General features: G+C 35.2%; 1 long non-coding RNA gene across 1 annotated transcript; it reads right to left on the bottom strand.

The window, feature by feature from the left end:
• Window positions 1–94,249: 94,249 nt before the first annotated feature.
• LOC145665835 (uncharacterized) lies at window positions 94,250–228,426 on the bottom strand. The gene is made up of 4 exons (XR_014127665.1): window positions 228,304–228,426; window positions 105,723–105,863; window positions 105,086–105,244; window positions 94,250–94,447 (listed from the first exon to the last, which is right to left on the bottom strand). It is a non-coding gene; the product is annotated as an uncharacterized LOC145665835 (long non-coding RNA).
• Window positions 228,427–288,358: the final 59,932 nt, after the last annotated feature.

The following is a 288,358-nucleotide window of genomic DNA, read 5'->3' as shown; positions in this document are numbered from 1 at the left end:
GTCACAAATTACAATTTTATAATGTAGTCAATGTTTATAATTACTGGGCAGTTGGGCGTTTAAACTAATGACATCATAATAAAGTCAAAACCATAATTTTGAGTTGAATTGATTCTGAGTTTAACGTCCTGTTCAGCAGCGAGGCTATGTGAAACGTGGAGCTACTGATTAACGTGGAATCCGAACCACATGAACTCCCACCCAGGTTTCCCACGCCAACGGCAAGTATGCTAACCGTTAGCCACGAAGGAGCTCCACCATAATTTTAGTGGGCGTTAAGAAATATCTCGCCAGTGCTTTAACAATAAATAAAATTTTATAAGTATTAAAGAATAGTGGTAAGAGATTTTATAATAGCTCTTTTATTTATGAGATATGAGTATTTAAAAAAAACAACAGTAGTTATGGGGCATCTAGTCCTCACTCATGAATATTCATGAGTGTTTACTTTTTTGACATGGTAGCACTTGGTAATGCACGTTTTAAAAAATGGATACACCCTTTTACGCATACTAATGACACATAATGTATGCAGGTGCATCCGGAGGTAACATGACATATAATAAATGTTTCCGGTGAAAATAAATGTTAATGGGACAAGCAGAATACAGAAAAGACCTTTTCGGAAATAAAATATGCAGATCACACACGTAGAACAAGGTAATTCATTAATATGCAGCACATGTAACGCGACAGCTGTTGCTGGAGAATATGCTAGAAATTTGGATTGTTGGAATGGGATATCACGTGATGGACGAAGCATATTAAATACCCAGTGTTTTTTTAGTGAAAAGTAGTTATAGATTGGTTTTAAAGCATGGATTTACCGAAACCTTTGAATTTTAGTACAAGAGGTGAAAGTGATCTCGCAGAATCATCATCTTTGCCGGGGACAGAGGTTTTATCCCAACCGGTGGTGATTTCGCATTTTCCGCCATTGGAAACAGAAGTTACCCCGGCCAACTTGGATGTATTACCGGGAACAGAATTTTCATCCCAACCGGTGGTGAGCCCGCAACCTCCGCCACTGAAAACAGAAGTTACCACGGCCAACTCGGATGTATTACCGGGAACAGAATTTTCATCCCAACCGGTGGTAAGCCCGCAACCTCCGCCACTGGAAACAGAAGTTTTCCCGTTACTTGATGTTGAAAACGAAATAGAAGAATATCCCCCTACACCTTCACCAACAGTGAGTAATTCCCCGGTGGAGAATTGGGAGTTGGAAGAATTTTTGAATTTGCCATGTGAGTGTACTGTGGAACGTACATCATTGGATTGTATAAAAGACTGTATAATATACTGGAAACCAGACGATATTTGTATTTGTTTTGCTTGCGGGTTCGGAGACGGCAGTCAATGGACACATGATTGTTTGGTGTTGGATACGGAATCTCTTGAACGGAAAGCTATAGATGCTGTAACGAAATTTGAAGTTCGTGAAGAATTATTATCAATTTACAGAAAAAAGCATGGACAGCCTTTTGCGATGATATGGAATTTCATTGAACGTTTCCGAGATCTTGTGTGGGACTTTGAATATAGACCCATTCTATTAAAAATTTTACTGGAAAAAGATTATGGGAAATACGTGGACATATGGTAAATTGTTTAATTGTTTGATTTCCTTTTATTAGTAATCATGTATTGTGATAGTGAGAATTGTGGACAAAACATTAGTGAAAATTGTGTGTTAGAAACGATAACTGTATACTTACGCTCAAATGGAATAAGTGGTATGCAGCATAATCCTGGAACTTTTCTAGAAAAGCACTTGTTGAATGATAAGACTTTAGTAGAACTCTTTGAAATTTTTCATGAACGGCATCGTGAAATTTCAATCACAAACTTTATGTTAAAAACTGGTGAATGTTTAAAAAATACTGAATTTATTGGACAACTTATTCCAGTTGTCATGGAACGTTCGTGTGAAATTTCAGTTTGCCATAAAATGTATATTGTAGACATACAGGGATTTAAGATTTCCCCGAATGAATTTGTGATACGTGAATTTTGTCTTACTGCGTGTGATGATACTTTAAATTTTCATTGTTTAGTAAAAGTACCATGTGAATTTAACGATTTACCAATAGGTTGCCAAAAACAAATCGATTGGCTTACAAACCACTTGCATGGCTTGTCATGGTCTAGTAAGACTGGCTATCTCGTATCACATATTCGGAATATTATGTATGATTTTTGTGCATTAGATGCAACTTTCCTTTGTAAAGGTGGGGAAAAATCCATTTGGATAAAGAAAATCTTTGCGTTAGCAAACGTTGTGGATCTGGAAAGAAAAGGTTGTCCACCATTAACAGAATTACAAGGTATCGTTTGTAATGAAATTTGTTCATTTCATAAGCAAGTAGAATCAAAATCGGCATGTGCATATCGAAATGCACAACAATTGAATTATTGGTGGAAAAATGAGCGATCCACAACCCTTACTAAGGGCATAGCAAGTTTAATGTTTTCATTGTAATCTTAAAACTATTGTAAGGAAGATATATTTTATGGAGAAATAAAAATATAAAAGTTTTAAAAAATTGGTATTTATTTATTTCTAAAAATCTACAAACATCTACTTTGTTTCTTTTTCATTATGTTTTCTACATGTTTTTTGACAAGCTTATCATTATTTTTTAATTTTTTATGATTAAACATTGCAATACATTTGTCAAATGAAACACCACGTATCATATAATACAGAAAATATAATACAAAATATCCACACATGATAGAATGATTATCTTGAACTTGTACAGTATTTACAAAATAGAGTTTACAATTCCTTTGTAGGAACTGTTGAATTAGTTTAGGCACACCCTGTGCCAGAGAATCAAAATAGTATCCATGTTTATTGTTATTGATATAGATCGCTACCCAATGGCTACCAGGTAAATCAGACTTGTCCAAATTAATAATCAGTCCTACAGGGTGTTGAACAAGTATACTTAAACGATCAATGGGATAAATTCCAGTCACATTTGCACCGGTAATGCAGTCCTTTAGTAACACTTGTAATAATTGATCACTATACATGTTTATTAGTCTATTTCATCCTTACTTTCCTCCTCTTGTTTTATTTTGGATGGAACATACGTTGCACTATTTGGATTTACGTATAAAACATAACCATAGACTTTTAAGTATTCGGCATATAATAAAGCTTCACGCACACAACACTTAAATTGTCCAAATCTATGTTTTAAATAAGCACAAGAGTAAACATGAAATCCCAAGGAAGACGCTTTTGGGCACTGTAAATCTTCTAAATTCACAACAGTCCGTTCCAATAGTTGCTGCAGATAGTTCTGACGTGTTTTACCATAAGTATACAAGGTACAGGTATTAGCACAATATTGTTTCAATATAGTAGGTAACAATGAGTAATCTACATCGCCATTGTACCAGTCAATACCATAATCATGTTGTACTAGATGTTTATTCGAAAGTATGAGCGGCACACGTAATTCATGTAATGGATATGGTGGTTTAAAAATCCAGCTTTGTACAAAGGGGATATCAGGATTTACAATTGCAAGTTCCTTAATAATAATATGATCATCATTATCGTTGAACGCGGAGAAGTGAACAATAACCCTCATGGCACTCAAATGACGAAATTTTACATTGTATGATCAGTATATACATTCCTGTCTTTATCGATTTGAATGAGAGAGTCAAATTGAGCGTACACAATGCATGTAATGGAATTTTGTAGAGGTTGAGAAAATGATAATTTTAAATTGACAGGGGAATCACGTATGACATCCCACGTAGAATCATCTAATGTTCCTGTTGGAGATAGAATGAACGGGTACAAAGTGTATCCATGTCGAAATTCTTCACGGGAAATTGTATGTGAATGATCTTGATAATATATACCGGTACCGGAAAACAGAGTGGAATATGTTTGAACATATAATCCATTTTCAAAATTAGGAGTGAGGGGTGTCGGTGGAAATGATTTTGAACCAACTTGTAATTGCAGTTTGTTAACGTTAAAATGTTGAAATTCAAAAGAATTTACATGTGGTTGACCATTAAATGCAGCGTTTGATACAAAACCTATAACAACACCTTTTGGTACTTTACCCAAAAATAAATTATCGAGATTATATGAACTTACTTCTGCGGGAATGGTATAGGTACGAGTTTCAACACGAGTAAGAGGTATGCTGGCCGGAATGTGTTCCATGCCAGAATTGATTTGCATAGCTAAGTCGGCAGCAATATCTAGACGCCGCACGTGAAGTGTTACGTCTTCAAGTTTGACTTTATATGCTGTATTTTCAGCAGACATTAAACAAAACGTATCTTTTGTACGATGTAATTTTACACGTAAGCTTACTTTATTAGGAAGCATACATCCCACACCGGCAATATCAGCATGGATACGGCCATACATATCGAATGATGCACTATTTCTAACATACTGGGCACGATTTGTAAATCCAGTATTTGCATTACCTAATACATTAAATTGGTTTGCAGTATCTTTATACCATAATCCCCCAGTTAAATGGGTTCGAGCGGCATCACTACCATAATTTAATAATGTTTCGATATAAGCCCGGTACGGATATGAACCAGATGATGAACTAATTAATTTATCGTTTAATAAAACATCAACTTGACTAAATAACGAATGAAGAAAATTATTTACAGGTGCTACAATATCCGCCGCAACTAAATTTGTATTATCGTTTTTTGTAATTTTACATTTTACATAGAGATACAAGTATGCAGTGTGAATAAAATCACCAGTTTCACCAGGTACAACAAATTCAATTGGTCCTTCTGACGATAAAGTAGAAACCGGACGATATTCAACAGTGGAAGATGACTCAATAGCAGTTTGAGTCATTGGAATAGTAAACAAATCAAGTTCACTTGTACAACATTCAGGACTACTTCCACTGAGTAAAGCCATGATTAACTAAATATATCACCGGAATATTTTCGATTACGTTTGACCGGAGGACCGAATTGTACAATAGCAGGAGCCTTACGTTTTCGTGGACGTCTCTTACCACTACCGGTTAACAACTGACTAAGTTTATTTGCAGCTTTAGTTTTTAATGTTTCTCCAGCTTCTTCTACGCGAGCACGAACGGATTCTTTAAACGGACGGTCTTCTAGTACATCACCTGCAACTTGTATTCCTGTTTGTAACGCTTGCCGGCCTACAGCTTTGGCACCTTGTTTTAATAAAGGCAATGCAAAACGAAATAAACCTTTAAAGAAACTACCAATCCCATGACCCCGTTGATAAACTGGACCTGAAAAGAAGGGAAGGCCACGTCCCCGCTGATAATACGTATGTTGCTTTTTCATTTTCCAGGAGAACGTTTAAAATGAAGTGTCACTGTCAGTGTCCCGGAACGAAATGGTAAATTTCGTCCTGCGTGGTCCTTTAGTAGTATTTCAACACTGTTAAAGCAAAATTTAGAGAGTGGTATATAGTGAATATCTTGATATCGTAACGTTTGAACTTTTCCATAAGTCATATTGCCAACAGTTGCAATACGTAGTAAGGGAGCTTGCGTGTCTCCCACCAATTGATATTCAATAAGATCAGTATACACAAAAATTTGAAAAGGATATCCAATATCTAAGTATGGTTGTTTAAATCCCTGTTTTTGAATAATGAGATCATTTTTTTCATGAAAACCTAGTTGTATAGCCAAAGTAGGTGAAAGTGTTATAAATTCAACGTTTGGTTCAGAAGTAACATGAATAATATTGGAAGCGTTAAATCGTATAAATTCTGAAACTTTATTTAATTCTTCCAGTATGTGTTCAATGTTTGCATAATATCCAGGAGTAATTTTACTTTTCATAATTTCATGACCTTCTAATTTGTACCAAACGATATTTTCATCTTCGGTGACATTATGACACGTTAAAGGAATATGTATTTCACTTAATCCGACACACCAATCCGTATCTGTTAAACGTACAGTATTTTTCAAATTATTAATGAAATGGGTTGGACTATTTTTAGGATAAACGTCTGTACTTGCATTTGAAACCAGTGTAATGTAGAAACTGTCTTCGATGCTTTCAGAAATCATTTTCGTTTAAAGTGAAGTGTCAAGTTCGAAGTTCCAAAACGAAATGGTAAGTTTATACCGAGTTCATCTTTTAAGTTTACTTCTATCGTATCAAAATATTTCTTTTCAACTTTCACGTACTGCGGGTTATGAAATAAAATATTTTTGATTCGTCCATACCGCTCGTAAAATATACTAATTTTACGAAGTAAAGGTCCAATTTCTTCTTGTTGTTTTACAATATCCACACATACGTTAACTTCTGTTGGAATATTATAATCAAGGTTACAGGGATATTTTCCCTGAGGAGCCAGAAATTGTTCCCTATGTTGATCTTTTATATACACCACTGAATTATAAAAATTTGAATTTTCATTCATAAAACCGAGTATATGTTGTAAACCTTTTGTTATGTCTAGAATACACCGATCACGTGACCGGAAGGAATGTTGAATATACACTTGATTCTTAAAATAATTATATTTTATTATACGTACTTTCTCGGGAATTAGATTTAAGATGGCTTTAATGGATGCATAATATCCCTCTGTTACTTTAACAGGATATCGAATATATTCACCATCAATAAATGTATCGATTGTAATTTGTTCACCCGGACCAACATTATAAAAACTCCACGGTATATTAATTTGTGTTAAGCCCACAACCCACTCTCCGTCCGTTAAATCTATGGCCCTTGCAAGTTTTACTCGAAATGAGGATGTTGTATTATCAAAAAGTGTACTACTTGCATTGGAAGGTAACGTCACGTAAAAACCGTGTTTCAATGACGAATTCATTATGCAGACTGAATACTAGATACTCGAATCCACGAATTCATACTTTCTGGGTAGCCTAACCATTTTACGAAAACCCACCCCTTCTTACGTTGAAGAACTTTTTCAATTAAATAGGTTTTGTTTGAGCTTAGAAATATTTTTTGTAATTCTTCAGCATAAAATATTCCTTTAATTTCATCACCATTCCAGTCTTTTAATTTATAAGTTACAGGATTTGATTTTATACATTTATCAACGAGAAATATTTCTCTAGACCAATTTGGCAAATATCCTTTTTCAAGCTTATGTTTATATTTAGTAATACGAACATAATCTCCTGCTTGAAATTTACAAGTTAATTTCTTCTTGTGTACAGTCTTTCCGTACAGCGTATTCCACACTTGATTGATATTTGAATCATTTACTTCTGCGGGTGCCATTTTAATAGTTGAATGATAACTATGATTATAATTGTGTACAATTTGATCCAACACATCAATGTACCGATACGTATTTTCTGCAGTAAAATAACGATATATTTTACTTTTAATGGTACGAATTACTCTTTCTACTAACGCACATTTCATTTCCGAATGTACACTATAATGATTAATCCCAAAATCTTTAAACACTTTCTTTACATGGCGATTATAAAATTCTGACCCTAAATCAGTTTGAACGTGAACCAGTAATGGCACTTGGTTTAAAATTGAAGTTATTGCATTAGCCATTTCAGGCCCTTTCTTTGTTTTCACAGGAATGCAATACAAGTACCGCGAAAAAATGTCAATTGCACATAAAATATAGCGATATCCGTCATTATACTTTGCAATATTTTGCATGTCCGCCAAATCGCATTGTAATGTTTCATTAGGACCACTAACATAATATTGTTTCCGTGGAAATGTTTTTCGTATTGGAGCGTGCATTGTATATGCATCTTGTGATGCTAACCATTTTTTAATTTTCTCTCGGGATAATTTTGTTTTACGTTCTAATGTACTAACACTGGATAAAGATGCAGGATCTGAATACTTGTAATAGATTTTTGATAATTTTGTCATTTCTTATTTACATTTTATATTCTTTCCAATACCGAAATACGTTAGCTGCAATTGCGGGAGATACTGCAGTCGAAGAAGAATGCCGTTTTCGAATTTTACTGCCAGTCACTTTCGGGGTTGTAAAAGCAGGTGAAGGCGGTCCTGGTGTACGTGAACTAATAAACTCCCGAGGAACATTAATATCATCCAATAACGTTTTAAATGGCTGTAATCCTACTGGTTGTGTTGAATATTTTCGTGTACGAACGACATCATTTACTAAATCGATAATATTGGAACCGGGAATGATATTTCCATCGATAGTTACTGTACCTGTTTGATCCCACGAGATTTTCTGTGAATTAATGAGTTGTTTAAGTAATAAATCCGTTTTCCTTCGAAGTGTTTTTGGTACTGATTGTAATATATCGGGTACAAGAGTTAAAATACCACTATCTGTACGACTACTTGCATTTTCTGAGTCAACAATGGGTAGGGCAATAGGATTTTCCGGTGTGGGACTCGATTTATAATGTAAATATTGATGTAATACTTGCTGATACAATTTCCATTTTTGTTCTCTACTCAAATCTGTACGTTGTAAGATTTCGCTCATATCTTTATCTAGTCTTGATTGATGTGCTTCATGCGTCTTTAAATTAGATTGTATTCTATGAAGTGCATTTTCTGGAACTAATAGCATTTTACGTAATTCCGACATGTTATCTTCCAAAAATTGTTGAGGCTAAGGCACCAATGAGTGGCCCGAGAATTAATGGAAGTAATGCACCACCTTTCTGTAGTAATAATTTCTTTTTCTTTTTAAGAGAAAGTTTTGAGGAGAGAGCACGTAAGATCTTCTTATGTCTACGGAGCCTTTGCTTCTGAATTAATGATATGGGGATATTTCCTTTTATAGTATTTTTTGCTACTTGTGATATGGTACGAATCAAATCACCCGGTGCGTTTTGAAGAATAACTTTCCGATCGGATGGCTTGCATTTCGCAAGCGTGCAGAGCGTATTGTAATGATGTTTTACCTTCAACATCTTGATGCTAACTAAACATAAAACGGTGTGGCCGCGTTTTTAACACTACTGTACACATGCATTATTTCTCCGGGAAATATATTTGTTCTCAGTCGTAGGGCATCATGTGTTTGTTGTGTAAGGTCAAACAATAAATACGTGTGTGGTTTTTGTGTAATTTCCTCAAAGACATTCACGAGTTGTTTGCTTTCACGAGACATAATTTGTCTTGCTAAATATTCAATTTGTAACTTATCACGTGGATTCTTAAATACCACTATATAATGTGCATTTAAACTAATATCTCGAGCATGCCGGTTTTTTGGAAATAAATTTTGAACAATAAATATTACGGTTAATTTTTTGTGGTGAGCGTACTTGGTAAATAATTTGGCCACATCGTCATTTGTTTCTGACATTAAATCATCTAATATGAGTAATGAATTTTCACTTATATCAAAAGTATTTATATCGGGGATTCCTTCCAGAAAACGTATTTTTGCATCAACGTCCAAGTTTGGTATAACTGCGCCATAACACCATACAATTTCTTTAAAGGAAACATTAAACATATCATTTCTTTCTTTGATTAATCGATTCACAAAGTGAGTTTTACCAGCACGGGAAGGGCCGGCTATGAGAATAGTGCACGGATGTTTAAAACGTAACATCTTCGTTGCAAATGACACAATGTGATAGAAACTCTGCTTTTTATTCCCCAAAAAACGAGTCTCTGGCCAATCATTTATGAGATCTATAGCCATACGGAACAGTAACACTTTTTGGTACGTCAGTCACAATGTCAGCGTCTATTCGTCTGCGTTTACTGGTCACCATTTGATGTGTCTTTAGTTCTCTTCGAGAAAAGATGCGCAAATCTGGTTTCCGAACAATTTTGGATGGCATTTCGATTACAGTTGCCTCCCGATTCCCCGTCACTAAATCATAAAAACTATCAAAATTAATTTTATCACTTGTTCTGTGATTTAATGTTATTCCACGTATTTTATAGACATATTTCATTTCCCCACTAGCATTGCGTAAAGCGTAGGCGTAATTCTTTGCACCTAATGCTATTACTTTACGTATTTCCCAACCTTCGGGAACTTCATTTGTTAACCCACCCAAATACGAACTTAATTTTAATGGGAGTTGCTCATCTTTTCTTTGTATAAACATGATACTGTCCGTATCGCAATAGATTACATTCTGTTCTCCAACACTTGTTAGTAGATCATACAGCCACAGTCGTGCCCATGATGTTATAAATGCTGCCAGCACAACGTTTGAAAATGCTAATGGGATATTTTCACTCTCACAGTCTTTATATTGAACAATTAAATGAGTTTCACCAACTGGTGTTACAGCTTGAATTTCATATTTAGGATCTGTTAAAATTTTTAAAAAATCCTCTGCTGTATCAACCATTGTGCACTGTGAAAGGTCTGTTCTTTGTCCCCATTTCCCGTACAGCGAATTCAAAAACAGTTTCGCTGTACTGCGCAGGCCTGGATTATATTCTATGTTCTCATAATTTAACTGTATCCCCTCATGCCTGAAATATTCTTGAATGTACTTTTCCTGCTCTTCTTTTGTATTGCATTCTGCAGGAAAGCCTGAAGCTTCTTGTTTCATTTGTAAAAAGGATTTCACATATGACCCAAATAATCCTTCACAAACATCTTTTTCCGGGACTAATAAATCAAACTCCCATATTTCATGAATTTCAATTAGCTCATACCCATTGTCTAATGCTTTGTGCAGTTCGGGGGTACAAAACGTACCGGTAATGATACGTTCAAGATCTATGTGCGTACATTCATCATCATTTTGTTCATCCATGCACGATTTACACAATCCAAAGATTAATCTTCCTCCCGTAACATAAGGGAGGATTGGAAAATATAAATCGGAGGGTGGAAGAACACTGCATTTTACAAGTCCATGAATGTTTCGCACATTGGGGAAATTGGGGCCATTGTGTACTTTAGGTACATTCACAGGCATGCCTCGTTTACACATTGTTGCGGGATAAAGCGAGGTGACATCTACGTAAACTACGTATTCGTCCTCTGCACAGTCTACATATAACTTAAAATTTTCTGTTCTTCCTCCTTGATAGGCAGATTTTGGAATGAGAGGATCACGAATATGTTTGCACCGTTGTTCGATGATCTTCTGTATATGTTTATCACGTTTTACCATTGCATCCCATTCACATTCCCAAATTTCTATTAAATTATAACCTAATTTTTTCAAATAGTTGCGGTAGTGCACTGTTTGTTCGTATCTCTTTTCAAAAGTGTTGTACGCACCATTTTCTTTGCATAAAATGCTATTTCTATTATCTTTATAACAGCTTTTACAGGAATGCCAGTAACATCCCATGAACTGATATATAGTGTTTGTTTTAGCGTCAAAACCATCGACTTTATATCTGCCAAACCGTTCCTCCAACGCATTATTCGAAGTAACAATAGATCTCTTTGTTACATGTTCCATATACTTCAACCACTTTAATGCTTTAATACTCTGTTGTTGAGTAAGTTGGAACCCGTTTGGAGGAATAACTGGAATTGTGTTTTCAATCAGGTGATGACACCGGTACGTCAACATTGCTAGACTAGCGATCGTCGTGCTGGAAATAAAACATTGAATACCATTTGTTTTCTCTTCAATCATGGAGGTAAATTTAATTACTGCCTCCGCCAATATACGCACATCGTTCCGGCAGTACTCCATCAATTCTTTCTGAAAATCAAAAACATCACCATTCCGTACTCGCTCTTCATGCCACAGCATAAGTTCTGCCCGGTCTGCCGTACTACGTGAGTCTGGGTCATAATAATGCAATGCTGGCCATTCTCCAACGTAATTTTGATGTTCCTCTGTATTAAAGAGATATGGAAAATCTCCTTTTTTCAATTCAACATTCAATCCTAAGGTTTTCGGTAATTTGGATAATTTTACACCAAGATAAAGAAAAGTGTCCCGAAAATAAAAACGATTACTAATACTAATTTGAAATATCTTTTGACCGTGCATAAGTACATGTGGAGTTATTTTTTGTTTCTCAATAAGTGTCCGCACACAAAATAGGCCATCATATCGCGAATTATTGTGAGCAAGTGCCACAATGATCTGATACTCTGGCCTTTCCATAAGCACATGTTCAATAAACGCCTCCATGGTTGTGAAAGAAAACATACGGTTCCCGGATATTTTATCTCCGCACTTGAAACATAAACTATCTACTCCTGTATTTATGCAGTGGAAACATACATTCAAACAACAACATAAATTTACGGCATGTTCCCGTTCACCTTTCTCATTTGGTGCTAATAGCATAGTTTCCACATCAAATATAATATACAAAAACCGTTCAGTGCGTTTTAGTTTACACTTTTGAACAAAACATCGATGGCCAACAGTTACGTGCACTTTACAAAGACTACAATAGTAGTCGCCGCATACATGAGCTGATTTTCTTTTTCTCACATCATAAATTACACCACATGCGTTACACAATTTCACGTAATCACATGTGGATTTCTTTACTTTATTTAGTGTTAAATGGTTATTAAAGCAAATGCCTTCAGCAAAGTTTCTATTACATTGTGTACAATGTACCAATTTTGCGTTAGTTTCATTACTATGAAAATGTTCACAGTACGAACATCTCATCTGACATTGGTGAGCACTACGATCTGATCTAAATCCTTCCAAGCAGGAAAAGCAAAAATTCCTCTTACCCATAAATGAATTAATATTCTTAATGGGCTGGAAATGACCCACAGTATCCCCTCTCTGATACAGAATAAATATCTTTTTCTCCGCATTTATTCCTGGGTAGCGTACCACAGGTGTTCTGGAATTTTCCGGTAATTCATATACTACAATTTGATAATTCTTTTTCACTAAATAATTTTGAAAAGCAACTACATCTTCCAAATCAAATCCCTGTTTCCGTTCAACGTACATTTTCGCATCATTACACAATTGTTGTGCTTTATTTTGCCAAGTTTTGCGTGTAGGCAAGGTCATATCATATAAAGCCTGCTTACTTTGTTCATGTTTCGTAATCCAATATACTATGGATTTTGGCAGACAAAGAAAATCACTAGCCTTTGTGGCCACCACATGATCCTTGAAAAAAATACTCATTTCTGCATATTTTCTTACCGCTGCGCGTTTAGGTATACCCTGTCCGTGTAATCCATCAACGATATCAAACCGGAATTCTAATTGATTTCCTAAAAGAAATGATTCATTGCTATTTAATACGTTCTCCACCGTTCTAAGAACCACATCGGTATTCAAATTTTGACGTTTTCGCCATGGAACAAACACTTCTTTATTCAGGAGATTTCTGTCGGAATTTATTCTTAAACCAACAAAATCGTGGGGTCGTGTATCCCTCAGAACGGTAGAAAGCGCATAATCCATCATGGACGTAATATAATCCATGGGATTTGTAATTATATGTTGTACAGTTGGTTTTACAATAATTTCCACCCCTTTCATATTGAAACGCGGGTACTCTCTCACATTTCTCCCCACAATTTCAAACATATTACACTCTCTTTCATTTCCTCCATACCCTCGCAATGGAGGGTGCTGAGAAGTTGTGGGCCGCATATCTTCTGAATAATGTGCATTATTCAGACGATCAACACGCGCATTTTCTTCCTCAATTTCTTGTAATTTTTGCCACAACATCTCTGTAAAGTCAGTTTCGGAATTTTGAATTTCTACTGGTTCATCCAAATTAATTTCATTTAATAGTGCCCAATCAATATGTAATGAGTCATCATCATCATTATGTTCTGATTGAACATTTTCTCGATTTCCCGTAAATGAAAAAAACGCGGATACACTTTTATCGCTCACTCGCTCTAACTGCCCCTTCTCAGAGGCCATATAATTTAAATATGACATAAATGCCGCATCATACAGTCGATCTTCACGGAAAAATCCGTGGTCAAAAAGCTCTATAATGTCCGCTGCTGAGCGAACATTATTCAGTATGATATATTGATTATTTTTATAATATAGGTACAAAAGCGATAGTAGATCACTTACAATTTCAGACGATCCAATATACCCTGCTGCTTGCAGGTCCACTACTTGTTGCCACGTATGTAAAACACGTTCAGCAGTATCCAAGCCTCTCAGTCTTCCCTGGAAAATGGTTTCATCAATCACGTTAAATTCCTCAAAGTAAAACTCCATTTTTTTTCTGTAAAATACAAGACAAAAAAAGTGCAATCAATATATGTATACAATGACTAAAAAACCTGAAAACAAACAAAATTTTGAAAATAATAATAATAATAATAATAATAATAATAATAATAATAATAATAATACTTACCGAATATTAGTTTATCTCTGTTTAAGTGATAATCCAATTGAAATCCACGTCGCTCTCTGCTTTTTTCTCGATTCTATCACTTATTTGCTTCAGCACCTAAAACAGAAAAGAAAAAAGTGTACTTAGTTACCGTATTACGACTTTTCAAATTACAAAATATAATATTCAACGTAACACTAACGCTCAACCATATTGGCTTTGCATATAAGAGAGACATGGTTCAATTCGCGATGCAGATTCTGTTAACTACCTATCCAATATAAGTTTGTAAAATATACCATTTATAACTGAAAAAAGTCTACAGTGCAAGCAAGCGTACGGTTTTCCACGTGGGACAGTCTTGGTTCGAGTTCCGGCAATGTCATGGGTCCCTGCTCAATAAAACTTCCCATATACTTCCTAAATACCAGTTATACGTCTTACACAATTCATAGCTACATATAAGTAACAACATCTGCTAAGCAAAATGTTTATCGTACGGCTTTCACGTGGAATAGCCCTGGTTCGATTCCCGGAAGCGCATTCTGCTAACTTTCTGTACAATATAATTTATATATACCTGTTATGTCATACACAATTCATAGCTATGTATAAGTAATAAGTTCACACTTCAAGCATACAATTTAGCGTACGGTTCTCCACCTGGGAGAATACTCATTCGATTCCCGGTGCAATCATTAATGTTGATTTCCTACATATTACATTATACTATATCTTAGTCACGTTATAATTCCATAAAAGTACACCGAGTCATATCATTTTCAATGCCGGAAAATCCGCAATCAATTCCCGATAAAACCAAACAGTTCCGTCCCGTTATACTTCCAACAATTACAATATGTCCCTTTCCCATATAAAAATGAACAAGTATAATACAAGAAAACTACAACGTTAGTACTTACCAATCTTCCAGTCTCTTCTAGTAGTAAAATATCTTCTTCGCAAAGTTAACACTTGTTCTTGATGCCCTCTTCTTTCTAAATGTACACATCATGCAAATGCATCGGTATTTATATGCCCTTCAATCTTTCCAGAAGTTTCGAGTGTGTTCTTTCCCCTATTCCAACAATAATAAATTAAAAAGATCTGGAAGCTTCTAGTGCTTTCTTTCACTCATTCCGACGATCAAAATTTTTACAATATTCTCCAGCAGCAGCTGTCGCGTTACATGTGCTGCATATTAATGAATTACCTTGTTCTACGTGTGTGATCTGCATATTTTATTTCCGAAAAGGTCTTTTCTGTATTCTGCTTGTCCAATTAACATTTCTTTTAACCGGAAACCAATTTATTATGTGTCATGTTCTTTATACAACCTTCGGCCGCACCTGCATACATTATGTGTCATTAGTATGCGTAAAAGGGTGTATCCATTTTTTAAAACGTGCATTACCAAGTGCTACCATGTCAAAAAAGTAAACACTCATGAATATTCATGAGTGAGGACTAGATGCCCCATAACTACTCCCAGGTTTCCCACGCCAACGGCAAGTATGCTAACCGTTAGCCACGAAGGAGCTCCACCATAATTTTAGTGGGCGTTAAGAAATATCTCGCCAGTGCTTTTACAATAAATAAAATTTTATAAGTATTAAAGAATAGTGGTAAGAGATTTTATAATAGCTCTTTTATTTATGAGATATGAGTATTTAAAAAAAACAACTAAAGAATAGGTTAGCGGAACCACAAAAGACTTTCTTATAAATACATACGCACCTTACTCACCTTTTATAATTGCCATGCTTACGTTCTCCATAAAAACAGAAATTCTCTTTTAGTGATACTATACACAAGATCATGAAGTGGGTTCAAATTTAATTAAAGGCAAAATACAATACAATAATCCACAAATATTGCCTCAAGTGATTTTAAAGATTTCTAAATACTAGTGCGAAACCGGGCTCTGCCGTTGCGATCGATTTACAGGTCTTGAGACGAAAGTAAGAAGGGACTTACGCACACAGTAAGTAAAAACAATTAATATGCCTGTAACTTTTCCCCAAGTGGGTGTATCTTAAAACTAACCTCACCATTATTTTTCTAATTAAATTCTAGCCCGAAATTATGTATCATATTACCCTATTCCCATTTTGAAAACTTGACATTAATTCAAAATGGTGGATTTCAAGATGGCTGCCATCAAGGTCATATCTACCATACAACTTCCCCCCAGAACTTATATGTATCCACATGGTTTTTCTTCACTTTTCTCCATTAACGCTCCGTTTACAAAGGGTAGTAAGGGACTTCTGTAGTAATCTCTAATAACCACATCACAACTCTTAAAAGTTATTAAAAAAAAATAGAAAACATGCACCATGGCAAAAATTTGTCATCACAAGTAATGATGCATACATGCCTTCTATCAGCAAAAAAAGTTTCATTGAAATTGGAGCCGGACATTTGAGTGATGTCCCTTGTGGGATGTGATTGAACGTGACGTCAGAGCACATCGCCCCCCTTCCCGGAATTTACGGGAATTAGGTGACCTGAGTGAGCACATGTGGTGCCAGCTCTGTCCAGCGACCTATCAAGGATCATTGCGTGTATGCCAAGACGTGTCGCGGTTTTTATCCATGCCAAAAGTCGACATACTGAGAATTAGGTAGGTAGTCATGATAGTCTGGCTGATGTGTGCGTATATTTTAACTCGTACATTTTGTCTCGACTCGAATTTCGAGACGTCTCGACTCGAATTCGAGTCGAGTCGAGACAGAGACTGTGGAGTCGAGACAGAAACATATTTTCGAGTCGAGACACGAGTCGAGACAACATTTTCTCGAGACGAATCGAGACAGGCTTAAATCTCGACTCGACTCGACTCGAATGCATCCCTATCAAATTTCAATGTTCAGAATGTTAAAAACGAAGAAGTCAGGATCGGACAACTAACAGCAGATAAATATTATCTTGTAAACTATTTGTCCTTGTGAGCTTATTTGAATTTATTTCTAAGACCTTTAGGCAACTTTGGCTTACGCCGAATGGATGATGATGGGAGATTTAGTGGAATGAAGAAAGTGGTAGGATACGAGACATCGCAGAGAAAACACACACTTGATGTTTGTCCACCACAGAACTCACATGGCACTAATCGAAATCGAACCGACAGCACACGCACCAGAGGTGAATGCTTTACGGAGAAGCTAGACTAACAATTCATGACTTGTGTGTTCTGGGTAATAACTTTGTTGTATCTTGATCAGCATGGTGCAGTCTGCTACATTTTACTTTCGTTCGTATGATATGCTTAGGTGTGGGCACGAGTCAAGTCAAAAGTAATTTTCTAGAGTCGATTGTTGATTTTTGTTGATTTTTAGTTTAGCGTCCCTTTCAGCAGCGAGGCTATATGAGACGTGGACCTACTGATTAACGTGGAATCCAAACCACATGAGCTCCCACCGGGAATCGAACCCGGGTCTCCCACGCCAAAGGCGCGTATGCTAACCGCTTAGCCACGAATGAGCTCTTCTAGAGTCGAGTTCCGAGTCGAGTAACTGTTTCTGAGTCGAGTCGAGTTTGATACGTAAATGACTCGCTTGTTCAGCTCGTTTTAACGTTTTGAAATGATTAGACTGGAAAGCGAAAGCCATGAGAAATGTAAGCAGTAATGTGGAATACTTTTAGTATTGCTCCCAATACGCGACACTGCTCGCATCTCGTCTATCTCAATAACGAGACCGCCTCAAATGTCGTGAGCAGCAATATAAGTTTATACTGTAGTTCTTACAATCAAGGCTGAGACCTGCATGGTCGAATTTTTGAGCCGAAGCAGAAGCAAAACCCGGATAGTGATGTCAACCGGCTCGGTTCGGTTCGACTGAACGAACAGCTGTCTCGGTTGGGATGAGCCATCGGCTGGAACCAGCTCGGGTGGTATGAGCCATCGGCTTAGTTCGGCTCACCCGAGCCGACCAGTTTTGAACATGTTTGACCGGGGCCCTATAACTCTTAACAATTTTTGGCTCGAGCCCGAATACTTACTCATCCGGAACTCAAACCCAGAATCTCGTGAACGATGTCCTTGCCTCCTAGGCCTAGCAGTCCCCACGACTACTGAGGTCGGCAGTGAACTATTTCTAGTATTCAGATACAAAGTGCCTATCTTTCATGTTTATATATTATGTTGTTATGATAATAATAATAATAATAATAATAATAATAATAATAATAATAATAATAATAATAATAATAATAATAATAATAATAATAATAATAATAATAATAAGTAGTAGTAGTAGTAGTAGTAGTATCATTGATGATAATTATGTTGTCTATGTAGGATACTTGAAGAAAATACTTGAAACTACGCACAGGATTTGACTTCTTTTGACTTGACTTGATTCGAACCCGAATACGACCCGAGTTGAAAGAAATTTTTCGAGGCAACTTCTGGAGTTGAGGTCAAAAATGTCTGTTTCGAGTTGAGTTTCAAAGAAAAACTATCTCGAACTCGCTCGTGCCCACCAAAATAGATATGCTGCAATATTTAACAAGACAAGACGAGACAGAACAAGATGGGACGAGACAGAACCCTTCGAAACGAGACATGCTCTGCTAGAGACTTCAGTCTTGTCTCATCTCGTCTCGTGGCAACACTAATACCAAATTTGGTCAAAATCTGATAAGTATTGCGTACTTGTATACGCATTCGCAGTACGCCAAGTACGACATATAGTGTACAATATATAGCTACTTTTCTTGTGGTTGGAGTTTGAAGGTTAATTCATACATAGTATCCCGTTCTCATGCCATGCCCCGTCCGTGCTGTGGTCTACAAAGTTTCTTTTCAAACTAACATTGAAAATTGATTGTCTTTGTTAATTCATAAGGTGCCGTGCCTGTGTCGTTCCCATGCCGTGTCCCAAGAGGCCGCCTTAAAGAAAAAAACATCCCGGTCGTGGCTCGTCGGCCGCGATTCTTCGGCTTTCTTCGGATCTCACGAAACGACACGAGATTGACTAGACCCAAGAGAAATGGTGTTCAAAGCAATGGTGGCACGGCATGGTATTTGACGGGTTGAAACTGTAAGCGGACGGAGCATTGCAGAGGAATGTTATGGGCTCCGTCCACCCGTCCGGGGGACACAAAATCTCAAAAACTACTTGACAGACCGCATTAAATTTAACCTCTCAGGATGTAGAGGCTCAAAATCTAGAAATCGAGTACTTTGATGGAGTGAATCCATCCAGTTCATCCCAAGACATGGACTATCGAAACTCAGTTCCGGGATTTATTCGTAGGGAGTAATTATGGATATGACCTTTACTTGACAGACTACCCGCAGCGCTGCTGTGATTAACGGGTTAATATAATGCTCAGGATGCAAAAGTACTAATCTGTCAATGAAAAAATGAAATGAAATCTTTGAGTTTTACGTCCCACGGTTATGCCGGTTAGGCTAAAGGAGACGGTGAAGATGAGTAATGAATGAAATGGTGGAATGAAGAAAGTGGGAGGAAACGGGAGAACCCCGAGAAAACCCACGCACACGGTGTTTGTCCACACAAAGTTCACTTGGCGGGAGCTGGGATCGAACCCGGGACTCCAAACACCAGAGGTGAACGCTCTACCACTGAGCCACCGCGGCCCAATCTGTCAATGCAATACAACATTAAAATGAAACTAAATATTTTTCTACTCGACAAATTTAAAGACTTCAAATATTCATTCATCTTGCTAATTTTTTGAATGGGGAACGCAGAGTGAAGGGAAATGCAAAAAAAATCTAAGTTCAATTTTCACTTGTCATGTACACTAAACTGTAACAAAAACTCCTTCATTGTGCCATTTGTACTTATTTTAAAAGGAGAAATCAAATCCAGGATGCAGGCCGGTAGCCAGCCCAAAAATGTAGGGGGGGGAGGTGGCTGAAGTTAGGGGCCGATCCAACCATATTATAGTTCATCACAATGTTATAGTTCATTTGCAAAACTACCGTGAAAATTTTAGGGGGCCAGCAAAAATTTAGGGGGACCCGGCCCCCCTAGACCCCCTTGGATACGAGTCTGCCAGGATCATAATAGATTTGTAAGAAGAATTACTGTACGCTGTTTATACGCCTGATACACTTCACATGTGTTTTGTAAATACAAAGTTTGGGATAAGATATTGTTTTGAAGCAGCTAAACAGTGGAGGGATAAAGCCCGAGGCCAGGATGTCTAGGCCCCTCAGTTTTTTTGAGTGACAAAAGTAATTAAAGCTATACATTTTTTGAAAGTTTGCAGCTAGCGTTGCCTTTTATTCTTTACTGGAAAATTTTAGAAACATTACGTACAGTTTCAGCTGCAGTTTTTCTGTTATGCAATGTGTAGTATAAAACAATACTTGAGATCCACAATACCAATGTCCAATCTAGCTTTAATACGCGTCGGGAGAGAGCTAAGTACGAAATTTCTGCAGAACCCATGAAAAATTTGTAAACTCATAATATACTTATCATAGTGTGTGTGTCCTGGCTGCCTCCCCCAGTTTTTATCTTCTAAATCCGCCACTACAGCTAAAGTATCTCTTTCCTTACAGATACAAATAACAAGTAAAATTCATGGAATGTTCCTTTATGAATACGCCTATTAAACGAAGTTTACATTCCATGACAGTATCTTCTCACCTTTCAATATTTTTGTAACGATGATCTCTCTCTCTCTCTCTTCCTCGTAAGGAAAGATGGACAGCTCAATATAACCTCAGCCACTCAAAAGCTGACCTCTCGTGCCAAAGCAACAACCTCAACTCAAACAACTTGACAATCTGTTAGTATTTGTCAGGGTAAACATCTCTATACACTATATTTACACGTGTTCTATTAAGTAAGGGTGAGAGAAATACATCCAAGAATACGAGTGATGCAAGTAGTCTTTAGAAGGAAGAAAAGAGCGTGTTCTGACAGTGAGTCAATGAATAAAAAATTACGGGGAAAAACTCGATTAAATGATTCGTACGAGTAATACTCGGATTTCTGTACGAATAATATTTTACGTTATCAGAAACAAGTCATAAGTATAGCGGCTATTTCGAACCGCGATGTGCAATTTTCAAATATTTCTTAAAATGATTGTGTAGATGGTACTGAAGTCCGGCTCAAATCTCTTGACATCTGTCGAAAGCCAATGGTGTGCAGGTGCGATGTTGTCGGATTTCACTTCCATTAGTGTACAGGCATGACGTGAAACATTAAAGCGAGAAATTAAGATATTGAAAAAAAAATTTCGTTCTTACAAATTTTTTAAGTGACATTTAGTGACATTTATATTATAAGGGCGTACCTTTCAAATGGCTTTCTCATAATGCAGGAACAAAGCTATTAGACAACATCGCCCAACTTGCATTAGATATTGAAAAGGAGGACACGCCTTAAACATCAGCAGGTTTGATCCGGATTGTAGTGTGAAATTCTCCTCAAACACTGTAGTATTACAATAGATCCACGGTTTACGAACCGTTTGGTTCGCGAAACTTCATTTTACGAGCAAGTTCTGTAAACAACTTTTCCTTGGCTTACGGGGTACTAACGCATACACATACAGTAGCTGTACCCATAATTCCACGCACTTACTAGTACTTTCGAGCGTTTGCTGTCTGTCAGAGTTTTGTGTTCAAAAACCTTTTCTTCTTTTATTTTGTATTTTTTTTTTTTTTTAAGTTCTCGTACAATTTAGTTTAATTTGATCTTATATATTTGCCTTTGAAACAGATTCGTTCTATATTGATCATCATAGAAAAAAAAAAAAAAAAACACTTCAAAGTGTGAAAAATACACACAGCTTCATGTTTTGGGGGTAGAACGGATAAATTGTTTTTTCATTCATTTCAATGGAAAAAATCATTTCGGTTTACGAACAGTGTTACAGAACAGATTTAGTAAGTAAGCTGGAGGGTTCACTGTGTTTGATTACAAAGTAAGACCACCTTGAACAACTTTCCCCTATAAAAGTTATTTGTTATCCATCATTTTCTCAATGATGTATCACATGTTGGAAAGCCTGTGAATAGGTACGTACTCAGGGATTTATTTCGGGAGGGGTTCAAAACCTTCTTGGGGATTCAAATGCAATATAAGGATAAATTTGTAAAATTACCGGGACGAAATTTACAGAAAAGTCGTGATTTCGAGAGGTTCGGAGCCCTAGGAATCACCCATACGTACGTCCTTGTCTGAGAGACAAACAGAACGCTCCATTTGATATGATCTCTGATATTCTCCTATTAGAATCTTCGAAAATTCTGACAGTAGGAAACATTTTTTTAAGGAAAAGCATATAACAACTTTTTCTGAATGTATTTGATGTGCTGATTCCGAATATTTTGTTTACATCTCTCGATTTTGGTGTTGTATGCTTCAAATCGCTGAAACCAACAAGATAGTGGCCATCCGAAATGTGGCCCTAATAACTTTTGAAGGAGCAGAAATAAAATAGAGATCTTGGTATCAAGCACTATGCTTTGGAGTATGCTGAATCCAAAGGTTGTATTTTCAAATCTGAATTTTTATGCTATTTGCTTTAAATCGATAGAAAAACAAAATGGCGCTTACGTGCACTCATGCAATGTTTCTGATCTACACTCGAGAACTAAGACAATAGGTATTACTTCTTGTGTAGCAATAGGTATTTAGAACACATAAAAATACATAACTCTTACAGAGATCTTAAACAACGGTATATGAAACGGGTAATAACGGTTGATAAGCAAAAATACGTAATGGCATGTTAGTTGCAAAATAAGCATTAAGTGGACATTGAATCTTCGAGTAGCGTAATTAATTCCACATCGTTACGCGGGAGTCCTCGCGGCCGTTGGGTTAATTTCAAGAGCGAGAATTATTTAAATTAAAAAAAAAACTATCATTTTAAAATATCTTGAACATTTATTACAGTAATTAAGTATAATATTTTTTGAATTTTAGAAATGATAGGAAAGTTGTCACCTTCTCAGTATATTTGGAAGCTACAATTTAAAGATTGAATAGTTGCAATAAGTTTGAATAATTAGAAAAAAGTGTACATAATTTTACACTTACAATTACACACTTACAATTACAATTACAATTACAATTTTACACTTACAATACAATTTAAAAATTATCTAAATCAAATATCAAACATAAATTGACAAGTTAGTATTGAAATCAATTTTTATAATTTTACATTTAAAATTTTATTTTAAACTTTACTAAGCATTTCCAACAAAAGGAAAATAATTGTTTTACGTTACCTTTACACATCACAAACGTACAAAAATTAAACTCATGTGTTACAGAACATTGCTAAATTAAGGATGCAAAATATAATAACCATAACGAAATATTAACCGTACCAGTATATAATAAATCTGCACGTTATCCGTATTCAACTTTGGTTTGTTTACACAATTAGTACAACATTTTTCTAGTCATGGATATTTAAGCACTCATTAGTGCCAGTATCTGCATATTTGCAAGCTGCAGTACATACAAGCTTGCCTTTCCTGCAGGGACATGTAGCGGATCCACAACCACCCAAAACATCCACAGTGACAATCTCGTTGCAGAATTGAAGTTTTGTAATGAGCTGTCCATTAACCATTTTCTATCCTAAGATCTGATGGTAACTCAGGATTTGGTTTGACCGATTGCCTCCACATCATGGCTTGATAGTAGACCCACTCTGCATCGGCTGCAGGGACCAGTGCTTGTGGTGTTTTTCCTTTGCTGAACAGCCTCTGTCTCCGTTACAGCTGCTTGCCTCCGATACACCATACAACTTGCTTATGAACTTTCCTGCCTTATGTATTATTTTTTGTTTCAATTCGCCAACACCAAGATTAAGTAGATTATTATTATTAATGTTAAATAATTTCCATGCTGTCTTCTTACTATTCCCAGCAATGTAGGATACCGTGTCGCATCCAGTTATGGCGTGAAATGATATGAGGGCTTCGATGGCATGAAGTGAAAGCGTCTGCCTGATTTTATGTATTTTCCTAAGTTCTTTTTCACAACCACAATTTCGTACGCTTAATCTTGTGAAGTAACGCTACCAATAGCACCAATACATCTTCATCACGTGCTGAGACAACAATGTTATCAGCATCACAATGAGGATGCTGAAGGACAATATATGTATTCGCCTCTTCGTAGTTTGCCTGCAATCCTTCAATAGATAAATTATGATAGTTTGTTTGTACGTCACCTCCTTTTGAAGTCACCAGAAACTACAAATATTTGGTCTGTGGATGTAATGTTGATCAAATGATTAGAGAGAAAACAGTCCCAATCTTTTTTAAACTCTGACTTAGCAAGAAAGTCACTACATTTGTTGTGGATTGGCACGGATCCATTTTCTATTACTATCTTACTAAATGAGCATGTTTCAAGCACCTTTCTCTTGTTCTAACCTTGATTGAAGTTTCATTTACTGATCAAAGATTACCTCAATTCCCTTAAAGCTTTTCACCATAGTAACAACAAGATTAAGAAATGCATCTACTAGCTGACTAAAGTTAAATATCCTGCAGGCTTTTCAAGAGCAACAACTAATGCTTGACCATCTATTATGACTTATGACAGACGGAATTGGTATATCAGGTGGACAAATTCCGTCCTTAGTCATCACATCAATTAGAATGGCTTTGTTTCTTGTTCTCAGATTTCCATTTGTGTTGACAAGGGAGATTGGAACTGGTATTAGTTCATGACACAAAATGCGATTTTGATCCACATGTCGATCTGCCTCAGTTAGGCAGTTAGAAGGCTCTGAAGGATATTTCTATCAGTTTTCAAAGTTGCTACCTTGCCACTTCCTACGGAGGGACTTAAAGGTCTTTGCATTTGATTTATGTAGAGGATCTTTGAATTTGACTTATGTGTAACATTTATCAGGGGCCCATCATCCTTTCCTTCAAGAAGGTGACTAGCTTTAACTGGCCCAATGTTTGAGCTTTGAGGAGAGTATCTTGAATGTCTGAAGTAGCTAAATCTTTTGTGGCAATGTTCTGGAGGGTCTGATAAAAACTATCTTCTGCAAGTACCTTGTATCTCCGTAAGACACATACAATGCTGTTATCATTAGTATTGTCTCTTATAATTCTGAAAGGAGTAGACTCATTGTGAATCATATTATCACTATGATGAATCAAATGTTTTCGTTTTGAGTGCTGTTCTGGCCCTTATACTCTATGACGGAGCCCACCTTAGCAGTGCAGAATTCGCTTTGGTTATTCAAATGATGCTACCACCTTCCCTTCCAATTGCATTCAGCCACTCCAGGCGGTTATCAGGACTACTTGGTTGAATCTTCTATTTGATTCCTTGACAACAAAATTCTCTTTCTGAAATTCGCCTTCTACATCTTCAGGTAGATGGTATCTCATTGCAATATACACACATGCTTATCTTGAGTAGTTGGTGTAATCATAGTGGTGAAAGTATAAAAGCATTTCTATGAATGCAAAAAAATGAAGATTCCATAGACCATCAAACTGAGTTCTAATAAATAGTAGTAGTACATTGACCTTTTTCATTAATTCCACCAATATTGGAAATTAGGTAATGATTTGCTGAGGATCAATGCATCCAAACCATTTTGGAAAGAGCTTTTAGAGCTAATTGTACTAGATTACCTTATTTCTCATGCTCATTTGATTGTACCATATTGACCAAGTCTTCCTTCAGAACATGATCATGTTCCTTCAAATAGGACAGGAGTTACGGAAGCAATGGTTCTCAGAGAGCTTTCAGGGTGAGCTTATGTGCATAGGCAATCTTTTTGCATGTGCCTTTCCATACAAAAGTTTTTGTATTGATATTGGTTCTAAAAGTTTACTTTCTGTCCATACACCTTACAATCCAATATCTTCAGCGTGCTGTCCCAAATCCTTGAGATAGTTCGCACAAATGTGGAGTTTATCAAGTCGGGGAATTAGGGTATTCCTATGCAGCATATGAGACCACTTCAACTCCATAAGGATAGGACAAAGTACTTGATCAACTGTACTCAAAGTATCTATCTCATGTGCAGGTGCTAAAATTATTGGCATGTATCCAACCGTTGTCTGCTTAGGATTAATCTGACTGTTTTTCATTGAATGATGTCCATGATTCATATTATCCGTGGAATCGAATAAACATGAGTGCCAAATTCGTGGATTTAGCATCCAATGCACATGTGGGTTCTCGTTTCGGTTTTAGAAACCATTCTGCATTTACTTCTCCAAAATTTAGCTCAGTTGTGTTTTTTACGGTGTTTACAGGAGTCAATGTCTCTAGCATTTTTGGAACATTAAAAGTATTATTTTTTGATAGACCAATGTTCTTCAATGGATCATCTGGTAAGGACCTCTCTGCCATGCTGCGATTTGTATAAAATGGAATGTGTTATTTTCGTCAAGAGTTGAGTCGTTCATATCTATATTGTCAACTGAGAAGTGAACAAATCTTCGTTGCATCAAATTTGGGGAATCGTAGCTCCTGTTTTGTGGTCCATATTTTGTACTGTCGTCTTGGCCAATGATGTCTCTGTACCTAATAACGTGTTCAGTTTCATGTAATAAATCCACAAAAGTTACTTTGATCTTCTAGTCTGGTACAAAGTTGAATCAAGACCGACGTGTTTCGGATTTTTTCCCTTCTCCCATTTACACTAAACACAAGATCTTGACTAATATTTAAAACCCTAGACCTTTTACTTGATTCTGTCTTATCCTCAATATTCTGTTCACCTGGGTCTGTTTCAAGAAGTGGCTGGTCACCAAGTAACAGACGGAGAAACATGTAAACGCTCTCTTGAACACAATCAGTTGTTGATTCTTCAGTTTCATCCATTCCTGTGTATGAGGGCTGAGATAAAATGTCTGATTGCAGTATTAATTCTACATGGATCATGGCAAGAAATTCTTATGATTTTAATACAGGAATATTGCTTAATTTTTCACACTCACCTCCATCGTTATTGGTACATTGGGAAAATAGCAATGACAAAACTTTGCTGGTACTAGTTTTGTTGGTCTACTAGGCGCTGTTTCATCTTTCAATACAATGAAGTCATAATCGTTCTTCTCATGTGCTACAATTTTTCTTTGATCGTCGATAGCCGGCTAGTGAATGATTTGTGGATTTCAATAGATAACTCAATGCCAGTTCTTTAGAGCGTATCCAAATCTTACCTAATTCTAACACATTCCTTGCTGACTGTTTCAGTTCTTCTCCAAGCCAAATCATAGCTAAATCCATTTCATCATTTCAGTTTCAGGATTAATTGTGTCTCTTAGAAATTTCTTTCGACAGTTTGGGTGGTATCAACCTTCTACAGCTATAAGATCACTTATATCTGCGACACTAACACTAATTTCCTAACTAACACAATTGAAGTTCATTGCTTTACACTAACACAATTGAAGTTCATTGCCTTTAAGCTGCTTATTATAGACAAATGTCTTGCTGGCGGAAAGTCAGATTTCGAAACACAAGTGCTAACCTCGTAACGTTTCAGCAATCTCGTAATTATTCTTTTGTGGATATAGTCTGGCTGCGCAGTTGGCGTATCCCACTCCTTAGAGCAGGGTTTCTCAACCTTTTCCACCGGCGTACCATCAAAGGCGTACTACCATAAGAAGTATGTACCACCAACAGCTTCTCGCGTACCACCAGTGACACGCGTACCACAGGTTGAGAACCCCTGCATTCGAGAATAGGGGTTACATCACAACTTGCGAATCAAGGTAAAGGGACATTTCTTGACGGTGCACTACGTAAACGAGGGCAAATTGTCCACGATTAAGAAACCACAGGCCGAACCAATCTGGCAGGGACGGTCCAGAACTTAGATTGAACGTCGCAGAACGTCTCGTGAGGTGTGTGAAGTCTGGAAGTAGACCATTATCATCTAATAACATGATTATACCAAGCTAGTTGTGGTTTAAGGCCAGAACTGAACTCAGACTTCAGTCTTTCAATTGTCTCTCTGTAACTGATATCACGTAACATTTTTCTTGTATTGGTTGCATCGTTTACAGAATTTAGGCCTTATGACTTGTATTAAACAGAGTGTCACCTTTGGAGTCCTGACAAATGATGCAAAGATGATGGTACACAGGTGCAGGTCATTCTAAATTTGCAAGTGGCTCCATGGTTCTATGTCTCTACCATTCTGAAATAAAGAAAAATATGTTTCGTCACTTTTTGTGGTTCTTTGTTTTTGAAAAAGAAAAAACGTATTGACGTAAAAACGTAAAAACGAAAAAAGAATCAGATAGAAAATGTTTTGAATATTCATACCCAGAAATGTAATAGATTGGTGCATATTTAAAAAAAAAGACTATAAAAATGTAGGAAGCATTTTTAAGAAAAAGCGAACAAATAAGTTTTTCTGAAAGTATTTGATCTGCTAATTCCGAACATTCCATAAATACATTGTCGCCATTTTGTTTGCTAGCGATTTGGAATAAATAGCTTAAAATGTCAGATTAGAAAATATAACATTTGGATTCAGTATACCCAAAAATATAATGTTTTACACAAAAATCACTATTTTCTTTCCATTCCTTCAGAAGTTATTAGGACCTCATTTCGGATGACCGCCATTTTGCTTCTTTAGCGATTTGAAGCATAGAATAGGGATGGCCGGATCCGAAGATCCGAATCTCGGATCTGGATCCGGATCTCGGATCTGGATCCGGATCTCGGATCTCGGATCTGGATCCGGATCTCGGATCTGGATCCGGATCTCGGATCTGGATCCGGATCTCGGATCTCGGATCTGGATCCGAAATTCTAATCTCGGATCTGGGTTCGAAATTCGGATCTCAGATCTTGATTCTTATCCGAACCCACATCCCACCCAAATTGTGATAAGCTTGAATATCTAAAGTTCGCCGAAAGTAATGTCACGAAGTCCTGACAGTGAAGAAGAAAACAGGAAATTAAGACGAATATTAACAAGTCTATTTGTCTCCTTCATTCTACTCTAAATATCAAATGCTTCCCTTACTAAAAAAATCTGATTTGAAATTTCGTATTCATACATAGAATCAGTCTGAAAGATAAATATTTGAGATCTGGAAACCGAAACATGTGCTAGTACCAAGATTGTAGCCGTTGCGTTGTAATGCGAGCGGAAGGCACTTGCACTAATTCCGCATGTACTTTGGGAAACGCGTAAAACTTAAAGAAGATAAATATTCTTTTTCAGGGGTAAGTCGCGCTTTAACATGACTTTTCATGAGTGTTGTGTTCAAATACAAAAACTCTAATGGCGACTTGTTTGAAATAAAGGCCATTTATTTTTAACAATAAAGTTAAATACTTTCATATTGGGGAAAAATTAGCAAGGTACATTCCACTGATTAGAGTGCTGGTTCTGAACCGAAGATTTCATCATGTGGGTATCGGGTTGCCACAATTCATCTTGGTGAAAGACGTGGTTTATCAGGAAGTCGGCCAATATTCTTTTGGACTTAGCCTGTAGACTGCTCCTGGTCTCAATTATTCCCATATAACAAGACTAACCATTTCGAAATGAGTTAAAATATCAGTAATTGACCTTAAGGGGATAACCGCGATTTAAATATTCGTAAAGCAGAAGAGATGTGAAAGTTTAGCGTTAAAATCAATCCGATAATTCCAGAATGAAGAGATTTATATGTAACCTACTGATAGCAATAAAACTTCTTATGTAAATTTTCAAAGGTAAGATTAACAGTTATCTTCTTGATGAGGGTTTACGGCAGCATAGAAAATTATAAATCCAATTATTATAAACAGTACCTCTGACAGCCCCGCATTTCACATCACCATCGCCCTTCATCCTGACAAGTGGGCAATTCACTTACCTATAATGACTTTTCAGGAGTTTCAGTGACATCAATGTCTCAGTTTGGGTTTGGGGATCATGCTTCGGTGAACCTTGACTATCACCATCAGCAGCTATTAGAGAATCAGAACTTATTTCTGTACTTGATAATGTGGGTAACTATAGCTTTTCGTCTATAGAAGACGGAGAGTGTATGGTATTATCGCAGGAAATATTTGGTACATAAGACTTAGATTGTCAGTATTTAGATGCAACTTTTAAAATAATCAGTTACCTTAAATGTGCTACGGCTTAGCCGAGAAAACCCGATAGCCATAATCGAGTGGTCTGCGACATTAGGCTGTGAATCGTTTGCTGTGAATGTCTTGGATTCAAATCTCGCTTCGGGCATAGGTGTTTTTAACTGTCCTCTTTTACTTCTATGTCTGTGTGGTGTCGTAATGGTTACAGTGTAATCCGTGCAAGCGTTCAGTATGTTAAATAGTTTGTAAAAAGCTGTTACCTTTTCATATATAAAATATAGTGGTTAGTGCGTGCCTTCGGTACCCGTTGTTATGAGTTCAATTTCCGAATAGGCACTCAACAATTTCGATGTTGACCCAGCATCGTGAGGACAATTGGGGAGTTATCTGAAGTAAGAAGTAGCGGACTTCAGTTTAGAAAGCCGGCATTAGGGACTTCGGGTATCGAAGCGTTGACTACACATCCCCACTTTGAACGTAAGTCCACTGCTTGGAACCAAAGTACTGTCGTGCCAAGAGTTTAGTTTGTTTTCATAAATGCCTTCTTTATTATTAAATTTTATCCAATATTTTCTTTTCAACTGGTTTGCGAAACTCAGAGCTAGCTACTTGTTTTCTTTTTAATTCATGTTCATAGTTAGCACAACTAACCATTAAGGAAAAACAATTTTTTCAATAAAATTCGTCTCGCGTCTTCCGTAGCTCTAAATTTAGTTATTTTTAGCTTCTTTTTCTTTTAGTTGAAGGGCGTTTTATCATTTTCCCCTCGTTTTCCCTATTTTTTCTAGTTTTACCTATGTTTCTTTGCACGAACATTGCGCCTATAGGCACTTGCTTAGTGTGTTCGTTTACAAAAGCGAGCCTTTTTCCTGCCACTATAGAAAGTAAGAGTACCCTGTATCAGAGAACTATTAATTGACGTATGCAAGTGAATATATCTGTAATGAAGTCCTAATTACTCAGATTTTACATCGTACATAGTTTCCTCATCCTTATTAATCTCTTCATTCCCGCTTCCTGAATTCCAGTTCTAGTATTCTTTCTTGAGCAAGGCTCATTTAATGGGGGACTGATGTCTCATGTAGTTTTCTTAACTATAACCTCAGCAATAAAGAAAGTATGGTTTAATTTGCACTAATTTTAGAACATTACGTTAACTATTAGCTAAATAATAATAGGCTAGTTGTTAGGATTCTTGCTTCGCAATTGGGTAATACCGGGTTCGAATTCGGAGACCAGCCATCCTGATTGAGGATTTTCCAGGGTTGTTCCTCAGTTATACTGAAAAAATGCTAGGTTAGTACCTTGATCTAAGGCTCTGGAGACCTTCCTTCCATTCCTTTTCCAATATTGTTTTCATCTGTTGATTACTACAGTGTAAAGTGGCCTCTGATGATGTATCTGGTAGCTTATAGTAAATAAACAATAATGACATATCTTCATGAAACGTGTTGGTTAATTTAACTACAGCCTTACAGCCCCAACAGATAGCTAAAGTTTTAATATCAATTTCCTGACTTTTAAATATTATTTTCATATTGTTTTAGCTTTCAATTGTCTCATGTATGTTCCCATCGAGAATTGAACCTGAGATCACATGAACAAATGCGAATATGTTAAATATTTTTGAACACTTTAATATACAAAACACAAAACGCTTCAATGATACGATGCATGAATATATTTTGGTTACGTCCTGCAATGTATGATTAAAGAAACCTGGGGGGTGAAGAAAAAACAACAGAAATTTCTTTTTTTATTTACTCATTCAATAAACCCCCGACCTCAGAAGGGCAAGCCGTAAGTTAAGTGATAAAGTCATACAACGAACACTTTTATTAATACTAATAATACTACACAACCATATCGCTCCCCTGAAATTCTTGTTTAAATATCTACTGTTGTTCCACGCAAACCAGTCTATATTTTTGTTGTATCTTCGAAGTGAAAGATATCCATTATTACATTTGTTGATGGTTGGACTCTAGTGAGTCAGAAACTACTATTAATGAGTTTGTTTTGTCTAGTATTCCTGCGATTAGAAGGGCCTTATCTAAAAGATATTTCATTTGTATATGAGAAAAGAAGAAAGTTTATTTTCTAAGCATAAAATAAATATTTTCAATGTGAAGCTAACATTAAGTTTTGAAGAGGAGCTAAACAGAAGAATTTGTTACCACCATCAGTTTTCAGACAGTTTGCTTTTCTCTGAAATGGGAAGAAGTCAAACTTGGAAACATTTTACTAAAGAGACTTCGACAGAAAGTGCAACATGTAAATATTGCAAGGTTAAAATAAAATAAAGAACAAAGGTAGCACAAACGTGTTATGGAAACATTTAAAAGCACACAGTAACCTACTATATTAGTGAATCCGAAAAAAATTTTGACGAATTTTAGATATTCAATTTTATCATCACAATTTCAGATGTAGGTTTGGATGCGAAACAATATCTGAGATAATTTCGGATCCGAGATCCGGATCTAGGTCCGGATCTCATTGGGTCCAGGATATCCGGATCCGAAAATTTTTGGCCATTCCTAGCATAGAAACCAAAATCGAGAGTGACAAACAAAATATTCTGAATCAGCACACCAAATACATTTAGAAAAGACTGTTTTTGAGAATTTGTATCGGTCTATATATAATTTTTGTTTCATTCTTTTATCTCCAATCGTAAATATATGCAGTATCCTTCTTTCTTTTTTTTTCTTTTACTGAGCACGAATTCACAGTCAAATGGTGGTCATTTCGTAAAAGATGCCTCATACGAAAAACAAATTCCTACAACATTTTTTTAAAAAATAATCAATCTTGTAGAATGCTTTCCTACTGCTATGAGAAATATTTAGTTTTCTCCATTAAAATAGTGGTTAATATCTGGAACAGATAGCAAAATATTGGCCTATAATTTCTGGACTTTCGTTGGTATATTTTCAAATGTTCAAACATTTACCCCTGCTCTGAATCAGCAGCACTTTTAAAAGTCGTGTAATGTAATTACTTTATAGTGTTAATTTTGTAGGAATTATTATATTATTAAGTGTTCTCTCTTTTGGAAGGATCTGGAACTAATATATTTTGATATTTATATACTTATTTTAGATTTGGGTCTGGAATATTTCTTCCACGTTTCTCGATCTCCAGCTTTCTTTTTTAACTCACAACATACCAATACACGCTTTCCCCTCTGTATATCAATACAAAATTTAGTACAGTCATTTCTTATTTCTTATAGTGTTTTTGGCGATATATTTAGATTGTGTGCTTTTATCCGGGGCTAGGGATGCGCACGAGACGAGTCGAGACAGGATTTTCCTGACAAAATTCTAGTCGAGACACGGCTCTTCCAATAGAAAAATATACATTTTTCGAGTCGAGACATCACTTTTACAGCACATTTTCGAGACGAGACAGTCACAAATCTTGTCTCGTGCGCATCCCTACCCGGGGCCACTCCAGAGGAGTCTAAAGTTGACGGGAGGGATTTGTGGAGGAAATTTTCCAGACATTCTCCCAATTTTCCCTGTTCAAGTACGTTATGGGCCCCAATGCATAGCGCCTCTGGAAAACTTATTTCATGCTGAAGAGAATGAACTATAGACCATGACTTTCCAATAGCTATTTCCCTGCGAGTCTACGATTTTCTTTATACTAACAGGGTTAATGGGCCCCAAGGACTTACTCCGTTGTCCATGGCACCTAATTTTTTTTGGTGAATGAACATATCTTTGTTATGTTTATCGAATGGACTAGGTTTGATTCGGATGTCCGAATGACAGGTTCATATCCGTTCCTTGTGAACTCCCTCGTGACTGAGCATACGCGCTTTCGGCATGAGAAACCCAGGTTCGACTCCCGTCGGAAGTTCTTGTGGTTCGGATCCCATGTTAAGCTGTACGTCTAAGTCTCATATAGCCTAGCTGCTGAAAGGACACTAAACTAAAAATCAAATCAAATCGAATTGAGTTAGCATACTTTAGAACAGGGATGCAAATAACCACTCGCCCAGTCGCCCGGGGCGAGTGGTTGATCGGTGTGGGCGAGTATTTAAAATCATACCGAAGGTAAGTAAATTATTTCTATTGTGGAATGTGGACTAGTAGCTCTTTTCTTGGGCGAGTAAAATTTTGTTGTTTATTCGCATCCCTGCTTGAGAATTTTACCATAGTTTCATAAAATGAAACGAAATTCGCTTGTTTTCAATACTTCTGACTAATCAGCCGTAAGAACAGAGCTTGATGGTTAGAGGAAGAGTCGCTGTCACGAGTTTCCGCTCCAGATAACAATGCTTCATTTTGTATTTCCTATCTTGATGAGTTATCGTTATTACTATCTCTATTTTAAATAATGTTTCTTCCTAAGAGAGAAGCATTGAAGCAGTAGAAATGGTAAAGGTGCTAATGTGACGAACTGACCAATCAGCAATGCCTATAAGAGTTTCTTCTTCTTCTTCTTCTTTTTTTAATGTTTCCTCCTGCCTAAGAGATTAGTTACAAAACCAAGAGTGTTAGCACGAACAACAATTAGCCTTTGCATATATCTATGTCTTCGCCTTCTTTGTATGCAACACCCTTCGCTCCTTATCCTTCCTTCATCAGTGTCCGATGGAGGCTTTTGAAGAATTGCTAGCGCTCAAAAGGTGAAATACCCTGACACGAAGATAAACACACAGACAGGTAATAACCAACACTAACTAACAAGCTAAAGAACCAACAACAACAACAGGGTAATAGTACTAAAAACAATCCACTAGTAATATTAGTATTAACAATGTGAAAGAGAAGTAGAGAATGGGTATACATAATCTAACGTTTTTTATTTTTATTTTATTTTTTTTTTATCTGTTGAGAATCATGGGTGGAGAATGGGGAGAAATGAAAGGAAGTGAGACGAGTGTGTTTGGATGACAGCTCTTTCAGATATCTTAAGTGAAGATGAGCATTGCTAGTCATGACAGTGTTTCCATCTGCAGTGATATATTACCAAAAATACAGATTGATTGGAATTTAATGGATTGATTGGTTTGAATTGAGGGATTGATTGATCGGAATTTAACATTCCTTTCAGGATCGAGGTTATTTAAAACGTGACCTACTACAGTATAAGCCCATTTTGTACGCAAGCTTCAGTTCTAGTGTTCGTTTTGATTCTCGTCTCGAAAGCGGGACGAAAAGTACGTTTTTTTTAAAAAAAAATCGAGACGAGACGAACAATTTCTCGAGTCTCGTTGGCAACACTGGCTCATGCAAATCTTAGATCTCAATCCCTGTTTTAGTCTTACACGCAGAGGCGGATTTAGAAGATAAAAACTGGGGGGCCGCAACCAGAACCCAGACTACGATAGGTATATCATGAGTTTACTATGAACTTTCAAAGATATATAATTAAAAGCTTCATTTTTTTTTGTACTCAAAAAACTGAGAGTCTAGGCCCCCCGGCCCCAGCCTAGATCCGCCTCTGCTTACATGATTCATAATATATATAAAAAAAACTATTAATAGATAAAGTGATAGTATGAACACAAAGAAGAGCATTTAGAGTTTAAAGATACACAATATACTTTAATAATCAATAAGGTTTATATGCTATTACATCATATAGACCTCTAGTAACACAGGAGGATTTTGGTAACTTCTAGAGTAAATTAAGAAAATCGTTCAAGAAATTTTATAAATCGTTCAAGATGTGATACCTCGTATGTCCAATTTGTTAGTTTTACAGGAGACGAAAAAAAAAAAACGTCACTACACTGTAAAAAATTTCATAGGTAAATTTACAAAAAAATGATGGCAATGTGTTTGCCACTCCTCTATGTAAATCAATTTACACCTATAAAGTAAATTTACTAATATGAAACGGTGTAAAATTACATTTTTATCAATAAAAATACCATATACTTTCATATAAATTTATTGTAAATTTGAAAAAAAAAAAAAAGCAAACTTTGTAATTTAATCTAAGGAAATCTATATCAACTTACAAAGTGAAGGGTAAATAATTTTACATTGATGTTTGGCAATTTAATTACAATTTTTTTTCAGTGTATGTCTATTCACAATATTAACATTTTAGAACTTCCAAAAATTGTTTTATCTTTTAAAAACAAACTGATACAGCTGCTATCCTCACAGCACATATGGCAATAATACATTGAACTCACTGGCGTACGAGGTATCACCAACAACAGGTTGCCAACAATTCACAAGAAATCAAACGTTGTAATCGACTGTTTCTCAGCAATTGATATCTTGTGAACCTCTAGGGTTTGCTAGAACAGGGGTTATAGCTTTCTGATCAGTTTTATGCCAAAACCTCAAAATCGAAAGAAAAAAAAAAAAAGACATACGAGGCGAGGACACTCTTCAACGGCGATATGTTCATTTAAATACACATTACTTTTGTAATCTTTTAAATGAAGAATCCTTAAAAGTGTGAAACAAAATCGCTCGCATTTATTGTTTTAAAAACACAAAATGTGTTAAAATATTAAAATATCGTATTATACTTCTTAGTAAAACTCTCTGTCTCTCTCTTCGATTCTTTTACATCAAGATCAAACCTCTTTTTAATGAAAAATCTTACATACAGGTGGTGGGAAAACCCATTGTAAATCGTTAGACAGGTTATACTCAGGGTCGGATCCAGGTTTTCCTGAGGTGTGTGCACCAATAACTGCCAGTTCATTTGAATTGAATTGGAATATTTTAAATGCTTTTACGCATCTGTGGTGTGAATGAGGAAATGCCCTGGAAATGCTAAGTGTCTGTTCTCAGTAAATCCTTTTCTTTCAACTTTTAGAAAATTGACTTAAACTATTGATTTTGCAAAACTTTCCTTTGTTTTAAGCCCAAACGGAAACATGACAGCAGAAATTTTCGGAAAGTATTGCTATTTTCACTGTTAGCTTCCCACTTTAGGTAGTGTATATTTAAAACGAAGGTAGTGTATATACCAATCAACCCCCTAAATCCGGCCCTGGTTATATTGTATTTAAATTGAGATATATTACTGTTTTGAGAAATTAAGATTAACCTCAACTTAACTTGAGTTTTTATCTCAAGCAAGTACTCGTGCTGGAAATTGAAATGAAATGAAATCTTTGAGTTTTACGTCCCACGGTTATGCTGGCTAGGCTAAAGGAGACGGTGACGATGAGAAATGAATGAAATGGTGGAATGAAGAAAGTGGGAGGAAACGGGAGAACTGCGAGGAAACCCACGCACACGGTATTTGCCCACCACAGAGTTCATTTGGCGGGAGCTGGGATTGAACCCGAGACCCCATGCACCAGAGGTGAACGCTCTACTACTAAGCCACCGCGGCCCCTAACACTGGAAAATGAACTTATATCTTACTGGCGTCAAGACACTCGTAAGTTTATGTTGGATTTTAGTAGTGTGATCAGCTCATCGGACAACATGTTCATTTTAAATTTCTGGCTTTGTAATAACTGGTTCGTTTTCCCTGTCTCATTTCAAATTGCTTCACAATATACATTAAGATTTCTATATGCCTACAACGAATCGAATCTGAAAGCACAAACATCACAGTAGGATGAAAACATTTTCAAATGAGACGCTTTAAGATTCATTTGTAGAATTATGAAGAACCACTGACAATTAAACTGTTATTGTGTCGACAGTAAATTATAGACGTATCGAACTGGCAACTAATTTACGGACGTAATGCAAGTTCTTTTGCCAATGACTTTTTGTAATTTTACTGATAAATGTTACAGTACACATAACTTACTTTTGAATGTGGCAGTACATTTTTTTCTTTAATGAAAAAGTAAAGATGTTCAATATTCTCGGAATCTTAACTAGTAATCTTTCACGGTTAACAAAAGGCTAAAGAGAAGAATAAGAGGCAGTATCTTTTAAGATGTTTACACTGGTCGTAAAAATCCTCCTATTTAAAATTCGTTTCGTAAAAGTGCATTTCCTAAATTACCGAACAATAGATTATATCGTATATTGTTATTGTGGTGAATATTCCCGTCTCTCATTATTATCAATAATTCTACACAATCCATTGGTTTAACTTCCTCTTTTAAAATCTATTGAAGTTGACACTTCACATTCTTCTTTATAGTATAATGAGAAATATCTTCCTTCCGTGTTCTGATTGGTCTAATGGTAATAAAGACTTCTGTTGATTGGTATATAATAACGAAACAGAAGGAGCTCATTTTATGTAACATCAAATTAATGTTTGCATTTTCCTTTTTATTGGTGTACAACAATGCTTATTACACAAACCAATTTCGTTAACTTCAATTATAATCAGGAATGAAGTAAGGATTCTCTTACTCAGTAAATTAAAGATTTCCACATTCTTTATGTCTTAATAAATAATTGAAATTTACGAGGATAATAACAGGATATAATAATTCTTGGAAGCTTTTCCCTATAAATTCTCGTATTTTTTTTTTAAGTGCTCAATAGAATCAAATGCTTTTCCATTGCACTGAAATCTGATTAATCAAGTTCCATGCTGAATTAACTGGGCTCAGTTATCAAATACTGCTCGCAGACACACGCACATAAACTCCAACAACCTACACAAGCACACACACATGTACTGTAGTTAATTGACTGTAATTAGTCAAATTTCACAAACGAAATAGATTGATTAATGTTCTTAATCGACTCACATTGCATTCATCTATTAGAGTTTTAGGGTTACACACAAGCAGGGCTGGATTAACCCATCTGGAGCCAAGGGACTAGAAAAAATATGTGGTCCCTGCTGACTTCACCTAATATATTTCTGTGAGAGTACAGTAGGAAAGTTAAGGGAATATGTTTCATAATGTTTGGTCATATTTTATTTTATGAGGATGATTGTACCGTATCTTCATGATTCATTTTAGAAAGACAGTTGAGATTTTGATCAAAGTGGAGGCCGCTGTCCACCTGGAAGCTCAGGACTATAGCACCTCTTGATTGACTAAACTTTATTGTATTGCACTCAGGAAGTTGATTAATTAAAGCATTTGAATTAGACTCAGAGATTTTTTTTATTCATTGAGTCTTGTGAGTGTAATTCAAGAAATTCAACCAATTAGCTCTCTGAATGTAATTCTAAAACTCTGGACTGATTCAATGTCTTGAATTACACTCAGAGAGTTAATCTGCTAAAGCTCTTGGAATCAATTAACTCTAGAACCATAATTACATAAATTCATTGCAGATCTTAAAGTATATTAAGTTCATTGACTAAAGTTCATAAAAATAATTAACTCTGTAGGACGAATTCAAGAAATTGAATCAATTAACCTCTGTATGCAATTTCAGAACATTACCTTTCTTTTTTGTAATTTTAGAATTTCAATTACACAGAGAGTGTTTTCTTATTCAAGATCTTAAATTACACTCAGGTGATTAGTTGACTTAGGTGCTTAAGTTACAAACGATTGATCGAAGTTATTGAGTTACACGTGGGTAGCTGTTTAAAGTTCTTGCTTTACATTCAGAGAGTAATTGATTCATGATCTTGTTTTACACTCAGAGAGTAATTGATTAAAGTTCTTGCTTTATACTCAGAGAGTAATTGATTCAAGTTTTTGCTTTATACTCAGAGAGTAATTGATTCAAGTTTTTGCTTTATACTCAGAGAGTAATTGATTCAAGTTTTTGCTTTATACTCAGAGAGTAATTGATTCAAGTTCTTGCTTTATACTCAGAGAGTAATTGATTCAAGTTTTTGCTTTGTACTCAGAGAGTAATTGATTCAAGTTCTTGCTTTATACTCAGAGAGTAACTGATTCAAGTTCTTGCTTTATACTCAGAGAGTAATTGATTCAATTCTTGCTTTATACTCAGAGACTAATTGATTCAAGTTCTTGCTTTATACTCAGAGAGTAACTGATTTAAGTTCTTCTTGTACACTCAGAGTCGCCTAATTGATACATACAGAAAGTTTTTTTTTTTTTTTTTTTGCAAATTTTTAAGTTTTGCGTCCTTATTTAACACAGAGGTTATAAAGGATAGAACTTACATTAAGGTGGGCTCCGCTCCGAACCACGATCGAATCTTGAATCCAATACAGTTGATGGGTGCATAGACCACCATGCCAGATAACCTCTCAGAGTATTGGCTGCTCCCCAGCACATTTCCTTGCCTTCAAGGAGTAGAGGACAGAATCAGGAAAGTACGTGTCCTGGCAGAGAGTTGCTTATTAAACAACTTCAATTACACTTATTCAATTAACTTGCTGCTGAAATACATATCTTTCTGTGATCGCTGATGAATTTAGCCAAATGATTTACACAATGACATTAATTTTCAAAACGAATGATTCTGTTTCTGAATGATTTCGTGGTGAAAATATTAATGAATGCTTGACAAACTCGTTGTTTAAATCGAAGATTTTTAATCGAGGAACTCGTATATAATTCAGAAATTTGAATCAAACCAATTACTGAGTGAATTTCTTAAAAATTTTAATCAATCAACTCTCAAGAGTCCAATTCAAGAAAGTGAATCAATCAAACGCTTTCTGTAATTCAACAACTTGATCGATCAATTCCGTATGTGATTCAAGAACTTCAATCAATCAGATCGCTGTGGATAACTAAAGTTTTAGAATTACATTTTTTTCACATTTTTAAAAAACTTTTCCTTATAACAAACGGATGATTTTAAAGCAAGGTATGTATATTTTGTACATACACAATTACATACAAAGTGTGATTTATGTCATTATGTTGGCTATGTACAAACTAATTGCGTCTGAGAACCTGACTTGAACTGTTTTCAAAATGGCTTGTAGTTGGGAATGGCGATCACCGTGATCAAGAATCTAGCACGTCATCCGAAAATCAAACTCATCTACAAGCTGATAAAAGCTCTCAGTTTCAGAATCTGGAAAGGAAATACAATAAATTAAATCAGAAGGAAATTACAGAAAATTCTCTCAGTACTGTGCCGTGGAAAATCAGCGCTCAGGGTGATAGTATACGATGGCACACCCCCGTACATATATGTGAGGTCAACAGAGCATATATGTGAGATGGCGCCCCCATTCTCAAGAATAAACCCTGCTTTTTCTTGATTTTGAGCACTTTTTACTACTTTTTTAAGTTCCATTTTATACATGTGCACATGCATTTTCCTGACATGAGTAACATTTTTCCTCTTTCTTTTTTCCTTCTTTTCTTTTTTCCTTTCGAATTTTGCGACCCCTTACTTCGATGCCCGGGGCCGTCGCTCCGCTCGCCCTCTCAACGGCATGGTACTGCATTCTCTGACAATTAAGGATAGAAATAAGGCAAGTGATCAAGACTATATTCCTTTCAGTGCAATCTCTACAGTTCCTACCTCTACATTAGGTAGGCATGCAAAGAAGAAACGATTTTTATGGAAAACAACATTCCGACATTTTGACAGTTACTCAAAGAAAAAAATATTTAGAAGACAGAGAAATGAAGAAAATATTCACAAGGAAGAGTGAAAAAATTAAAGCAAAAAGCAAAACAAGTGGCAAGGAAGAGTGAGAAACTCAACAAAATGAGAAGGAATACTACAAGTTTCGATATATCATCGGAAGAAGATGATTTAGGAACTGCTGAACTTGGTGATGATAAACAGTTATATGCCAATTGTTGAACAAAATGACAAGTGCCTCTTGTGTGATGATTATGGACGAGATAATGAGTTATGGTACCGTTGTACCACATGTGCAATGTGGGTTCACGCTGAGTGTAGTGGTTATGACTCTGCAAGTGGATACACATGTAATTTTTGTTTTCGAAATCATAATAGTTACATTAAAGCTAAAGCTTTAGAAAATAAAAATATTAAAGTGTTATGAAAATATCAAGATTTTTATGATAATATCAAACTGTTATGTGTTAATAAGCAAGTTTATCGTGATCGCCTTTCTGAAGAGGTATTGAGAATGTTAATCAAAGTAGTAGATATATTTGGTTTTGAGTTGAGTTGAGTTGATTTTGAGTTTAACGTCCCGTTCAGCAGCGAGGCTATATGAGACGTGGACCTACTGATTAACGTGGAATCCGAACCACATGAGCTCCCGCCGGGAATCGAACCCGGGTCTCCCACGCCAATGTTTGGTTTTCATATAATATCCAAAAGACTATAGACTGTATCCTTGCTTCGTTTTTTTTTTTTTTGTTTTTTTTTTAAACTTAAAACAGACAGAACAGTGACTATATTAACAGTTTTAGTTCAATAAATTTTGCATATATCAGCGAAAGAGAATAGTTTTTTCTTTCTTTTTCTTATGTGATCACCATTGCCCGCGCCTCCCCTAACAGCATTTTGTAGATACTACTTGCTTACTTCCTAAGTTCCTGATATTCTTCATGGTTTTTCAATAATTCAAAGAAGAGTCTTAAGACGCAAAGTTTAGTGAGAAAATGCGAAAACCCTAAAGTTCATATTTACTTTTTTTATTATTAATAATAATTTTGCACCAGTAAATTGTGAAGATTAACCATTTTACATGTCAATATGGTTCGTGAATCTGCCTTCAGAGTCAAGACATTGAACAAGCCAAGAATAATGAATGAAATTCTATATAACTAAATAGTATATAGTTTGCAACAGTGTCTAAAATGCACCATCACCTATCTTGTAACCTTATCTCAAACGGTGCTGCCATCTCTGAAAAGACATAATTAATCACTACTTCCCCTTATTTTTGTTCATAGCCCCCCAATCGCCCACATTTAAACTGGCCTGACAGGTAATTTGCGCCTGCGCAGTGTTTGCAGATGCCACTGCTAATGAACAGTTGTACTGTTTCCCAGTACATAATATTGTATGTCATTCGTCTCCTGCCGTTATCCTTTTGAGTAGTATTATTTTAATTTGTGGAAGCTTGAATTTGCAGGTAGATGACGGTTACTGACAAGAAGTAAATCATATTTTAATATTTATAATAGTAAACATTGCTGAAAGAGAGCGTCGTTTATTCTTGTAAAACATAGAGTTATAAAATATATCCTTGTTTATTCTATAAAACAAAATAATGACGTTAGATGACTCACAAAGATCACTTTAATTCTTTTAAATTAAGAACATCCCTTATAAAATTTTGAATACTCTACGAACATTGTAGTCAATAGGATTATAAAGCTAATAAACTGAAATCTGCTCGTAAGTCAACATTCTGTGAAGACACGATCTGTACAAGGGAAGTTGAATGTACACTGTCCATGTAACACTATGAAGAGTCGAAAATTAAATTAAATATACTGTGTGTTGGTCTAGGATTTATACGTAAATATACGGTACATAACTTCACTATTGAATTCAAGACTTTTGGTATAGTGTACAAAGAAGAACCACTAGCAAACAGTACCCATGCTTAGGCAAATTTCAAAATGCATTTTTTTTAAAATACAAATTTCAGAATGTTTTATTTTCAAACATATCCGTCCATTCAGTTTCGAGAAAAATTACTTCAAAGTTGAGATATTTATATGTATTTATGGGTTAAGTTTAGAGTTACCCCTCCGCTTTTTATAAAAATCAGGAAAATTTACAGGAGAAATGAGGTAAGAAATGATAATTTGAAGTTTTTATTTGATGTTTAGGAATGTAAGTTCGGCAGGAGAGTTATGTTTAATGCGAGAAAAGATATGTGGAAGTTAGTACTATTTGCCGGATGCGGAAGCATTCGCGGAAGGTTTCAGCAGCATGGTAGTTGTAAAATATGACGAATATGGCGAACAGGTGTAACGGATGCGCAAAAATAATGAAGAAAACCTTTTAAATTTTTGTGAAGCCCACGGAGTACTGAAGTTACGTGAAATGTAACAATTTTTAATACTTTAATCATTGTTTTTTGTATGTTGCAAAGTACAAGGGCACCTTCAGACTGGAGGGGCAACTCTAAACTTAAGCCGTATTTATATCCCAGGTTTGAGATCACTTTTCTAGGTACTCCGTGGATGTTTAAAAAACACTTCTATTAGATTTAGTGTTCTTAAAATAGTGTAAAAAACGCAGTTAGAGCTGCATTCAAGTGTGGACACTATTACCATTGGTACAGTATAAGCAGTACTTCTGCGATCCCAACTCTGAGGTCATTTTCCTAGTTTGGACTGATATGTTTAAATATATAGTTTCACTCAGGGGCGTATTTACGATTTTGTTTCGGGAGGGGCTTTGCTAACTTTCGGAGGGGGGGCTTGACCTGAAAATGTGAAAATTCTGCAAGATATTTCATATACTTTACTATAGTAAGATTTCGGGGGGGGGGGGGAGCTTAAGCCCGGAAGCCCCTTCTCCTAAATACGCCACTGGCTTCATTACATTTAGAATCTTCAAATTATTATAAAAAGCGCAATTAGAAATTTACTCAAGCGTATTTAATACTAGCATACGCGGTATCCCAACTTTGAGGTTATTTTTCTTCATGGGCAAATATGTTAAAATTTACTTCCATTGAATTTAGCATTCTCAGGGATTTAGGATTTAGATTTATGGGCTTTCTGCATCTATGACCACTTAGCCCATCAAGTATGAGGGATGACGTCTCTCGGTGAGCATACTATCCGGGGAAAGGGAAGGAAGAAAGGATTGAGGAAGGAAGGAAGCGGCCTAGGACCTATAAGTTAGGTACCACCCCGGCATTTACCTGGTGTGAATGAAGAAACCCCAGGGAAACCTCATTCACGTTGGCTGGCCTGAAAAGCTTTTTTTTACACTTTTTCGACCCAGTCCTCCAATAATCGAAAAATGAAATGAAATCTTTGAGTTTTAGTCCCACGGTTATGCCGGTTAGGCTAAAGGAGACGGTGATGATGATTAATGAATGAAATGGTGGAATGAAGAAAGTGGGAGTAAACGGGAGAACCCCGAGAAAACCCACGCACACGGTGTTTGTCCACCACAAAGTTCACTTGACGGGGGCTGGGATCGAACCCGGGACCCCAAGCACCAGAGTGAATGCTCTACCACTGAGCCACCGCGGCCCTTCTCCAGTAATCGAATTAGCATTCTCAAATTAATATAAAAAGCACAGTTAGAAATTTACCTAAGCGTGGGCATTTTTTACTCGTGGCATGATCGTTACTTCCTTAGATTCCCAACATTATGACGTGAGAAGCCGAGCGCCTAAATTTCTGGTCTATAAGAAAATTTTTGGAAACAGTCAATAACTTATTTAACATTTTCACTTATGGGCTTATGCTGCTATATAAATAAATTTCAGTTCCCTGATAATTTAGTTCTTTTGTATAATCACTGCAATACGACGATTGCAACAAACAAATGCTTTTCCACTTACATAAAAAAAAAAAAAAAATACTACAACTTAAACGTAATGTGGAAAGAAATTCGAAAACTGTTTGGGATCGATATCATTAGTGAAATTGTTACAAAGTTACATCAAATAGTTTTCATTGATTTGAAAAATGTACGATTAACAACAACACAGGAAGGAAAAAATTTATAGGTAATTTGCTTTTGGTTGCATAGTACTTTTTTAAAAAAGTCTTGCAGCCTACAAGACGCCAAGTATCAAGAAAACAAGTTTTTTTTTTCTTTTTTGGTAGGTGGGAACAGCCCGAACAAGTTTCCTACACAAACGACTACTACTCGCGGAAGATAACGAAGAGACTCATATGCTATACAGGGTGGCCACAAAGTACTGTTACCCCTTACCCCCTGAATATCTTATGGAAGTCTTTCTGGGCGTTGAATTGGTCGTAGTAGTCCGGATCTGACCCGCTGTTACGAAGACCAGGCCTCACCACCTGTGATAATGCGCTAAAAAAAAAAAAAAAAAAAAAACCTTTACGATACCACTCCCGAACTGACAGAATCTGTGAAAGAAGCTTTCATTCAAGTTACGCCTGCGGTGCTCCGCAAAATATCGCACAGAACCTAGCGGCGTATTATCCTTTACCATGAGAATGACGGTCGACCGACTTATCCATTGGACACTTAGACTTAGGCTATTTAAGAAAGCTTTTTTGATGCGTTACCCCTGTAGCAAACGCGGCTAAGGTGGCTATTCGGTAATTTTATTTTCACCAGAGTTGTAAATCATACTGTGAGCTAGTCAGGGTTTCCGGGTCTTTTTGCTAGGTCTAGGTGTGTAATAGCAGAGTTCCAATACTCTGCACAAACCATCTTCCAAGTAGCTGTTTCTTGCTACAACCCCCTTGCCTGGCAACACGTCTTCCCTGTTTTTTTTTTTTTTTACCCCTTCCTTTTGAAATCTTTTAAACAGCAGGCGTCTATTGTTCCGAAACGCACCAAATACGCTCGAGCTGACGTTTTCTCCGCGTTTTTATTGCTTTTGCGTTTGTGATTAGCCATCTACATTTAAATACATGGTCAGCGTATGCCAAGCGTACGCATGAGCAATAAATACGCTTTGCGATCGCCTCAAATAGCCGGGTACTAAGTGTTTCCTATCTCAATAAAACTTCTTCAAAGCATTGTTACTCATGCCATTCAGTTCGGGGCCGCGGTGGCTCAGTGGTAGAGCGTTCACCTCTGGTGCTTGGGGTCCCGGGTTCGATCCCAGCCCTCGCCAAGTGAACTTTGTGGTGGACAAACACCGTGTGCGTGGGTTTTCTCGGGGTTCTCCCGTTTACTCCCACTTTCTTCATTTCACCATTTCATTCATTACTCATCATCACCGTCTCCTTTAGCCTAACCGGCATAACCGTGGGACGTAAAACTCAAAGATTTCATTTCATGCCATTCAGTTCTTTCCGAGTAGTTACATACGTAAGTTTAGTGGTTTATGGCAGTACTATTCAACGAAGATGGGGTACACGAAGATGTTTCTGGGGGTACGTAATCCTAAAATAAGCATGTTTTCATTATTTTATTGAAAGATCATAGTTGGAGAAAATTTCTCTTTTCCAATGGACGATTTTCGAGATGATGTCACGCGCTTCTAATATTTCCAAGTAATTGATTAACATTTATTGCATACAGTCTTAGATTTTTTTTACACATCCATGTTTTCATCTTGAATCCATCTTTTCATCTCTGAAAATGATCCATCAACGTATTGTGTGAACAGGGTTTCTCTGCATTAACATCAATAAAACGGAAGCACAGAAATAGCTAGAGTCCAGAATCAGATTTGATCCTCACACTTTCGAAGATTCGACCAAGAATCGATGAGTTGGTATTCCGGAAACAAGCTCAATCATCTCATTAACAGGTTAGTTCTAAACTTACTTTCAGTTTTTGAATTTTTAACATTGCCCTCAGTGTGCGAATTATCAGGGAGAATGAGGGGAAAATCCCTCCTCAGTAGAACTTGATGTCTCCCATATGTTTTGAAATTTCCCATGTTATTTTTTTTTTCAGATGTGCAGTTTATCACCCTGTAAATAATCTTTTGATTGGCACATCGATTGTCCTTTTGTAGATTTCTATTTGTCCCCCTTTTTAATCAACAAAATATGTATATTAAGTTTACTAAGCTCATTTCCATTTAATTTCTATTAAACAGCTTCACGGGTACATAATTGAATGTCAAACTGTGTCTAGGCGTACTCGAGAAAGAAAGGTTGAATAGCACTGGTTTATGTTACTTATTTTCAGGGGTAACGGGTCTTTGTGGCCACCCTGTATGTTAAGACCTAAACTCGGAATCCGTCTTGTATTAAAAATGTACAAGCCGTTTCGGGTTTAGAATTAAAAACGTTAATAGCATTTTGTAATTTTGTACGTATCATTTGTCTCATTTTTTAAAACATTTTTTAAAATATTCTTCATTGCTTTTTCTTAAGGTATTCACTATAATTCGAAAGTGGGAATGAGCCCAAACAGAAAACATTATTTTGTTAATTTAACACAAAAACTCTGTTTTTCCCAAGGATCTTATAAAATAGAGGATCTGCCCTTACAACAAAATCTTGAAGCCATACGTCACAGTTTCACCGCCCCTACTCTGCCCACTCCGCCCAATAGGATCGCAATGTTTTGAGCCAACAATCATGGCGGAAACAAAAGTAGCCAATCAGACGATGGCGGAAACGAGAGTAACCAATTAGACGTGCCGATGCTCGATTGTTTTTTTTTTTTTTTTTTTTTTTTTTTTTTTGCTTCATTCATTTAATACCATGAAGATACATATGGGCAGATTCTCTATTTTACAAGATCCTTGGTTTTTCCATAGTTCTGTTAAATGTTGACTCATGTTTGGGTCCAATTTCGACTCCATCGGATTTTGTAGCATATTCTTAAAATGGTAGTGGTATGGTTTTTATAAGCTTAAATGCACAGAGGAGAAGTGTAAGAATATTGAAAACAGATGTAAATACTTCTACTAATGTAAATTTTGTTCATAACAAAAATATATATGTACGTGACAGATTATAAAAAATATAATACGTTGTTTGTTACTTGGTACAAATGTTAAATATACGGTGTAAAGCTTTGTTCAAAGCTAAAAACAAAAATTACACCCTAAAAATTACAGAATATCTATATCTATCTGATACCAGGATTTTCGGGCGGTTCTGATACCTTTGCTGATTCACTGTTCACAAATTAAGGTTTAGGCAGACTACTGACGAATAATACAACCATCAATATTATTAACTTACTAGCTTGGGTTCACTCTGTGAGCTGGACTCTTAATAACAGCACAGGGTATACATTGAAATAACGCTGTAGCGCTGTTCCTTTCTTCACGTTTCTTTGTTCTAGTTCTTTAACATTGTCTCGGTGTTATTTTGACACCAAGTCAGTGTGAAACTGGCAACATCAGGCCTGTGTTAACCACAACACCGAACCTTTTGTGTTGAATTAACACGCTAAACTGATATTCATGCTGGGACCCACTGGGCTGTGTTAAAATTGAGCTACATGAACACCATAATTAGTAGCGGTGAAGCAGAGAACCTTAATATAAGATCCAAACTACATGAACTTTCACGTTTCTCTCACGCAGAAGGAGTGGCTCTGCATAGAGTAGTGGCTAACACACTTGCCTTTGCTGAGTGTGGTCACGGGTTCGATTACCGGCGAAAACAATCGGTCGAAAAGGTGTAACAACTTGAGGCTAGCATCCCAAATAGGGTTTTCCTGACTTTTCACATCAGCAAAATGCTGAGATGATACCTAACGTACACGTCCCAGGTCGCCTCCTTCCTTCCCCTTCCTTGTTCAGTATACTCGCTATTTGACATCATTCCTCATATGTGATGGGATGTCAATAATGCCCAGAAATATGTATAAATAATAAATAAACCCCACGTCAAAGTCATATTTGCTAACCACATAGCCTCGAGAGGGCTCTGCGTCTTTTATGTACTCTTGTAGTCACCTCTCGAAAGAATACGAACCAAAATCAGATTTGACAACACTCACAGAAATATAACCACACAATTTATAGTAACACCAACACTTCAATTTTTCCATGTCTCTTTTCTCCCCTCCCCCTTCACTTCACAAGCAACATTACACCAGTCTTGTTGTTTGTATCTGTCTGTTACATCATGGCTGCCAGTCGAGCAGTTTTACCTTGATGAATTCATTTCTTGAGTCTCATATTTTATTCATGGATGGAGGTGTCTGTGGTGTAATTTCATGAGGCGGGGTTGACGAGTAGAATATATATATATATATATATATATATATATATATATATATATATATATATATATATATATATATATATATATATATATATATGCATCGCCCTCCTCCATACCCCTCTTCACGAGTCACAGCACGCCAAACACCCCTAGCAAACCAATTTCTTAACAAGCTTGTGTGTATATATACACACAATATTATGTATACGTAACTAACAGTAAGAGGAAGGCGGTGCGCTGGCTTCTGACAGATTCCCAAGCGACCAAGTGCTAACGAGACTCTAAAACAAGATAAGGGAAACCGATCACAAATACCTCAAAGGCTTGATAGGATGATAAATTCACAAATTGCTCAGCACCAATAATTTTCTATCCTGGCTTCATATATACGAAAGGAAAAACGCATTTTTCGTTTCCCTTTTTTTTTTCTCTGTAATACAGTAGCATTTCTATAGCTTCTGTCCGTTCTGTTGTCTAGGCAAAAGAAATATCTGTTGCACAGGCTACTCAAAAAGAATTTTCTTCTTTTAATAAAAGGTTCATATAAATAATGAACGGAATGATAATGAGGAATAATAATTAATAAAAGGAATGAAGACATTACGAAAGGAAGTTAATGAAGGACTACAGATCATGAAGATAATAAGAAAAACAAGAAACAGCATGCTTGGCCATCTTACTCGGCACTCCGATTGGATCACAGTGCTGATAGAGGGAAAGACAGAAGAAAAGAACAGGAAGAGGAAGACCAAGGATAGTATATTTAGATGTAGTAACGAAAAAGAGACTTTATCAAAGTATAAAACAGCTCTCCCAAGGGAGAGAAAAATTTTTAAATTTCCATGTTGCCCATTAAGATAATTAATAACACTTGAAGAATGTCTCCATTTGAAATTACAATGTCTTGTATGTGTTCTACCCGGATGTACATTTTAGTATAACTTATTTGCATTAAATGTATCTAAGTATTAGGAAGGTTCACTAAGACAATACAGCAAATATTGGGCTTATTTTGCCTCGTAGTTTAGTTCAAAAAGGTAAAAGGTAAATTGGACGGACTCAGGGTAAAATATAACAAGTCATTTTTATTCATTTTTCAGGAAAGCCACCCCCCCCCCCAAAAAAAAATGATTGAGATATAGCAAAAGCACCAAAGGAAATAACTTCAAAATCTGAAAATACAGTAGTACAATATGTTTCGTCGTAAATACTTTAAAGTTACGAATTAAAATTTTCTTCTTATAGTACGCGACAGAACATAACCAAAGTTTTCTTCGTAGGTCAAGATCTAAGGGTTTACTTGTCCCTACTATAAATCCTTCTTTGTAACTCGATTCCGGCGTTGCCGCTCCAACTCAGAACTGTATTCAGCTCTCCTTATGGCTAACCCCATTACGGTTATCATAGTAGAATCGTACAGCATTTGTTCCATTTGGCATCCGTAACTTTTACACTAATATAGTATAATGCAACAATTTAGATTTGAGCATTTTAATTAACTTGTGTAACCGCAAGTTCGTTCGTCGGCTAACTAAAAAGAAAAGGTGAATGCAAACAATTAGAGCTCTTAGTTAGGATTTTAACTTATAATTAGTGCTAGAACTTTTCGGATAAACAGGTACTCACCCTGATACCCGTTGCACTTGGTTTATTCGACCGTTAGACCTAATAAGGCTGTTTGGCCTGTTTGGACTGATAGACTCGTTACGAGTTCGTACATGGTAAATAGAACAATTTATGTTACGATAACAAAGTGAAACAACACACCATTTACAATAATAACAAATGTTTTTTTAAAAAACGAGGTTATTAAGCCAACCCTATTCACAGGGTCAAACGGGCCAACTGGATTCAAAGGAGTAAAAATACAATATCGGTCCAACGGGTAGTCCAGCATCAATTCTATTTTCTGAGAATTATCGAACTCGGACCTAAAAACTATCATATTATTATTATTATTATTATTATTATTATTATTATTATTATTATTATTATTATTATTATTATATTAATAGGAGAGAAAATTACTTCGTTGAATGACCTATGGTTATTCTTATTTTATTTATCTGCTTATTGGTTTGCAACACTGAATAAGGAGAATAGTTCGTCTTCATTGTTTGTCCTGGCGTCAGGGAGAGCGGCTAATTTTTTTTTATAATACCGGCAACATCCAACTAATTGACAAACCGCACGTCTCCGCTCATAACCTTTTGACAGTTTTACTGCTTATAAGAAAAGTTGGTTTAGCTTTGGAAACAACTATACCAACATTATTAACGATATTATAATATGTCATGTGACTTATTCTCTTCAGTTTAATTATACGTATATTCAGGACCGGATCCAGGATTTTCTGAGGGGGGGGGGTGCACCAATAACTATCAGTACATTTGAATCATTTTTTAATGTGTTTAGGCACCTGTGATGTGTATGAGGAACTGACTTAAACTATTGTGTTTAGCAAAACCGCTTTCTTTTAAATCCGATACGGAAACATGACATGAAATTTTCGGAAAGTATTGCTATTTCCACTGTCAGTTTCTCACTTTAGATAGTGTATATTCAGAACGGACGGGGTATGCACGTGTTCCGGTGCACCCCCCCCCCTAAATCCGGCCCTGCGTATACTGATATGATAAAAAAGGAACAAGTCATCATCATATTCAATTATAATTACTTTATTTCTGATAGAACACTACAGAACTGCCATGTTAGACTATATAAATGTTTACATTGATACATACTTTGATTTACTAAGTATACAAATTACTCAGAATATTGTTAGAACATTTTCAGCAATATCATATCTTTTCATACATTGTCATATATTTAAAAATAAAAAAAAAATGACCTGGAACACACATAATTGACAATACTGTTCAACCTTTTTTAATTGTATATTGTAAAACTTGGTTTCATTGCATCACCACCATTGGTTGTTGAGCATTCAGAAGACAAAAGTGAATAGGAACACACGCGGATGAGACGAGGTCTTACGATATATGGTAAAAATGTTTGAACAGCATTGTCAACTATTATTTTATTGGAATATAATATAATTTCTAATCTTACATACCTTTTGCAATATAAAAATTATGATAAAAGCAGTGAAATTATTAATACATTTACTATTAATTTAATGAAAAACATACTTTCTAACTTGGTGCGAGCGGTCCCGGGTACGATTCCCGGTGGAGGCACCCGGTCGAAAAAGTGTAAACAGCTTTTTCAGGACAGCCATCCTGAATGAGATTTCCCTGTTTTTTCCTCCTTCACAGCAGGCAAATACCGGGGTGGTACCTAACTTATAGATCCCAGGCCGCTTCCTTCTTTCCCCAATCCTTTCCTCCTTTTCTTTCCCTGGATAGTGTGCTCGCAGAGGGACGTCATCCCTCATACGTGACGGGCTAAATGGCCATAGATGCCGAAAGCCCAGAAATCTAAAATCCTAAATCCATACTTTCTAACTTTGCAATCCTTTCAAAGTACCACAATTATTAGTCATGTATTGGCTTAGAAGTGACTATATTGTTAAGTATGTCTGTGTGCACACCTACCAAAATGAGTTTTCAAAGAAACTCCTTCCGTTTATATTAAAATTAGAAGTAATATGATGATGCCACTGTAAGGAGCTAACTACAAATTTTCCCTCCATCAACTGCATTTATTTACACATGATCTTCAGAATCAAGAAGTGGATCCTGTACATTGGTTGCAGTAGGTAAACTTGTTTAGAAGTCATGAAATATTGGTGGAATATAAAGCAAAAGAGATAACACATCTCGCTTTTTCTCTGCTGAGATTGACAATAATGCACTATAACACACTCGAGGTTCCAAAGTAAGATTCTTTATGCATCGTCGAGAAAGGTCCATAACGCTGAACTTGTCATTAATTGATGTTTTATAATATAGCTTCAGTGATTCATTACGAAAATAACGGAGCCAGTCCACAGACTTCCGTACAAATTTTGCTCCCTCACAGTTTTTATTTCATTTGCAGCTCAATTTGGTCAGTGTGGAGAAACCAAGAAAATCGTATTGGACCATTTCAATTATTCCAAAAGGTTTTTCTTGGAAACAACTCTTATTAATTGTGCCCAGTTATGAGGATGAAAGATGGACATTTGGTATCATTTTTTAAGTTTTTCGATCTTCCCATGGTCAGAGTTACACTCCATCCTGCTGTGTGCTGGGTCCGGAAACTTGTGCTCCAAAATGTTTATGTGAGTTGTGCTGGTCATAAGTAATATATACATTGTCACAAATGGAGTGTTTTTATTTTGTCCAGAGCAGGAGTCACTGTAAAGCATTACGTGATCAATGTCTTTTGGTAAAGTTGAAATAGCTTTTGATACACGTGAAGAAATTTCATTTGCTCCTCTTTTACCTACGGTTTCATACCACACATAGCATGAGGTTTTCTCATTCTTCAGATTACGGACAGTTAAGTTATATGTCCAGAGTTGTCTTTTGTAGAACGCAATTGATGTTTGTATGCAGGGTGTGGAAAGACATTGTTGAAGATAAAAAAACAAGTACTGTCATATTATTCCCTTCTTTTGCTAGCATTTTATCTCTGATTTTAGTCTCATAAGCTAATTTTGCCTATTTATGATGTTTTTCCTGTTGCTTTAATATTTCTTCCTTATCTTTACTTCATTATTTCTACCTAAGCCTAATTTTAAATGCATCACAAGAGTAGCATGTTTCCTTTTTGGAGCTTTTAATGGTAATATTCATATTATAAAAAGTATTTGCAAAATATGAATAACCAACAGGATTTCGTGCTTGTTCCCTGTATTTCTTATAGGCTGCACCTCAGATGTACGGCGGCAAGTATTTTTTACTAGTTTCTTTTCGACAATAATGGCTTTCATATACTGGCAGAGAATTTAGGAAATCATAAATTTTTCTTAATCTATATGAGCTTATTTTATTTGGAAGATACTGTTTACCTCGCTTGTGAGGAGTCACTGTTCTTCCTCCAGATTTCTGCTTTTGTTGGCAAATAAGCCACAGAAATTTGCGTCTCTCATCAAACACTTCCAAAAAACACGACTTACACACTTTTATATTCTTCCCATCTACGGACATGGTATTGATAAGTAACTACTCTGTTTTTTTTCTTTCTTTTCTGGTGTGTCTCTTCTCTTTCTTCAAACGTTCGGAAAACTAAAATCTACTAAAGCTGACCAAAAAAAAAAAAAAAAAAAAGAAAAGAAAATGCTGTACAATCACGAGAACTTATTTTCCAATAGGTATCAAACAACTTCATTTGCATCTCTTCACTAATTTTCTGTCTACATTTCATATGACATGTGCCTAACCCATATCTTCCCATTAACCCAAAAATGGAGCAGTCTACTTTTTATTTTTTATTTTACCTACTATGTTATTGAAAAGTAATTATTTTATGAATAGAAGGCTTTGGTATCTTGCAACACTAAAAATGCAATTTCATCTTGTCATTTGTTTATTAACTGCTTATAAGGAAATAAGTGAATTTGGCGGAAATTCAACAAAATGTAGGGTCGGAAAAGGTGAGTTGTTTTTTCTACCTTTTAGTGTTTTAACTTTGATTAATTTCATTTACTTATTATATCAGGTCCTTTCATATTCAAAAGCAATATAAAACTTGTACTAATATTATAGTTTTGTATTGTTAATTGACATAAAACTCAGACATTCCAATAATGGGCAGTGGGAACTGTAGGCATAGTGGGAGTATAATCTCGAGAAGTTTTTAATTTTCATAACTGTACCTGTTACTTGCAATCTGGATGTGAATAGAAAACCATATTTACAACATTTGCTTCTTATATCTGCATTACCCACGTTCAGGATAACTTTAGAAACACACACGAATGACATAATATGTAATATTCCACATCAGCCAACGCAAAAGTTGCTTATCGCAATGAAACGCAAAAACTGCAAAAAGTAATTATCATATCTATGTCAATTACCGGTAACTGAACCGAAAACTGCTATTGAATTACCCGCAATTTGTTTAATAGTGTTTTATTTCGTTACAACCCTTAATTAGTTCAACTTCTAATTAATTTTGTTTGATTTCTTATTAAGAGTACTCATTCTGTGGGTGTCAATGCAACCCAAATTTTGCGTTTTAGTTTCCGGTAATTGAGACACTAGCTATAATTACTTCTTATATTGATTGCGTTGCTTTTCAATCCGTAACTTTTGCGTTGACTTATATATGGAAAGTTGTCCCTTGTTTTATTTGTGTGTGTGCCTAAAGTTATCTTACACGTGGGTTATACAGATACAAGAATCAAATATTGTAAATATCGTTTTCTATTTAGATCCAGATTGCAAGTATGAGGTAAAGTTATGCTAACCAACAATTTTTGCAAGTTATACTTCCACAATGACTACAGTTCCTACTGCTCCATTATTGAGATGTCTCCGTTTTATGTCAGTTATAAATATACAGCTATAATATTCGTACAAGATATATATTGATTTTAAATATGAAGAGACCTAACATAATGAGAAAATGAAATTGATCAAAGTAAAAATACTAAAAGGTACAAAAACAGCTCACCTATAACTAAGTATGCTTTTTTCTGTCTCAATTATAGGTTCTTAAAATTTCTTTACTCCAGTTTATAAAATATAAGATATAAAGTGCTAAATAAAACAAAACGTCCAAATTCACTCTATTTCTTTGCTTGTAAGTACGTACTAAAAGTTCAGCTAGCCTTTACTGGTACTTTTCATATCACCTACCCTCCGGTGCCCATTGCCCTATTTTTGCGGCGGTCTACTGGGCACAGATAAACGGTCGGAAAAATAAATTGTCACTTTCTTGGTGTTTCTCGGACTCTAAGTAGATCAAGTAAAGCGAACCAAAAACCAAGAAAAAATAATTTGGGATGATATGGTCTAACCTAATAAAAGATCTTTTCGTGATATATTTTCCACTTTCAGTTAAGTAATCCTGTCCTGTATTTCCGGATAGCTTTCTATTCTTTTTTAATTCCCTACTCTTTCCTTTAACACCATTCCTTTTACCGGCACTGTTAAACTCATTTTCTTCTTGCAATGGACTTACTTCCTCAACATTTGGTTCGTAATTAGGATTCTTACTACTGTTGTGACTACTCAAGACATCAGACACATTTCCCTCTTCTCCAGTTTCTCTCACAGTTTCACTCTGTAGTTCTGAAAAAAAAAAAAAATCTGAGTACGATTGACACTGTTCCAATTCCACTCGCGTCCTTAGAGCGCAAAGGTTCTATGTCCAATTTTAGTAATTTTACAGGAGAGCAAAAATAATGGACATAGGACATAGGAGGACATACGGCATAGAATAATATTTCACTCATTATTTCTTGTAAATAATAACGATTTCGTACGCTTTTTTGTCGCCATGTGAAAGAGCATATCATGAGCCATCTATAAGTATAAAAAACTCAATTTTAAAAAAATGGACTTAGAACCTTTGCGTTATAAGGACGCGATAGGCTGCTATGATCAGGGGCGGATCCAGGACCGACTTATGGGGGGAGGGCAGTCGGTTGTCATACTGCTACTTTAAAGGGCACCAAACTTTGGAATGGGTTTTATTTATATATATAAAATAAGAAAGTGTTCCTCTTCTGGGGAGGCGATCACCCCGATCGCCCCCCCTTGAATCCGCCCCTGGCTGTGAACCTTCACAATTGGTAGATTGTGTTAACTTAAATTTTGAATCCTTAAAATTAAATTTTCTTACGACATTTGGAGTTATTGTAGAAACCGATATTTCAGTTTTACTTTCTTCATCATGTTTTATTTTTACCATCTCTAACACTTTCCTCCTTTTTGAACACGTTGTTGCTGCAATTAATTTTAGTCCCGGCTGCACTCTACCACAATCAAACTGAAATGAGAAACATGAAAGAATAAGTCACTATTTGATCATAACCTGCAGTCAGTATTTTTTAACACAAACTCCTAAGGGTAAAAGATAGCAAGTCATTTTATTGTATTTTACCCAATGTGTCAGATTGTAGCTTAACTATTCCCCTGTACATCGTCCCTTGTACTTGTTTTTGGTCTTAATTTTTCTATATAACTTTCCTTATAAAGGGGCGCCTTTTAAAATACTACAATGCTGTTGAAAACCGTTTTTTTTTTTTTTAATGGGACTTGTTACCATTTACCCTTGGACCATCAGATTATAAGACCTTGAAACCTTCCAATTTAACGTTCCGCGATTTTGCCCTCTAGGCTAAGGGAGACGATGATTAAGCATGTTGTGAATGCTGAAATACTGCACCGAAACACTGTAGAAATATGTGAATCACTTTTGGAAGTATATGTATAACGGTTTGGACACCGTTATAGACTAGATAGTAGAGAAACGCCGGATAGTTTTAGTGTGGGAGAGAGTAAGCCCAGATGCTTATTTTGATCCTAAGAAAACAGATCATGTCCGGGTAAAAAGAGAACATTAACCTGTAGTTATGCCATTCAAAAATACAGCAACGAGAAACGCAATTGCCTTCATAAATCTTTTTCAACATCTGAAATGGCGACGATGTATCACAGCACCAGTCTATACTAATTTCGTCACAGGGGGGACGGTGGCTCAGTGGCAGAGCGCTTATCACTGGTGCTCGGGGTCTATGATTCGCAATGTGACCAGACGTCTCGTTTTGGCCGGGACAGTCCCTTATTTTCAACCGTTGTCTCGTTTTTATCTGATTCTCAAACGGGACGCCTAAATGTCCCGTTTTTAAGCAAAAATGACCCAGATGTCCCGTAATTATTATTCAAAATATAAATGGTCAATTCAAATTCTACGCTCTTTCGTACCGACACTCATTGGGAAGGTTCAGCCTTGCCTAGAACTTCTGAATGTTCAAATGGGAATTGAGTATTCTGTGGTTCAGGTGTAAATTGAGTTGGAATTCTGAGTGTTCAAGTAGTTAAAAGTATTGTTGGGTTGTACTTAAGTTAGAAACGCTGTGTTATCATTCTTACTTACGTATTTTGTAAATTGAAAACACTGCTGAGTCCCAAAATGCAACGTGGAAGTCACCCCTCCCCCCTGTCGCCGATTTGTATGCGTCCCGTTTTTGAAAGTAAAAGTTTTGGTCACCTTGATGATTCGATTCCTGACTAAGTAAATTTGTGGTGGACAACATCGTGCCCGTGAGTTTTCTCGGGATACTCGCATTTCCTCCCACATTCTCTTTCTACCAATTCTTTCATCATCATTCAGTTGCCTTGATCATCCGTCTCCTTGAGCCTAAACGGCATAATCGTGCAACACTGACAAGAAATATTTAATTTCATTTTAGTTTCGTCACTCGGCACATTGATGACCGATCGAGCTGAAAAGTTCTGCACGTGTTCCCAAGGAACAGCACGTACTATTAGAAATGCACACAAGGAAAGATTTGAGACTGTCTCGTCTCGAAAATGTGCTGTAAAAGTGATGTCTGAACTCGAAAAATGTATATTTCTCTATTGGAAGAGCTGTCTCTCGACTCGAATCCTGTCAGGAACATTCTGTCTTGTCTCGTGCGCATTTTTACACACTAGAGTCATTACTATGAAAAAAGCTTCGTGACAAAATTAACTTCGCAGCACAAACAGAATGTGTCTCGTTTCCTAATTGCCGCACTGTGTATTTTACACCTTAACTTGGATTACTTGAGAGATGAAAGACATGTAGGTTGAAGTCTCACTGTACTGTATAATAATAATAATCGTTAGGAATAATATTTCGCTCCTGACAATCCATATATCCAATTAGCATCAAATTACGTGTCTCTTTTACCCATTATCTATTCTTCTCCTTGGTATATATCACTTGCGGGTACAAACCAATTGCTGAGTGAAAATCTAAATATGTAAAAAAGAAAAGAACTAACTATATCATTAACAAATTTTACTGTATATTAGCAATAGTTTGCCCCATAATGAGATACACCATTACTTTCCTGAATATTAATGTGAACTCTGTATTATGCAAACTACAAAGCAAGTATCACGAAAATAATTTCCTTACCTAGTAGTTTAAATTCAATTGCTCCTTGTAGGTTGTAGAGATACTGTAATAAAATTGTACATATTATCATACCTAGGAGATTTCTTTTTTTTTTTCCTCCTTTTGGTTAGTTAATTAACAAAAATAGACCACAAAAAGCAAAACCAGAGTGGACTCAAATGCTTTCAGAACGAGAGAAAACAACAGTACTAGAATGGGAAATAAAAATAAAGAATTTTGAAAAAAAAAAGAATCACTACACGAAAATTACCCTTGCGTGTCCGACAGGTCTCCTCTAGGACCAGTTCTTGTAACATTTTAGTCGCAAGTAATCTGCAGGTAATTACATCACATTAACGTAACAAACCCCTAGGGCAGGTCTCCACACCCACTGCTAGCATTTTCTCCTCTTCTCCAAACCGAAACGTTGCTATAGTTTCTGTCTTTATTCAGCTTTTTCTGTTTGCATTGTTTTATTTTTTTTCCCACTTGATTTAATCATATACAGCACGCAGAAGTGACTTCGCAGCCAAAGAAAATACCTGAAACTGTTTCCTATCGTTCTGCGAATATTAGATTGTTGGTGAAAATGAAATGCGAATATTTGTTAAAGAAGTAATAATGTAGATGTTGTTACTGATATGGTGATCTTAGGGGAGGGGTTTAATCCATCCTGTCTTTCTCTGTCGATGCGAAACTATAACAGTGAATCGTTATAGTGCTGATCTCCATGAAATAGTCATTGCAGCAGGACTATACATTGACATTTCCTGCTAACTGAATTTAATCTATATATTAAAATGCGAGGTTCATATGTTTGTGGTCAAGAAAACTTAATATGGTTGTGGCCAATCCTTTCGATAGTGAGTTCTCAGGAACCATAGACTATATCAAGATGCCATTTTCACTGATCGATTGCAAATTTTGTGTAGATTGTTCAGTTCTTATTGAATATTTAAAAAAATGACTGTTATTTCTTTATTACATCTTTAGGGGTACACTGGAAGTCTTGAAATTTTAAAAACGTAAAGTATCATATCCTACGAGTTATACATTCAGCACTAGACATTTGTGTTAACATTATATACTATATGTGTCGAGGTTAGTATATCTCTCAGGCGTTTGTTTCATGGCCAAATTATAATGAAAAACAAAGGGTAAAACCATTTCTCCAGTCTAAGATGATTTTTTTATTGTTTGTAGTGTTTTGCCTGATGAACACCATAAACTGACAATATAACTAATTGTGTGTGTAATGTATTTGCTTATTACATACTACATGCAAGAAGAAAGAAAACGCTGATCATAAATAAATTAGAAACTCCAACTGGATGTAGGCTCAAATCTTGCAAACGGATGCGAGATATTAAAAAAATAATCGAAAAGATTTCCCCTTCATGGTACCTCTTGGTGATGTTTATCTTGATGTCTTTCACTTGTGTCTGTAAAGGGATATGTACAGATGTGAGGAATCACAAGGAGATTCGTGCTCATGTGTGAATGATGCGCTGTGTAGAGAACACAGGTTCTGCTAGTATATGTTGAAGTTGTAATTCGAATAATGGTTTCATCAAAAGTCTGTTATTGGAATAACGGTTCGAATAAATATTCGGATAAAGAGTTCGAATAGCAGCAGAAAAAAAATCGAACAATTTTAACAACACTCATAGAATACATGTTTAGAAGAAATAGAGAAGATGGGATTGTCTATGGAAAACTATTTTCGGCAGAAGAGGTAAGGAAAAATCAGGAGAGATCACGCTGTAGGGGTTTGCACGGCGGCTATATGGGGGAAGGAAAGAGAGTGGCAAGTTGTAACGAACGGAGAATTAGCAACATTGCAAATAAGAGTCTTCAGTTAAATTCATGTGTCGATAGAAATTATCTGCTGCCACATATGTTCCACGTTTTGTGTGAATGTTGCAAACTAAGTGAGTGCATTTTCCTAAACTTTCGGTATAAATTCATATGAAAGTTGTAGTGTCAAATACTCAAAACACGTAATGCGTCTTTGAATTAGTTCAGTGTCGAAACTAGCAGTATACGTAGTTTACGTAGTTTACCATAGTACGAAAAATTCCACCCAAAATTCGCGATTCTTTATCCTGTACCTAAATAGGACTGTTCGTGGAATCATGATGTGGAGAAATCGCACAGACATTCATTTGAATGCAATAATAGGAGAGATCGCACATGCAGGACAAGTAACACATTCTTCATGAACATCAGACTAGAGAGAGTAATGAGAAAAGATGCAATATCTTCTTTGTACAGCTTTCTGTAGGTATATCAGGCTCTTGGGTAGACAGTGGCCGGGGGCACTGATCCCCTGCCGCCATGTTCAGACCCCTGAAACTTATGTAGCCCCTATGCATGAGAAGTAAACTCAAGTCAACCCCCACCCCCCAAAAAATGATCTCGGCTCTCCCTATGCCTACAAGTCTGAGTACTCTGGCTAAAAGTCTGAGGCAAAAGTTTGTTTTAGTGCTGTTTTATACGTTATCTAACCGTCTACTTCAACTTTTTAATTATTATTTTTCAATTTATTTAATTTCATTTTTAAGTTAAGCGACCTTTTCAGCAGTAGGGATGCGCACGAGATTTATGGCTATCTCGTCTCGAAAATGTGCTGTAAAAGTGATGTCTGGACTCGAAAAATGTATATTTCTCTATTGGAAGAGCCGTGTCTCGACTCGAATTTTTTCAGGAAAATCCTATCTCGACTCGTCTCGTACGCATCCCTATTCAGCAGCGAGGCTATATGAAACGTGAACATACAGTTTAACGTGCGATCCGAACCACATGAGCTCCTGCCAGGAATCGAATCTGTCTCTCTCGTCAAAGGCACGTGCGCTAACCACTTAGCCAGAGGGAGTTCGAATATTTTCGTAGCACAGTTTATAATAACCGGATTGAGTAATGTGTTGTACAGTAGAATAGCATACAAATATTCGCTGTCTGTTGTGTCATATTTTTCAAACATATTTTATATTTTCTTCATACCAGGTTGTTTCTGTAGTATCAGTGTCGTGCCCAATCTCGTCTGCCCTTATAGAAGAGATTGCGCAATATCACCTATCCATGTGCGCAATCTCCCCTATTCGTGTAGGAGAGATCGCGTAAAATAGGAGTTTCGGAAAACAACTACCACTAACAAGACCATAATTACTTTCAACAATAATTCTGAGTCTGGTATTGTACACAAGGTACCCAAGCATACAATGCAACATTTTGAACAATATTGCTGCGATATTGGCTATCTTATGTTAGTTTAATGATGTGTGCTAAATACGGTGTATAATACCGTAGAAAAAGTTCTATCTACCATAGTGTAGTTAAGTAAAATGTCTATCTATCAATTGGCTGGACCAGGTTCGATCACTATAGTAGAGGAAACTGGATTTATTTTCCATTCTACCTTCATTCCAAAACGGTGAATGGGTACACCCAGTCACTTAAAGTGGGCACCTGGGAAAAGTTTAAGTGATAAAGGCAATCACTCCGTGATGTTCACTATATTACATGCGACAAGTGCCGAAAATAGGATGCACTAGGAGACAAGAGTTAAGGCGATCTCGTCTCGGAAAATGTATCTGAATGTATTTGGAAGAGCTGTCTCGAATCTCGTCACTAAAATTCTGTCTCGTCTGGGCTCGTGTGGGCAACTTTAGTACCAGAGCGAAGAAAATGTTGACCCTACATTCCCGTTGCCCATGGGACACCTCGACCTATACCGAATCCTTTATCTTTTACTTGGCTACTCTGTCGCAATTCAACTAGTTTTCATCATCTTTTCCAATAGGAACAGATTGATTTACCAAGACAAGACATCAAATTTTAGGACATCTTTTCGAGACGTGACAGTTTCAACTCTTGTCTTGTAAGAAAGTCTAATTTTGTATTTATTGCACATAAATGTCATCATTTCATTATAAATAAAATCGCCTTCTTTAGCGTTTTAGAGGACATAATCGTGCAATGGTTAAGTTCAAAACTGTTTTGTTTTGCTTGAGTCAGTCAACTCCTTATTTTAGCTACCCAAGTAAAGATACACTGTATAGAAATATAAAGATTCTTTGTTGCGTCGTCTTCTTTAGTAACTTTTGTTTCACTTTAGTCAATTAACACCTAATATTAAGATGCCTAGCTTTTAACGACTCGGTTAACGACTAATCCAAAAGTATTTCCGTTTACTTGGCGTCAATCAATTCCGTAAATTAATGCAAAAACTATAGAAATGTAAGGATTCTTTGTTACATTGCCTTCTTTACCCTTTAGGACATAATCGAGTAAAGTAGGGTGACCACACGTACTGATTTTCGCTGTACAGTACTGTTTTTCAAAGAGCTGACCTGCGTGTTGCGAAGACGCCTAGAAAATCTAGAAATGTCCTTGTTTTTCAAAATATCCTGCGAAATATCCTGAGTTAACTTGTTTCCAATATCTTAATATTTCATTGTTTAATCACAACATTTTGAATTACAGTGAATGATGAACCACTGTGTGTGTGTGTGTGTGTGTGTGTGTGTGTGTTTATTTTAACATTCCTCAAAAGGTCAGGGGAGAAGAACAATCAACAAATCATTGTTATGCAATACACTGTTTTTATTGAGAAAGGCTTGTTGAGATATTGGTAAGGTAAGAAAGGCTTCTTTTTCAACTTATGACAATGATGCTAACCAAATTAAATAGAAGTTCCCTCGTGCCAGTCTATATTCTCTAATTCCTTAAAATAATACCACGCTCCGAAAATTGATTTAAAAAACATCTTTAATCCAATACGAAGTTTCACTGTATGTTCATAAAAATAAACCACTTTGTCATTCATCAAAGCATTTGGAGTTGTGTTCAATTCCTAGAATAATTTTGTTCAGTACTTTTCTTTTTGACAAAAAAGGAATGAATAAGGTTAACGTTAAATAAAATACGACATGCATATTGCCGACGCAATAAACTATCATATACTATTACTAGGGGCAGGAGTTTTTAGCAATTTGAAATTAAATATTTCGCATTTGAAATTTAAGATTTCTTATTTTGTCGCATTTTGAGATATAAAATTTCTCATTTTGTCGCTAAGTAAATTACGAGGGTCATTCGGAAAGTAAAGAACGTTTTGCGCTAGCGCTAGCGCGTGTTCCCCCACCCCCGCTGCCGCTGGGTTATTGACCTGGGCATGCTTTAGCCTCAGTCTGGCACCAGTTGCGATCCGCTACGGTCCGTTATTGCTTCGCTGTGCGACTGTAAAATGTGCGATCCAATTACTGATCCCGCCAAGTGTGAGGTTCGTAGTGTGATAAGATTTTTGAATGCAAGAAAAGTGCGTCCGATAGAAATTTATAGACAAATCACTGAGGTGTATGGAAATGTAATGAATGAAGCATCAGTTCGTAAGTGGTGTATTATGTTTAATGACGGATGGACGAATGTGCACGATGAAGAACGCTCGGGCCGGCCTTCTGTTGTGACTGACGAACTCAAAGGAAGAATTGAGCGGAAAATTCAAGAGGATAGGCGATTCACTATTGATGAGCTGCACGAATTCCCAAAGTTGAAAGACTTTTTGGGTGGAAGCCACTACGGCAGTGATGATGAACTTAAGGAAGCTGTTAGTGATTGGTTGAACAGCTTGGCGGCAACTGTGTATGCCGAAGGCATAGAAAAACTTGTACCACGGTATGACAAGTGTTTAAATTTACACGGCGACTATGTCGAAAAGTAACTTAAGTATCACATAGTATGTAACACAAATTTCGCCTTTGTATATCAGTTATTAAAGTGTTTATACAAAAACGTTCTTTACTTTCCGAATGACGCTCGTATTTTACAAACTCTAATATAAATTATACAAATTCTAATGTAAGCCCATTATAAGTAATAAGCAATAAATCAATCATGCTACTTAGGACAATGAAGTTATTCTTTATGCAAATTACTAACAACAAATTACTTCTTTCTTCTTTTACAAGTCCAAAAACTTAAAATACACTAGCACAGTATCATCACAATTGCTATCACAAAACACCACACATTGTATTACTTATACACCGAAAACATATATACATGTAAAAACACATACATACAATACATTAGTGCAGTATCTTCTAGTATATCTCGTATGCAAATTATTATTCTGATGAAAAGCGCAGCATGTTGCATGTTTCAACATTTCCTTCTTTCATTTGTAGCTTTCTATCATTGATTACCAAGCTGTATTTTTTAAAAATCCTTTCACAGTCAGTATTCATTATTGGAAGCCACATTGCCGACAGGCACAAGTTATTTAAGTTTAAATTTTCTCCCCTTTGAAAAATTGTACTTTTTATTCCTGCATTTTAAAAAACTAAAATTGGCGTTTTTTAAAAATTCGCAATTTGTCGCGTTTTGCGGCACATTTCTCTCAAAATGTCAGTTATCGCATTTTGGCGCGACTTCAAAATACCTATTTCCTAACTCAATCTGACGTAGTTCGTTGGAAAACCAACTCTCGGCTTTGTAGGAAAACTTTCGCGATTTCGCAACTTGCGAAAAACTTCTGCCCCTAACTATTATACCTGTGTCCTACTTTTCGCTTGTCAGAATCTGGTCACCCTAGAGTAAAGGTAAATAATAATAATAATAATAATAATAATAATAATAATAATAATAATAATAATAATAATAATAATAATAATAATAATAATAATAATAATAATAATAATAATAATAAAAATACATCGTTTCACTTGAGTCAATCAACCCTTTATACTAACCCGCCTAGCTTTTAAAAAGTCAAGTAATGTTAAATCTAACAATATTTTGTTTCGCTTCAGTCAATCAACTCCTTTATTAATCCGCCTAGCTTTTATGACGTAATCGAGCAATGCTAAATAAAAAGAATTTCGTTTGACTTGAGTAAATCAACTTCTTATATTAATTTGCTTAGCCTTTACGTAATCGGGCAATGATATATGAAAAGAATTTCGTTTGACTTGAGTCAATCAACTTCTTATATTAATTTGCTTAGCCTTTACGTAATAGAGCAATGATATATAAAAAGAATTTCGTTTCAATTGAGTCAATCAACTCCTTATATTAATTCGCTTAGCTTTTACGTAATCGAGCAATGATAAATAAAAAGAACTTCGTTTCACTTCAGTCAATCAACTCCTTATATTAACCTGGCTAACTTTAAGACATAATCAAGCAATTATAAATCCAAAAAAACATTTCAGTTTTCTTCAGACAATCAATTCTTTACATTGACCTGCCAAGAACTATAGAAACGTAAAAATTCTTCGCTGGAAATTGAATTCGAGACCACACACTGAAAGAATGAAAAGCTACACGATAAAGTTTCCTAGAAAACAGCAGCAAAAACAAATGAATTTTTGTTAAGCTAACACTTGAAATATATGACAAGTTTATTTTTACAACCAGAGGAAAATTAAAGTGGAACAACATTCATAAGAACTAACAATTTTTTTTTTTTTTACTTTTTCAGTTCTGTTGGTTCTCGCCTAAGAAGAAGAAAGAAAGAAAAGAAGTAAAATAACAATATAAAAGGGGTGAAAACTAATAATGACAGAACTTTAACACCCTTAGAAGTATCCTAAATAGGACTGAAGGAGTAAAAATTTTCCAAGCATCTTTAAACTGCCTACATAAATCAGTTGGAACTATGTCTTACAATTGAGGAAGATCTCTTGCTGGACGCTAATCTTGTTGGATATCACAAGAGAAAAAAAAGCGTTGTTACAGAAGATGCAGGTCATTTGTGCTTCATGCTCAATTGGTAGATACCCAAACGTGTCCGTTGAGGGCAGTGGAAATATAAAATAAAAAAAAAAGAAGAAGAAGCGGAATGCAGAGGCAGCATAGCACAAACAAAAAGAAAAGAAAAAATAGTAAAAATAAGTTCCAGATTGCGAAGCTTAAGTATATATAAAAGGCCATTTTAATGAGATTTAATGTGACATTTATGATTATAGCCACTTGGAAAACGAACTCCACTTCAAATATTTGGGAGTCATTTAAAAAATAAACCCTGTCCTCCTCTTTTTCTCCTAATTGTAAAGTCTGTAGTTTGAAAATCTTGTTTTATTGTGCTCAAGTCAGAGAAAAATTGCTTTCCCTTGGACGCTGGTCTCTTGTAAGTACCTTTTTTCTCTTATATATACGTAGACATATTGTAATACTTCTGCCTTTCTTCTCATCTTTTGCCAAGAAAGTATTTCGTTTACTCGGATTCAAGTTATAATGTTGGCACTGATTACCCCACTCCAGGGTCGGATCCAGAATTTTCTGAGGGGGGTGCACCAGTATCTACCAAAATAACCAATCACACTGAAACTCTTCAAAGTGGCATGCAACAGTATTCTTTACCCCAGACAACGCTGATACACTGAACGGGGAAGGAGTGTTTTAAAGAGAGTGGCAAGTGATATGCAGAAAAAATGTTCTCTTCTCCTATCTTCTGTTTTCTTCCCTGCTTGATAAATGTATTGTTTTGCTTGGTGAAATCTTTTTGCTTCAATCTTCAAAAACCGAATAAAACTATTGCTTTTGCAAAACTCTGCTTTCTCTTAAGCCCCAAACGGAAAAAATAGTGACAGAAAGTTTCGGGGGAAAAGGAAGCTTCACGTTGTAAAAAAAAAAAAAAAAAAAAAAAAAAAAAAAAAAAAAAAAACTTAATTTGCCAACACTAAGTAAAAACTAGATTCATGTTTCAAGCTGTCTTAAATTTGTTCTTACACTTTAATAAGCAAAATTTTTAGTTAAACTTGCAAAATCTTTCTTACAAGGCAGGGTACCCAGGTGTAACACGCCGATTGTGATAAGATTGCACAGACATGAAGAACATCGAAAATGAAGCGACACGTATTTTATATATAGGGGTCAAATAGGGGCATAAATATGGAGTCAAAATGAGATGTTGTAGAATATAGCGAGAACGAGAAGAGATATCAGAAATGTTTAAATGTACGAAATACTACCCATAGTCGACGTAATTCAATGAGGTAGAACGCACCCATGAGAAGAGAGCAGAACATCCGAAAATGGACCAATCACATGTAAAACATTGTCACAATGTGTTACGGAAATGAGCGAAAAGGAAGATAAGGAACAGGAATAAAGAAGAAACAAAAACAGAAAATACGTGTTTTTGCTTTGGGTGCATATGTTGCCCGTATGCGAAAGAGACTCAGATTTATCGCAATGCCCGAAGATGGGATAACACGCAGGAAGGATGCAAACGCCGTTCATATAGACAGCCAGCGAGACAGTACTGCGCGGTGGGTTGCATATATCCCGTAATGAGAACAACAATGAGATGGATGTTGGAAACGAAAATGTGTGTAGGCAGTAATACCACAAAAACAAAATTGTTACTATTACTATTATGTTGTACTTGTATTTTCGTAGTGATGTAATGTTGATACTCATGTGTGGTACTGATATTACTATTGCTGTTTATCTTACGTACGTGTACCACCTGCTATTACATTCTACTGTGCTATGAATGTATGTTACCATTACCAGATTATGCAACCCACTGCACAGTACTGTCTCGCTGGCTGCCTATACGAACGGCGTTTGCATCCTTCCTGCGTGTTATTCCATCTTCGTTCATTGAGAGAAGTCTGCGTTTTTTTTCGCATATGGGTGATGTATGCACCGAAAGCAAAAACATGTATTTTCTGTTTTCATTTCTTCTTTCTTCCTGCTCCTTACTACTCTTTTCGCTCATTTCCGTAACACATTGTGACAATGTTTTACACGTGATTGGTCCATTTCCGGATGTTCTGCTCTCTTTTCATGGGTGCGTTCTACCTCATTGAATTGCGTCGACTATGTACTATGTAGTATTTCGTACATTTAACATTTTCTGATATCTCTTCTCGTTCTCGCTATATTCCACATCATCTCATTTTGACCACATTTTTATGCCCCTATTCGACCCTTTCAATGCACTTGTTGGCCGATATAAAAAAAAAATACATGTCGCTTCTCTTTCAATGTTCTTTATGTCTGTGCAATCTTATCACAATCGGTGCGTTACACCTGGGTACCCTGCCATGTTAGTATATGTCAGTTATTAGCAATTGATATTTAACAATGTAAACAATGGTCCCTAATAAGTATATCCTATCTTAATAGTCCTTCCCACTGATCTTAGTGGTTAGAGAATAAGCCTTTGGTGTAAATGGTTCCGGATTCGATTCCGAGTGGTAAAAACTAAAATATTTAAACATATATAGATGGTTCGGATTCTACCTTAAACTCGTATAGCCTCGGTACTGACGAGGGAAGCTAAACTTCAACACACAAAGAGAGTTTAACGTGCTCAAAATATTGATTGGTGATACTTGTAACTCTCTTTTGCCTATATCTTGCCGCTATGATCCAAACATTAATTTTTAAAAACCGCCAATTTTGTAAGTTTTGCGGGGGATCTCTGGTTCGATGTGAGTTTGTGAGATAACATCGTATCAGTGCCTTCTCTTGGGGTTCTCCCGTTTCCTTCGATATTCTCATTCCACCAGTTACTTCAAAATCTTTCACTTTCATTACTCATATCTCTTCTTTTGCGAGTTTCTTGTGACTAATTGGTTCACGTACCCAACCTGAGAGACTCGCTTTCGATTCCCGGCGAGAGCTCATGTGGTTCAGATTTCACTTTGATCAGTAGGTTCACGTCTCATATAACCTCGCTACTGAAAGGGACGCTAAAATCAAATCAAATCATACCTCTTCTTTAACCTTCATAGAATAATCTTCGCACGTAAAACCATAGATTTCATTTTATTTCCTAAAATTCCTATCCTTTTTGAGCTTACAGTGTTTTAAAATGCCGTTTGAATGTGCGATAACATTCAAGGTAGTATATTCAATTGAGTGCAACTTCCTTAATTAATCAAATACCAAGTTTCTAGGTAATTAATTCGTTCCTGGTTAGTTTCATAACGTATCCTAGAACTTTGTTCCTCCCTATAGCTTCCAGATAATGAATAACGAACGAACTTAGAGGAAATTCTTTTTATTAATCTTGGAGTTGGTGGAGGCGTGAAGTTTTTAAGCATAGATATGATTAACACTAGCCTCCTTTTTTCTTTAGAAATTCCGGAATTTAGGGACTTCGGCCCGAAAACCTCCTCCTTGTAACCGGAACTGCCTTATATAATAATAAGCTAGAATAATTTAACTGACATTTAAATTTGAGTTGCTATGTTCTTGCATTCTCTATTTAAAACATGCCTAATATGATGTTGTTTGTGCCTCTTATTCTATGTTGCTGGAACATTCCTCATAAGTTCTACTAATATAACTTTCATAATCAAATTTTAAGTGTAGCAAAACCTGTTGACCATAGATACATACAATCTTCTGCAGACGAAATTCTGAACAAATGAAGACTTTATTCGGTGCAGTGCTTCAGGGAGAAGCAATGAGAACACGAGCCACAGCGATCTTTCCACTGAACATCGATGTAAAAACAAACCCGACTGTTTATCATCGCGACCACTAATTTATCATCGCGGTCGACGTCTAAGTCACGATGTAGAGTACATCTCCGGCATGCGCTTACCCATTTGAATCCATATGTTTGTAGCATTATCGAGGTAGCGACCGCGACTTAAACCTTGACCTTGACCGCAAGGTATCTTCGGTATGTCTTTACCCTTGGCGTAACGTTCTACGATTAAGTCCTTCAGGCTGAGAGAGACAGGTAATTAAGGCAAGCGAATGTCGGGAAAAGGGCGGTGGAATAATGTTACACACTTCTCGTCTCGTCTCGATTCTCGAAGAATTTTTTATCGTCTTGAATCTTGGAAAAAATTCCCGTTTCATTCAAGAAAACTTCTTTCGTCTCGTTTCGTAAATCTTTGTTCTAAATTTATGTCCAGTCTCTTAAATTCATCTAGAAGTTATCAGAATCCTTTCGTATCACGAAGAGAATGATCAAGGAAGATTTAAACCATATTTATTATCGGTGTCATTGGTAATTACTTGCATATCTTTAAACGTTGATGAATTCTTTTTATTATGTTCGTACAATCACTTAATCAATCCATAGTTTTTTATACTATGAATCATACAACACTAAAACTGTGTTTCAGATCTAAGATTTGCGTAAACTAGTATTGCCCACGAGATTCGAGAAATTTCACGCCGTTTTCCGATTCTCTTCTGGAAAATGACACGAGAATTGTCAAATTTCTAGTTTCATCTTGAATTTGAAAACGTACTTCTAGTTTCATTTTCGAGACAAGATGCTAACATTTCTCGCCTCCTGAGAAATACTACTGAGGAATGAGAAAATGGTGGTTGGGAGAATAGAAAAAAAAAACGTTTGAGGACATAATGTTGTCCACGTAGAACTCACGTCGTCTGAATTGAATTAAGACACATTAGAACCATATTACGTATAACCATGTCAACAACAACAACAACAACAAAATACAAATTGACCTATTTTCGGAACAAGCCGTAAGTAGTTGAAGGACTGGAATGTATGGAGGTAAGGCTTCCACTTTTCTGCAACATCGGCATTCTTGGAGATGGTGTAATTCGCACCGTATGCCGTTCTGCTTTAGCCGCAGGTTGTCCCAGATATGGACCTGCATTTTACAGAGACTAGGAGCGAGGGTAGAACCAAAGAGAAAAAGGAACTTGTTCACTCACCCGGTTAGTAGGAAGATCTGTCATTTTCGATTTCAGTTTTAAAACCAAAAATGGTAAATGATAGCAAAAAACGTTTTTGGTATGGGTTTACTACAAGGAGAATCATAAGTCTTGCAATATTTTCACAATACAAACAGCAGGCGCGCGTATACACCGTGATCGATCGTAAGTGCAAGACCAAATTATCGCGAGAGGTATTGTGGAAAGCGGGCTATTTAACAAGAAGACTGCTCTCCGTCAGTATTTTCAATCACTTTTTAGTAGCAGTGACAATGTGTGCTCAGCGATGTCTGAGACATGAACTGTTGGCATGTGTTCGAACTCGGGCATAACGCTGCAGCGTCAACCCAAAACATTTGTCCTAGAAAAGGAGAAGATTCAGTGAACCACAATACAGTACTCTTTAAGACCATAAATATCGTGCAGGTTGTAGAAGCCGCCCCAGCGTAACAGATTCTGAGGTCATAGGATACGTCACTGAGGAAAATATATTCATCAGCGCAGAACAATTGTCAAAACGACTCGTCCTGTTCCAGTCCACTGTAGCGCGTCACCTTTACAAACTTGGGAAAAGCATCGCAGGTTGCTATATTGTGCCACATGAATTGACCCCAGTTCAGACACAGAGGAGAGTGAGTGGATCGAAAATTGCTGTAAAATTCTCTTGATGTGGGTTTCTTGAAACGGAATGTTACATGAGACGAAACGTGGGTGTTTTTTGTAATCTGAATCTACAAAAATATTAGTTATGCAAGGGTTACCTTGCAGAACAGATCGTTAAATAGGACCCTTTCGAAGATAAGGTCACGCCCTGTGTACGCTAGAATTACGAGGGGTAATTCACCTCTAGTTCGATCCTAACGGTCGTACCATCAATTACGAACATTAAGGGCTGTTGTATTCAGCAGTACGCCAAAAGCATTGCTGAACCGAAAGCTCGCCCTGCTGCAACAGGATAACGCAAAACCACACTCGCCTCGAAAAGCGCAATAAAAACGGATGAACTTGTTGGTATCGAACTGATGACAATTTCATCATATAGTCTCTTCGGATTTGTAGATGTTTTGCCCCATAAGCCACTTCACCAATCAGCAGGAGATATTTTCATAGAGTAAAAGTGACAGTAAAAAGCGAAAGACGATTTCTTCGTAAGCGTTGAGCGTCCCAGTAGTATGTTTAATCTCGTCTCTAACCCTTCTATTCAAAGTGGAAGTTGTAGAAATATGTCGCTTCCAGTTTTAACATTAGATTTTTATAGTGAAAAATAGATAGCGAGAAATTATTTCTTCAAATAAAAGTTGGATTTGAAGTCACTATTTGATTTTAAACGATTGTAGTTCTATCGAATTTTAATTAGTTCTCATCACTATTGTTTTGTATAATTCCAGCATTAATGATAATAAAGAAACAGAACAGCAGTCAGTCGCTCACTCACGCTAGATGTCACTGCAGTTCTGTTTCTGGTTTTATAGGGAACCTAGAATAATATAAAACAATAGTTTTGAGAATCTATTAAAAATTGAGAGAACGGCGGCAATTTAAAATCAGATAGTGAATTCTCATCTATCCAACCTTTAGTCTTCTCCTACCTCTATGATTTGGAAGTTTATTATAAAACAGAAATGATTGATCTATCACATCTGACTAGAATTTTGGACCGCTATAGTTCGGAAATCTATCATAAAACGAAATGATAAATCTATCACATCTTTCTGGAATTTTGGAGCATTATAGTTTGGAAGTCTAGCATAAGATAAAGCTAATAAATCTATCACATCTCGCTAGAATTTTGGACCGCTATTGTTTGAAAGTCTATCATAAAACAAAACGATAAATCTATCACATCTGACTAGAATTTTGGACCGGTATAGTTTAGAAGTGTATCATAAAACGAAACTGACTAATCTGTAACATCTGACTAGAATTTTGGACCGCTATGGTTTGGAAGTCCATCATAACACGAAATGATAAATCTATCACATCTTTCTGGAATTTTGGAGCATTATAGTTTGGAAGTCTAGCATAAGATAAAGCTAATAAATCTATCACATCTCGCTAGAATTTTGGACCGCTATTGTTTGAAAGTCTATCATAAAACAAAACGATAAATCTATCACATCTGACTAGAATTTTGGACCGGTATAGTTTAGAAGTGTATCATAAAACGAAACTGACTAATCTGTAACATCTGACTAGAATTTTGGACCGCTATGGTTTGGAAGTCCATCATAAAACGAAATGATAAATCTATCACATCTTTCTGGAATTTTGGACCATTATAGTTTGGAGGCTTAGCATAAAACGAAACTAATAAATATATCACTATTGGTAAGGATACTGCACTCGTATATAAGTAGTTTGGAATCCTACCCCAGTTCAACAAAATGAAACTAGTTTTTTTTTTTTTTTTTTTTTTTTTTTGTAATTGTCATCCTGCTGTAAACATTGGTTTGGTGCGTGCGTGTTTGCCTTTCTGTGACAATAAAATAACTCTCTCTTTCCTTTTTTTAAAAATGCTGGTTTAAGTGGGGGAAGGAAGAGAGAGGGGGAGTTCTTAATAAAAAAAAAATCATAGAGTAGCACGAAGGTAAGAGAAGATGCTTGTCTACTCGCCTATCGAAGTCACCAACAGTGAAAAGCGGCCCACGAGAAAAATCGAAAGATACAAACACATTTAAGAAAAGCCGTAACTGTAATTTAAGAACTGTATATTTCTTTGGTTTTTGACAATATGCTCATCCTTTTTTTTAACCTTTTAACCTGGCGAAAAAAAAAAGCCAGAAAGAAGCGGCTGAGGTTCTTGAAGACATAGAAAATGAAGTATGGGTAATAAATTGGAAATTTAACATTTATTTGCGTTGTTCGTTCAAACATCATTTAGAGGCCTACATTTTTTTTCTTTTAACGGAGAATCAGTTTTTCTTTGGAAATATTTAAGGTTTTCATTTCAACAGACGGGAAAGTTCTACAACATTGTTAGCGCATACACCCACCCAGGGTCGGATCCAGAATTTTCTGACGGGAGGTGCATCAATAACTACCACTACACTTGAATAACATTTGAATTTTTAAATGCCTTTAGGCATCTCTGGTGTGAATGACTATTGTTTTGCTTGGTGAATCCTTTTCCATCAACCATCAGAAAATCGACTTAAAGTATTGCTTTTACAAAACTCCTCTTTCTTGTAGGGCCTAAACGGAAACATGACAGCAGAAAGTTTCGGAAAGTGTTGCTAGATTCTCACTTTAGATAGTGTATATTTACAATTAAGGAGGGTGCACGTGCACCGGTACACCCCCTAAATCCGGCCCTGCACCCGCCCGTCCCCGTCACCGGAAACAAGAAAAGCTCAGAAATGAAACATGTGAAGCATTCCGAGCATAACTGATTTAAATCCAATTTAAATTAAAGTAGTGAATAAAAGAAACATAAAACTTGTAAATTCCTTTTAAATACAAGGAAAAGAGAACATTTTTTTTAATATTATATAAGAGTTAAGAGTTATTTACAATATCTGGACATGAATTTTTTTAAACATTGACAGCACCTTCAGGTAGAGATCTTAAATACAAAGTACAATAAGGGGCAAAGCAAACAGTACTGAAATCACGTTATTGACATTTATTTATTTATTTATTGTACAGCATAATAAAACATAAGAAATGTTCTCAAATAGATGTCTACTAAATGCTAGTCAATATATATTGTAAATTTAAGAGGAATCGCGCCTGTAAATCATGTGTTCAAAATGTTGACCATTACGTCGCACATATTCTTAATAGCGATCTTGTAGATCAATGAACATCTTAGTGAATACGGATTGCTGGAACGATAAAACAAATGACCGAATCTTCTCTCTTATCTCCGGTATAGTGGTAGGGGTTATCTGTTCAGGGAATTGCTTCCTTCAGCATACTCTATAGGTAGGCACTTAGACCCGTGAGGTCGGGGAAGTGGGAAGGATATAGAAAATCCGTTTCGCGGGAAATCAAGTAATGTCCAAACTCTTGTGGGTAGAAGGACAAGTGACTCACTTGAAGTATTGGCAGTAGCTCCGTCTTGTTGCATTCATTGCTGTAACGACATACTTTTGGTCCGGCATTCGAAAATGGGTCAGTAATCAACTGTCAATTGATGTAGCAATCAAGGGCTTTCATCACTGAACAATATGCTACTGATAAAATCTTCATCTTCATATGTCATATCTCCAGAGTAATTCGGTAGACGTACGCGCTCATCTCCTGCAGTGAGATGCTGTCCTACACGTATCAGCAGAAATAATGCTCTACAATAGACAAATAATTTGTTATGAATAACATTATCTTCGCGCTTACTACACACTACGTTACTCCACACACAACTAAGTACACAAATGGAGATCACAGCTCATACCACATTGCACCTACACACAATTCGTACGCGAATTTCAGTATTGTTTGTTTTGCAGCAATTTTGTATATACAAAATGATCAAAATTGAACTTAAATCCTTTATACACTGAGCACCCCATATACCAATTTATTGACATCATTAAGTTAAACAAAATAATATAGATGAGTGTGAGTTCTGATGCGTAGCTTTTGAGAAAACTGAGAAAACTGATTTTTTTTTGTAAACATAAAATATTATGCTGTGCGATGGCCACGCCACCTATTAATATAAAATTGAACTGAATTGAATTGAAAAAGCCTTTATTCAAGCAGGCGAGGTTCATCATATTACTACTCCATCACCTAACCCTTGTCAAGGAAGTACATTCAGTTATACAAAAAAGATACAATCAATGGAGTACAAAAGATAGCGTGATATACAACGAAAAATGAAGATATATATTAAGATGATGAAAAAGAAAAGAAAAGTGGTATTTTTACCAAAACGCACACACATACAAATACTACAAGTGAAGAATGAAAAAGCATACAGATACAAACAAGAAAATGAACACAAATGGATCAATAACAGAGACAGGATTAAATAATCGATCAAGGTATGCTTCTCATTGACAATGCGAGGGAGGATGATGAAATATTTCTACAATGCGGATTATTTATTTATTTATTTATTTATTAAAAAAAAGGGTGTAGCAAGTCAGTCTGGTGTCATTTACGTGTTTGAAATGATAGAATACAAATCATAGGTACCTGAACTTAAATTTTGTTGGCTGAGTAAATGCATTTTTAACATTTTCTTGAAGGAATTAAATGGTTTAGCTTCTTTTACTACATTCAATAGAGCATTCCATGACCTTGGAGCTAATACTGAAAAGATACGGTGCCGCAGTGGTTTGCTTGAGCCTATTGTGTGGAATATCAAACGTATTTCTTTTGCGTGTTAAGTGAGTTTGAATAGTTGACCTAGAAGTGAGTTTCTTGTATAAATACGCGGGGCGTGTTGTTTTAAGAATTTTATAAATGAGAGAGCTATAATGTAAATGTCGTCTTCTCAACATTGCCAGCATGCTGTTGTTCTTCAGAATAAGCAAAATATGATCGAATTTTCGTACATTGTAACAGAAGCGGGTGCACGAATTTTGTACCTTTTCAATCAGAATAGCATTGCTTTTTGTAAGGAGTGAGCCATAAACAACATCACAATAATCAAAAAAGACAGTATCAGTGTTTGTGTCAGGAGTAGCTTGGTACCTTTGGACTGACAGTCTCGTATTTTGTACAAGTTTCTTAGTATTCCCAGAGGTTTTGAACATTTAGTAGGTACGTGATTATTCATAGAAAGTTTACCATCAATTTGTACTCCAAGGCTTTTTACACAAAGTGAATAGCTAATGTTTGAGCCAATTATTTGTAATTCTAATTTTATCAGGAACAATTTTATTTAGCTAATTAGCGGAATCTAGAACAGTATAAGTACATTTTAAGGGATTAATAACAAGGTCGTTATCAATACACCAGTTACTGATAGAATTAAGATCTTGATTGAGGAGTCGAACAACTTATGGTAAGTCCTGAGGCAAGGCTTTTATATACAATTGAGTGTCGTCCGCGTAACAGTACATCTTTGAATGTTGTACAACAAATACCAGATCTGCAGTATATAAGGTAAACAAAACTGGCCCTAAAAGTGAGCCTTGTGGAACACCTCTATCAAGAACAGCAGCTTCAGAAATTTTGTAATGAGAGGAATACATAAAGCAACTGGCTGTTTTCTCTTATGTGGGAGGATTCGAACCATTTTATGGTATTTACTGAAAAGTTATAGTATTTCATTTTTGCTAAGTGAGCATCATGCTAGACAAGATCAAATGCCTTTAAGAGGTCTAATAAAAATAGTATGACTACTTGCCATTTAGTGCATGATATATATCATCTTTAATACGTAACAAAGCAGTAGAAGTGCTGTGAAGTTTACGAAACCCAGATTGTTCGGATGGAATTATGCCAGAGCTATCAATATGTGAAATCATTTGCTTAAGCACTAACTTTTCAATTACCTTTGAAAAAACTGGCAATATACTTATTGGCCTAAGCTCACTAATTGATTTAATACAAGACTTCTTTGATAATGGCAGAACTTTAGCTACTTTCCAAGGATTATCGAATTTACCATTCGATAAAGTGCAGCTCACAATATTAGTTAAGGGAGATATGATAACAGATAAGCTATTTTAAGCATATGTGGGGTTATTTCATTAAAGCCCATGGTATTGGATTTAATGTTAACAATTGCTCTTCTAACTTCCATGAACAAGTCTTAACATGAAAGGGATTCCACAATCAGTGTGTTTCAGCGAACTGTACCGATTCATTTGTTTATCAGATGTATCGTTACTTGTTACTGGGATTTCGGAAACTTTAGCAAAATAACTGCTTACAAGTTAACTCTTCAGGGAGGTTCAACCATGAACTTTTCGCACCTATTCCCAAATTATGTAACGTCCGCCAAGGGTCTTTATTGTTTTTAGCGTTCGTACGAAAGGAAAAACACGTAACCTTTTCTTGTCGAAAAACTGCCACAGCAAAATTAAGAAGCCCTTTGTACTCATCCCAATGTTTCTGCAACTTAGTGCGTTTGAACCTACGGAGCGCACGATCGCATATTTTCATCAGCAGCTTCGTATTACTAGACACATAAGGTAATTTATTTGAAACTTTAACCCATGGATGCATAAGTGGGATCTCTTGGACCCCAAGCCGTTTTTTCTTGCTTCACATCTCCCTTGTCATATGGCACAGGAAATCCAAATTTGATGACTTTTATTCCTACAATATTTTCTTCTTTCGTGTAAAAGCATTTCTCAAATTTCTTTCAAATTTCTGAAAACAGTCGATTTTAGTCAATACCCTCATTTTCCATGCATCTAAAGGTTAACCGTTTTCATTGGAGCGTGCTGGTCGAACAGATATTTTAAAGAAGTCTGAAGAAAATCAACTTTAACATCTTTAGATTCCTGAAATTCAGTTTGTTTCCAGTTAAAGACTTCGGCATTTTGTAATCAGGTACTCAAGAATAGATATTTGATCTAGGAGGTACTTGGTGGTCTATACATTCTATACATTCTATACAATTTATTTTGACCATTACTGTGAGGCATTCTACATTAAACTGAGTTAGGTATTTCAACTAGGTTTACAACCAAATTTTCAAGATAATAAATTAAAATTCCTCCAGCATGATGTTCTCTGTCCTGTCGAAGAACAGAGTAACCAGGTATACCTATATTAATGAACCTTGTAACAGTTGAATTGTCAAGCCACGTTTCACTTACTACAAAAACAGCGCACTGTGATTCTAACATTAGTAAACGTATTTCATCTATTTTACGTAAAATGAAACAAACATTAGCATTCATAATAAAAAACTGAGACTGATGTCCTGCTGTACACTCAAACCTTTCCTGAAAATTTTTGTTGATGTCGGTATTTATCAACAAAATTGTTTGTACCAAAATTGATACGTAGTACTAAAGTATTCTGTAAACTTTCGCTAGGTAGAGCAAACAGAGCTAGGTAGATACTCGAGATTTTTTACTACTATTTTCAGATATAAATATAATCATAAGTTTGTGGTTTGCAGGTTAAATGGAGATTTTTTATTATTATTTTGGTATTGGTAAGTAAGGATGTTTTAGGGCCCAGTTGTAGCTAAAGGAATACGTTTGGGAGAGCTTTGGGGCGCAGTTGCAACCAGGGCCTCGTAAAGTGTCCTGTGTTTTAGTCTAAAAGTAGGGGATCAGTAAGCATGTTGCATATACGTATAATAAGGCAATGCGTTTTGCGTGTGTATGCAAAGAAATGCAAGAATTACAATTATAGCATTTATAGAAGCAAGTTGGGACAATTTGTTAAGTATTCAACTCATTCAAGTTTCACAATGATTCTCTTGAGTCTTCTAACTTCTTTATTTAAATTCACATTAACATTGTCCCTTTATACCCGAAGAATCCATATTCATTTTTGTTTATTTGTTTGTCTGAAGATGACACCGAAATCTTGTTTGCGCTAAGAATAGTTAAGTCATTTTATTGCTAGCATATCTCAATACCATCGAAACATTTAATGTAACAAAATTAAGTTAAGTTAAATATTAACAAATGTAAAGATGTCAGTTTCTTTAGGAATTCCACTCTTTAAAATTTCTCTCATACACTCAGCTAGATTTTTGTAAGTAGAGTACTAATACTGATTTTTACAGATAGTTGTAAAGAAATAAGATGCACATTGCACCGTAGGTTTTCAAATAAAAAGTGTTGTAATGTCTTGAGTGTGAAATCATCCTATTTTCAATTACTTAACCTCAGACGAACACTTTAACCTTGGATAAGCATAATTATTTATATTGGTGTTGTGTACAGGGTTTCTTCAAGAAGTAATGAGACTGGCTGTCGCACAGCGCTCTAGTCGCCACCAGAGCGCTCTCAATGAATGGTGTCGGTGATGGAGTCTTACCCGCGGAATCGCACCGCGCAGAAGTGGCTTCTGAGCAGTAAGAGAATGAGGATCCATCGTTGCGCAAAGTGTGTTTTTTTTCATTTTGGTCACCGGGATAAAAAGCGAAAAATTGAACGGACGATAGAGCAGCGATAAGCTATCAAATTCTGCGTTCGCTTGGGCAAAAATGCTTCAGAGATTCTTGCCTTCATTGATCAGGCCTACGGAGACAATACCATGTCGAAAGCCCAGGTTTTTCGCTGGCATAAGGACATCAAAGACGGACGGGAAACATTGAGGTACAAAGATCGATCTGGACGCCCTTCGACGAGTTCTTCGGATGAAAACGTGTCAAAAGTGAAAGAACTCTTGGACCCTGATCGGCGGTTGAGTCTACTAATAAGAACGGCAAGTGAACGGTACACAACATGGTTTGGTGTTGTAAGCGACAATATGAACATGAGAAAAGTTTGTTTTATTTTATTGTTTTATTTTTTTTTACTTTTCAGTGCTATTTGTTTTCTTTAAAAGAAAACGTGTTTCATAAATATATTCATTTCATTTTATTTATTTTAAAATCACAACTCAGGCGAAATCCCAGCGATTTTTTTTTATCACGAGGATGGCCGAATTTTTGTAGTTTTGATCACTAGTATGACAAAATTCTGTGCAACCTGGCGTAACAGCAAGAGGTGGAGTGGGTCAATGGGTCATAGGTCAAGTGGGTCGAGATTTGTGAGTGGGTCAGTGAGTCGTGGCTCAACAGAATGTTTATAATTTTTTCGTTGGCCTACTTTTCCTTGATTTGAGACTTTCAAATGTCATTCTACCATATTTTCCACAAAAAAGTATCTGTAATTCAACAAGGAAATAATTATATACGATAATTAAATTTAAATTCATCGTAATTTGGCCCATGACAAACAATTTACCATTGTATATAGTAAAAATCAGATCCACCGGTATTGTAACAGAGCAGTGCTTGAGCGATTGACCGTGGAAATTCAAACTTCCATTAGTGATAGTTTCACAACTTTCTTTTATTACAGGTATAAACTCTTTAGTTACTGGAGAGGAGCGCGTGGATCATGCATGGGTCAGAGTTGGTGAAGATGAATTTTGATGGGCGGTTGGTCATGGTAGGTGATGGGTCGGAGTGGGTCACGGTGGGTGGTGGTTCAGAGTGGGTCACAGTGGGTAGTGGGTCATGGGTGAAGTTTTCATTTCATCTCTGGAACAGCGATTCTGAGGTACTGTTTGATAAAGAATTAGGCTTCTCAGTTAGACTACATTGCCACGTTAAATCTTGTAGCTGTCATTTAAAAAAAAAAAAACTTGCAACCCGATCTTTCTATTTACTGTTTAGATGTTACAACTTCCTGAAAGCAAGAAAGGTACCACCACACTAGTGGGTAAACAGTGAACCTCCTCATTAAAAACGTGTATTTTGGCGCACTTCCCCTCCCCGTCCAAAAGAATTTGTTGTTTTCGGAAGCGGCGAAACTGTTTTTTCCTTTACGTCAGCGGGAGGGCGATAGCAGGTAGCAACCAAGACGTCCCAGAAAGTTGCACATGGTTCAACTCCTTACAAAATGAACAAAAAAAAAAAAATGTCCCTTTCAAAACTATTTTTACAGGGGAAATACGGTAGGGTTTCAAGATTATTTCTATGACAGTTACAAGATTCATTTAACGTGCCAATGTGGTCTTAAAGATTTGAAGACTCAAATTTACTGGTCGAGATTATGTTTTTGACTTCTTTGCGAAAACTTGCATAAAAATTTATTATTTATTTTTACACAGTATTGCAACAGTGTCATATTACGTACTTGGGCACATTTTAAGACATATCAGAATAGTATTGAAGTTATATGTAATGTTTTAGAAAAAATAGAATGGCATAGAAAAATAGAATAGAATGACATAGAAAAATATAATTTTCCTAAAGTGTGTTGTCTTACGTATACATTACATAAATAAATAAACGATGTGTTACAGAACAATAAAAATTATTTTTGTCAACAAACAACATGGCATTTTTCTTTCTTTAGCTTTCTAGCTTTAGCAAATTCGTTTCCTTCCCGGCGGGAGCTCATGTGGTTCGGATTCCACGTTAATCAGTAGGTCCACGTCTCATATAGCCTCGCTGCTGAACGGGACGTTAAACTCAAAATCAACTCAACTCAAATTCGTTTCCTCAATTTTCCTGAAAACTATGCATGACAATTTACTCTCAAACGCTGTCAGTCGTTCAATTTCATGTCATCTATCATTTGATTGATTTATAACTCATCTTTCGCCAACATATTGAACAAATATTACGGTCTGAAGAGCTAATAAAAAAATTTGGATTTTATATCTGATTAATTATACTATGCAATATCTGATGGTGTCATATTTTAAAAAAAGTTTTATGAGAGTATAATTCAATATCATTTTCGTTTAAACAAGCGTGGTGGTTATTGTATAGCACTACCTTTTACAAGGAGCTGAATATAATTTAATATCATTTTCGTTTAAATAAGCGTGGTAGTTATTGTATAGCACTACTTTTTACAAGGAGCTGAGTATAATTCAATATCATTTTCGTTTAAATAAGTGTGGTGGTTATTGTATAGCACTACCTTTTACAAGGAGCTGAGTATAATTCAATATCATTTTCGTTTTAATAAGTGTGGTGGTTATTGTATAGCACTACTTTTTACAAGGAGCTGAGTATATTTCAATAACAGTTTCGTTTTAATAAGTGTGGTAGTTATTGTACAGCATAATTTTTTAAAAGGAATTAAGTATATTTCAGTATCAGCTTTGTTTTAATAAGTAGTGTGTTATTAGTTCAGCATCATTTTTTTAAAAAAGAAGTTGGGTATACCAAAACTACTTTCATGTATTTACTCTGCCAGTCCGTGTGTCCGTTCGGGAGACAAAAAAATCTCAACAATCACTTGATGGATCACCAAGAAATTTGCCCAGGATGTAGACGATCAAAAGTTAGGGATTAACTGTATTGTTGATAGAGCTGATAGAAATCAGCCATTTTCGTCTTTTACGTTGATCACTATAGAGCAGGGGCATAGGCGCCGACTTTGGGGGGGTCAGGACACTTTTGGCCCCCCAATGTTTAAAGGTGGGGTCCTCGCCCCCCCAATATAATCCAGTCGAGGAACAAAGAGGAGCAATAGTTTCTGTCCTAAACTTCGCGATGCCTTTATTTCAATATTTAAAACAGCCTTCTTATTCGATATAAAATGCCGTTTTCAAAATGGTGTTTTTAATAGAGGACTGAAGCTTCAGCCAACACTCTGGCAGCACATCAATGTCGTGCGCAAAATTGCAGTGAAGTCATGGGCGTCTCTGGCATGTTAAAATGGGGTGGCGACTAGAATGCTAGTAGATTCCAACTAAAGTTACGTAAAAATTATGAGTAAACTGGAATCTACTTTACTAATGGCATCCTCTCTTTCTACCTTTAGCAGCACAATTCATCATAATTTTCTTCCATCACTGGTAGACTACTTGCCGAAAAGAAATTAAGTTTATATATTATATGGTTCTTAGGTAATTTCTTCACCTTGATATTCCTACCGGTGAATTCCTTTGCTCAGTGTTCTTAAACGCATTTGCAGCAATGTACCTTTATAGTAATCATATATTTCGATTTTTGAGTTAACAAAACCTTAACTCTCTGAAAGAAGTCTTACGATGATACTTGATTTTATGGCGAATTTCGAATTTTTGATTTTCATTATTCTTCTGTATTCTTAATAAACTCAAAAGGTATATTATCTACCTTTTTGTTCTTAATTTCGCTGTATATTCTTGAATTTGTCCAACGAACCATCCTCGATTACTTCGTTTTCCGTTTTAATGTCTAAAATGTATAGTTTATTCTTGCTGTCATCCGGCTCCTCAATGTATTCTTTCCATCTTCCTCACACTCAATTCGATCATTAAACACTCAATTCTATTTTTAGTTTCTATATTGTCATAGTAGTTGTCCCTTGCTGCCCTTTTACAGTATTCGCATGAAATTTACTCTCATATATAATATTCAAATTTCTCTATCTTTTAAAATTCTTCTTGTCATCTTCCCTTCTATTGTATATTTCCCTGTCTTTGTAGATTTTCCTTATTAGCTCGCAGATAAACTTTCTATACATCCTTTCCTTCCCTTCTCTAGTCTCCCTTCGTCATGGAAACCAATTGTTGCTGGTTAAGTAATAAAAAATTGTGTCCCTGCAGCCGAGATTACTTTGACTAACCAAAAAGCGTAACTTTATATATATATAAAAAAAATCCTTCTTTGAAAGTGACACACGTTAGGCGGACATTCTAATTACATTAACGTAAGGTTTAAGAACAGTTCTGCCTATGTTTTTACTTCTTCCCCACAGATCGAAATAGTTTCAGCATTGATCTATTTATCTTGTACTCAAAATATTTGGGGGAGGGGGACTCCCCGCCAGAGACGCCCGTGAGTGAAGTTCTCAAATTTTGAACTTGAATGCCTTTAAGCGGATTTGACTTAGGTCGTGAATTTCGCAGCGAAGCGGATGCAATGGAACAGTGGACCGAGATATGGGGGGTGGGAATTGGGCCTTCATCAAGCAGTTGATCGAAAAGAGCTGAATATTATATATTTATTCATTGTTTGGGCCCCCCCAATATTTTCTTGAAGTAGGCGCCTATGAGCAGGGGTAAAAGTGGGTCAAGGTAGGGGGACGGTAGGTAGCGGCATGACGTCACCCCGTCCCCCTGCCTATCTTTGCCCATTGTAATTTTTTAGGAACTGGGGAAACGCCGTACATATTTTCTGGAGGTGGAGAGACGGCGTCTCTCCGCGTTCTCCCGCACTTTTACCTCTGCTATAGAGGGAAAAATGGTAATAGATAGCGAGAAGCGATTTCCTGTAGTTGATTAAGCATCGCAAAAATACATTTCGAATCCATTGTCAACTCTTCACTAAAACCAGAAGTGATACAAATTCACTACAGCTTCCTGTTTCATATTGATATAATGTAGAAGAGTAGAATCGACAATAGATAGTGAGATGTTGTTTATTTTGAAATCATTTAGCGTTCTAAGAATTGGTATTTTCTTCTTAACTTTCTATTCTAATTGAAAGTGATCATTATAGAGTGAAAATGGCGATATATAGTGAGAAACGGGTTTCTTCCTATACTCAATTAAGCGTCCCATCAATCTCCAGAAGAAATCGTACTCTTCCGGTTTCAGTATTAATGAAGAAGATATCTCGCCATACAAACCAAACTTATGAGTGGCACGGTGGCTCAGTGTTAGGGTGATTGATTCTGGTGCGTGCTGGGGTCACTGGTTCGATTCCCAGCTAAGCAAGTTTGTCGTGGACAATTTCGTATCCGTGGGGCTTCTCGGGGTAATCTCGTTTCCTTTTACTTTCCCATTCCACCAAATCTTCCATCATCATTCACTTGCCTTAGTCATTCACCCCCTTAGTCTAATGGGCATAACCGTGGGACGTTAAACTGAAAGATTTCAGGGCAGCGGTGGCTCAGTGGTAGAGCGTTCACCTCTGGTGCTTGTGGACCCGGGTTCGATTCCAGCCCCCGCCAAGTGAACTTTGTGGTGGACATTCACCGTGTGCGTGGGTTTTCCCGGGGTTCTCCCGTTTCCTCCCACATTCTTCATTCCACCATTTCATTCATTAGTCATCATCACCGTCTCCTTTAGCCTAACCGGCATAAGCGTGGGACGTAAAACTCAAAGATTTCATTTCATTTTTCATTTTTGAAAGATTTCATTTCATTTCAAACCAAACTTCTTTATTAGTATTTAAAAAAAAACATACTTTCTTCACTATTTTCTCAAAATCTACGCATGAGTGTTTACATTCAGACATCATTTTGATACCTAAATGAGATTTATTATTTGGTACGTCTCATCCAGGGCCGGATTAAGGGGAGGGCTTACGGGGGCTGCTGCTCCGGGTCTCCTGGGGTACAGGGGCCTCCATTCTGATCAAACTCTCAACTGACTGTCTAAATAGAATCTTACAAAGTACAATCATCATCATAAGATAAAATATGACCAAAAATATGAAACATATTCTCTTAACTTTCCTACTGAACTTCCACAGAAATGTATTAGACGAAATGAGCAAGGACCACATTTGTCTAGCCCCGGGGCTCCAGATGGGTGAAACCAGCTCTGGTCTCATCTTTAGTTTTTTTCCATTATACAACAATAGCTATAATTGAATTTTACTATTTATTATTGCTTTATTTATTTATTTATTTATTTATTTATTTATTAGAAAGGCTAATAGTACTCCGGAGAAATAAATACTGAAGAAGAGAATTCTTTGTGGAAATTTGCTCACGTCTTTTCTTCCCCTCTCTTTCCCCTCACTATCTTTTTCCCCCTTGTTTACAGCCATGGCTAGTTGTAAAACATAACCATTTCCATTGCCGGAAGCTAGTCATTATCAAAACAAGTGACGAACAATAATTGTTTCGTGATGTTATTACTGGACAGTAACCAAGTGCGAAGACTTGTAATAGGCTTTGATAGCTTCTACCATTAGCCCCTAAAACACTGGTTATATACACGGCATGCCTTCTTTTCTTTTCTTAAACAACGGTTTCATCCAATTTATCTAAGACCTCGTCATATATGTATTATATACATATACGCTAGCATGGCAAATGATTGTTACTACATATTGCCTCCAGTTTGATAGTTTTTTTTTTTTTTTTAACAATAACTTTTGTACTTGAATTCAGGTTGCAATAATAGAATTAAGAGAGGCAATGGTAAGAAAGAAGGGGTGGGGAAAAATCGAGGATAGAAATTTGAAAAATTTAATAATGACATATTACAGCCCAGTAGGTGCAACCTATCATACTTATTTTCTTTGATCTCTCAGCAAGAATATATGTAGGACTTTTCTTTTCTTTCAAGACATGCATAAAACCAGCGTCAACTCTATTTTTGCTCGTACAATGTGAAGTTTCATCGTTAACATGTTAGATAATGCTTATTTGAAGAGCCGAAATGCAAGGAAAAATAGTGAATGTTACCCAGCAGCATTTCTTTTGTACAATTACAACGCATCACCGACAAAATAAGTCATAACATACTTGTTAAATTCCAACAAACTTTACATAAGAAACACGGATGATATGAACATTAACAATTGATATTTAAACAATATTTCAATGGTGTGTTTAAAAATATACAAATTTTATATTTCGTGTTACGCTTTATTGTAATTTACTGTGATAGTATGACAGGATGTTTGTTATTGATACGATTTAATTTGACTCAAAAATCTTAAAGTTTAAAAAGACAGAGTGCAAATTAATCATTATTACGTCAGGCGAGGAGAAGTTACCTGAGTTGGCACACAAGTGATGGTTCCCATAACTACTATACAATTACTACTATTACTACAACAACAATAATAATAATAATAAAAACGAAACAAAAGGAATTTTACAAGGTATACAAAACTAAGTAGATGACAAAGATACCAAAGATGCAAAAGATTATTTATGTGGTTACACCTTGGAATTTGAACTTAATCTGCTGTTGAACCTCGTTCAGGTTTCAAAACAATAATAATCATATTTGAATAAAAATGTAGTTGAATAAAAATTAAGGTATATAAACTTTGCATTTATCTTAAAAAGGAATGATGATGATGTATATAGAAGGAAATCTTCCAGAGTATTACTTGGAAGGCGAGTCACTTTCCATGATAAGATTAGGTTAGAGCGTTTTGGGGAATATACGTACAGTTACCCACCGATGCATGTTTTCACTTGACTGTTATAACTCCATTAAGTCGTATTCAGCACATTTGCTGGTGTTACATACGCCTGCATAGACACAACCCTATTTGAACATAACATTTCTCGCCGAATGGTTGGTGCCCCTGGATACCTGACAACATACACATATTTAAACGGGTTCCTCCAAAACTATTAAAGAATCGGCGACGCTGGAGGATAGCAGCCGGCTGTATGTTTATCTCAATTTTTATACTTATATCCTTATGATTTAGATATCCAGTCATTATAATTGCTTTAATGTAAATTTACGATATTACTTTCATACGCTGTGTGATATCAATAAAACGGAGAAGTTACTCATTATTCCCAATTTTGTAGTAGCTACTCGCATTGGTATCAATAAAAAGAGAACTGAGCACTACTCGTCTCGGCTGACCTCGTAGAAGCCCCGCCCCTTTGGTAAAACCACACCTCTATTCTCGAGCCGAGTAACTACTCTCCGTTTGATATCAATAAAAATCAAAGACTCTTCTGTGATGCAAGTAACTTCTCCAAATTTGTGGAGCAAGCTAACTAGGTGACTCCGTGCGAAATATGACAGAGTATATGATTGTTTTACTACATAGAAAAAATTGTAAACTGCATAGAAATGTTGCAAATGGAGATTACAAAAAACATTACAGGTTCATGAAAGAAAATGTAGAGTGGTTAGCACAACATTTTTAGGAGAATCAATGAAATTCGGGGTGGTGTACTACATAATGACGAAAAGATGCGGGTTTTCTTGCGTTACGTTAGTGACCCGGGATTCCAGGTCGGAGTGTCAGGGGATGCTGATGTGGCTCAAAGTACTGTGTCTATGACTACTACAAGTGTAATGGATGCGATTATTGCGAAATCTGAAAATTGATTGTTTCCGGAAGTGTGCGTAATATGCAAACAGCAAAGGCAGAGTGGCAAGAACAATATACATTTCCGGGTGCTATCGGAGCACTTGACTATACAAACGTGGCAATGAAGAAACCTAGTATTTTGGAGACGAATACGCTAATAGGAAGAGCTCCTTCGTGGCTATGCGGTTAGCGTACATGCCTTTGGCATAAGAGACTCGCGTTCGATTCCCGACGGAACCTCATGTGGTTCGGATTCCACGTTAATCAGTGGGTCCCGTCTCATATAGCCTCGCTACTGGAAGGGACGTTAAACTCAAAATCAACTCAACTCAACGTTGATAAGAACGGGGTATACATGTGAATGTATTTTGTTTATGTCAAAGCGAAAGGGGACACGTATGGTATGGAAAACGCAATCAGATGCTTTATGACGTGACTGGCTGGACTTCTTTTTAAAAGGAAACAAAGGGGCATAGGTATTGTCTGATTTCGTTCTTAAAGCCAAACAATCTTGGTCAAGACCTTGGACAACACGTGATATGCGCTTGTCGTGTGGATTCGAATCAACATCCAGCAGCTCCAATAGGTTCGTTGTCATGGTTTCAGTGTTACTTTCTTGTTTCCCGTTTTTTTTTTCTTTTTTCTTTGGTTTTATTCTTGCTCGAATATTAAATATTCTCTTTTGGATTTGTGTCTCAGTCGTTGATGTATTTGATATTTCGAAGCATTTCACTGTAATTGCCCTCAAAGCTTCGGCTTTCCTTCGTTTGCTTTCTGGTAACTGTCACTTTGAAACTGTACCACTGGAAACTCTTTTATAATATCCACAAATGCACTTTGACTGAAACTGTCGTTGCTACTTGCCCGTTCCATGGCGTAGGTTAAAAACAACGAAATGACCGCGCGACGAATGGGAGAAATGAGTAATCACTTCTTTTATTGATACGACTCACTGCTACGCGCAGAGGAAACGCGAATGAACGTTCATAAATCTGGAGCAATCTAGACCTGAGTAGTGGCTTGTTTTATTGATACGAAATTGAGGGCGGAGATTACTCCAGGTGTAGTTACTCCAATTCTCGAACAGGACCTCTCAGGAGTATTTACTTATTTTTATTGATATTACCCAATGGAACAAATAATTTATTCCTATGCTAAGATGACCCCGTTTAGAAAATTTATACACAACTGGATACCAAGCAAACTCACATAGTTGTGTAGTCAGTGTTATATCAGTGTTATGTCCTTACTCATGCCAATGAGGAAGAAGAATCTAGTTTCGTAAAATAAGCTAACTTTTTATTTGTGCAATCTTATTCTAATTTTTAGTTCTTACGTTACCTTGTCGAATATGAAAACATCGAGTTTGTTACAGAGCCATCTATTCCAAGAAATATGGAATATTTCTTAAATAATATGAAACTTCCAATCCCAGATTAAATGTATTGGGTAAATATTATACTACAGTACAAAAGAGGGGATGCTTTTTTTTTAAGAAAAGAAACAAAGAAAAACAAAGAAAGAAGAAAGGACATTTCGCTTCCCGTTTGCACTTTTCTAGGAACTCCCGATGGATTCTGAAAAGGAGAATCCCATTAAAACATGACGCTTCTCCATTCTGTTTTACGCAAAATGTCCTCACCGATTTTTGAATACCGGTACTAGTTTAAATCTAGCTATGTAAATATAAATCAGGGGCGGATCCAGGGGGAAGTGATCGAGGCGATCGCCCCCCTCCTCAGAAGAGGAAACTTTCTTATTTTATATATATATAAATAAAACCCAAAGTTTGGAGCCCTTAAAAGTAGCAGTATGACAACCCACCTCCCCCCCCCCCAGAAGTAGGTGCTGGATCTGCCCCTAATATAAATGCATATAATGATGTTTAGCCGCTAACTCCTCCTATTCTACTACAACAATTGCAGCAGATATGATTATTTTTAACATATGAGTGGACCATAGGATAACTTAGGTTTCCTCCAATTTCTCCGTAGAGAGAGGAAACGCCCCCCGCAATTGCATCCAACGGCGCCGATTCTGGGGGGCCGAGGGGGCCCCCAAAGCTCATGTGGGGCCCCTCTATTGTATTTATAAGTGTAGAATATTTGGCATAATTTGAGTGCAATTTGTCTTAAAATCTTCATATATATACCTTTTGCATCTGAATGTACACCCCCAAATTTACAGAGAAATCGGCGCAATTGATGGCATCTGTTGCTAACATTGGACATGGTATGGAGTAACATCTGAAAAATTCATTTGGTTTATTTGAATTGCATGGCAACCAGTTTACCTTTTTCAAAAACACATATAAACCTTACTTCTGCGATTTTAACGCCTTCATTACGTTAAAACCTACTACAATTGAATCGTTGAGTTCGAAAACCGGTCATCTTTATCGAAGCTAATTTGAGAGGCGTGACAAACAATACTAAATTAGTCAATATGCATCTGTCATATAGGGCTGTTCTCATTTTTGGACCGTAGAACTGGCATTTTTCCACTTTCCAAAAGTGAAAATAACCCTATACGTTAGATAATTATTGGTTAATTTAATATTGTTTGCCACTCCTCCCAAATTAGCTTCGATGAAGATACATCGAACTCAATGATTCAATTACATTCTCCTTTAAATTAGGGATGGCCTTTTTCGAAAAATCTGTTTTTCGATTTTCGGAAATTTCATTTTTCGTTTTTTCGTTTTTCGCTTTTTCGAAAAAATTTCCGTTTTTCGTTTTTCCGAAAAATATTTCGTTTTTCGTTTTCCGAAAAAATTTCTTTTTTCGTTTTTCGAAAAAATTTTTGTTTTTCGTTTTTCGAAAAATTTTTCGTTTTTCGTTTTCGAAAAAGCCATTTTTCGAAAAAAGTATTATTCGAAAAAAATGTGGTTATCCCTACTTTAAATGTGTAACTGAAAGATTATTGTTTAAGAAAGTAATGAAAATTGGGGAGTTAGTGGGGGTGAGGCTGAGTAGTAAGTGTAAAAAAAAAAAAATGAGAAATACCATTTTTTTGTATTTTTTTGCTCTGAAGATAGTTTGTGTAGAAACACTTCAAGAGTAAATAGATATCTCTTTATGTAACTCAAACTACCATAAACGACTAGGCAAAAGAACAACTAGATCACTTGTCATTGTAGCTTTATTGAAATATGTATTCTAGGGGGAAGGGGGAAAGCGATCATTTACTGGCCACAAAATTATTCTATCCGTGCCAAGAGTGGGCACTTCAGATACTAACAGATAAGATATACTCTAAGGACATAAAAAGTATATTCTAAAAATAAGCATGAGCTCCTTCATGGCTAAGCGGGTAGCGTGGGAGACCCGGGTTCGACTCCCGGCGGGAGCTCATGTGGTTCGGATTCCACTATAATCAGTAGGTCTCGTCTCATATAGCCTCACTGCTGAAAGGGACGTTAAACTCAAAATCAACTCAACTCTAACAATAAACGGCAAATATCTCAATCTACTTGGCGCTAATCCTGATAATATCATAAACAGTTACGCCAGTAGATGTCATTATCTGCACTTTTTCTTGTCTATCTGACGCTAATAAATGCTACTATGTGTGCAATCTGGCATTAAATTTGCAGGCAATTTGCCGGTTTAAAACTATTTTAATTGCAGCTTAAAAAAACTGTTTTCTCTGAAAATTTAATTGTCAAAATAGAACAAGTAATCGTATTTAAATTTGAGCATTTATATTTGTTTAACCGCCTAATTGCATGTATCTGATATTTGGTGCAGATATGGTTTCGTTACTAAAACCACTCAGATTTTATCCATGGATGCAGGATAAATGCATTATTTCGGCTTGCACCTTTTTTGGTGTACCACTCTTTGGTGATGCAGCGGAGCGAAGAATGGGCGCCGATCTTGGAATGACAAGGACCCCCCGGGCTCCCCGAAAGTTTCCTTGGACACCGCAAAAACTCGATATATTTGCTTGGAAATCTAACAATGAAACGCGCATTCCTGAATGGATTCTTCCCCTTCCCCAAAGTTATACAGAAATCAGCGCCATTGGCCGAAGGACTACCATATTCTTTACAATAAAGTGTAATAAAATAATGTAACAACAAGAAACAAACGAATTAATAATAATATTAATAATCGTTTCTCACCAGGACTAAATATTCTGCAAACCACAAACCACTCTTGCATTGTGTAAATAATTTGCATAAAGAGTTTAATTCTTTGCATCCAATCCCCTGCATTTTTATTTCTTCCCTCGCAAACTTGCTTCGAATTTGTCAACCTCTCACGTCTTCCTTCCAAGTTGTGGGACCCACTCTTTTGTGGACAGCAGTTAAGTCTTGTAAGTATATACCAATGGTTCCCAACCGTTCTGCCGCAAAACCTGCGAAACAGTGCGACAATGAAGGTAAAATAATAATAATAATAATAATAATAATAATAATAATAATAATAATAATAATAATAATAATAATAATAGTAATAATAATAATAACATAGGTCTAATGCAATATACATTTAAAAGAAAGCAACAAGAAAAATATTCCAAAGGTATACAAATGTTTATTCTTTTTTAGAGATATTCAAGAATGGACACCAGTAATTAATTAAAATAATGAGGTTGTCGTTTAGTACACAAAGGCTAGAATTGATGACAAACTGTGCGTGAGGCAGTCTGTCGCAGTGTTGTCAACTTTTAGTGTTTCGGGAGTACACTCAAGAAAGAAAGCCGTGCCCCCCCCCCCCAAAAAAAAGCCTGAGAATCACTGGTATATATACAGCATATACAGTAGGGTGGAGCGAAAAAATTTTTTTTCGAAATGCGAATTTGGATAGGAGGCAAAAGTTGCATCATATCGTAGTACTTTACCATATAAAATTTCAATTCTCTAAAATAATTTTTAGCCGGGGCGCAAGGGGCTTTAAGTTTGAGATTTTGCAAATCAATTTCCGTTTACTATGTAACAATTTAACAAATCTTCGCTGAATGTAGATTTTAATTTGTATTGTGGATAGAGGGCAAAAGATGCATCCTTTGTCAATAGATAACAACATGATTTTTTTTAATTCTCTAAAATTATTTTTAGCCGGGGCGCAATGGTCCTGAAACTTGGGAATAATAAGACGAAAAGTGATCAACTATAAGCATTTTGCGAGTTTGTCATAAAAAAAGCTTTTTGCTATTTAATGTCTTCTTATACCCTACAATGAACTTTTGGCAGTATTGTTAATAGTATAAGAGTTTGGTTGGTGGTGACAGTGACGTAAGTAGGGGGAAAGGGGCTTGTGCCCCGGGCGCCGAATTGGAGAGCGCAAAACAGGGCAAATAATTATTTTCACTATAAAGCAAAGAAAGGAGTTTTAACAAACTAAAAATCATAAAAAAAATTACCTCAGAAACTTAAGAGGGCAACAACCACTCACCACCCTTAGGATCATATCCATAGATCATAAGTTAGCTTCAAAGCTATGTTTTGAGGACGTTATAAAAACCTCTGCATCCAAAAGAGCCCGCAAGGTTAAATTTTAGTTCCAGCTTTTTGTGTTTTCATTTAACTTACAACGATTTAAGAGATTTGTAAAATGTTCGAGTACACTCAAAACAACAGCTTGATTGTTTTTCATAATTAAATATTCTATTCTAAAGCAACAGACTGTTGATTCATTCTACACATATCCACATCCTGATATAATTCCAAAAACATTGCGATTTGCAGTTATTTCGTTAAGACTGTAAGAATGTGCCAAGCATGCTACTCTCAGATTACTTGTTAATCAGTTACAAAGTAGTTTAATGTTTTATCTTGTACTAAAAATTCAATTATGTCATGCAATTTTGAAATCAAGCTTTACCACTTGAAGAAAGAATGGAATTGGAGAACTACTGTCTGATGCCAATATCAGGTATAGTTGGGGAGCCTTTTGGTTTGGTTGGTCGGGAGGTGCTAAGGCGAGTTCTTGCCCCGGGCGATAACTAGCCTAGTTGTGTTGCTGGATGGTGAATAAAAAATGATATTCGGTATTTTTGATATTACTTGGATAAAGAAATTCAAGAAAAGAGAAGGAAGGAAAGCCAAAAAGCGATTTTACGGTGAAGCTTTCAACCAAAGCGTATTATACTCTACTATAGTTACATTATCGAATCTTCAGATTACTTGTCATCTTCGGAAACAAGATAGGAAGGCAATAAAGAACACACTGAAGCTGGAGGAGATCAATTTTAGTTGGAAATATCCTTTGAAGAAGACAAGAGAGCAAGCACAGATTGGATGCACGCAAATGAGAAAATTTATCCCAACATTAGCAAAAGTGAAGGAGAAAACCGGCGTGACTAGAAGAAAAATTGCAACAATTGCTACTGCGGTTTTGGAAGATTTTTAATATGTGAGTCTAGAGCAGTCCCAAAATATACTTGACAGAAGTAAAATTCAAAGAGGTTGTGAAAAATGATATAAGTGTAAGAACTAGAGACTGTTAACAAAGTGAAACCTCGTGCCATCTATTTTGATTGGAAGAAAGACCAAACGCTCACGATGTCCGGAAGTCAGAAATATGAAGATAGAAGAACATTGTTCTATCCGTGTAGAACCGGTAAACAAATTGTCGGTTATGCCGGAAATGCTTTGACGGGATCAGCATCAGCAAAGAATATTGCTAGTTTCATCTGCCGCGAATTACAAGAAAATAATGTGGACCTATCAGATGTGATAGCTAGCGGCTGCGATGGCACTAATATTAATGTTGTGTCAAAAGGAGGAGTGATTACAGTGCTCGAAAACCATTTAGGAAGGTCCTTGCAGTGGTGCACATAGTTATTGCAGTTCATTGAACTACCACTTCGTCATTTACTAAAAGAAATCGATGGTGTAAGTCTGGCCCTTACACTTTCTTTGGCTCTATTGGTAGATCATTTGTGAATTGTGAAACAAATTCAGTACGGCTTCGAAAAGATTTCTTCAGAATCTCCTACACTCCTAAACGTGCCTGATCTCAGTTATGATCAGAGGCACTTGTGTAAAATACTCCAATCTGTAATAAGATGACTGAGATAAAAGCCTAGCAGATTCAAAAACCTGGGAAACTTGGGCATATTTGCTGTTTAACAGTGGGTTGCAGACCTTCTATAGGTGTATATATCAATGACAAATCCTTCAGAGGGGCTCAAAACTCTATCAAAGTTCGTGGTAAAAGTATATGCACCAGTGTGGTTCAACATCAAACTGAAACCTCTCGTCAAATACGGAGCTAAACCTTTGTTCCTGACCATAAAACTTCCGCGATGCTTGCAAGAACTATACAAGACTCCAGTCAATGCTGCTGATAAAATATTTCAATCCAGAAAGCAGTGTAAACCTTCTGAAACCGTTCCTTCGAAGTGCCAGTATTAAACTTCGAGACTAATAATTACACAAAAATGATAAACTGGAATGAGTGTAACATAACAGAACGCTAATAGTGACTTATGAGACATGAAAAATTGCAAGAAATTCGCGCTTCAGAAAATACATGTATTGATATCCCTGAGTTGAAATATCATACGCAAGTAGTGGAAAGATTAGTGGAAATAATTAGTGAAACTTCTTTCAGTATGTGCGGCACGAGAGAGCGATTTCTTTATTCGTTCCAAAATTGACTCGATACTTTTGAGACAAAGTCGCAATATTCTGCAGGAAGACGTGAACGAAACTTATAAAACATTTAATCTAATGTTTGCGGGTGTGTGGGCTTGAACTCGACGGCAGCCACCTCTTAGTGGTGAATTCCTTCTTGATGTAGCCTGTAACACAGAATATGAACTTCGGGAGCTTTAAAAATTCAACTCGTCACGACAACGAATCTTAACACCCTCAAATTACAGTCTACTTCAAGCGAAAAGCTGTCTAATAATTACACAAATACACAACAAACGTGTATTTGTTTACAAAATCTACGAAACTTAAGGCCCCCGGCTAAGAATATTTTAGAGTATTAAAATTTTCCGTGGTAAAGTACTACGATATGATGCAACTTTTGCCCCATATCCAAATTCGAATTTAGATTTTTTTTAAAAAAAATTGGCCTCTTTTCACTTATTTGCATAATCTATCAAACTTAAGGGCCACTGCGCCCCGGCTAAAAATTATTTTAGAGAATTGAAATTTTCCATGGTAAAGTACTATAATATGATGCAACTTTTGCCCCCTATCCAAAATCGAATTTCGAAAAAAAAAATTTTGGGCCTCTTTTCACTCCACCCTAATATACAGTGTAACTCCAATTTAATGAATTGTTATATTCTTTTTTTTTTTTTTTTTTTTTTGCATACAGCATAAGTGTGCATCATCGTAAAAGAAAATTCCACTAAGACGCATTTAACATTTAAAACATTTTGTGTTTATAAGACAGTAGATCTGAATAATTTTTTATTTGGATTTTTTTTAAGAATTGCTCATTGAAAAAAAAACCCAACGACAATTCAAAATTAACTTATTTAAATAAACATTGGAAATATCTGGCTTCAAACTCGTTAAATGGCAGAACCATTGAATCGGTGTAGCGATAATTGCAGTCAACTGAAAATGTTAAAATATTAGTTACTGAGATTCCACAATTTATTATATATAAATTGTTATTGGTATATAGTCACATTAACGTTAGTAATAAACTACCGATTTTTCACAAATTTTGTCAAAGTTTTGTCTCGACTCGATTCTTGAACAACCGTTCCTGTCTCGTCTCGTTTTTTAAATTTAAATACAAAATTTATGCACTGTTTTTTTTTTCTTATCTAGAAGTTACCAGAATACTTTCGCGTCACGGGCAACAGGAAGGGTGGAGATAGAACTATATTTAAACCATATGCAATTTACTATTGGAATATAATGTGTATCTTTAAACATTGATACATGTTTTTAATGGTGTTCTTATAATCACTTAGTCAATTTATAGTTTTTATACTTTGAGTCATACCGTGTAACGTGGGTTCCTGTCACCACGGCATGGCGCGTCCTCAGGTTGCGGATCGAGGAGAAGGCCTCTAGATATAGAGGTTAGCTGCGAATACACTGAATAAGCAGTCGCGGACAGACGACTAGGAGTGGTCCTCCAGCTTGGGGGTTTGGGTAAGGCTAACACCCTCATCCTGTAAAAAAAGGTACTTGTTCAGAAACATTCACAAAAGCCTCGGACAAGGACTGATAACTTGGCACGACATCAGCAAAAGAAAATGGACATGAGATTTGGAACATGGAATATTAGAAGTCTTTATAGGGCAGGCGCGTTAAAATCTGTAACGAGTGAGTTAGAGAAATACAAGAAGGACTTAGTAGGAGTTCAGGAAGTTAGGTGGGAAGGAAATGGAACTGAAAATTCCGGAAATTTTACGTTCTTTTACGGGGAAGGAAATAAAAATCACCAGTTAGGAACAGGGTTTTTCGTTCACAAACGAATATTACCAGCAATTAAACGGGTTGAATTTGTTACTGACAGACTTTCTTTTATTACTCTTAAGGGACGGTGGTGTGATATTATTGTTTTAAATGTACATGCTCCAACTGAAGATAAGGGTGACGATATAAAAGATAGTTTTTACGAAGAAGTGGAACGGATATTTGACCAACTCCCGCGATACCATATGAAGATTCTATTAGGGGATTTCAATGCGAAGGTAGGACGAGAGGGTATTTTCAAACCGATTATAGGGAACGAAAGTTTACATAAGGAAAGTAATGACAACGGTGTTAGACTCGTGAACTTTGCAACATCCAAAAACCTAATCGTGAAGAGTACAAAATTCCCACATCGCGACGTTCATAAATACACTTGGACATCACCAGACGGAAAAACACATAATCAAATTGATCACGTTTTAGTAGATAGAAGAAGACAATCTAGCATAATTGACGTCCGGTCGTTTAGAGGGGCTGATTGTGACACTGATCACTACCTGGTAGCAGCGATAATACGGGAGAGATTATCGTTGAATAAATGTAATACTCAATGTCCGAAAACGGAGAGATTTAATTTAAAGAAATTAGAAGAGAGCCAGGTAAGAGAGGAATACCAGATTGAAGTTTCGAATAAATTCTCGGTTTTAGAAGACTCGGAGTGCACTAGTGTTGAGGATACTTGGATTGAAATTAGAGATAGCATTAAAAGTTCAGCAATAGAAAAATTGGGACACGCGGAAATACGTAGGAACAAACCATGGTTCGACCAAGAATGCATTAAACTAGTAGAGAAGAGAAAACAGGCAAAATTACGGTGGCTACAAAATCCAAATGAAATAACTACACAAAATTTCGCAGATATCAGGCGGGAAACTTCCAAAACTTTTAGAACAAAGAAACGGGATTTTTTGAAAGCTAAAATTAAGGAACTTGAAGATAATAGTAAAAATAAAAATATTCGGGACATGTATAAGGGGATCAGTGAATTTAAGAAAGGCTATCAACCTCGTGCTTATATATTAAAGAAATCTGACGGAACAGTTCTCACTGATACGGATAGCCTCTTAAATAGATGGAAAGATTTCTTTGACGATCTGCTGAACACGCAGCCAAAAACTAATGTGCGTGGAGAAAAGGAGATACACACCGCAGAACCGTATATTCCAGAACCCAATCGAATAGAAGTGGAAGCCGCTATAAAGAAATTAAAGAAACACAAATCTCCGGGTGTAGATGAAATTCCGGCTGAGTTAATTTTAGCTGGAGGCGAAAAATTGTGGAACAAGATACACAAACTCATTATCCTTATCTGGAACAAGGAAGAATTGCCACAAGAGTGGAAAGAGTCAATCATTGTTCCAATTCACAAGAAAGGCGACAAAACTGACTGTAATAATTATCGAGGCATTTCTCTTCTGTCAACATCCTATAAAATCCTTTCAAATATTCTGTTAGCAAGATTGACCCCATACGCAGATGAAATTATTGGAGATTATCAGTGCGGATTTAGACGAAATCGATCAACTATCGACCAAATATTTACCATTCGCCAAATACTCGAAAAGAAGTGGGAATACAATACCCCGGTACATCAACTATTTATTGATTTTAGAAAGGCTTACGACTCGGTTAGGAGAGAAACATTATACAACGTTCTTACAGAGCTTGGAATACCGAGAAAGCTAATTAGATTAATTAAGATATGTTTAAGTGAATCCCAAAGTAAAGTCCGGGTAGGAAAATTTTTGTCCACGAGCTTCCACGTCGAAAATGGCCTGAAACAAGGAGATGCGTTGTCGCCATTATTATTTAACTTTGTGCTGGAATACGCCATAAGGAAAATCAAAGATAGCAACCAGGGTTTAGAGTTGAACGGCATTCACCAGGTTATGGCATATGCTGATGATGTAAATTTAATAGGGGATGATAGGAGAACAGTAGAAATAAATGCAGAGATATTATTAAACGCTTGCAGGGACATGGGTTTAGAAGTAAATGCAGAGAAAACTAAATACATGGAAGTGCGTCGGGACCGTAATACGGCAAATTGTGGAGGCGTTAAAATATTAAATAATACTTTTGATAAAGTGAATACTTTCAAATATTTAGGATCAATATTAACAGACGAAAATCATATTCACGAAGAAATTAAATGTCGACTAAAAGCAGGGAATTCGTGTTACTATTCGGTTCAAAATCTCTTGTCGTCGCGAATTCTGTCGAGGAATTTGAAGCTTAAAATATATAAAACGATAATCATGCCTGTTGTTCTGTATGGTTGCGAAACATGGTCGCTTACTCTGAGGGAAGAACATAGACTGAAAGTATTTGAGAACAGGATCCTGAGAAGAATATTCGGACCCAAGAGGAACGAGAATGGGGAATGGCGGAAGCTTCATAACGAGGAACTACACAGTTTATACGGTTTACCCAACATTGTTAGGGTCGTCAAGTCTAGGAGGCTTAGGTGGGCAGGTCATGTAGCTAGAATGGAAGAAAGTAGAAACGCTCTCAAAGTCTTGACTGGTAGACCCATAGGAAAACGACCATTAGGAAGACCTAGGCGCAGATGGGAGGATAATATTAAGATGGATCTCGCAGAGATAGGAATACAAAGTACAAACTGGATCCAATTAGCTAAGGATAGAAGTCAGTGGAGAGCTTTTGTGAACGCGGCACTGAACCTCCGGTTTCCATAGGCCATAGAGTTAGTTAGTTAGTTTATACTTTGAGTCATATAACCAGGGGCGGCGATTAGGCAGTTGCCCCCACTTTTCTGAAGTGACCCCTAAGAGGCCTCATCCCGGCAAAATTAAAATACCGCTAATTTTACAGTAATTATGTGATATCTTCAAATAGATAAAAGATAATCGAAATGTGAAACAAGACCGCCCTAGACAATATCATTTTACATGAGATACCGTTATCACGACTCACTTGTCTGCTTTCGATTTCGAGCCTTTTTGAAAATCTGCATTTATTTTCGCGTTTGTAAACGGCTGAAAACAGAAAGCCACTAGGTGACTTGTGATAACGGTACCTCAAGCAAAATAATATTGTCTAGGGCGCTCTTGTTCCACATTTCAATTATCTTTTATCTATTTGAAGATATCACATAATTACTGTAAAATTAGCGGCATTTTAATTTCGCCGAGATGAGGCTTCTTAATGTATGTTGTTTCATTTGGAAATGTAAAGTTTTCGTATGTATTACTGGTTTATTGAAAAAAGATGGTGGCATATAATATTTGCCGTTGTGTGAATACGTACTGGTTATTTGTCTTCACGTAGAGTTAAGAGAGATACAGGAATTGCGTTTTAATTGCAAGTCAAAGCAATTAATGTTGTATCTGTGTATTTCTTTAAATGTCATAGCATAATGCTTGTAGTATTTACTGTCTTTCATTTTCTAAGGGTAATAATATACATTTAATGCATGTGTGGAATTAAAAGTACCTGTATAAGTTGTTCATTAATCACTAGTTTCAATATAACTTCTACAAAACAAGCGTCATTATTCATTACTATGATTAATATTATCGTTTCTATTTATTTATTTTGCATATTTGTTATCAAATAATCTGATCACACAATTTTCCAGACAGAATTTTAAGATGTTCATGAGCAAGGAATCAAATCTCTTCTTACACTTACGTTGTTTAAGAGTATAAAGGGCTAGTGTCTACTTGCTTTGCACTTGTCAATTTACTTAATAAACAAGAATTTTAGGAATTATCACCCCCCCCCCAAAAAAAAATACATCAAAAGATACCAATCTTGGCCAATAATTAGATTTTGGATCAAGGGCCACAAAATTTTTGAACGGCCTCTAAATCGAGTTTTAGTATTTTCTAAGGAATAAGCACATCATAATGAGTTGATAGTTTGAGTTTGGCTACGTTATATGTAGTTCTCTAGACATAAGGCGTACAAGAAAATTTTTGGTTAAAATCTATTGGATCTTGGATTAGGGGCCACAAAAGTTTTGAATGGTTCCTAAATCGAGTTTTTTTTTTTTTTTTTTTTTTTTTTTTGTATTTTCTATGGAATAAGCACATCATACTGAGTTAAGTGACACTTTGGGTTTGGTTACACTATATGTAGTTCTCCAAATATAAGGCGTACAAGGAAAATTTTGATTGAAATATATTCGATCTTTTGACCCAAAAAAATATGAACACGGTATTTTAACTGGGAAAGTTAGTATCCTATTAGTTATACGACCTTTCGTAAAACAGTGTTAGGAGCAAGTAGGAAAATATTGATATACCAATTGATAAACTAACATTGATATACAAATATTCAGATCATGTCTTGCCCTCCCCCCTACTTTTAACGTCCAATCGCCGCTAGGGATGCGCACGAGACGAGTCGAGACAGGATTTTCGCGACAAAATTCGAGCCGAGACACGGCTCTTCCAATAGAGAAATATACATTTTTCGAGTCGAGACATCACTTTTACAGCACATTTTCGAGACGAGACAGCCACAAATCTTATCTCGTGCGCATCCCTAATCGCCGCCACTGTATATAACAATAAAACAATATATATTTTGATCAGATTTGGGTCATAGTGCTGCCCTCGGGATTTACGAAATTTCTTATTTCGTCTCTCATCACTTTTTCGAGGCGACAAAAAAAAAAAAAAAAAAAAAACGCCTCGTTACCGACACTATTTGCCAGTCGTTCATTGTAAAATTACTAAACTTGTTTTCAATCCATATTCTTGCTTTGATATTTGTTAACATTCTTGATATTGAGTTTCTGCAAGATAAATATTTATTCTTATGAAGTATCCTGTATAAGGAAAAGAATCAAACCAGAGATATGCCAGCTAGATTTACAGATTACTCTTTTTTAAAAAAGCATTAAACTTATTCTTTAATGATCAGTAACAAGGTTGAAAATACTGTAATTTGCGGTGGTCAGAGAATCAAAAATGGCATTAATTTCTCTTATAAATGCCATTCCTTCTTTCCCAACTTTAAAGAAATAATAATAAAAAAAAGTTTTTGAGAAAGCAAGTACAGAAGAATATACGTAATATTGCGTTTAAGACTGTAATCTTCGATACCTGAAGAGCAACAAAGGGAAAAGATACTAAGAAGTATTAAAAATAAAAAGCTAAGAAACAAATCCACTTTATGTTATGTGTGTGTATACATATACACACAGAAGAACAAAAACATACACGAAATGAAGTTTTGCGGTGGGTTTAGAACTGCAATTACACATTGGCCCGATGTATAATTACGATCTAACTAAAATGTCAATCAATCACTTGTAAAGGATGAAATCACTGTAATCAGCCATACCTACCGTTCTTGTCGGGGAAAAGGGATCCCTAAAGAAGCTTAGAGGTAAAAATGTCAGGTTAGAATTCGGGAGGGGGCCAGGAGAGGGAACTACGTAGGAGAGAGGGTTGACGGCGGAGATACATACACTAGCGCAAAATAAAAAAGGCAGATAGGATGAGTTAGTTTTAGAAATTAAAAAAAATGAAGTATTTTTCTTGCAAGGAAAAATAGAGTTTTTAGTCCTAGAAATGCATGAAACTTTTTTTTTTTTTTTTTTTTTTAATATGTATACACACCGTATATTCAAAGTGAATACGACTTAACTCCCCAGAAGCAATGTAGGTTTTCTTTCTCTGTCTGTTGGAAACTAAAATCACATGATGTTTGGGAGAGAAAAAGTAGTATTCCATTATATGTATAAAGCAGGTATCGGTATCCCAAAGGCTTGAGGCAATCTGTCCAAAAAAAAAAAAAAAAAACCAGTTAATAATTATGTTAATTAATTATATGCAAATGGTAGATAATGGACAGGAAAAACACAATGTTATGAAAAGGGTGAAACGTAATTTTCTGACCATTTCGTTTTCTAATTTATTTTTAGCTTTTTTTTTAAACCACTACTTTCTTTTTTACGTGTTTCTTTATTATAACATTCCAACACGATTTACTATATATATATATATATATATATATATATATATATATATATATATATATATATATATATATATATATATATATATATATATATGTGTGTGTACATGTATGTACGTACGAATGAGGCTAAACAAAGAGACACCAGAACCCATACAAAGATTTTGTAAAAAAAAAAGAAAAAAAGAAAAGAAAAAAGAAAAGAAAAAAGAAAACAAAAAATGTATATTAAAAAACTTAAATAAAGTTTTAGAGAAAAGTGAAGAAAATGTAACTTACACGCTATATGGCGGATTAGAAATCATGTTTTGAAGGTGTTTTCATCATCTTCTTATTTTTGTTTATATATTTTCTGGTAGAGAGGTGAGGGTTGACGGAGGAAAGAGAAGAAGAGACCAGAAAAGTACTGGAGGAGACGAACTAAAAAAAAAAAAAAATACATTTAGTTAATACATTAATGTTTTATTTCCAGCACGCTATTTAGTGCAGATAATGACATGTGATTATACGGTTTAAGGAAATGTTAGGTGAAAACTCAAAAAAAGAAAGAAAAAATCATTCCTTATAAAAAATAAAAATAAATAAATCTGATTTCCTGTCGTACGGAAAACATTATTTTTATTTATTTATTTTAGTATATATTTACATATATTTTGTGATTCATTTATACCATGTTAACTCATACTCCAACATCTTCGTTCATTGCCTTGAAAACTAGTTACCATACATTAAACACGAAAGCGTTGGTTAATTATGTAAAATCATCAGCAAAAAAATAGTTGTTCATATTCTAAATCAGACGTACACAGAAAAATTTTTGTTGGGAGAAATCCAAGCTTTGGGGGGAAGGGTTCTAATGCTGCAATCCACTAAGTCTATAGTGTTATTCGATAAGGGTGCCGGTTTTGTTACATCAAACTATGAATTTTATTTACTTTTTTTTTTTCAAAACACACTGACAAAATTCATAAACATGTTCATCATACATTCCGATTTCAGGTATGGTGAATGACGTTGGGCATATGATTTCCTCTACTGCGTTGGCATGCAATAACTCTGTTCTTGAAATTCGCTATGACTGCCTGATAAGTTTCCATCTGAATTTCGCCGACGACTTGTCGAATTTCCTCCGTTAAAGTTGGTGTAAAGGGACAATCTTTGCCGGTAGATGTCACTACAGTCTTCGTATCTCTCTTATGTAATTTTTACCTTTCACGAAAATTCACGATTCCGTTTACAAATTTCAATTGACTTCAAATTTTTAGAGAAGGAACTTCATAACCTACCGTACGTAACAATCCATGCCGATTTTTTATTTGGACATTTCTTCATTTTTGAAACAGTTATATTGTTAAAGGTTTGGATATCCATTTCAACAATAAGACCATTTCAACAATGAAGAAAATTCTAAATAAAAAATCGGCACTGATTGTTGCCTTCGATAGGTTATGAAGTTCCTTCTCTAAAGATTTAAATTCTCCAGGTTGAAATTTGTAAAAGAAATCGTGAATTTTCGTGAAAGGTAAAAAATGCATGAGAGAGATACGAAGATTGTAGTGACATCTATCGGTAAAACTTGTCCCTTTAAACTAACCTTAATTCACGGATGAAACAGGGTTTATTGGCATACACCAATCATTTAAGAGTACCCCAAAGAAAAAAGTCACAAGGAGTTAAGTCGCATGACCTCGAGAGCCATTGCTGGTATGATTCATAGAATTAAAAAAATCTATAAATTGATAAAGTGATACTACGAACATAATGAAGAGTATTTCTCAACATTTATAGATATGCAGAATGGATGATATAAGAACAGAAGATCATACGTGAAGACGAAGAGGTTAGCGGAGGACCGTGGAGCATGGAAGCTTCTCAGCTGCTGCAAGTGACCTGCCAATAAGGGCAGAATGCCTATGATGATGATAGATATGCATGCGATTACACAATTTACTTCAATAATAAATATAGTGTAAATGTTGTATCACACCTTTCGTGGAAATCGCATGACGTGACAACCTCAGGATGAAAATAAGAAAAGAAAATCAAGGCATAAATTTTGAATATAATTTTACAAAACGAGATAAGTAAAGTTTTTCGGGAATCGAGTTGAGTTGATTTTGAGACGCCCCTTTCAGCAGCGAGGTTATATGAGACGGGACCTACTGATGAACATGAAATCCGAGCCACATGAGCTCCAGCTGGGAATCAAACCCGGATCTCCCAAGACAAAGGCGCGTACACTAACCGCTTAGCCATAGAGGAGCTTTCATTTTTCGGGAATCGAGACGAAACTCTACAAATATTTCGGGTCGAGACGAGGAAGTCTTATTTCCCGTCTCGCATCGTCTCCTGTAGCCTAGCCGGCATATCTGTAGGACGTAAAACTTGAAGACTTTATTTTTCATTTCATAAACTAGGGATGCAAATAACCACTCGCTCGGGGCGAGTGGTTCATCGGTGCGGGCGAATATTTAATATAGTACCGAAGATAACTAAATTATTTGTATTGTGGGATGTGGGCTAGAAGCTTTTTTTTTTCTTGGGCTAGTAAAAATTTTGTTGCTTATTTGCATCCCTGTCATAAACTAATAAAATTACATGGAGTTACTATTAATTCTTCTATGACTAAAGGGAAATAATATTTAAAATCATATATATTTTATACAATATAGTGCATCACACTAAAACATATCTGTGTCTTAAATAATTATGTTAATATGCTTTGTTTGCACATACATGTATCAAAGCATACTGATATAATTAAATAGAAAAAAATCAGACAGGAAGAAACAAGGTGGGTGTTTTTATTATTTTTTTTCAAGTTAGCCTATATATATAATGAAGGAGTGTATGGACAAACCAAACAGGTAAAAAGGAATTCGAAATATTGATGCAAAAATTTACGACATATAGACTTATACATTATATATATATATATATATATATATATATATATATATATATATATATATATATATATATATATATATATATATATATATATATATATATATATATATTTTCCTTTGAAAAAAAAAGAAAAAATCGAGAAGGCATTTAAAAGGACGGAATGCTCCGTCCCTTATTTAACGCCGAATGCTGTCATCCGTGGAATTGGATGCATATAGCATGCCTGTTCGTTAGCTGTTGCTATGATTTTTACAACACATATTCATGACGCATTTATCTCGAAAGAAAAATAAAAAAAAAAAAAAACGTATCGAATTAAAAACTCTGAAAATGAGGCTACATACGCATTCAGGAGTATACATTTATAGGTTCTCGACTTGTCCTAATTCATAAAACCGTGCTCTGTGTTTTTAACATGTCACATACCTGCAAACCATACATTATTGAGCTCATGTCTTATAAAATTTTAATTACTGCTTATTTTATTGTGTTCCAATTTTTGTAGTCCAGTAATAAAATAGGAAATCAAATTTAGCCTATCACTTCTTATAAGAGACGGTATATCTATAGGTATAACAGTCATATTTCAATGAATGGCTTACTTTATCGTTTTCTTGATTTATTATAGTTTCAAAAGCATTGCGGCTCCCATGCTACTTGTACCCCCCCCCCCCGGACGCCCTTGACCATTCCCCCCACCAGATGTATTCAGCATACAAAAAATATATATATATACATTTATGTATATGTGTATATTGTACATATACACACCTCCCCCTTCTTCTGCCATCTCGTTTGACCGACCTAATACATATATACAAAACATGCTCTCTCTCTCTTCCTAACATACTCACACACACACACATTTAAAAGACCAATGACTCGCTGAGCTTTGTTTGTTTTTAAATTAATTTTTCAGTCTTTTCCTGTGCAAAGTCTAACTTGTTATTATTTTCTTCCTTTTTTTTTTATTAAAAATTAAATACAGATTTGCCTGAGAAGAATATATATTCTATGTGAATACATAATACAATATTCAAACATGGGAGTTTTAAAATTATATGCAATTTTAAAAAGCGCTAAAAATGAATAAAATGAATTTATTTTTTTCTAAAAATATATATTATTATTATTAATAATAATAATACATCTAGTTATAAGAAATTGTGTTGTCAAGGGGAAGAAACAAAATATTGTTTAAGATATGCTTACATTGCACAAATAACAGTATTTTCGTTAAAATGTTAGACAAATATATAGAATCTTCTAATTTAAGACCAATAGTACAATTTCAGAATATTTTGTTACTGGAAAATAGTATTATTAGCAAAATACGTAAATAACTATTTTTTTTAAAAAAAAATCACTTAAGAATACTCGAAGAGCATTGCCAAAACGAACTTAAGTAGAATTATTTTTTTCGAAATTTATATAAAAGTGTATATTAAATTTATTTGATTAAATTGAATAGAAAATACACTTACATATTTGGAACCTGAGTATTACGGGATCTATTGAATTTCCCATATTGAGCTGTCACTTTTTTATCACCGTATATATACTGAAAATGCAGATATAACCAGTGGCCAGCGATACTATTTGGTACCAAAATGTTCACCACCCTCTTAGGTATTGATCAACACCAATACACATCTTTCTATGACTTACGATTCCTGAGATATGGCTCCTTAAATCTCCCGAAAGCAGTACCTATTTTGGCCAATATCTCGGAAACGGTAAGAGTGACGCGAAAAATTCCATTATATCCTTCAGATAATTTTTGATGCTCTATCAAATGAAGGGATCATAATTGAAAGAAATCACAGATAACACATACACACACACACACACACACACACAGAGAGAGAGAGAGAGAGAGAGAGAGAGAGAGAATTCAGTAACGAAATTATAAAGTTCGTTGAAAATGTATTGTATTAATAAGAAATTTTCATTAACAAATTTACTCAGATAGAATATTTCTAGTGATAATATTAAATTGTAAGAGTTTGTAGTAAAATTATACTTCTAAGTATATAGTTCTCTTAACATCGTTGACAAAATAATTGTACTTCATAGCAGGATAAAAATAACTATTCCGATTAGTCTAATAGCTAGCGTGTACACCTTTACTGCACATGGTCCCGGGTACGATTTCCGGATGGGAGAGAACAAAAAATTTAATATTACAATCATTCACGATCATTGATCATCTGTATTCTTTAGCCTAAAATCTATAACCGTGGGACATTAAACTAAAAAAAACTAATTAAAATTGAGCATATTAAAGTAAATACCATATGATTAGCCATTGTTTCATATCCACCTATTTGTTCTGTAACATTTCATTATAAATTAATAATTGTGCCACAACACAGTGCTCCAGATACCCCTAAAACCTGGCCAAAACCCTGAAAATGAAGTTTATAGCAGAGAGTCGAAACCGATGTGGGTTGAAAGATAGAGGGTCACTGTATTCAAAACAACATGGGATGAGGAGGGTTTTACCCACAGAAAATTCTAGAAGGAGGTCTGAAGTGAGCTTTTATTCTGACTGTGGTGAAAAGTTGTTGTCTTTATACGTCAGCACGCATAATATTCATAGAAATGTAGGATCATTATTATGTTCTCGAGAAAAAGTTATATATCGTTTTGTATAGCTTTGTACATTATTCTTTCCAGGCATGATGTTAGGCGTGGTTGGTTATTGCGTAAACGTCCCAGAAGATGGTAAAACAAATGGGGTTTGGAATTCCATATATTTTGATGGTAAGTTTCATTCCATTGGAGTTTTAACGTGATTCAAGCAGTTTCAAATTGAGATTTCTTCTTCAGATAATAGCTCGATACGTCGTCTTTCGGAGACAAAAAGGAAAGCCAATTTTTGCCCGATTTTGTTACAGGTAGACTAGTTGCTGGTTGAGTAAGAAGTATGTGTAAATCAGTATGTATCGCTGTGCACCTGATTAGTTTATTTCTGATTTCTTGCAGACGATGTCTTGTCAAACTACGAGAAGAAGCCTTTTTCGTGTGATTCGGCATACAAAAGTCAGCGAGGACGCAACAAGATGATGTTTGACTACATTTATTGAGCTCGAAATATCTGCATCGTTAACGAAAGAAGGGAGACTTCAACTGGTGTAGATATGTCACCAAATTTTCGACAAACTACAGAAGTGTAAGCGGGACTATGAAAAGCAGGAATGGCTAGTTCACGAGATTGTTTTCTAAATCGAAATGCCTATGTTAAGCAGTACCAGGAATATCATGCACGAACGAGTTTACGAGAGAACACAATGTTAGACATGATGCTGCGACTTCTCGTCACGTCGGACCCGCTCCTGTCAACTCTTCGCCAGAGGATGTCGCAAACTGGTGTGAGAAAAACTCTGCCTACTGCCATTATAAACTTACTGCAAACCCCATCACAACCCTCAACAGGAGTTGAAAGCGATTCAGAATGAACTATGCTAACCGTGCACGTATTGTATTAAAATGTTCAATTTGGTGTTATTTATATTTATTTTGTTTCTTTGTCTCAATGTATTACAGAATGCAGTAATTTGTTTTTTACATATCATTTGTATTGTTTAGAATTATCAGAAACTGAAACATTTATGATATACGCCTTCTTCTCAGAGAAATTAGATTTGGCCAGGTTTTAGGGGTATCTGGACCACTGTGCATAACAACAAATTTTAAAATATATCGTTACATATATATGTATAAAGTTAATGTCCCAAGATTATGCACCGATCTCAAGGGAGACGGAGATGATTATAATAACGAAGAACTTTCTGGAATGAAGAAAGCGAGAGAATCGTAAGAAAATCCACACACACAGTGATTGTCCACCATAAAGTCCATTTGACACGACCTGAAATCGAACCAAGGACCCCACACACCAGAGGTGCCAATAAAAAAAATACAGTTATTATTTTGCTGGAGTAACTATGGCAGATTGTCGTTTGGCTTTTCGCAATGGTGATATAGGTCTTCACGTATATACTATTCCAAACTTGACGGTTAAATTACGTAAAAAAAAAAAAAAAAAAAAAAAATTCTTCATACTTTCACACATTAATTTCTGGCAACCAACAGATACTTAAATCGGGTACATCACAAATTTTCAATACTTTTTCCTATGCAGTTTTGGGTACATCACCTAAAAGTCACATTCTTTATAACTTCGGTAATGCACAATTCGGGACACATCCTTTACGAGTTCAAAGGATGTGGCCCGAACTGTGTGTTACTGAAGTTATGAACAAGTTATTGTGGGCACCAAATCAGGGCTGGCGCTTGAATCTGTTGTGGCTGGTGGGTGCACAGATCATCATGCAAGAACAAACGTCAAACAATAAGCCGTTCCTCACTACAAAATTTATTCGAGAAGAAATGGATTACAGGACTAGTCCATTTGGATCAGGGGCCACAAAATTTTTGAACGTTCCAAAAATCGAATTTTCATATTTTCTACGGAATAAGCACATCATACTGAATTAAGTGATAGTTTGGATTTGGCTACACTGTATGTAGTTCTCCAGATATAAGGCATACAAGATATTTTTTTTATTTAATAAAATGTATTGAATCTTCGATCAGGGACCACAAAATTTTTGAACGGTTCCTAAACCAATTTTTTTTTTTAACGGATTAAGCACACTATACTGAGTTAAGTGATAGTTTGGGTTCTGTTACACTGTATGTAGTTCTTCAGACATAAGGAATACAAAAAAAAAAAAAAATGATTGAAATATATTGGATCTTATGATCCAAAAAAGAACAAAATAAATTTTAAAAAATATGGGACCAAAGTATGAGAACGGAACATGGAAAGTGAGAAGTAATAAAGACGTTTGTAATAAAATAGAGAAAATGTTGTGCCAACAATGAGAAAAAAAAAAGTGCAACGTTCTATAAACATGTAAAAACATTAGACAAAAGATTAACTAAAAAGATTTTCAACTATTTCAACCAAAATCATTAACTACAAAATAATTGATTGAAATTGGTTAAAATAGATACAAGGGAAATGGAGATCAATAAGGAAGAAATAAATAGCAGAAAAGGTTTTCTTTTGGGTCTTCTAAGAAAAAGCTAAGAAGAAAATAGATGTGATATGGACAAAAGAAAGAAGGGAGAAACAAAGGGAAAAAAATGAAATAATATTAAGAAGAAAGAAAGGAGGAAAGAAGAGCTTCATAAATTATTTCACTTGGTTCTTAGTTGGCCAAAATCTAAAAGAAAAAAAAGAAGAAAACAAGTATTTTAAATTTAATTTCAACTACTCACTGATCAAAACAATACATTTCTTTGAAAATTAATAAATAGATCCTCGTAACTTTTGAATATAAGTATTATTTTGCTCAGCAAGTAATTTAAGTTAAAAGTAAGTCGATTATTAGCAAAACTGGTAGACATGGATAATGAAACTATTTTAAACAGCTATTTTAAAGTTTCTTCTATTTTATATAAAGTTTCTTCTATTTTATTAACTTAATTATTTTAAATAGCGATGCCCAGATCCACCCCACCCACCCCTCAATGATACAAGACGTATCCTCCAAAGTCCTTCTACTGAGAAGGTTACTTTTAATAAAATTTAAACTGTGTGACTTTCCAAAGTGCAGAAGTTCTAAGAAATAGTTCTAGAAATAGAAATAGTCTCTACAGTTTAGGACGTGTGTACTTTAGGACTTCTGTATCTAGGTGATGTTTAGTACTTCTGTAGCATAGCATTCCTGCAACTACAGGATTTCTTGAACTTGTGCAGGTTTGTTGAATGGACTTCTGGCCTGGACTTTAAGGCTCTTGACATGATCTATTTTAAACTCACTTAAACGTTGTGATCAGCGGTAACAATCTCTCCAGAATATCTTATTTTACAAAATTTTTATTGTATATTGAAACCTAGTTTAAAGTGTTCTAAGATTTTTTTCCTTCGCCCACTATAATTTTAATGGTTAATTTGACATGTGTGTGCAGACTCGTGTTTTAAATTATTGTTACATTTCCTGTGTAATCAGTGTCTTCTGAACAAATTTCTCCCTCATAAAGTATTATAATGTAACTAGCCTTTGGCCAGCTGGGGGACTCGCTCCCAGACCTGCGAGTTTGCTCGGCCTATGGTCTCGCATCTTATATATATAAATATTTGCTTCAAGAGTGAATTTCATGCATTTGTTCTTAATATGTCCTGAACTTAAAGAGCGTAGACCTAAAATAAAGTAGGCTATTTTGTCAACGACGATATGTATTTTATTTTAGCAACAACGACATGTCCATGAAGAACAACTACTTTAATACAATTAGAAAAGATTATCGAATTAAGGACATTACAGTTGAATATATGAATAATAGCTGGTAAATCCGTTTTACCCATTTTAGCTCAGCCTAGGGCATCGCATCTCTTAAACCCATAATTCTACCGAATTTCAAGTTTCTTTTCCTATTTCAACAACCTAAAAAATAGGATATTGTATCCCAAGAAAACGTCCATTTAAATAACATGAAGATTTTTCATTTCCCCTTTAGAACCCCTAAAAACTAAATAATAATAATAATAATAATAATAATAATAATAATAATAATAATAATAATAATAATAATAATAATAATAATAATAATAATAATAATAATAATAAATTAATAAATAAAATCAGTTTTGGCAATTTTTCCTGTGGGCTAATCCCGGAAGGCTACAATCATTCCAAATTTCATCATTGTAGCCCTACAGGAAGTGCCTAAACATTTTGGAGAGTACATGATGTCCCATATAAATAACACGAGACAGATTTTTAAGTTCAACATAAAACCACTCTACAGTTGAAAATTTTCACTAGTGATTTTGTTAAATAATCCTATGGAGAACATACAAGTATACCGAATTTCAAGTTTCCATTCCAATTCCAAGTACCTAAAATATGAGATTATAGGTCCAAAAAAAAAGGCCTATTTAAATAACATGGGGAATTTCTTCATCCCCCATTAGACTCCCTGCGGAAAGGCTACAATCATGCCAAATGTCACCATTCTAATCCTGCCGGAAGTACCAAATATTTTGGGGGTGTAGATGTCCCATCTAAATAACATGGGAAAGATTTTTCAGTTCTCCATAAAACCACTCTAAAGTTAGAAATATTTATTTTTAGCAATTTCATTAGATAATCCTATAGAAAACGTACAAGCGTACCGAATTTCAAGTTGTTATTCCAAATACCTATAGGTCCAAAAAGCGAGCGGTCCCGAGTTCGATTCCCAATGGGGGACACTCGGTCGAAAAAGTGTAACAGCTTTTTCAGACCAAGCATCTCGAGTGAGGTTTTTTTCTGGGCTTTTCTTATTCACACGAGGCAAATGCCGGGATGGCACTTAATATAGTGGTCCCAGACCGCTTCCTTTCTCCCCAATCCTTTCTTCCTTCCCTTTCATTGAATAGTGTGCTCGCCGAGGAACACATATACGTGATGGGCTTACCTTCGATACCGACAGCCCAAAAATTTAATTCCTAATGCCTTCCTCCCAAAAAACATTTAAATAAAATGGAGAATTTCTTCATCTCCCTTTGAGACCTTCTAAAAATTAAAAATATTCACTTTTGGTAATGTTTCTGTGGGTTAGTCACGAAAAGCTACAATCATACCAAATTTCAATTTTTCGCGTCAACCGGAAGTAAACGTTATTTCGTGTCAGTGAGGAGTTCATGTAGTTTTGTATATAGTTAGGATACTTGTACAATAAAACATTAACGTAGGTACCTCTCTAACTCTGTCACCTACGATATTATAGTCCAATTTGTGTGGAGCTTCCAATATCCCATAAGGTATTTTTTATTTCTTTATGAATTGATCACTTTTATATTCTGGAAATTGACTGCATTGAAACATTATTACTATCTAGCTATTAAATTCAACTGCATATCTTTGGGGTTACCCATGAGACAAGACGGAATGATAAATAAGGTTTTCTTGTCTCGTTTTGTCTCGCAAGTTTTGCAAAGTCTCGTCTCGTCTCTATTCTTGAAAAATTATTTCTTTTTTGTGTCGATTTTCCAAAAGTTTTTTCTCATCTCGACTTGCTGTCATTCTGTAAATGTATGTACCATATGTGTGCGGCAGAAAATCGGACCATTTTAAAAACTTTTTTTTTTTTTTTTTTTTTTAAAGAGAGAAATTTATTTCGGTGTAACAACTTTGAATACAAAACAGATGTTAAAGCATTTACTTACTTATGAATTTAAGTCACCAAACAGAAAAGAGTGTTGCACAAAATAAGGAAACCAATGATGCACCAAACAAGAAAGTTATCACATTTCTTTCTCAAAGATAGAGTTTCTTGTTGTCTACATATCAATTCCAGAACTGAAATATCGCTTTCAGGAAGGAATTGCAAGAAATCTCCTAGATATGCCGCAAAGAGTGGGTGAACGTAGGAAAAGACTTACTGAGTGCAATGGTGATGGTAGCGGATTGGTGATGATTTGAAAGATGTTATTTTTGGACAACACAGTTTTTGAGGCAACATTGTTTTCTTTATTTGGTGCAACACTATTTTTTTTGTTTGGTGCCTTAAACCCACAAATAAGTAATTGTTTTCATGTCTATCAGGTATTCTAATTCATTACACTCAAACAAATTTAATCATTTCTCCTCAATAACATTTTTAAAATGGTCCGATTCGCTACCTCACCCTAGAAATTATAATCCTTTCGCGTCGTGAAACATCTCGTCTTGGAAAGAGAATTTTCATGTTTCTAGTCTAATCTGTTGTGATTTTAAAAAATCACACATTCATTTTTTCATATTTACATAAGTAATGCTAGTATATAGTTTTTTATTAAATGTTCTGAAATTGTACTTTCTACTGTTTTTGCGTATATTTCGTATATAGTATTTAGATCTTTAGTTGCTTTTCTATTCGGTCAGAAAAAGTAGCAAAATCATTCACTTTGCATTTTTTTTATTTTTAATTTCCTCTTGAATAAGAGGGCATTTCGATATGTATTTTTATCTCTTGAATGAGGGGGCATTTCGATATGTAATTTTCTCTCTTGAATGAGGGGGCATTTCGATATGTATTTTTGTCTCTTGAATGAGGGGGCATTTCGATATGTAATTTTCTCTCTTGAATGAGGGGGCATTTCGATATGTATTTTTGTCTCTTGAATGAGGGGCATTTCGATATGTAATTTTCTCTCTTGAATGAGGGGGCATTTCGATATGTATTTTTATCTCTTGAATGAGGGAGCATTCAATAGGTATTTTTTACCCAGTTATCTGAATGATGCATAGCTGTGGACTTTTTTTAATTTAAAGAAACCTTAGGTAGGAACAGCCTAGTAGGGCTGAGGGAGAAATTTCCTTTTTAACCAGTAGAGGATCGAGTAAGTCCTTTTCTAAGTTAAATTTTAAAAAGTCTTCTGTTCGAGTAAGCTGGCGACGAAGATATAATACTAGGTTTATTTCGGTCGGAGATCGAATGTGCCCTCTTTCGGAATAGGTTTTGGCCGCTCGGCTGGATGAGCTGAGGGACTGATAAAACTAGTTGAAGAATATATTTTAATACGGCCAAGTTAAGGAAGCTTGTATATAAATTGTATATAAAAAGTGTAAATTACTTAAGAAAACTCATTAAAAAATACAAAGTGAAACTTTTACGTTTAATTTCATAAACATATAAATTGTTTCCCCCCAAAATATAGATATATTCATGGAAGCCGTTAAGTTTTAATTCTATCCCCGCATGAGACTCAGAAGGAGCGAAGGAAAATTGGAAATTTTCACTTGAAGAAATGTCATATATTATCGACTATGGTATGTATTTTAGAAAGCAATGTTTTATTTATTTTTATATTATAAAATTTAACAGAATTTATTACATAATTTATTGAAAAATACATGTATTATAGAATTTATTTTAATCTGACATTTAAAACTGTACGTACTTCTCGTGTCGACATTTGTCTCGTCTCCGAGTCGAGAAACTTTCCATGTCGTGGATAGTATTCTTTATGTCACCTTGAATATTCTACTGTTTACATGATTCTTTTATTCTCTGTTGATCTTTCCTAGAATTTTGTTTCACGTCAAAAGACTTACGATAATCTTTCAAATCTGGTGAAACCAATAAAGAAACCGGACATTTGCAAATATACAACTTCCGGTTTCACTATAAGGATATGGACTGTGGTGAAATCTATTATTAGGATGCCAACTCTTCCTTAACAAATGATTTCTGACTATCTCTGACTATTCCTGCTCTCTATGGAGACTCGATATTGAAACAAAAATCTGAAAAATGAAATCTTCACGGTTATGCCGATTAGGCTAAAGGAGATGGTGATGATGAGAGATGAGTGAAATGAAGAAAGTGGGAGGAAACGGGAGAACCCCGAGAAAATCCACGAGCACGGTGTTTATCCACCACAAAGTTCACTGCGGGAGCAGGGTTTGAACCCGGGACTCCAAGCACCAGAGGTGAACGCTCTACCACTGAGCCACCACGCCCGCCAGCCTACTTCCTATGTTTATGCAGTATTTTACTTGTTCTGTTGAAAAATACCACGATACCTCCACGTGACGTCACTGGTCTCAAAATATCCTGGAAAAACTGAGAGCAAAAAAGCTGAATCAAGAGTCCCCTGTAAAGATTCATCGTAGCCTGGAGAATTGGTTATCCTTCGGTTTTTATCATTTGACCATGAAGAAACGCCTGAGAGATATACATTCCCTATGTAATGTATAACTCATAGTATATGATTTTTTAAAAAAGTTTCAACACCCAGTGTATCCCTAAAAATGTCATAAAGAAATAATGGGCATATTTTATAAATATTCAATTAGAACTGGACAATCCACACAAATTTGGAATCGACCAGTGAAAACGACACCTTTCAAGCACTTGTGGTGTTTGAGATCTCATTGTTGAAAGGACTGGAAACAAACATATAAACTTTTATTTCGAGACGAACATATAAACCTAGCATTTTAATATAGGTTGCAAATTGACGTGTAAAACATTCAACGTTTATGAAGAAATTGAAATGTAAATTTAAGCTCAGTATGAAAATATTACATTGTCTGCAATTAGATTGAGTGCCATGATGAAGACAACGATAAGTCGTCAAAATTGTAACTCCTTATTTTAGTTTTAAGTGAATAAGTGTATTAAGCTCTGGTCACAAAGTGTTGTTAGTTATTTGTGATTATTTGCATCTTTCGGTTCCATTTTGTTATCTTTTCTCTCTCTCTCTCTCTCTCAATAATAGAAAACCACATTAGTGTACAAATATCGTAATCATTTATTTTGTTGGGGGCGCGGTGGCTCAGTGGTAGAGCGTTCATCTTCGGCGCTTGGGGTCCCTGGTTCGATCTCAGCTCGCGCCGTGTGGACTTTGTGGTGGACAAACACCGTGCTCGTGGGTTTTCTCGGGGTTCTCCCGTTTCCTCCCACTTTCTTCATTCCACCATTTCACTCATCTCTCATCATCACCGTCTCCTTTAGCCTAACCGGCATAGCCATGGGACGTAAAACTTAACGATTTCATTTCATTTTTCATTTATTTTGTTGAAGTTGTTTTAATATCTTTAAGTGATTTAATTTTTTCATTGTATTATTATTATTATTATTATTATTATTATTATTATTATTATTATTATTATTATTATTATTATTATTATTATTATTATTATTATTATTATTAGTTTCTATGGAATATTTACATTGGATATAAACATAGACATCATTTCAGTTGGTGGATGATGTTTCTTCTTCTAGCACCAAGTATTAACCAATGTTGATTTTTAAGAAGTTCAAGGAGACCAAACGCCTATATGTATTTACTGTGTCTGTCCGTGTGTCAGTCCAGGAGATACAAAATCTCAAAAACTTATTCCTGTATCCGTCCGGAAAATATACCTCAAGAAATTATCCGTGTATCCGTCCGGAAGATACAAAATCTCAAGAACTTTTCCATGTATCGATCCGGGAGATAAAAAATCTCAAAAACTTTTCCTGTATGGGTCCGGGAGATATAAAATCTCAAAAACTTATCTGTGTATCTGTCCGGGAGATAAAAAGTCTGAAGAACCTTATCCGTGTAACCGTCCGGAAGATACAAAATCTCAAGTACTTATTGATGTATCACTATCAATTCTGGCCACGATATGGAGGATCAAAAATCAGGAATCAAATTCGTTGATGAACGTGATCCATCGTCCATCCTATCAATCCCAAAGTACAGACAGTCAAGAATCTGTTCCGCATTATCTCTTATGGGAACAAATATGGATCATTCTTGCTTGCTAGACTACCCGATTAACCGATTAGCATAATACTCAGCATGCAAAATGTTTATCTATCCCTATCTAGAACTTTAAATGTTTCCTATTTTCAAATATTCATTTATCTTAAAGTATACTTTATTTAATTTTAGATCAAATTTAGCTTACTAAGGAATTTGGTTTACCAAATAACAAACCAAACTTTCTCACGTGGTGTACACTGTGTCTTTCATTCCTTTTAATTTGTAAAATTTGTTGGCTAATATTGATAGTCATTTGTACTATAGTATTGGCTTTTCCCAGGAATTTTGTAAACTCCGTTTTTCGTTTTACTTATAAACTGAATGCTAGCAGCTGAGGAAGGGAAAATAATTTGGAATGTTCTTAGAATTTAAGCACTCTCTCTGCTCTAGTGGCTAGCGCGTACGCCTTTGGTGCACGAGGTTCCCGGTTTGATTCCAGCTGGGGAAGTATTGAATGCATTACGGTAGCTTGGATGTCACCGTAAATTATAGGTTCTCGTCTCACATAACCTCGGTACTGGAAAAGGACGCAAAACAAACAAACAAACAGACAAGAATTAAGTATCCTTCTGCCGGAAAATTAGGCGGAACAGGAATCGGTCAAACAGAAATTCCTGTTTTGTCTACATCTAAGATAGAGAACATGATATAAATTGGTACCAGAATTGTAGGTGAAACTGTCCTTCTCCTTCTGCGAATGCCTTAGGCTGTCCAATGATCGCACTTCTAAAGCAATTGCAAATGTTCGGAGGAACATTCACAATTTCTTTTTTCAGCTAAGTCTGCGTTCTTTTATAGTTTAATTTGTATACTATGGCTAGTTTTCATGGAGTGGTATGCTGATTATAGAACAAAACACACCAATTGGGTTTTAAGTAATAAATATTTTATACTTTTCCTTAAATTAAAGGTACCATCTTTTCATTGTCAACCCCTCATTAATTTGTTTTTATCTAATTACAGTTTTTATTTTAAAATTTTAGTTTTCCTAAATTCCCCATTACAAAATAATTCCTGCCATTGAAGTCATAAATATACATTAAAACGAAGATAAGAAATGAAAGTGAACTAACTTCGAGTATTTCACTAGGAGTCTGAACCCAAGATTAATTGAAACTTATTTGTATTTAAGAAAGGGAATGACATTTCTGACAGTGAAAATGTGAAGTTTTCGCTTATGATCTTTTTGTTTTAGAATCAGATGTTTTGTGTACACTTTAGAGCATCATTTATTTTTGATCACACAACAATATGTATGATCTAACATGATCAAATTATTTCCATCATTCACTTTACTTTCTATCTGACACTACTACACAATAATGATAAATGAAGGTTACATAGTAATTCTAAATGGTCAATGCTTCACTTGAACAAAACGTAAGTTCATTTTAGGGTAAAGCTATATGTTTTGTAATTCGAGATTGTAGATTACAGAAAATACTTTTTCAGTCGGTATACCGTGACGCATTAGTAGGTCGCGAAAATGTGACACTATTAGTAGTTGGAGAGATCCTTTCCTGCTGATATAGAGGCTAGCGCGTGGGCCTTTGGTGTACGAGGTCCTGGGTGCGATTCCCAGTAAAAAGCCATTGAAATTTGATTGCATTACGGTGGTTCGGATCCTACCGTAAACTGTAGGACCACGTCTCATTAGTTTGATGTTGAAAAAGGGATGCTACATTGTAACTACCAGCAAGTAGAAGGGATAGAAATACAAACAATTATGCGAAATATGTTTTGGATGTTGAAAGTTGAAGATACGTTAATTGTTTTACAACTACTATTTTATTTATTTATTTATTTATTTATTTATTTATTTATTGCTATCCTTTATTAATGGAAATTCTTTCCTAAGTGATTACGAATTGAAATCCTTCAGTTTAACGTCCTACGATTGCACACGTTAGGTTAAGAGAGACGATGATTAAGGCAAGTGAAGGATAATGGAAAAATTGGTGGAATTAAGTGTGGGAGAGAACAGGAGTATCCCGAGAAAACCCACAAACACGATGTTGTACACCACAAACTTACTTGGCCCGGGGATCGAACCAGGGACCCCACGTAACAAAGGTAAACCCTAAGTTGTTTCGTTTGTACGTATTATTAATTTTCACGTCCTCTACTGTACCTCATTTCGTGAATTCCTCTCTCCCTTTGGGGAGTCCCACTGTGCAGTTCTCTCTGCTCCTTTCTGTTTACGCCATAGGGGGGCATGGGGGCTATGGGGGGCATAGGAGGCATTGCCACTCAACTTTTTGACAAAAAAATAAAAATGTCACCTATAAGACCCTTCAATTCTCATTTGTATTTACCGTGCCCCCCAGCAGACAAAAGGTCTGTCCCCACAGGAGATAATTCCCAACCCCGCCCATGGTTTGCGGCATCATTTTGCTGGGGTATGACTTTCTTTACATTCTTTTGAGCCGATGTCAATATCTCTATTTGTTCGGCAGATATTGCACTTGAAGACGGAGACCGACGAAACGTCTAATGACTACTACTTCAAAACCCTGCCACGTTGAACCTATGCTTATTGGAATTTTTCCCCTTGTTTTTAGCTGTAGAATCACCTCCCGAAGTATTTCGGTCACGTTTCCTTCCACCCTGCATATGTACGACTTCATACTGTTCTGATGTAAAACTCCATATTTCGAGCTTATATTAATTACGAGGAAGGGAAGAAGTGATCAAGGAAGGAAGTGTAGAAATAGGAATAATAATAGCAATAAATAAATAACGAGGATCGTATCAAGAAAGTGATCCTCTCCTTTAAAACGACTCTTCTGAATTCGCTAGTGGTGCTTACATTATAAAAATTGGCAACAATAGCGTTATTGATAACAGGAAAAAAGTTTCAGTGGACTCTTACTAATCCGGAACATATCTGACCAGGGTAGTGGCGGATTCTCGAAATCGCCGGATTTCTATAACAAAGAAACCATATTTAAACATAGTCTACTGTTTGCGTTAATGTGCTGTATTTTATTAAAAATTTAAACAAAGCAGGCAAATAAACAGTAGTTTCAAATATGAACATGAAATAATAAAAACAAAAATAAGTTCGATTATGATACGTGGTTTAAAAAAAAAAGTAAGAAAATTACTCCATTTCTTAATTGGAGTAAAAAGAAAATAAAACGTCCAATTAGTGGCGTAACTAAAAGTTTGGGAGCCTCCCCGCATACAGAGTGGGTTGGGGCCCCTTCTCTACTTCACGATTTGTGGGCCCCCTGATAGTTTGCGCCCCCCCGCAATGCGGGGTCTGCGGTGCCCTTATTTACGTCCCTGCGTTCAATTGTCTTCTGTTTCTTAGCCTTAAATGTCATCTTTAACGCTTGTTCTTGAAGTCTCGTTCGAAATTCGCCCAATTGAAAACGCCGAATTATTCGACAGACCGGAGTAGCAAACAGTAGGATTATAGATAATGTAGTGGATATACATAACCATATTGCACATTAATATTATGCTTTTATTGGGAACAGGGAAACACAGTAGCTCAGTGTAGAATGCTTACTTCTGGTGCTTAGTCTCTGGTTCGATCTGGGTCCAAGTATGTTTGAGGTGGACAATATCGTATCCGTGGGTTTTCTCGGGTATTTCCTTTCGTCCCACATTTTCATTCCACCAATTTTTCATCATCATTTATTTGCCTTAATTATCCGTCTCCCTTAGCCTAAAGGACATAATCATGGGACGTTAAACTGGAAGATTTCATTCCATTTTTCTTATTGGAAATATTTCTAATACAGTTTACGGACAGATGTGGTACTTCCAGTGATTGCACACAAGCAACTTATATATCAATTAATTCATCTTCATGAAAGAAAAAGAGTCCAGTACCGGAATTGATCACTTCCGGTACACGGTATCTAAAACAGTTTCCAAGGTGGGCTTTCTCCACCAATGCAATCTATATATCGATCAACTTGCCTGGACGAAAGAAAGACATCGGTATCGGAATTGGTCACTTCCGTCCATCCATTTCCGGTACACGCTCCGACGATCGCTTTCTTTCGTCTAGACGAGCTTATTGATATATAGGTTGCATGTGTGCAATAGTTGGAAATACTTCATCCCTGAAAATTCCTTCTTTGGAAATCTTCATAATGATGTTAAATGACATTAACTTGCAGATCCCCGACTACACACACACTCAAGGACCTGTATGGAATTGCGGACCACAGTTTAAGAATAAATTGTATTGGTCTGCTGGTGTGGAGCGATGAGCTTTCGCTGGATACGGCAAATTAAACATTTAAAGAATATAGGTTTACATGTTATCATTTATTATTTTTTTCCTCCTTATTGTTAATATTATCAAAAATTACGAATAGACTACAGATTTTTAAAAAGTCTAATAGATGGTTCTTCTGTGAAAAATGAACTAATCACATAATAGTTTTTCAAAATATGGACAAAGTGGAAACTATGTCTTCAGAGAAAATATAGACATAAAAACGGAACAAGCTCAGAACAACATGTAGGAATTTGAATATGGACTTGACTCTCAACAGCAACAAAAGAACAATAATCTTGGATTTCATTCATTACAATTTTCATGCTTTAACTCTCACAGAAGGCTAAACTAACATGAATGAGTATAAGTACACATTGCTAGGGTCATAGCACGATTTCCCATCAGGTTAAAGACTTAATACCATTAGAAATCCCGCTAGACAATAGAAGTGAAAAGCATAAACTAAATTTCTTCAATTGATGCTTTGATGTATTGATTTCAATTACAGGGCAAAATTACAGTACATTTGTTGACGTGATGCAAACCGCAGAAACCAAGTATACGTCTTAAAGTCTAGAAAATCCAACTTTCTTGGTAGACATTCATTTGAAGCACAGTAGTCAGAGTAAAATGGTTATGTAGTATACAATGTGTAACTCATCTGGACAATCCTTTAAAATGCTCACTTGTTGCAGAACTGAAACATACCTTCATGCTAAAATTCGAGCCGCGGCTTTGTTGATGAAGAGTTTACCTACCAACAGGAACAGTTTCGATCCTCGATGGGCAATTTATTCTCCTGTTTTATCTGGTTCAAACATGCAATGGATCCACCTATCCTGTTAAACGGGTTACCACGGGAAACCTGGACGCAAAGGCAACTGGAACGTGATGATGACCACACCTCCTTTCAACACTTAGAGGTAAAGTTGTACCTTTATACACTCGAAGATTATATTGGCTTGATCCAATGGAAAAGTGTACCTATGCTTTTTTACTTTCTCGAAAGTAACAACAATTTAACTCTCTTTTTTTTCATATTTAATTTGGTAGAAGTTAAGTTCACCTTTGAACTTCCACAATCATTAAAATAAATTTGTAATTATAGGCATACTTTGACTGACATGCAGCTTGAAAAAATTACAAGGAAGATCTTCTAGGAATCATAGATTCCCAATATTATAGCACAGAATATTTTAAATTTTTTTGAAAAGTTAGGGAAATTAAGAAAATAGAAGCTAATAGCCACCAGTTCTAATGACTACTAGCCTAAAAAAATGCTTAAGACAAATAAGATCATACACTACATGGATTCGATAATTTTACTTATACTTAAGAGAGTTACAGTATCCCCCATACAGAATCTTTTTGATTACACTAGAAGGTACAGTCCAGATAGAAAGAGAGATTTAAAAAAAAATCTTTATTGGTTAGTAAAAAAATATTTTTCTAGAAATATAACTACTACCAAGTAAATAGAAGTGGTATTTGCCCCCTGTCTTCCATGTATACGGCTATGACTGCAATCTAGTCTCGGTCTTGATACAGTCCCTAACTTTAAAGCTGAATAATAGAAGATGGGGGGGGGGGGGATATAAGAAGAAAAATATCTAGGACATTAAGCATTCTGTCACGAAAGATTTGGGGAACTGGAAGAGGCCAAACATAAATTAGTGTTCTGCCTGTATCTAAGACGAGATGGAGATAATGATGTTGTTATATCATACACATGTCTCGCATTTATGAACGAAGTCACGTGCTTCTTCACTATTACTGTAAGCAAACAGACGACAGGGGGCGCGGTGGCTCAGTGGTAGAGCGTTCACCTCTGGTGCTTGGGGTCCCGGGTTCGATTCCAGCCCCCGCCAAGTGAACTTTGTGGTGGACAAACACCGTGCTCGTGGGTTTTCTCGGGGTTCTCCCGTTTCCTCCCACTTTCTTCATTCCACCATTTCACTCATCTCTCATCATCACCGTCTCCTTTAGCCTAACCGGCATAACCGTGGGACGTAAAACTTAAAGATTTCATTTCATTTCATTTCAAACAGACGACAGGCGTCATCATCAACATGGTATCCTGAAAAAGACGAACGTCATCACCACCCCGAAATTTTGCGAGGAATGAGGAGGATAGAGTACATAAGAAGTCGCAAACCTTCGAAGGAATCAGCTCCGATTGGTCACTATTATTAGCTTGTCTGAATCTTTGAGGTTCCTCTCTCTCTTAGCATGACTGGAGCTCTGAGATTCCTCGCCCACTTAGCTTCCCTGGAGCTCTGTAGATACTTAACCATACTCCCTTTGCTTGCCTGGAACACTGAGAGTTTTTACCTCCAACTCCTTAGCTTGTGTGGAGCTTTGGAGTATCCTTTCGCTTGGTTTCCTGGGCCTTAGGAATCATCCATCGCACCTAAAGACAATATTATTTTGGTCTCCGGACCATAGTTGTAGTGATTTGTGCTAGTTGTTGGTTTTTGATAATAAAAGAATTGTGGGAGAAAGTCCGAAAATACGTGTACTGATCTCTCTTATTAGAGTTACAACAAAACATAAGAGGGGGAAATAGTCTCCAAATATAATATTTTCAATCTAAAGTGAAAGAATTGTTTAAATTGGACGAGCCATTTGGGCTGTATACTCTTTATGAGCCCAAATGTTAAATGAAAATGGAACGTTGCCATTTACCTGGTCCCACAACATAAGTGAATGATAGGCTTTCAACTGGATATTTTCTTCTGAAACATCTTAGTACAGTTCGTATCCGGATGGCTAACAGGAGCAGTTCAATTCCCAGTGGGATAATTTGTTTTAGAACCACATGAATAGCCATTCAAATTCTCCTTTAAAATACACCAACGTCCTTCTCATATAATCCTAATTTGGTGCTGAAAATGTTAAATTGAAACAGGTGTGGACCAAGAAATTTTTATTGGGAGGGGTCCAAGCTTTTTTGGGGGGTCCAATAATACAAGCCACTATGTCTGTGTAGTACTGAACGGGAATTATTCTGCCCCCCAAAAGACGATAAGTAATTGTAAAATACTTCCACCAATATTTTCAGGGGGAAAATGATAGAACTAGATTACTTTTTATAAGAGAAAGAGTACAGATGAAGTGTAAGATCAAATTTTCATGCTACATCAACCATTTCCCTGTTAAACAAATATAGTTTTATTGAGAAAGTGTGTAAATGTAGGGGAAGGCGTTGTACCTGTGAACACTTTTAGAGTTTTCGAAATTTTGGTGCTAATATTCAGCACTTTTCCCCTTTTTTTTTTTTTTTTTTTTTTGCAAATGTTTGAAGTTTCATCTTTTTGCTATCAGATAGGATAATTAATTACAATAGCTTTTATAAGATATAATAAGAACACATCCGTTTTGTTCACAGGTACATTATGGTCATGTACCATTGAACAGACCTTCTTGTACCTTTGAACAAAGTGATAATTACAACAATGTACTAATACTTTCTGCAGCAATACTATAAAAAGAAGCCATAAATATTAACAATTATAAATTGCAATAAAAGGTTTAGCCATAAAAAGTTTATTAGAATTGAAATTTTATTAATTTTAATTCAAAATGGAAGGGAAGTTCTAACAAAAACTTGTGAACAATAAATTAGAGTATATAAAACTTTTAACATTATCTTGCTTCTTTAAACCCAATACTGCATCTACAATTTCACCAACAAAATGTTCAGGGACTTCTTTATATTTTAAGAACAGCACTAACACAAAATCACCAATAGCACAACTACTCGTTTGGAATTTCTCTATTTCTTCTAAGCATTTTTCTGAATTAAGGTTAGCTCTAACTTTCCTCAAGGCTTCGAAGTCTTCATCACTAGTGCTATCATGACCACTAATGTTCGGAAGAAGATAGTCTTTTGAATCACTTTGCAATAATTCTTTTAAAATTCGAGGTTTCCACAATGGTCTCTGGGTCATACAATTGCTATATGTTTCCTTGTCTATTTATGATTTTCTTTTTTCGAGAGCTTCCTTTTCAGGGGGTACTTGTAACAATTCTTGTCCTCCCAGGTTCTCTTCCTCTCATTCCTGTCTTCCGTGGTGCTGCTTGTGGGTAAGGTCGTATTTGCACAGGTGAAATGCTGACTGTGGCAGTTGCAATAGTAGTCGCAGTCGCAAGAAAATCTAGTAAAGAACTTACCTGACATGGCACTATATTTGTATATCTCTCTGTAGCGGATGATGTTTTACCTTCCGTTCGTTGGGACTCTTGGGATGGCTGTTCACACAGAATTGATGTTGAATTAGGTCGAGTGCTTGTAGCTAGCTGGTTCTTCTGGAGGAGGTCGATCAGTAACGAAAGAACACAGAAAATCATCATCGGTGAAACTACTAGGGTCCAATGAAAAAATTCCAGTTGATTTAAATCCACTAGTTATATTATTAGTACCGAATGCTCTCTTATACACTTTCCCTACAACTTCTGCAATTCCATAAATAGTATTGTTTATCGTTCAAAGGTACACGATGCATTAATGTTCATAGGTACAAGAGGGTCACCATTACGGAAAAAAGTTCTCCATTAGCTTAAATATTACACAGAAGTTAAAACTAAATATACTGCTGTACTCGCCAATGATTCTATCCCAAGGTTGGGCAAATAAATATCAGAAGTTGCGAAAACCGAAGGGCACAAAACTCAAAAGATAACTATAAAAGTTCTTCGTTTTAGGGATGTAAAAATTAAATCGAACACTATTCGGCACAACAGTCAGTAAACAACTGCCAATCGCGTTTGTAGTGCCCTTTCTATGTTTCTCTATCAAACGAATTTTAATGACTGCACCTAGATAGCTCTGAATTCGAGAAAAGTACAGGTGTTCAAAGGTACATTGTTTCAAAAGTACAACGCCTTCCCCTATGTTAAGTTTGGAAGTTTGGGACATCTTGACCCGGTGGACCGCACTCCGCCCCCCCACCACCGTGGATGCACCCCTGAACTGAAATTACTCAAGCAACCTTTTTTTTTGTCACAAAGACCAATGGTTTGAGTAAAAGATGGGAAATCATCAAAATCCAAGTTCTAGTAATTGTAATCTTACTATATAGACTTGCCATGACTATTTTGTTTCTGCCGTGATGATCCTTCAGGCCTTTTAAAGTATAGAGACATTTAGAAACCTCTCTATATAAGTAATTAACAGACAAAGGCAATTTCTTTTCCATTTTTATCTGTGTTCCATAGACAGAAAAATAATGTTTGTCATCTCTAGGAATTTTCGTTACGCAGTACTAACAACAATGGATGGTTCAGCAAAGATTAATTACGTAATGTCTATACTGTCAAATGCTCCCTAATGTACAAGAAAAAAGAATTTAAGCTATTAATCATTTCTAGCAGTAAAGAGGAAAAAAGACAAAAAACAATCATTCGCATCAAGAAAAATTAGAAATAAAAGAAAAAAACACATCTCAAACCGTTAAGGTGCATTTCATATCAACTGGCTAAGACAATCAACTGGAAAATTTCGGATTATTACAGCACATTTGTCAAATACCGTGTAATGTGTTTCAAAATTCACGCTTTTCAGCGTCACCTGGGGGTAAATGAGTTGTTATGGTGCATATACAAAGACATCTGCAATGCCAAGAAATATTACCAATTATAATGCGGTTTGTGGCGCTCTTGTAAATTTAGCAGCAATTAAACACATTGTACTAGTAATCCGGCGTGAATTTCTTCGGATTTTGAAGAGCGTGTTGTAGGCATAAAGTGTTCGTAAAATCCTTTCAAGAAGCAATATTGAGCGTACCAACCTTCTGTAAACCTGTGAGAAAGTAATGGTTAATTTCCTTACATCGAAGACAAGTTAAAAGAACAGAATAAAATAGCTTCCAGTTGGTTTGTTTGGCAAAATGAGCGGACAGGACTTAACAGTATGATTTTTTTTCACCGTTGGCATGTGTATAGTGTCCGGAGCACAATACTGCTGCAGCAACAATAACAATTCTATTGTTAGCAATTTGATATAAGAATAAAAAGAAAATAATAATATTGTGTTACTACGCACTACTTATTAGTGGAATGCACAGTTTATACGAGGGCGATCTGAAAAGTTCTTTTGTAACTAAATGCATAAGGTCAGTATGAAATGAGAAATGAAATGGAAATTTTTCAGGTTTAACTGTCTCGTGATGATTCTTTGTATGCCCAGGAAGATGGATAATAAATAAGATAACAACAGATTTTGCGAGTGATAACAACAGAAATCGTGTGAAGATGATAGTGAGAGCAGGAAAACTCCGAGAAAACCCATGGATGGAGTTGAGCACAAATAAAGAGTTGTCTGTTTCATGCTGAAAGTAATGACTCGTCTAAAAAAATTACGTTTACATTGGATGAACTCCGTCTCGTGTCGCATCTTGTCACGAAAATGTATTCTCTCGTCTCTTGGTATTGAAAGATTTCATGTAATATACAAATTTCAAATATGTACAGTAATAATCTGAAGTAGCGCTATTTGAAAAAAAAATCATGTTGGATTGGCAATACTGTTAATCTGGCGATATTGCAGAGTATGTCAAACAATGTAACCCAGTCGATATTTGCATCTTATAAAATTCCAACAGTGTTTTTCTTCATCTACTAGATTAAAAGCTACTAGCATTTATCGTGATAAATAGTCCACCTTGTATATATGTACTGAAAATATAAAAAATAAGTCAATTTGCTTTCGAAGGGAACAAAAGTAGTGTCTCATAATGTTACTCATAATGTTAGCAAAATTAATATGAAATAGTCTCTAGTTCAAAGATGTTAGAGAAAATCTGGGCGACATCTACTGACTTCTTTTTCTTTTATATTCCGACAACCAGGGGTGGATCTAGCCCGGAACCGGGGGGATCTAGGACTCCCAGTTTTTTGAGCGACAAAAATAATTTAAGTTATAGTTTGGGTTCTGGTTGGCCCCTCAGTGTTTCCCTTGTAGATCCGCCACTGTCGACAACGCTCTAAGTAATGCAGGAAATCCATTTCGTATTGCCTTTTCCTAACACGTAATAAATGTTCATTCTAATAATGACAATGTTGAATTACTTATTTTTATTTATTAACCATTTAATTTCTTTATATATTCCACATAATTTTCACGGACATGTTCATATAATTCAATAAATAAGTTTTTTTTTTTTTTAAATGTTGCATCCATTTGAATCCTCAATCAGATAAACGAGGATGGAATATCAAAACCCTTATTTACTGAATCATTTGATTTCCTATTTTTAAAAAAACACAAGGATTCGATATATAGAACTCATTGTATCTTGATCAGGGGTTTGACCGTAATTTGCTTACAAGGCAGGGTACCCCGGTGTAACACGCCGATTGTGATAAGATTCCAAAGACATAGAGAACATCGGAAAAGATGCGACACGTATTTTTTATGTCGGCCAACAAGCGCATTGAAAGGGTCAAATAGGAGCATAAAAATGGGGTCAAAATAAGATTATGTGGAATATAGCGAGAACGAGAAGACATATCAGAAAACGTTAAATGTACGAAATACTACCCATAGTCGACGCAATTCAATTAGGTAAAACGTACTACCCATGAGAAGAAAGCAGAACATCCGGAAATGGACCAATCACGTGTACAACATTGTCACAATGTGTTACGGAAATGAGCGAAAAGGGTGGTAAGGAGCAGGAAGAAAGAAGAAACGAAAACAGAAAATACATGTTTTTGCTTTGGGTGCATATGTCGGTCGTATGCGAAAGAAACGCAGATTTATCTCAATTCACGAAGATGGGTGAACACGCAAGAAGGTTGGAAACGCCGGTCGTATAGGCAGCCAGCGAGACAGTACTACGCAGTGGGTTGCATATACCGGGTAATGGGAACAAAAATGCATAGCACAGTACAATGTAATAGCAGAGGTTTCATATACGTAAGATAAACAGCAACAGTAATATCAGTACCACACATGAGTATCAACATCACAGAAAATGCGCGCGCAACATAACAGTAATAGTAAACATTTTTGTTTTTGTGTTATTACTGCCTACACACATTTTCGCTTCCAAACTCCATCTACTGTTGTTCCCATTACGCAGTACATGCAACCCACTGTGCAGTACTGTCTCTGTGGCTGCATATACGAACGGTATTTGCATCCATCCTGAGTGTTCACCCATCTTCGTGCATTGAGATGAATCTGCGTTTCTTTCGCATACGAGCGACGTATGCACCCAAAGCAAAAACACGTATTTTCTGTTTTCGTTTCTTTTTTCTTCCTGCTCCTTACCACCCTTTTCGCTCATTTCCGTAACACATTGTGACAATGTTGTACACGTGACTGGTCAATTTCCGGATGTTCTGTTTTATTCTCATGGGTACGTTCTACCTAATTGAATTGCGTCGACTATGGGTAGTATTTCGTACATTCAACCACATGTAACTTTTTCCAATGTGTCTAGGGGGCGCGGTGGCTCAGTGGTAGAGCGTTCACCTCTGGTGCTTGGGGTCCCGGGTTCGATCCCAGCCTCCGCCAAGTGAACTTTGTGGTGGACAAACACCGTGCTTGTGGGTTTTCTCGGGGTCCTCCCGTTTTCTCCCACTTTCTTCATTCCACCATTTCACTCATCTTTCATCATCACCATCTCCTTTAGCCTAACCGGCATAACCGTGGGACGTAAAACTTAAAGATTTCATTTTCCGATATGTCTTCTCATTCTCGCTATATTCCACATAATTTAATTTTGATCCCATTTTTATTCCATTATATATATAAATGCGTGTCGCTTCTTTCCCGATGTTCTCTATGTCTGTGCAATCTTATCACAATTGGCGTGTTACACTTGGGTACCCTGCCTTGTTAGTAATACAAGTGTTGCTCGCAAGACGAGACGAGAAAGAATTTTTGTTACGAGACACGACATGAAACAGTTTTTCTAGAGCGTGGGACACAATCCATGGCGTACGAGCGAGGCAGCGGCTTTCAATCGCCGGTTCTCACTTTCAATCGCCGAAATTATCTTTACTTAGAAGTGTGGGTGCTTTTTTTTTTCTTTTTTTGCCGGGCTCCAACGTATCTTCGTCTTTAGCCGATCCGCGATTACTGAGATGTTGAAAACCACTGGGCTAGGCGAATGAAACGAAGGCGGTGGTGCAACGTCGCCATATTATGAAGATGTGTGGCTAAGCAGATGCACTAGAACTCTAGCAGGTGACAGATGCTTTTCGTTCTCAGGCAGCACCACAGCCCTCTCATTTGCTAACAGAGTTTAAAGGGAACTCGGAACGCTGCCTTCGAACACAATAAACACTGTCTCTTAGTATAATAGTCAGGTGGTCGGCTCATTTAATTAAAAGGATCGTAAAGTAATATCTGAAATTAAATGATTCAGGGATCAACAAACACTCACAACAAGTGAAAAGTTCACCCGTTGTCGGCCAGCAAATAGCAGGAATGCACTTCCTCGTAACTTGGTCAGAACACAGGTGAAGCACCTCCAAAAATGTTAACAACTAACGGTATGCGACAATAAACCAAGTGTATAGGAGCCCATACACGCAGACACATGCATGAAGAAATTTTCCAACGTGCATGAAAAATTATAAAACAACAGGCAAGTTGATCTTGTATGGTCTCGTTCATGCATGATGAAAGTTTTCAGAATCTCCTGTAAACATGCATGATGATTTTGCCGTTCTTCATGCATGTTTACCGTGTATGTGCTCGTTTATGCAAGTTGGTTGTTTTATATTTAGGTCCTTCTTTCTTCACGTTGGGCGACTACTACTTGCTCCTTCTGTCGTCGAGTTCTAAGTGACAGTGTTGTCAGATTCAGAATAACAGACTTCCTGCTCAAAGCCCTGAAATTTCCCACCAAGAAAGAATATCAATCATTAATTAATTAATTAATCATTATATTAATAACTTCAAATTAAAATCAAAAACAATCAATCAGAAGTACATCTTTTCCTGCGGGAAGACAAATCTATTATAGGGCCATCCTTCTATTTTCTATCTGTAGGTTATTTGGTATAGAGAGAAATATACATATTTGTATGTGTGTGTCTGTGTGTGTCTGTGTGTGCTACTTCCAAATATTATATCCTTCCCTTCTTCCCCTCACTTCATCCTAACATTCGGTAAATGACTGGCCATAACAAATATAGTAAGCAAAGGGCCATAAACCCTCCAACCCTTATTTCTTCTCGTAGAAAATAGATATTGGCACGATTAACAATCAGTTCCATTTGGTTCGATTTATAAACCTCTGTTGCTGCTCTGGTTCTTCTGACCTTCAAAAATGCTTCCAATCCATGTATTATTCCATGTAAGAAGAGATTATGACAATGAATGATAAAGAGACGACATGCGAAGGAAGAAAAGCTGACAGAATTTCCCATTTTCAACCAGAATTTCCCGCATTCCCACCAATGCTAAGAATTTCCCGTTTTGCAAAAAATTTCCCGCTATCTGACAACACTGCTAAGTGAATGAGTTGATCCTGTTGCTTGTAGATTATAGCTGCTTCGTAGGCTCGTCGACTGGATAGCAGCGTTGCAAGTCTGTAGTGTGACGTCACTTGGTGAGGTACGTCACCTGGAGATTTCTGTGGGGGTTACTACCACAATAGGAACAGATACTTTTCGAGACGAGATATCACTTTCACAAATTTGCTAGACAAGATAATCTCAGGTTTTGTCTTGTACGTAACACTGTGAAATATTTCCTTTGCAGACCCTTGTTTCCCCGAACCTCATCCAATTTGGGGTTTGAACTTAGTAGGAATTCCAATATTCGAAGATTTAAAAAGGTAGACCTACCAATTTTTATTTATGTTATAAAGTTATCATAACATCCATTTATGAGAAAGATTTATTGAAATATAAGAAAGACGATTTTTTCGTAAACAGGAAAGTCGCTAGTAGGTCAAATTGTGTGCCTTCAAAAATTCAAAAATACCTATATTAACCATAATTAAAACCAAGTAACAAAGAAAAAGTCTTGCTGTTTTGACGTCCCATTAATCATGTCCTCACACGGTGGAAACAAAATGACGCACGCCCTGCCAAATGATCGTGAGTTAGTCTGACAATCGACCTTCAGTACTGCCGTGTCATGACAAAACGCTGTAACTTTGGCGAAGAAGTTTTGCGAAAATGAGCCTTAAAGTTTTCATCCGAAAATGTGATCTGTTTCGTGTAGAACCAGTGTAACTAGGCAATAATGGTCAACCAATCAATTTTCACCAAATTTAATCACACAACATGCATTTACGTAACATTACATGTAACCACGTGTTTCCAAAGTCAAGATACACTGGTTCTACACGATACAGATCACATTTTCGGATGAAAACTTTAAGGCTCATTTTCGCAAAACTTCTTCGCCAAAGTTACAGCGTTTTGTCACGACACGGCAGAGTAATACAGACACGTTGTTCACACACAGCAGTCATAGCTCGCCCAGCGTCCAAGATAAATACAGGCATTGCGTGTGTTTTTTGTATGACTTTAAAATGGGCCTGTCGGCTGCCGCATCAAGTCGCCGCATTTGCCAGGCATTTGGGGAGAATGCCGTGAACGAACGCACCGCCAGGGACTGATTCCAGAAATTCTGTTCGGGAAGAGTGAGTCTTTCAAATGAACCTTGTAGTGAACGATCATATGTGTTGGATGACGAGGGTCTGAAAGCAGCCATCGAGAAGGACATTGATCTAACGTGTGACGAACTTGCAGAAAGGTGCCATGTTTCCGCTGAAATAGTCAGAATGCATCTGTATGGGATAGAAAAGTCATACAAGTTAAGAGTCCCTATCACTGCGAAATTAAAATACCGCTAATTTTACAGTAATTATGTGATATCTTCAAATAGATAAAAGATAATCGAAAAGTGGATCAAGACCTCACAGGCGATGTTATTTTTAATGAAGTACTGTTGTCACGAGTCACCTAGTAGCTTTCCGTTTGCAGTTATTTAGAAACGCGAAAATAAATGCCGATTTTCTAAATGGCTGGAAATCGAAAGCAGATAAATGAGTCATGATAACGGCATCTCACGCAGAATAATATTGTCTAGGGAGGTCTTGTTCCACTTTTCGATTATCTTTTATCTATTTGAAGATATCACATAATTACTGTAAAATTAGCGGTGTTTTAATTTCGCAGTGATAAGGCCTCTTAAGCAAATGAGTATCCCACACATTGCCGCAGCCAACAAGAAACAACGAATGACAGTCAGTTTGTCCTCGGATACTCGTCATCTGAACACATCCATGTTTGATCACTTGGTCACTGGTGACGAAAAGTGAGTCCTCTATGACACTTCCAACCGTACAAGACATTGGTTGTCAACACGTGACCCTGTTTCTCCCACCTTAAGATTGCTCCTGCATCTACGACGAAAAATATGCTCTCTGTATGGTAGAATCGTCGGCAAGTAGTGCATTAAGAGCTCCTTCCATCTAGTTAGATCATCACTACTGACCTCTACCCTCAGCAGTTTCAAAGAGTGCACCGTGCATTGCGGCAGAAGAAGCCTGGATTGGTGAATCGCAAGGGTGTGTTGTTCCTGCTAAACAACATTAAGCCACATGTGGCTGAGAAAAAACGAGAGTCTTTTCAGCAACTTGACTGGGAGACACTGTGCCATTCACCATATTCACCGGACCTTGCAATGATGGAGACCTACAGAACGCACTCAGGGACTCCTTTGTATCCACGACCGCCAAGTTTTATCACTAGGGTATTGTGCAGCTGTATTGCACTAGAGTATTGTATCACTGGAATGCTAGCGGAAGATCTTGGATACTGATAGAGATCACTTCGAAACCTAAAGGTACGTACCGTCCACTGTGTTGCTCTTTATTTACCACTGCTCTAAAACGGCTAGAACGTTTTTTGGTTACCTGGTAATTATCTGGTTTAGCATAATGGTTTAGTTCTTTATGTTGCATGGGGTGATAGGTATCATATGCAAGTTATTTTGATTTCTTTTCAGTTAAAAAAAAAAAAGTTAATAATTATTTATTATGAATTTGAATTTTCTAACGCACATATATACGTATTACCTACGTAGAATTTATTATCAAACGTTTTGAAACCTAACTTAATTAATGGCTTTTAAGACACAAATGTAAGAGTTCTTTTAATAGTGGAAGGGGACATCAAAATGTGCTATTACAAGGAAGGAAGGGAATATTTCCTGAGACTGGCCCTAGTAGTGAAATTCTAGGTTGTACGCAGGAGAACCAATAAGTATGTTGCTGTTATCACTGCACTTTGAAGGAGAAAATGTCGGTAGCAACATCTAGTTGTATTTAATGGAAGCTTCATTCGATTTTAGAACTCATTATTGGAAAATTACAACTTTTGTTCACGATAATACAACTTTTTACCTTAACCTTACCAGCACAGTAACATGAACCTACATATACTCCTAACAAGACGATAAAGGACACAAGGTTTCAATAATATTTTTATATTACTTTCCATCTTAACTAAACACCGTAACTTATATGATTTTTCTACACTCTATGATATAATAACGCAAGAAGAGTTATATTTTACTTTGAGGAGAAGATTCACGCCCGAATCTGGATCTGCTATATTATTACATTTAATGCTTGAAAAGCTACCACCATTCAAGTAGTTCGGTGGGAAAATATAACTCCTGAGATTGTACATCTACACAACAAAAAAATGTGGTGTTAGTACTACTAAATTTTAACAATTAACACAGGCCAACGATCCCAACCACATCACGTGTTATTTCAACTCCAAGGATCAGATGTTTTGTTATTGTGCTGCCAAAATGTCTTGAGCCGTGGCAAAAATGCGAACTAACGCTCACACCCTCACACACCCACGCGTTGAGCCAATAAGGGTTCAGCTGTTGCTAAGCGAGAGAAAGCGAGTGGAATTCCTTCAGCCGATAGCAGCGCTTGCAACGGAAGACTAGGGATCAAGTAAATGCAGCATAGCTATAACACAAGATCGGTGTTACCGGTTTGATATAGAAGCGATGTTGAGTGGTGTAACAAAACATCGCGGCGATGTTAAAGAATATATGAATAAACGGAAGAATGCGACAATAGGGGTGTACTGAAATTGCGCAAACTTTCACTCCCTTATCTATTGACACAGATAAAGCCTTAATGAGCAGGCAACAAAATTGGAGATTGCGCAAAAAGTGTTGTGCAACGTTGCCATCATTATCATAAACATTTCGACTAATAAAAACAGTCACAAAAATTCAAATCGTTTTAAGGGGAAAATTATAAAATAGTGGATGACAATTGCATTTTCAGTTATCGCTATTATATGTGTGCACGGGCGTCGTTAGAAAGGGGAACGGGGGAACATGTCGCAGTCAATAATTTTCTGTATCATGTCTAACTGTAAGATCGCCTGTAAGATTAAAACTGTAAGAAAATAAGAAAAACAAACTTATATAAAATAAACAATAAAAAATATATAAATATTTCTCGAAGTTCCCTTGAAATATCGTGGACAGGCCTTCGACCAATTAGATATAAGGATTTGTTTACATTTTCCAGTTTTGGCCAATCACAAATAAGAATTTGTTTACGTATTTCAGGTATGTCTACCACGTATCTTTGTAAGTGTCGTTTTACCTTAACCTTTTTATATATAAATGATCCTTATATTAGCATTTGCATCTTAGTTACTGTTCTTACGTGCTGTGAAAAAGATTTGTTATTTATTATCGTACAAATTGTTACGAGAATGAGTGGTCAGTGTGCTGGTTCCAAATATAATAAGACAATAATATAACAAGACAATGGCGTTTATATATATTTTATTTTGGTGCAAAAGTTAACACAATTTCCTGAATCCTGTTGTTGGCAACGTCGCGGTGGAAATTTGCGCAATTTCAGCACTTTCTGCTCCTCAATAACAAGTCATAGTTTACAGAGATTATCAGTGATCTAATCCTTAGAAAAATTTGCGCAATGTCGTTGCACCGGACAATAGGAACACCGCCACGGTGTTCTTTGAATACGGGTGTTAATGTACTATACCGACAAATTGAAAGAGGCGATTCCTTACATCAAAATAAGAGAAAAAGTTCATATGGACCTATGGCGAAAAATGCATAGTTTCAGAGCTAGAGCTGTCCAAAATCGTGAAAAGGCCAAATTTCAAGAGGCCCTAATTCGAATTCAAGAGACGGTAGATAGTGGTCCTTATCAGCAAAAGGAAGTTACGCAATCCAAAAACTCATAATTCATTAATGTTCAATATGTGTACAGAGTATTCCCTGCAGGGTGAAATTCCCAGACATGCCATCACCAGAATTTTAGGATATGTTCTGACTTTATGATCAGTCTAAAGTAAGCAAACGATAAGCCTTGATAGCAATGAACAGAGAATCCTTTCGCGCGATGTCGGAAATGTTAAGGATCGTCAGCAGCATGGTCTCTCGTACTCGGGAAAATGCATGGTGCGATGTTTTCTTTCACGTTTATAAGTGAAGAAAACGTGAAATATATCGTGACGAAATACATACCATCACACGTTATTCCGAACACAAAAAAACATGGAGCTGCCAGTTCCTAACACTTCCGATTCCCTTCCGAAGCATTGGATGTCCATTGTTGTCAAGGCTTACCTCCTTCCTACTTTGAACCTTTCTTGAAATCAGGGTATATCTGAAAACTCTATTCAGAGCGTATCTGAGAATTACACCCTGTAGGGAATACCCTCTACACCTATTGACAATTGATGAAATACGCACATTTGCATTGTTTATGCGTGGCTTCCTTTATGCTGATAAGAACCACCATCCACAATTTCTGGATTTCGAAATAGGGTCTGTTGAAATTTAGCTTTTTTGCTATTTTGGACAGCCCTAGCTCTGAAACTATGTACTTTTCGCCATAGGCCCATATGAACTTTTTCTCATAGTCTGATGTGAGGAATCACCTCTTACAGTTTGTCGGTATAGTTCATTAACACCCTATACGTGGTGTAATTGGAAAGTTTTAAGATAGGTAGCGCCACTGCTCAAGTGGAGTAGATATAATTTCCTGTTAACCTGGAAGCGGTGGCCTGGTGTCACCTTGATACATTATGCAAGAATGAATCACTTTGATATGTTTGTTTAGTACATCCTAGCAACCTGTCGAGTGCGTGTGTGTGTGTGTGTCGTGGCGGATTATTAGTTGCGCAAAATTGATGGAAAGCTGAAACAAAGCGTTTGTGTCAATTTTTTTGTTTTTAAACCGAGAAATCTGCTTCAGAGACTTATGAACTCTTAAAAACAGCTTTTGGAGATAAATGTCTGAGCCGGTCAAATGTGTTTATCTGGTTTAACAGAGTCAAATATTCAGTCGAAAATGACCCCCGGTCCTGCCAGCCTTGCACCTCAAAAAACAAAGAAAACATGTGAAAGTTCGCGATTTAATGCGCTCCAACAGTAGACTTACAATTAGGGAGATGGCTGACGACCTGAATTTAAGTTTCTACGCGGTTAGTAGTATAGACCGTACTTCTCCCCGTAATTCGTTGCCAACCCCCTAAAATTAAATTATCTGTTTTTATACTATTTTATTAAAATTTTACGAATTTTTTGCTATTTTTTGGTAAAATTTATGGTGATTTTATGATAATTTTATACAATTTTTGGTGATTTTTCCTACATTTTGCCATATTTATAGTGATTTTCAGTGTTGCCATCCAACAAAAATTATTGTAAAATATTTTTGATAATATAGTTTGATATCTAAGAGGGTAACACTTGATAGAAACACACAAATGGTTAAGAATACAAAGGTTACTTACCGTTCTTCCCAAGCCTCTAAGAAACTTGTTCCTTCCCTTTCTTATTCCTTCCTGAAGTGGTGAAGAATAGCTGAATGAGCTTGAGGGGATGCCAAGAGAGGTTTGTGGTAATCTTTAATAGAACTGGTTTTTGTATTCAAGAAACTAATTGGAAATGGTTGAAAGAAGGAGACACATATGGTGAAAGAATGTTGGGTCCTAAGGTCAGGTAACCAGTGGGGGAAAGGAGCAGGAAGAGGGGGAGGGAGTAGATTATATGCAGGATGTTGACTACGGCCCTCTGATTGGCTGATCCTTTTCCTTTATTTAGTGAGAGGTAGGGGGATACAATATGAGACGACAGAAAAACATGGGTTGGAGGGGTGATGAGAAGGTGTATAGAATTCTTTGACGGCATGTAAAGAAAGGGATTAGTGCCAGGTGGTATGAATGTTGATGGTCCAGAGGATTGGAGGTGGGGTGGGAGTCCTTTCATGAGGAAACGAACCATTTTTAAATTGGCTTGTTATTGTCAACCAGCTTGATAATGACCCTACTACCTGAGGTTAGGGAAGATCGACCCTTCTTTACCTGAGTTTGAATTCATTATAGATAGAATAAAATCTTTACCTGAGTTGAGTCTTCCTTTTTCCTTTAGCAGGAAGGCTTCAAACAAGATTTCTTTAACACATTTTTTAAAAATTAGATTAATGAATTAATTATTCATGAATATTAATTAATTGGTAATGAAAGGGTTAGAAAGAATGATTTTTTCGTCTTTAACGTTTATTTTAGAGGTATATTGTGATATGTGTAGTATAGAGTAGTACATATTATACATAAATGTATCAGATATTGTGGGAGGAAACAGACGTAACTCTAAGAAAAGTATTTTATGTATTTATATGGTGTTTTCACTAGCTGATAGGGAATTTTAGCATAGAGTATCATCTTTGGGGTGCTGTAAGGGTATATTCGTGTACGAAACTCAGTTGAATTACAAATTAGATATGTATATATGAATAGTTTAGTCAAGGGACGAATGTATACATATTGTTTTGATATGTGGACAGGAATATATGTACCATATTGCCTGCATATCATCTTCCGTTTGCATGTAAGTGTTTAAGCATGTCCTCAATGTAATGATGGGTTGCATAACTTTGGGGCTATGCTAGGATGGATGCAAACACCTGATGTGTTTGTATTATATTAATATTGGGTTGTATTGTAGACTTATATATTATAACTTTTTATGCATGTAGGGGTTTTAATCATGCGTTGAATGTAATGATGGGTTGCATAACCTCCAACTTTTCGTTCGTATTGTAGGCTTATATATTATGATTCTTTATGTATGTAAGTGTTTTAACTTTACCTTGAATGTAATGTTGGGATATATATTGTGATTTTTACGTGTGTAAGTGTTTGTTAAGCATGTCCTAGGTGTATTTTAAGTATAAAGGATATCACTGTAGTATATTCCATTTGCTTATGTGTATCTTTTAAGTCAAGGCTTCTAATAAAAATATTGATACGTTTACTTACTTATAAAGATGATTCATCTTGTAGAAGACATTATAACGTCAACATGGTTTCCAACTTAGGATGATTTATTGTAGGAACACAAAATAATATAAATACGTATAAATAACCTTATACGAAGCATACGTATTCTTCCTTTATCTTATATAGAATACACATACTTTGTAATATATCAATATTGGTTTGTATATAGTTATAGAATAAAACATAATAGCGTAAATTGTAACGATTTATTGTATTTATATAGTTTACAATATTCTATTTCCAATAATGACATATATATATTTCTATATTTGCAATATTCTTTAAATAAGATATTTACGATACTTACAATATTCTTTAATAACTTATGCCCATATTTACAATATATATATATATAGGTAGGAGTACCAACTGAAGGGTGTTGTGAAAACTTATGAACATATCTGAGGATATTAGGACTATGTTACGACACAATGTTACCTTTACACAGTTTACTATTTACATATTTACTTATATACTTATATATACACAATACCAATCATTTAACACACTTAATACTTTGATAACCATAAGGTAATGTCCTATAGTCAGTAATACTGTCATGATTTAATCGTCGTCTTTTATTTTCAACTTTTTGATGTGTTTTAGCTTCAGACTTGGACACGATGACAAAACCTGGCTTTCGTACAATTCTCCCTGGGTTGTTTAACTGTTTTTTGTCAACTTTATCCCGAACTAGTTGATAAAAATGATCAAAATTAATTTCTTGTCGTGTGCGATGATTTAAAGTTATTCCTCTAATTTTAAATACATAATCTACTTTCCCCGTTTCAACTTCTTTTAAACGATACGCATAATTTTTTGGCCCTAATCCTATAAATGCATTAATTTCCCATCCCTCGGGAACTTCATTAGTTAGTTCACCCAGGTAGGAACCTAAAGAAAGTGGAGGCTTTTCATCACGTCGCTGTACAAACATAATACTATCAGTGTCGCAGTACAATACACGATCAGGCTGTACAGCTGTTAACAACTCGTAAAGTTTTAGACGTGCCCACGAGGTGATGAATGCTGCAAGGACAACATTTGAAAATTTCCATGGTTTGTTTTTGTTTTCAATGTTTTTATACGTTACAATGAGATGTTGCTCTCCAATAGGTAATACAGTTTGTACCTCATATTGTGGCGCCCATAGATAACTCAAAAATTTTTCTGGAGTATCAACAATCACAGATTGCGATAAATCTGTTCGCTGTCCCCATTTTCCATATAGTGAGTTGAGGAATATTTTGGAAATATACCTCAGACCAGGGTTCGATTGAATGTTATTTTCCGTTAACTGAATGCATTCATGTTCATAATAGTCTGCAATATATTTTTCCTTGTCATTTTTAGTTTTACACCAGCTGGGAAACCCTGAAGACTCCTGTTTCATTTTTAGGAAGGAATTCACATAATCTTGAAACAGATTATTTTCCAATCCGGATAATTTGAATTCCCAAATTTCGATAATTTGCAGAATTTTATATCCGAGCTGTAAAGCTACATGAAGTTCAGGGGTACAGTACGTACTAGTGATGACACGTTCGGAATCGCAGTGCATGCAATTGTTAATACTTTGTTCCATACACGTACGGCATAACCCAAACAAAAGGCGTCCATTACACGTATATGGTAAAATTGGAAAATATAAGTCTTTTGGAGGCAAGATGGTGCATTTGACTAATCCATGAATACTTTCCACTTGTGGAAAGTCTGGCCCCTTGTATATTTTTGGTTTACCTATAGGCAATGGCTTACGTGCCATTACCCACGGGTATAACGATGTTACATCATAATATGCCACGAACTCTTCGCTGGTACATTCGTACAATGCATTGAAACATTCAGTACGTCCACCATGAAAACTATCCTTAGGTACCAGGTGATCGACAAGATCATGACACTGTGTTTGAATAAACTCTTGTAATTTTTTGTCGTTTCTCACCAGGTGGTCCCATTCGCATTCCCACATTTCAACGACATTAAGATTTAATTTTTTAAGAAATGCTATTTTCGTGGTAGTTTTTTCATACCGATCTTGTAGTGATGTACATTGGTTAGAGGTGGAATTCAAGGATACGTGTCGCAGTGTAGGATAACAGTTCAAGCACCCGTGATAGTAACATCCATGAAATTCGTAAACTGTATTTGTTTTACTTTCAAATCCATCGACCTTATACCTCCCAAATCGTTTTTCCAATCCATTTCCGGAATGACGGATTTTATTACCAGTAGTACGTTCTAAGTACCGTAACCAGTACATTGCCTTTAGGCTTTGACGATCACGATGGTCGAACCCATAGGGTGGAATAATTGGAATAATTTCTCTGGGTAAATATAAGGTACGATACGTCAGTATTGCCAAACTAGCAATAGTTGGCGCGACGATAAAACATTGGATACCATTTGTTTTGTCCTCAATTAAGTTTGAAAATTTAATGACAGCCTCTGCTAAAATTTTAACATCATTCCGACAATATTCAATCATTTCCTTTTGGAAATTATACTCCTCATTACTTGCAGCACGTTCTTTGTGCCATATGATAAGTTGGTTTCGATCTTCGGTGCTCCTTGAATCAGGATCAAAATACTTTAGCTCGGGAATTTTGCCTACATAATTTTGATTGTTTAATGTATTAAACAAGTATGGGAAATCTCCCTTTCGTAAATCTGCAGAAAGACCTAACGTCTTGGGTAATTTAGATAATTTAACTCCCATATACAAATACGTGTCACGGAAGTAAATCTTTTGTCCTAAACGCATTTCAACAATTTTTTGTCCTGACATTATTACTTCAGGTGTAAAATGATGGTTCATTATTAAAGTTTTAGCACAGAATTGCATATCATAATTACTGCCATTATGTGAAAGTACAATGATTTTTTTAAATATTGGTCGAGTTATTAATACATGATTAACAAATCCATCAATGTCGTAGAAATCAAACGAACGGAATCCGTTTTTATCACCGCATACAAAGCATGCATTATCAAGGTTTATGTCCATACACTTATAGCAGGCATGAATACAATTCACGAAATTTACGTGATGTTCTTGTTCTCCCTGTTCATTTTTAGGAAGCAACATTGTTTCTACATCAAAGATGATATACAAAAAGGTATCTACATGCTGCACCATAGACGTTTGAACAAAACAAATATGGTCATCGTTTACATATGTATAACATGTTTTACAATAACGTTCACCACATTTATGTTCAGACTTACGTGAACGCATGTCAACCATATCACCGCATTGGACACAGATTTTCTTTGTTTCACATAAACTCTTTCCGCAAACAAATACTGTTTTATGATTGGCAAAGCATTCATCCCTAGAAAACAATCTATAACAATCAGGGCACTCGAGTTTAATATTATTATTACAAACATCGTGATACTTTTCGCACATTATGCATTTGAAGTTACACTTATGATTTTCTGTGTGATGATAACCTTCCAAACAATACTGACAATAACTTTTCTTGTTTAATAGCGTTGTAATATTAGTAATTAATTCATAATGTCCTTCAGTATACAAAATAAAAATTTTCTTTGGTCCATGTATTCCAGGATAAATTACATTGTAGTTTCGAGTTAAACGATTCTTTTCGTAAACAACAATTTGATAATGAGGTACTAGCTTATTTTGAAACTTTTTTACATCATCAATAGTGCATCCATGCTGGATTTCAATGTCAACTTTAGCATTGACACAGAATTCCTTTGCCTGATTTAACAAACGTTCAGAATTGTTTTTCAATGTATGTAAGTAGTTATAACGATGATCAGCCCTACCCATTCCAAGAATAATACTTTTGGGAAGACAATACACATCCTTTTGTATAGGAATAGTACATTGCTGCATGTGTGTTACAAGATCAACATATTTTGCTGAACCCATAGTTCGTCCCCTACCTTTACGTGAATCAACAATATGAATTTTGAAATTTACTTTATCACCAAATAAATAATTTTCATTACTATTTAATACATTTTCAATACTACGAAATAGAATGTCGGAGCTTAAATCTGACTTTTGACGCCACGAAATGTAGATTGGTTTATTAATCGTCGAAGCAGAACTTTCTATTGTTATACCAACATACATATCATCGGCGACATCATTTAACACATTCTCCTTTACAAATTCAAATAACAACTGAATATATTTTTCAGGATCATCAATTCCATTTGTGTGCATACGTTCAATTGTAACTTCCTTTCCTGTAAGTCCAAAATAAGTATAATGTTTGGTTGTATTATTAACAATACGAAAATATTCAGCCGTTCCACCACTCCCATACATGTTAGGTTCTGATACAGAATTAGTGTTAGGACTTGGAAAGTTTATAGAATTTCCCATGAACACGCTAAAGTCATCAGTAGTTAAACCGTTAGTTTTTCCTTCAGACACAAGCTTTATAAATTTTTCACGGGTTAAATTCCTCATATTATCTTGATGAAAGAAGCCTACATGATATAAATCAATAATATCTTTCGCAGTCTTACAAGTCTTCAAAACAACATGAGGATTACAACTAAAATGCATAAATAATGCATGCAGTAACTTTACATATGATTCATTGCTTACCCTTACACCCGTACCATGACATTGCGTTAACACTTCCCACGTAAATAAAACTTCGTTAGGATTTTCGTATCCGCGCGATTCTTGTGTTGATAACATGGTGCAGATCACAGAGTGTCCTTCCATTGTATTACTCTTGCACAATGTATGTAATCGCAGTTTCAATTATTGTTTCTTAAAACAGTAAATACTTTTACACGAGGATGTAGTATAAATAAATTAATAGTGTTATTCACCGTGGACACAGAAGTTTTGATAGTTTTTTTCGTAGTTTTCAAATGACAAGGTTCCGTAGATAGACTTTGTGATATGATCCAGAATGTGTTTACCGAAGATACACTTTTTAAAATCCTTTCACACTTATCAGTAACTATAAATCACAATGTCCCGTATCTTTTTTCAGTTCACTAAGGATACACTTAATACTTTACTGTTTCAATGTAATACAACTTCACTTAATCCACAAGATTTACCGGCAATACACTTGAAAGCTTATCGGCAATTGCACCAATACTTGCCGTTAACTATAATAATAATATTTCCCGTAACTTTCAGTTCAGCTTAGATGCACTAGTACTTGCCACTAACTATATTTTATAGTTCACCGAAGATATACTTTTAGTTTATCGGTTAATCATTCACTACTTTCCGATAATTGTAATTTACAAATTGCCGTAATGAAATTGTTTCTAGGCTAATTACAGCACGCAGCATAAACCAGGAAACGTATTTACTTTCTCAATGATTCTTCAATACTGAATTACAAACAATGTATTGTTTTATTATGAACACAAATAATTGGAAATTCTAAGAATTTTATACAATTCCAAGAATTCTACACGAATGTTTCCGAAGATTGCCGAACTTTACCGAACTTTCCCGAAGTTTTACGAACATTGCCGAACATAAACATAAGCGTTTATACACAATTCCTATACATGTTGGTAATTGTACCACACGAATGGTTCCGAACATTATGGAACTTAACAGAACATAAACATAAGAGTTTATCAAGTAATTTTGTACACGTTTATTAAATGTAACTTTAAACATTAGTAAAGGTATACGTATAATTTGCATTAATTGTAATTTAATTACCGTTAAAAAAAAATTATAATATCAACACAGAGTATAACAATACTACTTGTATAGGCTACAACACAGTTTGTAATCTCGTACCCAAACGCATTTCGTTTTGTAATCTCGTACTCAAACGCATTTAGTTTTGTAGTTTCGCACGCAGGTGCTTTAACATATTTTAAATTAGTAACAGTGATATTACACAATATGATGTAATTTGTAAATGCACTATTAAAGTTTATAACACTTAAAACAATTTTAGGTGCTTATCTTTTTAATAGAACACGCATAGAGTGTGATCGTATTTAAATTGCGGTTTAAACTCCTTATTTATTTAACCTTTCGTAATAAATTACTCGAACACTTTGTGTGAGCCTATAAATAATTCGTTTCCTTTGGAAACTCGTTGTTAAAAATGTGAGCATACCAAAGATGTTCCGAAAATATTAAAAGTTGTGTGAACCGATAAAAAATGTCCCGAAAATACTAAAATGTGTGAACCTACAAATAATTCGTTTTACTACGTAAACTTCTAATTTTAATGGATCGCTTGCTAAGCAATCTCATAAAGAGAAACTGCGTTTTGAACTTATAAATAATTCGCTTCGTACGGAAGCTCAGAACAGCTACGCTATGATCCTACAAATAATTCCTTCGTGTTATTTCAAATAACACTCCTTGTTAAAAATGTTTTGAAAATAATAATTATTTATATTCTACTAATAAATTAGTTGGAAGAGCAACTTATTTTTACAGATCGCTTGCTAAGCAAGCTCAGCTTATGTTTTCTATCGTTTCCTTTGGAAACTCGTTGTTAAAAATGCGAACCTACTAATAATTCCGAAAATATTAAAATTGCAAACTGTTAAATAATCAGAAATACTAAACTTGGCAAAACATACGTTGAACATAAGAAAGTTATTTTTCTTAACACAACACTCGTTCAGTGTGAACGTATTTAAAAATCCATAGAAATCTGAGCAAACTATGATTATGAACCTGCAAATAATTCCGATAGAAACTCAAATTAACATAGTTGCAAACTGTAAACTAATTCGAAATACTAATTGACAAAATATACGTTGAACATAAAGTTATTTCTGTAACACAACACTCGTACTGTGAACTTAAAAAATAATTACATGAAACTCTTTGATTGTAAAATGGAGAAGTAAAATTTTAAGTCAGTGTTGCAAACCAATACGCAACTAAAAATAAAAAGAACAAGTTACGAAATAAAAATGTAGAGCTCAAAATTAAAACGCAGAAACAAAATTTAATACAGTGTTAAATTCCAAAATGTAAGAAAGAAAATTAAAACTACAAGTTACGAAACAAAAGCATAAAACTGAAAATAGGAAATGCACAAAAACATTTGAAACACGATGTTGAAATTCAAAATGCAGAAAGTAAAAAATTAAAAATGCAGAAACAAAATGCACAACTTTAAACAAAAAGAACAAAAACAAAAAATTAAAAACACATTGTTGCAATCCAAATTGCAAAAGATAATTAAAAGTACAACTTTTAATATTAGAAATGTAAAACTGAAAATAAAAAAAATAGAAACAAAATTTAAAGCACAATGTTGCATTCCAAAATGCAAAAAGAAAATTTAAAGTACAACTTTAAAATTAAAAGATGAAAAACTAAAAATAATAAAAAATCAGAAGTAAAAAATTTAAAACACAATGTCACAATTCAAATTCCGAAAACAAAATTAAAAATACAACTTACGAAACAAAAATGTGAAACGAAAAATAAAAAAATGCAGAAGCAAAACTAAAACTAAAACTAAAATTAATATGCAACCTAAAATAAAATAAAAAATGCACAAACAAATTAAAAATGTAAACTGAAAATAAAAATACAGAAATGAGATTAAAACAATGATGCATTCTAAAATACAGAAAGGAAAAATAAAAAATGCAGAAAGTAAAAACTCAAAGTGCAAAACAAATTAAAATGTAAAACTGAAAACGAAAATACAGACACGATATTAAAACAATGTTGCAATCCAAAATACAAAAAGGAAAAAAATGCAGAAAGTAAAAACTAAAATCGCAGATACAAAATTTAAATTACAAGAAATAAGAATGCAAAACTGAAAATAAAAAATACAGAAACAAAATTTAAACCACAATGTTACAATCCAAATTGCAAAAAGAAAATTAAAAATACAACTTTAAAATTAAAAGATGCCATCTGAAAATAAAAAATGCAGAAGTAAAATTTTAGAACACAATGTTATAATTCAAATTCCAAAAACAAAATTAAAACTACAAGCTAAGAAATGAAAATGCAAAACTAAAATAAAATGAGGAAACAAATTTAAAAATGCAAACTGAAAATGAAAAAACAAAAACAAGATTAAAACAATGTTGCAATCCAAAATACAAAAAGGAAAAATAAAAATACAAACAGGATATACACGAAACATTATGTAGTAGTATAGACCGTACTTCTCCCCGTAATTCGTTGCAAACTCATGTCATTAAAATAATGACTGTAGAAGTACGGTCTATACTACTACATAATGTTTCGTGTATATCCTGTTTGTATTTTTATTTTTCCTTTTTGTATTTTGGATTGCAACATTGTTTTAATCTTGTTTTTGTTTTTTCATTTTCAGTTTGCATTTTTAAATTTGTTTCCTCATTTTATTTTAGTTTTGCATTTTCATTTCTTAGCTTGTAGTTTTAATTTTGTTTTTGGAATTTGAATTATAACATTGTGTTCTAAAATTTTACTTCTGCATTTTTTATTTTCAGATGGCATCTTTTAATTTTAAAGTTGTATTTTTAATTTTCTTTTTGCAATTTGGATTGTAACATTGTGGTTTAAATTTTGTTTCTGTATTTTTTATTTTCAGTTTTGCATTCTTATTTCTTGTAATTTAAATTTTGTATCTGCGATTTTAGTTTTTACTTTCTGCATTTTTTTCCTTTTTGTATTTTGGATTGCAACATTGTTTTAATATCGTGTCTGTATTTTCGTTTTCAGTTTTACATTTTAATTTGTTTTGCACTTTGAGTTTTTACTTTCTGCATTTTTTATTTTTCCTTTCTGTATTTTAGAATGCATCATTGTTTTAATCTCATTTCTGTATTTTTATTTTCAGTTTACATTTTTAATTTGTTTGTGCATTTTTTATTTTATTTTAGGTTGCATATTAATTTTAGTTTTAGTTTTAGTTTTGCTTCTGCATTTTTTTATTTTTCGTTTCACATTTTTGTTTCGTAAGTTGTATTTTTAATTTTGTTTTCGGAATTTGAATTGTGACATTGTGTTTTAAATTTTTTACTTCTGATTTTTTATTATTTTTAGTTTTTCATCTTTTAATTTTAAAGTTGTACTTTAAATTTTCTTTTTGCATTTTGGAATGCAACATTGTGCTTTAAATTTTGTTTCTATTTTTTTTATTTTCAGTTTTACATTTCTAATATTAAAAGTTGTACTTTTAATTATCTTTTGCAATTTGGATTGCAACAATGTGTTTTTAATTTTTTGTTTTTGTTCTTTTTGTTTAAAGTTGTGCATTTTGTTTCTGCATTTTTAATTTTTTACTTTCTGCATTTTGAATTTCAACATCGTGTTTCAAATGTTTTTGTGCATTTCCTATTTTCAGTTTTATGCTTTTGTTTCGTAACTTGTAGTTTTAATTTTCTTTCTTACATTTTGGAATTTAACACTGCATTAAATTTTGTTTCTGCGTTTTAATTTTGAGCTCTACATTTTTATTTCGTAACTTGTTCTTTTTATTTTTAGTTGCGTATTGGTTTGCAACACTGACTTAAAATTTTACTTCTCCATTTTACAATCAAAGAGTTTCATGTAATTATTTTTTAAGTTCACAGTACGAGTGTTGTGTTACAGAAATAACTTTATGTTCAACGTATATTTTGTCAATTAGTATTTCGAATTAGTTTACAGTTTGCAACTATGTTAATTTGAGTTTCTATCGGAATTATTTGCAGGTTCATAATCATAGTTTGCTCAGATTTCTATGGATTTTTAAATACGTTCACACTGAACGAGTGTTGTGTTAAGAAAAATAACTTTCTTATGTTCAACGTATGTTTTGCCAAGTTTAGTATTTCTGATTATTTAACAGTTTGCAATTTTAATATTTTCGGAATTATTAGTAGGTTCGCATTTTTAACAACGAGTTTCCAAAGGAAACGATAGAAAACATAAGCTGAGCTTGCTTAGCAAGCGATCTGTAAAAATAAGTTGCTCTTCCAACTAATTTATTAGTAGAATATAAATAATTATTATTTTCAAAACATTTTTAACAAGGAGTGTTATTTGAAATAACACGAAGGAATTATTTGTAGGATCATAGCGTAGCTGTTCTGAGCTTCCGTACGAAGCGAATTATTTATAAGTTCAAAACGCAGTTTCTCTTTATGAGATTGCTTAGCAAGCGATCCATTAAAATTAGAAGTTTACGTAGTAAAACGAATTATTTGTAGGTTCACACATTTTAGTATTTTCGGGACATTTTTTATCGGTTCACACAACTTTTAATATTTTCGGAACATCTTTGGTATGCTCACATTTTTAACAACGAGTTTCCAAAGGAAACGAATTATTTATAGGCTCACACAAAGTGTTCGAGTAATTTATTACGAAAGGTTAAATAAATAAGGAGTTTAAACCGCAATTTAAATACGATCACACTCTATGCGTGTTCTATTAAAAAGATAAGCACCTAAAATTGTTTTAAGTGTTATAAACTTTAATAGTGCATTTACAAATTACATCATATTGTGTAATATCACTGTTACTAATTTAAAATATGTTAAAGCACCTGCGTGCGAAACTACAAAACTAAATGCGTTTGAGTACGAGATTACAAAACGAAATGCGTTTGGGTACGAGATTACAAACTGTGTTGTAGCCTATACAAGTAGTATTGTTATACTCTGTGTTGATATTATAATTTTTTTTTAACGGTAATTAAATTACAATTAATGCAAATTATACGTATACCTTTACTAATGTTTAAAGTTACATTTAATAAACGTGTACAAAATTACTTGATAAACTCTTATGTTTATGTTCTGTTAAGTTCCATAATGTTCGGAACCATTCGTGTGGTACAATTACCAACATGTATAGGAATTGTGTATAAACGCTTATGTTTATGTTCGGCAATGTTCGTAAAACTTCGGGAAAGTTCGGTAAAGTTCGGCAATCTTCGGAAACATTCGTGTAGAATTCTTGGAATTGTATAAAATTCTTAGAATTTCCAATTATTTGTGTTCATAATAAAACAATACATTGTTTGTAATTCAGTATTGAAGAATCATTGAGAAAGTAAATACGTTTCCTGGTTTATGCTGCGTGCTGTAATTAGCCTAGAAACAATTTCATTACGGCAATTTGTAAATTACAATTATCGGAAAGTAGTGAATGATTAACCGATAAACTAAAAGTATATCTTCGGTGAACTATAAAATATAGTTAGTGGCAAGTACTAGTGCATCTAAGCTGAACTGAAAGTTACGGGAAATATTATTATTATAGTTAACGGCAAGTATTGGTGCAATTGCCGATAAGCTTTCAAGTGTATTGCCGGTAAATCTTGTGGATTAAGTGAAGTTGTATTACATTGAAACAGTAAAGTATTAAGTGTATCCTTAGTGAACTGAAAAAAGATACGGGACATTGTGATTTATAGTTACTGATAAGTGTGAAAGGATTTTAAAAAGTGTATCTTCGGTAAACACATTCTGGATCATATCACAAAGTCTATCTACGGAACCTTGTCATTTGAAAACTACGAAAAAAACTATCAAAACTTCTGTGTCCACGGTGAATAACACTATTAATTTATTTATACTACATCCTCGTGTAAAAGTATTTACTGTTTTAAGAAACAATAATTGAAACTGCGATTACATACATTGTGCAAGAGTAATACAATGGAAGGACACTCTGTGATCTGCACCATGTTATCAACACAAGAATCGCGCGGATACGAAAATCCTAACGAAGTTTTATTTACGTGGGAAGTGTTAACGCAATGTCATGGTACGGGTGTAAGGGTAAGCAATGAATCATATGTAAAGTTACTGCATGCATTATTTATGCATTTTAGTTGTAATCCTCATGTTGTTTTGAAGACTTGTAAGACTGCGAAAGATATTATTGATTTATATCATGTAGGCTTCTTTCATCAAGATAATATGAGGAATTTAACCCGTGAAAAATTTATAAAGCTTGTGTCTGAAGGAAAAACTAACGGTTTAACTACTGATGACTTTAGCGTGTTCATGGGAAATTCTATAAACTTTCCAAGTCCTAACACTAATTCTGTATCAGAACCTAACATGTATGGGAGTGGTGGAACGGCTGAATATTTTCGTATTGTTAATAATACAACCAAACATTATACTTATTTTGGACTTACAGGAAAGGAAGTTACAATTGAACGTATGCACACAAATGGAATTGATGATCCTGAAAAATATATTCAGTTGTTATTTGAATTTGTAAAGGAGAATGTGTTAAATGATGTCGCCGATGATATGTATGTTGGTATAACAATAGAAAGTTCTGCTTCGACGATTAATAAACCAATCTACATTTCGTGGCGTCAAAAGTCAGATTTAAGCTCCGACATTCTATTTCGTAGTATTGAAAATGTATTAAATAGTAATGAAAATTATTTATTTGGTGATAAAGTAAATTTCAAAATTCATATTGTTGATTCACGTAAAGGTAGGGGACGAACTATGGGTTCAGCAAAATATGTTGATCTTGTAACACACATGCAGCAATGTACTATTCCTATACAAAAGGATGTGTATTGTCTTCCCAAAAGTATTATTCTTGGAATGGGTAGGGCTGATCATCGTTATAACTACTTACATACATTGAAAAACAATTCTGAACGTTTGTTAAATCAGGCAAAGGAATTCTGTGTCAATGCTAAAGTTGACATTGAAATCCAGCATGGATGCACTATTGATGATGTAAAAAAGTTTCAAAATAAGCTAGTACCTCATTATCAAATTGTTGTTTACGAAAAGAATCGTTTAACTCGAAACTACAATGTAATTTATCCTGGAATACATGGACCAAAGAAAATTTTTATTTTGTATACTGAAGGACATTATGAATTAATTACTAATATTACAACGCTATTAAACAAGAAAAGTTATTGTCAGTATTGTTTGGAAGGTTATCATCACACAGAAAATCATAAGTGTAACTTCAAATGCATAATGTGCGAAAAGTATCACGATGTTTGTAATAATAATATTAAACTCGAGTGCCCTGATTGTTATAGATTGTTTTCTAGGGATGAATGCTTTGCCAATCATAAAACAGTATTTGTTTGCGGAAAGAGTTTATGTGAAACAAAGAAAATCTGTGTCCAATGCGGTGATATGGTTGACATGCGTTCACGTAAGTCTGAACATAAATGTGGTGAACGTTATTGTAAAACATGTTATACATATGTAAACGATGACCATATTTGTTTTGTTCAAACGTCTATGGTGCAGCATGTAGATACCTTTTTGTATATCATCTTTGATGTAGAAACAATGTTGCTTCCTAAAAATGAACAGGGAGAACAAGAACATCACGTAAATTTCGTGAATTGTATTCATGCCTGCTATAAGTGTAAGGACATAAACCTTGATAATGCATGCTTTGTATGCGGTGATAAAAACGGATTCCGTTCGTTTGATTTCTACGACATTGATGGATTTGTTAATCATGTATTAATAACTCGACCAATATTTAAAAAAATCATTGTACTTTCACATAATGGCAGTAATTATGATATGCAATTCTGTGCTAAAACTTTAATAATGAACCATCATTTTACACCTGAAGTAATAATGTCAGGACAAAAAATTGTTGAAATGCGTTTAGGACAAAAGATTTACTTCCGTGACACGTATTTGTATATGGGAGTTAAATTATCTAAATTACCCAAGACGTTAGGTCTTTCTGCAGATTTACGAAAGGGAGATTTCCCATACTTGTTTAATACATTAAACAATCAAAATTATGTAGGCAAAATTCCCGAGCTAAAGTATTTTGATCCTGATTCAAGGAGCACCGAAGATCGAAACCAACTTATCATATGGCACAAAGAACGTGCTGCAAGTAATGAGGAGTATAATTTCCAAAAGGAAATGATTGAATATTGTCGGAATGATGTTAAAATTTTAGCAGAGGCTGTCATTAAATTTTCAAACTTAATTGAGGACAAAACAAATGGTATCCAATGTTTTATCGTCGCGCCAACTATTGCTAGTTTGGCAATACTGACGTATCGTACCTTATATTTACCCAGAGAAATTATTCCAATTATTCCACCCTATGGGTTCGACCATCGTGATCGTCAAAGCCTAAAGGCAATGTACTGGTTACGGTACTTAGAACGTACTACTGGTAATAAAATCCGTCATTCCGGAAATGGATTGGAAAAACGATTTGGGAGGTATAAGGTCGATGGATTTGAAAGTAAAACAAATACAGTTTACGAATTTCATGGATGTTACTATCACGGGTGCTTGAACTGTTATCCTACACTGCGACACGTATCCTTGAATTCCACCTCTAACCAATGTACATCACTACAAGATCGGTATGAAAAAACTACCACGAAAATAGCATTTCTTAAAAAATTAAATCTTAATGTCGTTGAAATGTGGGAATGCGAATGGGACCACCTGGTGAGAAACGACAAAAAATTACAAGAGTTTATTCAAACACAGTGTCATGATCTTGTCGATCACCTGGTACCTAAGGATAGTTTTCATGGTGGACGTACTGAATGTTTCAATGCATTGTACGAATGTACCAGCGAAGAGTTCGTGGCATATTATGATGTAACATCGTTATACCCGTGGGTAATGGCACGTAAGCCATTGCCTATAGGTAAACCAAAAATATACAAGGGGCCAGACTTTCCACAAGTGGAAAGTATTCATGGATTAGTCAAATGCACCATCTTGCCTCCAAAAGACTTATATTTTCCAATTTTACCATATACGTGTAATGGACGCCTTTTGTTTGGGTTATGCCGTACGTGTATGGAACAAAGTATTAACAATTGCATGCACTGCGATTCCGAACGTGTCATCACTAGTACGTACTGTACCCCTGAACTTCATGTAGCTTTACAGCTCGGATATAAAATTCTGCAAATTATCGAAATTTGGGAATTCAAATTATCCGGATTGGAAAATAATCTGTTTCAAGATTATGTGAATTCCTTCCTAAAAATGAAACAGGAGTCTTCAGGGTTTCCCAGCTGGTGTAAAACTAAAAATGACAAGGAAAAATATATTGCAGACTATTATGAACATGAATGCATTCAGTTAACGGAAAATAACATTCAATCGAACCCTGGTCTGAGGTATATTTCCAAAATATTCCTCAACTCACTATATGGAAAATGGGGACAGCGAACAGATTTATCGCAATCTGTGATTGTTGATACTCCAGAAAAATTTTTGAGTTATCTATGGGCGCCACAATATGAGGTACAAACTGTATTACCTATTGGAGAGCAACATCTCATTGTAACGTATAAAAACATTGAAAACAAAAACAAACCATGGAAATTTTCAAATGTTGTCCTTGCAGCATTCATCACCTCGTGGGCACGTCTAAAACTTTACGAGTTGTTAACAGCTGTACAGCCTGATCGTGTATTGTACTGCGACACTGATAGTATTATGTTTGTACAGCGACGTGATGAAAAGCCTCCACTTTCTTTAGGTTCCTACCTGGGTGAACTAACTAATGAAGTTCCCGAGGGATGGGAAATTAATGCATTTATAGGATTAGGGCCAAAAAATTATGCGTATCGTTTAAAAGAAGTTGAAACGGGGAAAGTAGATTATGTATTTAAAATTAGAGGAATAACTTTAAATCATCGCACACGACAAGAAATTAATTTTGATCATTTTTATCAACTAGTTCGGGATAAAGTTGACAAAAAACAGTTAAACAACCCAGGGAGAATTGTACGAAAGCCAGGTTTTGTCATCGTGTCCAAGTCTGAAGCTAAAACACATCAAAAAGTTGAAAATAAAAGACGACGATTAAATCATGACAGTATTACTGACTATAGGACATTACCTTATGGTTATCAAAGTATTAAGTGTGTTAAATGATTGGTATTGTGTATATATAAGTATATAAGTAAATATGTAAATAGTAAACTGTGTAAAGGTAACATTGTGTCGTAACATAGTCCTAATATCCTCAGATATGTTCATAAGTTTTCACAACACCCTTCAGTTGGTACTCCTACCTATATATATATATTGTAAATATGGGCATAAGTTATTAAAGAATATTGTAAGTATCGTAAATATCTTATTTAAAGAATATTGCAAATATAGAAATATATATATGTCATTATTGGAAATAGAATATTGTAAACTATATAAATACAATAAATCGTTACAATTTACGCTATTATGTTTTATTCTATAACTATATACAAACCAATATTGATATATTACAAAGTATGTGTATTCTATATAAGATAAAGGAAGAATACGTATGCTTCGTATAAGGTTATTTATACGTATTTATATTATTTTGTGTTCCTACAATAAATCATCCTAAGTTGGAAACCATGTTGACGTTATAATGTCTTCTACAAGATGAATCATCTTTATAAGTAAGTAAACGTATCAATATTTTTATTAGAAGCCTTGACTTAAAAGATACACATAAGCAAATGGAATATACTACAGTGATATCCTTTATACTTAAAATACACCTAGGACATGCTTAACAAACACTTACACACGTAAAAATCACAATATATATCCCAACATTACATTCAAGGTAAAGTTAAAACACTTACATACATAAAGAATCATAATATATAAGCCTACAATACGAACGAAAAGTTGGAGGTTATGCAACCCATCATTACATTCAACGCATGATTAAAACCCCTACATGCATAAAAAGTTATAATATATAAGTCTACAATACAACCCAATATTAATATAATACAAACACATCAGGTGTTTGCATCCATCCTAGCATAGCCCCAAAGTTATGCAACCCATCATTACATTGAGGACATGCTTAAACACTTACATGCAAACGGAAGATGATATGCAGGCAATATGGTACATATATTCCTGTCCACATATCAAAACAATATGTATACATTCGTCCCTTGACTAAACTATTCATATATACATATCTAATTTGTAATTCAACTGAGTTTCGTACACGAATATACCCTTACAGCACCCCAAAGATGATACTCTATGCTAAAATTCCCTATCAGCTAGTGAAAACACCATATAAATACATAAAATACTTTTCTTAGAGTTACGTCTGTTTCCTCCCACAATATCTGATACATTTATGTATAATATGTACTACTCTATACTACACATATCACAATATACCTCTAAAATAAACGTTAAAGACGAAAAAATCATTCTTTCTAACCCTTTCATTACCAATTAATTAATATTCATGAATAATTAATTCATTAATCTAATTTTTAAAAAATGTGTTAAAGAAATCTTGTTTGAAGCCTTCCTGCTAAAGGAAAAAGGAAGACTCAACTCAGGTAAAGATTTTATTCTATCTATAATGAATTCAAACTCAGGTAAAGAAGGGTCGATCTTCCCTAACCTCAGGTAGTAGGGTCATTATCAAGCTGGTTGACAATAACAAGCCAATTTAAAAATGGTTCGTTTCCTCATGAAAGGACTCCCACCCCACCTCCAATCCTCTGGACCATCAACATTCATACCACCTGGCACTAATCCCTTTCTTTACATGCCGTCAAAGAATTCTATACACCTTCTCATCACCCCTCCAACCCATGTTTTTCTGTCGTCTCATATTGTATCCCCCTACCTCTCACTAAATAAAGGAAAAGGATCAGCCAATCAGAGGGCCGTAGTCAACATCCTGCATATAATCTACTCCCTCCCCCTCTTCCTGCTCCTTTCCCCCACTGGTTACCTGACCTTAGGACCCAACATTCTTTCACCATATGTGTCTCCTTCTTTCAACCATTTCCAATTAGTTTCTTGAATACAAAAACCAGTTCTATTAAAGATTACCACAAACCTCTCTTGGCATCCCCTCAAGCTCATTCAGCTATTCTTCACCACTTCAGGAAGGAATAAGAAAGGGAAGGAACAAGTTTCTTAGAGGCTTGGGAAGAACGGTAAGTAACCTTTGTATTCTTAACCATTTGTGTGTTTCTATCAAGTGTTACCCTCTTAGATATCAAACTATATTATCAAAAATATTTTACAATAATTTTTGTTGGATGGCAACACTGAAAATCACTATAAATATGGCAAAATGTAGGAAAAATCACCAAAAATTGTATAAAATTATCATAAAATCACCATAAATTTTACCAAAAAATAGCAAAAAATTCGTAAAATTTTAATAAAATAGTATAAAAACAGATAATTTAATTTTAGGGGGTTGGCAACGAATTACGGGGAGAAGTACGGTCTATACTACTGCGGTTCAGTCATCTTAACTCACAATATGAAATGCATCAAATGTCCGCGAAATTCATTCCGAAATTGTTGTCAGACGAGCAGAAACAACACCAACTTTCAAGTGTTCCAAGACCTGCTCAATCGGGCCGAAACGTACCCAGGATTGTTAAATAGGGTAATAACAGGTGATGAAAGGTGGGTTTATGGGTATGACCCAGAAACAAAGGCCCAGTCTTCTCAGTGGAAAAGCCCAGGTTCACCACGACCAAAGAAAGCGTGACAAAGTCGTTCGAATGTGAAAATAATGTTGATAGCTTTTTTTCGATTCTATAGGTATCATGCACCATGAATTTGCTCCTAGGGGGCGGACAGTCAACCAGGAATGGTACGAAAGTGTCCTTCAGCGTTTGCGTAAAAATTGACGGAGGAAAAGGCCTGCCCTCTGGAAGACAAGAATTGGGTCTTCCACCACGACAACGCACCTACGCATTGTGGGTTATCGATTTAGAAATTTCTGGCCAAATTCAACATTTTTGCTCCTATTCCCCTAATTTGGCCCCTGCCGACTTTTACCTGTTTCCTAAATTAAAATTGTCTCTGAAAGGAAAGACATTTGACACCATTGAAGACATCCAGGTAAATACGGAGAGATATCTTTCACAATCTTACGAAAGATAATTTTTAGAAATGCTTTCAAAAGTGGAAACATCGTTGGAATCGGTATGTTCAAGCAGCGGGGGACTATTTTTTAAGAAGATCCATAGCAATAGCCGGTAAGTACTGCTATTTTTAAATTACAAGCCAGTCTTAAAACTATGCAATCACACCTCATATACTCAGCGTAGTTAGTAACACCCCAGCTCGCATGGGGAACGGAAGTTATTGCGATATTGGTAACTATATTATTCGTCAGTGACCAGCCAAATCTTTCATTTGCTAAAAACAATGATTAGTAAAGGTATCAAGTCACCTAAAAAGCTTCTATAACAAACAGATACAGTAGATCTATACTGTAATTTCCAAAGTGTACATTCCAGGAAGGCATAAATATCTAAGTACCTCTAATCCTTTGTGAAAATAGTTCTGTAAGCGTATGAATTTTCTCACAAAATTTATATGAGCAGGAGTGTTACCTTCTGTTTTCGACATTCTTATACTTCAACCCATAAAGAGCATGTCAGGCAGTATAGTTGATCTAACCGCTACCATTTTAATAATCTACTGCAATATCCAATGAAGTAGCACTAGGTATGTGCCAAAATTTAGCGTAACTAGGGTACCACAGAGTTATTGTGTTGATTTAATAAAAAGCTATTTTCTCTTTTTACCGTGCAGGCTTGCCTACGAAACAAGAAGTAAGGGTAGGGTCTCAAAAAGATGTCGTGAAAGTTTAAAAAAAAAAGAAGAAGAAGAAACTCACAAAGAAAAGCTTGAACGTTTACCAGATTTGTTTCATGTATTTTTCTTTAATTTCTGTTCTCAATAGGAACTAGTGATTATTTTAAGGAAAATTCGACTAAAACCCAAACACCAACTTTGCCCGTAGGTCAGGAATTAAAAATCTACTTGAGAAATATTACACTTGGGTATAGTAGACGCCATTTACTATGGTTCGCAACTTATTTCTATAGGCCATAGTCAGAACTGTCTGACGAATAGTGACAGTTTGTTTCCAATTCAACTTCAAGGTCATACTTTACTTTCCAAGGAGGAGGCGAGATTTTAAAAGCAATCGAAAATGACAGATATTAGTGTTGAAGTAATAGTTTTCGAGGTCGCTGAGTTTTCATGTTAACGGTATCAGTTTTCATAATGTTCAAGTTCATTTTCACCCCTTGGGGTGGGGGTGGAGAGGATAACATTTTAAAAATAGTCAGATAAGCTATCTAATTAGCAAGTACTGTAAGTAGAGCGAATTAAACACATATTCTCTTGCGCGGGACTCTTCGGGTTGCTAGTTTTAAATATTACTTTATTGTGAATCTTAAAAAGAAATCCAAACTTTTGCCGCCCCTTAATTCTGCCGAAAAGGAAATCTGAAATTTTGCCGCCCTGTGCTCGAACGGGCCTGGGTATATCATGAATAGGCCTATACTATAAACTTTCAAAAATATATAAATAATAGCTTAAATTATTTTTATCACTTAAAAACAGGGGGGCCTAAGACCCCCGGCCGCCGGTTAGGTCCGCCACTGAAAGTGAGTGACAATGAAAGAACTGGTAAAGTGAGAATGTAAGAATAAACGTGAAAACTTCAACAACAAAAAAATCCACGCACATAATGTTGTCCACAATAAACTGACATAACCTGGCATCGAACTAGGAACTCTCTTCACACCCAAGGTGAAATCTTTTAAATTTTACGTCCCACGATTATGCCGGCCAGGCTAAAGGAGACGATGATGATGAAATATGAATTAACTGGAGGAATGAAGAAAGTGGGAGGAAACGGGAAAACACCGAGAAAAACCGCGCGCACGGTATTTGTCCATCACAATGCTCACTTGGTGCAAGCTGGAATAGAACCAAGGACCCCATGCACCAGAGGTGAACGCTGTACCACTAAACCAGCGCAGCTCCTCACCTGAGGTGAGTGCTTTACCACTGGACCATCGTGGTACCGAGACTGATAAGATTGGAACAGGTAGACAAATATAAGAATTTAAACACTAAGACGAGCATTGCAAAAATACATCCATATTAACCTATTTCCTAACGAAGATGTTGAGAGAAGAAAATGGAACAAGTGTCTACTGACCTAAAAGAAAAGAAAAGAGAAAAGGACAAGAAGAAGAAGAAGAAAACAAAACGAAGCTAATATTACATTCCATCTTTTATGTTCATTATCCCTTGCTGACTTAATAAGCAAAAAACAAATGACTGACAAGTTTTGGTGCCACGTTACAATTATAAACTAGCGAAGGTAGGCATGAGAGAGTGAGAAAATATTTGTATCTAAGAAGCAGGAGGGGTGGAAGATGTGTTAAAGTCTAGCCACACAAGAAGACAAAGTAATTGTTACAGCCAGAAAGGGAGAGAAGGTTCTGTAGAAACAAAAGAGGGGGAGTTAAGAAATTGAAAAAGAGAAAAGGTACTTGAAGATATGCTTTGTTTGATACGGCAGCCAGGCCAACAGAATGAACTAGTTAAATCCGTCTCAGTTAAACAAACGGGTAATAACCACTTTCTACATATCGCCTTTAGAAGTGAAGAAAAAAAGAGTACCCCAAGGATCCCAACGACTGTTTTACGCTGCTCACTTCAATTATATTCAGTGTTTAGTGCGAGGCAGAGCTGTAACGCATCATTGAGCTTCAAATACACAGAGTCCTTGTAATAGCTTGGGTTATCAGTTTACAACCTAGCCCTAAAACCATAACTTCATATTGGACAACGTCGGGATTATGTCTATATAACTTGTCCGGAATTCATACCTCGTCAACGATCTTCAAAAAGTATTGATTTTCATCTCGTCAGCAAATGTAAAATGTAATCAGTCCCTCCCTCCCCTTCGCCCCTGGACCATTCCTTGAAGAATTCTTGCGTCTCCTTCTCCAACCATCTTATTATTTTTTTTTCTTTTTAAGTATTATTACTTTAATTCCGTTTTAGCTAAATTGAGAACAAATCGAAGATATACATTAAGTTAAACAAACAAACGAACAAACAGCAAAAAAAGTTTTGGAAAATAATATTCTGAGGATGATGCCATTAGCAACGCTTGGAAACAAAATGCAATTTCATTTATCTGCGTAAAACTCACCCATTATCCGGTTAACTATGTGACAAACACAATGCTTATTGATAACATTGATTTTTCTACCTTAATCTGCGACACACTTCTTCTCCTTCATATATATAACCATTATCACGTAGAAAAGATCATAACTGAGGATGCAATAGTTCATCATTTGTGAGTGTCTGTTTGCGTTATACATTTGAATATGCTGCTTTTTCAATCTTACAATAAAGAAATGTTGATCTAAAATGTCTACGTTTTATTTACTAACAGGTACAGTATTTACTTGTTGAAAAAGAGTGTTGGCAAAGCTTCTACCATTTGACCCGATTGACATTTGTGTATCTGACCGTCTATCAGTCCGTTGGATCCGCGATAACTCTCGTAAAACTTAACCGATTTTAACGAAACTTGGAAAATGAAAACTTTTCAGTGTTACGTCCCACGGTTATGCCGGCTAGGCTAAAAGAGACGGTGATGATGAGAAATAAACGCAATGATGGAATTAATAAAGTAGGAGGAAGAGGGAGAACCCCGAAAAACCCACGAACACGATGTTTGTCCACCATAAAGCCCACTTGGTGCGACCTGGAATCGAGCCAGGGATTCCATGCTCCCAGGTGAACGCTCTACCACTGAGCCACAGTGTCCCCTTAACGAAACTTGGATACGTGTCTTCTTTCTTTATGTAGAAATAACCCTATTGTTTGAATTTACAATCCACGAAAAATAAGAGGAGGTCAAAGAGGTAAAATCAATCCTAAGTTCCAAGCTGGAACATCTGCATATAAACCAATTATAGAGGCCTAGTCAATGCATATACACACACGTGGTTTTCATAAATAGGGAAAAGTAAAACGTGGTTTTCATAAATTAACATTCTGAATTGGCAATTGTGCTGATGTTTCAGTGCATCAAAAGTTGTCTTAAGGATCTGTCTATATTATGCAATTCCTGAAAACAATGAAAAAAAAAAACTTTGAAATTATCGTGATAAAGCTTTTACTTACATGCACCCGGTAACACTGCTATTCATTGACTCAGAACGGGGACACTTTCAGAATCTGCCATAGAACTGACAATTCAGTTCGTGATGATTAGCAATGTTTCCCGGTTCATGTAAGTAAAAGTTTTATCATGATAATTTCAAAGTTTCTTACTCATTGTTTTCAGGAATTGCATAATGTAGACAGATCCTTAACACACCTTTTGATGCACTGAAACATCAGCACAGTTGCCAATTCAGAATGTTAATTTATGAAAACCACGTTTTCTCTAGTAACCCCTTATAGAGGCCTCATCTGGCTAGTTATCGGTGAAAATGAAAAATTCTATTTTCCATTCCATAATTTCCAAGCTACTCCAACTATACAAACTGAAAATTAACGACAGAACATCTATACGTATGAGTTATGAGTCAATTTACGTGTTTTGTAAAAAAAAAAAAAAAAAAAAAAAAGTTACACCTTCGGTTACATTTGGCAACACTGCGTGGTTCCTAGTGTACTTCTGTTACATGTTACAATGATTGCTTCCTAGTTTAAAAATATATACATGAACAAAGCTTCATTTTGGTATAACCGTTATTTGTGTATCGCTTCCGGTTCAAAAGTTCTACTATCCCAAACTCCGGGTTGCATTGTATATTGGACACCCAGTATTAGGTTGGTGTGAATTAAATATGCAATCCTGCGTGTCGTTTCCAAAGGAAAGAAAAAAAAAGAAAGAAACAATAACACCTGGCTAATTGCAACCACAGTCTTTTGCCATTGCTCAGCCAATGTTTGGATTCCGTGCTGAATGAAGTTTAGAATCGACGACGCGAAGAAGTCCTCAACTGCACGTTGCATCACACAACGATCAGGAATCGAGATGCCGCAAGGTAGTCGGAGGGAGACAGGGCACCAGAATGAGATGGGTGAGAATGTGTTTCATACTGTAACTCACGGAAAATCTGCTTCGTTCTTTGAGCGATATACGGATAAGAGTTGCCGTGCGACGTGACACCATCATTAATGGTTACTTGCAAACTAGTTTCGGTTTCATTTCATAGAGTTCAGAACTTCAGTGATCCGCAGTGATGGTTTTGCCTCGACGGAGAAAGATAAGATGGATCTCGTCCCCCACAATAGTAGTAATATCACTGCGGGTAGAAAGGTTGCTAGGCACACCACTCTGGACGTTTATCAGAATCCAACCACCTGTTTACGATTGTCGTAACAGCTACATATTTCATCAGAAGTGATATAGGCATGTCCTCAAAACCAGATTACTTTCAAGAGAAAAAGCTGCGACTCAAAAGGAAACAATACAAATAAGGAAATGTCACACTCATGTGGTGGAAAGGTACATTATTTATTGAGAAAAAAAATAAGTTTTGTTTGTGTTTTAAATAAATATAAATGTATAATAAACAAAACATGGAACATGTACGAAAACTAGATATTAAGCAATTTGTCTTCTAAAGTGGATCATATGTCCTGCTAAGTGAATCATAACCCATTTCTAAAAGCACAAAGCACGAAACAACTTAAATGAACAACAAGTGAGAAGCAAGGTGTAATAACTAGCTCAATCTATAACGACATCATTTCCTAGTATCTACAATACAATCATTTCTTCTCAAGTATTTCTGAAACATAGCATTGTCCAAAAAGGAAACTTTTTTCCTCTGGTACCAATACAATTTTCATGGAACCATATGTTACAATAGCTTCACTGGATCATTTCTTCTTAAGTTTTTCTGAAGCTTAACACTTTCCACAAAGGAATGTCTTTTTTCCTCGCATACCAACACAGTCTTCCTCGAGCACCATTGACTTCTGACCACGTATCTTCCTAGCCCGTACCCAGACCTATGACTGGAGGGAAGGGGGAATATGAAACTAAATACGTTATCCATTTCTTATCCAGTATGTAGCGCAAAAACGTTTTCATGTGTAGTAAAGTTGATCCACGTTTTATTAGGAAGAGAAGGATGTTTTTTCTACTAAAAAAAAAACAATAAGTAAGATGTATTTAATCACAAATCCACACAACCGATCAAAATTGTGAAAATTAAATTATTTTTTAAAATAAAAATATTTTTGTTTCACAACGGAAAGAAACGCTTTCTACTGACGCACTTTAAGGAACCTTTCTATAAACGATCCTGTTTACAAGACAATTCAAGATCCGGTTTATAAGACATAACCTTTCGCATAACGTTGAGCCGTCAGCAGCCAACGAGACAGACTAGGCGAAACTGATTTCCATCAATTGTTGCGCATGGTTATCCTAATGAACAACAAAAATATGGTTCAATTTGAGCTTAAAGAAAATACCTACAGCAGAACCTTATCTCTTTCTTCTGAAGCAACTTTCGGAAGCAATTTTGTTGTAACAATGAACGCCGAAACTTTCTTGTCGATTCTCTATACGACAGACGCTACCACACGCACACTTCCAACGGAGGTATTCACTCAAATGGACTTGAACGCTTCGATGTGGCTAGACACGGGAACGTAGGAATGCCAACAGTTGGTCACACATCTCGATTTTCTAATCTTGATCCTCTTTATAAGCCGATCCAGTTTTTAGGATTGGACTCTAATCTGATTCAGGAAATCTTCCAAGTCATTTCATGTGCTCATACAAGCGCGCAACTCCAGATTGTGATCCATGTTGGCCGGTGTCAACTCATTTAGCACCCACGAATCCAACTTTTTCACCTTACCGATTGCACAGAACCACTGATCTTCCCGTTTTTCTCCTTCTTTCATTTTTCCCTTTTTAGTCCAGGAACTTTAGTCAAAAAATGGGCGTTTCTTCGGAAAAATTAGAAGCCAAGGTTTTTCTTCACAAAAACGTTCATTAGCTCATTCTAAATGACATATCAAAAGTCCCCGACTTTCTGCTGTACGCTTCCCCTTTTTTCGGGGGGTGGAAGTGGGGGAGGAAAACGCAATTTAAAATACTATCAAATTCAGCTTATTTGCACGCTAACCTAAATATTCCGAATAAAAGAACAAACTTTACCGGGAACGCTTAGCACATTTACTCGTAAATGTTTCACAGGAAGTCCCAAAGAATATCGAGCCGGGTTTCGGAAATATGACGTCATCAAAATGGCCGACACCAGAATTTGTAGTGTTTTGTGGGAATGGCTATAACTTTCCGCAGAATAGTGGTAAAACCGTCGTTTTTGTTTCAGATTGGAGATAATTAATTACCAAATGCACGGAATGAAACGTGCTGTCTGCATTGTTAATTTCTTTCGAGATACAATAACAAAAAAACTAATTTTTGAGTACCTGATTTTAAGTGTAAATGCAAATAACTCAGTAATCATAAAATATTTCAATATATATCTTCAAATAAAAGTTGTAGAACATTATAAAGCCTTTCCAACGGTACCTGTACCTGCATTTTTTCTAACTAAAATCAACTAAAAGAGAGAGGTCCAACTGCACAATTATGGGACTAGTATTTAGATATGGTGTTAATCCTCAAAGAGTTTATTAGGGCAGAGAGGATGGGTGACTGGAAGGCATATTTGTCTGCAGTGAAGAGGATGATTTCGTATTTCCACGCCGCAGGACATTTTTTGTATGCTTGTTTGTACAATACATGGTAAAGTTGGAGAACATAATGGATGGAGACATCTATAGAAAATTTACTGCAGACTTTTTCACTGTTAAGCGACCAGACAATTTTTTAGTGGAACTCCAACAGATATGGTAATAGAACAGTCTTCAAAGATACGAGGAGGCTTTGTGCATGGAAGAAGTACAAAAGAGAATGTTTTAACAAAGTTTGTTGTTGGTTTGTTAAGTGCGAGCAACATTTCTGAAGGACTATAAAACTTTTGTGGGATTTCGTTTGCAAGTGAAGAACAGAATGTAGATGCACGAGAATCTCGAATCAAACGGGACCAAGAAGATGTTAGGAAAGTATCACAGTGGTTCAGTGCTCACAACCCTTTCCCAAATGTTCAAGTGATCATGTCTATAGCAGCAGGGGTTACAGGTAATGTGGAGAAGATAAACTGCTACGATGTACTGAACATTGGAGCGACCATGATGGAAAGAAAAGTTGCTGACAATTTCAATGACATAAAATATTCTCGTATTGATAGGATTCTTTCTCTTCAAACAGTGAACAATCACCTTGCGGTACATGATGTTACTGTGCCTGTCGATCTACTGCTGTTGTTTCAACGATTCAGAGTAATCAAAAGATCAGATGATGGCCTTCGAGCATGTTTAAATTTCGAACTGGCTCCTTACCCAATGGCTCTTTTTGATGCAACTGGAATGAGAAAAACGAAGAAATCATCCTTATTCAACATCTTCAACCCGACCAATGTTCGTCCTGATCTCGAAAATGCAAACTACGTCGTTGATGGAGGGTTCCTTCTTCATCGAGTGGTGTAGCGTCAAAACGATTCTTTCATGGATATTTGTGATAAATATGTGGCATATGTGGAAAAACACTTCGGTCAAAATACTGTCATCGTATTTGATGGATATGGTAATCCTCAGAGAAATGTAAAAGGTATGGAGCAACTTCGACGGTGCTCGAAAGCAGAATCAACAACAATTATATTTGATGGAAACATGGTTGCGACTACGAGCCAAGAATACCTTCTCGCCAATGCAAACAACAAAAGTAGGTTTATTGGTTTGCTCACTGATAAATTCAAGGCTGCCAATATTGATGTCAAACAAGCAGAGAATGATGCTGATGTCCTCATTGTAGAAACCGTACTCACGATATCAAAAATTAATTCTAATTCTACAGTTATTGTTGGTGAGGATATTGATTTGTTAGTAATCATGACAGCTCGAACTCCGCCGAATTTAGATTTTTTTTCTTGAAGCCAGGAAAAGGAAAGACAGAGCCGAAGATTTACCCATCAAGGAGTTTAGAAGGTGTATGCAAAAATCACATTTTATTTCTACATGCTTTTTCAGACTGTGATGGAACATCTGCCATTTTCAGAAGGGGAAATCAGCTTGTTTGAAATTATTACAAAAACGTCAAGATTTAAAACATGTCGTAGAAATTTTTAATCGAAGTAATGTTTCCCATGCAGAAATAGCTGAAAATGGCATACAATTTTTTTCGGAGGGGGGTTATACGGTGCATCTGCAAATGACGCTTCACTAAATGATTACTGTTATCATTATTTCACCAAATCAGTGAAGAGAAATAAGTATGTCGATTTAAAAGCCCTACCACCGACTTCAGCTGCAGCACAACAACGTTTGTTTCGGGTTTATGACCACTTACAAACATGGCTCGGAAACCAACTAAATCCTGAGGAGTGGGGTTGGGTTATGAAAGACAATTTGTTAGTACCAATTCGATCAACACAGCCACCTGCTCTGCCGTCCCTTTTAAGAATGATTTTCTGTTCATGATTTAAAGGATGCGGCAGTGTGTATGGATGTCGAAAGCTAGGTCTGTTCTGCTTTCTTGCTTGTGCAAATTGTCACGGACAATCCTGTTTGAATGTCACTCTGAAAGTGAAATATTCATGGATGCCGAAGAAATAGAGGTAACAAACCATGTCGACCTGCTATAATTAAAATTATTATTTATCAATCAGCAAAGGAACTCAATAAGTAAACCATTTCGGGTAAGTTGAATAGTTTACATTTCTTATTCATTATTACACTGAATTTTATTTGGTCTAGGAATTAATTCGTGCGGTTGGTACGCACACATTGAAGCTGTAGTACAAACACAAAATACATAAATACCTTAAGAAAAATATTGTCCATCGCTAGCCACCACTTTCGCTCATCTGTTAGGCAATGTACGGATTCCGTGGCGAAAGAAGTCCTCATCCTTGGAAGCGATCCAGTCAGAGACCCATGTTTCGATATCTTCTGAAGAAGTAAACCGCTGTCCAATCAAATCGTTGTTCATGCAATCGAACAAGTAGTAGTCCGAAGGAGCAACGTCTGGTGAATACGGCGGGTGGGGTAAAACTTCCCATCCGACATTTTCTAAATAGGTTTTGACCGGTTTTGCGACATGTGGCGAGCGTTATCATGTTGAACAATAAGTTTATCATGTCTGTTCTCCCATTCTAGTCGTGTTCTGGCCAGAGCTTGCTTCAAACGCATTAATTGTCGTCGATAACGTTCTCCATTCATAGTTTCACCCGGTTGCAGCAGCTCATAGTACACCACACCTTTCATATCCCACCATATGCACAGTATAACCTTTGCACAGTGAATATCTCGTTTTGGTTGTGATGGACCTGGTTCACCTGGTTTCACCCAGGCCTTTTTTCGTTTAGGGTTCTCGTAATGGATCCACTTCTCATCACCCTAATAATTCGATGCAGAAACCCCTTTCTGCTCTGTCGTTGAAGCAGCAATTCGCAAATGGTTTTTCGTCTTTCAACGTCCCTGTCTTTCAATTCATGTGGAACCCAATGTGACATCTTTTGAATCATTCCCATGGCTTTCAAGCGTTTGGAGACTGTTGTTTGATCAACGCCTAATGCTGCTGCAAGTTGTTCCTGCGTTTGACACGAATCCTGCTCGAGCAATGCTGTCAATTCTTCGTCTTGAAATTTTTTTGGCTGTCCAGCTCGCTCTTGGTCTGCCAAGCCGAAATCACCACTTCTAAACCGTGCAAACCACTTCTGACACGTTCGCTCAGCTAGAGCATGGTCACCATACACTTCCACCAAAATACGATGACTTTCAGTCGCACTTTTCTGCATGTTAAAGTAATGCAGCAGGACACCCCGCTAAAACACTTTATCAGGCACAAATTGCACCATGTTCACTTAACTACAAACTGGTGTTGTTGACGCTTTAATCCACTGCCCTATACTACGAACGATACGCGATGACAGGGGTTTGCAACACATGTGTGGATACACGGAACTGTGGGACGCTCCGTTCGTTGCGACATCTCTTGTCCACCCGCACGAATTAATTCCTAGACCAAATACATTTCTTATTCTACAAACGATAAGAATCTATCGCCGAACATTGTAAATCCTCATTTTTGTATCTGTGTCTGGGGTGTGTGTGACTTACGGATTCTAATGCAATATTGAATCTTATATCCAATTTTTTCAAAATTAAGAAAAAAAGTAGGCTTATATTGTCTTTACAAGAGTCGTTCTATTAAATAAAATAACATACCTTCCTTACATTTCAAAATACAAAAAATACAGGTACAGGTATCGTTGGAAAGGCTTTATAATGCTCTACAATCATTGTTTGAAGATATATTTTGAAATATTTTATGATTACTGAGTTATTTGTATTTATACTTAAAATCAGGTACTCAAAAATTAGTTTTTTTGTTATTGTATCTCGAAAGAAATTAACAATGCAGACAGCACGTTTCATTCCGTACATTTGGTATTTAATTATCTTCAATCTGAAACAAAAACGACGGTTTTACCACTATTCTGCGGAAAGTTATAGCCATTCCCACAAAACACTACAAATTCTGGTGTCGGCCATTTTGATGACGTCATATTTCCGAAACCCGGCTCGATATTCTTTGGGACTTCCTGTGAAACATTTACGAGTAAATGTGCTAAGCGTTCCCGGTAAAGTTTGTTCTTTTATTCGGAGTATTTAGGTTAGCGTGCAAATAAGCTGAATTTGATAGTATTTTAAATTGCGTTTTCCTCCCCCACTTCCACCCCCCGAAAAAAGGGGAAGCGTACAGCAGAAAGTCGGGGACTTTTGATATGTCATTTAGAATGACCTAACGAACGCTTTTGTGCAGAAAAACCTTGGCTTCTAATTTTTCCAGAGAAAAATGCTAAAGTTCCTGGACTATTTATCTTCTTACCGTCCCAAGAATGGGTTTCAGGTCCATCCTTATCCATGTATTAAAACCGGAAAAGACAGAAATCTACTACCACTTCCGGTTTTAATATTAATCTCGATAGGGTAAAAACGGCAAAATAGCGGAAAATGGTATTCTCTTCTGAATACAGTATCCCAAAAATAGGTACCGTACAATTTCACCCCCCGATTGGTGTACTCAAACTGACAGTGGTTCAAATCCACTTTATTCCGGTTTTATCACTCATCACCATAAAGATAACACGACAATACATAGCGAGAAGGTGTTTTCCTATATAGATTCAATGTCTCAAGAACAGGTTCTCTCACTGTTCTTATCTTTCTAGATAAACCGGAAGCTGTAGAAATATGATCCAATTTTCAGTTTCAATTCTGACTCCTTTAGAGCAGAAGTACAGAAATTTCCTCAGTTTAAAGATCGTAAATACGTTTTCTTCTCTCTCTTTTCGTTGAAAGAAAAAATAAAAGGACAAGGTGGCTCAGTGATAGAGCGCTTACCTCTTGTGTGTGAGGGATCCTTGGTTCGATCTCCGGTTAAGTAAATTTGTGATGGGCAACATTGTGTCTGTGGGCTTTCTCAGGGTAGTCTCGTTTCCTCAAACTTTCTCATTCCACCAATTCTTCCACCATCATTCATTTGTCTTAATCATGGTCTCTGTTAGTCTAAAGAGCATAAACATGAGATGTTGAACTAAAATTTTTCATTTCATTTCATTTTTTTAATAAGTGGACACAATTCTTTGCAATCAAATTTTACTTCTTACTTATATACGGTACGCATAAACATGAATTTTAAGAAGAATTTTTTTTAAAAATTTACAAAATTGGATATTTTTCAATGCTAAATATTCAGGATAAAAATATTGAATAATACTTTTGATAAAGTGGATACTTTCAAATATCTAGGATCAATATTAACAGAGGAAAATAATATTCACGGAGAAATTAAATGCCGACTAAAAGCAGGGAATTCGTGTTACTATTCGGTTCAAAATCTCTTGTCGTCGCGAATTCTGTCGAGGAATTTGAAGCTTAAAATATACAAAACGATAATCATGCCTGTTGTTTTGTATGGCTGCGAAACATGGTCACTTACTCTGAGGGAAGAACATAGACTGAAAGTATTTGAGAACAAGATCCTGAGACGAATATTAGGACCCAAGAGGAACGGGAATGGGGAATGGCGGAAACTTCACAACGAGGAACTACATAATTTATATGGTTTACCCAACATTGTTAAGGTCGTCAAGTCTAGGAGGCTTAGGTGGGCGGGTCAGGTAGCTAGAATGGAAGAAAGTAGAAACGCTTTCAAAGTCTTGACTGGAAGACCAATCGGAAAACGACCATTAGGAAGACGTAGGCGCAGATGGGAGGACAATATTAAGATGGATCTCGCAGAGATTGGAATACAAAGTAGAAACTGGATGCAGTTAGCTAAGGATAGAAGTCAGTGGAGAGCTTTTGTGAACGCGGCATTGAACCTCCGGGTTCCATAGGCCATAGAGTTAGTTAGTTAGTTAGTTAAATATTCAGGACAGATTATATCAAGTAGCAGAAATCGTTTACTCATATGAACGGGTCGTCGTCTTAAGACTTTGTTTTACCTCCGATTTTTTAAGTTGTAAACATCCTCGTTACCGGGTCCTAATTCAGAAGCTGGATAAACGAGAAAAAAAGAATGTTCCCACAAGTATTTCACTATCCGAGTGTTTATCCTGTGCTGTTATGTAAGCCAGCAACACAGAGAACGTAACGTTGGTAGTGCACAGGCCAAGCTTTCTTTGAAAACAGAAAAAAAAAAATGTAGATACAATTTCACTCCCTGGGAAATCCTCAGAGACGAGTTAAGAAAAGAGTTTCGTATCGCCTAGTATCAAAACCGCCAAATCCATTTTTTTTTTTTTTTTACCGAAATTGAGTTATGTATCGCTTGTTATGTTTGATCTAAAGGAAATCCATGGAAACAGAATTATTTTAAAACCCAAATATTTCGTACTAAAAAGCTAGTTCAAATATGGGGCTTTGTACTCGTGTATATGGAGCTTCACTGCACGTTTTGCGAGATTACTCGAAACTAAGCGAAATGGATGTGGCGGATTTTGAGGCGCCTCATATCTAGTGAGTCTTTACTGTGCGAAAAGCTGACGACAAACACACACACATTTATTATTATTATTATTATTATTATTATTATTATTATTATTATTATTATTATTATTATTATTATTATTATTATTATTATGCGAAGTAATTTAACAACGATTTTAACGCAAGGAATTCGACAGTTTATTAACATTGTAAATACCTTTCTCCTAAAAGAAAGAAAATGAAAGGACACAATTCCTTTCAATCACATAATACTTCTTATTTCATATGTATAAATTGAAAAGAAAGGTAAAATCTTATATATGCATAAGTATGAACTTTAAAAAAAGAAGATAAAAAATGATTTTTTTAAACGTTACATACTCATGACACACTATACAATATCCAACTTACTTTGTAAAATAAAATATTATATATATATATATATATATATATATATATATATATATATATATATATATATATATATATATATATATATATATATATATATATATAATTCAAGAGATATAACATAAATGAAAATATCATGTTATTTGCCCGTTTTATTGCCTGTTATGTTGAGTGTTAGCGGCGGGGCGAGAATGCACTCACAAAAGAGCTTAAATAATTTGCTATCGTCATGAAACGCTGAATGATATTATACACGACGTTAAAAGAGACAAAGGGAAACTGTGTCCTCGAGGCTCCCTTGTTTCGTGTTCCATTACATTTTAGCAGCCAGGAACGGGAAGAAGGTTGGAGGGGAGAAGAGAGAATCTCTTTTATTGGGTTGCACTTCTTAACGAGGTAGCAAATAACCTGATTGTCATTACAAAAGATCTCTGAGGATAGAAAGAAAGAAAGAGAAAAAAAGACATCTTTAAGTTAACATAAACAAGATTTAGACCTTTTTCAGGATTTCCAACTGAAACAAATTTCGTTGCTGTAAACTGTGGAATTTGTAGTAAGATTTCGTTATTTTAAAGTGTAGAATTTTTATTCAGATTTCGTTACTATATACTGTGCAATTTGTAGTGAGATTTCGTTACTATAAACAGTGGAATTTGTAGTAAGATTTTGCTATTATAAACTGTAGAATTTGTAGTGAGATTTCGTTACTTTAAAATCTAGTATTTGAGTAAGATTTCGTTACTATAAAACTCTAAAATTTGAGAAAGATTTTGTTATATTAACTGTAGCGTTTGTAGTGAGATTTCTTACTATAAATCGTGAAATTTGTAGGAAGATTTCGTTACTATAATCTGTGAGATTTGTACTGAAATTTCATTCCTTGAAACTTTAGAATTCGCAGCAAGATATTGTTCTTATACATTATGAAATTTGTAATAGTATTTCGTTCTTATAAACTGTGGAATTCGTAATGAAGTTTCGTTTCTTTAAACTGTGGAATTTGTAGTGAGGTTTCGTTACTATAAACTGTGGAATTTGTAGTGAGATCTTGTTAATATAAACTATGGAATTTGTAGTGAGATTTCGTTACTTTAAAGTCTAGTATTTGAGTCAGATTTTGTCACTACAAAACTCTAAAATTTGAGAAAGATTTCGTTATATTAACTGCAGCGTTTGTAGTGAGATTTCTTATTATAAATCGTGAAATTTGTAGGAAGATTTCGTTACCATAAATTGTGGAATTTGTAGTGAGTTTTTGTTACTATAAACTGCGGAATTTGAAGCACTATTTCGTTACCATAAACTCCGGAATTTGAATAAGATTTCATTATATAAAGTCTTTGAAGTGAGATTTCGTTACTATAAATCGTGAAATTTGTAGGGAGATTTCGTTTCTATAAATTCCGAGATTTGTAGGGAGATTTCGTTATTATAAACTAGCTTTTATAGTTTGTTTATAATGTATACCATGCCTTGTATCTCAGAAACGAGAAGATGTTAAACAATGCTATTCCGTTCCGAAATCTATAATTTTAGAAATGTTTCCAGTATCATAACCCCTCTTTCACGATAATAATAATAATACTAAAATAATCTTTTCATACAAAAACATGTCAGACTATGATTAACGCTAAATCCTCGTATAAGTAACAATTTTTTTTTTTTTATTGGAGTTTGAAAATACTAGGTGAAAGTTAGTGAAAGCAATTTAAATCTGCTGCTATTTACGACTTACGTCTATGATTACAATAACCAAAAAACTAAAGAATATTTTTAACACACAAGAAATTTCAAATTGCCCCGCGTAGCGTAATCGCTAGAGCTCTTGCTTTTGATGCGAATAGTCCCGGGTTCGATTCTCAGTGGGGATACTCGGTCGACAATTTAAAAAAAAAAGCTATTTTAAACCAACCATCCTGAGTGAGGTTTTCCTCTCACTCACACTGGACAAACGTCAGGATGGTACCTAACGTAATGTCCCAGGATACTTCCCTCCTTCCCCATTCCTTTCTTCCATCCCAATTCCCCGGGTAGTGTGATTGCTGACGGAGGTCACTCCTTATATGTTATTGGTTAACATGACCATAGTTGCCAAGAGTTGAGAAATCTAATTCCTAATCCTAGTCCTAAGAAATTTCTAGTTTGCGACGCACGTTCTAATTCAAACTTCTACGAACAGTAAATATTCGATTATCTCTTATTTTTCTGTTATCTTGGAATATTGCAGTAAAACTTCTTGTATTAACAGAAATTCGTGACACATTCTGTAAAAATTAGATTTTGAATGAAACATTAATGTGTATAAAAGCTATATGAAAGATTTATTAATGATTTTCAACGTTATCGCTATTGCAAATGCGAAAAACTTTGAGTTCATAATTGTATTAGCATTTCGTTTAATGCTATATAGTAATGTTATGAACATTATATAGAAGGTTACCTACGTAAATATTGAGTCACCATGTGTATTTTTAACACTGGCTTACAGTGGTTTTGGTGCCGGGTGTTTCTTAGCTGATTTGAAGTAGAATTGGGACGCTGAATCCAAATATAGCGTTAGTTTTCCCCTAACAGCTTTAGTTTTTGAGATATAGGAATTGCAAGACTGACCTGCTACAACGTTGAAAATTGCATAGGTGCTGTTTTACTGTAAGTGAAAAGAAAACTATGACATTTAAATCTGTTATTTGGAACACTTTGAAAATAATGAAAACCATATAAACACAAACATCAAGTACATAATAACTCTGTAACTACATTTTATAATAGTTTTTATGAATAAAAAATCAAATAATTTGTTCAAAACGATCTATTCAACACTTCGGAAGCTTCGTTTTCGTGACATCCTTGAATGTTTCTTTGCACAGTCTCTTTTTAGGTTCCAGCAGTAATTTGCCATCATATGGGCATCCCATCTTCCTTGGTAGCGGTCCTCCATTGTTTTAATATCTTGGTGAAATCTTTCACCTTGTTCTTCACTCAGACTGCCTACGTTGTCTGGGAAACGGCCCAAATGGCTGTGCAGGTAATGAATTTTGATACTCATATTACATCCAAGTTTTTGGAATGCATTAAGCATCTGGTTCACTAGCTCAACATAGTTATCAGCTTTATTATTGCCAAGGAAATTCTTGATAACTTCTACAAATGAGGTCCAAGCTCTACGTTCAGTCTCATTCATGGACTCCACGAAAGCCGGATCTTTCATGAGTTGTCTTATTTGGGGACCATCAAATATTCCAGCTTTTAATTTTTCTGTGCTGATCTGAGGTAGCTTGTTTCCCATGTAAGCAAAGCACGGCCCGTCCTTATTTAGCGCCTTTACAAACTGCTTCATCAAACCGAGCTTGAGATGTAGAGGTGGCAAAATGATTTTGTCACACTCAACAATAGGCATGTTAATAATATTTTTCTTACCAACAACCATGTCGTCTCTCTGCGGCCACTCTTTTTTTGACCAATGGTTTGCTTTGTCTCTGCTATCCCACAGACATAGAAAACAAGGATATTTTGTGTAGCCACTTTGCTGTCCAAGAAGAAAGTTCACCATCTTTAAATCCACACAAATCACCCACTGATGGTCCTGATATTTAATTTTTTCCATAACCAAAGCAATTGCTTCATATTCTTCTTTCAGTCGTGTTGAATGAGCGATTGGAATTGAGCCATATTTATTGCCATTGTGTAGAAGGACGCATTTTAAACTTCGCTTGGAGCTATCAATAAACAGGCGCCAATCATCTGGATTGTATTCTGGAAGACCCATGTGTTCTAGGAGACCTCTAACATCGTGACAGAATACGAGATTTGTGTCTTCAGTGAAAAATGGTAAAAACTCCTTTTCCCTTGTTCGGTAGAATGTGATTTTAGTTCCTTGTTCTAGTACGTTTTTCTCCTTCAATCTGGAAGCAAGTAATTCAGACGATTCTTTTGAAAGATTAAGGTCCCTAACTAGATCATTTAGCTCATCTTGATTAAACTGTTGAGGAATTGTTGACATTCCCTCATAATCACTGTCACTTCCATCATCCATGTCACAAGAATGTTCACTACGTTCGTTTTCAGTCTCACAAAGCTCTGGCAAGTGGTGAATCGTTGGGATTGGTATTTCATCGGAATGAACAACTGGACGTCTTGCTGAAGGCAGATCAGGATATGTCCACTTGTTCCGGTTATTTCTATTCATACCCGTAACATTTACCAGGCAGAAATAACAGTCATCAACATGGTTTGTGGGTTCCCTCCAAACCATTGGAACACCAAACTTAAGACTTTTTCTTTTTCCAGTTGTCCACTGTCGCAAGTGTTCAGTACACATTTTACACACAATATGTGGAGCCCACGTTTTATCTTGGTCCCCTAGGCGTACACCAAAATATGCATGATATGCTTTTTTTTACAAAGTCACTGATATGTTTTCTATTGTCTTTAAATGTGTACTCACCACATATGTAGCAAAACACATCAGGATGGTTAACACAACTTCTTCGACTTGAACTCATTTTATGTTCAGGCCACTAACACGGATGTTAAATATAAAGCCTTAGTATACGCGATACAAGTTATGATTTCAGAACAAAACTCACATGTTCCAACATGTCACTCCACCTGCAAGACAACAACTACGATCCACTAGCCAAGTAGAATACCAATGCAATCTAGTGGACGTTCCTGGAACTACTATATGACTAGTTTCCGTTTAGTACCGACAGATAGCAGCATTAATGAGAAAAGAGCGCCGTTCTTCCAAATAGAAATCTCTATAGAGCACAGTAGGATTTATTTGAGTTGCAGAGTTTATAAGATCATATTCAAACTTGTTATTACGAGAATATTTGTATTTCTTTTGCTTATTTTGTATACTATTGCAAGAAGCATGCAGAAATAGTGGTTACATCATTTATAATTTACATATTTATTTTGGATTGTAATATTTCTTCCACATACATTGTAACGTAAATAACACTACTGGTACAGTAGCCTGTATCTACCAAAGTAGAGCTGATAGAAAAAAACTGCTTACATTATTGGATTCAGCGCCCCACACATAGTTAAAATCAGCTCTAAAATTTTAGGCACCAAGAAATTTTTTTTTTCTGTAGGCCTGTGTAATACATGTGTTCCAACAAGTTGATTTTTATGATAGTAACCGGAGGTTCTAACGATTAGGGCGACAGGGAATGACTTACTCATTTAAATATCAGTACTCGCTAAACATTAGAGAGCACTTTGCTATATACATCCAGTCATTTAACTTTATTTTTCCATTATTTAACAATATTTTCTTTCATCTACCCATTGTTTAAGACTTTCTGTCATGTTTATCTTGATATCAAGCTAATTTTCTCTAGCTTTTATAACATTTATGTGAACCTTCTTTCGTTTCCCAATCACTAACGGACATTTATGCTCATTTTCCCAATACTAAATTAATTTTATTTCCTTTCTCCATTACCTAGGCAAATTTATTCCCATTTTCCAACTATCAGGGAGATTGGCTGCCATTCTTTCATTATTTAGGTAAATTTCCGTTCAGTTTTTCAATACTTATGCTGATTTTCGCTCGTTTTTCCATTATGTTACTAATTTTTTCTTATTTTATCATTATTTAATTTCCTTCCACTTATCCATTATTTAAAGTAGATTTTCTCTTTTCCCATTATTTAAGAAAATCTCCTCTTATTGTTTAATTCTCTAAGTATTTTTCTCCTTTCCTCATTATGTTAGTAAAATTTCAAGCATTTTCCCACTATTTACATATATTTGCTCACGATTGTTCATTATTGAAGTAGATTTCCACACATTTATCATTACTTAATCTGACTTTCTCTCGTTTCCTATTATTTAAGTAGATTTCTTCTCATTTTCCCATTATTTAACACCTTCTCTCGATTTTATTTATTTATTTATCCATATTTGTGGGCATTATCTGACATTTAATGGTCTTAAGCCCGTCATGTATTAGGAATGAGGTCCTTCGGTGAAAATACTGTAAAGGAAAAGGGAAAAGGAAGAAAATGGTGAAGGATGGAAGTACCCTGGGACATGTGTGCTAGATACTTTACCGGCATATGCCTAGTGTGAATGAGGAAAACCCAGAAAAATCCTTACTCAGGAATCAGGAAAAGCTGTTACACCTTTTCGACTGAGTATTCCCACGGGAATCCAGTCCAGAACACTCGCATCACGAGCGAGAGCGTTAGCGACTACGCTACATAGTGCCACTGCCTTTTTCCTCGTTATCAACAAGTGTATTTCCTTTCGGTTTTCCATTATTTACGATTTTCACTTGTTTTCCCATTATTTTAGCGAATTTCCCCTCAGGTTTTCATTATTAAATAAGCGTTCTCCAGCCTTTTCATTATTTAAGATTATTTCTTCTTTTTTAATATTTAAGTAGATGTGCTCTCGTTGTTTAACTCTTTTAAATATTATTTTCTCGTTTTCCCTTTATGTAAGTAGATTTTTGCTCATTTTCCCATTATTTATGTAGGTTTGCCCACGTTTCGTCATTATTTAAGTCGATTTTTACATATTCTTATTATTCGCACCTCACAAGATTCTCACACCTTTTCTCATTTTACATTATTTAGGTAAATTTCTTCTCATTTTCGCACTGAACACTTTCTCTCGTGTATCCATTATTAACAAGTATATTTTTTCTCATTCTTCAACTATTTACGTATATTTCGTCTTGTTTCCCTATTATTTAAGTGAATTTCCCCTCTAGTTTCCATTATTGGGATATATTTTCCAACTTGTCGATTGTTTAAGCAGATCTTCTCTCATTTTCCTATTATTTATGAATATTTTCACTCATTTTCCCAGTATTTAAGTAGATGTAATTTCGTTTTCAAATTCTGTAAGTGATTTCTACTCGTTTACCCATTATTTGCGTAGACTTTCACTTGTTTCTTCATTATTTAACTGAATTTTCTCTTGTTTTTCATTTTTATGTGTATTTTATCTAGCCATTTCATTATTTAATTAGATTTCTTGTTATTTTATTATTACTTGATCAGATTTTACCCGTTTCACCATTATTTGAGTAGATGCCGTTTCTTTTTCAAATTCTGTAAGTAATTTCTTATCATTACTCAATCATTTAAGTAAATTTCCATCATTTTCTCATTATGTAAGTATTTTCTTCTTATTTTCCTACTATTTGAGTATTTTCTTCTTGTTTTCCTACTATTTGAGTATTTTCTTCTTGTTTTCCTACTATTTGAGTATTTTCTTCATGTTTTCCTACTATTTGAGTATTTTCTTCTTGTTTTCCTATTATTTGATTATTTTCTTCTTTTTCCCCCATAATTCGAGTATTTTCTTCTTGTTTTCCAATTATTTAAATATTTTCTTCGTGTTTTCCCATTATTTTAGTATTCACTTCTTGTTTTCCCATTATTTTGAGTATTTTCTTCTTGTTTTCCCATCATTTAAGTATTTTATTTTTGCTTTCCCATTACTTAAGTATTTTTTTTCTTGTTTTCGCATTATTTGAGTGTTTCAGAACTCGCGGTGAAGTAGTTGTAAAGACGTCTATATACCGGACAAAGGGACTGGTATCAATCCTCGATAGAAAAGGGATTTATTTCGCATTGTACCGTTGTTTCAAAATAGCTCAAGGGTTTAAGAAGTCTCTGTAAAGAGAGTATCTGGGGAAGCCTGGGGCTGAAAGTACCGGAACATAGAGGTAGCTAAACCTGTCTGCAAACGTTGAAGTAAAAAAAAAGAAGATAAGGATCCCCAACTCCTTATCACCCGTAGGCCGGCTTGGCCTGTTCCGAATTAGAAGGTACCTCCTCTCTCGTTTTCTTATTAAATTTCTTCTTGTTTTCCCATTATTAAAAAATTTCCATTTGTTTTCCTATTATTTAGACAATTTCCTCTTGTATTCCCATCAAGGAAGTGCACGGTGGCTCAATGATAGAGAGCTTGTATCTGGTGCGTGGGGTCCCTGGTTCGATCCCCAGCTGAGTAAGCATATGGGGGACAACAGTGAGTCCGTAGGTTTACTCGGCGTACTCCAGTTTCCTCCACTTTCTCATTCCACCAATTCTTCGTTTATCATTCACTTGCATTAATCATCATCTCTCATAATCGTGGGACGTTAAACTGAATATTTCATTTCATTTTCATTTTTCCCATTATGAAATAATTTTCTCTTATTTTTCTATTAATTAATAATTTCCTCCTGTTTTTTTAATTATTTAAATAATTTCCTCTTGTTTCTCCATTATTTAAATAATTTTCTCTTGTTTTCCCAATACTTAAATAATATCCTCATGTTTCCCCAGTATTTAAATAATATACTCATGTTTCCTCATTATTCAAGTAGAGTTCTTCAAGACAATACAATTTTACAATTTTCTCGATGTTTCCTTTTCAAACACCTGTCCATGCCTATTTCAGAAACAAAATACGCAAACAGACGTTTCTATCTGAACTTATTCCACACATTAGATGGAAACAATGACAGACATATAAATACTCACATACAGTGGAATAAGAATAAAGAAAAAAAAATGACTCCAACAAGACTAATATAAAAATAATGTAAAAAAAAAAGGCAACGTAATGTGAAACAAGTGAAAAAGTCTGCCGACATAGCGTGCATAGCCTAAAGACACACTTTTACATTAAAACCAATAGTTTTATTAGGCCTAACTACTTCGCGTCATCTCTCAGCCATAACAAGATCCATTAACGCACCAACCGCGTGTTAGACGATGGTAGAGCAAAGAGAATCGTATAAAGGGGGCAATAAATGACAATAAACTAGAATATAAGAAAGGCATAATAACAAGGAGAAAATATATAAGAAGCTGACGGGCAAAGTTAAAATGTTAAAATAAGGAGAAAAAAAAAGAAACAAAAGAATCGAAACAAGATACTCATACGAGGAGTGCACGAAAAAGCCGTTCTTGATTCCAAAGAAGAGATTGGGGAAAATTGTATAGATGAAGGATAAACATGATATTTTATTATGTTTAACAAGGAGAATCTAATATAAGGATTTACAGAGTGGTTGTAATGATAGTGTTATTGCTTTTAAAGAGGAAGAGGTAGGTAGAATGGCCACTCCAGGAACAAAATGCCGGTCATCGGTGGTGTTTCTTATCCAAGTCCTTAAAACTTCGATGAATTTAATCTCAAAATGTTTGAGAGTTTGAGTTAAGTGTTCATTGCTATCATACATTAAGAGTAAACTATTCATTTGAAGTGAAGCAAGGGTAAATTCCAAATAAATGTCAAAAATGAAATTCAAATCTTCAACTTATCATTATACGTTTGTTTTCTTTGAGGTAAAGAAGATGGATGATGAATGAAAGTAACTTATTACGAAAGAATTGGAGGAAAAAATTTAGAAACGCTTTTACGTACGGCTCGTACGTTTTTTTTTTCTCTGTGTGATTGAACCAGAGATCTCTCGTAACAAAGGTGAGAGCTCACGTGCCCCGTGACCGTGAATCAAACAATAATAATAATAATAATAATAATAATAATAATAATAATAATAATAATAATAATAATAATAATAATAATAATAATAAAAATTAATTCGTCCATCCCGATATATCTACATTCGCAAAGTTTACGCTTTTATAAGAGTCTCTAGTTTTTCTTTTTGGATTTCTTTCCTACTCCGAAAAACAAGTAGAAATATTACAATGTACACCAAGTGAAGGAGTTTGGTTTGGTTTCTCTTAAACCAAACTCTTTGACAAGCGAAATTTTACTAGATCTAGGCATAATGCAAGTATTTTACCCCAAATTACGCGTAAATGAAGTGTACTTTAAGGTGAATGAATAATTGAAAATTGAAAATATTTAGGGTTTTTAGATTTTGTGGAGTAAACAGCCATTTAGTTTCTTTCTAACGCTGTATTACACGGACACATTAGTATTTTGCACCCTGCACATTATACTAACCCGCCGATCTCAACAGGGTTGCAGGCACTCTATGCAGCAAGGATATCATCATAATTACTCCTATCCTATAAGAATACATGGAGAAGCGGATCATGACCGAATGTTTCTGTTACATGCTCTGCGAAGTACTGATGTGTCTCGAACGAAAAACAAATGCAACCTTATTATCAACAATTCACTTGAATGTATCATAATTCATTGACATCCTATCAATTATGAACTTAACCTACAGAATACTGATATCAACCAGGTATCAAAGACTGCTGTGATGATTTTAGTTTCCATTTTGTTTGTTAGGTTAGTCTACTGTACAATATATTTTCCTAGGTTATTTCATATGGTTTGATAATAAAATCAATTTTAATCACAATGTAATTCACTCAAACAAAAATGTTTCACCTAATGTTGATTTTGTGGTATTCTCATTATGGTTAATTTGTTTTGACACTTACGAAATTTTTTGCTTCATTTCAACTTAAATATTACTTTAAATTTTAACCCTAGAAATGAACTGGAAAGTAATACTGATTAATTCTTTATTTACTGATGGATGCGAAGATAGTTAATATGTCATATTTTGCTTTTGTTGTTATTAATCTGTTTTAAACAGCTTAATTTATGAATGCAACTATGCAGTTTATGAAAATATCTTAGTTACCGAAATTTAAATGTTAAGAGTCTTCATCCCTGCGAAATTAAAATACTGCTAATTTTACAGTAATTATGTGATATCTTCAAATAGATAAAATATAATTGAAATATGGAACAATAGCGCCGTAGACAATATTATTTTGTGTAAGGTACCGTTATCACAAGTCACCTAGTGGCTTTCCGTTTTCAGCTGTTTGGAAACGCGAAAATAAATGCCAATTTTCAAAATGGCTTGAAATCGAAAGCAGATAAGTGAGTCGTGATAACGGTATCTCATGTAAAATAATATTGTCTAGGGCGCTCTTGTTCCACATTTTGATTATCTTTTATCTATTTGAAGATATCATATAATTACTGTAAAATTAGCGGTATTTTAATTTCGCCGGGATGAAGACCCTTAAGTTCTTATCTTTATTCCTTTGTGTTCTTGTGTCATTATTGTAATCTATTTTTACATCAGTTATCATTTTCAGGAAAAGAACTTCCTGATTTTGTGATTAATAATTTTAATTTAGCTTCCAAATATTTATTACTTTAAACTTATTTCTTAGCCAACATTTTATTTTGTGGCTCATTGTAACGAATAAATGCCCAATTATCTTGTTCTGTAACCGTTTGCTAACAATTAATATATATTTACAGATGTCATCTTACTTGCTCGAACCCTTGTGCCGACATATCTGCATTTGTTACGTTATATGAAAATATTATTACATATATTTGCTACATGTTAATATTCCATGAAGTATAGAATTAATAATAATAATAATTGATATTGAAATAAATAACATTAATAAATGAAAAATATGAATAATGAAAGAAAATAATATAATCAATAAATAAATGAATAGCATAAGCATATATTGTACATAAATGTATTCACATACTTATTGCATTCAAAATAATTGTATAATGAATAACTGCAATGTGTTAGAGCCACACATACATATACAAGGTGAAATAAATGTCTTAGAGCAAGAATGTAAGTAACTTAAAGCTATATAGGCTATTCAAAAATGTATGTAAGGTCCAGGATTCTTTACATAAATTGTGTAAAAAATAACAATTTATAAAATTCCCTTAGTTCGGAAGCCATTATATAACGAACGGTAACTAGTAGTTTGGTTGGCAAGAAAAGGCGGAATGTGTCATGCCATGGAAGTGAACGAAAAAGAAAAAGAAGAATAATTTTTATGTGGATAGATCATTATTGGAGGATAAGAGATGGCGCTGTAAACCTAAGTACTGGAAACCATTCGCTCTCAATTTTTGTTCAATTTTTAATATTTACAATTTATTACTTTTGACAATTTTACTGTTTAGTACAATCTTAATACAATGTCTTTCAATTTTACTATATTCATGCGCCGCTTATCCTTCCTTATTACAGTAATAGTGTGATAACCAAGTATATTTAAAACAGGCAAAGTCGGCCATTTTGGCACGTGACACTTCAATACATATATTTAATTCAAATAATTTTATTCAAAACAAATTTAGTAAAGCAGTCCACTTGGCTATATGGCTGGGACTATAAATCTCCCGTAAGGGAGAAAACTGAAAAACTGAAACTGAAACTAGATCATTATTATAAATGCAAGTATTTACATTGATGTATGCTTGATATATTTGTCAATAATATAAACTTTAAAAGGGCTAATAAAATATGTTTAAAATAGTTCAATGGTTTTGTTATATAATTAACAAACTCAGGAAACAAATTCTGAGTAAAATTATACAGTAATCGTTTTATGTTTAATTAACAATCTTACAATATGACAAGAAATTTCTCCTTTCTTAAAAGAAAATTCCTAAATTGTGTCCCGGACTAAACCGGACAGATTTCATGACCCAGACAGACCTCGAGATTACAAAAACTTTGTCATATACACTTACCCACGTCTCCTCTCAAAAATGATATAAGAATCGCCGTGTTTCTCATCTTGTGTCGAATTTTTTTTTTTTAAAAAAAGTACATCTCGTCCTGTTTTCAGAATTGAGACGAAACGGAAAATTTCATTAGTTTCGTGGGTAAACGATAGTTCAATTAAGGCTTAGATCCCAAACCCTGTTTTGGTGTTACATATTCATTGTATAAAACTATAATATGATAAAATGATTGCACGAACACAATGCTGAGCATTTATCAACATTTAAAGATACACAAATCATTACACATTAGTTTAAATGTTGTTATACCATATACTTCGTGGAATTCTCGTGAAGGATAATGGAAAGATTCCGATAACTTCTAGATATGAAACTACGAACAAATGAAGGCATAAATTGTAAACAGGGTGTTTCAAAACAACACCGGCAACGTTTGAGAAGTGATTTTTTTTACCAAAAAAAACATTTCCTGTAACATTCCATGTTATACGCTTCTACGTCACGACAACATAGTAACAGCATAAAGGGCAAATGGCGTCTTAGCAATCGGATTTCGTAATCACATACCTCATCGCCATCGCATTTGTCCCATTCCTCACCTCCCAGAGCATATCATCAATACGTTATATTTCAAATCTATCATGATCACCTTAGCTACTATCAACGTTCGCCCAAGCCACCCTATTCCACTCGCATTTTTCAGTTACATGTCTTATACGTATAAACATTACATCATCCTCGCTGAAATCAACTATCATAGTCGCACTCCTATTGAACGAACACAATTCTGAGATCATATAACCACTCACACTACTGGCATTCTGCAAATTCCTCCGACTTCTACTACACCTATATCAAATACCGCCCCTGAGGTAGCTATCACTTCAAATACACTCGCTGCTAACATCATCCTTACAGTCTTCGAACCCCTCGCCAGTGATAATACTCCAATCAAGCTTTCATCATATGAGCTCTACTCGACCCCATGATGCACCTCAGCCAATTCGAACTCCACGTATTGATAAAGCCAACTGGGATCATTATCGCACCTATCTTACCACTGTCATAGCCCATTTGCAACTTCCCACTACATCAGAAGAGTTTTACGCCCCCAATTGAGCCTACTAGTAAAGATAGAGCTAAAGTTAGGTAAGTTAGATTGGCAGGAGAATGACTCCTATATTGCCACAATCACTTCATAAATCACCTATGCATTAGGACTGTATATCCCTATCACTAGCTCCACAGCCTATCAGCCTAAATTACCTCTTCATTACCTCACTCAAATCAAACGCTCTCGGCAAGCTTATCGAGACTACATAAGAACACAAAATCCCGAAGCTCTTCATCTTCACCATCAACTGCAACGTTCAGTTAAAAACTACATTCAAGCATACAAACTCCGTCAGTGGGTCAAATCTTGTAATAATCTTGTCGACAATACACGTCCTTTCCGTTGTTGGAAACGTCTCAACGCACTCTGTGTCAAGTACAGAAAACCCTCATACCCTCTCATCACATACCATCTGATCAAGATAAAGCAAATACCTTTGCCGACTATCTACAAGACTACACCATCCTCCCATGATCACATTTTTGCTCATCCACTCGATCATGTCAACACCGCACATCCTATCCTTCAACCAAATCTTAATCATATTTTGCCGTAGCATGAACTCACTTCTCTTATCACTGTTACAGACATCACAACAGTCGTTCAACATAAACGAAACTCTGCTCCTGGTTTTGATTCCATCACGTACCGCCATATCAAAGAAAGTCCTATTTCTCTATTTCTTCTCCTGGCCTCTATTTATACTTTTATTCTTCGAACTGGCTTTTCCCCCGCTGAATGGAAAATGTCCAAAACCCTCATGTTTCCGAAACTAAACAAACCTTCTAGCGCAGTCTCTTCATATCGACCTATATAACTTATTTCCACTTTCAGTAAAATTTTTAAGCGCATCCTTGTCAATAGGCTTCATCCATACTTCCATACACTCCATCTCATTCCATCTTTTCAAGTCGGATTCCACCTTCATATTCCATTAACGATCAGCTTCAACGTCTAACCACTCTCATTACAAATCACTATAATTCAGTCCGTCCATCCTGTTTTGTTCTATTCGACCTAGAAAAAACATTCGAAAGAGTCTAGCATCTTGCACTCATTTTCAAACTCATGAAGCTTAAATTACCCATGTCTTATATTCACTTTATTTTTCACTGTTTGACCTGCTGTATTACATATGTTAATATCAACAATCATCTATCACATACTATCTTCCTAAATACTGGTGTCTCTCAGGTTTAGCTTTGCCCCCTTTGCTCTATTTACTGTTTGTTTCCGATTTTTCTTCTCTTCCGAATGACGTATATCCTTTCCAGCATGTAGATGATACAGCTTTCCTTGCCCTTGGTAGCACCATCAGCCATATCAATACCATCTTAGAGGAATCTATAAATCGTTTCTCGCAATTGTGTCATAAATGGCACCTCACCATAAATGCTTCGAAGACACTGGCCATAGTGTTTCTGCCGCCGTAAACGCTCCAAGACCCACAGGAATCCTTCGTTTCATTCTTTGACGTTCAAGATACATCGATCCACCCATCTAAAATAGTCACTTATCTTGGTATTGTTTTTGACCACCATCTAACATGGCTCCCTCATCTTAACTACATTAAAATCAAAGTATATAGTTGTCAAAATTTTCATAAACGTCTCGCTGGCACAACCTGGGACCCGACTTCAACTATAGTTCTCAACGCCTATAAAGCATTTCTCCGCCCTGTCCTTACACACGGTTTCACCGCCTGGATATCAGCCCTCAGCCTCCTACTACTACAAACTTGCAGCTTTGAGCGGCATGCCTTCCGCATTGCTCATCACATTTTTCTTCCCAGTCCAACTAGATATCTATATTCGCTCGTTACTTTCCTTACACTATTTATCACCTCAAGTCTTTTCCCCTAAAATTCATCACTGTCTGCTATATGAAGCAGCAATCACTTCTCCTAGCTAACATACACACTTTGTCAATTCATCGGCTCGCCCTCAATATTACAATCTCCCTCTAAATTTACTTTTTATATTGTACAGTTAAACCTTGCCGCCAAATCATCCCGAATTAGAACTATTGTAGAATCATCAATTGCATGTCCATCTTCCGCATATTTACCCATCGCACTAAGCACAGTGATCACCCTCTGTCTCTAACAGGGCCCCCTTGTCTTCATTGGCCTAGCATCGCCCGTAGGCAGAAGATAAACCGCATTTGTCCTGCTAACATCCCCTATGTATTGTGACATTATGTGCACTCATTTCATCCCACATGATCATCTTTGCCAATAAAATATATTTAATCAAACTATTCTGTAATTTATAATGTATGTTTAATATGTTTTTTCCTAGTATTTATTTAATAAAGGTAAGTCTCATAGCCCAACGCAACTAATTCCATATTCCTATAATTCCTTTGCAACCCTTCCCTTAAAGAGGGTGTAGCCCTCTACAGGATAGCTAGAATGCGGGCTAACAATTTTAAAAAATCAAGTCAGAAAGATGACCGAACGAATCCTAGGTTTCGGATGTGTTGTGGCAAAACACAAAAGAAACGAGACCTTTACGTAACGGTGAATAGCAGCTTGTGCTAAACGTGATTAATAAATTCTGTTCATTACTAAAATTCAAAGAATATTTTGTTTTTCTTTTAACATTTCGAGCTTCCCTGCCCCTCCGAGCGACGCAGGATTGTCGAAATGTATGTATAATTTGCCAAACCGTGAAAAAAATCAAATTTTAAGGAAATTTTTGATGTTAATTTCGCTAGAAAAGGATAACGGAAATTTTCGTCGAAATTGGCAGCATATGTGGGATTTTTCATATATTCATATTTCATCAACGCTAACAAAATTATCTGTGGCCGAGAAGTAAACTGAGGTTTCAATAAGTTTAAAACCAGTCCTTAATTATTGTCAAATTTTGTTACCGAAAAAGTGCACGTTAGAACGGAAGTGATTTTGTGCAGTTACTTGATATCCTCAGAAAACAAGAGCCAAGGAATATAAATTGTGCATTGATATTTTTTTTATTTTATTTATTTTTATTTATTTATTTATTTATTTTTTAGAAGAAAACCATCAAAAAAACTAGAAACATTCAACTTCAGAAAGATTCGATATGAATGACTGAAACCGGTTACACACAGGTGTGATGGCAACACTAAATTCTGACAACAAAATGTACTTGTCTTCCACAACATTTTCAATTCATTCTTTTAAATAAGGAAATTCTTATTACTAAATTATTCCTAAATATAGAGGGTCAAAGCTTACAAATAAATCATTCATATATTGAAGAAAAATAGTGACATAGAGTAGCATTATTATTCATATTTTATAACTTTTAAAGTTTCGTAATTAATGTACCGTGGGAAATTCAAGAGAAAAATGGGAATTTCTATTTCTCAAAATGGGATTTTGTAAAGTTTCAGGTTGGGGTCAGTACGTTAGTAGTTTTGAATAGTGGAAGGATACGAATACTTTTGTTTATCTTCGTTTAGAGGTAAGCCGGAATAGAAAATAATAGATACGAGAAGAGACAGACATCTTCCAATAAAAACAAATGTACTTTCTGAGGCATCACACTTTCACGATGCCTTTTCAAGACGAGGCAGCCTCAAATATTGAAATGAAATGAAATCTTTGAGTTTTACGTCCCACGTTTATATCGGTTAGGCTAAAGGAGACGATGATTATAAGAAATGAGTGAAATGGTGGAATGAAGAAAATGGGAGGAAACGATAGAATCCTGAGAAAACCCACGAGCACGGTGTTTATCCACCACAAAGTCCACACGGCGCAAGCTGTGATCGAACCTTGTTTCATAAGGAACTCAAAATATGTTTCTACGAGGCGGCCTCAAATATTGTCTCATAGGGAACTCAAAATGTGTCTACATCATCGGCGTTCACTAAAGTGTGTCGTCAGTCCAAAAAGGTTGGGAAACAATGCCATACAACATAAATAAAATATCAAGAAAACATTATCAGGGCCGTCAGGTGTTAGTAGATTTTTTTTCCAAACATAGACAGTAATAGACTGTTTTATAACAAACTATTCAGTGTTTTCTATTTAGTATTTTTTTTAGCTGTTCCCTCCCCTATCACCTAAACTTGGAGCTCATATTACAGATTCATTAATTTATCATTATCAACCTATTTACCACTCAGAGAGCAACACAACTTCTTCGTCGGACAACATTCATGACATTACCAACAGTTTAGAAGTTCATAACAAGTTAAATTCAGAGCCATTTACAACAGAATGATTGTGTGTATACACACACACACACACACACACACACACATATATATATATATATATATATATATATATATATATATATATATATATATATATATATCTGTGTTGTTTTACCAGATCTTTTATTATTTTTTTACTACGTTTCCCTTCTGGTATATTACTGAGCTTAAAAAAAGAGGAAAGAGTCTTCCTTCTCCCCTACTACTACAAGGGACCTACTAATCAGCGTCGCATTAAAGATATATTAAGGACGGTTTGAAAACTACTTTTGTTAAAGATTTTCCTACATTAAAAAGGGTCTACTGGGTGGATATAAGGTTCCAAGAATTTCACCGTTCTTCCCTCAGGCAACCCCACAAGAAATCTCTTCCTCTTTCGTCCAAAATTCTTTGGATCCACTCCCCGTTGGTTTAATATCCTAACCTTCCAGAAATAAAAGAATAAATATCATACCTCCTGCTTTGAATTCATTGGTGTGTGTGAAGATTTTCTTTGTTCTATTCTTTGTAATATTTAAGGAAAAACCTTGGAGATAGAAGTGCTTATAATACCAATTTATTTAGGTCATTAATTAGCAAGGATGAGCTTTTACTGTGTTAATAAAACAGATTTATTCAATATTATAGTCTATAGGTACCCCGTATAGGGTTTTTGGAAAATCTGGATGAAACGTAAATTAGGCGTATCACATTTCTTTAGCTCAAAATTAGCTACATTAATAATGTGATTTGTCTACAAAAAAATGGAAGCTTTGAGAGAATAATTTGTAACTTGGTTCTTTAAACGCTAAGCCTTACACTAAATTATAAGCAAGATTCTTCATAAACAAAAAGCCTATCCGGTTTCAATGATGTAAACAGACTTTGGGGCAGGTGTCTAAAAATTCAGTTTAAATATAGATGATACTATGCAGATTCTATATTGGAGAAGCAAATTGTCCTAAAAGGATGGAACTTACTCAAAAACAGCACGAAACGTTAACAGTAATGAAAATTACTGAAATGAAAAACAAATAATTCCTCCACTTATCTCGATAACCAAACGAGTGAGATGGTTGAAATTAAGCTCAAATGTAGAAGAGTCTACGCAGATTTTATATTTCTCAAGCAAATTGTCCTAAAATGGATGAAACATACTCAAAAAGCACGAAACATTAACATTAATGTCAACTGAAAATCAATGGAAAGCAAATAATTCCTCCACTCATCTCAAAAATTAAAGCAGAGAGATGGCTGAAATTAAGCTCAAATGTAGAAGAGACTACGCAGATTCTATATCCCTAAAGCAATTTTTTTCTAAAATGGATGGAACGTAGTCAAAAGACACACAATAGATATTAACATTAGAAAATCAATGGAAAACAAGTACTTCCTCCACTTATCTCAAAAACCTAAAGAGGGAGATGGCTGAAAATTAGACTAAATATAGAACAAACTATGCAAATTCTACATTCAAAAAGAAAGTTATCCTACAATGGATGGAACATAGTAAAAAAAATCAGGAAACATGGACATATCAAGTGAATGGAAAATCTGTAAAAAACTGAAGTCGTTACATATCTCAAAAACTGTAATAAGGAGATGGCTAATAGAAAGCTTATTGCAAAGACCTTAGAAATGATGTACAGCACGTAGGGTAAATATGGATAGAACATTGTCAAAAGTTAAGTTATTTGAGTAAAATTAATAATAATGATAAAGTATATGTATCTTCTTCGAATTACCCAGGGCAGCCCATGCGGAGGTTGCGTGCTTGAAATATCTTACATCTTGATTTGGAATCTCCAGCTCAATTAACCACGCAATGTGACTTTTGACCTGATCATGTGACACAGTCTGGTCCTTATGGCAAACTGAATAAGCCCTTTATTAATTGTTCTATGGTTCGCCATGCTTTCTTAATAACTATCTTTGGGAGCATGGTGACTCAGTAGTAGCGCTCTTACCTCTGGTGCGTGGGGTTTCTAGTTTAGTGCGTGGGGTATATATATATGGCACGAAATTTTTGGTCGCCAGGTCGCCATTGGAGGCCATTGGAAGCAAACCTGAAATTTCGAACTCTGTACAAGATAAGCGGCATCAGTAATAATATTTTTAAAAATTTAAAACATCTACTTTCCTTTCAGCGCCTGGAATAGGCATACTGAACTTTATAGTTTTACTTTAGGTCTAGTATGTATGTGTGTATACGGTACTTTATTTCTCGGTAACATTGCTACAGAATAAGAGATTAAATAAATTAAGAATACACTGTTTGCTGAAATTTTATGAAGGCTTAAATATAGAGCTTCTGGAGAGTAACTTTTTTTAATACGATGGTACAATACTTATTTCCTTGTGATAAATTATAATAAATAACGTCGTAACATTGGGATAACACTTAAAACACACAGCATGTACCCAGAATCAATTTTCAATATCACTTGTCCAATTGAAAACTTGAACTGGGTGAGTCTGCCTGTCTACACCACTGCTGTCTACCCCACTGCTCTATACCTGCACCGTTGTAATGTCCTGTTACCGTGTTGTTTGTAGTATCTTGTATCAATGTGTTTGTATTGTCTGGCATCAGAGTGTTCACAATTCCCTGCATCGTGGTGTTTGTAATATCTTTATCATAGTGTTTGCAATGCGCTGTATTCTGGTGTTTATAATGCCCTATATCTCTAGAGCTAACAGATCTATCGACGAATGATCTTCAGACCCGTAATCAGTATCCTTGATTTACTGAACCATTTTAAATGTTATAGCCTGTGTCTTCATGAAACTATTTGGGAGATTGTTAACTTCAACTGCATCTCGAGAACAAAAAAAGGTCCATCGAGAAATATGGTTTAGATGTCAATGGTGTTACGTAGATTCTATTTTGGGGTCTTCATCTTCAATCTTTTCTAGACTAGATAATTGTGAGGGGGGAAAAACTTTTAAGATCTATCCTCTCTAATTGGAGGCCACCGGAACAGTATCTTTTGCTTGATAGTCAAGAAGCCATTTAGATTTTATATTATATCTTATCTAGTTGTGCTTGAATGATAATCGATTATCGTATTTATGTTCAGTCAGTAAGAAATGTTTCAATTTAATGTGCCAACTATTGTTAAGAATAAGTAAAAGAAAAACAAAACGTATAATGTGAATTTTCTGTTATGGGTAACCAAGCACAAGAGAGTCGTTAGAAAAATGTAAATAAAAGATACAAAGTAGATTGTTAAAAATTAAATCTTTCAATTAAACGTCCCGTGACGGGAAACTCCCGTCCGTTAAGGCTAAGGGGGACGTACAACCAAGGCAAATTAATTGTTATAGAAGAATTGGTCAAATGAAAATGTTGGAGGAAACGGGAGTATCCCGAGAAAATCCACGAACATGGTGTTGGCCACCACAAACTTACTTGTCCGGAAATCAAATCTCATATATATATATATATATATATATATATATATATATATATATATATATATATCGGGTGTTTCAAAACAACACCGACAACGTTTGAGAGATGATTTCTGACACGAAGATAAGACAAAAAATATGGACCAACCTGTGTGCATAAATGCTTTGTTTCGGAGTTGTAGGCTGCTGAAAACACGAAAAAAATTAACTTTAAAGGTCCATATTTCCAAAACTATGGACCTACTGGAGTCGGGTCAAAACTTCATTTAGGAACTGGTACGTGCCCTGTTCAAATATCCAAGTTTCAGAATCCGGCGGTACTTCCCCTAGAATTTTTATAAAGGTAGTTAGTTAGTACTTCAAATTATATTTCCGTAGCCAAATGAAAAATGTTGCATGAGTACCTTAGGATTCTGAAACATATATTTTTGGATAGCGCACACATTAATTCCTAAATGAACTCTTGACCCGACTACGTTAGGTCCCATAGTTTTGGAGCTATGGACCTTCAAAATTATTTTTTTTTTCATGTTTTCGGCAGCCTATAACTCCGAAAGGAAACATTTGTGCACCCACGTTGGTCTATACTTTTTGTCTTATCTCGGTATCAGGAATCTCCTCCAAAGCGTTGTTGGTGTTGTTCCGAAACACCGCAAACTTTCACGATATATATATATATATATCGCAAACTTTCACTTCTTTATCTGTTAACACAGATAAAGCCTTAATTAGAAGACAGCAAAATTAAAAATTGCGCAAAAAATATTGGGCAGTGTTGCCATTATTACCATAAGCATTTCGACTAATAAAAGCAGTCACCAAAACACAAATCGTTTTAGGGCAAAAAATACAAAGTAATGGATGACAACAGCATTTTCAATTATCACTATTATATGTGTGTACGGGAGTCTTGAGAGAAGAGGACGGGGAAATATGTCCCAGTTAAAAATTTTCTGTATTATGTCTAAGATTGCCTGTAAGATTAAAAGTGTAAGAAAATAGTTATTGGGAAACTGTGAGAAAAGCAAACCTAAAATAAACAAAAAAGAAGTATACAGTTTTCTAGAAGTTCCTTTTAAATATCATGGGCAGGCGTTCGACCAATCAGAGATAAGGATTTGTTAACATTATCCGGTTTTGGCCAATCACAAGCAAGCATTTGTTTACATATTTCAGGTGTGTCTACCACGTATCTTCGTAACTGTCCTTAAACTTTTCTATAAATAATCCTTATATTTGCATTTGCGTCTTAGTTACTGTTGTTAAGTGTTTTGTGAAAGATTTGTTATAGATTATTATCGTATGAGTTGTTACAAGAATGAGTGGTCAGTGTACTGGTAGCTGATATAATAAGACAATAATATAACAAATCAATGATTAACGAGAAATACAACGAGTCAATCAGAAGCGAGAATTAATAGCAAATTTTAGTTAGGAATTTCAAAGGCCCAGAAACCAGCAGAAGTCAAAAGGAGCGAGTTTGTCATGAGGAAATACACTGAGTTTAGGAATTCACAGATAAACCATGAGAAAACATATATGACATTTTTAAAAGCTGTAGGATTTATATTCCAAGGATTCAAGCTGTAAACGTGAAATGTTATATATATATATATATATATATATATATATATATATATATATATATATATATATATATATATATATATATATATATATATATATATATATATATATAGATAGATAGATAGATAGATAGATAGATAGATAGATAGATAGATAGATATAGATATAGATATAGATATAGATATATATGTAAATATTAGAATGCAATACAAATATATCTCACAAAAGAACTGCATTATACATTTTATTTAGGTGCTAAATTTCACACAATTTCTTGAGTGCTGTTGTTGGCAACGTCACGGTGGAAATTAGCGCAATTTCAGCACCTTTTGCTCCTCATTAATAAGTCATAGATTACAGAGATTATCAGCGATCTAAGCCTAAGAAAAATTTGCGGAATGTCGTTGCACCGTGTTTATGTTTATGAGCCCCCTCTGGATGAGTTTCTGTCTATGCCGGTGTGATACAGGGCATAACGAACAGTTCCACCATGTTTCTTTGAATTCTCTTTTTCACATAAATTTCACATAGCTGTTGCAGTAGTTACACTGCAGCAGTGACATTCAGATTCCTGATTTTCATAGCATAAATTCCAGATGTTAAATTACTTGAACGGCAAGATCCATGTAATTAAAGTTAGTTGACACTGCATTAGGTACAACACGTATTGCATGCGTTACAACATAGCCATTTAGTTTTCAAACTTTGAACCAAACTGTAACTGTAGATTCTCAAAATAATAATAATAATAATAATAATAATAATAACCTGATAAGAAATAAACATAATATAAGGCCCGTGACAAACATCTTGGCATTTCAGCTAAACGAATAAAAGACAAGCTCTGGCGTGACATTGCCAAGTGGAAAAGGGGTGTGGCTATAGATAAACAGACAAACTACAGCGCGATCAGGTGGCAGAGGATAGACGTGGATGTGTACAAAATAAACGTGGCAATACCGCTGGACTCTCATTTGTTAGCACCATTTAAAGGGAACTTGGAGCACCGCCTTCAAATGCCAACATGTTTGTCACACCGTTTAATAATAAATGTAATAACTAGTTAGTAATAACCAAATAAAGTGCCTATAGATTTTTAAGATGTCATCTGCATTCAATAGTTTGTTTCAATAATGACTATTTTAATTTTGTAGTAATATAGGGTTATACTGGTTCCTTTTCTGGTTTCTTTTCCTGTGCTGTATAACGATTTTTTTTCTCTCAATGTTTGGGAAATAATTTTACAAAATCACACACTATTCAATTCCATCTACGTAATATATATTGGAAAACAGAGTCTGATATGGGTTAGTAATAAACACACATCTTTTCCTTACATTTTTCAGTACTTTGTTTCTCTATTTCATGCAGCAAATTCTTTCCATTCTTCGTCATATTCACATTTAATACTTTGAACTCGAACATTTAGACCGAACATTTCGAATATTCAGCAGCTATAGTTCTTTACACAAATCAATGGACTAATAGCAAAGATGGTACAGGCATTGAACATCGTTAAGCAGGACAATTATGTGATCGAAATCAAATTCAAATATTAGTTATTGGTTGGTTAATTTTAAATTTAACGTGCTTTACCAGCATTGAGGCTATTGGAGACAAGGATCTATAGATTTGCATGAGATTTAAACTACATGAGTTCTCATCGGAAATCGAATTTGGGCCTTCCACACCAAAGATACATGCGCTAAGCACATAACCATGAGGAGGCTCAATAAACATTAATCGACGAAATTAGTTACAGACAAAAGGCAGAGGTAATAGAAGAAATTGCTCAGACACTTCGTTTATCAGCTGTATTCAGAAGTTCTTTACTTTCAAATACGTAGAGAAAAAGATGGAAAGAAATTTCTCCCAAGAACACAAGAAAAATTATATGGGAGCAATATTTTTCTTCCACAACTGAGAAATTAGTACTTAGTGGATAGAGAGGGAAAAATTCCCCTCTATTACGCGTACTCTGGGCCACAGAGAATTCATCACTACAAGCAATTTCCACAAATATCTTTTCCTTCTCCTCTCAGACATCCCAGAGGCACAATTCCATCAAATTACACCGCTGAGCTCCTTTTCTCTAATCTTTGGGAGTTTTGGAGCTCATTTTGTGGTGAACAACCGCCATTTTCCTGCTCTTTTTCTACCCTCCTCTATTTTCTTCTTATACGATACGAGCGCCACGATGTAGTGAATTTATGAACCACACGCACAAACACACAAAAAACGTACTACTACTATACATATAAAGAGTTGCAAGAGATAAACCCCGCTTGACCCTTCATAATGTTCCACTTAATTTAATGGCGTAGCCCTCTGTAATGGCCCTACTTAAAATACAAAGTCTAGCATTGAGAATACGGTTTACCTTCCTTAAGTGACTCAAATATAAAAGCAAATGACTTCGAGATTATGGTCTGGTACATTTATTATTGTTATTATTGAGAGGATAATTTGATTCAGTGGTGCAGTATCTGACTTTAGTATAGAGGGTCCCTTGTTTAACCGCAGATCATGTAGTTAATGGTGGACAATATTAATATATTGCTACTTTCTTTACTTCACTAAATGTTCGTATTCACTTACTTGGATTGTTTATTGTCTCTTCAGTGATCGAACTGAGACGGTATGCGGTGGTGTCATACCACCTCTGGTTTTTCAATGATCAAGACACACATACTGTCCTGGAGAGTAGATGTCAAAATACCTTTAGTAAATCAATTTTTATTCGCAGTAATTGACAAATAGCTTTTCACGTAAAAAGATTTTATTTCGTATGTAGAAATAATTCCTAAGTTGACAACATCGACATCTTTGTTAATTTTTCCTACCTTTAGTCTTTAAAATGAGGTGTCTTCAAAGAAGTTTATCTAGTTTATATTTTGATGTGCTATATTGAATTGTTTGTTTCTTGTGTATGTGTGTGTGTCTTCTTGCCTTAATGCATATAAATGTCCTAATTTGAGCATGGGTGGATTTAGGGGTTGTTTGCTGTTAGGGGTGAATGTTTCAGGGGTTTGGAATACTCCTCAGTCAAGTGGAGGATCCGGAAATTTTTCCACAGGTAATTGTTAATATAAAATCTCGCATCTTGAGCATTTTCATGTATAATTCTCCATAATACAACATAAGGGGAAATGGGAAATTTTAATATTTTTTTTTTCAGAAATTTGTTGGAAGGGGATCAAAGTCTCTCTATGTCCCCCCCCCTTCCTGTAACTACAGAGAAGCTGTCCAATGGTTTTCAGTCATTATGTACATAGATGCTATCTTTTAGGTAACATACTCCCACTGTATTTCAACATTTAGATAACCGGTATGTCGAGTCAAAATCGTAATAAAACACCATCTCTGCCATTTTTTCCACTTCGAACACTGAGTCTCTTTTTCTTTATGACTGATTGATTTTGAGCTTAGCGTTTCGTTGAGCACCAAGGCTATATGACATGGGATCCAAACCACATGAGTTGCCACCGGGAATCGAACCCAGATCTTCGGCGCCGGAGATGCACATACTAACCATGTAGCCACGAGGAGCTTTTTATCCCTTTAGCACATAGTATTCATCCAAAATTGAATTAAAGGCTTCACTTAACTTGTTTTGAGCATGATTTACTAACGGCCATGCCTTTGGTGTGGTTGACCTTGGTTCGATTCCCAGTTCGGCATAATCTCAACGTCATGGGTACAATTAGGGAGCTAACTCAATTAATACGAGGCGAACTGAACTACGAAAACTTGCGGCGTGGTGATATTTTCTACTTGTTAGAAGAAAAATGGAATGAAATGAAATCTTTCAGTTTAACGTCAAAGGATTATGCCCGTTAGACTAAGGGAAACGGATGATTAAGGCAAGTGAATGATTATGGAAAAATACTTGATGGAATGAGAATGTAGGATCAAACAGAAGTATTCCGAGAAAACCCACAGACACAATATTATCCACCACAAACTTACCGAATGGAACAGAGGTAAGTGTAGAGTCTCCTACCACTGAGCCACCGTGCCTCTGTACTTGCGTTAGAAGAAGTTATTTTTTCTACTAGGTAATATATTCTTCTTAAGAGTCTTCATCCCGACGAAATTAAAATACCGCTAATTTTACAGTAATTATGTGATATCTTCAAATAGATAAAAGATAATTGAAATATGAAACAAGAGCGCCCTAGACAATATTATTTTGCGTGAGGTACCGTTATCACAAGTCACCTAGTGGCTTTCCGTTTTCAGCTGTTTAGAAACGCGAAAATAAATGCCGATTTTCAAAATGGCTCGAAATCGAAAGCAGATAAGTGAGTCGTGATAACGGTTTCTCATGTAAAATTATATTGTCTAGGGCGCTCTTGTTCCACATTTCGATTATCTTTTATCTATTTGAAGATATCACATAATTACTGTAAAATTAGCGGTATTTTAATTTCGCCGGGATGAAGACTTAAGAAGTCCGTATTTACAGACGGGCTACAGGGACCCGGGCCTAGGGCAAGAAATTTCTAGAAGCGACATATTGTTGACAATACTATGTTGTGTTTTGTGTAGACTACTATTTAGTAGTTGCAGTGATTTTTGTTTTTATTTTGCATGCTAGAAATACATTATAATGTTTTGTCTTTTTTTAATCAGTTTTTTTGCGCTGATTTTGCTTAGCTCAATACAAACACGGGTGAAATGGGCACAAAATTTTCTCGGATCCAGAGGCATAAAATATTTAAATACGGACCTGATTGGTATGTTAATATTCTTCGCTATTCCTAAATCAATATAAAATTATTTATTTTAACGCACTGTTCCTAATGTAATATTCTGTTTACTCAATAAAAATGGGATCTAACATACCATTCATGGACAGAATAGGAGATATTGGACAGTGAAGTATGCCAAATTGCCATAATTCTCCAACTTTACGATTTTTTTCAGGCCTTTGGGAGCAGCTATAGGTATATAAATTTAGGACCCCGCACTACATACACACACAAATTCAGATCTCTACAATGGCTTCCCTGTGAAAAATAAATACTATGATAAAAGTCAATTTGGTGCCGAAAATTTACGCTATTAAAAAAATGTTTGAATTCTGGACTATCAAGAATGCAATATTCAGAGATGTTATTCAAATCGTTTAACAACCGGTTCTATGATTAGCACAGTAATTTGAATTAGTATTAAATTTACTATATAATTAAATAGAGAAGAAAGTCTGGTGGTCATGAAAAAAAATTAATTCCAGATTTCAAGAGATTTACACGTTTCATGGCCCCTTTTTCATACTGATAAAGTGATTTTTCGACATCTGTCTAACTGTTCGTCAGTTCGTCCTGATGTACACTCAGCTAGAGGCCATACAACTCAACGTATCTCAAACAAATTTTAAAAATTAAGGCTTTTACGTGATTCTCCAGAAGGGTTTTCGAATTTTTTTTCCTACCCTTAAAATGAATGGAATTTTACTTAAGGATATTTCTTCTTTTAAAAATGTGATTTTCTCAAATATACTTGTTTATATTTTATGAATCAACTTTTCCAAAAGAAACTCATCACGTGGTATAAGTCACTTCTCTGGAAAAAATCGAGAAGGGAGTAGTTTATTCTTGGGGGGGGGGGGAGTTTTCTTTCCGACCATTTTTGTTTATACTTCATAAATAAATATTTCATTAATATAATGACAATGTGACAATGTGCGAGGGGTAGTTTATTGTTGAGGATGACTTTTTTTTTACGATTTTCTCGAAAAACAACCAGCAATTTTCTTCATATTTCATAAGTAAATATTTCATTAATAACTCTATAAATTTATAAATTATTCCTTACGAAAATATCACAAGCAGTAATTTAGTTTTGGAGATGCCTTCTCTTCAGACTACTTTCCAAAAGCGATGCGGATGATGGTTAGTTTAATCTTGGGATGATTTATTATTATTATTATTATTTAACAATTTTGTAAAACAGGCCTATAATTCATGCGATTTTGTTATTATTGTATAAATAAATATCTCATTAATGAACCTAACATAAGGCATAAGTTACCTCTTATGGAAAAATCTAAAAGGGGTAGTGTACTTTTGGAATGAGTTTTCTTTCGAGGATTTTTTTGGAAATCTCTTATTGTTTTATTTGTAGACCCCTATTTCACGGAGAAAATGTTTCATTAATAACAGCAACACAACACGATTTAGTATATAGATTTGCAGCGACAACGTTTAGAGTGGTGGCCCGTACCTTTTATTTTCTTTTCAAAATAGATGAAAAATGAAAGAATAATATTAAAATATATTTGTGCAATTTGTTAGAGAATACAAAATACAACTTACTATACCAACCAATGTTTCTGACATTGTAACATGGAGGGGGTGCTTGGGTTCGAGTCCGGTTGCGCCAATTTTTGTAAATGTAAATAGAATTTGGAAAAGTCTCTGGTTCGGATCGCCAAATAGCATTACGACGTAAGACTACGAATAAACATATGTTACGTGTTCGGGCGTCAAATTTCCAAAGAGAGAAATTTGGAAACGTACTAATTTTGGAATTCGATTCGTTAACTTTGATTTGCATATTTAATATTAAATAGAAAGAATAACTAATACAATCACAGATTACTCTAATACTGCATAAGAAAAGTGAATTCCTGACATTCCACTTAAAGGGGAATGGTGTCGACGAGTGGTGACTCATCTGCCTATATCAAAAATAACCGAAAGAAAATGAATGAGGGTTTTGGAGAAGTGAAGTTGACTCCACGGGGCTTGAACTTCAGTTCTCCAAGTTTAAAGTACGGGTTTTGAATAATTTTGAATTAAAAAAAAATAATACCGACATTTAAAAGGAACGATGAATTAAATTTATTCGATCCTGTTTTCCCCATAACGGTGTCTCCAAGGCGCTAGGAAAACAGGTGCATAGTTAATTGTCGAGCGTATCCATCTATAATAAGGTTGAATCTCACAAGCTGCAATGCTGAAAGAAAGATTTTTCGCTACTGGAGTTTTCCTCAAGCTGGCTACACTGGCTATCACTCTTACCACCAAAATGTTTGGATAAAGCAGAAATCATTTAAAAGCAACAAACAATGGAAATAAACTTGAAAGTTAAAAAGAAATGAGTTAATTTAGAAAAAAAAAAAAAGATTTCTGAGGGTCAATGTAACCGTACTTTGACTTCCAAATACAGAGCAATTTGACGTAACTTATTTTAGGTATGCATGTACAGGTTAAAGAAACAGGTATATATTAGAAATGATAATCACAGAAATACTTTTGTCCTAACATTAAATAGACTTTTAATAAATTTAACGAGAAATAAGATTATTATTATTATTTTACAAAAATAAACAAGAAAGCTAATTCAAATTACATGTGAAAGCGATGAAATGAAAGAACCAAATTTGCTGAGAATGAATCAGATTTTCGACTGTTTTGACAAAGTGATCTGATTACTCTTAACACATTTTTAGCTGAAGAACGCAATGTATAAGTTATTCAATTTTACAGAAAAATAGCAACAATTTAATACGGTACTGCTTATTGAATTGACAATATTCTAAACTTTATAATTACTGTTAACGTAGTTTTACAGAAGAAAATTTCTATCAAACTGAATATTAATTAGCAATCTAACTTGTTAGATAATTGTTTGTTTTCCCCCTAGACATGAACATGACTTCCTTTACACACTCAATACACAGCTTTATACACATGCTAGATACAGGTATATAGAAAAATAATGCAATGAAACAAAAATTATCACACAAAAACTAACTACACACATAAATTATACTCAAATGTAATACATAAACAATAAAGTACTATTATTGGCCAATTGATTTTAAAAAAATACTGTCGACATTTTTGATTATCTCAATGATTCCTTCTTTTGCAAAAAAAAAAAAAAAAATAAATAAATAAATAAAAGTTTCTCCATAGCTGTGTACCCCATCTGCGCTCGTTGCTCAGATAGGTACCTCTGAAAACAATTTTACTCGAGTCTTAACTTGTTTACATTATTTTCGGAATTCTTAAGATATAACGTGATAAGAAGATATACACTTATTTGTCTACAACTTGCTTGAAATAGCACGACTTTGGAAATTCCTTAGCAATAGTTATTTTTAATAATAATAATAATTGACGATTTACAATAAAATGATATTAAGCTTGCTTGATGCTTTAGCACCAATTTCCTTTGCACAACCTACACAAAAAAATTAGAATCTGAACAACTATATTTTTACGCTAATTTATGATTTCATCAAGATGGAAGTTATACTATATGCAGACATCTTACACGCAATTTATATTTTTTTTAAAAAAAGAAAATTACTCACACTTGATATTAATAAATATTCAGTTACATATTAATGATTGTAATGACACCTTCCAGAATTTTAATATTTACAAATGACAATTTCAAATAAATGCACGATTAAATATTAAATTAAGGTATGCGGATTTCACCAGTAAAATAATCAAAAATTTATTGTAATAATTCAAGAATTAAATTAATAATTCCTAAACCAATAAATTAATTTTAGAGATGCAATTAAAGCATTAGGTTATTTCTCGATATCTTGAAAAAAATAATGTTCTTAAGATTTACGGATAGTTTCGTATAGATAAATAATGTCCCGAAGTTTTTAGAAAAAATGTAGATATGGAGAAGATCACGAGTCCCAGAAATATTGGCCTCTGTTTTCCCTCAATAAAGAAAATATTATAACTGTTCATTCTACCTTATGAAGACAGACATTCTTCCTCCTCCGCTTATATATCCACACTTTATATGAAAATTGCACTTTACTTTCCTAAGTACCACAGTGGTTCCTAGTGTCCATTTCCAATCTTGTGGTAGCGTCTCCCGTTCAGCTTCCTGGGTTCAAATCCCGAAGAAGAAGTCCTCGTCTGCCTGGAGCGTCTATCTCTTCTTATGGTAGGGCATCTGTCTCGGTTGATGGGCTTCAAAACTCGTGTCTATGTCCCTCTCTATTTCCATGGTGTTGGGATGCAGTGATACGTGAACTTGCAAGTATTTATCCATTTGCACGTAAATCTTCATTAAAATAACACAGTTTTTATCAAGCACGACAGCACCACACCCTTTTTGTCTATTCCTTTTTTACTTATTGTATAGTGCCAAACTTTTCAGACGCAAGCAGCTCACAATCACCAAAATCACTTAGTTCAAATAACAATATGAAGCGTCACAATTAAATAGTCTAATAATAATGAGATGACCGTAATAACGTATAAAATATTTACAAACAATCGATAGCGGACTGTAGTTATGGAGAAAGTGCGGGCACTGAGCCGGTGTAACGGGCAATTTTTACCCTAGCAAATTATTACCCTAGAGGGTAAAATTTGCCCGGGAAAATTTGACGTCAACAATAGGGGTACAAATATTATCGTGAAAATATTACCCTACATGTCAATCAAATATATTGTTGAAAGAAGGGTAAAAATTGACCGGGAAAAAATGACTTCTCACGTAAGAGGGTAATAATATCCCGGGCAAATTGTACCCTATAGCTAAACTTTATAGAATTACAGTATACATTTCTCTTAAGAAGGGTAATAATTGACCAGGAAAAAATGACTTCTCACGAAAGAGGGTAATAATTTCCCGGGCAAATTGTACCCTATAGCTAAACTCGCTTGAACTACACAGTAAATTTCTCCTAAAGAGGGTAATAATTGACCAGGAAAAAATGACTTCTCACGAAAGAGGGTAATAATATCCCGGGCAAATAGTACCCTCTTGCTAAACTCTACAGAATTACAGTATACATTTCTCCTAAAAAGGGTAATAATTGACCAGGAAAAAATGACTTCTCACGACAGAGGGTAATAATATCCCGGGCAAATTGTACCCTATAGCTAAACTCGCTTGAAATACACAGTAAATTTCTCCTAAAGAGGGTAATAACTGACCAGGAAAAAATGACTTCTCACGAAAGAGGGTAATAATTTCCCGGGCAAATTGTACCCTATAGCTAAACTTTATAGAATTACAGTATACATTTCTCTTAAGAAGGGTAATAATTGACCAGGAAAAAATGACTTCTCACGAAAGAGGGTAATAATTTCCCGGGCAAATTGTACCCTATAGCTAAACTCTACAGAATTACAGTATACATTTCTCCTAAAAAGGGTAATAATTAACCAGGAAAAAATGACTTCTCACGAAAGAGGGTAATAATATCCCGGGCAAATTGTACCCTATAGCTAAACTCGCTTGAACTACACAGTAAATTTCTCCTAAAGAGGGTAAAAATTGACCAGGAAAAAATGACTTCTCACGAAAGAGGGTAATAATTTCCCGGGCAAATAGTACCCTCTTGCTAAACTCTATAGAATTACAGTATACATTTCTCCTAAGAACGGTAATAATTGACCAGGAAAAAATGACTTCTCACGAAAGAGGGTAATAATATCCCGGGCAAATTGTTCCTGCTATCTAAACTCTGTTCAACTACATAGCATACTACATTTTTCCAAAGGTTGGTAATAATTAAGCAAAAAAATTATTTAGCAAGAAGGTGTTAATGATAATTGTTATTTTTATGTATTCTTTATTTTAGGCATATGCTGGGACTAATGAGGTTTTTTTTTTCAATTTTTTATTTAGGCTTAGATGTGGTTCTTCCAGTTTTTTCGATGTTAATCTTATTATTTTAACTTCCGATAATTTTTCCTTTCCTTCAAATCATGGGTCAGTCATGTCCTTTTTCTTCCTATTCCTCACTTCCTCTCTATCTTTCCTTCCTATCAGTGTGAAGAAGGCAGTTTCTTCGCAAGGTGTGTCCAATCCAGTTCGCATTTTTAGGAAGGAAGGTGCCTAGATGTGTCTTCTTCTATCCCTTTCAAAACTTGGTCATTTGTTGTCCTCTCGTCCATTTTATCTGCTCAATCTTCCTCCAACACCACTTTTCGAAGCTCTTTAAATATTTCTTCTCTAACTTCCGTAATGTCCAAGTCTCTGAGCCATACAGTCCAATGCTCCATATATATAGCACTTGACCAACTTCTTTTTAAATCCAATATTGAGCCTGCTAGTTAAGATTGATCTTTTCTTTTTGAATGCTTCTTTGGCTATGGCAATTCTTGACCTGAGTTCTTTGGTGTAGTAAGTGTCTCTCGTCAAAATACTTCCCAGATGCTTGAAATTGTCTACCTCCTCAAGTTCTCCTTGTTGTACACTGATCCGTAAGCCGTGTTTCCACGGGATTTTCTCATGACTTTCGACTTTTCGATGTTAATTTCCATTCCATACAATTTTCCAGAGTCAACTATTTTGTCAATCTTCTCCTGTATTCCTCCTTTGGTGTTAGCTATTATCACCGTATCATCTGCATACCTGATCTTGTGAATGATCGTCCTCCAATCTTGAAATCTCCAATTCCCATTAATGCTTCTTTCTTTAAACTCTATGTAAATATTCAATAATTGGGGTGACAAACTACATCCTTGTGTGACCCCTCTTTCAATCTTCATACTGTTTCTTTCTCTTTCATTCAAGCGCAGCTTCATTCGTTGTCGTGTGTACAGGTTTTGAATGAGTCGTCGATTTCTCCAGTTGACTGCGCTTTCTTTAAGTATTTTCAGAAGCTTTCAGGCAGTCGAAGAATCACAAACAAACTTCTTTCTTTACATCAAGCATTCTTTGGGGTAACAATATCCCTGATAAATTGTACCGACTAGCTGAATTTCATTAAACTGTTTATATTAGTTCTATATATATGTGTGTAAATTTTGAAAAGGCTTCACAAAATAAGTTGTAATAATATTCCTTGAAAATTTTACACCTTGGTAAATTTAATCAAACTGTGTAGTAAATGACTCTAGAATTAGGTAGATTTTGACCAAAAAATGGAATCTCAGGAAATAGCTGTAAAAATTTCACTAAAAGTTTAGTATATTTTTCGAAGTGAGAGTAAATATTGACAAAGGGAAATGACTTCACAATATAAGAGGTTACTATACCTGGTACAAATTGTACATCAAATAGATTCTAAATAAGTAGTTTGTAAATTTTTGTGAAGGTGCGGTATATAACAAAAGATTATACTTAACATTAAAAAGTTTTTCCTTTCCCATGAAAATTGTACTGTAGATCTTAATTTGATTAAGATATCTATAAAGTACATTGTTTTGAATTCGTATAGTTTTTTTCTTATAATTTCTTCCCACGAGGTGTGTTAGCAATGCAAAAAGTATACCATCTCAACGTGCCATTGTAAGAAGTTAATGCATTTCTAAATGTGTGTGTGAAAGTTGATTGTGTATTAATTTATGTTGTTGTCTGTACCACATAACTACGAGGGTGGGCTGATAAGTTCTCGGCCCGACCCAGAAGGACTTGAACTGCAGGCATGAAAGTTTGAGGCTATTCAACATAGTCCCCTCGAAGGTAAAAACACTTGACACTTCGATTCTGCAACTTTTCCAACCCCTCAAAAAAAATAAAATAAAATAAAAATAAAACAAGATTTCTCAAGTTCTGCAAAAAACTGTTCCACAGCTGTAATCACCCCTTCATCACTGTGAAATTTCTGTCCTTTCACTGTTCTTTTGAGTTTCGGAAAAAGATAATAATCAGAAGAAGCCAGATCTGGCGAGTAAGGTGGGTGGTCAATGCACTGTACCCCTAGGTCCCTCAGAATATCCATTGTTCAGCTAGCCTTGTGGAAGGAAGCATTGTCCTGAAAAAACAAAACACCTCGTGTCAACTTTCAGGGGTCTTTTCATTAATAGCGTCCTTTACCTTAGCCAGCAGACTGCAGTAATAATCTGCAGTTATGATTTGGCCCATTGGAAGGTAGTCTGAGAGCAAAGCATCATCCTTATTTCAGAATATTGAGGCAAGCACGTTTCTTGCGGACTTTTGTGCTTTTGAATATATTCGGCCTTGGAGATCCTGAGTGGTGCCACTCGCATGACTCCTCTTCGGCTTTCGTATCAAAGTGATGAAAACACATTTCATCCTGGGTCACAAGCTGATTCAAAAAATCGTCCTTGGAGTTTCCAAATGCAGTAAAATCACATGCCGCAACTTGCACGAGATATTATTACAACCTTTCGTCAGAAGTAATTTTTAACTAGTCAATTATTACCCTCCTTAGGTGAAATTTACTGTTTAGTTCAATGGAGTTTAGCTATAAAGTATAATTTGAATCAGATTTTATTATCCCATTTAGTGCGAAATCATTTTTTCCTGGTCAATTATTACCAACTTTAGCGGAAATTTACTGTGTAGTTTAATGGAGTTTAGCAATAGCGTACAATTTGCCCGGGATATTATTACCCTCTTTCGTGAGAAGTCATTTTTTCCTGGTCAATTATTACCCTCTTTAGGAGAAATTTACTGTCTAGTTCAAGCGAGTTTAGCTATAGGGTACAATTTGCCCGGAAAATCATTACCCTCTTTCGTGAGAAGTCATTTTTTCCTGGTCAATTATTACCCTATTTAGGAGAAATATACTGTGTAGTTCAAGCGAGTTTAGCTATAGGGTACAATTTGCCCGGGAAATTATTACCCTCTTTCGAGAGAAGTCATTTTTTCCTGGTCAATTATTATCCTTTTTAGGAGAAATTTACTGTGTAGTTCAAGCGAGTTTAGCAAGAGGGTACAATTTGCCCGGGATATTATTACCCTCTTTCGTGAGAAGTCATTTTTTCCTGGTCAATTATTACCCTCTTTAGGAGAAATTTACTGTGAAGTTCAAGCGAGTTTAGCTATAGGGTACAATTTGCACGGGAAATCATTACCCTCTTTCGTGAGAAGTCATTTTTTCCTGCTCAATTATTACCCTCTTTAGGAGAAATTTACTGTGTAGTTCAAGCGAGTTTAGCTATAGGGTACAATTTGCCCGGGAAATTATTACCCTCTTTCGTGAGAAGTCATTTTTTCCTGGTCAATTATTACCCTGTTTAGAAGAAATTTACTGTGTAGTTCAAGCGAGTTTAGCTATAGGGTACAATTTGCCCGGGAAATTATTACCCTCTTTCGTGAGAAGTCATTTTTTCCTGGTCAATTATTACCCTTCTTAAGAGAAATGTATAGTGTAATTCTATAAAGTTTAGCAAGAGGGTACTATTTGCCCGGGAAATTATTACCCTCTTTCGTGAGAAGTCATTTTTTCCTGGTCAATTATTACCCTTTTTAGGAGAAATGTATACTGTAATTCTGTAGAGTTTAGCAAGAGGGTACTATTTGCCCGGGATATTATTACCCTCTTTCGTGAGAAGTCATTTTTTCCTGGTCAATTATTACCCTCTTTAGGAGAAATTTACTGTGTAGTTCAAGCGAGTTTAGCTATAGGGTACAATTTGCCCGGGAAATTATTACCCTCTTTCGTGAGAAGTCATTTTCTCCTGGTCAATTATTACCCTCTTTAGGAGAAATTTACTGTGTAGTTCAAGCGAGTTTAGCTATAGGGTACAATTTGCCCGGGAAATTATTACCCTCTTTCGTGAGAAGTCATTTTTTCCTGGTCAATTATTACCCATCTTAGGAGAAATGTATACTGTAATTCTATAGAGTTTAGCAAAAGGGTACTATTTGCCCGGGATATTATTACCCTCCTTCGTGAGAAGTCATTTTTCCTGGTCAATTATTACCCTCTTTAGGAGAAATTTACTGTGTAGTTCAAGCGAGTTTAGCTATAGGGTACAATTTGCCCGGGAAATTATTACCCTCTTTCGTGAGAAGTCATTTTTTCCTGGTCAATTATTACCCTCTTTAGGAGAAATTTACTGTGTAGTTCAAGCGAGTTTAGCTATAGGGTACAATTTGCCCGGGAAATTATTACCCTCTTTCGTGAGAAGTCGTTTTTTCCTGGTCAATTATTACCCTCTTTAGGAGAAATGTATACTGTAATTGTGTAGAGTTTAGCAAGAGGGTACTATTTGCCCGGGATATTATTACCCTCTTTCGTGAGAAGTCATTTTCTCCTGGTCAATTATTACCCTCTTTAGGAGAAATTTACTGTGTAGTTCAAGCGAGTTTAGCTATAGGGTACAATTTGCCCGGGAAATTATTACCCTCTTTCGTGAGAAGTCATTTTTTCCTGGTCAATTATTACCCTCTTTAGGAGAAATTTACTGTGTAGTTCAAGCGAGTTTAGCTATAGGGTACAATTTGCCCGGGAAATTATTACCCTCTTTCGTGAGAAGTCGTTTTTTCCTGGTCAATTATTACCCTCTTTAGGAGAAATGTATACTGTAATTGTGTAGAGTTTAGCAAGAGGGTACTATTTGCCCGGGATATTATTACCCTCTTTCGTGAGAAGTCATTTTTTCCTGGTCAATTATTACCCTCTTTAGGAGAAATTTACTGTGTAGTTCAAGCGAGTTTAGCTATAGGGTACAATTTGCCCGGGAAATTATTACCCTCTTTCGTGAGAAGTCATTTTTTCCTGGTCAATTATTACCCTTTTTAGGAGAAATGTATACTGTAATTCTGTAGAGTTTAGCAAGAGGGTACTATTTGCCCGGGATATTATTACCCTCTTTCGTGAGAAGTCATTTTTTCCTGGTCAATTATTACCCTTCTTAGGAGATATGTATACTGTAATTCTATAGAGTTTAGCAACAGGGTACTATTTGCCCGGGATAATATTACCCTCTTTCGTGAGAAGTCATTTTTTCCTGGTCAATTATTACCCTCTTTAGGAGAAACTTACTGTGTAGTTCAAGCGAGTTTAGTTATAGGGTACAGTTTGCCCGGGAAATTATTACCCTCTTTCGTGAGAAGTCATTTTTTCCTGGTCAATTATTACCCTTCTTAAGAGAAATGTATAGTGTAATTCTATAAAGTTTAGCAAGAGGGTATTATTTGCCCGGGAAATTATTACCCTCTTTCGTGAGAAGTCATTTTTTCCTGGTCAATTATTACCCTGTTTAGGAGAAATTTACTGTGTAGTTCAAGCGAGTTTAGCTATAGGGTACAATTTGCCCGGGAAATTATTACCCTCTTTCGTGAGAAGTCATTTTTTCCTGGTCAATTATTACCCTTCTTAAGAGAAATGTATAGTGTAATTCTATAAAGTTTAGCAAGAGGGTACTATTTGCCCGGGAAATTATTACCCTCTTTCGTGAGAAGTCATTTTTTCCTGGTCAATTATTACCCTTTTTAGGAGAAATGTATACTGTAATTCTGTAGAGTTTAGCAAGAGGGTACTATTTGCCCGGGAAATTATTACCCTCTTTCGTGAGAAGTCATTTTTTCCTGGTCAATTATTACCCTCTTTGGGAGAAATTTACTGTGTAGTTCAAGCGAGTTTAGCTATAGGGTACAATTTGCCCGGGAAATTATTACCCTCTTTCGTGAGAAGTCATTTTTCTTGGTCAATTATTACCCTTCTTAGGAGAAATGTATACTGTAATTCTATAGAGTTTAGCAAGAGGGTACTATTTGCCCGGGATATTATTACCCTCTTTCATGAGAAGTCATTTTTTCCTGGTCAATTATTACCCTCTTAAGGAGAAATTTACTGTGTAGTTCAAGCGAGTTTAGCTATAGGGTACAATTTGCCCGGGAAATTATTACCCTCTTTCGTGAGAAGTCATTTTTTCCTGGTCAATTATTACCCTTTTTAGGAGAAATGTATACTGTAATTCTGCAGAGTTTAGCAAGAGGGTACTATTTGCCCGGGATATTATTACCCTCTTTCGTGAGAAGTCATTTTTTCCTGGTCAATTATTACCCTTTTTAGGAGAAATGTATACTGTAATTGTGTAGAGTTTAGCAAGAGGGTACTATTTGCCCGGGATATTATTACCCTCTTTCGTGAGAAGTCATTTTTTTCCTGGTCAATTATTACCCTCTTTAGGAGAAATTTACTGTGTAGTTCAAGCGAGTTTAGCTATAGGGTACAATTTGCCCGGGAAATTATTACCCTCTTTCGTGGGAAGTCATTTTTTCCTGGTCAATTATTACCCTTTTTAGGAGAAATGTATACTGTAATTCTGTAGAGTTTAGCAAGAGGGTACTATTTGCCCAGGATATTACTACCCTCTTTCGTGAGAAGTCATTTTTTCCTGGTCAATTATTACCCCCTTTAGGAGAAATTTACTGTGTAGTTCAAGCGAGTTTAGCTATAGGGTACAATTTGCCCGGGAAATTATTACCCTCTTTCGTGAGAAGTCATTTTTCCTGGTCAATTATTACCCTCTTTAGGAGAAATTTACTGTGTAGTTCAAGCGAGTTTAGCTATAGGGTACAATTTGCCCGGGAAATTATTACCCTCTTTCGTGAGAAGTCATTTTTTCCTGGTCAATTATTACCCTTCTTAGGAGATATGTATACTGTAATTCTATAGAGTTTAGCAAGAGGGTACTATTTGCCCGGGATATTATTACCCTCTTTCGTGAGAAGTCATTTTTTCCTGGTCAATTATTACCCTCTTTAGGAGAAATTTACTGTGTAGTTCAAGCGAGTTTAGCTACAGGGTACAATCTGCCCGGGAAATTATTACCCTCTTTCGTGAGAAGTCATTTTTTCCTGGTCAATTATTACCCTCTTTAGGAGAAATTTACTGTGTAGTTCAAGCGAGTTTAGCTATAGGGTACAATTTGCCCGGGAAATTATTACCCTCTTTTGTGAGAAGTCATTTTTTCCTGGTCAATTATTATCCTTTTTAGGAGAAATGTATATTGTAATTGTGTAGAGTTTAGCAAGAGAGTACTATTTGCCCGGGATATTATTACCCTCTTTCGTGAGAAGTCATTTGTTCCTAGTCAATTATTACCCTCTTTAGGAGAAATTTACTGTGTAGTTCAAGCGAGTTTAGCTATAGGGTACAATTTGCCCGGGAAATTATTACCCTCTTTCGTGAGGTAATTTTTTCCTGGTCAATTATTACCCTTTTTAGGAGAAATGTATACTGTAATTCTGCAGAGTTTAGCAAGAGGGTACTATTTGCCCGGGATATTATTACCCTCTTTCGTCAGAAGTCATTTTTTCCTGGTCAATTATTACCCTTTTTAGAAGAAATGTATACTGTAATTCTGTAGAGTTTAGCAAGAGGCTACTACTTGCCCGGGATATTATTACCCTCTTTCGTGAGAAGTCATTTTTTCCTGGTCAATTATTACCCTCTTTAGGAGAAATTTACTGTGTAGTTCAAGCGAGTTTAGCTATAGGGTACAATTTGCCCGGGAAATTATTACCCTCTTTCGTGAGAAGTCATTTTTTCCTGGTCAATTATTACCCTTCTTAAGAGAAATGTATAGTGTAATTCTATAAAGTTTAGCAAGAGGGTACTATTTGCCCGGGAAATTATTACCCTCTTTCGTGAGAAGTCATTTTTTCCTGGTCAATTATTACCCTTTTTAGGAGAAATGTATACTGCAATTCTGTAGAGTTTAGCAAGAGGGTACTATTTGCCCGGGATATTATTACCCTCTTTCGTGAGAAGTCATTTTTCCTGGTCAATTATTACCTTCTTTAGGAGAAATTTACTGTGTAGTTCAAGCGAGTTTAGCTATAGGGTACAATTTGCCCGGGAAATTATTACCCTCTTTCGTGAGAAGTCATTTTTTCCTGGTCAATTATTACCCTCTTTAGGAGAAATTTACTGTGTAGTTCAAGCGAGTTTAGCTATAGGGTACAATTTGCCCGGGAAATTATTACCCTCTTTCGTGAGAAGTCATTTTTTCCTGGTCAATTATTACCCTCTTTAGGAGAAATGTATACTGTAATTGTGTAGAGTTTAGCAAGAGGGTACGATTTGCCCGGGATATTATTACCCTCTTTCGTGGGAAGTCATTTTTTCCTGGTCAATTATTACCCTCTTTAGGAGAAATTTACTGTGTAGTTCAAGCGAGTTTAGCTATAGGGTACAATTTGCCCGGGAAATTATTACCCTCTTTCGTGAGAAGTCATTTTTTCCTGGTCAATTATTACCCTTTTTAGGAGAAATGTATACTGTAATTCTGCAGAGTTTAGCAAGAGGGTACTATTTGCCCGGGATATTATTACCCTCTTTCGTGAGAAGTCATTTTTTCCTGGTCAATTATTACCCTTTTTAGAAGAAATGTATGCTGTAATTCTGTAGAGTTTAGCAAGAGGGTACTATTTGCCCGGGATATTATTAACCTCTTTCGTGAGAAGTCATTTTTTCCTGGTCAATTATTACCCTTCTTAAGAGAAATGTATACTGTAATTCTATAAAGTTTAGCAAGAGGGTACTATTTGCCCGGGAAATTATTACCCTCTTTCGTGAGAAGTCATTTTTTCCTGGTCAATTATTACCCTCTTTAGGAGAAATTTACTGTGTATTTCAAGCGAGTTTAGCTATAGGGTACAATTTGCCCGGGATATTATTACCCTCTTTCGTGAGAAGTCATTTTTTCCTGGTCAATTATTACCCTTTTTAGGAGAAATGTATACTATAATTCTGTAGAGTTTAGCAAGAGGGTACTATTTGCCCGGGAAATTATTACCCTCTTTCGTGAGAAGTCTTTTTTTCCTGGTCAATTATTACCCTCTTTAGGAGAAATTTACTGTGTAGTTCAAGCGAGTTTAGCTATAGGGTACAATTTGCCCGGGATATTATTACCCTCTTTCGTGAGAAGTCATTTTTTCCTTGTCAATTATTACCCTTTTTAGGAGAAATGTATACTGTAATTCTGTAGAGTTTAGGAAGAGGGTACTATTTGCCCGGGATATTATTACCCTCTTTCGTGAGAAGTCATTTTTTCCTGGTCAATTATTACCCTTTTTAGGAGAAATGTATACTGTAATTCTGTAGAGTTTAGCAAGAGGGTACTATTTGCCCGGGATATTATTACCCTCTTTCGTGAGAAGTCATTTTTTCCTGGTCAATTATTACCCTCTTTAGGAGAAATTTACTGTGTAGTTCAAGCGAGTTTAGCTATAGGGTACAATTTGCCCGGCAAATTATTACCCTCTTTCGTGAGAAGTCATTTTTTCCTGGTCAATTATTACCCTTCTTAAGAGAAATGTATACTGTAATTCTATAAAGTTTAGCAAGAGGGTACTATTTGCCCGGGAAATTATTACCCTCTTTCGTGAGAAGTCATTTTTTCCTGGTCAATTATTACCCTCTTTAGGAGAAATTTACTGTGTAGTTCAAGCGAGTTTAGCTATAGGGTACAATTTGCCCGGGAAATTATTACCCTCTTTCGTGAGAAGTCATTTTTTCCTGGTCAATTATTACCCTTCTTAAGAGAAATGTATACTGTAATTCTATAAAGTTTAGCAAGAGGGTACTATTTGCCCGGGAAATTATTACCCTCTTTCGTGAGAAGTCATTTTTTCCTGGTCAATTATTACCCTCTTTAGGAGAAATTTACTGTGTAGTTTAAGCGAGTTTAGCTATAGGGTACAATTTGCCCGGGATATTATTACCCTCTTACGTGAGAAGTCATTTTTTCCCGGTCAATTTTTACCCTCCTTTCAACAATATATTTGATTGACATGTAGGGTAATATTTTCAAGATAATATTTGTACCCCTATTGTTGACGTCAAATTTTCCCGGGCAAATTTTACCCTCTAGGGTAATAATTTGCTAGGGTAAAAATTGCCCGTTACACCGGCAGCTTATACGGTGTTAGCCTGCCATGGTTATCGTAGTAAACACTTAAATATATATATATAAGTTTGTTCCCGAGTATAATTCGGTGTACTAGAGATGTTCTCGGTACGAAAGACGATCTTGGAGTGTTTTCGTCCTCTGCCGAGGAGTTTTCCGAAGTTTTCTAAAAAAAAAAAAAAAAAACGCTTCTTTCTTCTCTTTGTCAAATTTGAATTTTTGGTTGTGATTTGCTGTCGTGAGTCCGTAACACCATTTTTCAAAAAATCGGTTAATAGCGTGGCTTGACTTTCTACCGTCGTTTTTAGCTAGTACGTGCTTTTGATGGACTTCATATGCACTTGCGAAGATGCAAGAGAGAAATTTTGGTTTCTGGTTGTCTGCTGCGTGAGATTCACAGTATTCCTATTCTGATGTCCTGAGAAATTCTAGCTTCACTAACAATGGCAGTCCATTAGCGATGAATCGAGAGGTGCTATGGTGGGTGGTCTTTTGAGCGAGTAGAGGCACAAGAAGTGTCGGCTGCCGTCTTAATAGTTCTTTTTTTTCTTTGAACAGCCAAAAAAAAATTTCTACCTGCGAAAAATAAAGGATTCGCTTTGCAGAAGAAATGAAACAAAATAAAATATATTGAATATTGTATTGTTGTATTGTTGAATTTACAAGTTCTAATTTTAATGATGTTCGTAAAGATTCACAGATTAGTGCGGGAAAAACATTGTTTAATTTCACGAGTGTGGTGTCAAAACGTGCGTGAACATCTCAGGATTGCATTAGTGAAATCCTCGTTTCCAACAGTTCTCGGAAACTGATTTAACTTTTAATTTACTGCTTTCTTCAGCCATAATATCGTTTCAAATACGTTACTCCTAACAATGGTAGTGAATTGTGTGTATATGAAACCGAAGTTTAAAATATATTCTTCTATTGTTAAACCGTTTCAAACATGAATGTTTGTTCACTTTATCTACCATTTGTTTAATATGTCGACAGGACACGATACTAGCGTCATGTCGGACAATGTCGACCACTCTGTGTCATTGAAATATAATGATGACCCGGGCATTCATAATTTCAATACTGCTGGTGCATCTGTACATAATGATTCAGTGTGTTCTCAGTGCAACAAACAATTACTCAATGCAAGAGGCCTAGCAATCTACAACAGTAAGTGCCATCTCACTAGTACCAAAGCTAAACCCTCATCGTCCAACGTCACTACCATGCTTTCACCTTCTGCACACAAATCTACTTCACATACTACCTTGAGCAACTGTATTTTTAACTCCAACGAGATGTCAATTGAAGCATGCAATACCCTCCTCGTAAAACTCAAGTCCATAACTCCTATTCTTCGTAGAGTTCCTCGAGGAGCTAGACCAGCGTTGGCTGACTCCCTCTGTGACGTTCTGCAGAATATTATATCTACTAATAACTTGCAATCGTGGAAGGAGCTCTTCTTCTTCCCTTACGTAACTCTTTGTTTACCAACAAGAACGAACAAAGTGTCCAATCTCACTACATGGGTGAAACAAAGAATCACAAGTTGGACTAATTCTCGCTGCGATGCCCTTCTTTATCGCCACCAACGACCCTCCAAACCTCGCCGAGTGACAGACCCAATCTCCTTCAACATCAAGGTTATCGAGAACAAACTTTCCGATGGCGATGTCCATGGAGCAGTCAGACTCCTCATCTCTGATGACACTTTGGCGCCTCCAGAAGCTACAGTGCTAGATGCATTACGCAACAAACACCCTACACACTGTCATACTTTCACACCCCCTGCACTCATTGACAACGCTCCAGCCGTCCCTAGAGTTTCTGTCAAAGAAGTACAGAAAGCTCTTCGATCCTTCTCTTCCGGCTCTGCAGGAGGTATGGATAGTTTACGCCCTTCCATTCTCAAGGATCTTTTGCTGTGCCAGGATATCGATTCTAGAGACCGTCTGTTAAGCACTATCAGTGATTTTCTTCACATAATCCTCACTGGAAACGTACCTACAGAAATTAGACCACTATTTTTCGGAGCGTCGCTTATAGCGTTAAGGAAGAAAGGTGGTGATATACGCCCCATCGCTGTCGGTAACGTTTGGAGACGGCTTTCAGCCAAGATAGTATGCCAAAGAATTAGGGAACCGTTAACTACTTTCTTGTCGCCACATCAGTTGGGAGTGTGCGTTCCTCATGGCTCAGAAGTTACAGGCCATGTCGCCCGACTGTATTATTCTCATCCCCACAAACAAGAGAAAATTTTCTTGAAACTAGATTTCCGGAATGCGTTCAACGAGATCAACAGAGACTCTATGCTTACAGCCGTAAAAACGCACTTCCCTTATATATACACTTTCATACATCAGTGTTACTCACAGCCGAGTCATCTATTTTTTGGTGAAGATATCATACTCTCCCAGCGAGGTGTTCAACAAGGCGACCCCCTAGGACCTGCTTTATTTGCGCTAACACTTCAATCTATTGTCAGAAATATCAATACCGAGTTAAACATTTGGTACCTCGACGATGGGACTATAGCTGGAGATAAGGAAGATGTCCTCGAAGCTTTGTCCAAGATTCGTACTCAATCTCGTGACATTGGATTACAACTCAATTTCTGCAAATGTGAAGTCGGTTTCCTGGGAGTCTCAAACGAACAGGCCAATATCCTTTACTCCCTTTTCAACGAAGTTGCACCTGGAATTCAACTTATATCATCCGACAGAGCCTCCCTTTTAGGTGCAGCGCTACACACTGATACTCGACGCATTTTGTTATTGGACAAGATATCTAAATTAGATCTCTTCTTCACTCGCCTATCAAAGTTATCTACCCACTCAGCTTTTTATCTCCTACGGGCCTCATTAGCCATTCCAAGACTGCTATATTTCCTTCGTAGTTCTCCATCCTGGCATGAGACAGATCTTTTGGAACAATATGATGAATCCATCCGACTTGGCCTAGAATCTCTTCTCAACTGCTCTCTCACAGATAACTCATGGCTACAAGCATCTCTCCCTGTGAATCACGGAGGTCTAGGAATTCGTCGAGCCCTTGACTTGGCTACTCCATCTTTCCTTTCATCCATGTATAGCTCTATGCCTTTGATCACTTCTCTTCTTCGCAAGGATATTCATCAGGATTCAGAAGCTGAGATAAATGATTGTATCTCCCAGTGGATATCGTGCGGCGGACTCGATCTACCTGATTTCGATAAGAGAAGTTTTCAAACTTCATGGGACGCTCCTCTTATAGACTCCAGATTATCTTCTATTCTTCAGTCCTCCACCAATCCTGAAGATAAGGCACGTCTTCTTGCCACTTCTTCCCCTGAAGCAGGTGCCTGGTTACAAGCTATCCCATCTTCTTCCCTAGGGCTGCATCTTCCCGACGAAAGTTTTCGAATCGCTTGTGCGTTACGTTTGGGAGCAGATGTCTGTGAACAACACCAGTGCCCTGCTTGCGGAAGTTTAGTGGGTAAGAAAGGTATACATGGCCTATCATGTGTTCACAGTGCTGGCAGATACTCTCGACACTCCACTGTTAACGATCTCATAATGAGAGCCCTCATATCCTCTGGAACGCCTTCCGTGAGAGAGCCAATGGGGTGTAGTCGCTCTGATGGCAAGAGACCTGATGGAATGTCTTTGGTGCCTTGGAAACGAGGGAAGGCTTTAATATGGGATTTCACTTGTACCGATACCCTAGCCCCCTCTAATCTTCCTTCATCTTCGACAAAAGCTGGGACGGTTGCAACTCGCAGAGAATATGAAAAGAGACGAAAGTATAGCAACCTGTTGGACAAATACCACTTCGTCACCATAGCCATTGAAACTTGTGGGTCCTGGGGTCAGGAAGGTCTAAACTTCATTAATGAAGTTGGACACCGTATAGCTATTAACACAGGAGACACCCGAGCTTCATCCTACCTTATACAAAGGATAAGTATGGCTGTGCAAAGAGGGAACGTAGCAGCGATGCTAGGAACTCTCCCTCCGGGAAAAGCTTTGGACGAAATTTTCCTTTTGTAATCACTCTCCTCTCACCAAACTCTCGAAAAAAAATATTATTGTGTATTTAATGACTTTAGATTTCTGGAAACAATGTGTGCAGAATAAAGTGATTATAGTGGGAAAAAATGTAAAAAAAAAAAAAATCCTTATAGAATTGTTAATTTTCAAATAGTTGGAATGATCCCCAAATCTATTTGTATCAATCAGTTTTAATTTGTTGTTCCTTGTCGCCTGTATACCTTCAAGATTTTAGTAAATTGAACATAAATTATTGTAAAAAAAAAAATATATATATATATATATAAAATATTTCGAATATTTTAAAAATAAATTCGTTCTAATAATAATAATAAAAAAAACAAAATAAAATATGTTTCTTGAATTTCAAAATTAATTGAATTTAAATATTTATTTTAATCTAAATATATGACTAGTTAATCAAGTGTGTGCGAGTAATTGTCACAAGGTGGTCTTTGGTTTTTCTTGTTTGTCATCTAAGCCAATAACATTATAAGCGAATTGAACATTTATTCTTTCAGCACAAACTAATACTAAATAATTTTAGGTACACCTTCGCTTTATTTTCAGAAATGCGGAAAAGTGAAGTTGTTATTGATGAGCAACGAAACACCAAAATTTCACAAAACATAAAATAAATTATTTACCTCAAAATTGAGCAGCTCAAAGAGACAGATGAGACAGAAAAACATCCCCTCTTGAAATGACCGTTTATCGTCCACTTTTGTCAGATTGTCAATTGATTCCGCGATAAGTTGTGATATTTGCTTCATGTTGATCAGAATTTTGTAAATTTCCAGATTTTTAGATTTTTCTTATATATTTTAATTCATGTTGTTTCCGTTTTACATGCAAATTCGAGATAATACGATATTTTCGAAACATCATTTTCACTAGACGTCATGAGAAACCCTCAAGTCGGCCCTACAGTTGTTAATTATTTTGTAATTTGCTTTTAACAAATCTCTTTTGACACGGTTATTTATAATAGGCTAATTTTTAAATTATTTCAGGAGTCATTTCAGTAACAGAGTTTCTAGACTGAAATGTCCTATATCGCTGCGTTACTCTATGAAAGAATATATGGAGCTTTAAATTGACAAATATTCGAGAAAAACTTTTTGTTTTCCGGGAAATAAGCAGAGTTACGTATAGACAGATGTCATGGGAGAACAGATTATAATTGTTATCAAATATGTTGACTTTATGTAGAACGACATTTACTCAGGAGTTTCTATTTCTGAGGCAACAATCCTTCGAGATCCTTAAACCATATCATTATCATTATCATCACCACCATCGTAGGTATTCTTCCCTTATTGCCAGATCACTTGCCACAACCAATTAGCTTCCATGCACTCGAACTTCTTTGTCTTTACGTACGAGTTTTCTGGTTTAATATCTCCATCAACTGTAATCTCTTTCGCCATTTCTCTCTTTTTCCTGCCACCATATCTTCTAGCATATCCCTAATGATTTAAATCATATGATTAGTTCCAAATAATTATAATATATTTGCAAAATAATCAGTACCTATTTATACTCAAAGGCATTCATTCATTAGTTTGAAGTTTTATTGGCTTGTATAAAAATCCAGTCGAAAGTTTTTACAATGTACACCAATGAAAAAATGACTTTTTTTTCATGGAATACAAAATGCATTCAAGGGTCTAGATTTCTTAACCTTTCAACTATTGACGATGAAAGACAGCTATTGTTTCACACAACTGACATTTTGGCATCTTGGTGTGTACGATACCACTGTATTATTATTTCAATGTAATATTTTTTCTGACTTGTTTCACGTGTTGCTATTAGCCATTACTTCTTTTTAGTTATTTCTTAGTCTTCTGTAGAAAAAAAAAAACATGCCTCCCTGCTGCGGGTTCGAACCTCCAATCTTCGGCTTTATCAATTTCGCTTTTCCTTTTTCTTATCACTAGTCGTTGTTATTAGTTCTCATATGCTGGCTTTATAGGAAGATTGTCAAACAAGTACGCTGTTCGCATATTTTAATTGAAAATTTCTCCGTTTTACATCGTATATTAATGTAAATCAATGTTTAAAGAGAAATATTAGGATTCTGCAGATAAATATTTAATATAGTTTCATGACAGAAATAGATTGAATAAGTTTAGATAAAAAGTTTTGTACGTGGGTCTAAATGCTGCTCTTTAGCCCTACTCTTCAGAGTGAACTTTCAAGGTTCAGGAGTACGAACTCTCTCTAGATGCTTTTGTAACAGTGCAAAACTAAAAGAAAACACCACAGCTTGGATTCGAACACAGATCTAAAAATTACAAAATTACACATCCGATTCTTAAATTACTATAGTACAGAGGCACTTATTGGACAACTGTGGGGTTTGGGTACAAAACCTCGCGGCCAGAACCTCGCGGCGACAACCTCGCGGACCAAAACCTCGCCTGGCCAAAACCTCGCCTCCCAAAACCTCGCGGCCCAAAATCTCGCCAGGCCGAAACCTCGCCTGGCCAAAACCTCGCCGCCCAAAACCTCGCGGGACAAAATCTCGCCGGGCCAAAACCCCGCCTGGCCAAAACCTCGCTGCCCAAAACGTCGCGGGCCAAAATCTCGCGGGGCCAAAACCCCGCCTGGCCAAAACCTCGCCACCCAAAACCTCGCGGGCCAAAATCTCGCCGGGCCAAAACCTCGCGCCCCAAAATATCGCCATACCCAAAATCACGCCTGACCAAAATGTAAATGTTCTAACAGATGATAAGGATGACGGTATAAAAGACGCTGTTTCAGAAGAAGTATCACGGGTATTTGACCAAGTCCCGCGATACCATATGAAAATTCTATTTCTGTATTAAAGGATTTCAATGTGAAGGAGGGCGACAGGATGTTTTTAAACTGGTTATAGGGAAAGAAAGTCTGCATAAGGAAAGTAATGACAACTAACGAGGTTAGTTCGTGAACTTTGGAACATCCAAAAAATTAAAATTTTAACAAAAATCTAATAATATTTATGAAAATATGAAACAATATATGAGTTTTTACGACGTCCCTTGATTATGTCCTATAGGTTAAAGGAGACGTAGATGACCAGGATGGAGGAAATGATCGAATAAAGAAAGTGGGAGGAAACGGGAATAACCCGAGAAAGCCCACGCACACGATGTTTTGTATATTATTATTATTATTATTATTATTATTATTATTATTTTTATTATTATTATTATTAGTAGTAGTAGTAGTAGTAGTAATGTGAAATTGCATATTAGGAAACACATTGGGTAAATTTTCAAGAAAACTTTCATTCGCGGCGAGGTTTTGGCCCGGCGAGATTTTGTCCCGCGAGGTTTTGGCCCGGCGAGATTTTGTCCCGCGAGGTTTTGGGCGGCGAGGTTTTGGCCACGCGAGGTTTTGGGCGGCGAGGTTTTGGCCACGCGAGGTTTTGGCCCGGCGAGATTTTGTCCCGCGAGGTTTTGGGCGGCGAGGTTTTGGCCACGCGAGGTTTTGGCCCGGCGAGATTTTGTCCCGCGAGATTTTGGGCGGCGAGGTTTTGGCCACGCGAGGTTTTGGCTCGGCGAGATTTTGTCCCGCGAGGTTTTGGCCGGCGAGATTTTGGGCGGCGATGTTTCGGCCGCGAGATTTTGTCCGTATACCCAACTGTGGACTCACAAACAAACTAGCGCTAATTTGAGATTTATCTATAATTTTGGTACAATTACTACCCTAACTTCCTCATCACCTTTTATGATCGAGGATTTGTGACTTCGCAAATGAACTTATAAATAGCAATGCAGTAAATATAATATCACATAACCATATTCAAAAATAAACCCAAAGAAACTTGTATATTCTTCGTTACACACATTAATGTCAGGATAATTAAAGCTGCTTCACCGTTATCAAACTTTGTAGATATAATATCATTATCTCATTAGGGCATAGGCCAATTAATTCCGTCAATGTACATGTAACTAGTGTTGTCGACAAGACAAAATGAGAAAAGAAGTTTTTCGCCTCATCTCTTAAAATTTTGTACAAGTCTCGACTCGTCTCGATTCTCGAAGATTTTTTCTCGTCTCTCCTTGATTCTTGAAAACCTTATCTCGTCTCATTTTGTATATTCATGTACAAAATGTGTGCCCTGATTTTTTCTTAATTTGATATCGAAGTTATTAGAATCCTACCGCGTCCATGAAGGGTAAGATATGACAAAATTAAAACATATTTATTACTGGAGTGTACTGTATAATGACTTGTGTATCATTAAACATTTATAAATAGCATTATTGTGTTTTTACAACTACTTTATCATTTTACATCTTTTATACTATGAATGGACTTCTATTGCCTAGAGACACGAGAAATTCTCATCTCGAAAACGAGACGAGAATCTCGTCTCGAATTTAAAAAGTGTTTCTCCGTCTAGTGGGCAATACCAAATTATTTGTGATATATGAAACCAAGCTATGAAATAATTTTGAAACTTGTAATTAAATAACATACCTTAATAGCATAAATGAAGAATATTTATGACTGGTACGTTGAATGTGGTATGGTGATCTTCGATACGAGAACATAAAGAATAATTTTGTTTCATTTCACAAGATGGTCACATTTGGATATAGTCTTCTAGCTTCTACTGACAGCAAGAACCTGTGGAAAGAAAAAAAATATAATTATATCTAATTATTATTAAAATGTAATGTAATGTAGATAATAAAAGTGAAACAATGATCTGCTGCAAAAATGAACGATTTTTATTGTAAACCAGTAAATACCCCCCACGTTACTGTGGGAAACATTTTGAGTTCTTTCTTCGGTATCCATCATACAGGGCAAGTCAAAGTGATCGACTCAATTTCAGAAATTTATTCTGTGAAGTCTAAAATATATGTTATTGTGAGACATGTGTTATAAAAGCAAACTGTCAAAGTTTTCTTCAAACAACAAATGTTCTATACGAACACCTCGTGTAACACGGCACATATCAAGCCGTTACTCTATCTCCTGCTAAACTTTTTGCATAATGTTGTGGTTAATATAAGGAATGGCTGCTGTGATGCAGGCACGTAAGTCATCCAATGTTGTTGGAACTACGGATGGGCAAAACCGGTTTTTATTTTTAAAAAAACCGGAAACCGGTTTCTACAAAAACCGAAATCTGAAAACCGACATTTCAGTTTTCTTTAAAAACCGGTTCGGTTTTTACCGGAACCGGTTTCGGTTTCCTCCAAACCTGGTTTCGGTGAAAACTTTTGGAAAATACAAAACTATTTCTGTGGAAACGGAATCGGTTTCCGGAGAACAACGAAACACTATTCTGGTCTGAAATAGAACCAATTTGAAAAAAAAATGGAAACGGTTTTGAAGAAAACCGAAACCGGATCCAGTGAAAAACCGAACCGGTTTTGGAGAAAACCGATAACTGGTTTCAGTGAAAAACCGAACCGGTTTTTGGAGAAGGCCGAAATCGGTTTATATGAAAAACCAAACCGGGTTTGGAAAAAACCGGAAAACCGGTTTTTGTGCCTAACACTAGCTGGTACTGATGGTAGGAATGGCCTTCCCCGTAGGTGAGTCACTCCGATATTTGGTTTGGTACGGAAATGCTGTTGCACACTAATCACAGACTTGTTTACATGATAACCAAGCACACAGGAAGATCTCTGTTCTGCAGTCAACGGCATTTTCCTAACTTCTCGCTGCTAGTTAGATTCATTCAGAGGGGATGATTGGGAAGACGAAAAGAAAATGTATAATTTACATATTATACCAAAATAGAACATTTTCAACGCAAAATTATCATGGAATCACTTCCATCCACACAATTTAATACATATTAATATATATTAAATTATACATGGAATGGAAATAATCCATCATTCCACATGAGAGCAGTGCAATTTACTGCTTATTCTTGACTCATTTTAATCCCAAGCACTAGAGATTACGGAATAGTCAAAGAAAATACATAAAATATTGTATCAAAACCGAATACATTTGAGAAAATCTATCGGGGAACTGTAAAAGAAATCGGCCTCTCGCCAATCGGTTACATATCTGACCAGTTGTGCACGATTACCGATTCTACGAAAAAGATAACATAATTGCTCCGAGAGACTTGCAGTGATACGCTTAGTTCTCCACACTCGTAAAGAGTCTGATAGAAATTGCCGAACTTCTGGTCAGGCTGAAGTAATACACGCAGTGATGATTGCAGATTTTCTCTTAGGGGAAGGGGGAGATTTCAATATACGGAGTGAAGTGCATACTGCAAAAGCAATGGTCAGGGGCGGATCCGGGATTTCCTGATGGGAAGTGCACCAATAACTACCAGTACATTTAATTTAAATTTAAATTGTTTAAATGCCCTTAGGCATCTGTCGTGTGTATGAGGAATTTCCTTGGAAATGATAAGTGTTCTCGGTAAATCCTTTTGCCCCAACCTTAAGAAAATTGATTTAAACTATTACTTTTTGCTAAACTCCGCTTTCTTTTAAGCCCGAAACGAAAATATGGCATGGAATTTTCGGAAAGTATTGCTATTTTAACTGCTAGCTTCGCACTTTAGATAATGTATATTCACAACGGATGGGAGTGCAGGTGCTACAGTGCACCACCCCTAAAACCGGCCCTGGCACTGATAATCCAGATTGAGTATGATCGGAGATATGGCTCCGGGGGGAGTTCGTAGCTCCGGGGAAAAATTCCCCTCGGGCTACCCACTGAAATCATTACTGAATGCATGACCAGACCAGACAATACCAAGTTTTACCGTTTTTATTTTTTAATGTCACTGATAAATTTATTAAGTTAAACATGTCTTCATCTGTTCTATATTTCCATGATTACAATTCGGGCTTGTCACCACCTATACAGTTATGACTTACTACACGATAACCCTCAAAGAACAAAAATTGTAGGCTGAAACAGAACATAAAAATATCATTGCGTGTGTGTGCGTGTCGATATTCCACTTTCAACATAATATCTTCATCACAATACATATGCTATATAGGGAGAGAGTCTCCATATATAATGAACCTGTTCTGTATAATTATCATATGTACTGGAAACACTGCTGGAGGAGAAGGTGTGATAATATCGCTTAGTTGATCATAGATAGTTCACTGCTTCATCCTCCAGAGAATCCAATAAGCAGTAACAATGCCAAGAGCACAGCGTGAGTTTTTCTGGAGAAAATTTATTTAACAATCGACAATTGTATCTAAATATCTTTGTTCACTCCCTTGCCTCTTTTCACACTCCACATTTCTTCATATTGCTTCAATAAAATATTTTTTGGGTGGATTTTTATTTGGAGCCACGGACACCTACCAGGAACAAGTGATGTGTTTATCGACAGTGTTGCCACGCTATTAAATGCTTTAAGAAAAGCATGAAGATAAAAGTAAGCTTACCTTATTATTTAAAACTAGCGGAAGTGCTCGTTTTTCACACGGGAAGATTAATGGAAAATAGTTGGGAGAGTAATTATATACCAGCTGTTTAGGTTTTCAAGATTTTTGTTAATGCAAGTTTGATTTTACTGGAGTAAATTCTCTCTAGTGTTAACTTAGAGACGAGATGAAACTGGAAAGAAGGTTTTCCCATCTCGTCTCATTAATTTTGTAGAAGTGTCGTCTCGTCTCGATTCTCCGAAACCGTTTCGAACATTTCTATTTTAGTTTTGTAAATTTATGTACAAAATTTATTTATTTATTTATCAATACAACAGACAGATGCCCAAATAGAATGTTGAAAAAATACAATATATTTTTACAATCGTTTTCTTTTACTACCTTATAGGACATCGTGCATATATCAATGTTATCGTTTTCGACATAATTTGTTGTAGACAGAAGGTATTCTCCAGCTTGGTGACTTCAACATTACGTTGGTACTAGACTTTTTGCGATAAAAGAGACCTATAATATTAATTCTAATCCTAACTGAAGGAACATGGAAGTATAATGAATATATATATATATATTAAAAAAATGAAATGAGATCTTTGAGTTTTACGTCCCACGATTTTGCCGGTTAGGATAAATGAGACGGTGATGATGAGTAATGAATGCAATGGTGTAATGAAGAAAGTGGGAGGAAACGGGAGAACCTCGAGGAAACACACGCACACGGTGTTTGTCCACCACAAAATTCACTTGGCGGAGGCTGGGATCCAACCCGGGACCCCAAGCACCAGAGGTAAACGCTCTACCACTGTGCTACCGCGACTCCAATGAAGATATAAAGTTTGAAAAATCGAACTCATTTTAAACTTTTGGGGGGAGGGGGGGGGGAAATACCAGCTCGGCAGTATTACGCCTTTGTTCTAATGAGTAAATGTTGAAATTTTTGACCAGTGTATTATGGTTTTCAAGTGAGGGACAAATTATAGTTACTTCGTATATCAAATGCCTAAGAAATCTTGATTGAACTTTTTTCAATTTGTTGGCGATACTTTTGCTGCAAGGTTTCTCAAATTACGACTGCAAAGGGTCTCTTCCAACTTGGAGCGTACATATAAATAAGTGTGATGATGCGTATATATAAGTAATGATGTGGAGCGTACATCATTTTCAAGAGTGTTTCAATATTACTGAAGTCCTTAACCACTTCTAATTATGAATTCTACTAATTTAAAAGTATCATAAGTAAAATTTTTCGACGTGTTTAATGAAAGTTAATTTCGGATCAAATGTAAAAGATAGATCTTTTGCTCTGTTTTCTTCTCAATTTCACTTAGAAGTTATCAGAATTCTTTCGCGTCACGTGAGAACAACGAAGAATGTGATTGACAATATTTGACCCATTTTGATCGTTGATTGTATTGTGATCATTGGGTATATTTTGTAATGAAACCACGAACTAAGAATTAAATAAAAATCATCACTACTTTTATTCATAAAATTCACAATTCTATGGGTGAAACTGAACGAAGATTTTTTTTGTAATATTTTAAATTTCGTGTACGTGCATAACATAATTTTTAAAACTACAAGAACAGTATTTGTAATTAAGAAATCGTTGAAAGCAGAAGCAAAATAGTCAAGAATCACCTTAACATTTTGGATTTAAGAAAAAACGAGAGCAAACCTCACGGAAAATTAAAGTTTAAAATTCTTCTGTTTTTTGCACCATTAAATAACAATATTTTTGTCATTAGGACTTTTGTAAGATTTTATAAATTTTTTATAATGACTTTTGGTAAATTAAAAACGAAAAACAATTAAGACAAACAAGAACAATAGTCAATATAAAATGACCAAGTTTGTAACAAAAAATCATTCTGCATTCTGTATCTTACATCCTGCGCCGAAATGGAAAAGTCTCTAAGAAACTACAAATACAGAAAGAAAGACCACTGTCTGTTCGAAACTAAGCAGAATCTGCAATAAGGTAAAGTACGACAACAGAAAAATGGAACTATCTATTTGCATGTGAATTGATATTGGGAAGTCTCTGAAAGTAACACGCAAATTTGGATGCTTAAATATTCAGCTTAAATCTGTATTAAGTAAATTTATAAATTATCTGTTATGCAGTTGAGCTAACATACTATGCCTGGTTATGGACTCAATACTCTTGAATATTCTCAGTTGAATAATTTATATTGTGACAAAACAGTATCCACTATACTACCGTTGTAAGGCAATTTGTTTCACCAATAAAATATTGTCTTTTACGGGAGTAGGAGTTGTAACCCTTCGTTTAATTTCACTCTTTAATTTGACTTACTAATTAATTACTGTTTCCTTTCAGTTACTGACATCAATTAGTTTCATCTTTAATATTTTAACCTTTTTTTCGAGGTATGGTAAATTTATACGTTGATAAATGCTTTTCGTTATGTTTGTACAGTCAATTTATCAATTTATAATTTTTAGTTCGGAAATTAGAATATTGTAAAAATGTTCCCTTTGATAAGTGGATTTTCCAAAACGCTGAAGTGTGTGTTCACTTATTATTATTATTATTATTATTATTATTATTATTATTATTATTATTATTATTATTATTATTATTATTATTATTATTATTATTATTATTATTATGCAAGATGGCGCCGTCTGAAGACGCATGTGGATTGTGCGACAAGCCATTTTTTGGCAAACAATTAATACTAGCGTGTAGTTTATGTGCTAAACGGTTTCATGTGAAAAACTGTCTAAAATTTGGACGTATAGAGTACGATATGTACTATGAAAAAGGTGTATCAACGTACAAATGCCAAAATTGTATAAGGAACAGGGATGACACCACAATGGTCACCCCCACAATGACGAAGAATATTAGGATGCAAATTAGCAGCCACAGCAAGAATTCAGATTCTGAAATCAGTGAGAATGAAGACTTAGATGAAAATGCAGGTACACTCTTAAGTAAAAATAACGTAAGTTGTTCCACGTGTTGTGATATAGTGAAAAATAAACTGTGTCAAGTGTTATCAATATTAAAGGACATGAATGATAAATATGATTCACTGAAAGCAGAGATCATTTCAGTTAAACAGGAAAACATAAAATTGAATGAATTAATATCGAGTGGAAATAAAATTAAAACTTTCGCTGAAGTAGTGAATAATCCATCGCCAAATAAACAAAACGGTGTACAAGGTGAAAATATAAACACAACCAGCAAGGTCAATGAATCAGCTTGCAGAACACCACCAGAAGACAGAAGTGTAGGTGATAGTGAGTGGAAGCTTGTTTCCAAACGCCCGAGGCGTAATATCCAAGCAAGACAGACAGAAACAAACCAAATGCATGATTCAGGTCTCCTTAACAGAAATCGTTCCAATTTAATGAAAGGAAGAATGAACACAGATAAGCTGAAGGTCAATAAGAAACCCTCTCGTGCGGTTGCTTTATTCGTTACACGGCTTGACCCAACTGTTTCTTGTAATGACGTTAGTGAGTTCGTGAAAGAAAGTGTAAATATTGAAGTTGGAAAGTGCGTAAAATTAAAAACCAAACATAATAGTTACTCTTCATTTTATGTAAGTGTACAAGAAAACGAGTTTGATACTGTATGTAATGCAAATGTATGGCCAGATGGTGTATTGTTTACTAGGTTTATGGGCCGTCTAAAAACTGAAATGGTTGTGGAATCACCTGAAAATGATTTGAACGAAAAGGAAGAAAAGTCAGGTAAATAAATTTGTCTTTCTTTGTAACTTAAACCAAAATATGAGTACCTTGCACTTATTTTATCAAAATGTAAATGGTATTAATACAAAAGAACGGTCTTTCACGGACGAAGTAAATTGTGAGGATTACGATATCTATTGTATCACAGAAACATGGCTAAAGGAAACAAATGTGCATTTTGTACAATTATCTAATAAATACAATATCATTAGGAGGGATAGGAACCTGGCATTAGAAAACAAATCTAAGGGGGGTGGTTGTATGATTTTAATAAACAATAAATATTCATACTCAATGATACAAGTCCCTGACGATAGGTTAGATGTAATAGTACTAAAAATTTTAATCCCTGACCATAAACCACTTTTACTTTGTTTGCACTATTTTCCACCTACTTTACCGTTAAAGAATTTTACAAATTACTGTGACTGGTTGAGTTCTTACTTGTTAACAATAAACGGTAATTTTATAATATTAGGTGATTTTAACGCTGGAGGAATCGACTGGGAAACTGGGACTGTAACTGCTAGCAATTTTTATGTTAAGAAAAAAGCAGAAAAAGTAGTAGAATTAAGCAACCTTCTTCAATTGAATCAGCTAAATAAGTCATACGATGTCATGAATAAGGATAAAGTATTGGACCTGTTGCTTACGAATATAGAAAATAGTGCAATAAATTTTAATGTTGAACCAATTACAAAAATTGATCGTTTTCACCCACCATTTGTGTACTCATGGAATATTATAAGAAATAATAACTTTCAAAAGAATACAAAACAGACCAGCAATTATGACTTTAAGAAAGCGGATTTCTTACAGGTTTATTACGGAATAAAGAATATAAAAGAAATTAATGATCCTACCAACAATGTCGATAAAATGTCTGAAACCTTGTATGACAATATATATGAAGTTTTTGATTCTTACGTACCGAAGAAGCTGTATAATAATAATACAAAATATAGGGACCCGTGGATGACTAGAGATCTTAAATCTTTGATAAATAAGAAAACAAAATATTTTGTAAAGGCTAGACAATCAAATAATAAAATTTGGTATCAGAGGTACTCCGACTTAAGAAAGGTGGTTAGAAAGAAATATCTAGAGGCTAGAAAAGTTTACTTCTTATCATTGGAGAACAGTATTTGTAAAGACAGTGTGTACTTCTGGAGATCTTTCAAAAAATCACACAATAAACAAATACCAAAACAGATGAAGTATAATGATACATCATTGTTAGAAATTACTGACATAGCAGAATGTTTTAAAGTCGTATTTTATAATTCTTTTAATTTTGACTCCAACCAAAGTAAAAGATGTAAGGTTACGAAACTGACAGAAAATAATGATAATTATATGTCGATTTGTATTCCATCCATTACGCAAAAAGATGTAATTGAAACAATTAGTAAAATTAAAGGAAGTACTACACCTGGACCTGATAACGTTCCATATTATGTAATTAAAGGCTGTAGCAATGAAGTAGCGTCAAATTTAGTAAACATATATAACGCATCGTTAAAAACGGGAATATTTCCTTCAAAATGGAAGCAGTCATACGTAGTGCCAATATACAAACATGGTGATCAAAACGACGTTAAAAATTATAGGCCTATAAGTTTAGTAAGTGCTTTCTCTAAGATTTTTGAAATAATTGTGCACAAACATTTATATTTTAATGTAAAGAATATATTAAGTGATATACAACATGGTTTCTATAAAGGTAGATCAATTGCAACAAATCTTGTCCATTTTACTGATTATACATACTTTGCACTAAAAAGTAATCTACAGGTAGATGTTATATATATCGATATGTCAAAGGCTTTTGATTCCATTGATCACAAATTACTTCTAAGTAAGTTATCAAACATTGGCCTATCATTGTCATATATTAATTGGTTTGAAAGTTACTTATCAAATAGAACTTTTAAAGTAAAGATAGGGAATGTAAAATCTAGTCAAGGTCAAATAGGGAAGGGGATACCTCAGGGATCTCCCCTGGGGCCACTTCTTTTTTCTCTATTTATCAATGATTTACCAGGAAAAGTCGAATACTCAAAAATACTTTTATACGCAGATGACATAAAGCTTTTTAGAGTAGTTAATAACGAGTATGATAATTATCTGCTGCAGAAAGATTTAGATACAGTAAATCATTGGTGTGAAAATAATTTATTAATGATCAACTCTGAGAAAACTAAACATATGACATTCACTAATAAAACTCAATATTTTGTTATCAAGTATAAAATCAATGGAGTAACAATAGACAAAGTTCAGCAAATTAAAGATCTCGGTATTTTGTATGACAGACAATTAAAATTTGCTAATCACATAAATGACGTTGTGCAATCAGCAAGGAAAAAAATAGGTTTTATATTTTATCAATGGCCTGATTTTATAAATGGTAGTTCGTATGTATACTTGTATAAGACACTTGTTAGATCTAAATTGGAATTTGGTTCAGTTGTCTGGAATAGTCTATCCAACACACTTGTTAACAAAATCGAAGCTGTACAGAAATGTTTCGTAAGGCTACTGTGTTATAAAATGAAAAAAGATTACTATGCACATGAATATGGATATTGGTTAACATTTTGGGGACTTCAAGAACTATCGGAAAGGAGGAAAGTTACTGATAAATTATTTATTCAAATGGTGTTGGAAAATAAATATAGTAGCGAATATTGCTTAGAAAATGTAGGAATAAGAGTGCCGACTTATAGTGTTAGGAATCAATCGACATTGGTTGCATTAAACTTAAAACGTGAAATACTAAGAAGGATGACAATGTCCTACAATTTAAAATGAACAAATGTTAGGAGAAATATCAGAGCATTTCTTACAAAATTAAACAGTTTTAACTTTATGACAAGGGTTCTATATGACAAGGGTTCTATATGACAAGGGTTCTAGCTGCTTATCTTTATTTTATTGTTATTGTGTATATTCAGTGTATTTTTGTGTTATAATCTTTTACTCAAAGAACCAGTCTTTTACGTTAAAATATGACAATAAGTGAAAGAGATTTCTGCATGTCAAGGTCAAATTTTAAGTAAGGTCGTTTCATTATTTTAAATGGTAGTTAAATGAGACTTTAATTTGCATAGTTCTTTTAATCGTATATTTTGAGACTGACAGCTTTCTTTTATTTTTTGTTTTATATATCAGTTTGAACCTTATAATTTTAATATATTACTCTTCTGACAAAGGCTTTATCCTGCTCTAATAGTAATTTTATGTTATATAATTTCTGGTCTGTTTAAAATGATTATATAATGATATTAACATAGTGCTGTATTTTTGCCTATGAGCTGTTCATAGCACTTAAAATAAAGTTATTATTATTATTATTATTATTATTATTATTATTATTATTATTATTATTATTATTATTTTAAATAAGTTTATGTGCGAGTTTCATCTCCGTAACTTCAGTGTCTCATGTGTTACTCTATTTTTGGTATACAATTTAAACCCTTGAGAAACTATTTCAAACAAAGCGGAGTTATATATATATATATATATATATATATATATATATATATATATATATATATATATATATATATAAACGGTTCGAGGCAAGTAGTATCTATATTCAAAAATTCATTCCGAACGATTTAGTCGTTTTCTCCTGAAAATACAAATACAACGTCTTTTTCATACAATATAGCACACTAAAGTTTTTCTCCCATTTCTTAGATTAAATCTTGTACTTTAGGTTCCAAAACAACTTATACCTGAGAGTAAATTACCCCTTCTTAAACTTACTCAAGAAACTGACTTATACCATAGTATACGGTTGTTAAAGAAGTATTGATTTATGAAATACAAAGCCAACTTGGAGAAATTTGCATATATATATATATAATTATATATATATATATATATATATATATATATATATATATATATATATATATATATATATATATATATATATATATATTCAACTTTTCAGTAAACTACCCTTATTTCTGGATTTCTGGGACGTAGGAAGAAAAATTGAAATCTTATATACAATGGCTATTGTCAAACGTTTGAGCACACTACTGATTTTACCGAATTCTATCCTCCCCCTCCCCAAGAAAGAGACGTATCTGTACAACACTCAGTTTCTTGGACTTGTTCTGTAAAAAATAAAGATAATTGCTCACATAAAGAAATTAAAACATGTTGTCCTGTTTGCACTGAGACAAATTTGTTGAGTATGTTTGCATTCAATAAAATGCAGAACCTTAGCCTTGGTAAGAACTTTACAAAATCTAAGCATTTGATTGATTAATTTATTCAACTTTTAAGAAGCTATGCAACTCCAGTAGTACTAAAGAGACTTCCAAAGACCTTCAGTATTCGTTGGTATCTATTTACGGACTGTCCTGTCAAGTTCATATTGCAACAACTCGACGATTAACAAATCCAATGACTGTGAAATCAGGGACGTAGCTAAGGTGGGCACGGGGGCATCGGCCTCCCCAAATCTTGGCTTGTCCCCCTCAAATATTTATTTAAAATTGTATGTTACAAATTGTTTTTTATCCGGCAATAAATGAAAATTTATCCACAGTAAACTGAAATTATTCATACTTCTAAGAAAAGATTATTTTTTAGATCCATTTATAGGCTATTTCTTAAATGTTAAGTGAACAGTAATAAGAGTACAAGATCAGTAACTTTGGGGGTCGGTCGTCATCTTCGTTAACATTGCGAGGTTCTTCCAACCCTTAGAGTGATTCCAGCCTTACAGTCGCCTTCAGGTACTAAGGGTTAAAAATCTATGTGAATGCACTTTTTTGTATCCGACTAAGACAAAACTGAAAGGTCGATTCAAATCTGAGACTAGGAGGATTTTAATTGTTTTAAGAGAAATTATTGAATGTAGATTTTCCTTCTTATTTTTATTATGTTCAACATCGATTCTGGCAAAACGGTGAATACAACATATCAACTATTTAGACCTCTATCTGTGCTGGAAAAATGCGGCTGAGCGGGAAAGAGCCCGCAAATTATCGGGGTACACAATATTGCAGCCAAATATGCCTCCCTTCCCCCAAACTCAGATCTATGGCTACGTCCCTGATGACAACTATTCCACTTATTGGTGACGTAAACATCTTCTTTGCATTACTGCATAGCTTGGAAGATTGTTTGGGATGTTAACCCTGTTATAGTACAAAGTTACTGCCCCAAATCCGAGTATCTGGTGGAATTCCAAACACCTGGGTACCAATGTATTAAGGACTGGAATGCTCTTCCCCTAAGTATCAGAGGACCACAAACTTTTAGCAAATTAAAAAAAAAAGCTGAAAGCTGTATTTAAAAATTGGGACAATACTATAATATGTTAATGTATTATTATTATTATTATTATTATTATTATTATTATTATTATTATTATTATTATTATTATTATTATTATTATTATTATTATGAACTTGTTAAATATTTATAACCTCATGTAATTTTATGTTATCTACATACGTTAAGTATTTTCCCGTCATCCTATAATAAATAAATAATTTCTGGAAGGAAGAACAAGAAACAGCAGAAGCTCGGCCTCTCCCTGAATCATTTATAAAGATTGTTAAGTTATTGTTTTGTACTCATATACATATTAATAAATTCTCTAATTCCATGCCTTACTTAAACGCCGACGTTGTGAAACACATTTCTGTCCATTATTCCATTAATTCAAATTAAATTATCAGCTTGGTACTCTGTGAAGCATCCTCAAACACTGACACTGTCTTTTCCATGCCTTATTGTAGGTATTACACGATCGGGATGAAAGCACTCTTTGGGACGACAACGACCAAACTCCTACATTTTAAGGTGAAAAGTTGGAATTTAGATTCGTCGGTATAGAGTGCCCTCTTCAATTGTCCACCGTTCCAGTCTTTCTTTCTTTCTATTTATTTATTTATTTATTTATTTATTTATTTTTTTTTTTTTTTGGCTCAGGAGTATCTTTTTATAAAAGAAATGGTTTCTTAAATCCTACAACAAAAAATATAAAGGCAGTTCTATTTGATACGGATTGAACTCTTCCATAGCTTTGTGGGGCTAACGTCTATTTTGTTTGGTTGGTTCTCCAGTGAACTTTTTCTTAAGGAAGTTGTTATTTTTGGATGATTAGTGCGTTTCCGTATAATATTTACATCTCTTTGTGATTGTCTTTCAAGTTCTACCCGCTGCTCCACAAAATCATTAACAGTTTCTCTTCTTAAGCATCATTTCAGTTATCCATGGTTTTCTCGGTCTGCTTTCCGTCCTGTCACTGTTATTGTGGAGTGTGTCTAGTAGAACCTGTTTAATTTTCCCCAACTATTTTCTATGCTGCCTACTATATCGCCCATTGCACATAATTTTTCTTCAATCTCTTCTTTCACATCACTGCCCATACTTCTTAGTCACTTTAAGTTCCATTTTCGATTTCTCCTCTCATTTTTTTAAAATTTACTATAACCTGGTTTGCAGTTCCGCCACTAGAAGATTGTGATCTGAATCAATGTCCACTTCTGTTAATGTCTTCAAGTCTCGTACACTATTCCTAAAACGTTTCTTGACAAGAATGTAATCGCTTTGGTAGCTTTCCTTATCTCCTGAACTTTTTCACGTGTACAGCTTGGTTTTGGTTTTTTCTTTTCTTAAACTACGTGTTTGTCACCATCATATCATGTTGTCTACAGAAGTCGATAAGTATTTGTTCCCGTGCGTTTCTTCTACCTAGTCCAAATGCTCCCACTACCTTAATAGCAGTTCCTCCTACTACGCTGTTGAAGTCTTCCATTACTATGACATTGACCTTACCTCTTCCTTACTGATTCACTAATCTCATCATATATTACTTCTATTTGATTGTCATCATGGTCGGTTGTAGGTATATACACTTGTATTATCACAATTTCCACTAGGTTTGCACTTAGTTTTACAAACATCAAGCAGTCACTGCAGGATTCCACTTTGATTACACTTCTTGCTACTTCGTTCTTCATTGCTATCATGACACAATTCTTGCATTTTGCTCTATGGGGATTAATATTGAAATCGGAAATAACAGTAAACCTCTACCTGTTAGGCTGCAGTAAGAGTTATGAGCAGAAATAACATTTGATCCTGGAATAGTAAATTCATATAAAAGAGTCTTTCCCGTTATGCTGTATAGTGATCAATGCTGGAAAAGGAATATATATATGTCTGCAATTTCTGGTAACAATAGAGTGATCAGTAACATCACATGAAAAAATTTGATTTGTATTTCATTATATTATTTCAATTAATATTAAAACCGGAAGTTGCAGCATATTTCTACCACTTCCGATTCTAATAAAGAGATTACAGTGGTGACTGAATATATTTTTGGTACGCTTAATTGGTTGTAGAGAACTACTTCTACCGTTCTCTTTCCATAGCGATCAACGCTTAAAACCGGAACCGATTTATTTTTGTCACTTGTGGTTTGAATAGAGGGTTAAGAGATAAGATGAAACCTATTCTTAGAACGCTAAATCGATATAGAAAAAAGCACTTCTCGTTATCTCTAATTGGTTTTTACCAAGGGCGCTTATGTTGTGGTTTCCAAGGAGGGGGCAAGTAAAGGGACGTTTCAAACATAGTTTCAAATTTTGCTGTAACTAATGTAAAAATTCTATTGGGTTTTCGATATTCCCAAGTACAATTTCCCTTAGAGGGGGGCAAGCGCCCCACCTTACCCCTCCTGATAGGCGCCCTTGATCAATGTTCAGAACGCGAGTTGTGGTAGATTTCTATCACTATTAGTGTTAGTAGAGGGTTAAGAATGAAGATAAACTGTGTTCTTGAGACTTTAGTATATTACACGAACAGCTTCTTGCTATTAACTACCGGTTTCGTTGTATAGTGATCGACGTTAAAGACGTTAATTGTTTGTGTGTACTATTCATTTCTAGTATACGGATTATCTTCATTAACAACTGTTGACCCTCTTTACCCTGGTCAAATTGATAGTGATCTGAAAATTAGCATGTTGTACTTGAGAGTTTGTTTCTTCCGAATGGACACATTGACATACAGAGCAAATATACGAGGAGTATTGTTAAACTGGTTTTTTTTTTTTTTTTTTTTTTTTTTACTATTTATTACTGCTTTTGCTCTATGGGAGTCAATATTTGTAATATCCTACATGTGGTTTATATTTGTAAGCACCAACACATGCTTCTTATTTGCAAATAAAATCACGTGCTCTCTTACTATAACTACCACAAGCAAGTAGACGACAGGTATCTTCATCATCAGCCATGTAACAGAGAAGTAACACTAGCGCCACTGCTGTCCAGAGGAGGATATAAAGCACCACGTAAGGCCTTAATCGACATTAGTTGCGGCTGGTCAAATCTCCTCTCTTAGCTTGCGTGGAGCTCTGAGAGATCGAATATAACCCAAGCCTCTTAGTTTGGCTGGAGCTCTAAGATCTCCTGCCTACTGAGCTTGCCTGAAGCTCTCACACACCTAGCGTGCCTGGATCTCTGTGGTTTCCTTGCCCGGTTAGCTTGCCTGGAGCTCTGCGGGAACACCAACCTTTCTTCCTTGCCTGCAGCACTGAGATTTCCTAAACCACTTTCATTAAGCTTGCCTGGAGCTGTGTGGTATCCTTCCCTTGGCTACTTGGGCCTTGGTACACTTATCCAAACTACATAGAGAACTTTGTATTGATTTTTGGATCACACTTACAGTGACTTTGTGTGTTATATATAACAGGAAGTTTATAATAAAGCGGTTGTGGGAGTAAACCGAACCCCGTGTGCTAAATTGCTCTATCTACCATCTTATCAAAATAATTTTGCAATATCGAAACCGGAACTATCAATTAATTTTACCCACTCTCATTTTGAGTAGAATATAAAGGTAGAAAATTAGACTATTCGTAGGAGATTGCAGAATCCACATACAAAAAAAAAAAAAAAAAGTTTATCTCAATCTTGTATTGCTTTTGCTCTATCGCGACTACTATTAAAACTAGAAATGATAGATTTCTACCTCTTCCGGTTGCATTGACAGAATAAGGGTGAAAGTGGTGCATATTCTAGGATAACTGAAAACCCATATTACAAAATCTTTTCTCTCTATCTTTTTATCATTTCTGCTCTTGATGCGCGTCGACAAACAGATGGACGGGCATTATATAGAGCTTCCTATAAGTATGTACTAAGCATGTACTAAGTATGTACCCTTCTTTTTTGTCAGTGAGTGTACTGTACTAAGCATAGTACAGTACACTCACTGACAAAAAAGAAGGGTAATAAGAGTTCCTTAAGTAAATGCCTAAAATGAATTAAATTGTATGTGCGAAAGGATTCATTACAGTTTGTATTTCTTTCTCAACAAAGCGATCTTTTTAGTTAATTAATTGCTTATTTAAAAGGTTCACGCAGTGGGAATTATAAAATTATACTGCTAGTTTGTCCTCCTTTCGTTACTCTACACAATAAGTGTTGAACGAAAGCTAATGATTGAATTCTATTTTTTGGTACTATACAGAGCGATTATTTCGTTTAAAATCCATGACATTCCCTAGCTTCTATGTAACTTGCATAACATCAAAGTATTGTTGGTTGCCTATGATAAAATTATATACATCTTTTCCTTCTACGAAAAGCTCATTTGCCTTTAGTTTTGCCTGTCTCTTTACTATCTTTAACAGATTTTTTAAAAACTTATTTGTAAAGCTCGGATTCCTTAATAACAAATGATTGTGCTAGTGGGTGATAGGACATACTGCGGATGACGATGACCGGTCAATTGTGGTGAATCGCAGTGGATTACACTGAGTGATGATCCTCTGTTACTTCCTTAAGTTAGACCTACAAGTTAAGTTAAGTTAGTTCCTTAAGTTAGGGGCGCACCCATGGGTTAGGGGGCCCACCGGGTCTGGACCTCCCTAGAACTTCCTAACTCAACATACATTTGTACAGTTTCTCAATAAAACTATACTTGTTAAACAGGCAAATGATTCATGTAGCATGAAAATTTCATCTTACAATCCATCTGTACTCTTTTTCTTATAAAAACGATCTAGTTGTATATTTTTTTTTTTCTGAAAATAAAAGTGGAAGTATTTTACAATTGCTTATCGTCTTTTCGGGTGCAGAATAATATCCGTTCAATACTACGTGGAAGTAGTGGCTTATAGTATTGGACCCACTCCTCTAAAGATCGGACTCATCCCAACAAAAAAATTTCTGGATGTGTGCCTGGATCTACAACCCGTTGGCTCATGATGAAAATTTGCCGCATCTGTTTCACTTGACCCAAGATACATTGATTCATTCCATTGTTGTTCGTATTCTCACTCCATAAAGGAATTCAAGGAATTAAGTGTCTTTGCAATATATATGCCTTCTTCTTAGCTATTCTATAGTACAATTATTTCATCTGATACTTAATTCAAATAAGGAATAAACATCTTCAAGCATGAATCTTTTATTCAGTCTGATACAACCTTAGAAAATAGAATTAACAACTTTTCTAACCAGTTTGGAATTAGTAATTTAAGTTACTTCTTCGGTGACACTTTAAAAAAATAACTTTTCATAGCATATATCTTTGCTACACTTAAGTTGTAATTAGAATCATAAATTATTTTATTTAAAGAAATCATACCATATTATATATATATATATATATATATATATATATATATATATATATATATAACTATCAATAGATAGGCTAAATTAATCATGGTAACACACAATATATTAACTTATACATATATACTCATACACACATACTCAAGAATTTTACATGTTTCTATTTAATATTTATTTATGCTCTGTCCCCTGTTGCCATTACACCTGCCCTATGACGTCACTCATAATAGAAATCGAAGAAGAATGAATGGTAATAGATGTGTGAGGATGGGGAGTTTCATATATTACAAAAAACACATGTGTAAGTATATATGTATATATATGTATGTGTGTGTGTGTATCTTAAGAAAGAGTCTTGTAAGTCATCACATAAAAATTATCTTGTTCTGGGAATAAACTTGGTGTTGGCGGGTCATAGCCGTGCTATCAATAATCAGCGCCATTAGTATTCTAAACATTGTTAGTGCTGTGGAGCACTCTCAACCCGATTAGTAACCCATTATTTTGATTTATGCTCAATAATTCACGGGTTAATATAAACTCGAAACAGCCGTTTGTATTTTGTGTTTGTCTACTGAAATGTGATTTATACTTAATTGGCGTCCTAAAAGTAGTAGAAGGATTGGGGGGAGGGGAGGCTAGTGTAAGAAGCGGGGAAAGGTAGAGAAATATTTTTGCCTTGCAAGAAAGACCACTACACACGCTGTTTTATAGTAAATTAGGTTCGCTGTCCCTCCAGGGGCTGCTTCTACACCAACTAGCTTCCACAAGTGTTGCCAGCATATAAAACCGAAATTACTTTATTTTTCATGTATATAGCTACCTATTTCATATTCATGTGTGTACCCCCGCAGTCCACAACACAAGGGCATATACCGTACAGCTGAAGTAGCAATGTGGATGTAGTCAATTATTTGTGAAAAACCCATGCAACAATTATAATGTATCACGCACTAACATAGTGTTTTTCAAACTTTCGTCTGTGGCCAGCAATTGTTCTCGAAATCTATTGTTGTGGCCCTCTTCTGTTGAACATTAATAAAGGAAAGATTAAAAAGTATTCTTCAATTGAATTGAATATCACACTGTATACCCGAGAATCTCAAACAAAGTTTGGGGAACACAGAATGCATGTGACTTTCGTTAATCTCCTAGACTTCAATTATACTTATTTTTCTTTAAAAGACAATATGTATGATTGTTTTATTTTATTAATCTATACTTATCTATGAAATAATGTGTGTCTGTGGACCAGGGCAGATCTATCAGGTAAAACTAGGGAGGGGGATCAACCAGAACCCAGATTATGATCGTGTATTATAAGTTTACTATAAACTTTCAAAAATATAAACAAATAACAGCTTAAATTATTTTTGTCACTCAAAAAATAGATCTGTCACTGCTGTGGAAAGAGGTCAGAAAGAGGTCACATAGAGATATCACATTTTCTATAGTTAGATCTAAGCACGTACGAAGCTTTTTCTTTGATTTTTGGCTCGGGGTGATTGAAGGGGGTTAAAATAAACGCACGAAAGGAGAGGATAACTACCTGTAACGACAGATAATAATTGTAGTGGATTGAGGTCTAGTCTTCCTTTTATCAGCAAAGGTATATGAAACGTGGCCTTACAGCCTAACTGGAGATCTGAACCACATAAGCTGCCTCTGCGAATCAAACCCAGGTCTCCCACGCCAAAAAGGTATGCGCTAACCATATAACCACGAAGGAACTCGCAACGGATATTAGTATCAAATCCATAAGTCTAGTTTTCGGGGTCGGTGAGATGAATACTGATATTTTTCAACGCCGTTCAAATCCAAGTTTAACAGTCATGGTTAGAGAAATGAAAAGAAAAACATGTCTAAACTTATTATGTTAGTGACGAATCCATAGTTTTCGGTATTGCTAAGCTGTTTGGTGGCAGTCCTGATGCCCAAGTTTAAGCAAGACAGGACTGTCAGCTGGTCCGCGAATTAACAGGGGCAACGCTCGAGGCGTTTGTTCTTTGTTATTTGTTTATTTTACTCGTATTAACAGAGGCAACGACTAAGACGTTGTTTTTCCCTGTTTATTTATTTCATTTATTTCTTCTGTATCCGTTCTTTTTAGTTTTCGTCTTCGCGGGAATTGGGGGATCAAAATATATGCATAAAAGAAGAGGATATCCGGAACGACAGATATTAGTGTCAAATACATAGTTTTCAGGATCCCTGAGATTAATAATGAAACTCCCGACGCCATTTAAGTCCAACTATAACCCGAATCACCATCGTGGCGAGGGGTGAAATAAATAACTTGTCCAAAACGACCGATATTAGTATTGAGTTCATAGTTTTCTGGATTGCTGGGTTGATTGGTCCTGATGACATTTAAGCCCAAGTTTTGGCAAACTGGGACATGTCACAGTGGTGCCCCCCCTCATGTCCATGACGCATCGCGCCTCAATTGTCTATCCGTAGGTGTTCTTCCATGAAAAAAAAATCTTTTCGATTAATTTTTACACCCCCTCAAACATATTTATATAGATTTTTAACCCCCGAAATATTTCAATGACGCAGTTTGCGTCATAGCTTCCCTTGTGGGCACCCCTGCATGTCGAAAATTGACAGAGACAACATTGAAAAAGGCTACTTCTCGCTATTTTTATATTTACAGAGATAATGCTGAAGAAGTTGCTCCTCCTTACCTAGGTACTTATAAATTTCACTCACCTCTTTACTTTCGAATATGATATATTAAAAAGGCTTTATCCTCCCCGTGCGAAGAACGGCTATCTCAGCTAAGATAATTTAATTAAAATATTTTAAAACTATAACTATACTGTTATTAACATATACGCTGTATATGTTTTCAAAGGGAACAACGCTGTTCTTACATGTTGAGAAAGGTTGTTTAATAGAACTGGAGAAAATATTGCCTCCTCAACGATTAACGTAGCCTCAAATAATGAAATTATAAGTTTCACGTCAAAGCAGAATTAAACAGGTGTTCACTTATGTCCCTGAAATGAGACTTCTTGTTTGATATTGTCTGGCCTTTAGTGAGGTAGAAAACTTGGGCACAAATATTGGCCCGTGATTGACAGATTTTGTTGAAATGCAAGGGAAATCTCATGGATATTTTCATTATTCTCAAAGTTTCTACTGCGAGCCTGAATATCCCAAGATGGGTATGAGACATGTGGGACTTGTCAAAAAATCCCAACGACATGTTCTATTTGGAATGTGTCTAAAAAGAAGTCATATGCAGTTGATATTGAGTTTTCAAAAGTTTTGGATACTGTCGGCGGACTTTATCAAAAAAAAAAATTTGAAAATTGCCTGAAAGTTAGTTACATTGCCAAATTTTAACACTTGATTATTAGATAACATAGCTTCACTAAAGAATAAAACTGGTTTTATAAGATAAAGCGAATTTAATCCTTGTATAGTCTATTCCATATTTCTGCTTCACTGAATAGTTGGACTGGTTTGATATGATGAAAACAAGCTAACCCTTTTACATTAGATAATCTCGCTTCACTGAACAGTTGAGCTAATTTCGTACGACAAAGTCAAGTTAACTCCTGTATATTAGATAATCCTGCTTAACTGAAGAGTAGAACTGTCACACGACCCCTGTATATTTAGACAATCCCGCTTCATGGAGGAGTAGAACTGGTTGCATACGACAAAGGCAAATTAACTCCTGTATATTAGATAACTTCATTTCACGGAACATTAAATCTAATTTCAGACGACAAAGACAAATTGACCCTTATACGTTAGAAAATCGAAGACTGAGAACGGTTTGTGTGAAGAAGTATCTTGATACACGCGCACCCACTTGTACTCGAGATTCATCTAACGTAAACATAGAATAGGTATGTTCGGTATAGGAAAAATACATTTTGCTATATGCCATAAAATACTACTAAACTTTTAATGTTGACGCAGTATACAAGATTTAGCCAATATGGAAACTCCTACGTGGTTGACCCTTACGAGATTCTACTTCCCTCTGATTTACCCTCAGCGTCAATATATGAGATTGATCGATAATGATGACAAGAGAGTGATGCACAAGACGTAGTTTAGAGAAAACTAAATTAAATGGGGTTTATAGGTAGCCTATTGACAATATATATATATATATATATATATATATATATATATATATATATATATATATATATATATATATATATATATATATATATATATATATATATATATATATATATATATAGCGGTACGAAATCGGCATAATTTATACAAATAAGTATGAATAAGGCATTTACCAGCGAGGATCATGATATACTACTCAGAATATTTAAAAGCAGGACCGGTGAAGTGCTCTTGTAAGTAATCCAGCTATCTTCACGGCCAAATAGTACGATGGGGAACCTATCATACTATGAAGGATGATTGTGCATGATGGTCTATGCACATGCTAACAAAACCGAATTTAAACACTGATCGTGGTTCCGAGACTACCGGTCGTTAACAGTAGATCCGGAGGTCGCGGTGACTCAATGGTGTCTCTGGTGCATGATGTCCTTGGTTAGATCCCAGCTCACACCAAGTGAGCTCTGTGGTGGACAAACACCGTGTGCGTGGGTTTTCTCGGGTTCTCCCATTTCTTCCCACTTTTATCATTCCACCACTTCATTCATTTCTCATCATTGCCGTCTCCTTTAGCCTAGGCGGCATAACTGTGGAATATAAAACTTTAAGATTTCATTTAATAGTAGATGCCGAACTTCAGAATCTCAGTGTTGTATAAGGGCGCAAAACACCAAAAATGGAAACATTTAATGTTCAAAGCATCTGCTCTATCATTTTAAGAAGAAGATGGTTTAAGAAACAGAATCACGAATTAAAATAAATGCTGGGCTATATCGACTTTAATACAACGAAACTAAAACAATAAAATGATCCAAAAATAATGAGACTATAAACTTAAAACTTAGGATTTTATAAACTAAATTTTAAAAGAAAATGTATGCCAAAAGGTCAAATTTGAAAAATTTCTTCGAAAGCTACAATTTTTCGTTTTAGTTGAGTCATTTTAGATAAATATCTTCAGATTTCACGGTGCGGTCCTAGAGACTGGGACGTGTGCAAACTGATCCTGTTCAATCTCGAGTTTCTTATAATTTCAAAGGACAATATTTAGAAGTGTAGGAACTGATGGTAGCTCAAAAATAGATGTCTACTCAATATAATAGCTTATATTAAAAAGGAAACGTTTAGAGTGGAGACTGCTGAAATTGAGATGTTAAATATTATATATAGAATGTAGCTTAGTAATGTATAATTTTCGATCGGTCAATAATATACAATAATCGATAATAGTAATGAATTACTGTATATCTGACTTCCAAATTATTCTATGCAAGAGTACGGGAAACCTTATGGATGGCCTATCCTGTCGTATGTAGAGAGGAATCACAGCAGAACCGGTAAGAAAGCGAGAAACGGCCTTCTGATGTGCATTCACCATAGTAAAAATAGATTTCATCTTCATCCCTAACCTACTATTTCAACTGGAAGTGGTAGAAATATACCATTTTTGGTTTTAATGTTCATTATCATTATGGTTGCCAGATCTTAACGTTTTTCTGGCACGTTTTAAGTTAGTACAATCAGTGGTCTCTTTCTTCTGGAGGTAGGTATATTAATATTTTTATTTTCATATTATATATTTTTATTTTCATTGTAGAACCATTTCTACCATTTTTTAAATAAATAAAAGAAATAATAGCCCTGGAGATTTTTAAAAAATATTTTTATATTATTTTCTTAGTGCGATTCTTCTTTTTTAATTAGAGGAAATGATTTCTCACACTCTCAACAACCAAACGAGGTAATCTGTCATCCAGAGAGAAAATATAACAGTTTGCGTTTGTACCTTCTATCTAATCACCATGCCAGACTTATGATTAAGAATAATTTGTTTTTCTAACATCTTAGCCTTCGTCTCTCAGCACTGTCTCGATCTTATAGCAGTTTCGATCAATCGTGATATACCGAGATCAAAAACAGCGCTACTGTGAATAAAATAGAACGAAAAATCCAAGAACTTGTTAATTTTTGATGTCCTGCAAGTGTTTTTGAACGTGTAGAAAAGGGGTTTTTGGAACTGTTCATTAAAATATAGTTAAAGAACAATAAAAGTTTGTGTGATATACTTCGTTGGTTGGATTTGAGTATAGCGTACTTTTCAGCACCGAGAAGTATGACTTAACGTGGAATCCGAGGTACATGATTTTCCACCGGAAAGTGTAATATATATAGTGTTTTATGTGTTGCAAAGATGTGTTCATGCGAAACATGGTCGCTTACTCTGAGAGAAGAACGCAGACTGAAAGTATAAAAGAAAGAATAAAATCCTGAGACGAATGTTCTGACTTAAGTGGAATAGGGAATGGCGGAAACTTCATAACGATGAACTACATAATATATACCGTTTACCAAACATTGTTACGGGCATCAAGTCTAGGCGGCTTAGGTGGGCAGGTCATGTTATTAGCCAGCAAAGTTTTAAATGGAAATCCAATCGGAAAACGTTCATTAGGAAGACCAAGGCACAGATGGGAGGATAATATTAAGATAATTCTCCCAGAAAAACTGGATTCAGTTGGGTAAGAACAGAAGTCAATGAAGAGCTTTTGTGAACGCGGAATTTAACCTCTGGGTTCCGTAGGTCAGAGAGTTAGTTAGTTAGTTATGTGTTGCAATTGTTTATAATGAAACTGTCCCAGTTTTTAATCAAAATTATCCTGATTACAATGTGAAACAATCTGTTTGTTATATGTAAAAGTTCAATATGACACATCTCGGTTTTTTCCTCTAAGAATCGTAAAATCTTCCTTTTCATTTCTGAAAAGTCTGGCAATTCTGATTGTTATAAAATAAATAGAGTAATACTAGCGTATATACAGAGAAATGTTTTTGCTACGCATTTTGCGTTCCAAAAATATGACTCGACTAACCACTTATTATTCTAACTGAAAAAAAAAATGGTTGAAATCCTCTGCATCTTCAGGTTTCTATGTTGACCACTATAGAGGAAAAATGGGAATAGATGGCAAGAATAGATTTTTTTCACTTTCGAGGATAATAGGAGTGAAAAGAACATGGTGATTATGAGATCTAATTCCAGATTTCACAACGGATTTACACATTTCATGGCCGCTACATGCCGAAAGAAGGATTTTTTAATGTCTCTTTGTCCGTTTATTGTCCCAGTATAAACATGAAAGCAAATGAAATTTTTAAGTTTAACGTCCCACATTTATGTCCTTTTAAGCTAAGGGAGACTATGATTAAGGCAAGTAAATGATGATGGAATAATTAGTGAAATGAGAAAGTGGGAGGAATCGGGAATACCGCTAGAAAACTCACGAACATAATGTTGTCGACCACGAACTTATTTAGCCGAGAATAGAACCAGGGACTCCAGGCACCTTAGAGGAGGGCTTTACCACTGAGCCACAGTGTCCCCGCCCTCCAATAAAATATGTCCACTTGCCTAGAAGCCATACCGTTTAACGTATCGACACCAAATATTAAATTTATGACCTTTATAAGACTCTTTTTAGGGAATTTTCTATTTTTTCCTACTCTTAAAAGTAAGGATAGTTTAGTAAAGAGTGAAAAAGCATTATTACAATTTTCTTGAAAATGGTGTTAATGATTTTGTTTAGATATTTCATATATCAATATATAGGATATTTCATTAAGAATCCTATATTGTGGTATGTCAATTCTCAGTAAAAAAAAATCGAAAGGGATAGTCTTAGGGTTGGGTTATTTTAAAGAAATATCTCAAAAAAACGGAACACGGGATTTTGTTCAGTTTTCAAAAATTAATAACCTGACGTTATGGCATAACTCATTTCTCCTGGAAAAATCCACAAGAAGTCTTGAAATGAATTCTTTTCGGGCCATTTTTCTCAAAAACCACTCAGGTGATTTTATCCATGTTTCATAAATAAATACTTCATTACTAATCTGATAATACAACATAAATCATCAGTCCTAAAAATATCTACAAGGAGTAGTTTACTCTTAGGAGCGAGTTTTGATGACTTTTTCAAGCTATTCTTGCAACAACTACTGAGGCGATTTTTTCATGTTTCATAAATAAATACTTCATTACTAGTCTTATAATATGCCATAACTCGTTTGTTCTGAAGAAGCCATGGAAGACGATTTTCTCAAAAAACATCAATTTTGATTCATAATTCATAACAAACATTTTATTAATTACCTCACAGTATATATGATAAGTAATTTCACATGAAACAATTCCTAAGGGGTAGTTTACTGTTGGGGGGGAGTTCTTTTTCCCACTCAGGTAATTTTCTGCATATTTCATAAATATGTCTTTCATTAACAACCTACAATGTTGCGTAAATTACTTTTTATGAAATATCCTCAAAGCGTAGTTTATTTTTGGAATGGTTTTTCTTTCCTAAAAACGCCTTATAATTTTGTTTGTGTTTCACAAATGCTTCAGTAATAATTGCAGATAAAATTTAAAAAAAAATAGAGCTAGAAAATTTAGTGCGGTATCACGTGAATTTTATTTATATGGATTCAGAGTCCCGAGAATTGGTTCGATATTGACTCTAATCCCTATATTATACCAATTCCGGTTTCAATATTGATCCCTATAAAGGAATAACAGTTAGAGGTAGCGAGAAACAGTCTTCTGATATGAATTTAGTGTTTGAGACACATGCGACCCCAGGTGCGATTCCTTTAGACACTCCATCGACAAGTTATAACAGCCTTTTTTATGGCAGTTATCCTCAGTGGACTTTTTCCTCTGATTTCCTCATTGGCACTAGGCAAATACCGGGATGGTATCTAACATACAGGTTCCAGATAGCTTTCTTACCTTCCCATTTCCCCGAATAGTGTGCTCGCCGAAGGACGCCATCTTGTCATCATAAATATTGTTTTCCTGACGGGAGACAATTCTCATGACTTCTAGATGAAATTGAGAAAAATAGGGCATATTTTTGTACACAAATTTACAGAAACTAGGCAAAAAAATTCGATTGGAGACGACAAATTTTTCGAAAATCTAGCGAGAAAATCATATTTTTTGATCTCGGCTTCTCTTGTGGGTAACACTGATCCCTATAATTTGGAATTGTACTGTATTTTCACAACAAGGAACGGAAACTCACTTGTATTACTATCAACCATATTTCTTGTGTTAAGTTTAATTTGCGTTTCAGGAATGACGTCATCCAGCATATTTCCTTGTGATTTATTGTAATTTCACTGAGAAATGTTATGGTGTATATGTATGATTTAGTCTTGCACGATTGTATTATTGAGAAAATGGATTATATTGTATTTAACGTACCTACATCTACAGTATCTCTGCAGAACAACCATTCTGTGTTTACTTAACATTACGTTGTGATCCAATATACAGTATATGCTTTCAGAGGGAATGTTCAAGCGAATATCCACTCCAAGAGTTTTAAGTAAACAAAAGTGGAAACTCATATTTGTTTCACAAGTGCAGGGATCTTCATGATTCGGAGCTAGTCGAATACAATGTAGAATCCCTCACCATTCGCAATATGATTGTGCAAATATAAAGGGAAAGTAGAATTTGTTCTTTCATGTTTTTTTCCTTCTTTAGGGAAGAAATCTTCCCTTCATTTTTCTTTTCTTTTTTTTTTTTTTTTTTTTTTTTACATTTCATAATATTTTACAAATATTTATTTATGTCTATTTCGAATATTATTTGTTTCTTGATTTAGTGAAGGCTACTTTTCTATCCACCTAATTTCTCACATCTAGTCTAGTTGCTAGAGAATGTGTGCCTCGTGTGCATGAGGTTTTGGATTCGGTTCCCGGTGGGAGTACATCGATCGTATGAAGTGGTTTTTATCTTACTTAAGCAGTAGTTCTCGTCTTATGTAACTTCACTGCTGACAATACAATCAATCATGCATCTTGTAATATACATAGATCTCAAAGAACTAACGGTCATTGCAATAGTAAAAAGTGCCCAAGATTCATTCTAATTGCGCTTTTCATATTAATTTTAGGATGTTGAATCCATATATTTATTTATTTATTTATTTATTTATTTGTGAACACCAATACAATAGGCGTTAGCTCAATTACATTGTTGGTGTATTACAAAATAGATTTACAATCGTTTTCTTAAACATATTGTAGTTCATATTACTGATGTCAATTTCTTTGCGTTTGCTACATATTCTGTTATAAGAAGTGCCAGATTGGTGACTTCAATAATACGTTGGTGCTTGGTTTTTTACAGTAGAACAGGCCAGAGTTGTCAACACGATGTCGGTCAGATCCACATATTTGAACTCGTTTTGTATTACTTTATGGAGAAAAATCAGCCTTATATCACATTTCGCCTTTCTTCAAGTGTGGGGATACAGATGTTGTCTATTAATGTAAGATAGTTCTCGTAAGATGAGTAAATTACAGTTGTCTTGTATGCTAACAAAGAAAGGACATGATCCCAGTGTTCATAGGTATTCTTAAGAAAATTTTCCTCGACTGATAAAATTTTCCCTTTTCTTATCAAATATTCCCTAGTTTGTTGAGAGTCCAATTTCTATGATAGAAGTTATGTGATTGATTAATTTCCTCTTCTTTCTTACCAACCATAGGTTGGTGGGCAACATGAAAATTTTAAAACTTTTCTTTCCCTTTGGAGAGTTGTTTTAAACTTTGATAAGGTCTCTACTTCGTAACTATAGATATTTTATCCTTGATCTTCCTCTTCCTGGTTTACCTTCTGCCTTTCTCTCTATCGGCACGGTGATCCAATCGGAGTGCCGAATAAGATAACCAAGCATGTTGTTTCTTCTTTTCTCTATTATCCCATTAATTTAGCAACTTGAAAAGAAGTGCTAACCACATTTGTTTCATTTATTTGGCTTTTGCTTCTAGATTTTTTTTACTTTTTCCTTCACTTTTTTAAACAAAAAATATACACAAATACACCCAGCTAACAATTGCTTTAAATCATGATATTTTGAAGAGACATATACACACATATATATACCCACACGGAACATACACAAACTATTGCTATTATTTTGGATTATTTCTGAAGAACAAAGAAAAATTTAGGCATTTATGTTGGTCAGTCAGTCATATTAGCAAATTTTTGCATAAAAATTCATGTTATCAATTATGTGCAAATTATCATTGCTTATCATTAATTAACCAAAAACACGCTTGTTGCAATAATTTTACAACAGTATATGCCAGGGGCCGCGTTTCTGTCAAAAAAAAAAAAACACCCATTTTACGAACTTGCATTAACTAGCAAATGGCAACACTGCATCACCCTTGTCACATTTTCGCACCAATGGATAAATGTTGATGCATACTGTACATATACACACGAATTCACTCGCAAGAAATCAATTTTCTGCAACTAAATATTGATTTTCTTCATTTTGCACATTTTTTTTTAAAAAAATTACACTAACGGTAATTTCTTTCGTTACTACACAAAAACGTTACAAGTTCCAGCATTTGGTCATGATTTCGAAAATATCTACATAGAACATGCTTACATTTGTTTCAAATTTCAGGTCTTCATCATTCTTAGATCAAAAGATATATGCCATCAATCTTCGGGTTGCGTAACTCTATGGACACACCTCGGCCGTTTTGATCGGACATAGAACTAATACAGTTTTGTTAGTGCGGTAATATTGTTAAATTCTTTTCCAGTTCTAATTACGAAGAGATTCGTTAATTATGTTCACGACATGGTTAGTTTCGAATCAAACGTAACTCCAAGATTTTTGACTGAATTTAATCTATTTAATAAGATCTGGTTCATTGGTTTTTTGTTTTAAATAAACGATAAAATGCTATATTTATTTACATTTGCACTAATTTTATTAAGAGAACACCAGTTAGCAATATTTTCTAATTCATGTTGTAAATTAAGAATGAAAGGAACAATAACGGACCTAGACTGGAGCCCTGTGGAATTCCAGAATATGCAATATATTCAGTTGATTTAAAATCTTTATAAATAATATTTTGTTTATGATTGCTCAAATATGATGAGAAGAACTTTGTCAAAAGAGAAGAGAAATTACAGTTACTTAGCTTATGTAATAATACTTTGTGATTGACTCTGTCAAATGCCTCTGTCAAATATTACATCTACCTGACATCCAATATCTAATGAATTTGCTATAAAGTCTGTGATAGTTGCAAGGTTTGTTGTTGTTGATTTGTGTGGAATAAAGCCATGTTGATATGATGAGATTACTGGTTGTATATGGTCAATTATTCGTCGGTACAGGATTTGTTGAATATCTTTACAAAAATAGGTAAAATTGATATGGGCCGGTAATATTTATTTCATTTTTATTATTGGTTTTTGATATTGGGCAAACTATAGATGCCTTCCATTTGTCTGGGAAAAAAGCATATTTTTAAAGAGAGGTTGAATGCAGTCCATAGCGGATATGTAAATGCATCTATACACTCCTTTATAATATATGGAGGTACACCATCGAGTCCAACAGCTGTTCTGGGCTTTAATTTTTTGATTTCCATTTCTACTTCAGATTGAGTGATTTCCTCTACGCTGAGTGATTGGAGCTTTCCATTTACACCAGTTAATAAATTGTCAGTACTGATATTAATTACATCTGTGTCAGGTCAGTTACAAATACTGATGAGAAGTACTGTGCAAATGCATTGGCTATTTCATTATTATGATAAAGTCACGTCCTTCATAATTCAATTTCCTTCCAGGAAGATGTTTAGTTTTATTTTTGTAAAGTTTCATAGTTCGTTGGTATTGTTATTGATGTTGTTTTAGGTCTGTTGTACTCCTGCTTAATGTCTATCTTTATTTCCCTACGTAATTCAATGAACTTATTGAGATAATTTACCCCTTTGTTATATTTGTAATTCTTATGATAGATTTGATTTTTTTATATATATAGGCTATATATAATATCATTTATAAACCAGTACGGATAAGCTATCCGTGAGATGTTTCTAATTGGTATCCATATATCGAGCATGAAGCTATTGTTAAATATCCGTCCACGACCTCAAAGGACAAGGAAAATTATCTTAGATATTTATACTTATTCATATCCCAAATTTGAGATCACTTTTCTAAGTATCTCATAGACACGTATGTTTAAAAATAGCTGGAGTTAATTCAGCATTCTGAAATTAACATAAAAAGCATAATTAGAAATTTATCCAAAAGTGGACACTTTTTACTAGTGCGATGACCGTTATAGTGCCTTTCTATAGATATAAATTTGATCATTATGCTTTTAGTTCCTGTTCAGGTAAGTCAAGTTTTTGTAATCTGTAGAATAGAATAATAATTAAAGCAAATTTAAATTATTAAATTTAATTGTATCCAAATTAAATTTACATAAAAAGGTCTCATACAAACGAGATGAATTTGATTTTCATTTGACTCTAGTTTAGCGTCTCTTTCTGCAGCGAGGCTAGATGAGACGTGTGGACCTACAGCTTAACATGGGATCCGAACCATATCAGCTCCCGCCAGGAATCGCACCCGGGTCTCCCATACGAAAGGCGCGTACGTTAATCACTTAGCCAGACAAGATAAAGATGGTCACGTTGTTCTATTGCTCAGGTGTTAGGAAGCTGAATTCGAGTCCACGTGGTTTGAATTTCAAGTCTGCAAGACTAGTGTCAAATTGTTGACATAAATAAACAATTAATAAGAGAAAAATAATGTCGATTGGTGAAGTTCGATTTCCCCTCGGTAGTTGCAGAACTTTCGGGATATAGGCACTCAATTAATTAGAACTTCATGTAAGCATAACAGAATCTATTCAATTTCAATAGATTATATGCTACTTAGTTACAATTTAATTTCATTACAGAAAGAACAAAATTTTAGCGAAAAAAATCTAATGCCAAAATTATTTAAAATACATATAGCTGTGAAAGTCACTTCAGCAATATCCTTAATAAGTAAGAGCAATGTTAAACGAAAATTCCCTAAATTGTCTAAATTAGGTTAACAATTAGTTGACACTTGAAATAATAAAAATCACTGAATTTTAGATAATGGCCACGAAATTTTAGTTAGCAAAACGTATAATAAAATTTGAATATTTTAACTGTTGCAATAAAAAAAACCCAACAATTTCATGAAACTGAATTATGATTCTAATATTGAAAAAGAAAACAATTGGAAAAAGGATATTACTATTATATTAGGTATACTCACAATTATTTGAACTGTTGAATCAGAAGGATTTCAGATTTAGTTGTTACTAATTCAAACTGTATCCTGAACATATTTCATTTTCAAATAATTGCGTTGCAAAATTGAAGCAACGTAGCTTTCAAGTTATAATTAAATCTTCAAAAGTTTTCAATTTGCAAATTGCTTGCATGGCAGCGCCATCTATTGTCTATTGTGTCTTTATTTTCTCCTTGGGCGGGAAATAATAATTTCTTGAGTGTAAGATTGTAAAGTCCTATGTCCTCTACAATCAGTGTCATTTACAAAGTGACTAATACACAGCAAACAGCCACAACGAAAACAACAACTCGAAGATTCAAGTTTGGAATTAAAATGTCCATATTTTACTCCAAATAGGGATCTATATCGGAATCATCCACATTACACTTGGAATTGTCACTTGAATTTTCTAGCTCTAGAAGATTATTCGAAGACAACTCATGATTTTCTAAATTGTCGTCAAATGTATTTTCCTTATTTTGGATTTCGTTCTAAACATGAACCTTTAAAACACTGAGTGGAACACAGGGCATTTTTTAACCTACCTTTTTGTATCCAAAAGGATACCCGGGCCCAGTACTTGGATACCCAGACCCAGCCGCTTGGATACCCAGTGCGCTTCATAAATCTTTAAATTACTGGAAAAGTACTTGAATTACTTCAATTACTTCAATTACTGGAAAAGTACTTCAATATACTTTAGTTTGTGACTACATGTTTTAGAATGTATTCTGTGGATAGGTATAAAATTGGAGAGCTTCATTTTGGAAATTTCAGCTATTACTCTTTCCTTCGTTTCGCGTACTCATTTGTCTACTTCTAGACAAGTCTACCCAACACTTTCATTCTACTCAAATACAGAGAAAGTTAATGGACCGACTAAAGAGGTAGAAAGGTTGAAGCCGAACTCTCGCATCAGTAACGATCCAAATGACGTTTGGATTATACACCTTTTATATAATCTCTGAGATAAAATAACAGAAGAAAACAACTTGCTATTTGGATATTTAATTTTTATGAAATTGAATTTTTACTTATCCTTAGCTTGCAATACTCTTTTGGTTTAGGGCAGCGGTGGCTCAGTGGTAGAGCGTTCACCTCTGGTGCTTGGGGTCCCGGGTTCGATCCCAGCCCCCGCTAAGTGAACTTTGTGGTGGACAAACACCGTGTGCGTGGGTTTTCTCGGGGTTCTTCCGTTTCCTCCCACTTTCTTTATTCCACCATTTCATTCATTACTCATCATCACCGTCTCCTTTAGCCTAACCGGCATAACCGCGGGACGTAAAACTCACAGATTTCATTTCATTTCATTTTCTTTTGGTTTATTACAATTAAGACTCATTATTTTTGATAAAATATTGAGAATAGAACATTTACAACACTTTTGGGGAACACTTTGCGTTGCGACGATAGCCACTTAGATCAAAATCGGCAATTTGTAGAGCAAGAAGGAGCTGCTGATTCAGTGCCGACACCGATGGCTTTTTAGTGAAAATCTCTCATGCCAAATGATTAATGTAGCTACGTGAAAAATCCAGGATTGTCGTCTGTCATCTATAAGGTAGGCCCACCATTTACAACATATTTGAGGATAAGCTAACCTGCCTATTGAAGAGGAGGTTATTGTGAAGTATTGAAGAGGAGGGAAGAAGTAGAGCGACAGAATTAGTTAGGTTTGCCATGTTTATTTTGCTTTGCTTCTTGTATGTTTTCTGGAGACAATTGAATATCGGGTTTCGTAGCATCTATTTCCGTTTTATTGAGAAAAGGCGATCACAGACGATTTTTCCTTTAAAGTCAGATTGTCTTTTATTCTTTACCATAACGTGGTTGTTTCACACATCCTACCATCACCAAGGACGCCGATCCTGGGGGGCCGCTCATATGGGCCCCTATTGTATTTATGAATATACAATATTAGGCATAACATGAATGCAATTTGTCTTAAAATCCTCATATATCCTGCATCTGAATGGACCCCTCCAAATTTACAGAGAAATCGGCGCCCTTCACCATCACACCGATCTACTATGCACTACTCATTTGATGCTACGCATATTAGGTTATACACTTTGATAACGCAATTTTGATTTTTTTTTTTTCCTTAGATTGGGTTATATTGAGTGCACACATAATTTTGAAGTTATTTTAGAAGCCTGTTGAGGCTAAATTCCCAATTCTCATTATCGCCCAATTTCAGTCTTCTCAAAGATTGTTCTCTTTAACCCAGGAATGCAAATAAGCAACAAAATTTTACTCGCCCAAGATAAAAGCTACTAGCCCACATCTCACAATAGAAATCATTTACTTACCTTCGGTATGATATTAAATACTCGCCCGCACCGATGAACCCTCGCCCCGGGCAAGTGGTTATTTGCATCCCTGCTTTAAACTAATTTGTTTTATCCTGGCCTAACATTTCCTGGCAAATCAAACATTTCGTGTCTGTTATGTGCAATATCGGTAACTGATATTTGTTCACGCAATTTTTCTGACACAATTAATAGATGCCACAAATTTGTAAGAAAGTAAGGGATTGTCCATTAATACAAAGCGCTATTTTTAACAATTTTTTTTACCCAATTTGTTGCTCAGTTACCTTCAGTGGCGGATTTACGCCGGGAGAAGAGCTGAGCTCCTCCAAAATTTTAGGATTTCTATAGAAAACGAATCAAATGTTCCTCACAACCTTCAAGCCCCTCCCCTTAAAATTTAAAATTTCTAAACACAAAGTATTCCTAAAGAGAAGTTTCTACTAAAATATTTTTCTAAATTTGTCGCTGGTTACCTCTGTGCCCATCCCCCTGTTTTCCCTTATACTCAGATATTGGAATATCTAATAATCAGATTATAGTCACTGTCCATTTTCCTGTTTTTTCTTCAGCGCGAGTTTTCTTAAATATTGCCAGAAATGTTTCCTTTTCTTTGGTAATTTTACGATCAGTGAGATGCTTCAAAATGATTGAACGTTTGTGACAGTTAAATTGTTAAAAATAATCCCTTATGCCACAAAGCGTAACAAATTGTAAACCTTTCTCATGCTCTGTAGCGTTACATAATTAATAGACTGTCCTAATAGTATCTAATGCTGAAATCTCCAATACATCGCATGCATTCTATTTTCATAGGAAAAGCAGGATTACATACAATGTTCCTGTATTAATGGCGACATGTTGAATCAGAAATAAAACGGTTTGCAGAAGTCTGACAAGTCTGAAATCATTTTCTATGTCATTATTTCAAAAGTGTACATTATACAAAAAGGCACTTTAAAAACTCTGCCTTGTGTGTCAAGGGCCTTTTTATGCCTGGATACCCAGTAGCGATTTCTTAAAAAATGCACTGGTGGAACAGCTAAAAAATCATCTGTACCGCTGCTTTTGTCTGATCTTTCAACAGCAAGAATAGTTCCATAATATTATATCTTTTCTGGAGGCCAATATATTTTCACTCCAACGCCTTCTTTTAAAATAATGTTACGTTCCTCAATTTCTAATTCGTGTAATGCACTATGTTAGTAGAGCTGTCTTTCCATTTTAATGAGAGAGAAATTTTTCACAGCTCCAGGATAAAAAGTAAAACCAACAATCTTTTAAGAAATATATTTCTTTCTTTTAAAAAACTTCGATTCCATATTGTGCACTTTTTTTTTAAAGAAAATAACACTGTGTTAGTTTTTTGTGGTTTCTGTCTAAAGTTACCAACAAAGCAGACAATATTGTATTGAGAACAATGGAATATTTTGCAAACAGAATTTTCTTTAGTTTTTATGCTTAATAGGTTAGGGTTATATAAGCAGTGTTCTTAGTTTAACCCACAAATCCCCAGTGTATCACAGGTAACACATTGATTTCCTGTTGACCTTATAAAGTTAGTTTCAAACGTTTTACACAAATACCCATTGTACTTCATAAGCCACACATATACCTTTGTAGCAAACTTTGTTTCTTTTCTTTTCTTCAGGTTTTAGCAATTTTATTCAACTTTTCTTGTCTGTAGCTGCATATGGCTCATGGAGTTCTCGAGCGCCTTTCAGCTTCTGGATATATTTTATTTATTCGTATGATAAGTAAGTATTTAACTCCCTAATAATTTATTTTTCCTGTATCTAGAAGGGTCAATAATTGCTCTGGTAAAATAGTAATTTTTCATGTACTAAATTAAAGTTGTAAACTATGTCTGTTCCTCGCTGAGTCATAGGTGTCACTTTGGGTTTCCAATTCATTCAAAAACACTTTTTTCGACATTTCTGTTATCTAAGACCCTCATTTACTGAACCATGAAAGTTTTGTTCAAAAATTCTTACTTGAACAATGTTTGGGTGTTTTGTGGGTTAAGGAAAATGTCCGTAATCTAAGGAAATTTTGTAGGTAAATTTAGCAAAAAAAGGAAAAAAAGGGAATTTTTCGATAAAACGTTGAAAATCCAGGGAAGTCTTACACTGACTGATTGAGCAATATAAATACTTAACTTTTTTTGTTTGTTTTTTCAGAACTAAACCAATACAATAATAATAGTTTGTGTGTGTGTTAAAAGTAATATAATTTGCACCCATTCTTGGCTGCAATAGTCATTATTAGTCATTATACGTATATTTAGTAAAAAGTGAAGGTGAAGTAAAGATAGATGCAGAAAGCAAATGAATAAAGCAAATTTTGTTGGCACTTTCTTTAATAGCTATACTTGTAAAGATATATCACATTGGCTTGACATTTAGTCTTCCGTTAAAAGCGCTGCTATCGGCTGAAGGATTTCCACTCCCTTTCGTCATTCGCTCTCTCGCTTAGCAACAGCTGAACCCTCATTGGCTAAACGCGTGGGCTTGTGAGGGTGTGAGTTTTAGTTCGCATTTTTGCTACGGCTCAAGACATTTTGGCAGCACTATAGCTAAATTAATCTTATCACCTAACTTCTGTCATGGGTAATGGACACCCAACAAACTCGGACAAATTTGATAAGAAAAGGAAATTTTTAAAGTAATTTGACTAAACCTATGAACACTATGCATCAGTACTTCATTAAGAACTTCTAATCTGACAAACAGGTGTAAGCACCACTCTCTGTCGCTTACGTCCATGTGTCAGATAATACAAAATTCGAAACTGGTGTTTACGCTACATGTTTTCTGTACAGAAGAAACTAATAATGCAGAGTTACATATTATGTTATTAGGCAAAATATCTCAAGTTTTCAAAATTTGGTGTTTACGCCCCTTTGTCATATCGATGACGATAACTTTGTATTGCTCTTTTTGTTTTAAGGAGCTGTTTGTGCTCTATCAAGAGTTATAGTAATCTCAAATAATAAGAAAAATATATCCTCATATGACAACACTGATAAATAATGGATTTGTGAATCTAAACTGAATCGACGAAAACGGTCGCATTGAATACACATTCTAGTGAATCACACAAGCTTCTTTTAGAGAAAGGATGGGGGGAAACGGCTGGCTGGCTAGCTATAGGAAGAAGAATTGTGTGGAAGATTATAACAGGGGGATGAAGAGGGGAAGGAGGGGATTAAGACCAGACAAATAGAAGTAGAGGAAAAGAAAGAGAAGAGAGGCAAAGATGTAAGTGTCGCAATTCGTCAACTCTTTATAGGTTATTTCCTGCACAAGGGAATGTTTCTGCTCGAGTTGAGGCGAGACAACCCAAGGAAATGGATATCGATGCGTACATAGCGTTAACAGCAAACTCGGGGGCAATTTGAAGATTTTAAAATGATGGCCCGAACCGAACTTATATAGGATTATTCCACGCTCCATTTACAGGCTGGAACATGCCCTTTTCCACGTTATCATCGTCCTTTTCTTCCCCCTTTTCCTTCCCAATCTTTCGCATATATCCCTTTTTCTTTCCTTTTTTCCTTTCTTTCCATTATATTCTGTCTGCTAAGTTCATGGGAACCCGCAGCGCCACATGATGGAGTGCTCCAAGGTTTAACACAAGGGCCTCTCTTTTTTTATTATTATTTCTCATTTTTCATTTTTTCTCTTACATTTCTTCCTCTTTTTGACTTCTTTCCTCAACAAGCTTTAAAAGTTAGTTCTTTCACCACTAAAGCATGTATTCTTTCACATTTTCAAACTATATAAAAATAATACATTTCTCAAAAGTTATACAGTCCGTTAAAAAAATCGTTATATGCAAACTACTAAACTTGTGTTAGTTGAAATCCATGTTGAGTAAAGAACTCGAAAAGGTCTTCTACAAGTCAATTTTTTTGGCACCAGCTCTTTAATTTTCAGTCTCGTATAGACCTTTTCATTCACTGCAAACCCTATTCTTGCTCTAGTAGATAAGTGTCCCATGTAATTATTACAGAAGGTGTACCTAACTTTTACCGGAACACTGATACAAAACATTATGGTGTGGCTATAGTTCACTTCCTGGCTTTGATGTGAGATGATGGGGAAGTGCAGTGTTCCCATTGGTGTAACTAGGATATTTCCCATGACCCATACTTCTCAGAATTGAAAGAACCCTTCATGTGGTCCAACAATGCTCTAGAGGGTCCTGTCCTCTTCCAGTTACGCATAATAGTGCTACTACAAGTGTACGTGTGTCTGAGGGTGGGGAACCTGACCTTAGGCTACACTATAATTTCTTTTTGTGGAGTTTATCAAAAGCAAACTTAGAGAAGCTATATCATTGTGGCAATAAACTATCCATAGGTACATGCTCAAGTATGTATGGTTAAGAAGGTGCTATGTGTGTTCAAAGAAAGTGACTTGCCATGTTGTTTGTGGTCTCCAACTAGAACATCCCTATGTATCATGATTTTTTTCGTTCTCTGCTAATTTCGCCAAGGTAAATTCAGTACTTTACCTCTAACAAACTTTCGAAACTCCGAAAGTCATTTATAGAAGGATTATATATATATGACGGATAACTTGGTGCCACAACGTCCCTCTTAAAACTGTCTGATCTCTGTCAAAACTTTACAAAAAAAGAAAGTTACACATGATTATAGGAAGTCAATAAAACTGTATTGGATAAAGCACTGAAGTGAAAGTAACACTCACTATTTTTCGACATAGCTAACCAAGACTTTGTAAACAACGGTCCAAATGTTCTACCAGTCGTTCACTTCCCTGTCAATAAAAATATGTTTCTTTGTCGCGGAACCACTGACAAACTGCTGTTTGAACATGTCCACCGTTGGCATATCGTTGTCCACCCAGATAGCGTTTAAGCTTGTTGGAAACATAAATATCATATAGTGCTAGATCTGAACTGTATGGCAGATGCTGCCATACGTCTCATCGAAACCGTCGAAGGAAAGACTTTGTCGTCCGTGACGTATAAGATATCGTGAAGGAGAACGTTGTCTTCTCTAAATTTGTCACTCCTCGTGTTCTTGATGGCAATACACACCTAATGCAGTGTTTGGTAATAAGAATTGACATTAATGATTGTGACCCTTGCGTAAACTTTTAGTAAACAATTCCTTCACAGTCGTAGAAAATAATGCCCATGACTTACAGGTACCACAACTTTGCATTTCTTCAGCGGTGGTGAGGATGTGTGTGCCACCATTCCAATCTTTCGTCTTCTTTCATAATGAGGTGGCACAGAAACACATTGCCTTCCACAGAGTAACGCTGCAAGAAGGCCAGAGAAACTGAAAACTTTTTTTTTTTTTTTTTGTTCGAGTATCAACAGCCATACCCAATGTGCGTACGATTTCTGATATTGCAGATGTTCTCGAACAACAGAATGAGCACTGCTTATTGAGATATGCACCTCATTTGCAGATTCTGCTGTAGTCACTTTGCAATGGGCATGAATATTTCCTTTACCTTTCAGATGTTTTCACCTGTGCTCGACGAAAAGGACCTTTCTTTCTGATCAACATTTTTCAGGTTTGTGCCACCTTCTTCAAATTGTTGTTCACTATGATTGGAAGCAAGGGCGCCCATCAGGGGGGGCAAGGTGGGGCGCTCGCCCCCCTAAGAGGAAATCGTACTTGGGAATATCGAAAGCCCAATAGAATTTTTACGTTAGTTATAGCAAAATTTGAGACTATATTTGAAACCTTGCTTATATTTGCCCCCCGCCCTTGGAAACCATAACATGGACGCCCTTGATTTCAAGCGACATTGCATTTAGTCCACACATCGCTGGTTCTTTCAAGGTGAATTTCTGTGCAAGCTGACCATTTTGCCCACAAAAAGCGTACTGTTCCAAGCACTACTGATTTCGAGTATATTTCTAGTTGCTGCACCGTTTCAATCCCGCTCTACGTTGCATCTGTGACGATCACCTACCACGACTGTCTATGCAGGCAGATGTGAAATAAAATGAAAATAAACCTTAGAGTTTTACGTCCCACGATTATGTCGGCAAGCCTAAAGGAGACGGTGATGGTGAGAAGTGAATGAAATAGTAGAATGAAGAAAGTGGGAGGAAATGGAGAAAGCCCACGCACACGGTGTTTGTCCACCACAAAGTTCACTTGGCGCTAGCTGGGATCGAACTAGGGACCCCATTAACCAGAGGTGAACACTCTACCACTGAGCCACAGCGGCAGGCAGATGTGATCCAAACTTTCTTCCGACAGGGAGCAACCCCAATGAGTTTTAGTTCAGGGCAACTACAATACTTGTCTTTGTTTTCCTTTATTTCTTCTTTTCTTTTTTTATTTTATTTTTTTTAAATACTCCTCATACCAAATATCTCTCTGTAGAAACAGCATACAGGTACATTACCATTTATATATCTTTAAACGGTTATTTACTGAAATGTTAAACAATTAATGTCTAAACAATCAAATGCAGATAAATGTTTATACAGCGAGGAAACTTTTAACACTTACCAACGTTATTGTATACGACGAACACCCACCTAACTGCTCGCCTAATCCCTGCAAATATGTATGTAATAAGTTAACACTAAATAAATTCGATATAGTAAATCAAATTTGTAAGAAGTGCAATATAAACAATCTTTGTCTGTCTTTTATACTAGACTAGGAAAGGCAATGGAAGTGGTGTTCTGTGTGACAAAGAGCAAGAAAGGGGCGTTCTGGCACTTCAAGTGAGTGTAATTATCTAGAGGAAATATCTGATATCCATTAGAGGACATGTTGGCACGAATTATACAACATTTCTATGAGGGAGTGAGTTTTGCACAGGACGTCAAGAGTAAAGACTGGCAATTGTGCCAAACTGTCATATTTACAAGAAATCGTGAATAAATTTCAATTATTATGAACAATGGCCATATTTGCCATTATGATGATCGCTTTTAAGTTTTTGTTCACTTTCCACCTGAAATACAAGTCACATTGCTCACTACTATTGTGGAATACAGCTCTCCTGTGAGATATGGAATTTAACGCATCTTCCCAGAGGCCAATTTGAATTATTGTTGACTAACCAAATAAACGTACGAGGAAAGCATTGTTGATGTTGCTATGGATTCAGTGGAAACTATATGTTGTATAGCAGGCTCGCAACCAGGGGAGGGCTAGGGGGCCTGGCCCTCTTAAACTTTTCGTGGCTCCTCCAGACCTCAATACAAAAAACACAATTTAGGTATTTGTAAGAGAATTTTTAATGACTTGTCCCCCCCCCCCCTAACGTCTTCATGGCCGACCCAAACCTCTGTGGCTGGTTTTGGACCTGTTGTATAGCATCCCAGGGCAGAGTTTACCTAATATAGACTAAGTTCGTATTTTATTTTATTTTTAAGTTGTTTTTAGTCATAGTGTCTTCGTCTTAATCTGTAGTTTCAAGTTTACTATACTAAAGCCTGTGACAAACATCTTGGCATTTCAGCTAAACGAATAAAACGCAAACTCTGACGCGACGTTGCCGAGTGCTAAGGGGTGTGGCTATAGCTAAGCAGACGAACTACAGCGCGATCAGGTGGCAGAGGATAGACGTGAATGTGTACAAAATAAACGTGGCAATAGCGCTCGCCTCTCATTTGCTAGCAGCATTTACAGGGATCTTGGAGCGCCGCCTTCAAATGCCAAGATGTTTGTCACGCCATTTAACATTTCTATGATTTATAATTTTCTGTTACTTTTCCCCGTTTTGTTGTGTTCTAATTATTGACATTTTCTCGATCACACTTATCAATTAGTGCTATTACAATCTTTAACATATTTGAGCCGTTCAGATGCCAAAAAGATTAATTTCATCAAACGAGATTTTTCAGTAGTGAGCATTTTAGTAACTTAGATACAATGTATTTAAATGAGAGTGATCAGAACGTTTACGCATTCTAGTGGCAAATTGTTAAACTATGGAGATCTTTTCCAAGTCAAAAATATGTAGAACTGACACAGAAAGAAAAAAAAAACAACAAATGGAGTTAATCGGTTTGGCTCCTGAACGCCTCATTTAACGTGCGTTTTTGGTCAATTAATGATATAAATATGCAATGAATATATTTATTTTCAAAATATAAACGCTATTTTTAATGCCCCTTTTTAAATTTATTTTGTCATTTCATTTTTCCAACATCTGCCGATCTGTAATTGTGATGACACTGCAACAAGAGACTCACATAAAAGACAAATTTCAGAAATGAGGCAGAATGGCTTGTCGTATTGCACGATACTACATATATATGGGCGCTTTTAAGTTTTGGGCAGTATTTTAACAAATTTCTCACTCCTGTATTCGGAGAAAATCATTTCGGAGAAGTATCAAAATGACTATTCATTAAAATTTGCAGAGTTCGTACCAGAACGCCCAGTCACAAATAATCCATGTTATGTCTTGACATTATATTCACCTGAAGTGAAAGAACATCCATTCTATCACAGTAGCATAAAGCGTAATCACACAAAGTACTAACAACTTTATTTTTCTCTTATTCCAGTTCATTAATTCTTTCTGAAAGAAGAAGTCCTGACTGAGTGAGTGTGTGACTGATTGACCAACGTGTAGGCCAAATCCCTTAAGCTTGAAACTTGAAATTTGGAGAGGGCATAGGATTTGTGATAAAGATCCCATTAATGAAGAATTTTTGGAAATTCGATGAGGAAAGGGGAGAAAGAGCGATGGCAATTATTATCTAAAAATGTCCATATCTCGGAAAAGTTAGATGTAAAATTTGGTATATGGGCTTCCCGTTTAAAATAATTAGACATATGTTTCAGAGTTTTTTTTTCTTTTTTAATGTTTGACGTAGAAAGGAACAAAATGGAGTGAGAAAGAAAAGGGCTTGCATTTAAAATAATTGTAATCGTAAAACCTGTCTTCAACGGAGCCTGTATTAAACGGAAACTTGTGTTAAACGGAAATATTTCACGGTCCCATAAATTTACTGGCAAAAATAGTGTAAATTCACTTTATTAAACGGAAATTGTATTATGCAGACAACGGAAATCTAAATAAACCTCTTAACGGAAAAGTTCAAATTTTGGAGTACAGCATTTAGAACGTTTTCAGATATCCTATGAGAGGTTAGAAGACATATTTTTAGCAAAACAGACAGTGATGTGTAAACCGAAGTAGACACGACGGATATACATGCTTGAATTGAGAATTATATGGAAAGTCTGAAAGGAGAAGAGGAGTTGGAGAAAGAAGAGAAGTAAGGCATTGACTTAGAAGGAAAATGTAGGCTAAAGACTTATCAAAATTCTGTTAAAAGTTTAAAGGAACTGCAACATTTTTCTTACATCGAAATGAAACTGATATGCTTAGTATGGTTTCTCGGGGTAAAATCTCAGTGGAAAGTTGAGCAGACAAGCATCGATGTGCACAGAAAACTATTCTTGACTACTTGAAAAATTAAGTTAACGCGTGTACAGTAGTATTTTTCTGTTCATTGTAAGTTTTGCATGTATTAATTTGTAGTAGAAATAAATACTGTAACTACTGTTGACTAAGGTAACTACAGTATTTTATTTTATCCCAGTATGTCCACTATATGAATGCACTCTTTTTTTCGCATAGGTCTACCTTTGTTAACCGGAAACCTATCTTTAACGGAAATTTTTGCGACTCTCGTTCGATTCCGCTAAAAATAGGTTTTACTGTAGTAAGATATTCATATTTTCCGAACTTCTTAGGATTAAAAACATGAAATTTGGTATTTGGACTTCTCACTTTAAAGAATTAGACAAATGTTTCACCATTTTTCAACATTTCCTCTAGAAGGGAAGAAATAGGCTGGAACAAAAGGGTGGGTTACAACTTGAATGAACGCACTTGGAAATTCATTATGGTTATAGAGACATGAAACTTGGTGTTTATAATTTAAAATGTAAATAATTAAAGACGCGTTTCAGCGTTTTTAAAAAATATTTTCCTTAAATTAGAAGAGAAAAGGGTTGGGGCTGTAATTGTTAAAATAACATGGTCGTATCTTGATATCTCTTAAGAGTAGAGAAAAGTTAATTAAAGACGTATTCCAGTGTTCTTCTTTTATGTTTTTCTTAGAAGAAAAGAGAAAAGTAGGGGAAAGGGTCAGGGTTGCAATTATTATACTAAGATGGTCATATCTCGAAATCCCTTAATATTAGAGATATGTTAGGGATATAAAAAATACGAGGCCGTAGACCGAGCAAATGTGGGGGTCTAGGGAGTTTTGCTATTACGGACACGACACATATTTATATGAAGAATACTGGATTATAAACACTTTTCTGACACGAGATTAACTCAAATTGAACAAATGCCGAAGTTCAAGTTAAATTGTTGTTTTCATGCCAAATAAATGAGATATTTTGCCAAAGAGTTCCTCTGTTTTCTCCGAACCTTGACTAAGACAATGCGTTGGTTCCACGGGGACACTTATTTCTAAACTGCAATAATACATTTTCATTTCAGTGATATTCTTCTCAATTTTCTTTTGTTGTGAAGATATATTGTATGCTTAGTCTGTTAATGCATTACATGACTAAAAGTAAATATCTAATGCGTCTTCTGTGAATACATAGAAATAAGCAAACAAAGAAAACTAATCTGATTTGAAGCATTGTTAGAAAAGTCGAGCTTTTTTCCAGCTAGTATGTAACACTTACTCTGTATAACTCATTAAAAATTTCTTTAAAAAGTTATGAACCACTCGCACATATGAAAAATTTTGTAACATTAACGTACTGTTGTGAAATAGATATGATCTTTAAGGAAAGGAAATTTAACTTAAAATGTTTTGAAAGTACTTTTCCATCATGATATAACGCAGTTGTACTACCTTATTTTCTCAGATACTTCGTCTGTACATGTCACTGTTTCGATTTCTGTTTTTGGGACAGGGCTTCTACTCATTAGTATATGTCTTTACTTTGAACATTTTTTCCAGTGAAATGTTAATAGTATTGTAGAATGTATACTATTAGGGTAATGCAAATGGAATTTATAAGATTGTAATGTTAGGATAATGCAAGTAAGATTTAGAAGGTTGTAATGTTAGGATAACACAATGAGATTCATAAGATTTTAATGTTAGAATAACGCAAATAAGATTTCTAAGATTATAATGTTACAGTAATGCAAGTGAGATTTATGAAGTTGTAATGTTAGAATAATGCAAGTAGGATTTATAAGATTGTAATGTTAGAAAAACGCAAATGAGATTTCTAAGATTGTAATATTAAAATAATGAAAGTTAGATTTGTAACGGTGGAATGTAAGAATAATGCAAGTGAGATTCATAAGATTGTAATGTTAGGATAACAGAAATGGGAATCATAAGATTCTAATATTAGAATAACGGAAATGGGATTTATAAAACTGTAATGATAGGATAGAGCAAGTGGGATTTATAAGATTTTAATCTTAGGATAATATAAATGGAATTCATAATGTACTAATGTTAGGATAAAGCAAATTAGATTTATAAGATTGTACTGACAGGATAACGCAAGTGGGATTTTTAAGATTGTAATGTTAACGTAATATAAGTGAGATTTATAAAACTGTAATGATAGGATAGAGCAAGTGGGATTTATAAGATTTTAATGTTAGGATAATATAAATGGAATTCATAATGTACTAATGTTAGGATAAAGCAAATTAGATTTATAAGATTGTACTGACAGGATAACGCAAGTGGGATTTTTAAGATTGTAATGTTAACGGAATATAAGTGAGATTTATAAAACTGTAATGATAGGATAGAGCAAGTGGGATTTATAAGATTTTAATGTTAGGATAATATAAATGGAATTCATAATGTACTAATGTTAGGATAAAGCAAATTAGATTTATAAGATTGTACTGACAGGATAACGCAAGTGGGATTTTTAAGATTGTAATGTTAACGTAATATAAGTGAGATTTATAAAACTGTAATGATAGGATAGAGCAAGTGGGATTTATAAGATTTTAATGTTAGGATAATATAAATGGAATTCATAATGTACTAACGTTAGGATAAAGCAAATTAGATTTACAAGATTGTGCTGACAGGATAACGCAAGTGGGATTTTTAAGATTGTAATGTTAACGGAATATAAGTGAGATTTATAAAACTGTAATGATAGGATAGAACAAGTGGGATTTATAAGATTTTAATGTTAGGATAATATAAATGGAATTCATAATGTACTAATGTTAGGATAAAGCAAATTAGATTGTACTGACAGGATAACGCAAGTGGGATTTTTAAGATTGTAATGTTAACGTAATATAAGTGAGATTTATAAAACTGTAATGATAGGATAGAGCAAATGGGATTTATAAGATTTTAATGTTAGGATAATATAAATGGAATTCATAATGTACTAATGTTAGGATAAAGCAAATTAGATTGTACTGACAGGATAACGCAAGTGGGATTTTTAAGATTGTAATGTTAACGTAATATAAGTGAGATTTATAAAACTGTAATGATAGGATAGCGCAAGTGGGATTTATAAGATTTTAATGTTAGGATAATATAAATGGAATTCATAATGTACTAATGTTAGGATAAAGCAAATTTGATTTATCAGATTGTACTGACAGGATAACGCAAGTGGAATTTTTAAGATTGTAATGTTAACGTAATATAAGTGAGATTTATAAAACTGTAATGATAGGATAGAGCAAGTGGGATTTATAAGATTTTAATGTTAGGATAATATAAATGGAATTCATAATGTACTAATGTTATTATAAAGCAAATTTGATTTATCAGATTGTACTGACAGGATAACGCAAGTGGGATTTTTAAGATTGTAATGTTAACGTAATATAAGTGAGATTTATAAAACTGTAATGATAGGATAGCGCAAGTGGGATTTATAAGATTTTAATGTTAGGATGATATAAATGGAATTCATAATGTACTAATGTTAGGATAAAGCAATTTAGATTTATAAGATTATAATGATGGGATAACGCAAGTGGGATTTTTAAGATTGTAATGTTAACGTAATATAAGTGAGATTTATAATATTGTAATGATAGCATAACACAAACGGGATTCATAAGATTCTAATATTAGGATAACGCAAATAGCATTTATAAGATTGTACTATTATAATAACACAACTGAGATTTATAAAGTTGTAGTATTAGGAAATACAAATGATATTGTTAAGATTTTAATGTTAGAATAATGTAAATAAGATTTCTAAGATTACAATGTTAGGATTATGCAAATGAAATTTATAAAGATTTAATGTTAGGATAATGCAAGTAGGATTTATAAGATTCTAATGTAAGGATAACGCAAATGGGACATCCGAGATTTTAAAATTAGGATTATGCAAGTGAGATTTATAAGATTATAATGTTAGGATAATGCAAGTGAGATTTATAAGATTGTAATGTTAGCATAACGGAAATGGGATTCATAGGATTCTAATGTTAGGATAACGGAAATGGGGTTTATAGAACAGTAATGTTAAGATAACTCAACTGTGATTTATAAGAGTGTAATGTTAGGATAACGGAAATGGGATTTATAAATTGTAATGTTAGAATAACGCAAGTGGGGTTTATAACATTTTAAATTTAGGATAAAGTGGGATTTATGAGATTGTAACGTTAGAATAACGAAAGTGGAATGTATAAGATTGTAATGTTAGCATAATGTAAGTGGGATCTTTAAGCTTGTAACGTTAGTACGTTCGTCCGTTACTAAACACGATAACTATTGAAATAAAGCAAAATTTTTAGTCTGTAATTTAGCATTAGATAGCTAGAGTGATTACCTCGGTCGATCTCATTAATGGAGTTAATCCGTTAATGTTTTCATCTGTAATAAGGAAAACCGTTGTTTTTTAATTTTTTCATTAAACATAGAGCGTCTTATCATTCTGGAGCCTAAACGACAGATACAATTAAAAAATTTCCGCTATTTTAGATTGAAAATTACCCATTTCCAACAACTTTCCTCTCTGTTCAACTTTTTTCGTATCTTTTACTCGTAACAGCGTTGGCATATGGCCAGGCGCACCCAGAAATTTTTGTTTCGATGAGTTGAATCTTTGGGGAATGGGTCTAATACTATATACGTCTATGTAGTATTGAACGGGTATTATTCTGCACTCGAGAAGACGATAAATAATAGTAAAACGCTTCTGATAAATGATAGAACTAATTGTTTTTATAAGAGAAAGAGTCGAATTGAGTTGATTTTGAGTTTAACGTCCCTTTCAGCAGCAAGGCTATATGAGACGGGACCTACTGATTAACGTGGAATCCGAACTACATGATCTCCCGCCAGGAACCGAACCCGGGTCTCCTACGCCAAATGAGCTTACGCTAACCGCTTAGCCACGAAGGAGTTTATAAGAGAAAGAGTACAGATGAAATCTAAGATCAAATTTTCATGCTAACAAGTATAGTTTTATTAAGTTTACAAATGTATGTTTAATTAGGAAGTTTTGAGGGGTTCGGACTCTGGTGTGCCCCTGTATATGGCCCTAGACTTTTGATATTCTTAGTATACAGTTATGAATTGATTCATATTTAGGGCTCCTAGACGTATGTTTAGCCGGAACAGTCCCAGATTTACATAATCTTTCTCCGCAAAATTGTTCAACATTATAAATGTCCCGTTTATCTTATAAAGTTAATATCATTTGTGTGATATTTTAAAAACCGCTTTCATTAATCACACTGCAAAAAATAAATCAGTATTTGGACATTATTTAGAAACAACTTTTGGACATGAAGTCGTCTCATAGTAATTAATCTGGTCGTGCTAGAAGATGTCCTTGTCCCTATCTTCGTGTTACGCCACTAATCTGTAACAAATTTTCATAGGAGAAGTCACTCGATCCTTTGATTGCCTAGATTAGCATCTGCGATATTAGAAATAGGATGGGATATACAGTCTTATAACTTTGAATAGTTTTTTTGACGCATCAAACTATTTTATAAGAAAACAGTAGTACATAGGTACATAGTAATTTAATTAAAGATTTAGTCATTTATCCTAGAATGAACCTTTATTTTATATGTATACATATTTTAAAATCACCCTCTTCTTCCCCTCATTCTAACACAAACACAATATACTAATACTAACACATACACATCAGCAAACGTACACATTTTTCCTGTTCGTCCAATGAGTAACTTGAATCTTTAAACCAATATTGCTATTCACTTGCGCGCGTCGTTACCTTCGCAATTTACTGACGTAACTAATTCGTATTTTTCAATTAGTTTCGCCGAGATACATGGGAACAATAGAGTACAAAACAGCCCATTAAACACGTTTCGCAGCTGCTGAGCTGCTTGCTGAGCCTTAAGGGTCGAGAACCCAATCTTGTTCGGCATTTTGTTAGGCGACAGCGCCACCTCTCAATTAATTCGTCTGTTACATCTTCTCTCTAGATGGCAGTGCAGTCGTGAAAAATATTTTTATTATTTTTAATTGTGTGGTAAGAAAAAATATACTTAATCACTATATCGATAATTAAAAAGTTAAAAATAATTAAGCAGAATATAATTAAGTTAAAATAATTAAGTTAAAAATATAGTTAATAGAATATAGTATAGAATAGAATATAGTTAAAAATAATTAAGATAGATAGATAGATAGATATTTGACCCAAAAATAATTTTCACAATTTTACAAATATTAAAAAATTTGAATCCTTTCAGCTTAAAAATTTTTTATATGAATTTGCTCTTATTTATTTCTGGAAAAACAGAGGCGGAGCTTGTTCGTATAAACTCCCTCCCCCTTTTAGTTTGATATTTCATTTTGTTGTTGTTGTAGTATGTTTGTTATACATTGACATAACTAAATTAAATACTTATGCAGTCTATAAAATGCGTACCAAATCATATAAATAACAATAAAAACAAACTTTGAAATTACAAAAAGAGAAAAAAACAAAACAAAACTTCAAAAGGAATTGTTTCTTTCCTTTATTGTATTATAGAAATTTATTTTCTATTTTAATATTGCATGGTTTGTAAATGTAATAAAAAAGCACCTTTATGCAATGCAAGTCCATTTATATGCAAGAAACATTATTGAGAAAAATTCACTCTATACTTTCTAAGTATGTATGTAAGTTTCTCTCGCTTTATATATATATATATATATATATATACAAAAGAATTGGTCATCCGTTACTAGTATAGCAAGAAAATAAACTCAAGTAACTATTCTGTAAGTTATTGATATATTGTACAAAGAAGTACACAAATACAAAATATAGTTTACGTATTAGCAACAACAAAAAGTGTATACAATCAAGAAGAGGCACTTTTTCAATATATATATATATATATATATATATATATATATATATATATATATATATATATATATATATATATATATATATATATCAGTGACTGTATTACTAACAGAAAAAATATTCATTTTTTTGTTTTCTTCATTCTTTAGAATTTGATGTATTTGCTTTGTTTTTGCAAAGAATAAATTATTGATTCTCTTTTGTTTTGCTTTACGAAATAATAGTTCATACTTTTTTTTAAAAAAATAACTTTTGATATTAATATGAAAAAAGGAGGGACTAGAATAAATTTGTGGGCGGGCACAATTTCATTTCAATTCGTAATTTAAAAAAAAAATACAAAAAGAAAAAATATTTCCCATTCGTTGTATCCTATTAAATTTAGACTCAGCCTTCGCTGACATATAAACTTGAAAAAGAAAATAGAATCCTCAAGTTGGCTGAGAAACTATGTAGGCCTATTTCTCATGCTAGATATACTTAGAAATAGGAATTCTAAAAGGGATACAAACGTGGTCTGTCCAATAATTACGCGAATTAATGTCATAAACGCTGTATTTTAGAAAATTAGACTTCATCAATCTTATTCCCTTGAAAATACTCCCCATTTGTAACAATACTCCATGTTCATTGTTGAAAACATCTCTTGAAGTCTTCAGAAGTCAGGTTCTTCAATGTGTCTTGTTATTTCACGTTTTATCGTCTCCATGTTGTCGCAGTGCCGCCCCTACTTGACCATTTTACACTTTGAAAATAAAACAAACTCCCAGGGGGCTAAATGTAGTGAGTTTGGAGGGTGATTTAGCGTTGTAATCGAATTACGGGTCAGAAACTTGGGACAATCAATGATTCTAGCCTTGCAGTCTTCACAACCCTTACGAAACGCTTGATCGACTTGAAAAGAGCTATTTTCTTCAGTGCGTTATTTGCATAAACAACCCTCAACATTTCATGAATTTTCTGAAAGCTGGCGGTTACTGCTGCTCCAGTGGGACCTCTGCCAAAAGAACAGCAAGTGTGTGTGACCTAACTTCCACTCAAGGTCACCCTACTAGCTCAGTTCGTGTATTTATTGAACAGACTACGTATATAATTTACCTATATGAACTGATAATGTGTTTTATTTCAAATAGCCATTCGATCGTTGCTTTAATAGAATTCTCTACCTACTTCTGATAGAAACGAGGGTGCATCATGTTTTCGTACGGAATAACTACATCTCTCAATAGTATTGGCAACGAGATTAGATGTTTTTTTTTTTCGTATCGTTTCGAAACCGAGGCGAAAAGTACATTTTTATATTCGAGACGAGACAAGGAACATGACAATTCCCATCCTGTTTCCGAGACGAGACGAGACAAGAATTTTTTTGAGTCTTATGAGCAACACTAGTCGACTCAAGTTTTAGATCTTAAACACGGTTTTATCGTTGCATGATTCATAGCATAACCGGTTGAGAATGCTCGAAGAGCATTACCGGAACGAACTTAAAAAGAATTTTTTTTTCGAAATTTATATGAAATTTTATATTAAACGTATTTGATTAAATTCAATAAATAATAGACTTACAAATCTGGAACCTGTGTATCAGGAGATCTATTGAATTAGCTATGTTGAGCTGTCACTTTTTATCACTGTATATATATATATATATACTTAAATGCTGATATAATAAAGTTGCCAGCAGTTACTATTTAGTACCAAAATGTTCACCATCCTGATAGGTATTGATCAACTCCAACATCATCTCTCTATGATTTACCGTTCCCGCGATATAGCGAATTAAATCTCCCAAATTCCAAACTTTTTTGGCCAATATCTGGGTCGGGGGTCAGTGGCCATCGGTTACTATTTGGTACAAAAATGTTCACCATCCGCTCAGAATTAGTCATTGATCAATCCCAATATGATCTCTCTATGGCCTACAGTTCCCGAGATAAGGCTCCTTAAGTCTCCACAAATCGGATTTTCTTCTTGGGGGGGGGGGAGGGTTACAATATCTCGGAAACAGTAAGAGTTGCGCGAAAAATTCCATCACTTTTTTTTTTAGATAGTTTTTGATGCTTTATCGAATGGAGGGTTCAAAATGAAAAAAAAATGCTAATAAGAGAGAGAGAGAGACACACACATACACACGAACATAGAGAACTCAGTAACAAACTTTTTAAAGTTCGTTGAAAAAGTATAAAGTGATAAAATGATTGTACAAACATAATGAAAAGAATTTTTAACAACTTCCTGAAGCAACACTATTTATGCCTGTAAGAGGTCATACGTTCTATGCTGTGCAAGGGTTTTATGCTCGTTTGTGTATGAAGAATTATTAAATAACCTCGGTATTAACCACCTTTTAATTAATGCTAATTATTCAACAGTTATCGTTATAGAATATTGAATTTCCTGTTCGTACGCGTACAATTCTGCAAAGTCAAGTACATAAATTTACAGAATGAGATGAGGCCAGAAGGTATTTTTCGAGAATCGAGACGAGACGAGACGAGAAAGGGTTTTTCGAGAATTTTGAGACGAGACGAAAATGGGTTTTCGAGAATCAAGAGGAGACGATAAAGTTTTTTTCGAAAATCGAGATGAGACGAGGAAGATTTATCGAGAATCGAGACGAGACGAGAAATGTTTTCAAGTTTCGAGACGAGATTTCTACCAACAGAATTGTCTCCTCTATATCTTCTATGTTCACACGCACAGATAAATGATAAAATTTGTATCCTCTATGTTTGTTGCTGAAATAAAATCAGACTTTTTCTTTGAAAAATATAAAAATATAACTTAATAACTTTATCCTTTTCCTTTAGTTTGACATTTGCACAAAATCAAAAAAATATTGTCTAGAAGGAATATAATATAATATCAATATCAATAAAATACACTGGAGTCACGGTGACTTAGTGATGGAGCACTCACCTCTGGATGCGTGTAGTCCCTGGTTCGATCCCCGGACACGTAAGTTTCTGGTTGATATCTTCTCTGTGGGTTTTCTCGGCATACTCCCGTTTCCTTCCATATTTTCCTTCTAAAACATATTTCATCATCATTCACTTGCCTTAATCATCCGTCTCCTTTAGCCTAATGGACATAATTGAAAGACGTTAAACTGAAAGATTTCATTTCATATCATTTTCAATAAAATACATTGGCAGTGGCGTATTTAGGGGGGGCTTCCGGGCTTAAGCCCCCCTCCCCGAAATCTTACTTACTATAGTAAAGTATACGAAATATCTTGCAGAATTTTCACATTTTCAGGCAAAGCCCCCCCCCCGAAAGTTAGCAAAGCCCCCTCCCGAAACAACATCGTAAATACGCCACTGTACATTGGATATTTATTTGTCAATTCTTCACTTGGTATAGAATTGCCTTCTGAAATTGAAGACCCCGATTCAAGAAGATAGCTCCAATAGCGGATTTGATTCACAACTGAAAAAAATTGTAAAAACGCAATTTATTTTCATTTAGCCTTCAAACATTTTGTAAAAGAATGTGATATTATAGGATTAAAACATTTCTTTGCAAAAAGTTTGGAGGCTAAAGTAGAGTAAACAGATTTCTAATAATATTTTGTTTCAATTCTGAACCAAATGTAAAAAATTGGAGCTATCCCCTTCTTGCACCGACGTCTTCAATTTCACTCAATGTTATTTTCAAGATCTTTTAATTGTCCGTCATGTTAGGCATAGTGAGGATTAGACAACACATGGATCCTTATTTTACCTTAAAAAAAAAAAAGAGTGAACACAATCATTTTGTGATAATTGTATGAGATAATTAGAAAGAACGACAACGATATTACACCATGCACACTAATTGTTTGCTGAACAAAACCACATATTTTCATTAAAAATTAAATATGTGTTACAGTTTCACCAACTAACTCTTTGGCTTCATCAGACACTATGAGATACAGGATAAATGTACAATCTTATATATATTCACATTTTATACCTCAAGCTTTTGTAACAATTTATTCCACTTCTGGTCTATGTTTAGTCCTGTGTTCCAGTTCATCGCTTTATTACGGTACCCTCTATTTTAATACATCGTGCCTCCATCCATTTTCTGATTATGCTTCTATCTTCTTGTCCTAGAATTTTTACTTCTTTCCAATTTACTGTATGCCCCGTGTCCCTTATGTGTTTGTAGACCACATTTTGTTCCTCTGTAGCCTAACGTCATCTTTATGTTGTTTTATACGTTCTGTGAGTCTCTTTCCAGTTTCTCCAATATAACACATATCACACTCGCTGCACTGAATTTTGTAGATCACTCCTTTTTTTCTGTCCATCAATGTTCCTTGTTCTTCTTTTCTCTTCTTCCTTCTTTTCTTCCTTATTACTTCCAGTAGTCTCTTGCTTCCTTTTCTGTATGTTGATATGCCTCCCATCTTCTTCAATATTCTTTTAATAATTTGTTTCTTCTCCCAAACTTTCTATCCCCCACCACATTTTTCTTTCTCCTATCTCTCCTTCACTTCATTCTCCTTCTCGTCTTATTTCTTCTCTTTCTCCATTTTTGTTCTTCCATCAGTACTTTAATTTTTTTTCTATCATACCCATTATTCTTTAGCTGCTTATGGAATGATTGTATACTTTGTTCTGCTTTCTCTTTTTCACTGCTTATTTGCATAATTCTTTTCTCCATATTATTGATGAAATTCTTCTCGGTAGAGTGATCCACATCACTTTTGGCGTGACAATAGTTTCCCGATGAGGAACTTTTTTGGTACCATTCTGTGTATATCACTCCGTGTTTCCTCCTTATTCTCATATCCAGGAACACTATAGCCTCTTCCTTTTCCACCTCTAGCTCCAGTTGTATGCCTTTTTGTGTATCTTCAATTTCTTTTACAAACTTTTCCAATTGCCTTACAGGGTAATAAAGCGATGAACTGGAACGCAGGACATAGACCAGAAGTGGAATAAATTGTTACAAAAGCTCAAAATATATATATTTATTTAATTATTTAAGTTAATTAATTGTTAGTTTAAATTAGTTTAGTTAAGATCGTCATTATATATAAGATTGTACAGTTATCCTGTATCTCAATGTCTGATGAAGCCAAAGAGTTGGTGAAACTGTAACACATATTTAATTTTCAATGAAAATATATGGTTTTGCTCAGCAAACAATTAGTGTGCATGTAAAGATATTACATCAGTAGCATCATTTCAGATTTTCCTATGGGGAGAGGGGGAAGACTCTCCACTGACGCAAGTAATTTCGTTTTCTTTAGTAGTATATCACTAAACTATTGGTTAAAATGTTGTCTTTCCAACTCAGGCACGTACGCAGGCATTTCTTTCAGGAAAAGTCCAAAGCTTTCGGGGAAGATTTTTAAATTTAATATAAGGATAAATTATATTAAAATTTGTGAAATCACCCTCAAAATTAGACTAAATTTACAGAAAAGCCAGGATTTTGAAAAGTCTAGACCCTCCCAGGGCAGACTCTTTGCGTACATTCCTGGTTTTCTCTTACCCCCACTAAATGACGCATTTGTGCTATTCGTGGTTTTCACTCGCTTCGATACCGATAGCTTAAATCAATACAAGTTTGGGAAAAGAGAAAATTTATACAAATATTAGGAAATGTCCTTACAGGTTACTGGAAACAATACACTGTGTTCCCACTTCTGGTTCCTTCATATAAAATTCATCTTTACTCAGTCTCGCACTAAATTCGAACATTTCGAATATGCATCGTAGTTTACCACTACGAGCGCTTTTTTCTCTTGTGTTGGACAAGTATCAAAAACGCTGAAACGTATGCTTCATCATTTTAAATGAACACTAAAGGATTTGTTTAAATATTTTAAATGAAAAGTTTAAATGCGAAATTTCATTTATAAACACTAACCAATTGCTAGACTTGGGCATCTTGTGAACTATACCAATCCTTTGTCTTCCCTTCTACATCATACACGTGTTCAATTATAAATGAAAAGCCTAAATAGCCTACTGATTTTCATTTCTCTAATTTCCAACATCACTCGTATTCCCGCTAACGTCGTATGTTCCTGATCGTTTACTATCGAACCGGAATCGTACATAGGATATTGAACACTATTTTCTTACAGATTACAAACATTACAAAAAGTACAGACAATTACATTTTAAAATACTGTAGTATATTTCATATTTCAAACTTTTTCAAGATTCCATAAGCCTATACTTTGATGATTATTGTACATATAGATATACAGTATAACCTCGTTAGCACAAACTCGCTTAAGCCGAACACTCGGTTAGGACGAACAAAATTTCGGTCCCGGCATCGCTGTACGTTATCTTATACGAAGTTTTATTGGTTAACACGAACTTCGGTTAGCACGAATTACGAACTAATTTTTAGTCCCTTGAGTCAGTAAAGGTTTTCATTTAACACGAACTTTCAATCTGTTGTTTTTTTTTTTTTTTCAGATCATTTTTCTTATTTCAGATTTCACTCCAGGTCAGTTTTTTTCATACAGTATTTATACAGACGAAAATTGCCTTGTAAATAAGCAAAAAATCAGAAACAGGTATGTTTCCTCTCCTATGAGGTGTTGGTTCTGTCCTCCGTCAAGCACTGAACATCCAGGTGCTTGGCAGACGAGCTGGCGACAGCTCGAGACAAAACATCTTCTCTCGTTACTAGCGGTATCCAACCTGCTAGCGGAGTTATCAATTTTATAACTTGACCTAGATTTTCTGCGTGGAACTTTTTTTTTAAATCTTCGAAGATAGGATAATAAACTTATTGTAGTGTTTTCACTTTTCAGAGGATGGTACCGAGACCGAAACTAGTCTCGAACTTAACTCGAATTTGAGACCGAGCCGTGCTTTTCGGAATCGAGACGAGACCGAGACTACTCAGTCTCGTCTCGATACCATCTCTAGTGTTTTCTATGACATACATAATATACTGTAGTGGTATATATAGTCTGTATATTGTAGTGCGTATGTATGAAGAAAATGTATTCAAATAATAAAATTTGGGTCCCCGGTTAACACGAATTTTTTTAACACGAATTTTTTTAACACGAACTCCCGATTTTTCAGTCCCTTGGAATTCGTGTTAACGGGGGTTTACTGTGTTAGCTTGTGAGTGAAAACAAAGGTTATGAATATTGAATTATTATTATTATTATTATTATTATTATTATTATTATTATTATTATTATTATTATTATTATTATTATTATTATTATTATTATTATTATTATTATTGGAATTAAACGTTCCATGATTATGAACCCAGGCTAAAGGAGGTAATAATGACGAAAGTGGTGAAATGACGAAAATGGGAGGAAAGAGGAGAACCCTGAGAAAACAAGAATGTACCCTGATTGTTCACCACAAAGCTCATTTGGATCAGATCGAACTATGGACTCCACACGCCAGAGCGACTACGATCTCCAATGAGTATTTAATGAACTAACTGTATGGCCTATGAAACCCGAAGGTTCAATGCCACGTTCACAAAAGCTCTCCATTGACTTCTACCCTTAGCCAACTGGACCCAGTTTCTACTTTGTATTCCTTTTTCTGAGAGAGAAATCTTAATATTGTCCTACCAACTGCGCTTAGATCTTCCTAATGAACGTTTTAGGATTTGACTTTCAGTTCAAACCAGGCCGGTAGCTAGCTCAAACATGTAGGGGGGCCCGGTAGAAGTTAGGGGGTCCCGATCGAACCATATTATAGTTCCTCACCATATTATACTTCATTTGCAAACCTACCGTGAAAATTTTAGGGGTGCCAGTAAAAATTCAGGGAAGCCCGGCCCCCTAAACCCCCGTGGATATGGGCCTGGTTCAAACTTTGAAAGCGTTTCAACTTTCTTCCATTCTAGATACATAACCTGACCACCTGAGCCTCCTAGAGTTTATGACCTTAATAATGCTTGGTAAACGATGTGCACCATTCCTGTTCCTCTTGGGTCCGAATATTCGTCTTAGGATCTTGTTCTCAAATACTTTCAGTTTACGTTCTTTCCTCAGAGCAAGGGACATGTTTCGCAATCATATAGAACAACATTCATGATTATTGTTTTATATATTTTAAGCTTCAAATTCCTCTATAAAATTCACGACAACAAAAGATTTTGAATTGCATAATAACACAAAGTCCCTACTTTTATCTTCGTGAATATGGTTTTCGTCTGTTAAATTGATCCTAGATATTTAAAAGTATCCACTTTATCAAAAGTATTATTTGATATTTTAACGCATCCATCGTTTTCTGTATTACGATCTCGATGAACATCCATGTATTTAGTTTTCTCTTCATTTACTTCTAAACACATGTCCCTGCAAGCGTTTAATAAAGACCTTTACATTTCTTTCTATTGCTCTATCATCCAGTAATAAATTTACATCATCCCATATCATCCATTTATTATCAGCATATGCCATGGCCTGATAAATACAATTCAGTTCTAGGCCTTGGTTGCTCTCTTTGATTTTTTCTTATAGCGCACTCCAGGATAAAGTTGAATAATATTAGTGACAACGCATCTCCTTGTTTCAGGCCAGTCTCGACGTGAAAGCTTCTGAACAAGAATTTTCCTACCCAGACTTCACTTTGGGATTAATTTAAACGTGTCTTGATTAATCTAACTTACTTTTTTCATTATTTCAAATTCTGTAAGAATGTACAATTTTTCTCTTCTAACCGAGTCGTAAGCCTTTCTAAAATCAATAACCAATTGATGTACAGGGGTATTATATTGAAATGTATTCTTTTCTTTCATTTCTTTTCAAGTATCTCCGATAAGTATTGAAATAATAATTATAGCCTTCATTCCCCCTTCTCCTTCCACATTGAATTTCCAAAAATCCTTGTTTAAAGGTACTTTACTTCACAAATCCCATGTAGGCCTACTGTCGGAATTTTAAGTTTCAGGGGGGATCCCGCTTTTTTTAGACTTTCAGTCAAGCAGGTACTGCATCGTCACTATTTATCCTAAGATCATGGTTCATACCTCATTCTCTTCAGAATGGAACTGGCTTTCAAATGGTACCACTTGCATGCTCATACCATATACCAGGAGAGGGAAAAATGATTTCAAAGGAAAAATTTCGAGGGAATTTTTTTCACACTTTGGGCCCCTCTGGAACGGCCCTGTGTGAACGTAGACATCTCAAAAAAATCTGAGAAATATAGTACTTGGTATACTGAATGTGTATGCCAAATTTCAAGTATCTATCTTGAATACTAAGGGCGGGAGAAATTTTATCAAGAATCCCCACAGTGCCCCAAATTACCGTAAAACACCATGATCTCAGGTAAAAAATTTCCTGAGACATCTCTATTTACCCTAGGACTATAATCCGGCAATCATTCTCTTCAGAATAGAACTGCCTTTAAGGCGGTACCATTCACGTGTCTTCATCATGTATCTATGGAGGGAAAATCCCGAAAAAGGGATTTTTTGGGTCTAAATATCCTTTTTTTCAACTTTTAGCCCCTCTGGACCCCCCTGTTTTAACGCAGAGATCTGAAAATAATCTGATAAATACTACTAGGTGGGCTGAATGTTTATTCACAATTCCAATTTTCCTGGTGCAAAAGTAAGTCCGCCAAAAAAATATATACCGACAATGTCCCATATTCCCGTATACAGAGGGATATTTTGTAAACATTCCTTGAGACATCCCTAATTACCCTAGGATCATGGTTTGCACATCATTCTCTTCAGAATAGAACTGCCTTTCAGGCGGTACAATACGAAGCAAAAAACCTGCAACATGAAAGTTTAAGTTCATTGTGAAACTACGCCTAACAACATAGGCAACCAACCTAACGTCTTTGTGGCACTGATCACGCCAGGATAACCTTCGGCTTCGTCCCCCTGCACACTTCGTTTGGAGCAAGAAATGC

The sequence above is a fragment of the Thermobia domestica genome, chromosome 12, assembly GCF_964235325.1.
Source record: "Thermobia domestica chromosome 12, izTheDome1.hap1.1, whole genome shotgun sequence".
In the NCBI taxonomy this organism is placed as follows: domain Eukaryota; kingdom Metazoa; phylum Arthropoda; class Insecta; order Zygentoma; family Lepismatidae; genus Thermobia; species Thermobia domestica.
This window is presented reverse-complemented; position numbering and strand designations above follow the sequence as displayed.